Genomic DNA, 215829 nt, shown 5'->3' on the forward strand with positions numbered 1-215829 from the left:
AAGGTATCTTGTGTTACATCATGCATGCAGTACCTCTTTTTAATACTACTGTAACCTGTTAGAATTGAGGATCTAAGTAGTGAGTGTATCAGAGCCTGAGATTCCTGAATAGCTCACACAACGTGCCTCATTTTGAATATGTCTGTTCTGCTCTTCTGGTTTTACGCTTCCCTGTTCTTCCAATATACTCTTGCACCTTTCTGTAACAACTTCCCTAATTTACATGTGTCTCTAATGGCACAGCATTGTTTTCTTCCACTTGGAATCCTAGTTGAAATTGTTCATATGCTTTCCAGCTGCTTAAGCATCTCTATACTTGTCCTGATGTTGCCCATCATGTTTGGAATGCACTTCTTAAACTGGCAATAACTACATAAAGCTGTTTAGTTCCCATTCTTCAAACCCCTAATTCCAGAGTGACCTCTTTTTCTGAAAATTAGAAGTTACCTAGTTAGGGATGCCTGGCCTGAACAGCAGCTATACCCACTCCATGAATTTCCTTCTCACAGAGCTGGCATATTAACAGACAGGCAGGGTTAGGAAGCCTGCACTGCTGCTGATAGTACTGTAACTATTCTCAGAGTTTTCAATCAAGTCGCTTCTAGGAGTGCAAAGTCATGATTACAAAGTTGTATGCAAAAGAATTAAATATTCCTATGGAAGTCTTAAGGGGGCTGATCCAACTTGTGCTAAAGCCAATGGCAAGTTCCCACTCTTTTCACCCTGCACAGGGTTAAGCCAAATATATTACCATTTTCAAATGGTAATATATTACCATTAAAAATGTTGTCTTTTACTCCTTCCATTTTGTAATCCAATGAAGAATAAAGCCCTTACTCAAAAGCAGTATTTATAATCTGTTTATTGACAGGTACAGCATGCCTACATGGCTACAGCACGCCACGTAGTCTCTGGGGGGTGCACCACTCCATGTAGGAAAGATACACAAACTATGATCAGAAATAGTTTACTTCCAAGCAGCTCACAATTCAGGCATCTGCGAAAGACTGTGGAAATATCTCTGCCCAATTCATGGAAAGTTTATAGGTCCAGCTGCGAACTTGGATTTTTATTTCGAATTCTACACCTGATGAAAAAATGAGGACAGTGCCTGTTTCACAAGCGGCATCCTTACTTGTAGTAACATTAAAAGTAGGCAAAATACATTTAGGAAAAAAAAAAAAGATGGTGGAAATGAGACAAACTACACAAATGCACAACTTTCCATACAACATGGGAAAACGTTTTCCTATCACTGAAACCTTGGAACCAGGTTTTGACTGGCTTTTCACATACAAAGCATGACTATAATCTCACAACATAAAACAGTAGCTCAACCACCTCTCTTGTGCGGAAGTCAGAGTGTTTTAATGACTCCTGAGCACAAACAGAAATAAAACCACCAAGGTATGGTTAATAATAATTTTCCAGTGGTTATTTATGGACCTGATCAGCATTTCAGACACATGCTAAATAGTAACTACTCATGCTTGCAGTCCCATGGGGCACAATGGAATTACTTACAGGAGAACAAAGCAGAAAGTGTTGCTTCTGTGTGCAAGGTAATGGTTAACAAAATGAGAGTTTACAAAAAAAACACCCAAACCTTAGAAAAGCTATTTCCAGATCATGGGATGGCAGATTTACACTTCAGCAGCTGAACACTACTCAGTAAGAAAACAGAGCAACATAAAATCTGTTTTGAAATAAGTATAAAACCAGTCATTGAGAATGTGATGCTTTCCAATCATAGAATGAACAGTATTAGCCAGACAACACACAAAAAACTAAATGAGTGGACTATGGAAGAAACACCCATCACCTGCCTTCACATAGTTCAGCTTCTTTCTGTATCTTTTAGAGCAATCTGTACTCGTTAGGTGACCCACTTACCCTCCACCACTCCCCAAACCTCTGGAAAAGAAAATACTCCAGGCTATCAGGTATGAAAAAAGCTCTTTGTTTTTCCTTACTGCTGCAGTGACAAGAAGGGCAATTTTGCTACTCTCATTAGGCTTCAGCTTAGTGTTTTGCTTCTCAGCAGTTCCCCTTTCACAAACATCTCAAGCACTTAGAACCACGACTCATTTGAGCCCACCTAAGGGCAGCTGGAGTATGACAGGAACACGTCTGCAGCTGGTCCGTAGGGGTACTGCTCTGTGCAGCTAATGAAAACCTCTAAACCTTCCTGCCAGAGAAAGCTGTGAACAGTGAAGCAATTGTGGCATTATGAGAGCTCATAAAAGCAGCTCCCACTGATCCTCCTTGCTGTCCTCACAAGATTAAAGGGTGAAATCTGTAGTGAAAGTTTAAATCTTAAGGAGATGATGATTTGTATCAGTACTCATCATAAAGATGAGTTTCTCATCTTTAAGTTTCCCCCTCCCCCTGCCCCCAATATATCTTAAGGAGGACAAATTTCTTCGATGGTGCTCTCTAGAGGCACTCTTTCAGAAAGCTGCTGGAAAAAGTGGCAAAGAGGTTCCTTCTTCTTGGTTACATGCCCAGCCCAACGCTTCTTTCTCAGCACTAAGCTCCCTTGCTCCTCTCCCCCCTCTCCCTCCCTCCTCAGCATAGCCCGAGATCTGTAGAAGCAGGAAGAAATGCAGCCCGCTGTGTTTGAATGCAGGTTCCTATGAGAAGGGGAAGCTGTAAAATTTGACTGTAGTCTATAAAAGAAAGCAGCAGGTAGAAGAGAAACACTTGAGAACCACTTCAATAAGAGCTAACTTCATTCAGAAGCAAGCCAAACAACTTAAAAGCCAGTATCAAACTTCCTTTTATTTGATGGCAGCGACGTCCTTCGTGCAGGAAGACAAAAGAAGCAAGCTATTCTTAGCCTGGTGGTGGTACCTTGTGAGCAAGTTTGTTTTGTTTGCCTCCTGACTCCATCTGCTGGGAAGACACCCTCCTACCTGCTGTCCGCGCTGCCTCGTTTGGCAGGAGCGCGGAGGTGAATCACCGTGCGTTCGCTCGCTCTTCCAACCTTACTGTGGCTCTCCGGGTATTTAAATATTGGGCAGCTTGGAGCACTCACAGCAGAGAAGTCCTCCCCTGCAGCACTTCACACAGAATCACTCGACGCGCTCCTGCAGCGTGGGGGTGTTGGCTCAGTTGCCTCTGGATGCCCGTGTAGCAGGTATAGCAGGGGGCTGTTCTTCTGAGACAGGTGCTCGGAACAGGGTCTTCCTCGGCCTCTCCTTTTGTTTTAAACGCTTTTGGAGCAGAAACGAGAATTTAGATGACTTTGCCGTCCGGTAAATGCTGCGGCCATCCCTTGTCCGGCTCAGTGGACGGTAGGTAAATGGTTCACGCAAGCTGAGAGCGCACCAGAGGAGACGGGGCAGACGGGAGGATGCAGGCTGTATCCCCGGGGCGGGCAGGGCTCCCCGAGGTCGAGGGTCTCAGCTCCGCGCCCTCCACTCCTCCGGCTTTCTTCTTCGAAAAGGTGCCCACCATGGGACCGCAACGCAGCCTCGGGTCAGAAAACTCCCCCGAGCCTAGGAGGAGGAAGGTGACGGGAGGAAGAGGGTAAAGCGGAGCAGGGCCCGGGACCACCGGCCCTCACCGGGGGACACCCGGGGCAGGGCTGTCAGCCGCCGCCCACGGGCTCTCCGGCGGGGCCGAGGCGGGGGACGCGGAGCCGGCCCGGGTGGCCTCTCTCTCCTCGGAGCGGCGGGAGCAGCACCCCCCTCGCGGCTTCACCACTCGCGCCCCGCCCGCCGGAGCAGCGCCGGCTCCTGCGCGGCCGCCCCGCCGGTAGCAAGCGGCCGGGAGCAGCGGGGAGGCGGAGGCGGGGGAGGCGCTGCCGCTGTCGCCGGGCGCTCTCCGTCCGCCCCGCACCGACGTCGGCGCGAAGCCCCGCCGGCTGCTGGGGGGAGAGGGAGGTGTGCGAGTCGCGGATGAAAGGAGGCAGATGCTTCCCGAGGCGCAGCCCCGCCGGAGGGGCTCGGCCCTGGCCAGTGCCTGTCCGTGTGCCGGTTGAAGCGCTCGGACACCCCGCCCCCTCCGGGACGCGGACACCCACCGGACGGGTGTTGCGGAGCGGACGGAGCCGTGCGCTCCCCCGAAGAGTGACCGGCCGTCCGGGCTGCGCCGCTGCGGGCGCCGAACCACCGCGGAGGTGGCCCGAGGTGACGGGAGGCCGGGAGAGGTGCCGCCCCAGCGCCGGGAGCGCTGCCACCGTAAGTCCCGGCAACTTCGCCTCTTGTCCTTCCCAACCAGCTGCCCCGGGGAGGAAACCGACCGCGGGGGTCCGATCACCGGCGGGGAGAGGGGGGCAGACCCTGGCTGTCACTGCAGCCAAAAATTCGGGGGGGGGGAGCCCGGGGAGAGGGTGTAGGAGCTCTGACTCGCAGCAGCGGCTTGTGCGGTGGCACCGGGGGAAGGGGTGGGGGCGCGGGAGGGAGCGCAGCCTCCGCGGGCTCCGCGGGAGCCGAGGGGGCTCCGGGTAGCGGTGAATCCCTGCGATCCCACCGCGGCTGGTGCGCTGCCGAGCGGGTCGCTGCCGGTACGGTTTAGATCAGAGGCAGTGGCCGCTCTCCATCCTGGAAGTACGGGGCATTTAAACGACACCTGAGTCACTACTCCGTGCTTCTCATTCGTGTCAGATTCCCGTGTTGTTTTTCCGTCTCCTGGAGCGATATCTATACTTCTCATTTCACACTGCAAACATAAAACAATATTAGTAGGTATTGCCAGTGATGACGGTAGATTGATGTATGAGACTGTTTAGTGGATGTGTCCAAGTACAATATAAACACCTGCCAATTTTGTCTTTAGATTGCTGTATTAATTTCATTCTTGTAGGCTTTTTGACAATATTAACGAAGTCGACAATTTGTAAAGAAAAGGAAAAAAATCCTTCTGGTTTATTTTAGTTTCAGAATGTCAGTTGTAACCAAAATGATGAATGAAAAAATCATTCAGAAAAATAGTAAATAGAAAGATGCTTAAGACCTCTTGAAGTCAATATTGTCAATATCTAACAGATGCCTTCCAGCTACACTTTTATATACACTGGCTATCACTTCATCTTCCTAAGAGTAATGCAGCATGTAATATTATTCCCAGGACTGCACTCTTCTTGTAATAAGAGTTAAGTAGTCTGGCTAAAGGGAGCTTGGAATGAATTAATCAAACCATTGCATTAAAACGCCTGTGTCTTTTTGTAGGCAGTGAATGAAATAAAGATCTTTCTTCTGCTTCTTTTCCTCTCCAGTGTTTGTGGGATGGTGTATTCAGGTGGGGAATCTTTGCGTTTGGTCAGTGGGAAAGTCTCTACATTGCTCTAGGGCTGAGCATACCACGGCTGGTCAGGGTAACATTTCTCTGCTATCAGCAGCTCAAACTGCAGGTGGTGTCGAGCTGAAGAGGGAATTTATTTCACTATTCAGGACCCTAAGCATAATTGTCAAGTGGGTGAAATAAATACAGGAGAGCTAATATTTCCTTTTAATTTCTTCATATGCCTTTGCTAAAGTTATTGCTCTTTTGCTGACTGTAGCTATCATGAAATTATTCTGAATGAACCAAACCATTGTGTTTCAGTACCTACCAGCATGTAGTAAAGTATGCTGACTTTATAAATCTTGAGTAAATGTTGGCCCTTTTAAGATCAATGGCAAATTCCCAGTTAGCACCTCCAAGGACTGGACTTCACCATAGGTCTGCATTGTCATTTACGGCAAGTGTCAGCCAACTTTGTTTAGAAAGTGGCAATGTTTAAATTCAGTTAGTGATGGGGGGAGGCGTATTATCAGATTATGTTGCTTATGTCAAACAAGTTCATAAATAAACTGATAAATAGTTGACTTATTGTAAAAAAAATCAGCAAACACCCGAGCTATGTTACAGATTAGTTCTCTGCCACTCGTAAGCTTTGATGGGAGGTGAAGGAACAGAAACATCTTTTCTAAAAACCTTGTTGAAATATTACCAAGTAATATATTCAGAAGGTTTACCTTAACAGGCTGACTGAATCCAGTTTAGCAAACTTTTTTTTTCTTCATGTCTACAGCAGAATGGGTTTGGAAACCATCTGAAGAAGTTGAGAATTTTCATTAAAGATGAAAATAGCATTCTACAGAGTGTTTGCCGAATTGTTTTTCTTCCAAATCAAAGTAGAATGGAACATTGGTTAAAAGCTAGCCAGTTAGTATTATATGTTAACTTTAAATCTGTATTGATGGGCCTGCAAGAAGCTAAACGGGCACTTGCAAGTCCTGTTATCTGATAACATTGACGTGACCAACATTGCTGACAATCATTTCCACTTATTTTGTATAAGTGAAAATGGAAGAAGGAGCACATCATGACTTGGAGTTCATTAAAATCATTAGATAGAAACAAACTCTTCTGTATTTATTTAAAAAAGTATGCATAACAATACGAGTTTTGGAGAAAATTAGTGACTCGATAATTGACCTACACTTGGCTGAAAATTGGGCTAGCAAGTACCATGAAATTCAGTTCTGAAAATGGCCCCTGATTCTATATATTACTAAGCTGGTAAGCTCAGTTTTGTTTTGTTTCTGGTAACTGATGTTTGAGTCCTAACTGTTGCCATGTAAGTCAGTTTTGGAAGCCATATTAGTGCTAACACAGATCTTACTTGGGCCTTTCATGGTTGATCCTGTCGTGCTGAGCACTTCAAACTGCTGTGTGTGTTAGAGTGGCATCCAATCAGGCCCCTGAGCAGAACTGCTCAACAGAGTTGAGTTGCAATGTCCAAAGAGACTGAAGACATCTTGCCAAAGGCCGACAGATGATCTAAGTCTGAAACTCGAATACTCTGTACTTAATAAGGGTACAACGAGCACCTTTTAATAGGATTGAATGTTATTTCTTTCATAAAGGTACCCAGAAATGAATGATCAGCACCTTAAAGTTGTATGTTATTCCTCTCTGGTCTTGCTTACTTCTTTATGAACCTCAACGTTTACTGGCAGTACCCTGCCAAGAACTGCACAAAGAATTACATGTTGTTCGTTCAGTGCTGGGTTTTGGTCTTACACCCACTTTGCATTTGACGTTGCTTTTAGTTACTTCCCTACTTAGGAAGGAGTGGGTCTGGATGCTAGAAGCCCCTGGTACATGAGTGGAACACCAATGGCAGTGGCTACACATGACCCTGCAGCCCAGTCCTGAGAAGCAAAGAGCAGGTCTCTGGTGGCTGCCATGCCTGTATGACAGACTTGCTGCAGGTACCTGAAATAACTACTTCATGATGTACCCTGGGATCTCTGCACGGCACTGTGTTTACAGGGGTGTTGTTTTGTATGGGAATTTGCTACAGTGCAGATGCGGTAACAATTGGTTCTAATGCAGAGAAAGCCCAGATGTAAATTTCCTGAAAGGTAGTTCTCATTCTTCTGAAGCAGGAGGAAACAACTGTGAAAGACCACATATCTAAACAGCACTGTTAATTTTAAAATAGAATTCTGCTTGACTGTCAGTAATACAGATATTAGAAATAGATATTTTGTGCTGAAGCTTTAGTTATTTTTGCAACAGTTTTTTTCCATGCATAGCATTTGATAGTGGGATTTGGCAAGTGGAAAGAATTGAAAATCTAGGTGCAAGACTTTTTTCAAAACTGGCCTTCATATTGGATGAAATTTGAACTATGAAAGGGAGAGACACACTGAATTGCTGATTTGGAGGAACTGATGATGATGGCAGAGATATTGGCCACATCTCAGTTAATAAGAGGTACTGCTATGAATCCTGGGCTTGCTGGGCTTAGCCCAAAAGTTACAACTGGAAAAGCCATGCCCCATGCTAAAGATTGTATTTGCAGGCATGTTTTAGCTGGACACCTTTTTAATCAAGATAGTATCCACAGATGTTGGAGGAGTCTTACTTCATGTGATCGGGGAACAAACCAAAGACATGGTTGTGCCCAGCCAGTGAACCTGTGAGCCTTTCAGCTGTCTACATGTTTTTGAGGTGATTGTTGGTTAAGCATATGGGTGCCCAGGATGGGGAGGACCTGGGGGTGGAAGTTACCCTCTGGTAGTGAGCTCCATTTAACAGCCTTTGCTGCTTTGCATGGATGTATGCAAAGACTTACCATTAAACCAAGGAAGAACAAGAAATTTTGGTATTCAGCCATAAGGAAAAAGTAGAATCATTGACTGTAGTTGATGGGGAATAGCACTGGGAATGAGAGTAGATTTATAGCACATCAGAGGTATGCCATGTGTTTTCCCATGGTTCTCAAAATGCCTTCTGAATTAGGATCATATGGTAGACAGATGAACTAGTACTGCTTTTAGTAAGTTGCATACTGAAGTGCTGTAGTCCCGAAAGGTGGGTTACTGCAAGGATCAGCTTAATCTGTTCACCAGAGACTCTGGGAACCTGCAGAGAGGAGCTTTCCTGGCTCCAGGAGGAGATGGATTAGTGATTTTGTACAGTGTTCTTACTTTTACATACTGTACACAAACTGAAAAATGCAGTTCGTGTAAATGCTTCTTATTTACTGCACCTCAACATGATTGCAGTGCTCCTGTTTTGTTTCTCGTGGTAATCCTGTGTGGTTCAGTAAAGGTGATACAGAATGGCATCTAGTTTAAAACAGACTTCTGGACCTTGACTTTTTTTGTTGTTTACTTCAGTTATTAAAAAACCTGGCACAGATTTGGCAGAATTGGCTGTTCACACCACAATTCTAGTAGTGTTTTTGGAAATAAGCATGTATTTCAGTTTCATGTGGCACTGTCTAGCAAATTATTTCCTGCTTGGTCATACCCAGCAGTGTTTGTAAGAACTGTATCACTTTGTTTGTGGTTATTGATGAATATTATTAACTACTACCAAGAGTTGGACTAATAATACATTTGTTACATTTTGCAGTATTTTTGAATCCATGGTTTCACTATATTTCATTCATGACAGGTCTAGCAGTATGTACTTTCAAGGAGTAGAAAGATGCTCTGAGCTCATTGCTGGCTTTGATACGTTAGCTGTAGTTTGTGACGTCTTCATTAGCTTAGGGTAAAGCACAGGTTAGAAAATCGCTACTATTCAAAAGCAGGTGTTTGAAAAGGCCTTTCTCTTCCTGGATATGAACAGAAAGGCATCAAAGTGCTACAGAGTGCTGAACTGCCTCTCCACAAGTAGAAAAGCAGATTTTTGTTCTGTTAGCTTGTCACAGAAATTGGGCAGTTTTGGAGGCAAAGCAAGCAAGCGAGTTCACAGGCATATTTGGAGCTTGCCTGAGTCAAGATGAATTGTGTCTTGTCTTCAGAGTTGTCTTCTCAGAACTAAGCTGACAAAAATACCTCTTAAATATGGGAAATGTTTCTGAAAACACAGTGTTGCTATTATAAAGTTGTCAAGGCTCCATGGTTAAGATTGTGCTGAGATAGAAAAGAAAAAGAAACTAAACTTCTGTTTTACTTTTTTTTACTGACTGGAATGAGACTTCACATTTGGCAGTGTCCCTTTAAAGGTCAACTGCATTTTCTGTGTGTGGGTTTTTTATGGTGAAATATTTACTTAAGTTTCAGTGCTCACATAAAAAAGAAAAGCTGTAATCCATGGCGCTGTTTAGAGCTTGATGGAAGAGTGAGAAAGGTAATCAAAGACTGAATAAATTCACAGAGTGAATTAGCCACTTCTGTTTCTCTCAGGCAGAACTGAGGCATGTTCTAACATGAGAAGGCTCATGTGACTGTAGCATTTCAGTGTGATGTATTCAGATAGATGACTCCATTTCTGTTAGTTGTAATTTCCCTCCAGCTGATATCAGTCATGAGTATGAACTGCTTAGAAAAATCACAGGTAGCTCTGCAGTTGTATTTCATTCACATTGTTTGTATTTGGATCTTCCCTGCCAGAAGCATTTGCCAGGGCAGTTATCTGTAGCAAATCATGCTGGTTTCATTTAAGTGATCTGTGGAAAAGTAATGTGAACCCCACAAGTGATTTTTCCTTTTAAATTTACCCCCATTACAATGCACTGCTGTACTGATGATGCCCTACATTGTTTTCAGTACAGAATCAGTTTGTGTCTCTCAGTTGCACAAAGTGACATTCTTTTGTGCAGAGCTGTCACCACGTGATTTACTCCAACTTGTTTGCCTCTATCCATGTAGTCTTGGTTACCTGTAGCCTTAGTCTATAGCCTGTGTTCTGTAGTCTTTGTTACCTGTAGTTGTGCAGCTGCTTCATCACCAGGTCCTTCTATTACACTGAGCTCCCTTTTCTTTGTTGATGGTGTATCTTTGCATGGACAAGTATGATTCCTTGCAGAAGAGGAATGAATGCTATCCCACAGAGTTACAGCTCTTTATGCATTAAGGATTGTCATCTCTTATGCATTGGAGTACAGTGAACAACAAAAGATATTTGGCCTTTAGATTCTCATGATAGGCCCTCTCCAAACTGTGCTAGACGCCTGAAACACCCTGTGGGCATGAACATTTCATAGTGTTAAACATACCATGTCCGATTTACTCCAGCTTTAAATATTGAAGGACTGGAGAGGGAGGATTCTTACATCTGCACTACTTTGATTTTGTAGAGAAACTTCCTAAATTTTTCTTGGCTTTGGTAAAGAATGGTATCTAGGACTGCTGAGTTTCCTCATGTGACTAGAAGTTGTTTTTTTCCTGGTAAGAACTCCTCCTGTTCTCAACAGTCAGTCCAGCTCCTAATGGAATCCTTATTTTCTTTTTCCTCCACATGCCTATTCTCCAAACAGTATGGGACAGGAATGGTAGTTTTGCTGCTGTTATTAGTATTTAGTAGTAGAGATGACCTTCTGAAGAGTTACTTTACAAAATGCCTAACTAACTAATAGACAGCACTGTCTTCCGTTTGCATGTATTGTAGTAGGGAAAATTTAATTATCCTCCAATATTTAATTTTGCATATGGAAAGTATTGGTAGGACCAATCACTTGTACTGGGTTTTAGTCAGTTTTACAGGTGTTTGATCATATTATTAAATCTAAACATTTTATATTGCAACTCTTCCAGGAACTGTTTCTGACAAAGGAAGATGGCAAACAGGATTAGTGTGACTCGAAAGCTGGTTTGGTTTGACCAGTTTAGAGCATCTCTGGGAAGTTTTTGGCTTTGCTTCAGGCTGTTCAAGAACATCCATTGATAAACTGAAAAGGTAGCCCATAGACAGCTGATCATGCACAGTTATAGTGCTTGGAGTTTAGCAAACCTTTTAAGCCGTGTCCTTGAGAATGACTCAGTGACGGGGAGCAACCAAGTGTGAGGAGACTTCCTTTAATTTTCTGAGGGCCACTTCCCCTACTACAGACTGCTCAAGGGCTTAAAAGAGCCAAGCCCTGCTCTCGTTATAATATTTTCCTCTGTGTTCAAATGTTGCCAAGTACATTTTGGGTTGAAGCAGGATCAAATAATAAGTAATAATCATTGTTACCATATGTTCTCACAGAAAGCAGACCCGGTATTTTCTACTCTGCTGATTTTTATTGCATTTTTTGTTTTTATTGTCTCATGCTGTTTGGTAGTATATGCTTCCTAAAGACTGGAGTAGTATCAGCACTGAAAAGAAAATGTGTGTTATGTTTGGCTTTTTGAGTGTTCAAACACCTGCTGACTTTATTGACAATCAATCAGATCTGCAGTGTTTTAAAGGAAATGTTTTTATGCCATGAAATGCCTAATGTAATCAGAAGTCATCACTGGAAAAACCTGTAGGTAGTTGCATATAGCTGTATTACATCTTTTCCACCTATTGTCCAAAATAGTCTGTATTTGAGATGTACATGCAAACTAAAAATCCAAGCCCACTCCAGCATTTTGTCACTGCAAAGAGCTGTTTGGGTTTTCTGTGCAGTGATAGAAATAACACAAATCTTTGTATTTAAACTAATCCATGGTGAAAACTGTAGCATCCTCCCCTTTAATAAGAGGAAAAGAAGTGGGGCTTAATGGCCTGCAGAGTGTGGGAAATAAGTATGGTTAAGCCAGGAGGAGGTATGTGTGCACTGTACACAGAAAGGTTCCTGTGGAGCATCCACTATTAACTGAAAGGATCTTCATACCCTTGCAAAACATTGGGACAGTGTTTTATTAGTATCAAAGCCTGTAATTTCTCTAATTATCTAAACCACTTGCAACAGATGATCAGAATATTACTTACTATAATGCAGGTCATCAAATATGTTACAGCCATGTGCCACATCAAAGAATATGTTTGATAAGAGGTTTCTTGAAGTTTAAAATTATGATTTCAACTCATATGTAATTCCACATGGAGAATACGTATGGGTATAACATTTAAAGATAGTTTTGCCAATTACTTCAGTGTAGAATTTTAAATAAAGAATTTCAGAGCTAATTTTACTGTTGAAAATGTTCCCTTTTTCAGTGAAAAAGAAAACAATTGCAAGATTTTTATTTTTTAAATTATAATTAAAATACTTTTGCGGCTCAAGAGCAGGATTTCAGTTTTATTGAAATTTTATTTTATAGATAGTAAAATACTCTTTTAATTCAAACAAATGCACCAGAGTATAATAAGTGTCTTGTACTCTGCAATGGGCATGGTTTAGATGGACAAGGATGGAGCACTCTGAAGGAGATCCTGGGAGAGAATACAGCCCTATTCACAGTGCATACTTGCAGAATCATAGATGGTGTGTGTTGGAAGGGACTTTAGCGATCATCTAGTTCCAACCCCCTGCCACAGGCAGAAGCACCTTCCCCCATCACCCTGAACACTGCCAGGGATGGGGCAGCCACAACTTCTCTGGGCAATCTGTTCCAGTGTCTCACCACCCTTGTAGTGAAGTACCCTGATGTGCTCTCAGGGGTCCTGCAGGTTTGCAACTAGCAATGGTGTTAAAGGAAGAAGCAAATATAGGATCTGGGTAAGGTAAAGGAACCATTTCTCATACCCTTCTCAATGCAACAACAAGGAGGGAGAAAACAGGAACAGGAGTCAGAGAACAGGAGCATGCAGGGAAGCACTGTGGTGATTTGCACTAACTAATTTGCTGGGCTCAGGCCCATAGCAGTAAAATTCCCCCTCCCAGTCCCCCAGAAGCATACCTGTACTTACTGGCACAGCCTTTTGAGAGGGGGAGACTTGTTGCATGTCCTGTCCACCACTATTTCTTCCCACCCCAGGTGTTTCACCACAATGCACTTCTTCAAAAGGGAGCCCTTTCTCTATATTAAATATAATATAGAGACATGGCTGTATATATATAAAAAAGAAAACTGTCACAATCTTCAATCTGTTCAATTAATTTTGAAAATTTTAGCCAGATATTTTTTATGGTCAGTGAAAACCTCCTCTAGTGCAGAATATATTGTTTTGCTAATATCCTCAAGTTCTAGTTGTTCTTTGAGAGGTCCTTGCACTACTATACAGTGGAAAATGGACTTGATAGTAGATGGTTCCTAAGTCAGGACTGAACCTTCTACTATTTGTGTAAGAGCACACTCACACGTGTAACAGCCCCGACCTTCCTGAAGCTTTGGTCTGCAATCACAGTTCTAAGGTACTGTAAGCCAGTTAGTGCTGCCTGAGAGCAGATAGAACGAGACTAAAGCACAAATGAGGAGCAGGAAGAGGTGTAAATAGTGGGGGAAAATGGGAATGTTTTCAGATGTGGAAGTGGGATACTGAAACTGGAATTGTGAGTTAGTACTGAGAGCCAGTAGAGCTTGGAACAGGAAGCATTTCAGAAGGATAGGCTTGTTTGAGAAGGACAAGCTTGTTTGACATGTTAGATGCTGAGGCACAAACTGATACCTGAAAAGCAGTGATTCGCGGGAAGAGGCATTTAGGGGCAGTATTTAGGGGCAGTAGGGGTGGGAGCTGGCAGGACACCAGGACAGTAGGAGGAAGATGTATTGGAAGAGACAGAATTTCCTCCCCACTTTTTCCCTTTTGTTCCTCATACAGAGAAAGACAAGAAGTGAGCACCTGATGAACTTCCAGAAAGCTTAATTTATGCACAGGTTTAGTTAATGGAATAATTTTTCTGCCGGACTGCAGGCAAAAAAAGGAGAAAGATTCTGTGTTTCTCACTATTTTGTACAGACAGATGAGAACATTTATGGATGTTCGTAAGGGAAAAGCTCTGAAGCTGACAGAAGAAAGGTGAATGGACAGTTGGAGTGATTTGAAGTATCTGGTTTCAGAAAGAGGAATTCTCTGTTCAGGGAAGAAATCTTGGGAAAGTTGAGGACTTACCGAATCCTTTGGTGTGAGTGAATCAGCCAGCTGTAACTGATTATAAAAAGAATGCTCTTGCACAAGAGAGCAGGATCCTGGAAAACTTCTAACAGGAGGAGGTAAAAATGAAATAGAAGTATGTATGTTACTGAAGGACACTTGAACATCCTAGAATATCACTAGAATGGCTCAAAGCATAGGAGATAGAGAGCATATGAGAAGACACCTCAGTACTGTTGATGATATGTGAATGATAAAATGTGGGAGGTCAGCAGTCACTTGTATACACAGCCCCAGAGAGAAGCATCAACCACAGTTCATGTTAGAAGAGAAGCATACTGCAGACGCACAAACCCAGCAAATTGTAGTATCATACAAGATACTTCAGGCAATGAAAAATGAAAAGCAGGTGTTTGAGAAGATGAATGTTAAAGCAGACTGAGAACATCAAAGTCTTCAATGTGTACAGCTGAAGAATGTCTCTGGGGAAAGCAGCCAGCAGCAGTGTTGCTATTAAAAGGAGATTTATAGCGGTGAGACATGCAGCTTTTGAGATAAATTAAGAGAAAATAGCCACAGAAATGAGCATCAGTATTGGGGTGCAATTTTTGGGACTGAATACATGAAAAAGTGGACCTGTGGCAAAAAACAAGGCTAGTAGGATACAGGAATATATATTCTATGTGGATAAAAGTCAAAGGATACAATTAAGCATCCAGCTATCTCTATAATAGTCACTCCTGTAGAGTTAATTTTGGATATAAAGTTTATTTGTTATTTAAAATTGGGAGATACATTAATAGCAGTGAAAACCGGAAAAGGAGGTAACCTGACATGACAGTGTAATGATAACCTTCTCTGTGTGTGTGAAGACAGAAGATGTCAACTGCTTGCTGCAAAATCCAGCTATAAGGCAGTACCAGAAATGCATACTACACTGTGACAGTTATTTTCAGTTCAAGCTTCTTGTCAATGAAGACATGAATTCCAAAAGTGAAGAAGCCATGGGAAAGGGTGCAATTGATGATGGCAGTAGAGAAAAAAAAATAAATAGGGTATTCCATGTATGCATAGACGTTACAGATCTTTAAGGCAATGAATCAGGAACAAATCAACACAAGAACAATCATGCAGTGATACAGGAACAAAACAGCCCACTCATGCTAAATGACATCCCTTCTAAACCCTCTCTAACAAGCATATTCATTATGTTAGATGCACAATTTGGTACTGAAAAGTCAGATAGGGCGAGGAGGCCAGCTAATTAATGCCTCCAACACTTTATCCAGAAGGCAGCATTTCAAAAATGCCTGCTGATAAATCATCCGCACAAGGTATATCTAAGAAGAGAGGAATATCTCACCCTCTTACCAGAGTGAAAGCCACTGAAAACCAGCCAGTGTTAATCACATGATACTGGGGACATTTCTAAGTCACAGTCAGATCCAAATCGTTAGCAAGCAGATGAACAAGAGCAGTTGAGCACTGGAACAGATTGCCCAGAGAGGCTGTGGTATTTCCATCCTTGCAGAAACTCAAAGCTAGTCTGGATATGACCTTGAATAACCAGATCTAGCTTTAAAGTTAGCCCTGCTTTGAGGAGAGGATTGCTACCTCTAGAGGTCCGGTCCAGTCCATCCCTTTCTTTTAATATGACTCAAGGAATTGCTGTGGTCTGGAAAGGAGGCATCCAAGCATATGCAAAAATGGAAGAAAGGAAAAAGGGCTAAAACCACTAATTGCCCCAAAGGAGATGAAACTCAGAGTAGGGATAGCAGCTTACCTGCTAAATAGCTTAAATTATGTCATTTCTGTAAGACCTTAAAGGAGGAAGAGATTCTATTGTACAGTCCACGAATGGACCAAGAATTCTGGAAAATACAGACACGGTTTACCTTGAAATAAAATGAAGTGTTCCATGGGGAAATACCTCTACAGGATGTGTTGCACGAGCTGGGGATGCTGCACTAGGGATGAACATGGTGACATTTATGAAAACACAACAATACATTGCCTGCAGTCTTTTAAACATTTTTCCTTCCATGTCTTAGATCTTGCTTCCTCATCCTTCATATGTATGACACAGTGAGCTACTGAGAGCAGGTAGTGGGTTTTAGGAGTCTTTCTTTGTTTAATGAAGAAAAATGCCAAGCTGTGAAAAGGAAATGCCCTGGATCTCATCTGTGGAAACACAATAATTCTATCTCTCACCAAACAGCAGTAGTTTGAAGGTGAGTTAGCTGTCAGTGAAGCATTTATACTGCAGTAATGAGCACCAAGGAAAAAGGAATGTAAAGAAATGAATAAATCTTGTCTGCCATGAAAGGTTTGATGTATGTACAATAAATGAAATCCTATAAATACCAGTGATGAAATGAGGTATTGAATCCCTTTTTATTCAGTGAGCAATGTTCATCCTCAAAAAACCCATGAAGAAGGATTCCAATGGAAAAAGAAGTCTGAGAACAAGTAAGTAAAAATTGGAGTACTTAACCCCAGGAAGGCTAAATAAAGGTTACCCAAGTGCCTTCTAACTTCAGTCACCTTTATAATCTGGAGAGTCTTTAATCATCTGACTATGTTACATGAGTTTGGTTTTATTAATGCAATTTCAAGAGACTCAATATGAGATAAGGGTACCAGTGATTTAAAACCACAGGAAAGTACCATATGGTTTTGCTTAAAAGGTCTTTTAACATCATTGAAGACAGATGTTATGCTAAAAATTTCATCCATTAGTAAAATCAAAGGTGGAAAGTGAAAACAGTGCAGAAATTTAAGAGCCTGAGGCTGCAAATAAAAATTTCAGAAGGCTAAAGCTGATATACTTAAGATACTATTGAGAGTTAATGTAAAAGTGATCTTAATCCTGCTGAATAATTAAAGCTCATCAATCCTAAAGGAGGTGGTGGTATGACAGCCAGTCTGTTAGCTTTCATGTTTAATGCTAGTCCATGAAGAACTCTCATCTTCTCTGTGGTTCATTAGCATTTGCTGATAACGAAGGTACACCTCTGTTCTTCATCCTCTGCTTCCTTTTAAGGTTTGGTTGTGTTTTTTTTTTATGAGTAGATTTCACACACTGTGAGAGAAATGATGTGGTGCTGGGAAAGGAGTTAGCTTCTGTAACTGGGAGCATTGACATCCTGTCAGTGAGACTGGAGTGTCAGCAGCAAGTTTTTCTGTGACAGGAACTAACGCAAGATGCAATCTGCTATTCAAACTACTTAGAATATTTACTACTGTAAAATAGCAAAGACACTTGTTAACCATGCTTAAGAAACCTCTAGCATTACTCATAGGTTTTCATACCTGTTGTAAGGTGTGCGTAACACAAAGAAAGGAATATGATACTGGTGAAATCCTGTTTGGTACTGTGACTTCCTCAAATTCTGCTGAATTCCAGAGCAATGTGATTATGTATGACAGAACTGCCAGTTAATAGTAAAAAAAAGAGAGGGATAGACATTTGGAAAGAGAGGAAATGGTTATTGACGCATTTGTTTGAGAGAGAGATCTAGTAGAAAACTCTAACCTCTTTCTCCTCCTTGTTTAATTTGCACACTTATTCTTGAGCAGTTTCATCTTTCTTAATTCAGTTTGACATTCCAGCAAGGTATTTTGTGAAATCCCTGGGTGAAAATGTGAAATCACCCTGAGTGAGGGTGGAAAGGGTGAGAAGGTGGCTCTGGTGTTCTTAAAAATCGGTGATTTAGGTTTTTCTTCTAATTTTATTAAAGCAGTATTTCACAAACTTTCCCACAGTATCCTCATCCTAAATGAACTTAACGCTTTAGGCAAACATAGCAGTTAAGAAGCATTGCCACACAAACAGGAGGAATGTGGTACTTCTCAAAGTACTGTACAAGCTAACGTGTGCCATGTGACTTTTCCCAAGAGGAGGAAAAAGAAAGTCTATCACATGTAGGTACAATTAGGGTTTTCTGTAGCTGTGAGATACACGTTTAAAACTATCTGTGTGCATGATGCAAATTCCTGTCTCTGGAACAAGGTCCATATCCCATCTGTTTATAGATCTTGTTTTGCCATCTTGCTTAGAACAAATCTGATTTGTTAATAATACAGAACTCTTCTGCATTTTTCTTCTGATAATTTCTGCCTTTCTTGGGAAGAACTTTATTTCAGGGATTGGGAAACAGTGTCTAATGGGCATTTCCATAAGCAAGTCATAACAACTTAAAATCACTAGCCTGAGTTCAAGGCTTTAACCAGTGGTTATGCAGACTGGAATCAGAACATCTGTCCTTTTACGCCTGGAAGTAGAATGCTAAAATAGAATGAAAATGTATGACACAAAATTTTTCTCTTCAGTATCTGATGAGATCTCGGGTGCTCCCAGCACTGAGGCTGTGTGTGTTCCCTGTAAGCCAGGGAAGTTAGATGCCAGCAACCTTTAAAGCGTTTTCTGGCCAGCAGACATGTGGGACAGGAATGTTCCTGTTGCAGTGATCCTTCTCTGAGCCATGCTGGCTCTGGTACCGGTGGGGGCCAGAAACATGTTGTCAGGTGGATGCACCACTGAACGCAAGCGACTGCATGCATCTTTGCTCTCCACTTGCTGCCTCAGGCTGCCTCAGTGCCACCTTCAGACAGGCATACATGTGCCCACTCTCAAGCCTGGCACAAATGGGATGCCTTGGCCCCCACTGTGCAGGCATGCTCTGAGATTTTTGTAACAGAGGTGTTCTTTAGGAGAGTCACAGGCATGAAAAGTCTGTGAGCATGGATATAAAGACTGGGCTTGACTGGCTGGAACCCAGATCTTGGTTGAGTAGAAGTTACTGTGCTGCTGTAATACAAGTGGAATGGTAAAAATAACAGTTCCCACAGAGTGTGAGTAGGTTCATTCCAGTATGGGTCAGCGGAAGAAACTGATGGATAAAAACCATTTCTGCTCTGTTGCCACATCAGTTCCAGCACCAAGTACTTTTTCCAGTTACAAAAAGGAGGATGCCCTTAGTAGGTTTTACAGCTACATAAACAAATTCTTATTCGAAAACCATTGATTCGTATGAAATTGTCATTGTATTGTCAATGTAGTGAAGAGACCACAGGAAAAATGACAATAGGCTCTAATGCAAATAACTGCAGTCTGCTTATAAAGTCCCTTTGGGGTTTTTTTTTGTCCATTAATGAAAAAGAATTTATATAAATGTATAAATATAATCCAGGTTTGTTTCAAAGTCTTCTGACTGCTGGAATAGTATAATTGGTCCCAATGGTAAATGAAAACATATCCATCTGCTTTGTTAGTCCTCTAACAAACTGCACAAGAATTACATGCTTTTCCGAAGGTTTGTGTTTCGTCTTGGGGACTTTATCCACTCATGCCAGTTCTTCATTTTCTTCTCCTGATATTTTTCACTCCACAATTGCAAGATACGTTAGATGTAACACAAGTAGTTCCCTATGTGCTTGACAGTTTTCTACTAAAAGGCAGTATTTTAAATAAAAAGGACAACCAGTTGCTGAAGCAGAATGTAGTGGCAGAACAATTAAGTAACAGGGCTCAGGTAATCTCACAAAACAAGGAAATATAAACTCAAAGTTGAAACCTCTTTTTTTCTTTTTTTTTTCTTTTTTTTTTTTGACCACATACTAAGCAGAGCCTAAATCACACTGATTTTCCCCTAAAGCATGATATTAATTCCATCACGTTTGCATTTGTGTATCTCTGCATTCATGCGCATATATTGCAACTTTAAATTGTTTTAGTAGGAAGCCTGGACAGTTAACAGATTGTTAAGATATGACCTTATCAGCAGGAATGTAGGCACCAGAAGGGGAAGAGTTAAGAGGAAAATATAAAGAATAAATACTTATGAAACATGGCTATTGCTACTGCTACTACTGCGAGAGAAAGAAGGATGCATAAGAAAGCTGGCAGAAAAGAAAGAAGACCCTGAGCTTTTGGGAAACCTTGAATTTAAAGAGCACGAGAGCTGCTGGGGGTTGGGGTTTTCGGTTGGGTTGGTTGGTTAGTGGGTTTTCTTTTTTTTTTTTACTTTTTTTTGAGGGGGTTCCCAGTTTGAGGGCGCTTTCCTGCAAAGCAGACTTCCATTTTTCCCTACTTACCTCTTCAGGCCTTTTGCCGGAGGATGATGAGATGCCCAGTAGGTGGCATCCTTTTAACACAGTGCTAATACAGCCTTTTTTTTTTTTTTTAAGATAAAAAGCATTTTTCCGCAGAATTAAAACCGTTTAGCACAGAATTGGCACATGCAGAAGTTTTATTGTTGTGAGGACTTTAATTGAAAGCTCTGAAACTTGGAATCCCCAAGCTTCAAAAAGATCTGCATTTAGGAGTCTAGGAGAAAGGGAGAAAGTGTTTTCCCTCACTGGTTCAGAACACATTTCTGCTGGAGTTTACAACAAGCTACAGCTTCACAGCACCTGCTGAAACCATTTCTGTGGTCTCTATCTTAAGGGCTGTGGTCTAACTTGAGGACTCATTTTTGGAACGCAGTGATTAGGACATCATGTTTACATTTGAGCAATCGAGATTGTGACATCTTAGTCTCTGCATATAATTTGTCTCTGCTACATTTTGTTCATGTTTGAAATGTGCTCATTTTTTTCTTCCTAAGAAATAATCCTGACGATAGCTGGGGAAGTGGGTCTTTCTACAAACCCAGATGGTGCTTGCATGTAATTCATCTGTGAATAATGTCATTGGATGTAGTTTGAATAGGTACTTGCTTCAAGCTATTTGTGTTGAGCACAGGATACCAGCTTTCCGTTCACTTAAACCAGTGCCTCATCTGGAAGCACATAGATAATTCACAGACTCACTGTAGGTGGAAAACAAATATGCTTGAAGTATTTGGTGGATGATCTGTTCTTCAGATTGAACAGCCACCTCCTGGTCTGCCTGCAGGTTCATCTTCCTTGGAGGATAAAAGTGGCAGAAGTCTGCTCCACTTCGCCATGGCTGGAAACAACCCCCAAAATATCACAGCTGCTGTCTAATCATACAAGATCTGAAATAAACATACTTGGTAGCTGAGCAAGTCACACTGGTTCTAAAGCCCTCTTTGCACAGCATAGGATTAGCAGATATGCGTCAAGTGGAACAGAGACTGTGAGTTTTCGAAGCATTTTTATGCAATTGACTGCTCTGAAGTTTCTGAATTACTGTGGGGATAAAGACACCATACTATCCTTCATTTATCTGCAATGGATCGTATTATACCTCCAAGTCCTAGTACCATAACAAGTCCATTATCCAGTTAATTTGCATCAGATTGTCAGCTCACTCTGGGAAGTAAAGTTTAAAAAAGTGTGAGAAGGTTGAGATACTGACCTCTTTTCATTTCGTCTGTTATTCAAGTGAAAATTTATTCTGAATGCATATTTCATCGCACTCACATGTTGAGGATTTTGTTTTAAGGGGCATACAGCTTTTTTAATACTCTCTATGCATGCTTGCTCAGTGTTGTGCTTCTCACATACAGACAGATCAAAGAGTCCATTTGTATAACTTCTTCCGTTCTTGGCTACTCTGTCTGGGAGAATCTCTATTTACAGAGACAGAACTCCCCAAAAGTGACAGAATATTTCCAGGGCTATGAAACTCCCTTTTACAGCAAGAGTATGTGGAAACTCTTCCTGGTGGTAATGTCAGAAGCAGTACCATATTAAATGAATGTCTGAGGATTACAAGGACAATCTTGTAGCTAAATGTGAGCTGCAAAGTCCTCTTCCTGAGTCTGCAGACAGATCATCTCGGTTTATCTGCTGCCAGCCATAACTTTCCCAGGTTGTACCAGACTGAAATCTGTATGAGAGCCTTCTACCCACCCTTCAGAGGGTGAGTGGCAGTGTATAAATCATGCCAAGTTACAAAACTGCTGCTGATGTTTGGAAAAAGCTCAGAGGAGCTGTATTACTGGCATCAGAGGAAAGACCCCAACAAACAAAGTTTCAGACTTGAACAGAATGCTAAAGTCTTCTAAAATAAGCAAGATACTGGAGGAAATTGGAAGGGCAAAAATCCTTCTTTCAGTTTTACAGCAGGGGTGGAGTGTCAATATTTGAGATACACATTGTGGGGGAGAGAGAGAATAATGCAAAGAACACCCTGGGGCAGTGCTCTCTTATGTAGCACAGCATACACCATCACAGCAGACAGACATATTTGTCTCAGCACTTGCTCACTGATGCTTTGAAGTTGCTTTACTGACTCATCTTCATTGTTGATGTTAAAGCAGTAGGTGTCTGGTAACAAGGATTGTCTGTAATGCTAACTCCAGCTCTGTGGCAATTGCTTGAAAGATGAGCAGCCTAGTCAGCTCATCTGTCACAGGTTAATGTGCAGACATGGAGAGCTGTACTGGCACAGGAACCCCCAGGGATGTTTCAAGTCTTTGTGTGGTGGAGCTGTCTCTGAGATTTAATTAAGAGGTCTGCAGGACCAAACACTGCCAAGCAGATACCTGAAGAGGGGCATGGAGGGGAGGTTTTTTTCTTTCCAGTAAAAGGTACACTCATTGCTGTGCTAATAAGTGGTCTGTAGGACGGAGACCACACGTATTTAGTCAAACTAAGGTCCAGTTTGAAGAAAGGAACAGTTTTTGAAGCACCTCAGTGCATTATTAATTATGTCAAATGCTACAGGAAACCTTTATCCTTATTTATTATTACAGTCTCTTTAAGTTATGCTATGGTGAGTCTCAGAGTAGTTGGAGACTACTCTTCAGGGCTCTTCAAACACAAAACCAAAACATTGTTCTAGTCCCAGGGGATTTACCAGCTAGTCCAAGCGAAAGATGTAGTCAGTGTTGATAGATACGGAGCTAGTTAGGATGATAGGCTGTAGCTAATAGCGACCTGTTCTATAATACTACAGGTTTATTTGGAGTGCTTTTTTCCTGCCAGATGTTTCAGAAAATGTGACAAAGTTTAATTATATAGTTACAGAATTAATTAAGAAATTATGTCAGGCACTGAATGAAATTAGGAGCTGTAATCAGGAAGGAAAAGGTTTTTGTAGATGAACTTTGAAAACAGAAATATGAGTAAAGCCAAAAGACGAGAGAGGAGGAAAAGAGACAGTAGGATGAACCAAGTAGGCTTTTGACACAGTATGTGTCAAAGTATCAGCCAGTATGAATAAAGACTACATAGCAGAGATCTTATTACTAGATACTAGCAAAAGTGAGTTGAAAAGAAGTCCTAATATTAAGAGAAGAAATACTGAAGAGATCCAGAAGACAGACTGGAGCAAGTACATGGCAAGTTTGAAGCAAGAAAGTAATTCTTAAAAGGACCCAGAAAAAAATAGTTATAAGGTGATGAAGTTACGGGAGGATGGGCTGAACAGGTATGGGTCTTTAAGATGTATCATGGCAAAAAGTCTCTCTAGACATCTAAATTCTGGAGAGTGAGTCCTGAAAGCAGTTGCAATAAATAGCTGCACTGGATAAGCTGACAGGAAGAGAGAACTATGTTCCTCACTGACTGGTTTTTCCTTTTATCCTTTCTGCTTGATGATAACGTTTCTTTAGAAACACACCTGTATTTGGTGATCCCCTAGATAGGTCTGTGGTTGGATTATTGGATTGGTGCTTGGGTAAATGGTATCTTATTGGGTTTGTTTCTATTTTGCTTGTTTGTCAATGTCCCCTAGGTTTGTCTCCTGCTTTATATTGCTTAAAGTACAAACCTTGTAAAAGAAAGCAAACTTCATGAGTGTAGTAGCATCTGCTTTATAATCAATATTTTATCCTTCATTTTGCTTTTGAACCTAGCAATTTGAAGCACTCTTTAGCTGCTCTGCCTTGTGACAGTCAACAGTGTGGTCTTGGCTCATGAAGGAGAGCTATTGATGGTGCACTTGCAGAGCAATGCATCATTTGAAGAACAAATATTTACTTGAGCTAGTGCACGTTTGTTTTCATAATGTGAAGCAGTCTGGGTAACAATTACTGCTAGTTAGACCAAATTAAGTATGGCATGATCTTTGTTTTAGGCATGCTTTATGTGATTCCTGCTTACATACCTGACTTGATAATAGTGTGTGCCCTCTGGATCTAGTTGTCCTTCAGCTGAAATCACCGCTAATAGTAACAGTTATAGCTGGTCAGGCAAGTCCTTAATAACTCTCTACCGTACCCAGAATGGATAATTCTGAAAAGAAATTATAGGTTTTATTAGTGGTTTATCAACCAGGAATTACAGAAAGTCTAAATTAATAAAAGAACTGAGCAGTTTAAAATGCAACCTCCCATATTTTGTGCCATGTGCATCTGTTTATTACATTTTCTAAAACTGTATCTACCAGACTGGCAACACATATGCAAAACCCACTTAAAACTATTTAACTACAAACAAACAGAGGTAATGAGGTCATTTCTGTGGCAGTATTTCAACATTGTCATTGTTGCCTGCCTTCTAAATGATTTGTAAAAACATTTGTCCAAGTTTCATAGCTCCTTCTATATCAAGAAAGTTTAAAATAATAATAGTATAAAAAACACATATGGGTAATTGATTCACAAATAGGGTTGGCTTTCTGTGAGATAATTGATCTGATCTTTGATTAAATCAGTGCTAGTAGATAGCACATGTAAGGGAGAGAAGTAGCAGCTCTAAGACCAATAATTATGTCTTGTGTGTTGCAATATTTCATCAATGCAAATCTGTTAATCCTTCTGAAGGTGATCCTGCTCACATTTGATAATGTAATGCAAAACAGCTTTGTCTTGAATATGATTATCTGCCTGGAAAAAATAAAAAGAAAAAACAAAACCTGCCAGCATTAAATCTATTTCAATTTGAAGCTTGCATGAGCTGTCATTGTTTCTGAGGTTAAAGGTATGCATCAGAATATTTGTTTGGAAAATTAGAAAGGGGAATCAAGCTCTAGATGCTTGAAACAAACAGATGTGGGGACTTACCCCAGTGCAGTAAGTGATAGGTATACACTGTTCCCTTTTTGCTTTGGGCACTTACAGTGCTCCAAGCTTCTTCAGCCTTTCACTTTTTACAAGCAGAATTATCACTGCCATTAATGAAATTTATGCCTCAGGTCAAGCCTGAGAAAAAGTGCTGAGCTGATTTGACACTTGATGTGTCAGATGGTGATTTCATCATATTTCAACAGTTTGTTGGCTTCAGGATCCTTGAAATCATTCTGGAAAGTCTGCAAAGGATGCAAGAATGTAATGGGTGGTTCCTTAGATGGTAGTCTTTACGCAGAATCAATACTGAAAGAGTACTGCAGGGATGTTTGATGACTAAATACAGAGAGCCATCAAAAACAAGATTCTGATCATTAGTCAATGGTAATAAAGGACGCTGCTTAGTTATTCTGTTTATTTCTTTATGAGGTTACTGGTGGCAACTATGTTGTCTAAAAATAATTTCCAGCAAGGGAACACACAACAAAAACTTGCAAGATGTTTGATTCCTCCCCTGTTCCATTCAGTAGAGAGCAGGAAGTTTTGAGATTATCAGAAAAGACTTTATGAGAAATTATAGAAGCCATCTCTTGTAATTACATCATACTTCTATATATGCTTTCTCTATGCAGTGTCAATAAAATGTGAATTGCAGTCTGAATTTCTTTCTTTTCTCTCCTAGATCCTGGCCCAGTGAAATATGTCATGTATTTGAGTGCTCCCAGTTGATGCATGCACAAAAAATATTTGCAGGACTAGTCCTAAATTATCATGTGGTACTGCTGTGAAGTGTAAAATACACCCTGATGCAACTCAGAAACAGTAGAAAGAAATTAAGATAATTTGGTATTTAAAGGTGTAATTTGTACTTTGAAATTTAAAGAGCCTTATAGGCTGGTATTATATCTCATACAAACAACTGAGGAAGAAACTTGCTCTATGTAACTGCCATAGTGCTTGCTATATTTTGTCGTGTGTTCATAATACAGTGTTAGTTTCAATACACAGAATTAGAATATCAATTGCCTGTTTTTATTAGAGCACATTAAAGTGTTTAACCAAAGTGAAATTGATTGCATTGAATTGCAAATTTCAAATGGGGAAAAAAAGCAGTTGAAAATAAAATTAGGATCACCAGAGATAAGTTAATATGCTCTTTAGCTTTACTGTGCAGTAATACAAGCTTGAAATATGACTGCATATTCTGCTAAAATTGGGTTATATGGTTAGCTTTGTTTGCTCAGCTTCACACAGAGGAGTTTCCTGAAACTTCTCTGGGTCTTACTGTCCCCAGAATTAGACCATGCACGTCTGCCAGGGGGCAGAAACAGTTCATAATGCCAGTCTTTCCTTAATCTCTGGTTTTAGTTTAGTTGCATGGCAGCTAAACCACAAAGTTCACCAATGAACTTTACTGTATTTCTAATCCTAGAATGGTTTGGTTTGGAAGGGACCTTAAAGATCATCTAGTTTTAACCTTCCTGCCCTGGGCAGGGACACCTTCCACTAGACCTGGCTGCTCCAAGCCACATCCAACCTGGCCTTGAGTGCTGCTAGGGATGGGGCATCTACAGCTTCTCTGGACACCCTTTGCCAGTGGCTTACCACCCTCATAGTAAAGAATGTTTTCATAATGTCTAATCTAAATCTCCCCTGTGTCAGATTAAAGCTACTCCCTGCACTTAAGTGTAAATGGCTACATCTCAGATGTACAGAGTGCTTTGCACTCCCATGATGTTGAAGGTACCCCAGTCAACTGGGGAACAGAGTCTGCTTACATGACGGAATGATAAATCTCACCGAAGTTAGTGTTGAGCTTAATGTAGACTTTCTCCAGGGTATGGAAAACTGGCTGGCACTGACCTGTATTAAAGGAAAATTAATGATTTCAAAATAGCAATCAAACAAAGTGACTTTCTATTGCACGCATTTCTAGCAGTCAGCAAATAGTTTTAAACCTGCACTGATAAGTTTGCTGGACAGAAAGCATGGATAGTAAATGTCAGCATTTTTAGGGCTTGTAAGTGAAGGACTTGCCATGTTCACACTATGACTAATGTGAGAAGTTTTCTACATGTTTGAAATAAATAAAATAATAGAAACACCAAAGAAACAGAAATTATCCTTCCAACACATTTTTTTACGATGCTTTGGCTTTTTGTACTTCTCAGCTTAGCACTGGGAGTCATCTGCAAAGACATCTTTGAATGTCCTAGCTAGCTTGACTGGTTAAGAGTAATTTACATGTTGTATGTATGCATATAGGACATTGCAAAAGTCATTGTGTGAGCTTATAACTGCTTTTGTGTTTGCTAAATTATTTGACGCCTACAGTCCCCTGTTTATCAAAATCAGGCAGCTTCTTGTCTGAGACTGTAGAGGTGATGTGTGAAAAAAAAACAGCAAACCCTATACCGGAGTCCCACACACACAAAGCAAACCAATTGGGAAATGCCTAAATGTGTACAAATTCCAGCTGATTTTCACAGAAGTGAAAAGTATTTTTTCCCATATGACCTACACTATTTTTTTTTTGAAAGAATAAGAACGTCCCTTCTTTAACGCAGGTTCAGAAATGCAGCTATAAACCCCGTGACCCCACAAAAAAAGCCCTCTGCATTGTCTCTCGTGTTAAGTGAAAAGGAGCTTGAAGTTTGGAGACTTTAAAGTTATCATTAAGACAACTGCACACTGAAAATATTGGATGTCCCTTTTATTGTCAATAACTGTGAACAGGTTATTTTTATTCTTCTTAGTAAATAGTTAAGTGCATGACTCCTGTTAAGTTTTCTTGTTTCCTGCGTCTCCTTGCATCACCACACATGGATGGCCTGCAATACCTCCTATTGCTCACGCCGGCTGAGGATGGCTCCGCCTCAGATGTGGGAGCTCCTTCTTAACAGCTGAGTGTGAGGGAGCTGTTACAACTAAAACTACATGGCATGAAAAATCATGGCGGTCAGGTGAAGTTCCCGACGACTGGAAAAAAGGGAAATACAAACCCCATTTTCAAGAAGGGGAAAATGGATGACCCGGGGAGTTACAGACCAGTCAGTCTCACCTCTGTGCCTGGCAAAATCTTGGAGCAGATTCTCCTGGAAGGCATGCTAAGGCACATGAAAAACAACAAGGTGCTTGGTGACAGCCAGCATGGCTTCACTAAGGGGAAATCCTGCCTGACCAATTTGGTGGCCTTCTATGATGGGGCTACAGAACTGATGGACAGGGGTAGAGCAGTTGATGTCATCTACCTGGACTTGTGTAAAGCGTTCGACACTGTCCCACACGACATCCTTGTCTCTAAATTGGAGAGACATCAATTTGATAGGTGGACCACTCGGTGGATAAAGAACTGGCTGGATGGCCGCACACAAAGAGTTGAGGTCAATGGCTCAATGTCTGGCTGGAGACCTGCAACAGGTGGTGTCCCGCAGGGATCAGTGTTGGGACTGGTCTTGTTTAACATCTTTGTCATTGACATGGACAGTGGGATTGAGTGCGTCCTCAGCAAGTTTGCCGATGACACCAAGCTGTGTGGTTCGGTTGATACGCTGGAGGGAAGGAATGCCATCCAGAGGGACCTTGACACGCTTGTGAAGTGGGCTGATGCCAGCCTCATGAAGTTTAACCATGCCAGGTGCAAGGTCCTACACCTGGGTCGGAGCAATCCCAGGCACAGCTACAGGCTGGGCAGAGAAGAGATTCAGAGCGGCCCTGAGAAGAAGGACTTGGGGGTGTTGGTCGATGAGAAAATGAACATGAGCCGGCTTCAGTGAGCGCTTGCAGCCCAGAAAGCCAATCGTATCCTGGGCTGCATCAAAAGGAGCATGACCAGCAGGTCGAAGGAGGTGATCCTGCCCCTTTATTCTGCTCTCTTGAGACCTCACTTGGAGTATTGTGTGCAGTTCTGGTGTCCTCAACATGAAAAGGACATGGATCTGTTGGAACAAGTCCAGAGGAGGGCCACAAGAATGATCAGGGGACTGGAGCACCTCCCATATGAAGAGAGACTGAGAAAGTTGGGACTCTTCAGCCTGGAGAAGAGAAGGCTGCGTGGAGACCTCCTAGCAGCCTTCCAGTATCTGAAGGGGGCCTATAGGGATGCTGGGGATAGACTCTTCATTAGGGACTGTAGTGATAGGACAAGGGGTAATGGGTTAAAACTTAAAGAGGAGAAGTTTAGATTGGATATAAGGAGGAAATTCTTTCCTGTTAGGGTGGTGAGGCACTGGAATAGGTTACCCAAGGAGGTTGTGAATGCTCCATCCCTGGCAGTGTTCAAGGCCAGGTTGGACAAGGCCTTGGGTGATATGGTTTAGAGCGAGGTGTCCCTGCCCATGGCAGGGGGGTTGGAACTTGATGATCTTAAGGTCCTTTCCAACCCTAACTATTCTATGATTCTTTGTTGTCATGGTTGCCAGCATCCCAGAACCACACAGCCGCTCACTCACTCCCTCCCCTTCCCCCCCACACTCCTGGATGGTTGGGGAGGAGAATCGAAAGAATGTAACTTCCACGGGTTAAGATAAGAACAGTTTAGTAACTAAGGTGTAACACAAATCACTGCTGCTACCACCAATAATAATAGTGATAAGGGAAATAACAAGGGAAGAGAATACAACTGCTCACCACCTGCCGACCGATACCCAGCCCGACCCTAGCAGAGATCTAGCCCTTCCAGGTAACTGCCCACAGTTTATATACTGGGCATGCTGTCCTGTGGTATGGAATACCTCTTTGATCAGTTTGGGTCAGGTGTCCTGTCTCTGCTTCCTCCTGGCTTCCCCTCCTCCCTGGCAGAGCATGAGACTCAGAAAGTCCTTGGTCAGAGTAAACATTACGGAGCAGCAGCTAAAACCATCGGTGTTACCAGCACTGTTCTCAGGCTGAAAGTCAAAACCACAGCACTGCACCAGCTACTAAGAAGGAGAAAAATGATTACTGCTGCTGAACCCAGGACACATGGGGAGCCTGACTGGAGCTCTGGAGATGCCAAAACTTCCTGGAATGCATGTCTGGATGTAGAAAGCTATTTAAAGCTGTACCAGTACTTTCTTATCTGGTGTCCATGGTGGAGTATCACAGTATCACAGTATCACAGTAGGTTAGAGATTGGAAGGGACCTCAAAAGATCATCTAGTCCAATCCCCCTGCCGGAGCAGGAACACCTAGATAAGGTTATACAGGAACGTGTCCAGGCGGGTCTTGAATGTCTCCAAAGAAGGAGATTCCACAACCTCCCTGGGCAGCCTGTTCCAGTGTTCCGTCACCCTCACTGAGAAGAAGTTTCTTCTCAGGTTTAAGTGGAACCTCTTGTGCTCCAATTTGTACCCATTACCCCTTGTCCTTTCATTGTTTGCCACTGAGAAAAGCCTGGCTCCATCCTCGTGACACTCCCCCTTTATATATTTATATACACTAATAAGGTCACCCCTCAATCTCCTCTTCTCCAAACTATAGAGACCCAGCTCCCTCAGTCTTTCCTCATAAGGGAGATGCTCCACTCCCTTAATCATCTTAGTTGCCCTGCGCTGGACTCTCTCCAGCAGGTCCCTGTCCTCCTGGATACTGGGTAGCATTCTCATGGAACAAGATGCCCTTGTTTCCAGCTTCAAAGTCACATTAAAGTCAGCTAAAATTGCATTATTTCCTCATATTAGCTCTTTCCATGTGAGCAAGTGGTGTAGGGTAAAATAGAATTCTGAGGAGGAGCAGGTTTTTGATATTGCAACCATGGTAGGAATGTGGATCTCAGATTTCAGAAATGAGATCTGTGAAGTTCTGAAGGGGAAGGAAATTGATACTTCAGGTTAGACATGGAAAGGGATGATCTGTGCAAACTCATTTTGTTAAAATTGCCGGGGGGGGGGGGGAATAAATTTATTAGGGTTTAATAGCCTGAAATCGAAAGTGCCTCTGTGTGCTGAAAAAAGGCCTTGTTCAACCTCCAAGCAGTGGCTGTTGTGGCTGCAGTGGGGGAAGGGTAGTGGTTCCCCTGCTTTGCTTTGGTTTTGAGTTATGTCAAGATATCTATTCCTTTACAACCATATTGATGCTTGTACTTCTTGATCATTCAGTCACTGCAGCAGTAAGAGACAATCTGGTCCCTGATCAGAAGGAAGTTCTGGTGTATTTCTGGTATCTGTTTTGATGAGTTCTAATCTAGTCTTAATGACAAGCTGTTCACAGCAAAATTTCAATTAGAAACAACATGGACACTACTAGATCACAGTTGTGTTCAAATGATACACAGCTGTACAAAAGGTACTTTTTTGAGTTTCATATGCTAGTAAAACTTGTAGAAGTCATAATTAGCCTCTCCTAGTCAGCTTTTCTGACATCATCTTTCAGTGTAAGTTTGGAGCTCTCTGCTTACATACAAAGGGCTAAATTTTGTTATCTACCATAGAAAACTGTTCTGTCTCTTGTGACAAAGATGTCCTCAAATTCGTCTGTCTGTAAAGTCTTGAACCCTAGTGATCCTTTGCTGGCTAAGACAGCAAGACAGTTCAGGTCTTGCACCAAATCCTGACTAGGGACTCTGATGCAGCTCTAACACAGCCTTCTTTTTTTTTTTTTTTATTTATAAAATACTTTCATTATTCAGAAATTAAGGGATGTATATGATGAGGTTGTCTTCCATATGACCAGATGATCTCTAATTTGAGTGTATTTCTGTATAACACAGTACCTCTTTCTACTTTGTCATGCCTGCCTATATGTTATATTCATGTGTATGCCTATGTCATAGAATCATAGAATGGTTTGGGTTGGAAGGGACCTTAGAGATCATCTAGTTCCAACTGTTTCCTCTTCATTCCATGCATTCCTAATCTCCCTGTGTAGTATGTATTTTCTTGACTCCAGTCAATCTCCTAGTCTCTTTTCCTTTTATTCTCTTGTTAGCTCCTTTGTAAAGCATTGTATTGCATCTATCCTGCTTTATACTCTTCTTATATGAATCGTGACAAACTCACAGTATTTGTTGGTTACTGCAGTCTAATTACAGAACAAATTCGTAGTGGCCTGTTAAGGATCAGTTTTAATCAAAATAACAAAAATATACTTAGAAGATTTCAGTGGTTTTCGTAAACTTCTTATAACCTATGCCCTCACATTTGTAAGGGCATAACTTTGATGATAATTCTTACCACAAAAAAAGTAATCTTAAGAGAACAATGTTTTGTGACTTTTGTCGTATCTGGATTTTGAGTGAATTCTTTTTTTGGAAATATTCCTACCAAGTTACTTCATTAATCATGATTCTGTACTATTTAAATGTGACAGCAGTTGAAACAAAAAGCTTTCTCTTCAGAAATGGAAGCTTGAACATATCCCAGCTTAGAATCAGTAAAATTTGAATGAAAACATGTAATATTATCCATGACTTCCTTTCAATTGTGTATAAAAAAACCAGTCTTAAAGCAACTTATTAACTTCCTAATAGATGAATACTATGTGATAGAATAATTAAGGGGTAAGTAGTTTAGGATTTCAGATCAGGTCTATGTAAGAATGTTTAATGTTGGGATATAATACTGGCTACTAGTGTAATGGATATATAGAAAAAAATACTGTGTTTTGCCCAGAATTGATGACTTACAGAGGAACAATGGTCCTGGCTAAGCAGTTCTGTATACAACTGTCTGAAGAAGCAGTCATCATATTTAGAACTACAGTTACACTTGCTGCTAGTTTGACTGAATTCTTCATTTTCAGTTTGATAATAAGAACTATTTTCTCCTGTCATTAAATTCTTCAGGTTAAATTTGTTCTGATTATGATGATAGAGATTTCTCTGTAGTAGCATTTACATTCAGGTTGGACTGGGTGATTTATTACAAACTAATTTTTTGAAATGGCATTAGGAAAATGTGGCAATAGTTTCCTAAACCCCATTGTAGGGTATGTAATGAGAGTGTAAAAACAGTAAGAGAGCCTAAAAACAGGAAGGCAAAATTAATAGTTTCAGAATATCTAACACACACTGGTTTTAAGAAGATTCTCTAGGGAACAGGCTACAAAAATCTTTAACATTTTTGTACTGACTGTAATATTCTTGGAGGAAAAAGAGGGCCTGTAGCTCAAACTTCTCTAATGAATATTCCTAGTGTAAAGCTTGCAGCTCTCATCATCTTCATGATTTTTATTATGTAATGATATATGTTGCTCTGACAAGAATACTGAAAGGGTCTGCAGGCATTGTAAAATTTGCATTGTACATATTGGTACCAGTGATATGAACACATCTTAAGAGAAATTTGCTGAATTTACCATGGTGAAAGATTTGTTTTTTCCATCTTCTTATATATGAATTACAGACAGAACAGACAAAAAGGTCTTCTGAGCAGGTTTGTGCTTATGGCCTTGTAAAACTGCATAGGAAAAAAGAATTTGATGAATTGCATGTGTCCTAGGGTCCAATAAAAGCCTAAAAGTTGTCATTAAGGAGTAGCTAAGCGTGCAGAGCTGATTAATGTATCTTCCATAAGACATCTTTGTGCTTAAATAGATGTAAATGAGTATACTGGCTGACAGCATATCAGATTGGGATTAAAAGTAACATGATTTAGATTTTCTTCTTGACTTGCTTTAGCACTTCACATGAATCATTTAATTATATCCAGTGTGTCAGTTATATCTTATGGTAGAAAGAGACTTGTTACCGTGTGCTCAATAGATTGTTTACTTTCTGTGAATATGATTTGATGACCTTTGTCCATTCTGATGCCTTCTTGCCTTCCTCCTAATGATATGTGCATTATAGGGGAAAATTTTGCAGAAGCTTCTGTACTATTTATAGGTGATATAATTTAATATCAGTATTGATGTTATCAAAAGAGAAAAATCACTTGTGGTGAAAACACGAACTGTATCATCGACTTTTCTGAGGTGCCATAGGTGTAACGGAAATCATAATTTCAAGCAACATACACTGTCATAATAGAATCAATAATTTTGAGAAGTCTTAATTTCCTTTTTTTGCTTCATCAGAGAGAGAAGAAAAATGGGGTCAGAAGGCTGTTGAACAGTCAGTTTCTGTAGTGGAAAAGGTTAGTTTAGAATACAGCCAGAAGTTTGTATAGAACCAAAAGTTTGAAAGGATCCCAAATCAGAAATGTCAGCAATAGGCAGGTGTAAAGTATTTTCATTTTCCCAGCTAAATTTTTCAAGGATTTGTTGAATAGTATTAGCTCATAGAGGAAAATATGGAGGGGGAAATGTGAACTCAGCTCACATGAGACTAGAACAGCTCAGGCAGCTACAGGTAATTGTCAATGGAATCAGACGAAAATATGTCCTCTTAGTTTAACAGCAGAAATAGTATGATACTTCTTTCCCCTATGTGTGCCACAAAAAAAAAAAAAAAAAAAAAAAAAGACGTTCAGATTTTTGTAATGGAATTGTGGTATTTCCCAATGGAAAATGAAAACATTCCAGTGAAATAACTACTTGGCCTTGGAAAAATCTTGAAGACACATTCATGGCCCACTGTCATTCTAACGTCTATCTAGTATTTTGTGTGTAATTGCCCTTAGAGGTCAGAAAAATCTTGAAAGGCTAAAATGAAAGCTCGTAGTCAACATGCCATATCTAACCAATGCTCTCATTTGGCTCATCCTCATTAGTAAATCACACAGATTATAAATACCACTATTTAATTAATAAATAAACTCCAGTGGCTTTCTGATATGATAAAGAGATTGTATGCTTGATTTATTTGTACAGTAGTTGTGTTTTAAACAGTTCTGGCAGTTAAGTAGCTGAGAGCTTCTGAGTGTGGATGCATCTCAGACTAAGTTCCTTATCACTGCAATATCTTTATACACCAAAACTGTTGGAACTGCCTCTGGCACACGCTTGTCCTCAATCAGTTTAGAGCTCTCCCAAGGACCTCTGTGTGCAGTCTGGGAACTAACATTGGCCAGGGATGTTCACAGTAGGCAGATGGGATGTGGATACCCTATTTTCAAAGAGTTCAATAATATGTATGCTGGTTGGTTTATGCCTTAGAGCTAGGAAACTCTTTTGGACACATTCAGACTAGTAGCATAAATGTAATCTCAGTACCTTGAATGTTTTGCATTGTGCTCATTCAGAAGTTCCGTTAATTATTTTCTATTTTTTTAGGCTTTACTTTAGAAAATAATAATTGTAGTATTGTTTTACACTGGGCATATGTAAATCCAGGTTTTTTAAGTGCATCTTGCTAATATTAATCTGAACTCAGTATTAAATACCCCATGAAATACACCACTCTATGATTCTAGATCAAGGACTGTACTGATGGGATTTTTATCATTAACTTATGAAGGGCCGATTTTTCAATGCAGGAATAAATCGTATCCTGGCATCCTGCACAAAATATCTATTGCCTTTAGTGGAGGTCTGTTTCACTGCTAAGGTGACAACAATGAGGAGGACCCATTTCTGCTCTTCATGACCATATAGATACCTGCCTTCAGGGAAAATGAGACCATGATGAAAGTGAGAGGGTAAGAGACAGATTGTGCCACTATGGTTTCTCTTACTTTATATTCTTAGTAGGAGCAACCTGTGTATGTGAGAGACCTGGGAACTAATGCTTTTTCACTGAATCAGAAATGTTTCTCTGCAAATACGTTAAATAAATGTTCAGTCAGATGTACTGGAGCACCTGATCCACCAGCGGTGGACCAGAGCTACCAAAAGCTGAGGCCCTGGGGAAGCTATGTGCCCCAGGGCTCCCCGTCTTCCTCCCCTAGAGCTGAGAACCAAAAGGCTCAGCAGGGCCAGTCTCCATAGACTGGAGCTTGAAAGCCCTGGGCGCGCTTGTGGGAATTGGGGGTTTGGGACCAGCTGCTGTGTGCTGGGGGAGCTGGGCTGTCACTGCTGAGGCAGGAGCAGGGAGGCAGAGCTGTGTAGTGGCGAGCCCTGGCAGCCTTGGTGGATGATTAGGAAGCGTGAAAGTACCAAGAATGTTGATTTCACCCAGCAGCTGCTGCGTGCAGTGAAGTTATTTCCTGGAGGAAGTTTCACGTGCTGGGGCTGTCCGAATTAAATATTCTCTCAGTTTCCAGTTCGTGGGAAATTGAAAAAATGAAAAATAAAAATAACATTTTTTGGTCTGATTCAGAGTAAAACCAAATATCATTCCCTGCTTCCCCAAAAACCTTCTTCACAAATCAGAAATCCTGCTGTTCTGCCAACTTCACTCAACAATCAGACCAGAGTCTTCTGGGAGAACACGCTTTATTCGTGCTTGGACTGAGATCTAATTTTGCAGGCCAACACAAGGTTGAAAATGGAAATCTGTTCTTAGGCAACTTACTCACTGTAATACTGACCTTCTAAATCAGCTGGTAGTTTCTACATTTGATCAACTCTTTCAAGTTCACATATGGTATTAAAACTCAGCTCAGAAGCTAATGCAGAAGTGCTGATATGAATTCATCCTGATGCTCTTCAGAAAACCAAATTAACATTCGGATTACACAGCCTCATACCTATTCCCTGAATATTTGAAATATTAAAACACAACTCACACTGTAGATGTTAAATGTCAGTACTCAGAATAATATCTAAATCACATGGAACCTAAGCAAAGGAGACATCTAGCTGATGGAGGCCTGCTTTCACCTTGTGACAGAAAGCACAATAATGTTTCTTTAGGAAGAAACTGTAGGTGTGAAACAAGCTTCCTCAATCGGTATGTCATCTAAGTAGGACCATCTTCAGAGTTTCTTAAATGCTTTTCTGGCAGGGGTGGTTGCAGAGGTCACCCTGTGCCAGCAGTAATTTTTACACCATTTCCTACTCAGGATTCATTTTCAACTTGTGTTTATATTCTCGGCCTTGACCATCCCTGGTTCAATACCTGATGTGCTGGCCAAGAAAACAGCTATTCCTATCGGTAAGGGTTTGTCTGGAATTCATCAGTGTGACATAGATACTTAGGACAAGTGTTTTTTTAATGGGAAGATGTGTCACCATCTGGTGAATTTGTGGTCTAGTTTAGAGTGTGAATCATTACAGTCCCCTCTAGTAGATTTTGCATCTGATTTCCGAGGTCTCAGCTTGGTCCTGTGTCACAGACAGGGAAGTGTTGTCACACTTGCAAGACAAGCAGCTTAGGGCAAGTGACATTTACCAGCTACAGCGGACTGTGCAACCTTATGTTCGTGTGCAGAAACCAGCCAGCAAAGTCCTGTCACAAACTGGATGGTAGATAAAGTTCAGCTAAGTGAATCTTCAGCTGCAGTGAGATAGCAGGCTCACCACTAGAACTCCTTATTCAGTCCAAATTAGTGTTGAGAGATCTCAGCATATGTAGGAAAGGTGAACTCTGGTGTTCTCAGTGCCGTGGTTCACTCCGCCTTTACTCTTTGGTGGCATGGTTGGAGGCTGGGGAGCTGTGGTTAACACAGGCACACCAGGTCGAGCCTGCAGAACTCACTCACGGTTTTCCTAGACCTAAGTACTTACTGAGCAGTGGCCATATGTGCAAGTGCCACTGGCTTCAGACAGAAGATGATGCTACTAATTTAACATGGAAAACTAGTAAGATCTGGCTTGAAGCAGTTGCTTTAGCCAGCTTTTCCTCCTTGATGATCTGTTTTATTTGGGGATAGTCTCTGATCTGTTAAGGAAAAGAGCATAAAAATAAATTTATTTCTTCTACAAGCAAAGAGACAAGATTTTTCTGTGTGTGCATCACTTGCTGCAAGGTAGCAATCAGTCAGCATCATCCAGAGGGATACAATAAAGGATTCTAACATATCTTCAGAGATGCTTCAAAAAAGGAGGAGAGCAACATAATAAAACTGAGTCTTTTGTGGACACATTTTTGCAGATTCTGATATATTGCAGAGGGTTTTCCAGATTATATTTTTTATCAGATTCTATTTCTCACAGAGTATAATATCATTTCTTTTCAACATGCTACTGGTTTTGAGACTGTAGCATCATCATGAAATGATTACCTTAGCAGTGGTTGCACATCTATTTAGTATGCGATGTGTATTTCTGTAGAAATAAACAGTTATAACTGTATTTTTTTTTTAAATAATGGAGAAATACTTGGCTACAAAATGACCACCAGGAATAATGTTCATTCTTCATAGATGCTTCCAGAAGATGCTTGATTTTACACAAAATACTGACAGTCCAAGAAATTAGTCTTTTCCAGCTTCAGGGGCTTTCCCACTTCAGCTGAGTAGACAGATACCTCTGTTTCCTATTTTTGTTTTTAACATTACCGTTGAAGTAATTGCTTTTTGCAGAGAATTATCAGATATTCCATTTTTTCCCTAAAACTCCTTGAGATAACTTCATGAAATGTCAGTGCAAATCCTGTTTCTTTCCCTGCGAAATACTATGAAAGCTGAAATCTCTTAAAGCTTTGAAACTGAAACCAAAGTTGTGTTCAGTCATCAGGGGTCATTCTTAGTATGCTGAACCACAGCTCTCACAGGACTGAGTGACGCCGCATGGTTGATTCAACTCCCGCTGATGCCAATGGAGAAAAGTACATTCAAATACTTACATAGCGACCTCATGACATCAGAAGATGACAGGTGCTATAACTCATGTGCAGATTTAATACAACAGCTGGTTCAAAAAAAATGAAGATGTACTAATAGCTGATGAATGGCCTCTTAAAATTGTTCTCAATTTGGAGTGTTAAAAGTACAGCCAATTCTTTTTAGCAGCTTTTTTGTCAAAAATGCTTGCCAGATTGCTGTGAAAAGCACTGTGGAATTATCTCAGCAAAATGGTTCTAAAACTTGTTCATTTCTGAGAGACTTGTTTCTTGCAAAGTTAAGTCTATAAAAAAGAGGACCTTGAAAGGCCAACTCCTTAATTAAATAATAAAAAAAAAAGTCATAAAATACATAATTGCAAGAAGAAAACTGAAGTCTTTAAAATTCTGTTGGAAAAAAATAGCAATTTTCCATTTGCTCTAGGTAAAAACAAATAGCTTTATTTAATAATGGGAAGAAATTAGTTAAGAAAACACCAATACACTGCATTGGTGTGACTTTGAAACCCTTCCTAGACTGTTAAAGGCAGTCAGCTGCTTAATCTTGGTTGTGAGAGCTCACCAAGAGATCACAAGAAAAATATTAAGAGGAACAGGTATTATGGAGATAAATGAATTGCATCTGCATTGAGTATCCACAGGTGATATGGTGGAGACTTTGCGAGTATTCTGCCCACGTATTTCCAACTAAAGTTTCCTGTGTTTATTTTGCTAGTAAAATACTGTATTCATGGAAAGACATAAGATTCTTGGGATAACTACATGGACACATTACTCAGAAATTCTGCTGTAGTTCTTAGCAGGATGTATTTTTAGGATTATAGCTCTAGTTATACCTCCTAAGTCTTAAGGGCAGATCTTTCAATGCTTATTGAGGAAAATTGCTCTTTGGTTTCAGTGGGAATTTAGCCTCATCAGTAAGCACTGCGAAGTCAAGCCCCTAGAGAGTGCCACTTCATAAATCAATTATAATTAATTCATAAAAAAATCCCAACACCGTAATTCTGATTCAGTTTAGAAAACCCAATCTCATTTCAAGTCATTAGTTACCTAATCATGAAGGAAATTAAAATATTGTTAGAATTAATCATGTGTGACTCAGCAGTCCAAAAGACCTTCAGCTAACAGATCGAGTTAAAACTTTCCTCTAATGCAATATGCTAAACAAATTTGACTGGGAATTGTGTTAGATCAGATCATTGTTTGTGCATGAGCTGTTCTGAGGTAAGTCTAATGTAACCTTATTGATAAGGCATGATGAAGAGAGAGTGTTTCAGATAAAGAAAGTGGTTATCTGAGGAAAAGAAATGCTACTTGAGATTAAAATCTTGCTTTTCCACTTGGGAGCTCTGTTGACAACAGAAGTGATGACAGCAATATCTGTCATACCAAAGCCATTGTAAAAATGATGGAAGCTGCCTCTGCTTTGCAAATGAGCCTTGCTTTTTGTTTGTTTGTGGTTTTTTTTTTTAAGTTCTAGATGCTATTTAATTAATTAGCAGCTATATTAATCTGGTAGTGGGGATCAGTCATGCTGCTTTGGGAATGGTCATATTACTGTGGGCCTATGTCCTGGCCTATAAAGCAGTGGTTGGTTCAGCCATGCTTAGATGGGAACCTGTTGGGCTTCTTGTTTTTGTAAAACTTTGTTCCCTTTCCAGAGGAAGTAGTTGTGGTCCTGTCTGTAAACATGGCCAGAGGTCAAACACACGGGAACTAGCATCTGCTTTGCTTTTTCTGTTATCTGCAGAAATTCTCCATGACTTTCAGAAAGTCAGAATCGACTTGTTTATACAACACATTACAGCTGTGTAAATAAAATATCTTCCGCTAGCAATTACATGGGCATCAGGACAAAATGCAGTGCTGCTGAATTCTGATTGTACTACTGCAGAATTTTCTTGTTTGCAGCCTAACTGTAATGTTTTGCTGTAAGTTTGACTGTAAACAAGAAAATAAAATATCTGATGGGCAATGAGGCTGAACAAGATCTGGAAGGGTAATTTTTGCATTCCCTGTCTATTCCTATTTCAAGTATGCAGCCATTCTACCGCACAGGGAGAGGTTCTTGTGTCTAATGAATTGCATTTCTTTTGAATGAATTCAGCAGGTAATACTTCAATTACATTTTGATATTCACATCTCACTGAAGAGAACGGGATTTGTTCTTTCCTTTTACACTGATGCTGAATTGGATAGTTTTCTATTAAAGAGAAGCAAGAATGTGACATCATGCCTAAAACCCAAATTTACTGCACAGTAGTTTGTATATTCAAAAATAATGAGAAAGAAATGGGCCTCAAATTTGTAATTACTGAAACTGTTGCACTCGTGGGTTGCTCTATTTTCTTTTAGTGCTCACGGAATGACAGCATTGTGGTTCCAGTTCCATTGAATACACATAATTTTCTAGGATGAATAAGATAATAAAGACTTCCTATGAGTGTATGCTTTCTTAATTAATTACAGTTGCTTCAACTAGTTTGCTTTAGTTTATTTGGTATCAGTAACAACAGAACCTCAGCAAGTGTCCGTGCGGTTGAGGTGCCGTGGATTTCTGTATGTGAATTGCTAATGGGGTTTCATGGGTAATATCAGAAGACTTTGATCTTTTGAAAATAAGCTGTAGGATATAGTAAACAGTAGTGAACAATGTGCCAAGAAGATTCACATTCTTCAGTATTTCTGTGTTAAAAAGTTAGATGAGGTTTTGAAATTATGTTCAATACATAGTCTGCACAATATCTGGACTATTATTTGTGCCTTGTATTATATCAAGCAGGTCTCAATTCAGAACTTCATTTTAATGAATTGCTTGCTTTCCCATCAGAAGCAGCTTAACTTTGAATCTGAAGCAGCCCTATTCAGAGGGGTAGAGATATGAACAGCTGGTGTCTGTACATGCAAATAGCAGGCACATGAGACGAGCAATTTCATTAGGGCTTTTCATCCCAAAATTCTGTTCCTGGAAGACAGGTTGTATATTATTACATTATTGTCAGTGTTATTATATTCAGAGATAATCTTCCCCGGAATCTCAGGCCATTTACAAACCCTTTTTCAACTCTGAAATTCTTATATGTATCAAATGCTGGAGATATGCGACCTAGAATCAACTGTTTCTCTCCCAGGGTGAAAGTGGACCTAGAGATCACTGGACCTTTATCCTACTCCTCGACAGCATTTGTTGGACTCCAGAGCCTTGTCCTGCAGAAAAACTGCCTGAGCTACCTAGCATAGGTCAAAACAAATGGGAAAAAGCAGAACTTCATACAGACTCTTCTGTTGGAAATAGAGAAGGACCTTCTACTGTCTTCTCACATGGAAAATAATCTACCTTACCGAAGGACAGGATTATTGTACTACAGGGGGACAAGACACATTCCTTATCCAGTTGTGTCTTACAGAATATTTGGCAATTGAGAAACTAAATAGCCAGATACAGTTCTGTTTCTGGGGAGCTGTTATTTTGCAAGTTTCTGTGGAAGCAAAAGAAGTTTGACCTGACTTTCCTACTGCTGAGGAGAACGGGAGCTTGAATTCCTTTGTGCTTCCCTATTCATTTTGTGAGTGCATGGTACTTTTCATTGTACCTTTCTTTCAAAAAAAATAGTTTTTAAATACAAAACTCTACAGATTTTAAGGATGCAGCTGACTGAAAGGCACTTACAGGTCTAACTAAAGAATCAATATCAGCAGCCATACTTGGGAAATGCCAGTCAGCTGAAGTCCCTTTCTGGTGGCTGTGGTGGCTTTTGTTAGGAGAATTTCATCTCTGTCCAGAGCTATGGGCTTCATCCCACAGTTGGTGAAGTCAGAAAGAGTTTTCCCATTGTTTTGGGGGGTGGATTGGTCCCATTATTCCTGCAGAAATGGTGGCTGGTCCAGATAATTCTAGGAGTAATCTGAAAGCTACCAAAGTCAGAGAAAAGATTCTTGTTGATGTCAGTGGGCTTCAGATCAGGTTTGAGCACTTCCAGCGTAAGTAACAACTTTCACTTATGTCAAGAAAACTGCTTACAAAATATGAAAACATATCTGACAATAGTTAAAACAGTATTTGAACAAACACCCCTGTTTTAGTGAGCTTTTGTTGTTGAGTTGGAAGCTAGCTATTTAGTTTAAAAGGATGCTTTATAGTTTTCCTGAATCATGAATTACTCATGGACTCTTATAGTCACTGAAACAAGTAATTTCTCTATGATTACTTCAGTGAAAAGTGGTGAATTTATCCCCAAAGCTGTGTGCTTGGAGAAATAGCTTGATTCTCTGTCACAGCATGTCTTTCTAAACAGAAAAATTTATCATGAAACTTGAATTCCTCTAATACTTGCATTACACTCCAGTAAATGCTGTGGGCCTTCTTGTGTGAACAGATATTATTTGTGTGAGTAATGGCTGAAAAGACTGAGCCATCTGGCAGCAAGTGACTTCTTTTTGCTTCTTACTGCTTCAGCTGCCTTACTGTGGTAACTAAATGAGATATTATAATTAGCGACCCACCAACACTGTATTCGGTTTTAGAGGTCAAGTTCTGAACACACTTTCCTGACAAATGTTCCAGTGCTGTCTGTGGGAATGTTATTTATGTCAGGATTAAGGCCCATATTTAACTGTTAATTTCATGGCACTGTTGCACAGCCTGATAATAGGGAAGCTCAGAGAATAAAGATGCACTTAGCTCTGTGACTAAACTCTGAAATGCATGTGAAAATTGTTTTCTCTTTTTATAATTACAGCTGGCATTTCAGTGCTCTGTGCCAGCCCTCACTTTGCTTTATCCACACACTTGTTATTTCTTCCTGATATTGGCACAAAAATTGATTTGATCGCTTTCCAACATGTTCGTAGGAAAGATTTCCCATAATTTATAGCTGGTCCTGACAGGGTTACTGAAATGATTGATATAAATGAAATGTATGTATATCCATATAACTGCATTCATTCTGGTTTATATTTGCAGAGGATACAGATAGATCTGTGTTTTCTTTCTGTCTAAACAAACAGTTAAGTATAGTCTCTTTGTGATGCGTGATGAAGAATGGCTGTTACAGCTGGTATTCCTACCAGCTACAGTTTGCAGCTATAGGAGTGATTCATCTCTTGAAAGCCCCCATTTTTTAATCTTTGCTTCTGACACACAGCAAAGCTACCTGTCCATTTCCCGCATCTGCTGCAGGAGACCTGTCAGCATATAAAGCTACCTGTGTCTATCTTAGCAAGTGATTTGATACAACTGGAGAATATCAGTATACCAGAGCAGTTGGTGCTTACCTTTGTCACATCTTCGCTATGCGCATTTTGAGATTTTACTCCAGCCTAGGGTTATTCTGGTCCCTTGACCAAAACTGACCTCTCTACTCCTGCACTTGGTCACCAAGAACAGTGGCAAGTGGGCAACAGCAGGGTGGAGAGCTGGTGTTAAGCAGTAAGAGTGGAAGGAGGCTCCTAGAGGGAAATCTCTCCCTCATGTTGATTTTTAGTGTACACTGAATAGAGAGTGGTCCAGAGACTCCTGCGCCTCCAGGAGCTCCTGGGGTAGCAGATGAGGCCTTACCACAGCACAGATGTTCATGCAGGTGTTCACTGTGACACTGCTCCCACCATTATTGGAGTGGCCTGTCCAAACTGAGCAACTACTGTGTTTGTGTGCTATAAGGAGTCTGTGCAACACTCTGGGCTGGCTCTCCATGGCAACTACACAACCAGCTATCTGCTGTTCCTGCCTGTGTGCTGTCATTCTGTGGATTAGGGCCCCATCAGACTGTACAGCATCTCAGCTAAAGTGACAGAAAATGGATTTCTCCTCTCTCTTACAGGACCCACCACCCATTCCTGATTACTTACCTGCAGTTGTGCTGGTTTCGGCTGGGACAAAGTTAAATTTCTTCAGAGTTGCTGATATGGTGCTGTTTTTGAGTTGTGCTGTAAACAGTGCTGATAACACAGGGATGTTTTAGCTGTTGCTGAGCAGCACTTGTAACGAGTAGGCTGGGTGTGCACAAGAAGCTGGGAGCGGACATAGCCAGGACAGCAAATCCCCACTGACCCAAGGGGTATTCCATACCATGTGGCGTCATGCTCAGCATCTAAAATTGGGGGAAGAAGAAAGAAGGAGGGGAACATTCAAAGTGATAGTAACTGTGACACATGACAGAGCCCTGCTTTCCTGAACATGTCTGAACACCTACCTGCTGATGGGAAGTTGTGAATGAATTCCTTGTTTTGCTTGGCTCATGTGTGCAGCTTTTAATCTACTTATTTAACTGTCTTTATCTCAGCCCATGAGTTACCTCATTTTTACCCTTCTGATTGTCTTCCTTGTCCCACTGTGAGCAAAGTGAGCGAGTGGCTGTGTGGTGCTTAGTTGCCTTTTAAACCATGACAGCAGGCTACCCATCAAAGTCAGGAATTAAAGCAGTTCTTCACTTTACATCCTTACCGCAAATTCCTGTCCGTTCCCCCCCCAACCTCTCTGTAGCAACTAAACGATGTGCACCACGGGCTAGGAGACCTCAGAAACACAACTGTAGAAGCAGTGCTCCCCTTCTGCACTGTTCATTGTAGTTTTCATTGCAATGAGATGTAGAGGTTTAGGGAGTTGCACAGGGGAAATATGTCACCTTACCACAGCTCCTGTGTAACTTGCGTACCATATGAAAGAAGAACATCTCTGTTTATCTGATTGATTGGTTGGGCAGGGATGAGATCCACACAGTTACTGTGTGTATTGACACTATCCCTATACCATAAAGCATAAAGCCCCATGTTGAAGGAGAGGAAGATCGTATGAAGCACAAGCCTCTGTATGGGACTCTAGCAGGGGTGTATTATGGCATGTTGCCTCCACAATTGGACAGTCACTGGCACATAGCTAGACACTTGTACAGTCTGGGGCTAGGAGGTGAGCTTCTGATATAGCTAGCTGTCCACAGAAGGGTTCACCCACAGCTTATAACCACAGACTGTTTTTAAAGGTGAAACAGCCTTGTAACATGCATCATCTCTTCTCAACCATGAACCAAGTGCCAGAAACCTCATGTAATTCCCATTCCACTATAATGACCTGCACAGAAAAATGGTATACTGACCCAGATTAGACTTTTAGGCACTGACACAGAGATCTGTTGAGGCAAAAGCACTGAAAGCAAGACAGAGAGGTCCTCTTTTCTATACTTTTGTAGTGATCTTATGTGGGATCCATGGACAGGGTCCCAGAGTGGCACTGGGGAGTGTGTTCACAGCTGTGATGTCCTGTATCACAGAGGCACAGAAGTACAATTGGGCAACATCATTAATGATCTCAGCGGGTGACCTATGCAAGCTGTCCAGAATAGGGACACTCATGCCATGCTGCCTTGGAAACCTGGCTGTTGCCCTTACTCATCAAGAACTCTTCAGATCCTTTGACATTTAAGGTTGTTCAGCATATCAGTCCTCTTCATGCATCAATCATGACGTAACCCTCTGAGACTGCCAGTGCTTAGCCTGCTACTGAACAGACTTTCAGCCCTTTCATAGCACAGGTTAGTTTCAGCTGTCTGGATCTTCTGGAATTTTGTATCTCTGCAGTGCAAAAGAGGTAAAGACCAATAGAAGAAGATGGAAAAACCCCAAGGTTTTCCATGACGGGATCATAAAGGGTGGATGGACAGCAACTGATGCAGGGAAGTTAAATAAGAATTCCAGTCTAGGACTAGAGAAGATGGAGGAGGAAGGGGTGCTAGAGATTCAGAGTCTGATAGTTGTTGATAAATACAGCAGCACGTATGCAGCATTTGGTTCATTTTATGAGAGCCTCAGGTATGGCAGAAACACTTGATGGTTTAAGAACTTTTTGATGTTCATGTATGTGGGGTAGGACTTTTTTACAGTGCAGCCCACTATTTGGATTGGACCTTTAGGTCCTCTTCATGGGCAGGCATGCTTTTGATTTGCACTTAGAGCACAACTTCTGGTGTACTTTTCTCCTGAAGGAGAAAACCAAACAGCTCTGCCAACAAAACTGACATATAGTAAGTGGAAATATTAACTGGATTTGTTTCATGAAATGTTTACTGCTTTAAGCTAAAATATTAATGCTGATTTGGCCAGTGGGTCCCTGGACTGCCTTTTTGTGCAGTTGTTGTGGATCTCTGCTCTTCTCCCTCCCTCCCCCTCCTTTTTTCTTTTTTTCTCAACTTTCCTGCACAGTCTTCTATTTATCCTTATCCCAACTGTTCTAGTCTCCCAGTATCCTTGTCTGCTTTTCTTGGCACACTAGCTCTTCCTTCCCCTTGTCATCCATCTTCTGATTCTTCTTTTTTCTTATCTTTGCCTTCTGGATCAACAAGCACATTTTGGAAGTGTTTTTTTTATTTTTCATTCTTTCCTCAATGCCTGCCTCTTCTTCCTCATGATGGTGTTTAGCCATGCTCATCGGGTGCTCTTCTTTGCCAAACCATCTTCCTCCCCTTATTCCATCCTCAGGTCTTGCCTGAATTCCATCATGATTTCCGGCTGCATCTGCAGCGCTCAGGCATTTTTTTTCCCCCTGTGGGTTCTCTCAGGCAACACTTCATACATAAATAGCTCCTATCAAGTACCCACTTGATGGTAAAGTACATCCTGCAGCTTCTGCATTCAACCATCTGCAATTATTTGGTCTCATCTGTTGCTACCTTAGCTGACATTATCTTTTCTTCCCTCTGTCTATCTTGTAAAGAGAACAACAAATATCAGACACGTCTCTTTGCTGCCCTCTGCTTAAAGGGTTCCTGTCTTCCATGTCTGCTTGTTGTTTTAAACATTTTGTGTAGGACAGCCTGTCTCCCTTGTTTAGACCTGGCAATTAACTGCTTGCTTGCTGTGGTCAAGCAATATGATTTGGGGTTTTTTTTAAATGTCTTACCTGTAAGTCTTGTTTCTGCTTGCAACACACAACTCAGAGCTCTGCAGACTACAGCCACAGCATGCATCCTGCAACCTGCAGATGAACAAGTCATGAGAACAGGGTTTTTTTCACCACAGACAAGTCCAGTGCAAACCCTGCTGTTGCTGTTGACACTTTTGCATTTGATATTTTTACTGCACACTTGTGTGGTTGTAATAATAGCTGGGTGACCTGCCTCATTGCAAAGTTATGGAGAAACTATTTTGTACTGCTGGATGTGCTTCTTGTCTCATAAGTAAATAATATAAGTAACATTGCAGTTAAGAAATAGATAACCTTGGACACTGTTCTGTTCACATGACTAACAATGGATGTTTTCACATTGGATTCAGAAACTAAACAAATAATTTCAAAAACAATAGGAAGAAAATAATTTAAAATATTAATTTATTGCCTAGAGGCATGATGTCTGTCAGATTTTCATTGGAAAGGACTTTTTATTCTGCAGTTGATGATTTTTATGTGATGTAAATTGTCTGCATAAATACATCTGCTAATACTAGCAGGTTTTGCTACCTTAAAAAAATGCCAAAACTTCTAAGAACACGTTCTTAAGTTCTTTCAATACACACTTTAAATATTTAAGTTTGATAAATTGGGTTAGTAGTTTAAAACTCATGTTTTGTGATAAGGGAATACAGCTAATTTTCTTCAGGAAAATGAGAAAATTAAGTCTTCTCTTTGGAGACTTCCTTAGTTGTAACATGGCTATGATGATATTCACCATTTAATAATGCATATAATTTATTTCAACATGACTGTGACGGCTGAGATATCCAAACTGACAATTCATAACGCATCAACTTAATTAACACTTACAGCCCTCTTTGTGAAAATGAACAATTCAGCTGAGTTTTGGAACAATAAGGTGATTCTAATTCAAACTGCATGACCTAAAAGAAGTCAGAAGAATGCTGAATTATTTCACTAAAGCCCACAAAATTATATTGTAAAACTTTAGCTTTAAAGCAATTAGGAGCCATAGAACTACAGAATCACATCTTAGTTGAGGTTGGAGACATCAGGAGGTGTCCAGTAAAACCTCTTACAGTGTGAGCTAGGAGTTCATGTTTCTCAGGGCTTTCTTCAGTTGAGTCTTGAAAATCTGCAAGGATGGACACTGTACAACCTCTCTGGGCAACCTGCTCCAATGTTTGACATTCCTCACACTGAAAAAGTTTTTCTTACATCCTGTCAGAAACTCTCATTTCAGTTTATGTTCACTATCTCTTGTCCTCCTACCACCTTGGTGTCTCTCTGTTGAAATCACTTCAGTTCATTAGCACCTTTTTTTCAGTTGCAAACCTGAAACTGTACACAGTATTCCACATGTGATCTAGCAAGTGCCAATTAGAGAGTGATAATCCACTTTCCTGGATCTTTTGTCTGTGCTTAGTACAACCCAGGATGCTGTTGGCCATCTTGGCTGCCAGAGCATGCTGCTGGCTCATGTTCAGCTTGCTGTTTGTCAAGATCCCCAGGTGCAGGACTTTGCATAGATTATCATCAAATTTCATAATGTTCCTGTCAACCTGTTCCTCCAGCCTGTCTAGGTCCCTCTAAATGACAGACCTGCCCTTGAGTCTGTACCTCACAGTTTTGTATCATCTGCAAATTTGATGGGTGTGCACTCAACTGACATCACCTCCTCCAAGTCCTTGATGGACATGTTGAACAGGACAACATGTTGTGGTGTTCAAGGCCAGGTTGGACAGAGCCTTGAGTGACATGGTTTAGTGTGATGTGTCCCTGCCTATGGCAGGGGGGTTGGAACTTGATGATCTTAAGGTCCTTTCCAACCCTAACTATTCTATTATTCTGTGATTCCATGACAGGTCCTGATATGGAGTCATGCAACAGTGTAGTTGTTACAGGCATGCACGTAGCTTATGGCCCATTAACTGCTAACCTCTGAGCCTGACAATCCAAGCATTTTTTTGTCTATCTAACTGCCCTCTCATCCAGGCTGTTTAGTTCTAACTTGATTACTAGACACACTGTGGAAAAACTTGATATTGAAAAGTTATGCTTACAATAATGTCATAGAATGAACAGTCAGCCTTCTTGTCACTATACCTTAGGGCTAGGTTCAGGCAGCACACTGAATGTGAGAATGTGCAGACAGGCATTGTTTCCCAGTGAGGATCTGTAGTTGGGATACTTTCTTTAGATGCAGACACCAGTGTGCGCTTTTTTTCCCCTACTGCATCCAAGAATTGATCAGGGCTAACACCCTTTAAAATGTTCAGAACTCCTCTGTCTGTCATTACTACACTGTATAGAATCCAGGCTGCTTCTTGTAAAGATTGGTGGCTGCAGTGTTTCAATACAGTGTCATGTCACCTATTTGGAGGTGATGATAGTAGTAAAGATGCACTGGTGTGATGCTAAGGCTGGATTTCCGTGCAAAGAGCACGAGAACCAAAGGTGGGCCTTCATGTATGCAACTTGGGAACAGTAAAGATGAGCCCTGGATTTTAGTTTGCACACATTTTCTGTGTTACTGTTTTGGACAGTCCATACAAACTGTAGGAATTGCCCAGGATTCTGAAATAGCCAAGTAGGTGACCTCACTACTCCATCTAGCATACAGTGGCATATTCCTGTAGGAAGAATGTAAAGTATTCCAGTCTAGAACAGACTACAAACTAAGAAAGTATATGTTTTGATTTCCCCAGGAAAAAAAAAAAAAAATCCCCAGGAAATATTTCCCCAGGAAATATTTCTCCATATCATTCAATGTGGTTTTCCTGTTTCTCTTCCCCATAAAACTACTTAGTGAACTGCCTACTGAAAACAGCTTTGGGTCCAAACTGTACCCTGTGATCTGCACCAAAGGAGTCTCAAAGTGTTAACTGATGTGGGTGAAAACTGTAAAAGGGTGTGTTCAAACAGATAAGAGGAAGGATGGTTTCAAGCCTGTGCTTGCACCATACACTGGTGCTATTTTAATTACAAGTACAGGTATAATCACTGTTGATCAGGCTTGAACCTGAAATAGGCACCTAGTTGCTTAGGCATGTCAAGAGCTAGATGGTGAGGACCAACAGTTCTAGGTATGTGGGAACTTGTAAAACACGTAAGAATGTGAAGTTTAGATACTTCTAAGAAATGCAATTTTATAAGTCTGCAGTTTTGCCAAAAAAATAAATCCCTAAATTCCGGCTTGGTCCTGATTTGGGTATCTAAATCTTTTTCTGACAGTTGCCTTATTGTCCAGTTCTTTTTCCCCGATATGAGTAGCCATGAAGACAGACAGGCAGTGTGTGCTTGTAAACACAAGTCAAAATCAGTTTTCCAGCAGACCTGGGTGAAGTTTTGATAAGGACTCTGCTTGTGGTTTCCTTTTCCTACTGCTTCAGTTTTGTGGTTGGCTTTTGGTTTTCCTTTACGTGCATCTTTATGAACTTCAGTGTGGAAATGCATTTAAAAGTCTCAACAAATGACCTGTAGGTGTATTTAGGTGTATTTCTAAATTGCCAGTTTTCACTGATGAAACAGAAGATGACAAGACTCTTCGTATATGACAACCCTTACTGGGTAAGAGATTATTAGATCAGGAAAATATTTAGATCAACTTCCACAGAATAAAAGCCTCTGCCAGATAGGACTCTGAAAATACAGAAATCTGACAAATGTTCACCAATCTTTGTAAATGTAGCAAGTTTGCTTATTATTTGGTATTTGGTTTACAACTATGTGTCTTTACCATTGGTGTTATAGGTTATAGGTACACATAACTCAAAAGAAATGCATAATGGCTAAAATACAATTATGTGAAGACTGATGAAAGATGTGATGTGCTAAGTCTTAAACTAAACCAAAAATTGCTTTGTAATAGTTTTGTGTGCTTGCAAAGCCAAATATTTTATTGTTACAAAATACCATAAAACATTGTCAGTGAAAATAATGCACACAGAACATTAGGACAGCGGGACAGCAGATTGTCATTCTGTATTTCATCTTTTTGTGGACACAACTGGCAATTTAGTGTTGCTGCAGTTAATAACTTTAAAGCTTAGAGCTGTGATGCTTTTAAAACTTTGTGGTTGCTGTGCAGCATCATAACCGGGCTTCCTTCCACCTTCCTGCCTCTCACCTTTTAAAAAATCACAATTAAATACCTTATGCCAGGAAGAACAATATTTTTATTTCTTTAAAGAAGAAGAATTTTAGAAGATTAACTGAAATCCATGTGTGTATACTAACTTGTTGCAAATGTTGTGTTATTCACCTGGTTTATTTTAGCCTAGATGCTGTTCATAACCTCTGTTCTTCTAACACATTCACAGAACTAAACAACTTAGTAACTGCCACCTCTGAAGACAGAATATCACTATCCATTTATTTTTAAACTGTGTAAGGCTTCATGGTTTAATCTTTGTCAGTCCATTTGAGTCCTTTGCTTGCTCACTCACCTTCACAGTTGTAGGTGAAGGGATGGATTCAGATGCTTTTAACCATTAGAACTGACACTAAATCACTGGATACAATAACGCACTTGTGTCATTGAAAATTTTCTTTAAAAATTATTTCAAATACTTTTAAGAGGCTTTCAGGAGTAAACCTGCAACATGTGTATGCATTAGATTATCAAGTATGATGGAGTCAGTTTGGTGATTTTTGAGAGGTGGAAACTTGATATTCTGGTAAACTTTTAATGTCATTTATAACCTGGTAATGCCGATAAGGGGAAATCTCATTGTCTGTTGTATTCACCTGTCAAAGGACAGCAAAGATAAACAAAAGATGCCGTCATGATTGTGCATTCAGACATCACAAAGCTGCTCTGCTACAGTTGTCATCACAACACGGGATAGAAAGAAAACATATGCCAGCTTATAGGCTAAAAGCCTGCTCCTGACAAGGTCTTGTACAACAGTGCAGTCTCCTCCCCTAGCATGTGAGGTGGAACTGACCGTGATGCTGATCTGGGGAAGCCAGATTCCTGTCAGTCATCTGAGCCACCTGTCCCTATAGACCCATGCTTTTATGGAATACTCCATAACTGTAGTGATACAGACACATCCACTTATTATTTACCTTTTTCTTACAAACTTTTAGAACTGACACTTAAAATGTCTAGGTTCATTTCTTCATAGGGGTGATCAACTTTATACCAGTATGTTATTGTAAGGATTTATCTTTTCACTTTCAACATCAAGAACTTTGTATAGCAGAGTGAATACTTCCATAATTTTCTGAGATGTTTTTTAATGCAGTTCATTATTCTTCTCCTAGTGCTTTTGTTTCATATCAGATACTGGGACCTGCATTCATTAAGCAAGAAGTCTCCTAAGTTGTAAGATGAATATATGCTGGTGTCTCATCCCCTTGTGTACCAAGCCAGTCACCACATAAAGTCACTTTTCCTCTAATACTGCAGCTGCTTACCAAAGCACTGGAAATATGTAGTGTATGAAGCTGAATGTAAAACTACAATAAAAGCAGAAGCTGTGAACAGAACCACATTAAACATTCAGGGAATGCAGAAGAAGAGTTGGCTATATTTTACGTGGCTCCTTTCCCTGTCTGAATTGAAAATGTTGACGGGAGAGGACTGTTGTGTTACCCTGTTAGCTTCACTGCTGTTGTCCATGTGTAATTCTGCATCTGGTTGTAATACTACAATGACATCTCCTGTCATGTCTTAGTCAAGGGACATAAATGGCAATTTGTTCTTTAGGAAAAAGGTGGAACTTGTATTGTATACATAAGGCCAAAAGCAAACAACTTTCAGTACTCAGCCTCAGTGGTGACAGCGTTGAAATGGATTATGTGGAGTGTTCATCTGACATGCAGTTATTAGGCAATAACACGGTTAAACAGAACCAGCAGACAGGTTTGCATTCATTGGCATTATGGATGTAGCTTTGGCACCATTTTTGTTTATCAGACTTTACCTGAAGTACAGAATTACATGGAAAATGCGAAACCTGGAAGGGTAGGCTGTGTTCCCATCCTGCCTGTCATTCAAATCTATTACCCAGCAGAATGTAGTATAAGACCTAAATGAGTGAAGTAGCTACCTTTTGTAGAGAAGCCTAAGTGGCCAGAAGTCTTCAGTTTGAGGAGGAGAAAGCTGTGAGGATATGCTCATTGTCTGCAAAGTCATGAAGGTGGTTAATAAGATGAATGCATGCCAAACTCATTCACCAGCTCCCACAAGACTGGAAATAGGCAGCAGTAGTTTAAAACAGATAAAATCAAGTAATTGACTAGTGGAAATTCACTGTTACCACAGGAGGCCATGAAGAGCAGACAGTATTGGCAGGTTTTAAAACGGGATTTGACTAATGGACAGTATATTGATAAACAGACAGTATAGGGAATAGACGGATAGGGATGAGGAGATCTGCTCTAAATTTCCTTACTGCAATGACTGTGGACACTGGAAAGAAGGGAGAAACAAATGAGGAGCCATTTGTGGGTTCCCCACAGATGGACCATCATTGTGACCCCGTACGCCACCATTTCCTGTGGTCTAGTGTCTACTTCCAACAAGATGTCACTTTTAGGTTTTTGCCTAGGTCATGAAGAGTCTTCGTTCATGGCATCTGTGAGTGATGAACTTTCCTATACAGCCACAAAGCAACACCACTTACACATAGTCTGTCACCAGTTTTCTTCTCAGATACTTAGTCATCATCGATTCTGTCATGCGTAAATGCACCTCTCTTTCTATTGCTGTGGAATAGTAAATGGGTTTTTGCAAAGGCACCAGGGTACCTATGCTAGTGCTTTCTAAATGTACAGCTGGAGTGTGTTTTCTGTTGTGCAATCAGATCTTCCCCGTGGAATGCTAGGCAGTCATATTGAAATCAAACCTATGTCACACCACCAGCAGTCTCAGCTACTAATCTGGGATGAAATTAGGTTGGCTGGATACAATTTCTCCTTGACATACTCACATGGATTATTTTTTATCAGTGTATTATTTTCTAGGTAGTTATAAATTGTTTGTCCACTATTGCATTCTAGTATCATTTTAATATTGAAGTTAGGTTGAGTCATTCAATTTCTCCCATGTCATCTCATTTCCTTTCCACCAGTTTCAAGGGCATCAACCTTGGCCCTGTACCCCTCTGGGAGTTCAGCTTCATTGGGCTCACCGTCATTTTACCTTCACTTTTGGGGCTCTTCCAGCCTGCACTGTGTGAAGACTCTCATGACAGTCTCATCTTTAAGGCTTCTGAAATAGTCCTGGAGTATTTTATTAACGCACCAACCATTCGTTAAGTACTGGGGAAGAAAACATTCCGTTTCCTGGACCGTCTCACACCCTTGGGAGTAGCCCCATGTGGATATCCACTTTGCTATTCCAAATCCACTTTTTCTGTGATTCTTTTTTATTTTAACCTCGGTAGTGGTCAGGCTGTTGAGACTGCTGCCTGTTACGCTGGAGATCATCCTTTTAGTCCATGGTCCCTCTATGTTGGCCTGTTTCTCTTGTCAAATACTTAAATTTCATGGACATATTTTCCTTTGCATGATTTTATATTGCTAAACACAAGGGGTTACTGATCTGTAACAAGGTGTCCTGTAATAGTACAAATAATAGTTAATAGCAGAGTAGGAGTTGAGGGCCAATCTACAAGGTAAACCCAAACCATATACCAAGTCTCATAGTTTCATAGTTAAAGAAAGACCAAAACAAAAATAAAATGTGAATTGAAAACCAAAGATGTTGTTTAATTACTTTAGGGTGTGATGAAAGTACACTGCTAGCCATAATACAACTTTCTTGAAAAAAAAAATTTAGGTCTTCCACAATTCTAGATTCCAATAATATGGACTTGATCTGGATAAAATCAGACTGTTCCTAGCATCAAACTTTGACATGACATTTCAAAGTTTTTATATAACTTTTGAAAAATCAGCTCCTGGAAATACTTAAATATCTCACTAAAATTCACTAATAATATTCCGGGGGGGGGGGGGGAAGTTTTCTTACAGTTTGTCCATCTTCTGGTATTTTTGTTAATCCCATTCCCTATCTGTACTTTTGCTTTTGAGAGTTATTGTGGCAATCATTAAAGTAAACACTCCTTCTAAAAACTCTATCGATCTCTGTAGAATTTGCTAAATGCTACAGATGGCATAAAAATAATGTGCTCCATTAAAAGTAAATTTTTTTTCAGTTTTTAATAAAACCATACATCCATTTCCCAGAAAAAGGGAAAATAAATGATAGTTCTATGTCATTTAAAGTGTTACAAACATCAGAATAGCATATTAATAAGACATGTTTACAAAATATCTATGTCTCCTCTAACAGTCAGTTGGCTATAGAATGAAGTTTCAGTCATTCAATTATTATTACTATTGCAGGTTACTCTAAATTCATTTATTTTGAGTTGAAAGAACAGCAAACAGAACTGAAACTATAATGGTATCTTAAGCAATTTCCAGTCTTCTTGATACAGAATTTTCTGTTTCCCTTCTGCTGCTTTTCAAAGCTAATCTTCCATTAAAAAGTAAAACTGCTCATTTATTCTTCAAGATTTTTTTTAATTCCCTAATAAATTCTTTTAAGATGTAAAAGCCTATAATAAAGCTATTGTGGTTTGGTTTAGAAAAGATTATTATTCATGTGATCCTAAGAAACATTTCAATGAAATGCCTTTGTAGGACTGTCTTAAACATTTTTGATGAAGCACTTTTCTGTTAAGAAAATTTGGCTTCATTGGTATCAAAAAAATTCATGGAAATGTATTCTCTTGATAGACTTAATTGGGAATTGCCAAACATGGCCAAGGTTTCAATCACTCTCATTCTATAATGTGGGTGTGTGGACAATGGCTAATTTGGATTGGCTAATTTGCAACAAATTTCTTGATTATCCTTTGTGAAATATGACCTCTGTCTTTATGGAAACTGTGAAGAACATTATTTAATGTAATTAAAAAAATACTCAGCAGGAAAAATCCTTGAACACTCAAATTTATTACCCATCCCAGAGATTTACATTACAAAAGCAAATGTATTCCAGAAGTTTTTGCTTTGCTTGTTTTAGTTTTACCTGAAAAATACATTTTTTTTTTTTCCTGGGAATAGAGAAGCATGGATTAGAGTTTTAAAATTGCTATGTGTGCAGCAACTACAAATAGCATGCAAATTTGCTTCAGAATGAAAGCATTCAAATTGACAACCGATTTGAATGCACCATCATGGCAGTACTAAGAAGGCTTCTTTCAATCTCCACAACGAATTAGAGAGGAAAAAAATAGACTACCTGTGACTCAGTAGTGGGGGGAATATTTAAAAATTACTTGAATTCATTCCTGGTTTTAGGACAGTGCTTTAGTCAGGACTTCAATTTTCAAGCGAGTATGTGATTGAGTTCTACATACATGACTGATACTATCCAGCTGCCTATATCTGTTGCCCAAAGAGTGAGTCACTCCAAGTCAGAAGTAACTTTTTAAAACCCTGATCTAATTTTTAATTCTTTGCATGAAAGACTCTGGGATTTTTGCTTCTGCTTCCCCAGGGGTGCCTTCCAGAAGGTAGAACTTCTCATTCCTGGTTAGTGCTCCAAAGGCATCAACAACGGCTGAAATGAGTCGTTCACCAATGTGACTATCAGCAGTGATGAAACTGTTAGGAAATGAGAGCTACATCTCTAGGCCAGCTAAAAAGGACACCAGACACAGGATTCAAAGATAGATCTTCATGCAGGCTCTTTTTATTACCTGTTACAGAGGGATGAAATCTGGGGTCCAGTTTGTAGAACATTTCTACTGGACAGTGATATCTAGTATCCCTCACCCATCACCCAAAATACAGGTCAGTCTTTTCCAAATATTTTCCTTTTGTCAGTGTACTAAAATCTGTGTTATGTGCAGCCATACGCAATTTTATCATAAATACTGGCACACAAAAAAACAGAGTATGTAATTCACACTCCTTAGAAAACACAGCTTAAAGAGTGTTTGATGTTGACCAGAGAATAAAGAAGAAATCGTCACAACAGCTCTGACAACAGTGTTGCAGAATCATGAAAAGGTGTTTTTTTTTCTTCAGGGACAGGGCATGGCTTATTACCATCATCTTTAAGCAAATGGTAAAGAAAAAACAGCATTTTAAAACAAAAGGTCAAAATCTTGGATTCACCCAGTTTTTTTCAGCCCAAACTAGACAACATGGTTAACTCAGTTTTACATGTAGTTTCCTCCCTTCCCACCCCAGGACTGCAGGTGAACTGACACACATCGAGGTGCAAGTGTTGCAATGACAGCATGTCAGTGAAGCAGGCTGAGAAGGTAATTTGGCTGAGTGGGGTATTACAGTAGGGTAATCATCTGTGCTCCTCCTAGTTCTCCACCTGATGAAAATTAAAGCTTTTTCCTCAAGAATTTCATCACCCTTCTGATTTGTAAGGTGACAACAAGTAGAAGATACTCATTCCATTTCATTCACCTTTGTCCCTTCTTCCACAGGGACTCTCACTAGTGCCATTTAGTATCAATATTTGCTTCAGATTAAGTCAGTTTGAAGTTTTTAGCGGACTTCACAGCTCTCCTTGCATTTCGAGTGCTCTCAGCTATGACAGAATCATGCAAATTTGCGCAAGTGCTTTGTCAACAAGCATTCATTCAGCCTCCTGACATGTTTTAGCGGTTTCTAAATTTATCATTTATTACAGCCCTATGGGCACTGAGTATATCAGACTTTTAAGCAAACTGGTATCAGGAATCTAGTTAAAAGGGAGTTTTCTTCATCAGTTAGCTTTAGCACTAATCAAAGGAAATACTTGTTTCTAGGCATATCCAAGCTAAAGTGACCTATTGCCTTTCTTATATATCCTTTTTCTAGAAATATATATTGCAAATACAAGCTCCTCAGTCAAGTCTCATTGCAAAACTTTACCATATCGGAATAGAAAGAAAAAGCAATATGAAAACAGAAATTAAAGATACCCTATAGTATGTGGCATTCACTGAACAGCGTTCCAAGTCTGTCTCAGTAAACAACTCTCCATCAGCTCTTGAGGAAACACATAAAGTGGAGTATAGATGACCAAAATATTGCTTTTAGTAGGCTGGTAAAAGGAATACATCTGAAAATGTGTGGGTTGTTTTATTGGAAGGAGGAGAACTAGATACTTCTTTATAATTGAATTGCTCTACAAACTGAAACCCACATCTTACATCTCTGTAATATGGGGATATGAAAAACCTGGATTGAGATCTAGACTCAAATCCTGTGCCTAGAGCTTGCTTTTCTTTTTTTTTTTTTTTTTTTTAATGATACCACTAGTTGAAAATGCAAATATTTACTTTGGGACTTAACATATGGAAAAGTGGAATGCCCATCTGAAGTCATGATTCATACTTGAAAGTAAGTTAGAACTTAAATGACTTGGCTGTAATTTCAGCAGAAACATGCTGCACTTTAAGCACATCAAATTCGGACCTTTTCTTAATACTCATCTGCTAGTTTTGAAAACAACTCCTTTTATCTCGGGTCATTTAGCCATTTTCCACAAAAGTCATGTTGTAAACTGTCTGTAAGGACTGGAGAGAGGCATTTGGAGAACTGTTCTCCACCTGAGCACACCTCCATTTTCAGAGCTCCAGTTAGCATCTTCACATTGCTTTCTACACAACTGTGGCAATGAAATGGTTGCAAATATCCTTCTGAGGAAGAGATCAAGGATCGGTGTGAAAGGACTGTCTTGAAGCTCTGCCTGCTGCCACTTCTAAATACTAGTTGATCTTGAGTTACTACTTAACACAAAGAAATCCTGCCGTGAACTGTAAAGCTCTGACAGGGGTTCAGAACCCTTATGTGAGACAGCACAGAAATCCAGCTCATAATTAGCATCCTGAGTTCCCACTGGTTTAAAAGCTGGCTTAGGTTACGCAGATATATGAACAACATGTATACCTCCTAGTTAAGAAAAAAAGGCATGTGTAATTATGAGATGTAGCCATGCATGCAGAAAGCAGTGATGAAGAGTGACAGCTGAACAGAACCTGAGTGCTGCTGTATGTGAATGTGAAATGTTTCCTATTTCTAAATTAAGCCATCTGTCATCTCCTCTACTTATCTATTAATTGGTGCTTATAAACTCTCATGCTGCATGTTCAAGGAAAGATCTCCACAGTAAATGTGATAAGAACCTGAAGATAAGCAGGCAACGGTGAGCTCAGAAATACAGAGTAGTGGCCCAATTCACGGCCAATGGTCCTATTGAATTCAGCTCCTGTTGGTTTCAATTTAGGAAAGCATGAAAATGCATGCCTAAATCTGTCTCCTTTAAATTATCTCTGCCTTTGCTGATCACAGTGTGACTGCAATGCATACTTAGATTTACATATGCATTTATATCTTCTTCTGAATAAGGTTTTCCTGCAAGTGACTGTTACTCGGAGTATGCAGAAACTAGTTTTATGATACTAGAATCCATAATCCTCATCCATTCTTTCCTGTAAGTTACACAAATTTATAAAAGACATAATACTAGAGTGAGGTAGGTCTGCATGCAGATTTCATTGTAGCCAGTTGCTATGAATTAGCAAGATTAAGAAGAAGAGCTGAGCTACATTTGTTCTGTAAGGGTGGTTTGGCTGCTGGAACATGCAAATGACTTTCTAGATCTGCTTTTAGATTAATTGGTGTTTAGTCAACAAGGGGCTATGTCTCTACTAATGCCTGTTGTCACACTGTGAGGACATGTTTACTTCCCCAGACCAGTATTCTGTCTGTAGCACAGGTGCTTTGAATCAGTTGCGCATGGGTAGATGCTAGCCTCAGAAGGAGTATTCTTAATGAGCATAAAACCTGGGGCCTTCTGCCATTAATTGCAGGCTTTCACTGACTTCACTGGATATTGGAAAATGACCATATGTGCAAAAAGTTTAAGCTCTAAATCGTTAGGACAGTCTGTCTTTTCACAGCCTTCAAAGGTTTTTGGTCTGATAAATAAATGTGAGAAGATTGATGATGCATGTTTTCTTCTGCTCCACATAGAAGGAAGATTGGTGGGGCTGTGCCTTCACTGGTGATACCATTTGAACAGTCAGTTTTAAATCAACTCGTGTCCCTCATTGCTTGTGCCCTGCTTTCCTCTCTGGTTTAGTTCTGAAATGTAGTTTTTGTGTGCATGAACAACGCGTCCTACACACTGGAGCTGAGGGAACATAAGGGCCTGAGCTCGTGAGCCTGCACACCCACAAGGTCCCCAGGGGCATACCTAGTGGGCACGTGTCCACAAACAGTTCTTAACCTTAGGAGCTCTTGCTCCTAAAACATCCCGGGACACTTTTTGTCCTCCATAACAGGGTAAAAGCACACAGCCTTCCTGATAGCCTGAGTCCTTTGAGTCTGCTCTGCTTCTGGTTTGAAATCCTTACCCTTTACCTTATATGCTGAACCACATACTGAACACCTTATTTTCTTTACCACCTTTTAAAATTATCTCTTTTTTTCTTACTTCTCTTCCTTGCATTGGTGATGCCAGTGGCCCCTCCAGGGTCTCAGAAAACTGAGACTGTGTAACCCAGGTCCTCAGGCAAGGGACAGATTTCATAAATTTGTGCAGTGAGAGCCAGAAGTGTCTCCAGAAACAGTAGACCTCTGTGATAATATCAGGAGGTCGCTTCTTGTGAGCCCCACGAGATAAAATAGGACTGGTGAGCAGTGCAGTGTTACAGTTAAGAAAAACAAAGGCTGCATTCTGGAATATGCAACTTTGCACCATTATTTTGGGCTGACAGAGCAGACATGCCTGTTACTGAGAAACTGGAGATACCTTTGGACAGGAGCACAGCACAAAGCCTGTATGCCTGGGTGCAAGGATCACCATGCAGGGCAGTCTGGAGGGGACCATGCTCTCCAGGGCCACTCCAGCATGCCTGCTCTTCCTGGCTCTGTCTCAGAACCTCTGTGAGGTACATCTAGGGATACCTCTTTGGCCCTCTCCCACCACAGCTGCCTTCAGCGATCTCATGGACCAGAGTCCAAACCAGGTATACTACTGTTTTATGCACATCTTTGGGTTGGAATGACAGAAAGTGCATGAGGCTTCTAGTGGAGTCTGGGGTTTGGGCTCAAAGCTGTAGTGAAAAAGCTGTTTGCAATTTGTCTGCACAACAATGTTGCTGTGAGTTTTTACAGTGTAAAAATACACACTTAGAACGATAAAATTACCCTAGGGCTGCAAACTGTGAGAGAAATCTTAATGCAACTGTGTTAGAAACTGCCTGTTCTTGACAGCTGCCCAGCTCAGCCCTGGAACCTGCAGTATCTTTTGAGAATGTAATTCCTCCAATTTTCCAGATGAAAATCCTGCCTTGTGGCTCCTTCTCTCTGTTAGCACAGCAGGTAAAGGGCTGGTGACATGACTCCACATACAGTAAAACTGCAGACCTTTTCCTGTGCCACAAACACCCAGAGAAACAATCAGTTTCAGCGTTTTCTCCTGTTTCAGAGTGCTGAGCAGACGGATGGGCACAACCAGCACTGTGTCGTAATATCCTTTCCTCTCCCCATATGCACATACCATTGAAAATGACCAGCATCATCTGGCTTTAGGCTGTGGCTGAGTGTGGGCAGAGAAGTCCTGGTTCTCAGCCTCCTGCCATACCTTCTTCTGTACAATGTGGGTTTGGGGCTCAGGTCCCTGTAGGACCTGATGCCATGCAGTCTGCTCACCTGCCACAGCTCCACAGTTTCTTTCTCTGGCAGCTAGGCAGCTCAAGTAGGGCTTACTGCCCACTGCTGAGGCCACCATTCATCCAGCCTGGGCTCTGCCTGCAGCTGGAGATGTGGATGGGTGCACCTGCTTTGAGCAGCACAGTCCCACTCTAGGAGTCTTGACTTGCCAGAGACATCACATCTGCTGCTTTCAGCTCTTTAAATGGTACACACTTCATAGCTTATGATTATACTATGTCAATAATATGTACATAACTGATGGAAAAAGGGATTCAGAGGGTTACGTCATATTATTCCTTGGGTTTGTTTATAGTAAATACCCCTCTCATTCCTAGAATTATTGCTGTCATATTTAGTACTAAAATTACATACTAAATGCTAGAGCAATGTATTTTTACAACATTCAAAAATAGCAGGATACCAGACTTACAAGATACCAATCTAAATATACTGATCTGCAATACAGTCCAATGATTCAGTTCTTTGAATGTTCAGTAGTATTGGATTCAGGCTGTGATGGACTTAGGAAAAGGATGAAGGTTGTATCAGTGGATGATGAAAGATAGTCTTGTAGCTGAGGGGTTGATTTGACCTGTGAAGATGAAGACATATTTCCCTGCTGTGCTAGAGGTTGCTAGTGCAAACTGAGACTGATTAATGTAAAATAGCATTGACTTCAGTGGGCAATGTTAGAAGGGCTAGCTCTGGAAAAAGGATTTAAGCACCTTAAGAATGAGGAGCCAGATACATTGCTCCCATTTCACCTATTTGTACCTCTTTAAGGGCTCTCATCCATCCCTTTTCCCTTGAAACCTCATCTTAACCCGCTGCTGAGACACTTTCTCTTCCTTTTTGCAAGGGTGTTTATGTGTTGAGAAAAAGGCCATAAGAAGCAGGATGTTTTAAAACAGACACCTTAGTGACTCTGAGGCACAGATCAATAGCTGTCGAAAACTCAGCTTACTGCCATATTTTGCTAATACTACCCCTTTCCACAGGTTCTCACACAGTTCCCAAAAGCATCAAAAGGATAAAGTACTAAGCAAATCTCATTTTACCTCTTCTACTTTATTCCTTTCACTTCTCCAATGCTTTTCTGGGGAGTAGCCTAAGTGATAGTACACTGGACATTATGGATAACCAACCTCAAAGAAAAGGATTGCAGGTCTGGCAAAAGGAAATGTTTGTAATGCAGTTAGTGATTACTTCTTATGAGATTGTTCCCAGGAACAGGTGACTCACACCTTGCGTTGGCTGTGGTTTTGGGAAAAGACATGAATTCTAATTTCCTATGAGGTAACCTGAATTCACAAATGTAAGACTCTTTGGCAGGGCAATACTCGTTCTCACACACTCAGAGTCTGGTCTTCCATAGCTCAGCAGGTCCCTTTAACTGTCTTCACACAGGTTTTGTGTCCCACAAAGCCCATCAGGGAGGATCTTTGTAAACCATTCTGCCTTTCTCTGAGGTTTTGAAAGGAGGTTTTCTTTCTGTATTGGAGGCAGTGAATGTATGTCAGCGAACTAAACTTATTTTGATAACTGTCTTGGTATGAAATCCTCTGTGAAGGCTATGATTTCTTTTTTTTAAGTGAGATCTGCCATACTTCCCTTTTCTGTGTACCTTTTGATTACAAGTTAGGGGATGTTCAGGAAAATAATCTAAGCAACCCTGGCAGTTTTGTAGCTTGAAGGAACTTTATACATACCCAGATATTTAAAAGTTTTAACTAAACATTTAATTTAATTCTATGTAGCCTCTCCATCCTCTGAGGCAGCATAAAAAATACAAAAGCACTGTGAATAACACTGTTTGTCTCAGTCAGCTGTGAAATGAGTCCACTGTGTATAATACCAAGCAATGCAAACAACCAGAACTGAATGTTACTGTTAAATAAGTTGTGTAGATGCAATCATCTGGTGGGCTGTGAGCTCTGGTTGTTTTATCATGCTCTTTTCTTCTTCCATTTTTCCCACTTGTCTTATTGTATAACCTCAGTCCTGTGTGTGTGATGTGGCACTCTCTTGAATAAGATGGTGTACCAGTTTGCATTGTAGTTATGATGCAGCTGTGGCCCTAATTTTGACACCCCATGTGATTACAGTAGTGAAAATGAATAACCCCCTGGTACTCATATCTTGCTTCCATTGTTTTCCTCCCTGAAGCAGAAGCAGTCATGAGCTAAATGTCTTTATCATTTGGACAGATAACAAATTGGCAGTTTAATAGGATGATAAGCTATTTCCAGAAATAAAGCAATTGATGTAATTTATGCTGTTTGGTTATTTTTCTGGTCTATGAGTAGGTCTATTGGGCTGGTGACATCAGAAAGTGATACTGGAGTGTGGAGTCTGTCTTTGGGGATCAGGCAGACTCTGTTCATTTTGCTTAATTTTCAAATATTCAGGGGTTCCCTGGGGATTATTAGTTTGTATTATTATTCTGCATCCCTCTGAGGGTACAATAAGGGCATTGTGAGCAAAGTGAGCCTTAGAGGCAGCTAAATACTTGAATGTCTCCTTCCCTTCACTGACCTATCTTATCCTGATGGGCAAGCCCCACTATCCAGCTCTCCCCCAAGGAGGAAATGTTCCACAGTCCCTGGGAAAGCCCAAGGCAAAGATAATGGGTGCAGGCAGGCCTAATGGTCATAGGCTAGTAGGGAAAGAGTGAGGCAAAGAGCTGTTTGACTGGAGAAGGGTTCATACAAAATGACTTTCTACATAATGGGATACAAATATTTCACTAGCTGGTTTTATCCTCTAGGATGTACATCTGCAAATTAAACCACTACTGCATTTTTTAGAGATGGTTATACACATGGACACATCATGCACAAGTCCAGCATTTTCCTAAGTAGGTGATTAGTAGCCAAGAGTGTGTGCAACATGCAGTTGCTGTATGTGTTTATTCTCCAAAATGATGTGTTCTAGTACTCATCAGCCCCATGTGATTTGTCCAACAACAGACTAATTATTCCTGCCAAAGCAACACGAAATACTACATTGGTATTCTTAGTGACATTCTGGACATCAGTGTGCAAAAGCTTGTACTTCTTTCAGACCCCTTATTTCTCATGTTTTCCATTTTTAGATTTTGCTTATGGATTTCATTACTGAAATTGGATCCAAAAAGCTAACAGGAAATCAGCTGCGTATTTGAATGGCTTTGTTCAGTGAAGATTAATTTATTATTTCTTTAATTAATTTTCTTTAGTGCTTCCAGCCAGTTAGAGAGGGTCCCTCATCACTAATGATTTAATAAGAGTACTATATTACAAATGCCATATTTAATTAGCAAAGTAGCATTAGTATTGCTATCAGGTAAACTGTTATAGTATTTCATTATGATATTAAATCCACACATACTTATAAAAAAACTAGGAAGTTGGTAATCAGTACAATGGTGCAGCAATCTGTGCTGTGTTTCTGTTCCTGTAAAAGATGTAATTTGGTTAAATGATAATTTGATTAATTTATGGTTTCAGGTTCTCAAATGGCATAAATTAGTGACAAACTGCAGGAGTTTGCGCCAACAGAAAATTTTGCTGATGACATGTCAAGGATGAAAACAATTCTGTATTGAAAATATTGTGAAAAGAGAGAGGAAAAGATTTTTCTTTTGAATTACATTCACCAATAGTAATTAAAAATGACCGTATCATAGTAACAAAGATTTAAACTAAACAATAGTGCTAACTATAGTTCAGAAATATTTGTTACTTGTATTAGGCAATACATTAGATTTAGTAAATTAAAAAGAAAGACCACTTGCCATGCCTTGTGGTCAAATTAAAGTCAACCAGTTCTTTCACAAAGAAAAGAAAAAAGCCCAAGTTATGATAATCTCCACTGCAGGCCCAGTCTACTAAACTATCTCTGCAATCACTCATATTATCTCTTTCAGCGAAATGCAAGTTAGTTCCGTTAAATTGATTTTTGTCTTAGAACTCTATGTGGAATTGTTTCAATGAGTCAGAAAACACAGCTCAAATACTATAATGTTTGCAAGAATAAAATTATTGTCTGAATATAGGCTATGTTTAACCACTCAGATGAACTGATAAAAATCTTTGTAGGATCCAAGCTCTGCTTTAGGAATAATAGGCAAAATAGTTTTTTTCTACTGTGTAGAATATTAGACTTTTGAGAGTACTTCAGTTCTTCTGAACCAAGAATTCACCTTTCTGAATACTTTCTGTAAAAAGGGAACATGGCCCATGTATCATGTTAGAACAATCATCAAACAAAGCTGCTTCTGGCTTGTTCTGAATTTTAATAATCAGACTCATCAGCATTCTATTTTTCTGTCCTCTTAGCAGCTCAAGGCTTTTTCAGTTAAAATAGGCAGGTTAAATTTATAAGCAAGGAAAAAAGTTTAAAAAACTTTTAAACAAAAAAAAGCCCACTGCAACTGACTTTTGCAATCTCCACGACTATTCATGTTCATAATATTAAATAGAAAAGTGTTCTCAGATTTGAGGCCTAAAAATGCTCTTGGCTAAATTCTATTCAGCCTTTACAGATTTCAGTGAGCTCCTGCTGAGATTTGCTTCTGTACTGAGTAAAGACATTAGGATTTGGCCCTTGTCATGCAATCTTTTTTGTCAGAATACAAAGTGTCATTATGAATAACTAGTTGCAAATAATCAGAAAGTGAAAGCTAGAATAGGACTTCATTATAGCATTTGTTCTCTTAAAAGGAGAAGCCCAGCGTATTCCTACAGAGCTGGTAAGATTGGAGGTTTTACCTTCCAGGCTCTCAGGTCAGGCACAGGTTACTCTATGATTTCAAGGACTCAATATAAAGATAGTGTTAATGAATGAAACTCATTTTGGCATTATCAACAAGAAATTCATTATGCAATATTTTTATATTTCTTTGGACTTACTATTGTTTGGTCCATAATGAAAGTCCATAATGAATGTGAACTGACTTTTATTTCTGTTTTCTTATTTTTCCTGGTAACAGAACAAAGACCTGATGCCAAGTGTTCTTGGTCTAAGCCAAGCCCTCTGCTCATGTAAGTTCAAGGCAGCCTGTTCTTGCAGCATCCTGAGCAGAGACTGCAGGCTTCATACCACGGCTCAGTCCCATGTGCACGTACATGTAAAGTACACGAGTTTTCTGTTACAGTCTGTTCAACCAGGAAGTGCTGCTATTTGGTATCATATGTTCTCTTGTTTACTTCAAAATAAATACACCCAAAGCCAGACTGAACCAGTGGCTCCTAGGAAAACGGCTGACTGATTCATGAAATGCAATGTCTGACTCCAGAATGGATGTTGCTGTTCTCTGGAGTACAGCTGTCACTTAGCAGTGTTTGCCTTTCACTCTTCACAACTTCTTGACATAATGTAAATTTCTGAAAGGCAGAGGTTGGACTTGAAGAGAAAAATAAAGAATAAGAAAGATGAAAGAAGGGTAGAGGTGGCTTACAAATTCTTGGCATGGTAGCTCAGCTTTATGCATGCTTATTAGCAAGGAAGAAAAGAATTGATTTATCTTCTTGGGCTCCTGTAATTCTCCTGAGATGGAGCCAGTTACAGATGAAACTGTATTGCTCAGTTTATACGCTAGAGGATTCTAATCTAGTGTTTAACCTAATTAAATTCTAGCAGGATAAAAGAAAAGCACTGCTCTCTAGAGATAAGGGTGGGTGCATATTTCTATTATCCATGTATACTATGCACCGCTGACTCTGAGACAAGGCTTGAAGTAAGTGGATAGAAGTTCTGATAAAGCTGTCTTCTCCCTGGGTAGTCAAGAAGCATTTCCTATCTCTGTGATCAAATAATTATCTCACCTCTCTTGTCATAACCTTCACTATCCCAGTCTCAGCAAAGAGGAATGACTAATTGAAGGAATAAGATAATTTCTTGAAATTAAGTCAATAATCTCCATTGAGCAAATGCCCCACAGATATTCTCCAGATGACACTAATTCAAATGAGCAAGAAAGGCATTAATTGTAATTCAGATTTTGGATAGTCTTTCTCAAGACATGAGAAATTTAAGGAGCAATTTAAAGTTGATACCCTAAAGGATATTGTGTCATCCTGTGTCCGGCATGGCTCTCCGTGCATCTGTGGGGAGAACTAGCAATGCAGAACCAGGTTTCACTGGAGAATAATGAGGTGAGTTATGTGTCTAGAGAGTAAGTGCCAAGTATTGGGGCCTAGCTGTGTGGCAGAAAAGGAACTAATGCTGTCAATGGCTCCAAAATCATGGTCTTGAATTCTCCCCTATTAGCAGGGGCTCATATCAGCTCTGTCTTGCAAAATCCTTTCAAGCCTTACGCTGACTGTGGTGCATTCACCCACAGATGTCTTCAGATAACAAGCAACTCTGCCACTCAGATTATGAGTAGTATCTGTGTAAAGATGACAGCTTTGCAACTGTATTGAAGTTAGAGCAATCCAAACCTTTGTTCATAGATGGTTGGCAGTGAGGACAAACATCAGTTATAAATATGCAAACCCAAAATATAAGGCTTGCCTTGCATTTGTGGTAGTTTGTGACACACTGCTTAAATGTGCATAGCTCTATGGAGTCCTATCTGTGACTCAAATCTTACAGTTACATCCATATAGAAGAGATAAGCAGCATGCCACAAAACAATGCATATACATGGGCAACAGTAAATAAATACTACAATTTTATTATGGTTTATTTTACCACAAGTTAGCAGCACAGTCTTTACCTCTGTTCCTGATCTGATCTGACAGAGTGAAAAGAGCTGTTCACAAACCATTCAGATAGTCACAGTTATGCCTCACAAGTGCACTTGAAAGAATGTGCTATACTCAATGCCATGCACTTGCACCTGTCAACCAAGAGACAAAAGCAAACCTGAAGACTGCCAATATTGTTATGTACAGCTGTTTGCCCAGCCACTCTAAATTGTTGTTATGCTGTCTTACATCTCCTCCATCTACAGAAAATAGAGCTTGAAACTGCTATTTTCATAAAAAAAGAGAATCCAGAGAAGTCTGCTTACTTATGCAGGCTAACTGAAGCGTGAGTTTGTTGGCCACAGCTTATTGTGGAACACAGAGAAGGGCCATTTGAATCTCAAGTAAAAATAGCAGTATTAAAAGGTGATTTATGTCTTCGAATATTTTTCTTTGATGTTTTGGTTTCCAAATTCCATGAAATAGGAACAGCTCACTTGTTTTTTTAATGCTTCATCAAGTGAGATCTCAGTTAACTGAGTGAAGCTGGAAATCAACAGGAGGCAATGCCAATTTATTTGTTCAGGTGTTTTCAGACAGCCTATTTAAGTGCAGCATTATTGTTGCATTTTTCATAGTATCCATTCTGACAAGGCACTACTTGTTCAAGGAAGGAACAACAGAAAGAAAGTTTCATAAGAAAGGACAAATATATTTATTTCTTGTAAGAGAATGCTGTCTGTCAAAGTTGCTTTTCAGGCCTTGAAAAACCAGACGCTGGCATTTTTCTAGTATTCAAGTGCCACATTCCAGAAACAGTATTGCATCCAAAGCCCATATTTCCATAAGCAGGGCTCTCTGTACCAAAGCGTTCCCTCTAAAATTGCTAACAAACTTTTCCAGACTAAAGCTGCTACAATAAAGAGTGTCATGAGAAAGACACGTGTATGAGAAGCAAACACCAGTCCTGGAGTCAGTTTTTCCAACAGTTCTGTCTTGGACTCGATGCTAGTTTAGTACATAACATTGCTGTTTTGTCCAACCTCAACTTCCACACCTGAAAAATGAGTGTACTAAGTTTTGCTGCGTTTTCCATAGTGTTCAATGAGATCAATGAACTAAAATATGATCCAGTCTAGAGAAGTAGGACTAAACTTTCTTGCTGGAGTTACAGTACACACCTTGGCCTCATGTTGATGTAGCAGCTTCAGTGTGCTGTCAGAAAGCTAGTGGCCATGGAGCCAGTGCTGGAACTCCTTCAGCTGCCATTTCCATCCTAGGAATGACTGTGAAAACTGTAAAATCCAACCAAATGGCCCCAGAAGTTCCTTGTAAATGGAGATTTGCAAATCATTCCCTGTACCAAGCAATACCCAACTATATTTATTCCAGAGGAATGCAGAGATCCTTTTGAAATCATCTTTGATCCTTTTTTCACACCCTTGCCCATTTTGGCCTTCCGGAGAAGCTTAGTGCCGTCATTGCCACTGTGCCTCTTTTCAGTGCTGCATGCCCCACTATGTACACTAACGCACTGTAGCTGAAAATAGGCATGCTTGTGAAACAGAAAGGCAACTTATGTCACAATGCATACAATATATAATTGCAATGCAATGACTTTATCACCATTAAGTGGCAGGGAATAAATAACAACATTGCCAAGTCATGTATTTCTTTGTATTTATTTGAATTATCTGTAAAATATTGAAATAACTGAAATTGTGAATTAATACTGAGAAATTTGGACTGCTGTTTGTTTATTAGAGCTCCATTCCTACATCACTCCTAAAAATGTAATTGTAATGCAAATTGTTTTCACTTGGAACATAATGGGCCAGGTGAAAGGAATTAATAAAAGCTCAGTTCAAAATAGCTCAAAAGGGTATTGGAAATCTTTGATAGAAATTCATCTTCTGTGCTGTAGATTTTGTTCAAAAAATGAAAGGGGCATTTTTACTGTAACCAACAAACAAATTATTGCTGGACTCTTTGACAATAGAGTCTGAAGACGCAATGCAATAATTTCTTTCAGTGTGATCTACAGGTAATGCATCTGGGGGATTTAATGTCATAAAACTGCATTATAGTAAATTGATATAGTTCATTTTGTGCATCCTAAATAACTGTGTATACATGAGAATGTAGATATATTTCTAGTCTGAATCAGACATATCTGATAATGAGCCATTCTGTTATTTCTCATGTTGCTTGGGTTGTTTGTATCAAAATGAGGGTTTTTTTCCTGTCTCATTATTTTGGTGGAAAATGCCACTTTGTTGAAATAAAAACCCTGTAGGAACATAGACATTTCAAGCACTTTTTTAAATTGAAAACTTTATCAGATACAGGGTGGACCATTAGCAAACAAATAAAAACAGGCAGAAAGACTGCATGACTTTGCTAAGGCTGGGATGCAGGAGATTGAAAGGGTCTAATCTGAGTCAGACAGGGCACAATGGAAAAAAGTCACCCATGATCCGTCGAGCATGGGCTAAATGCATAGGGCTTAGGCAGGCATAGCTAGTCCTCGTTGCTGAAGCTCTCACTGTTTGTATGAGTTTTGAAATATTAATTGAATCGATTGAGAGAGATTGATTCTCATGATTGTAGGAAGCAATGATGCAGAACTATAGCGTAGCAAAGCCCAGTGTGAGCTCCTCAACTGAGGAAAATGTGGTTTTGTTTCCAAACAAAATCAGTTCTACTTCATTACACTCTCGTACCACATCTTAACAAGCTGAAAGATGTGTGTGCCTGAGTCATCTGTTCAGCATGCAGATACCACATTGTACCCAGGTTGTCTGACCAGGCTTTCTTGAAGTTGCTTCCAGTACAAGGGATGGAAACTGTTGCATCCCTTTCCCTTCTCCTGGGTGCTTCTTAGCTGGGAAGCCCTTGCCAATATCAGGTTTGACTGATTCTACCTATTAGAACAGGACAATGATTGTGATTTTTCATCTCTGTCCTGGCCCACCACTGTGAATCATCAGGATTTGCACACTGCTTTTTGACTGCTTAAATGTGTCTCTTATGGCTCCTACTATGTTCACTATCTTTCCACCATTATATCTAAATGCACTGAGTCTTTGCTTTAGTCTGCTTGTAAACTGCCTTTGTTTTAGGATGTCACTTCTTTCAGTCTCTCTTGTGTTGTCTTGGTGCTGGATGCCCTAAGAAGTTACATATAAACAAGCTGGCATCTTGGTGACCTGCTAAGTGCCATCAGCATATGCCATTCCCATAACCCTTCTCCTGGGAGATGTTCCTTCCAGTGCTTCCAAACCCAGATATTACTAATCATTATCCATTCCAGTGATCTTAACATTTCTATGACACGTGATCCTTCTGTCCAGCATGAAAGGTGCTGGGGCTGCACTGCTCTGCAGTGGAAAACAATGGACTATAGCCAGGTTGCTCACTCCAGAGCTATACTCGATGTAGCTATCAGCTGCAGCTTTCAGATCTGCAAGAATGATACATGATTCAGATTAAGTGAAAGAAAAATACAGTAGTCAGATGCCTTGCCTTGCCCCATTGCCTGTCTTAAGGATTTCCCCTGATTCAGCTAATGATATCGCAATCAAGTGGGTTAGCAGTTTTTGATAGCAGCTAGCAGGAATCACAACATTGGGGTAATGTGCTAAACTGATCTTTGTTGCCCTAGTAGGCGAATTGTATACAACTTCATGTGACTGTATCTCTAACTGCACAGCTGACAGTTTTGGGCTGTTCTCTTGGTCTGTGTCTTTAACTTGGACAAACTGTAGTCTGCTTCTCTAGTTTGTCATCAGGATTACTTGATTGCAAATAATTGGTTTGGAATGTACTAAAGCACCCTAAAACATCAAGCAAGGTCACAGGTTGCAGTGCTTACTCCTCTTGTTCCCCAGTACATGCTCTTTTGCAGTTTCATCAAAACCATGAGATAGTATTCATGTGACCAGTGGAGAAATTCACAGATTATGTAGAAACAGACATTTTAAAGTACTGATTTGTATCACCCTGAAATAAATATTTAAACCAGAATGTGAATGAATCATGTCCTACATGTGCCTGTTTGTCTCATATGAGTATGGCATAAAAGACGGATGTATAGCTCAGATATAACCATCTTAATGGGAGCTGTCTTTCACCTGGATGAGGTAATGTTTCTAGTATTTCTCTTTTTAAAAGAACATTAATATGAAAGGACCAGATTTTTCAAGTAGCATTCAGAGAGGGGCATTTAATATTCCTGGATCCATCTCTTACCTTCAGACATCCTTTGAGAGAGTCTGCAGAGAGAAGGGAAGGCAAGATGCCAAGGAGGACAGAACATGCTCTTATAATATTCATAAGGGATCAGGCACAAGCTTATTAGCATAATCATTCGACTATTCTTGCTTTGTGCTTTAAATGTTAAATTGCTCAGAAGCATAACATACTAAAAACAGCTATGAATTTTACAAAAGCATCATTTCTTTTTTGTGTTTTATTCTACTTTTCCCCAGAGAGAAATGGACATTTTCTTACCTGCACTTTCAGTAAAGTATAAGGGAGCAGCTTGCTTTATTACTTACTACTATAAGTTTCATCACTAGCAATGTCAGGGCAGCTCTGGGAATGGTTTTGTGGAAGGGAATTGTGCTCCTTTTAGTATCTGATTACTCTGTATGTGTCTGAAGTACCATAACAAACGAAATGCTTATGAGATCCTACATCTTTAGCTCATGCTGAGCTGATCTTTATCCCTTGAATGGTGACATTGAAATCAATATGTCTGCTTGGAAAATGAAAGGCTCTTTAGCATGAGTCAGAGTGTCACAATTCAGACTGAGGGTCAAGTTTATTATGTTGATTCATCATCTTCATTAAGCATTAGATTAAACCTGCACTTATCTGTGGATAAGGACACTGTCACAATTGTCTTGTGATAGGACCTTTGGGATGCAATAGTGATTCATGCTCACTGTACCTGCCAGCCTCTTGTTTGCTTTTGAGAAGGAATTTGTTGCAACCCTGCATATGAGTATTTTTTAACCCTGCATCTTGGTAAGAACACTGTTTCTCGTCCACTCAAATGCTGAAACCAAGTCTCCAAGTTCTGCCTTCAGCTTCTTTCAGAGGGAAAGGTTTTGGATGTATCTTTTCTGCTTGTATCTGAGCAATGATGTACCAGCACTACCACCATTACAAAAGGTAGAGGTGTAGAATTTCAGAGGTAGCATTAAAAACTAAAGCAAATGAAAATGCATTTCAGAAAGCAAGGGATATGAAATCTTAGTAGTATCAGACCCTCATATATCTGCCAAAATCAATTGCTGCCACAGAGGTTTTCCTACTGTGGAGATAATGGACCCTGCTGTGATTGCCAAGTTTTGACAAATTTGCATTTCATTGCTGTTATACGTTGCCAAGCTAATCCGTTTGCCAAGATTTTGCTTGCTATGAAACCAATGCACTGACTTCTTATGCCTTCCTAACGTATCTGTCTCCTGTGCAACATGAAAGTAAGGGACCTATAATGTAAAGTCACTGTTATTTTATGGGTAGGTGAATTCCCAGGCATTTGGCATGAAAAGGATTTAGAATCATAGAATTATAGAATAGTTAGGGTTGGAAAGGACCTTAGGATCATCAACTTCCAACCCCTCTGCCATGGGCAGGGACACCTCACACTAAACCATGTCACCCAAGGCTTCGTCCAACCTGGCCTTGAACACTGCCAGGGATGGAGCATTCACAACCTCCCTGGGCAACCCATTGCAGTGTCTCACCACCCTTACAGTAAACAACTTTTGCTTATATCCAATCTAAGCTTCCCCTGTTTAAGTTTTAACCCGTTACCCCTTGTCCTGTCACTACAGTCCCTAATGAAGAGTCCCTCTCCAGCATCCTTATAGGCACCCTTCAGATACTGGAAGGCTGCTATGAGGTCTCCATGCAGCCTTCTCTTCTCCAGGCTGAACAGCCCCAACTTTCTCAGCCTGTCTTCATATGGGAGGTGCTCCAGTCCTCTGATCATCCTTGTGGCCCTCCTCTGGACTTGTTCCAACAGTTCCATGTCCTTTTTATGTTGACACCAGAACTGTGCACAGTACTCCAAGTGAGGTCTCACAAGAGCAGAATAGAGGGGCAGGATCACCTCCTTTTGATGCAGCCCAGGATACAGTTGGCTTTCTGGGCTGTGAGCGCACACTGAAGCCACCTCATGTTCATTTTCTCATCGAGCAACAGACCCAAGTCCTTCTCCGCAGGGCTGCTCTGAATCTCTTCTCTGCCCAACCTGTAGCTGTGCCTGGGATTGCTCCGACCCAGGTGTAGGACCTTGCACTTGGCATGGTTAAACTTCATGAGGTTGGCATCAGCCCACCTTAATTTAGGATAGGATACACACGATTGTCATGATACAGTAACCAAGATGATCAGTTAGCGGAGTTTACATTTTTATTCTCGAAAAAAAGCACATCAAACCAAACACACACACACAAAACCAAACAACCCTTATGCCATTTTCTTTTTTTTTTTTTGGCCAGGAAAATTCTCCAGTGCATATTGAATGGATTAAACATGCTTAACATTTCAGGGGGGAATGCAGAAATTAGGGTGTGAAACAACAATCTTCATGTAGAACTCCATTTCAGAGTTTGTAATTAAACCCCAAGGAAGACTTTTGATGGCTGCTCATCAAACTTTCATCGCTCTGTGCACGCATATTCTTAGATATAGTTAGGGTTTAATTAAGGAACTGAGCACTCTATGTATGTATTAGCCTAGCTTTGTCTTTAGATTAAAAAGTAGATCTCTACGTGCAGTGGTAGTACTGTGATGCACGGATCTGCCCCATGATATTTCAAATTGTTCATATACTGTTTCTCCAAGGAAAAGATTCTATGTGGGACTGCCGGACTGGTACTTTATTAAAGGTTGGAGCATTGATTTGTTTATAAAGGATTTGGCATTGAACTGTGATAGCTTCTGAACACTGCAATTTGGTGGGACAGATATAACATCAGGAAATTGAATAAAGCACGTTAGTGGTTTCATAAACCCACTGAAGCAAGATTTCTGTGCTGGTGATTCACTTTGGCCTGGATGTACAGAAAATACAGTTATCCAATTTATAACTGCATCACTGCATTTATAAACAAACTGATCTTGAGGGCTCTGACAGATGAATTAGAAAGAAATGTTAGCATGAAGGAGTGTATATTCGTTTAACCTAATAAGAAATTAATGATTTGAGGATCTTTTTTCAAGTCATTTTGATATGCTGCCAGAAGAAAATCCTCTCTTTATTGCTCTGGATCTCCTTTGTGTCAGAGGATCTCCATTCCACTCCGTGTGGTAGGCAGCAGATGGTCACCTCACTGTTTGCATCCACTTACATGGCATAGGCAGTGCACCTTTACTGTCCTTATACAGCTGTTCTCTAGGAGTAATCGGTATGGGAAGAACCACCGATCAGCTGCTTCCATATGGGCATGAATTTATACATGCACAGCTGCACAGTCCTGAGATGTTTGCCTCAGTCTTCTCCATCTCATCATCCAGGAAGAAAACAGATCAGGAGGCAAATTTTCCAGATAAGGAAAAGGATAATTTAGTCAGTTGGTCTCCAAAAGATCTGGGACTTGTCCGTGAGGCCACTCATGATGTGCATCCCATTCTCCTCCATGTGTAAAATGAAGCAGATGATCTGAGCTGTTACTTCTCTTGCCAACAGAAGGAATGACTACACATTAGAAATTGAAGTCATTCTCCTATAATCCACCCAAAGGATACAAAACAATTTATAGGCAAGATCAGTAATTCAAAATTTATTATGGTAGCACAGATCCATGTTTGCTCTAGTCTTGGTGGCTTGTCTGAAGCTTTTACCAGCAGTAAATGTTTCTTAGGAAGCAATGGTTGCTGTCCTCCAGAAAAACAATTAAATGTGGACCAGGGACATAGATAAACTTGTGCTGGTTTTGTTCATACTGTGTCCAAAAGGTCCGGAGTCTTGCTAGTATCCATGCCTTGCCTGCAACTTGTACCACAACTTCTGCATGCAGAATGTAAACTGTACCCTTCCTCTCAGATTAGCCCCAAACCAATCTCTTTTCACAGCCTATCCCTGGGCCTTTTCCAGCCTCACCAAACAAAAATAAGGTAATACGAGAAGATTAAATCAAATGAGACCAGGAGACACACCAGTCACCTAGCCTAAAACCCATCTGCAAAATTTTAATAGCCCGGGAAGAAGTTTTTATTAACCACCTAATAGTGTTCCCATTGCTTGCAAGCACATTTGTGAATGTACCTCAGTACATCTGTTAGTTTCACATTACATGCTAAGTGCTATCTAAAAGCATGGATTGCTGCATGTGTAACACTGTAAACATCCAATAGTTCATGAACAAAAGTATAACCACTTTTGACTGTATTTTTATACATCAGTTGGAAAAATTCTCTAAAAAGTAAAAAGGAATCTGTATACAAAATGAGAGTAATTGAGAAAGTAGTGTTCTATTTATTGGGAACTAAGGCTCCTTTGACGGTAGTCTGGGTGTACATGTATGTGCATCCCTGTCCTCTCTTGATAACTTCTGAATCCATTTGTCCATTAGTCCATTTTTCCCAAACTGGACATAACTCAAGGGTCAGTAGATTTTTTTACAAATAGATGGAAAAACACGTAGATGATGGGAACTCAGTATGGATGTCATAGAATCATAGAATAGTTAGGGTTGGAAAGGACCTTAAGATCATCAAGTTCCAACCCCCCTGCCATGGGCAGGGACACCTCGCTCTAAACCATATCACCCAAGGCCTCATCCAACCTGGCCTTGAACACTGCCAGGGATGGAGCATTAACAACCTCCTTGGAGTCTCTTGACTAAGAAGAAGACTGTGAGGGTGAGTTATTTGTTCAGATGACAGACTATCTGTATAGGGCATAATAAATGTCTCTTCATCTGAAATATCTGTGTTCATACTCTGAGATCAATCCTAGGAAATGAAGTTCTTAAGAAAAAAACCTTCATTAATTCTAGCTCTTCAAGAACATATTGTTTGCAGTTTTCTCCTTCTGGTTATACTTTCAAGGGGCAGAACCAGGATTGTTTTCCTATGAAATTTAAACTGCTTTAGTTAATTTGGCTAAATTAGATAAATAAAAATTTGCATGTCAAGTGCACTGTAAAAAATGCCTACATTTGACTGTTAAAAAAATGGGTTTGTTCCACTTAGAGAAAACAAAAGGAGCCTTCTTTGTCTCTCACTTGGTTTGTGCTTATTTGACCATTTAAGTTTTTTCTCTCAGCTGTCTTTCTAGTATATTTGTTAGTGAAATCAACGGTTTCTAAAGAGTATGCTAGAATAGAAACCAGATTTTACAAGAATTTCTAGCATTGCATTAAATATAGCAATGCTGTTTGTAACAGATGTTTAATTAAGTAAAACCTGATTATTTAATGACAATTTCAACATACTTCAGTTTTAATTTTAGCTTGGTTGTTAAAATTCACAAATCCTTGTATGCTGCCTTCTGTTTTTCCCATTCTGAACAGGTGTCTTTGTAGATGTATGAAAACAGGATCAGAAAAATATCACCTTTCACTTCATCTTTCCTCAATCAAAACCTCTAGCTAGCACCATGCCCCAATATTACTCCTATTCTGAAGTACCCTATTGCTTGCCTTTTATAAAGAGAATTGTGAAAACTCTAAGGCTGTTGGAATATGAAGGTAAAACATAACTTGCATCCTTAGACCCAACCCTGCAAATTCCAGTCTTCTTTCCTTGTGGCTCCGAGTAATGAAGGAGATACTGTTCTTGTTTTTATATGAAAAATGCATTAACACTTCTCCACAGAGTACAGAAAGCTGCAGTTCAGGCCTTCAGTTTTCAAAGTTTTGTCTTGCTCCAGTTCCCTGTGCACTTGCTTAAAAAAGGGGTTATGCTTGTATTGACATTAATTTCTAAACCTGTACATGTCAGAGACACGGTAGACCTGAACTGTTTCCCCTCATTCTGACATAAAACAAATAGGGATTAAATGTTTGCCTGGTAATTCTGCGGCAGTACTTGTCAAGGACATTTGCTGTGCTTGAAGAGGCATAAAATTATCCCACGTAACTCTGTCATGAGTACAGAAAACAGTACACCCAGCTAGACAGTGGCCTGTTTTTCATCCCTCTTTTATCTCTAACTGCATCAAGGATGGTAGGATATACAGATTTTATATGACACAGGCAGCAAGAGTGGTTGGAAAACAATATAGAGTAACATGAAATTGAAAAGGAAGTTCGAAGCTGCCATTACAACATGTGTTATACTGTTTACCCTCCTTGGATGTACCTGTTTGTGATACCAGTGAAGCATACTACTGGAGCAGCCTATTTTAAAATCTTGTAAGAAAAAAAAATATATGTATCTTGAAACACAGAATCATAGAATAATAGTTTGGGTTGCAAGGCACCTTCAAAGGTCATCTAGTTTATTCCTTTGTCGTAAAGTTATCAATCTGTCACCATAGGTGGGGAAAGCATTCTCCTGTCAGGATTCATAATTTCAAAGAACATATCATGTAGTTGAGTCCCATGCATGTTCTTCAAGAACACTTTTTTTTTTCCTAGGATTACACAAGCTGCCAGATGTATTTTCATGCATTCCATGGTTTCTCTGGAAGTCCCTATATATTGTTACAATGACGCTAATTCCAGTGATATTATTCCTTATATTATTTTAGCAACCAGAATCTCTAGGCAGGATGTTGTACATAAGCAAGAAACATCTCTGTCTGACCATCTTTGTCAGGTTGTTTTTTAAAAGTGCAGTTGTTGTTAGGATTACTTCAGATTTTAAAATCATCCTTTTAGCATAGTTTCATTTAAAAAACAAGCCTGAAGGCAGAAATGACAGTCTCTACACACGAATTTAGAAAGTAGTTATATGAGCTCAAATCAGTTTACTTAACTGCTAGTACTGACAGAGTGTGTTTAACGTTATTATCTGATGGAACTGTATCAGTAAAAAATTGCATTAATTTTCACAGTACTACCTCATTCCCATTTTAGAATTATTTTTCTTTAAATCTCGAGGCTGGTTGGGAAGTTTTCCACTATTTTTTACTGACTCACCATGGTGCAATGTCCTGCTCAACTCACAGATAGCAAAGTGAAAAACACACTCCTTAATTTGTATCCAGGAAAGCAAGAAGAAACAGCTTATTTTCTGTGCCTGCATTAGAAAACATAATTGTTCTTTTTGATATTACACTGTCATAATCCACAGCGTTTTCATTCTGTCTCTTCAGAATAAAAAAATGTTATTTCCATGTCTGACAGCAAACTTTGCTGAGCTGCCAATGCAGGAGTTTGGCTTCTGAAACAAAATTTGAAGTGGCCCAGTACAAGGATTCACATAGACCCTGCTGTCTGTATGAGAATGTTGCCTCCCTGACAATAGCTTATCCTGTGATTTTAGCAAACTGCGGGAACTCTGTTTTGGCTTTGGAGCCTCTGTTGCGTTGGAACTTCAGCTTGTGCAACCTGTGGAAGGAGTTGGGAGAGGGGAAAAAACCCTCTGGCTGAGTGCAGTGGTAACAAGTTCTACAGAGGCTTTTTTAAAGTGTGTCAGACTTTCTAATTAAACAGGGTAGTTAGCTTTCTCTCAAGCCCTCATTACGAAACTAGATTCAAGCAAGGCATGGTTGTTTGTGTGGACAATGTTGTGTGCCCTAGCTTGGACTTGCAATTATCAGGGAGGATGTTGCAGTAAGAAATCCGTGATGGGTAAAAGTGTTTGTATTTTTGTCAGCCTTGCTCACTGCGGGAGCCTTGCCTTCTCTTTGCAGCAGCATTCTTTTTCTCTCTCTGCTCCAAACTTGTTTTTATCAAAATCAATACCAAATGTTTACTTCGTTTGAATGGCACCATTGGCCCAAAGTAAGGCCGAAGTTAAATCAGAAAAAAATAGTTCTTACAACTTCAAAATCGATAGTTATTAAGTTACATTTGATTTACAATTGTTGGACCAGATGTTTATTCCTATTTAATCAGCACTATTCAATATTATTAATTACTGAAAACTGGAATTAAGTCCTGAAACAGCACTTAGAAATTAATCTGTTTCAAAATATTTTTCAGTTAAAAGTCAGTTAAATTAAGTGCATATGTTGATACATATGGAAATAAAGAGAATAATAATTTCTCAAAAAAAATTGTCCATGTGTCAGATATTTTACATGTCACACAGTCTTTATTCCACCTTCACAAATAAAGAGTAAGAAGTTCAGCAGCCAGCAGTATTGTACATCTGCTACAAATACTGATGTGCAATGTTCAAAATCCTGAACTGAGATCAGATTGAAGAATCTGGCATTAAAAATGAAGTTGCCAAACAATCTTGCCCGAAACTGTTACTTCTATAATTAAAACGTCATATGAGATATTTACTTAGCTATAAATGTCTGCTTGAACCACTGACCTGTATGCTGGCACAAGAACTCCCTGTGAGACCCTATTGTACTCACTGCTGACAGTATCACTTATCTTGCAATGGTTGATAACTCCTGTTCAAACAGAAGGATATGGACTTGAAAGATAATAGTCCTGCTCTTCCAAAAAAATGAGTCCTACCAAATAAGCGTTTTTCCAAAGAGCTGTCACTGCAACTGTTTGAAAAGGGACTCAGTGTTTAATAAAAGTGTAGCACTAGGGAGCTCTGCTAAGAAGGAACTCTGCATTGCTCCAGCATCCAGCTCAGCTCCAAAATTATGTCATCACTTCATTGTCTTATTTGAAAAATAAAAGCTGAAACGCAAGTGCAGTGCAATGAGAGTTAAAATTACAGCACTAAACATACATCATAGATTTTCAACACAACGAAGCAGAAGGCTCCTAAAAAATTTCAACATCCCTTAATAGGCAGATAGTCACTTTTGTGTATCTGCTGGTAACTCCTTAAATATCTCACCAGAGCAGAGAAATTTGGTGGCTTTCTGATTAAAACTAAAGAAAGAAATCAGAATAAGATGCAATGTGTGGAAAGGTACAATAAGCACAACCTTTAAGTAGCTATTCACAAAAGAAAGGGAAATACTGATCAAATATGCATCTTAAAATAGGTAAAGATAATAGAGATTATCTTTTAGTACTAACCTGTTTATAATTTCCTGTGTTTAATAGTCTATTATGTCATTAAGATACCAATAACAATGAGATTTCTGGTAGGAAAATAACACCTATTAGAATTAATTATTTATCTGGAAATACTACAACAGCCATGTCTTGTAACTGTAGGTGCTGCAGGACTACAGGAATTAAGAGCTCCCAGCTTACCAGTACAGCTGTATGCAAACAGGACAAACGTGCCACAAGTTTACACCCTTTCATATGCACCCTGAGCACCTTCAATGTCATACATTTCAGAGGAATTACCCTAAATAGAGAAAGAAATACATGAAGTCCAAATAAAACTAGTAACATTTAACTGAAGCATTCAGCATTTGGTTGGATCAACACAAACATTTAAACAAGTCCACTAATGAAATATCTTGCTCACATTGTCTCTACTCAAGTATTTCATGCAGGACTGCTTGATCCCATTTAGGCTAATATTATATGCAGTCATAACTACTTGACTAAAAAAATAAAGTCTTGGTTATGCAGGAATACTATTCTGTAAGGTGTAAAACTTGTACCTACCGAAATCAAAGGGAAATGTATTTGTCTGATGTCAAAAGGAATAAATTCAGCTACTTTTATCTGAAAAATAAATAAGCTCATTCATATATTACTTAGTAATTATTGAACATTGCGCAAGTTACAGTAAAGTTACAATACAAACATTTAGACGTTAGTCTTTAATGGAAGCTTTAACTATCTCCAAATCTTGTTTCAAATTTTTGTGCTTAACACTTATTTAGGAATTTAACATTTTTGTGATGGATATATCTGAAAAGATTTCATGCAGTCATTTTCATCAGCAGTGCCTAGAATTTCAGAGTGTAGTAATGTCAGCTGAACCAAGCTAAGTGTTTGTGTTTCCCTGTACTTGACAGAAAAGTCAAATAAAAAAAAGGATTATTAATCTGTTTCAAGAGATGTGAAAAACTTCTAATTCTCCAAGCTGAATCTTTGTTTACATCTCAGCTTTGCTCTGTGTCTTTTGTTTTAATCAACAGTATTAGATTGCATAGAAAGAAACATTTTCTAGTCTTTCAGAGGTGTTAGTCAATATTCACTCAGTATATACAGTATTTGTAGCTTAAACGATAGCCTAAATGATATAAAATGGAAAAGAAAATGTAAAAATAGTTAATTATTTAATGAGATCAAACCATTAATTTTGTTATGATACCCAGTTGAGGACTAATACCCTACTCTCAACTCAGGGACTGAAATAACGATTAGATAGGGTTAATGTTCAGAGCTTTGACACTACTCTAATGTATTTGGCACTTTCACTAGGAGCTCTTTTGAGAAGGCGAACCACTGACAGCACCCTCTTGCTTTCTACACCAAGACAAAACACAGAGGATTTATTTCATATGCAACAGAGTGCCTTTAACTAAATGTCCTGGCTGAGTCATCAGCTTAAAGATTTGGTTCAGTATCTGTTACCAAAAGCCCTTTTGGTGGCTGGGACCTGGTGTCAAGAGCTTCAAGCATGTCTTCTTACCATCTCCCATGATTTATGCATCTGTGATTTTTGCCCTGTGGAAGTCTGTGGTGTATTGTTATTTGGCTTTAACCCAATCTTTCTGATTGAATAAAAGCATCTGTTGCCAAGCATTCTCATTTAGGTGTGAAAATCGTCCCCTGACTTTTGCAGTTTGTCAGCCAGAATGCACTGCCAGTAAGTGTAGAGTACAAAGGTGATAGAAGTGTGTAGTTCACCCTCACCCCATCATACAACTTCCATTGACATGCATGTAATGGAGCAAGCCCATCGGAGGGCCATGAAGATGATTAAAATAGACTGAGCATCTCTCCTGTGAGGAGAGGGTGAGAAAGCTGGAACTGTTCAGCCTGGAGAAGAGAAAGCCTGAGGGGATTTTTCAGTATGTGTAAACACCTGAGGGATAGATTAAAAAGATGGAGTCAGGCTCTTTGTGGTGCCCAGTGAGACAAGACGCATTAAAGTGAAACAGGAAATTCTATCTTTTACTTCAACTTGGGGGTATTTTGATTTGTTGTGAAGCTTACAGAGCTTGTTCTACATGCTTTTTATCAGATTCAATGCCAAGTCCAATTGGGATATCCCCTGCAGTTTTCCAGAGTGATCAAATTTCATCCCTCATTTCTACCAAAGGAACTATGGAAAAATTTCATTGCATTTAATAAGGCTAATTATATCGGAAAAGGAAGCAGACATGGTTCATTACTCTCTGAAGAAATATTGCCTGAAGACAGATTGCAAGTTTGAGCCATTTCAGTAGCTGTTTGTGCTATTTTGTGTATAACCACAAGCTCTAGTACACAGTAATTTGGTTTGCAGGCCATGCACTTGGCCTCACCAGATCGTATGTGAACTTTTGGAGGTTTTTTTTGTAAACAATGAATTTTTATTCTATTTACACATTTAACCACCCAAGATAGTTCTTAAAAAAATGTAAGGTCTGACAGCATGCAAATTTCACCTTCCTTCACCAAGGTATAAATAACTGGGCAGTTTCACTGGGACTTGATAAAATTAAAGGAAACTGGATTGTCATATCTCCTCCTTCTCTGAAAATTTAGAGAATTGACAATCAAATGTAGAAGCATTGCTATCTGCCTGACGTCTTCCTGGCATTCCCCACTGAAATCACCAAAATTCCCAGCTGGAAGGGATCCCATTCTGGAGAGCATCCTATTAAACACAGAGCCCATCAAACACACCTGTACCACTGCTTGCATGGTTATAAGCACAACCTCCAATGAAATAGCTCACTGAATCATCTAAATAACTTCATCGTCTGGACACCAGAGCCTTATTTCAGCAATTCAGTTACCTAGCATTTAAAAATTGTATTTAAAGCTAGGCTTATACTTAGATGCTGTGCTAAACCGGGACTGAGTGTAGTGCATGTCAGAGAGATGTATTTCAGACCTCTATTGAATCATTTTCAAAGCACAGAGTATGAGTGTAGATTCTCCCTTGTGGTATTGCAGAAATGGCCTGCAGACATTTTCGGCAGTATTTCTGCTCTGTTTTGTGGTCAAGGAGGGAGTGTAGCTTCAATGGAAAGTAACTTTGCTACAGTAAATCCCAGTGAGACAAAGGGAGGGTCTTTCCTGCAAACAAGTCCTGAGTACAGCACAAGGGGGAACAATGTGTGTTCTCACTACCTGGAATCTGTATTGGTGGAAAACAATCTCAAATACTTCTAGCAGAGATTTTCTAGTACTCTGTGAGACTTTTTTTTTTCTTCCTGTTTCATGAAGTAAATAAAAGGGCTCTGTTAAATCTTTTCACTGTGATGGCCTTCTCTCATGCAATGATATTATGCTCATTGCCCTGAACGGAAGCTAATGGACTAACCTAAATATGTCGTAGGCACTTGATTTTTATAGTTCTCATTAGCTGGGTTTGAAAGTAGGTCATAACGGACAAGTGTCACAGTGGACAGTCTGTCATTGCAATTTTTACCAAAGATCAACTCTCTAAAATCTGTACTATTAAGATAAACTATATTAATGGAAGAAGTGTATTGTCTTAAGGTGTTTTATGCCGCATTTAATGTCAAAAGTATGTGTAGTTCATTTCATGTGTATATTTTTTTCCCATGTATCTGCTACTTTTCCTGGCAGAATTAATGAAACTGAAGCCAGGTTTGTGCTGCTAATGATGCAGTTAATGGTCCAGTTAATGGTCAAGTTAATGATTCAGTCATAGGTGTGAAAACTTTTGAGCCAGCATCTGGTTTCCATGGCCAAAGTAACGAGAAAAGAGCAGGATTTGAAATCTGTCCATTAGCTAGAGTGCTGTACAAAAAGATGGTTTTACTGGACATAGATCAGATTGCACGAGGGGAATGGTATCAAACCATGTTATACTAGTTAGAAAATTAGCTAATTATTTGGGTTTTGACCATTATTTTAACTGAAATCCTAAATAAGCATGCTAATCTAATGGAATTACTGAATGTAGGTGAATGGCTGGGCAAGAGTTCTACTTGAAAATTCAAGGTACAACTGTTCTTGCATCATAGGAGCAGCACGACTTTTAGGATTCTAGGATTCTTCATTGATTGCAACTGAACCTGGATTACTGACTCCATTCACAAAGAGGAGAAGTAAAATTGAATGTTTTAGGCATGATGTGATCCCTGGAGTAGAAATGTACAACCAGAGCTCAATAAGCCTAGCCTAATTCTATAGCAAAGGGCTTTGAGTTTTGCAGACATAAAATGTCAAGCTAGATGTGCTGTAAAACTTTGAGATAAATTCCACATGGGTATTTTGCTAAATCAGTATAGAAAGCAAGTACCACAATATTCAATGACAGTAAATTAAATTAATGTTACACCAGATTTTCCATTCTCATATGCTTTGAAGCTCTGTGCTGTCAGTACAGGACTGCATTATGAATATATTTAAAGAAGGTGGGAATAGTATTTTCTGAAAAAAATGCCAATGGAAAATCAGACAAAGGATAGTGAAAGTGCTAAATGTAGGGAAAGGAACTATGACTACAAGGTCTGGAAGAAGAAGTTTTAGGACATGCAGCCATGGAAAAGCAAGTTCTGCTACTTCCATCTTTGCTGTGAGCTGTACTCTTCAATAGGAATAGTCAACTTATTTTTCCACAGCTGAAATATCAGCTTATTCAGCACTACTCACTCTACAAAAAGATTGCTTTTGTAAATCCCTCCAGTCCTTCCATCACAAAAAGACCACCCATTCACTATAACATCCAGGCTACAGAGCTATGCACACATGTAACTTTGTTTTCCAGTACCAGTCCTGCTCCTGAGCTCGTTTGTTGCTTAATGATAATGTCTTCTTGTATTAATAAAGCATTGAGGTTTTTTGCCTTGTAGCTCTGTGAAGCACCTGCTCAAACAGGATCTAATCTATGAATGAGGCTACAAAACTGATATTATCTTGCATGTACTGATATCAAATGAATTAACAGAAAAACCCACCAATTAAAATATGAAGAATATTTTCTCATAATAAAGAAAAAAATGTTCAGCTGCTGTTTGCAGTCCAAAAATAAAATATGTTGGTTTTACACTGCATTTTGCTTGTGTAGTTGCAATGTGTGAGCTATATGATATGCAAAACTGGATCTTCTTCTAAGAAGCCAGAGTTGAGCCTCTCACTACCCTGGTGAATGCAGCTTTCTAAGCATAGCGCAGGAGATGCAAAATGCATCCATAATTAGAAATATTTAGATAATTTGAGAAAATATTCTTTAGGTGCTTTTTAATTTGGTGGTGCCTGAAAAAGCATACTCATAGGTCAAGTGCTTCATCAGGATGAATATTTGGCAGGCTTTAGGCAAAATATGCAAGTTGCTTATAAGCAAATAAAAGCCTGAATACTTTGCATCACCAGAAGGCCAAATCAGCATTAGAAGAAGAGCAAAAAGCCTCAGGACACAATTTTTACAGCTTCTCATAAGAGCTAGGCTATGTTAAATTTCCTGTATCTTGAGATTTTACATAGCTGTGCAGAAGCTTACAAATGCACACATACACAAGCTTGGATTCAGTGAGACAGGGTGTCAAGCAAGGTCAGCCGTAGCTGCTGTTGAATAGACTATGCTGACTTCTTTCCAAATCCGTTAGAAATCTTTTCTGAATCTCAGTGCTTATCCAAATAGGCTTCCCGTTTGTCCTCTATCTGCTATATAAAGTACTTTCCACATGAAGGCACTTTGTCTGGCAATGTAATTTATGGAAGACACCACCTATTATTTTTCCACGTGAAGCTTTTGATCATGGATAGATATTTGAAGTTTTTAACAGAACAGAGAGGCTAAAGTTTCAGGTCTTTTTACTCACTGCCAGTGAAATAAATACTAAAGTTGGCAACCTGTAGTGTAACAGGAAAAATCTTGCTGAAAATTGCAGACTACTTCCAGGTTTTTATTTTGAAAAGGCTTACAAATAGGCTGCTATATTGGAGGCATTCCTTTTCCTGTTAAACTTTATCATTTGTGGTCCAGATTACTCTTTTGATTCTGCAGCTGGATTTGGTAGGAAGATCTGGGACAACCCTAAGCCTAGCTGTTACATAAGTGTGCAAGTTTTAGCTGTATAGGCTAAATTGAAGAACAGCCCCACGGCACCTGCGTGGGTCTGGACTATATTCAGAAAAGCAAAACGGACTTTGTGTTTTCAGCTGACTCAAAACTTAGCGGTTTGTCCTCATTAGTGACTTCACCTGTCATTTTGGGGTTGGTTCTGAGTTCCTTGGGTAATGGAGCCAGAAACTGAGCTCAGTGGCCCCAGCAAAATAAAACCCTGCTAAAGACAGGATTTAGCCAATGTATATCAGGATTTTACCAAAAGCAAACCTTGGCATAATGAAGCATTCAGAGTTAGTTTTGGCATCCTTACGAAATACATTATAAGTGATCATAAATGGGCTTTGACAGACTTGTTTGAGAATTGCAATGGCTCCAGAGGCTTTCATTCCTAACAATGGAGCCAGTGGGAGCCAGACCACATGATGCTTTACCCACAGCATGTCTCACCAGCCCTGGCTAACAACATGCTTCAGAGCAGGCCCTGCTCCCACCAGTGCCCTGTCCAGCACAAAATTAGGCCACGCATTAGCTGTCTCACTAGAATCTCATGTACAGAATAACTTGTGAAAGGAGAGCAAAATCAAATAAACGAATCTGAAATTATCACAGTAATAGCAAGTGGGACAGTGACGATGCCAAGAGGCCAATAAAAAGATCTGTATTGCATTTAACAGGTTCTGAGGGGCCAACATTTCCAAGTTATGCCATTTTCCTTTTCAGCATGTATAGGTTAGCTACCCACTGCTGTCTCAGAGCTCCACTTAACATTTGTGATAGAAGAATGAAAAGCCAGGGGTCCAGCTGGAAGATCTAGCACTGAGATTACCCCCAGCATAGTGGAAACCAAGAGCATAGTGTAAGACCATTATCTGCGAGACACAGCCCAAACTCTTATTGTTGTCCTCAGATTACAGAATAGGAAGAGATCTTCAATCAGTGCAGTTTAATGTAAGCAGGGCTTCACTAACTCCTCAAGAATTTAGTCGTAGTAGCTCATCTTAATAGAAAGATTAGGTCCAAAGCCTGTGGTCTGCTCTTCCTGGCTGGTAAGATTGTGTGAAAAGGCTTACTTCTCTGTTGTACTGGCTTCCTCCTGCTTCACAGGTTTTCTGGTTTGGGGGAACATTACATCGACCTCTGATATGCCAGAAGATAAAGTTTTCTTCCATGGACCTGAATATCTGGGTGCCAGTAAAACTTGCAATAGGTGGCTGGCCATTGATAGTCACATGTATTTAGAATCTGTGCAAGGTCTTTGCTGAGACTCTGAACTCCACAAGTGGTTATGATAATTCTGCTTATTAATATTTATAAAAAGAGAAAGAGATCTCCAGAGCTGCTTTTTGCATAACGTGGGCTGGCAGCTGTTTTCCCTGAGTGGTCAAAGCTAATGTTGGTAGCAAGTAATGACAGACCTTTCAGTTCACAAGGCATATGCATGCATTTCAGCCACCAACTGATTTAGCCATTTCCCATCCTTGTTTTCTGGCAAATACCTTGTGTCTCACCTGGACCCAGCTATCCCCCTGGGACACCTGATGAACCCCTGCCTCCAGACTGCAAGGCTGGAAGGACAAAGAACCAAGGGTTTTTATTAAATATTCTAGGAATATGTGAGAGAGTTACACCAGTAATGGTTTGTCTCCATGTTCAGATGACTTGCGTTCCCTCATCTGCATTCCTTGCTAGTCTACTCTAATTTACAGAAGAAAATAAGAACCATAAAGAAAACACTGACCTTACCTGTGCAGGTCTCTGCAAAGACCCCTTCCCCCTTTATTCTAATCTAAGCATGTGTGTGTCCACTAAGGACCTCATCTGTCTGGTTATTATTGAAAGTAAATCTTTTCATGTATGTAAGAGTCTGGATGTCTTCCACAGAATTTTAATTTAAGTGGCTCTGGGTAAAATGTCAGTTCATAGTAATTTACTATATGTAAATTGCCCTGCTGAACTTCTGTAATGAATGCGTAATGCCATAGTGAGAAATGTGTGGATTTTGCCCTAATTGAAATTGGAAATTTAGACTGTAGCATTCAATCTAGCCCTTTATAGTAACGGCGCCATAATTCCTGACAGGGACAAAACAGTATCCAAGCACTACAGCTGTAATATTTAATTAATCTGTAATAACTGATGGAGACAATCTTGGTTTTACTGATTTACCCATGTTTCATTGTATCTGCATCATTCATTACATTGTTACATCTCCATTCCTCCTTATATAAGTTGTAGAAATAATCTACAATGCAGTGAGAGCTTTGGGTCACTTTTCTGTTAATTTAGTGTAGGTGGGGTAACAGAAATATTGGTGTTACAGTAGATGTAATAGTTGAAGAGCATAGGTAAAGCAAGATTTACCAGCAAAGGTAATAGTTCTTTAAATGGACCAACTGGTGTATCTGTAAAAGTTACCCAAAACCTCAGACACACAAAGCCCTCTGCAGTGACTGTCGCAAGAAGGCTTTCATGCCCCAAAGTTTGTCTGTCTCTGTTAGGGCATTTTAAATACCCTGTTAGACACAGCCCTTCCAGATCAAAGGTGACGTATTTGGACTTCAAATCATAATCAGGATTTCATTAGCAGAGCTGCTACAAAATTAGGACAAGAGTGAAGAAAACTGTATTAGTGTTTCAGCACATGCTCATTTTTGTCAGGGCAGAAATAAAGCCTACATCCAGATGTAGCATGGGCTATTCTGCTGCCAAATGGAAACAAAGTGCTTTAAATGTGTGTCATATGCATTTGATTTATAACAATCCACTCACAGGATTTTTCACACTTTATATGACTTATATAAAAACAGTGACATAATAAGAAAGTATAATATTTTTATTGGGTTTTTGCCCACTCCATAAAATATTCACTTGCTTAAAATAATCTATAGGAATGTATGGTTATGAAAAAGGACCACTGGGAGTTTGCCTGGGGGAGGATCAAGTGGAAAACAGAGAGAATTGGCCACAAATAGATATTAAATAACTATTTTTCATTCCAGTATGTGCTGCAGCTGAAGGAAAAATTTAAACAAAAAATCTCAATGTATGGCATCAGAAAAGTATTAGTCCAGGAGTGAAGAATGTCGGAGATGATGTTGCATTTATCCAATTAGATGAAGATTCTTCCAATATGATACAGAAAGTGTTTGGGAATTGGAAAAAGGAATGACCTTATATTCGGCCTCTATCCTGCAGTTTTTCTTGCTTCTCCCTAATTCTTCTTGTGTGCTTCCAAAGTCCATCCAGATCTGCCTTGTCATTATATTCTTAGTCCACTGAACAAAAATACCTGTTAGACTATTTTTAAATACATTGATGAGCATGTATTACACATAAGACCTAGGCTATGTACAGTCCAGTCACAATGCTGGTCCACATAAAATCATAAGGCAACCATGGAGGTGGCTTTTCCCTTAACTCACAGAGGGAGCTGTGAGTTAGGGGAAGCTGTGTAATACATCTCAGTTTATTTAGCATTAGCAATGTTTATATAGCACTACCCCTCCCAATTCTCATTGTAAATTATACTAATTGTATTAATGTTAGCCACAAAGATTATTTGGCAGGTGATGACTGTGAAAACTTTTTTGTCTGAAAAAAAAGAGAATTACATATACTAATTCATTCCAAATGTCTGCTTTAATTTTTCAGGCTATGCAGAAGATTATAATCTGACATAAATGTATGCAACTTCTTTGAAATCTTTGCTCTACAGCAGGGTAGTATTCATCCCAAGCTTCTGGATGTGTTCATGCTGCAGTGTCATCAAGATTAGATAATTGCATACTTGCTCATTTTACAAGCACTGCTACAAAACCCTCCAAAAATTGCACGCACTTTCATAAAGACCTTTCACAGCTGTGCCTAAAAGGCTAAAATTATACTGTGCTACTATGTGAGATGCTAAACCATAGCTTCATGGTGTAGCAAAATGGCAAGGAAGTGTTCTGCTTTGAGGAATGTTCAGTGATGAGCTTGGCATTCCTGCAGTGTGGTTGCTTTCATCTATCTCACAGTAGACCACTAGCTAAAGTTGCTTAATTTAATCCCGTTTTCAAGCACTCTTTAGAATAGGAGGAATGCTGTGCTATAGATTTTACTCCTCTGCTTTATTACACAGCTTTCTGCTTCTTTGTTCTATAGCTTGAAAATATTTGACTTTAACATGATAACAGTTGCTGGCATTTACTAAGGTTTTTTTTTTTAAATATTGCTGGTTTTATCTTGTAATCCGTTACTGAAAGCAGAGCTAGAAAAAAACTTGAGTGATACTTCAGAAATGTAAGGTTTATATTTAACATTAGTATTACAAATCTGATTGTAAAAACAAAAATAAAGCTGTTGTCATCAGATATGTACAACATGATATGCCAATCATATCCTGGGCTGCCTGAAATGAAACATGCCCAGCAAGTCAAGGGAGGTGATTCTGCCCCTCTAATCCAGCATCCAGCTCTGGAGTCCATAGTTCAAGAAAGACATGGACCTGTTACATTGGGCCACAAAGATGATGAGAGGGATGTAGTGCCTCTGCTATGAAGAAATGCTGAGAGAGTTGGGGTTGTTCACCCTGGAGATGGGAAGGCTCCAAGGAGACCTTATTGTAGACTTTAAATACTTAGAAGGGACTTTTAAGAAAGACGGAGAAGGCTTTGTATCAGGGCCTGTAGTGACAGGACAAGGATTAACAGTTTTAAACTGAAAGAGGATAGATTTAGATTAACTATAAGTAAAAAATTTTTATGATTAGGGAAGTGAGACACTGGAACAGGTTTCCCAGAAACTGTGGATGCCCATCCCAGGCAGTGTTCAAGGCCAGGCTGGATGGGGCTTTGAGCAGTCTGGTCTGGTGGAAGGTGCCCCTGCCCCTTGCAGGGGTTTGGAACGAGGTGATCTTTGAAGGCCTCTTCCAACCCAAACCATTCTGTGATCTTTGAAGTGTGCTGAGAGCCTGACTTAATTCTTATGTGGACTGTCTTTGTTTTGTTACAGTAAGATCATTTTAAGAGTATGTCCTTTAAATAGTGTTCGAAGAGGATGTACTCATTTTATAGATGATGCAGTGTGATGCATTCTCTGTACTGCATTATGTCTCAAGTAAAATTGCATGTGGAGTTGCTTCTTTTACCGCAAAAGTGCTGAAGTCAATCTTCTTTTAATTTCAATTCCACAACAGCATAAACTGATCTGTATCAGGGCAGATTTGCTGTTGTTACTTGCCGTCTCCTCTGAATTAAGTATTTCTACCAGCTTCCTTTACCACTGCTTGTATCACCAGAACCTGCAGTAAGTCCAGAGAGTTGCAGAGGCCAAAAACCTCAATCTGTTTCTGCTGGGGTGGCTGGCTGAGCCACAACAGGAGCACAGGGGAGGGCTGGAAAAACTTATGGCTGAGTACACCAGAAAACAATAGGCATCTTACCTATTGCAGCTGTAAATACTGATAATTTATATTTAAAGATGACTTGTACAATATTCTTTTTCTCTGTTTAAACAAAGATGGCTCTTTCTGGAATAACTTCATGTCCAGCTTAAACCAGACACTAAGATTCCAAAATAGGGTCATATACATTTTTGAGACAACTATGCCTGGGTGAAACGGGGTAATTTTACCAGTTTTAAAAAAGTGTAGCAAGGTAGAGGCTAAACTCCAAAAGTACTTGGAACACCTTTCTTCAAATACTCTTGTTAATACTTAAGGCTAAAATACTTTGTGGTTTACACCTTCCTTTGAAAAGGTAAAAATTAAAGCTTTCGGAAGAAATGACATGATCCAGTCTTTGTAAGTATTTCAAACCTGGGCTACCAATAAAACCCCTGAAACACTTTGCTAGTCTCTTCCTTAATTTTTCTTTACTTTTTCTTGCTTTTAAATCTCATAAAACCCCTTGGCCAACAGCCAAGAGTGGGATTAGGGATGACTTCTGAAGTACTGAAAAAGTAGCAATTTTATTGGGTTCTAATACATGGTAGAAATCACTTCCCAGTAATAGCCATTACAGGATGCAGAAATATCATACCCAGATATGTATAATACAAATGGGATTCATTTAACTTCAGGGACCTAGAAGTTATGTGCCAGTGCTTAGCTCCCCTCTGGTAAGGAGACCTCTCAAGTGCCCTTCAACCCAGGTATCCCTCGCCCGTGGAAGAAGTCAGGTCCTCCAATTCCTTTAATGCTTTTCCAGCCTTTTCTGAAAACCTTGTGGATAATTTGATTTGTCTATTGCAAAAGTCCCAGGTAAATCTCACTCAAAGCACATTTCTTGTATTTTTTGTTCTTTCAAAGTATACATTATCTCAGTCTAACAATCAGCATCTTCAGTTTTCTTTGTAGTGTCTATGATCACATTGGCCACTTGGTATGTAGTGTGAGGCCTTCTCAAAACTTTGTGATTACCTTAAAAGTAAACACAGACAAGTTTGTAGCTAGTTTCTTTCTATTTTTGTCCAGTTTATTGGCAAGGATTTGGTTAATGGAAAGCCTAAGGTAAAATAACCCCTTCTTGTTGACTAGTTTTCAATGGGAAAATAAAGCATTAAACATTCCATCTTCCACGTAATCCAAATGAATCAATAAGTAGATTTATTTGGTCCCTTGATCTGTGTAGCTCTGAAATTGCCTATTTGCTCTGGCTAATAGTTTCAATTTATTAACATAGCACACACTCAGGCCTACAAAGTGCAGTTCACTGCCTCCACCAGGCAAACTAATGGAAATTAATGGTGATCTGCTTGAGTAACAGCTGAGTAGTCATCACACAATACAGCATTTGGCTCCCTGATAGTAAAATTTATCTCCAAGACTACCAAAAGGGATGAGATAAGATGCAGCAAGTGACCTAGATGCCTGCAAATTTCATGTAGCAGTCTTTAGTTGTCTGACACCTGAAATTAAGAATTTGGAACCTGTATTTCTAAGATTTTCGTATGAAAACTTCTGAAGGGTTAGGCAAAAGATCAAGGAACTGTGTAAAGCTAACCAATAGGGATCACAGGAGTAGAAGCCACTAAATACGTCTTCTACCTTGCCTCATCTTTCTGGGTACTTGACTAGAGGCTGGAGGGAACCATGTTTCTCTACCTGGCATTGACAATAACCATCTTTACAGTAGGAAGAACTGAGCAGACCTCACCATTTCCTTCATAAATGTGGTTGTGTAGAGACACATGGAGTTAAACCATTTGCAGATCATTGCAGGCTAATGGCTAAAGCATGTGCTTGGGAATAAGGAAGGTCTATCTCTATTGCCTTATCACTCATGGGAATCACACTCTCTGCCTGGCATTCAGGCATTCCCTCTGCCTGAAGGGGCTGTAGCTACAGTGCTGGTCTGCAAAGAATTTGGGATTATAGGAGTGTGATGACCAGCTCACTCCTGGCCCAAAGGCAGGAAATTAGGAACCTGGAGTAAAATGTCCATCTGGGAATGAGGGGACAATTTTAATACTTTCCCCTAGACTACTTGCACATTTGGCAATGCAGACAGACCTGCAACCTCCTCCTTGTATCCAAATTCCCTAATTGCTCAGCAGCACTGTCTGCTGGCTTTCCCATGTCTTGCCTGGTGCCTGTGCCCTGTTTCCCACTCCAGTGTTAATGCAGGCAGAGCAGGTTGGTGCTCTTCTGTACTGAGTGCCAAGGCAGTCCCTAAGAGGGTCTGCAAGCCCCTCCACCAGTTAAAAAATCCTAGACACCTTGGGATGAGAGGTGGGTACACAGCTCTTCACCCTGAGAAAGCTGCACAAGGTAGAAAAGAAGCCTTCTAAGGACCTTGCAGCCAAACAAGGAGGTAGAAAGTGAATTTTAAAAGTTTCTGGGGGGAATATAGTGACTGAGAAAGAGAGATTTTTGCGTCACACTTGTGTGCTTAGCCACAACCCCCCACATGTCATGTTTTGCAATGTTAAAGCCATTTCTTCCTCCAAAAGTATGTCAGCACTATTGTGAAAGACTGCATTGCAGAATTATCAGAGCAGAATAATTAAATGAGAAGCTTTTTTCCAGTTCTTCCTCCAAAAAAAGCCTGCCTTTCTTATAGATTCTTTAGACCTCAGGGAAGAAATGTTGCTATACTGCCCTCTTTTGAATCTTCCCCTTATACCCTTCTTTCTGGCTAAATTTTACTCTCCTTGTTGGCCTTGAGCAAATGGCTGTGCAGGGAGAGTTGTCTCACATTCTGGGTAGCCCAGTGGTAACTGTAATTGAAGTCCTGTTCAGCTTAAGACTACAGCCATAGAAACAGAGGCAGGGCCAAAAGATGTCATTACTAAATGTGATGCCATGCTCATCCTCAGATGAGCTTCAGGACTAATCCCCAGGTGTCAGTGATGTTACTGTAATAGCTCAAGCAGGAGGAATATCTTAGCACATAATGAGCTATGCTACATTTATGGAGAAAGAAAAGAACAATATTCTAGTTTAAAAAACAGACAGTGATGTAATACAGAACTATTATAAGCAACAGAGGGTGAAGAATTAATACAATCATGGAAAAGTACTGGGCTTTAGCAGTGTGCTTATGATTAATCACTAAATATGGGTGTTTTAAAATTTAAATGTGTGAAGCACATTATCTTAATATCAAGCAAGGCCATTACTGGACTTAGGGAAAAAGGATAAATAGCATAGAAGCAGGAATCAGGACAGCACCTAAAACCTGCTTGGCAACTTCAGTAAGTGAAACAAGTTTTGGGGTAGTTGTAAACTGTATTAAATGCCCATAATAATCATTCTTATATTAGCTCCAGTGACTCCAAGAACTGTCAGTACATTATTTATAATTCCTTAATTTATTGTAATAAGCATAATCTTAGGAAAAACTCATGCATACCTTGAAACATCTTCAATGAAGATTCATCTAAAATACCTATGCATAAAACAGCTTTCAAAGATTATAATTTATTGTCCTTCCATCTGTAATGGTAAAATGCATTCTATTTTAAAAGTGTGTAGCTGAAAATTTATTTCACAGTAAGTGAAAAAGACCCAAAAGCCAGAGCACTTGACTGTACCACTTTGTACATCCCAGCTTGCCTGTCATATCAAACCTGAACATAGACTGCTGGAGGTAAGGCCAGCGCCATGAAGATGCTGGTCTGTTCCTCCATCCGGAGGCTGACAGGGTCCATCTCTTGGGATTCCCTTTTACGAGATTCTTTCTGCCTCCCTGTTTCTGCCTTGACCATTGACCAACACTTCATACCTGCGTGTACCTTTTCATTTCAATTAATACATCATCCTTGATTCAATACTGGTGCTAATTCAAGCGTGCTGTAGTATTACGGGTCATCCTTATGGTTAAAGCAGAGAAAAGCCACTTCTTAGTCTGGGGCTCTGTATGTGGTTTGTTAGTACACTGTTGTTCAACAATTGTTGTCACTGGAAAAGACTTCTGTGAGAGAGGAAGGAAAAAGAGGTGCTGGATTTTATGCAGCATGTCAGCCATTCCTGTGGCTAGACCTGGCAAGGAAAAGAAAGACTAGAAATATCAAGACTCTATAAGATTTAGCACGGGAAATACTTCTTGCTCATTTACTCGTATGTAGTATCATGCATACATTATGTGGCACTGTCATTAGAGTTAATAGAGGGGAAAATAATGTAGTAAGTATTTTTATTTAATTTTTCTTTTTCTTTTAATTAGGAGCAATGGAACAGGAAACATTTTGAATAGCTCTTTCAGTATATAGTAACAAATATTCACAAAAATCTCACAAGGGTAAGATTTACCTGCAGCTATAGCGGTAGCCCAACAGAGCACTGCAAACACTCCTATCACAAAGTACAGGAAAACTAGTCATATCACAGGTAACTTGAATTGAATATTGATTTGCTTATGCTTTCTAGGTCACAGTATTGTGTGGATCTCTGTGCCATTTGTGGAAAGTCCTTCCTTTGCCTGCTTTTTACTAAATCACTGTAGGTGGGGCAGAAATAATGTGGCCAGCAAGAATAGAGGCACCCACCAGACAGGCTTTACACCGCACTACAGAACACTTTACAGCACACAACAGAACACTTTACAGTACAGTTGTAACTGTAGCAACACCATACGTTTGCTTCTATGTCTGCTTATTCCACAGCTGACCAAGACCCATTGTTTATATCTTCATGAATCTTTTTGACAGTTTGGAACCAATGCACACTGCAGTGAATAGTCTGAAGAAGATGCAGATAATTCCACGCATTTTGCTCTGATCTAGCTGTCCAATTTTGCTTCAATCGAGTTGTCTACCATTGGTGATCAAATGCAAATGTGGCCAATAGCATAATTACATATTATTTTTGTGTCATTTGGCTGTCCCATTACCTCTGGCAAGGCTCAGACAGTAATAAGACTACTTATTATGAGATGCAAATCCTCCAAACCCTCTTTTCCATTACTTTGTGTTTTACGTAATCTCAGTGACACATGGCTTCAATGCTCCTATTTGGATCTGGTAGGAGATTACATCCACTTGGGTGACAATGAACTGCCACACCTTTATTACATTTTAAGATTATGTGTATCTGCTTTGACCATTTCAGGATGAGAAAAAGTGTTACAGTGCTGTTGCACAAGCGATTGCGTTGCTCACTACATACCAAGTAGATTAAGGGTCCAGGTCTGTGTGCCTTTTCCCCATTAAATTTCTGGGTTTCAGATATGCAAGGTGTTCACAGGGTTGTTTGGCCAAGTAGGAAACTCCCCACTCTTTGTTTTTAGACTGCCTGAAAAATAAAGCTGTGTGACTGCTCACTGTCTTATTGTGGTTGAAGATTATCTGCAGGCATGTTGCACAGCCCATGCACCACTAGCTGTCCATAAGACATCAGAAGACACTGTTGTCTTGACAAAAGCCCTGTTTCTTGCTCTAATGCAAAAGTTCCATTTTTTATGAAACGAAAGATGATGTGTTGGTGCAAAGAGCTTTGTTTGCTTGTACTCCCGAAACTGTGAAGCAGTATGGTGGAACATAACAGCCCCTGGATATTCTTCCTAGAAAGGCCAGATGGGTGTTGATTTAGTTAAAAAATGGAAAACCAAAAAGCTTCTGATCCAGTTATTTCCAAGCCTGTGGAGTCGCGGCCATGTTCTGCCTCTCTGTGCAGCACTTCGTGCAGCTGAAGCTGTCATTCTTGACAGCCTGAGGGGTTACACTGCCCTGTGTCCATCCACAGCCCATACGAGCTAATTCCACAGTGTTGATCCCGGTTTCTCTTTTCCTGGCACACTTGCTTATTCACCTAGCTAGTGATTACCCAACCTCTGGCTTTCTCTAGTCTCATAAATAAGCCTTTTGAGTTGTCACTATGCTTATCTGTGAACTGGATCTTTCTGGAGTTTTAGCTCATTTTAAAAATATGCAGATTCTTCATAGGTCTGCAGCTGTATGTGTAGTTTAGAAGCAACTGAATCAGGATAGCCAATGTAGCCTCATCTGGCAAAGACATGGAGTTTAATACAGATCTGCTGCTGGCGCCATAGTAACATGGGGCTGTACCACATATCAGCTGAATTTACCACCAGAGATCCATGGAGGAGACCAAATCATAAGCACACAGACCTCCAGTGAAATCAAATATGAGTACACTCAAGGCTGGTGGTGAACATACACAGACTCTACTTAAAAGTGTAAGAAAATGCTTATATGTAAATGCAAGAAATACATCCTGACAGATAAAATCTAACACTGATTTTTATTTTTGGTGTTTATAATTCCCAGAAAGGTCAGCTACAACGTGTCTCCCCAGGAGAACTCCACAATGAAAAAAACAACCCACAGTTGCTTCTTAGTGATCATCCTTCTACTTGTAAGTATGAGAAAACTGAACTGCTTATGATACATGACAAATTGTGGTGATGTTCAGAAGAATGATTACCAAGTTATATTTGTGATACTGCACTGCTGAAGGAATGAGTTCCCTTACTGATAAATTTTAAAATAAGATTAATAATGTTTCTAAATAAGATATCTTATAACATTTTGGACTTGAAATCATTGTTTCTTGGTGAGACAGAACTGCATGTCTGAAGAAGATAATGCATGTGATTTTTAATTTCTGTGTTTTATAGGCTGCAACATATCAGTCACATGGAAACTTACATGCTTGAAATCTTAATATTGCTGTGTGGGACTTAGAGTGGCTTAAGTAATTGTCAAATTTCATCGTAGTTACTCTACTATTAGGAAAGCAACTGAAATGGAAAATAACAGTATAAAGTTTAGTTAGTTCGAATGTTATTTTCACCTGTTTAATACCAATATTGCAATAATGTTGTAATAAGTTGTGATATTTCAATGTATGCGACATGGCTGAGTAACTTGTTCTAAATGTACAGTAAATTCATTTTTACCTGGCTATTTCTTACATAAGTTGAATGCTTTCTCTGGTGTCTACTTGTGAAACCTCAAGTTATTAGCAATTATTATAGAATTATAATTTCATAATATTATATAAAAATATTATATAAATAATTATATATAACTGAGGCCCAGATACCCAGTTATAGTATGGTCAGAATATGTATGAATGATGCTACTGGGAACAACCACCTCTTTATCTCGGTAAAGTACGAGCAACTTGCACGCTGGATGCCACCTCATTGCCCCACTGCTTATCTCTGTGTTCTGAAAAAAATTTTGATTCTTATTCTTCTTGTGTTTTGTTGGTTAGCCACTTATGCTCCTCTGGCTTCCCATCTTCTTTTCCAACATCTGAATGTGGAACATTTGTGTGTGTCTCGCCATCAACTCCCATCCTTTCTGGCTGTAAGTTGTAGAAACAGGGCTAGAAGACACACTGGGGAACATTACAGATTGGTCTCCCTGATTTATTTCTCAGGCTGTTTCCCTTCTCTTGTCTCAGCCTAGTATAACTTGCCCACAATGCTGTTTGCCATATAAATTTATATGGATAAAAATGAGGGTAGGAAAGTAGAGAACAGTAAGAGAATGACGGATATAAGAAGGTAAAAAGAAAGAATTGAATGAGATTGTGGAGAACAGAGAAGAACTGCAAAGAACACCCCACTTTGGTGAGATACTGAATTCCTAGTTCAGGAATTGGACCCTCAACCAAAGAACAGCTGGAGAGCAGAATCAGAACCAGAGGAGAGTTCATGCATTTCTGCTAACTTGGTGTCAGAGGAATTTGTCCTGAACTAGTTAATGATTTGAGGAATCATCCCTGTGCTTGGCAGAAATCTTCTGCCTTGAGATATACTGAAATATTCTGGTATTTTTGACCTTGTGTGGCTGTTCCACATGCCCCTGCAAGGCATGCACGTAACAATGCACTGGCTGGGAAATCACCCATTGTCAGAGATCTCTCCTAATAAAACAGCCTAACAGAGACCATCTTCCTTCTGGGACTGAATACCAGCATAGACTGTTATCAGCGTAGCCTGACAGGGGCCTTGGCAAAGAACAGCGATTCTTCCTTTAACAAGCCAATAATGACTGAAGGAACAGTTCCAGATTATTTTTCTTCCCCTTTAAAGTGTCATGACTGTAAATATTCTGGTAACTAAAATTTTCAACAGCATTTCTGAGTGTCTTGAGGTGCTCTGACCTACAGCATGAATTTGTAGGTCAACCCTGAAGGACTGGGCTCATCCTTGCTCTGTTGACTGTAGAACTTGTAAACCTCTCACCCATGATAGTATATGTTCAATGTTAGTTCTGTGCTCATTCCTGCAGTACTCCAGGACTAGGGTTTCTTTAAGAAAATGCAGAGATCTGATTCCTTTCCTTTTAGATGTATTTGCATCAGAGGGTTCTCCAACTTCTGACCGCAATGGATAACTTACGGGTAGATTTCCTTACATTTTCACTGTTCCAATCTCTATATTCCTTCCTTCCCCACTGCAGTGGCCATATGGTGATCTACACCTTCTAGATTAATTTGTCTTCTGGTAAGTGACAAGCAAGGGTCATAGAAGTAACCCACGAAGCAATGCTGTCTCCTTGGTGACACTTACCAGCAGGCTGCTGTTAGATCAAATATGAAAAATACTTGGCATCAGTAATTTTTCCAGAAATTTCCCCACCTGTAGCTGGTACAAATAGTTCATTTTTTACATTTTATTTGTGATCTGCAATGAAGAATTGGTGTCTTTCTTTCTCTTCCAAAAAGACTTTTTCCACTCTGTTGATTCTTCTAATCAATCCATGGCTCCCAGAGCTATTAGCTCCTGGGACTTACATGTCAGTCGCTGTCTGAGGTTGAGGAAGATACAGTAATTAAAGTCATTTGTGACATAGGGGTGATCTCCCATTCCTGTTTTCTACCCACCCACAAAGATCCTCCAGATCTTTTTCTTTGATGGCTTTGATTATTTACTGTCATCATCTCAACTGTGTCCTCCACTCCCGGCTGGTGACTGCAAGCTGTTGCAAAGCAACACAGCCTACTGGTCCTTGCTTTCTCCTCTGGGCTCCATAGAAAACCCCTTCCCCACAGTCTCTTTTAGACTTGTCACCAAGGGGTTTTGCTGCCTTCTGATAGAAACTCTAAATATGTATGTCATTTTTTACATAGAACAAATAGCACTTTACTCTTCTGTCCCTAGGTCCATAATGACTTGCCTTTGCTGAACAAAAACTAAAGCACCAATTGCTCCAAAACCTAATCTAGAAATAAAACTAACTCCTTGTCTTCCTCTTTGATGGCTTCCCTTGCTTTTAGATGCACAATAATGCATCACCAGATAGTCCTCTACAATTCAAAGTTAATTCCATTAGAAAAATTTAACTTAATTATTTCTTAGTTCACTTTATTCCTGATGCTTTCTAGCTTTTTGTACTTATGAAGAGCCACAGAATATATCTGAGATTTGTTTCCTCAAGTATGTGAGCTCCTGTGAGCTGGAGCAATTAGTTCATCTCTTCAGTGCACATTTGTCTCTGCAAGAAAGATGGAGTGTCAGCACAGTGTATCCAGAGGCATCAAACAGCAGAGATTAAAGAGGAAAGAAGCTTGGGTCTCTTTCCTGTGTGTCTGATCAATTTTGTAGGACATTGAGAAAAAACAATTCTATTCTCTGCATGACTTTGTCAAGTAAGGATTGGCATGCAGTGCCTACAAATGGTAGCTTGGTCTTCTCCTGTAAATGAGGATTGATGCGAGTAGGTTTTTTGTACAGATTCCAATTTTGTTGTCCTGAGCCAACCACAAAGTGAACAGTAAGGACAAAATGGATGATGCAGTTAAAGACCACACTATTATCCAATTAGATCCGTTAGACCAAGATTGCATTTAAAATAAATTAATTTTGAGTAAAAAACCATTTTGTACAAGTTCATTAAGTCCAAATCTATTAAATTTTTACCAAGCCTCAGTCACTAAGCTATGCAGAGTCTGGTACACTATGTCAGAAGGCTTGTGAATAAGTTTCATTCACAAAACATGAAAAAATAATTATGTGAAAGCCTAAATTTAATTTTCCATAACTGCACAAACTGGCAATGTTTGGAACACTGCTGTCGGAGGTTCAGGTCTCCAGGAGTCAATTAGTAGAGCACTTGCAACACACCACCACTCAGGGTGTACCCATTTGATTCTCAGTTGGGAGTGTGATGCACATTGTTGGCCATGTGGTCCTCTGGGATTCTGCCACCTGCCCAGCTTAGTGCCTCTCACCATGAGTCTCAAAACTCATGTCTGTGCGAGCAGTGTAAGTGCAACCCTTTCCCTGCTTAGACAGCAGCTCTTCCAGCATCTGTTCCTCAGCAAATGCCTTTGTGGGCCAGAAGAGCTGCTGAAGATCTGTCCAGGCCTCCTTTGGCATGTTTCATCAGAACCTTACTTGCTGCCCACAAGTCTCTCAACCCACATCTGCCCACAGATGCCTTTGTGGGCCAGAAGAGCTGCTGAAGATCTGTCCAGGCCTCCTTTGGCACGTTTCATCAGAACCTTACTTGCTGCTTGGCATGGCTAGCAGAGCCCAGGGGCTTCCCTAGCCTTGGATGATGAAATCCCCCAGGTCTCATCACCTGAGGCCATGACTTTGAAAACTTGTTCTGAAGCCCCTTTGGATTATAGGTTGCTTCAAGCAGTAAGGAAGTGGACTTGCAAGTTCTGGAGCTCTTCTCACACAAGGAAAACTCAAGACAGCAATCTGCTGATGTTTTTAAGTTGTTAGAATTGTGAGAATTTGAGTCTCAAGATGCCCATGATTGCCCAAATTGTGTTGCCTTCACCCCATTTCAGGGGTGATCAGGGTGTCTTGTCTCCACTTTTACTTTTAAAAAGTGGGTGTTGCTGTGCAGCTGATTGCCCTAAAGAGGCCCCACGCAAGACAATAACCAGAGCTGCAGGCAAAAATCCATGAACTATTCTGTAGCTTTCCTTTAAGCTCTCAGTTTGCATCAGGCTACTCTGGGAGTAAAGGTTCCTCATGTGAGCAAATACTGCAGCAGTGGAAAAGAACCGTAAGATTTGTGAGTTGCTTTTCATTACAAGTACCTTGTCTTCATCTACTGTGGCTCATAATCTCATGCTTGTTTAAACAGCTGCCAGAACCTACAATTTAAGTTGCACGGCATATCACTGTGGGATAATTTCCATCCTGCCTCAACAGCAGTTGAGTATGGGACAATTTTAACATTCAGTGGTTAAATAAAACATGTCATGTTGAGGTATTTCCCCAAAGAAGTTGCCTGCTGTTTCCTAGCACATCTGTGATGGATGAGAAATATTGTTACGTTTACTGAGTATCATGCACTAATAACCTTCCTAAGGCATCACAGTCATTTTCTTTTCTGTCCTAACACTAGCTGTGAAAAGTACTTCAAATGTGACTGAAGTATGAGAGGGGCTCTGCAACCAGTCTAAATGATGCTGAGATGTCACTCAAAGATGTGATGTACTGAAGGGCAGGGGTTTAGTGACCCACAGAGTGACTATACATAGCACTTTTAGAAGAATTGTAATAAATGAACGTTTGAGCTGTCAAAATCAGTAACAAACAGTTAGAGCATCCAGAATTTAAAGTATGTTTTGACTTATCTCAACAATAAATGTTGCAGAATTACTGTATTCAGTGGAAGGAGTGAAAAAAAAGGCAAAGAAAGCTACAAATACCTTTTTTCTTAAGTGTCATGTCTCTATATGTATAGTCAACAACAGTTTATATACTTAAACTCTTTGAGGGTGGAAGAAAAATACTTGGGGGTGCTTGTTCATCAGGTCCAATATTTTGTGGGGGGGAAAAAAAAAAGCAATTTATACTTGCTTTGTCTGGATTATCTTTTGCAAAAATGGGCAGTCTTGCACAGGTTAAAATCAGGTGTCTGTTTTACATGAAGTAGGGTGCTATTTGTTCATTTCAATATAGTGCAATAATGAAGCCAAACTGCTTTCTCTAGATTCCTTTCTTAATTCTAGGTATAAAGTGAACTTCAATATTCCCAGCAGCCTGATTTTTTTCTCTTTGTAATGATAATTCATTTTCTTGTAACAGTTTGTCACGTGGTGGCTTGGTGGTCGTATGTATGACGTCATTTACTTGGACTTTTAGGAGTGACATCATATGTACGGCTGCTAAACTGCTGCATGGGACATCACTTAAACAGTTCTCTTCTGAAGAAATCATACCAATCATTTTCAGGCTGTGAACACATCCTTATTATTAAGTTGTGAATTATGTATTTCTTTTTAATAAAGAATATTTATAAATGAATGAGGCATTCCTTTGTTGTATCAACATCATTTATATTTCCACCTGAAGTTACTGATGGAAGGGAAGGCTTTTTAACATGCAGCAATGGACTCTGAACATTCAAATTCTGTTCAGTAACATAGGTAAATGAAAATTACTTAATCATGGCTTTTTATGCTGGAAAAGTGTTTTAAAACCTAATTCTTAAAATACCTAGATATAATTATTAAAACATAGCAGCAGAGGTGTTTCCTTATCATTAGATCCATGAGATTACACACGTATAGGCACAGAGACTTGTGAGACATTGTCAGCCTCTCCTATTAGCATGACACACACTAAGCTTTCCCTCCCATGTTGCCATTCCCAAGCTCCTGCTACTTCTGATAAGAAAAAATATTGACACAAGGATTTCTTTCTGCCCCGTTTGCCCTTTCCTGACCCCTCCAATCAAGAGCGTAAGAAGACCAAAACAAATAATACCTGACATCACAAATTGTACCAAGATTTTTGCCAGAGTGAGCTCCAGGAATACAAGGCTGGATCATTAGCCCACTGAATTGACTTCAGAGAGGTCAGGGTTTAGGCTCAGACCCCTGAAGTGGTGGAGGACATGTGATTATCCTATGCACGATATAATACACCAGCATTGCAAACAGAGATCTGATGGCTCAACCTCTTGCAAGCCACCCAATTAATTTTTTCATTAATCTGCTGAAACAGTCATCTGATTTTAAGGTAGAAGAAAATATTGTTCAAACTACCATGGCCAGATTTTCAAATATAGGCAAACAGAAATAAGTAACAGCAATCAAAGAGAAGAGTGCACGAAAAGGGTGTATCACAGATGAACAATAGCAGTAACACACTTACATATAACCCCTTATTTTGATTTCACACATAAGCTATGCAAGTACATCAGAAATGCAAAGAACTTTGGAAGTCTGAGCCTTTGCGTTTGGTGAAAAGAAAAAAAAAAAAACAAGAAAATTTAAGAGACATCACAAATCTAGTATTATCCCAGTTTTTATCCAAACTTGCTTTAGAATTACTGTATGCCATTAAATTATTTCCACTGATGAAGTAATTTCCATTGAGTATTAGCAACACAGATGTATTTATATGTTTAATCTCTCTGAGTGAATTCCTGGCCCAAATGTGGGCAATAGACATTTTGCTGGCAATTTTGACTGGGCAAATATATAATAAAATATATGGCTGCTGAAAGGCAGCAGAATGGGCAGTCCTCCTGGCTACATGGTTGAGCACTTTAAATAATTTTGTGCACAATCCAAGACAACTATCCACCATCACATGTACTCTCTGTCTCCAAGTGTTAAATTACTCACATTAACATGTATCCAACAACAGACTTCTTCAGGAATTGGATTAGCCCCTTACACATAGCAAGTTATTACAGAATCATACAATCATAGAATATTTCGGGTTGGAAGGGACCTTCAAATATCATCTAGTCCGCCCCCCCCCCCCCCATCATAAAATCATATGATCATAGAATAGTTGGAGTTGGAAAGGACCTTGAGATCATCTAGTTCCAAGTGCCCGGCCATGGGTAGGGACTCCTCACACTTAACCATGTAACACAAGACTTTGTCCAACCTGGCTTTGAACACTGCCAGGGATGGAGCATTCGTAACTTCTTTGGGCAACCTGTTCCAGTGCCTCACCACCCTTACGGTAAAGAACTTCCTCCTTATATCCAATCTAAACTTTGCCTGTTTAAGTTTTAACCCATTACCACTTGTCCTGTCACTACTGTCCTAGTGAAGAGTCCCTCCCCAGCATCCTTACAGGCCCCCTTCAGATACTGGAAGGCTGCTATGAGGTCTCCACGCACCCTTCTCCAGGTTGAAGAGCCCCAGCTTTCTCAGCCTATCTTCACATGGGAGGTGCTCCATTCCCTGATCATCCTCATGGCCCTCCTCTGGACTTGTTCCAACAGTTCCATGTCCTTTTTACGTTGAGGACACCAGAACTGCACACAATACTCCAAGTGAGGTCTCACGAGAGCAGAGTAGAGGGGCAGGATCACCTCCTTCCACCTGCTGGTCACGCTCCTTTTGATGCAGCCCAGGATACGGTTGCCTTTCTGGGCTGTGAGCACACACTGAAGCTGGATCATGTTTAATTTCTTGTGCACCAAAACCCCCACATCCTCCTCTGCAGGGCTGCTCTGAACCACTTCTCCTCCCACCCTGTAGTTGTGCCTGGGATTGCCTGGACCCAGGCATAGGACCTTGCACTTGAATTGGTTGAATTTCATGAGGTTGGCATTGGCCCACGTCTCAAGCATGTCAAGGTCCCTCTCAATGGCATCCAGAAAAGTGCTGGGGTGATTTGTTGCCAATCTGTCAATCTCTGCCCTCTGCCCTCTAGTACCCTTACGTGATACTTAGCTGAGGTTCCTAAAACTGTTCTACACAACTGAGTCAGTTCCTTGTTTTTCTTGAGTGTTGCAGGGAAAAGCTGCCATGCGATTTAAACCAAATTGGGATTGAAACACTTTACTGAGCTATCAAGAACAGGGAATTGGGAATGACTCGATGTGGTTTAAAAGCCTTTATTGATAGTCTGGACACAGGGATTAATTTACAGGGACAGCCCACAGCAGTGCCCAGTGTGTGGTCGCCATGGGCAGAGGCATCCCCCTGGGCATCCCCCTGGGCCATCCTGGGCACAGGCACTGCCTCAGGGCCAGCACCTCAAAGGCCTTTCTCCAAGGCATGCTGGGCAATGGGGCAGCAGCAGCAGGAGGGCTGCGGTGGGCAGGGCTGTGGGGGCCCTGTTGCCCCCGTGTCATATTGCCAGTACCTGGCAATTCGGCATCACAGTGCTCTGGGGCACTATAAAGCCCCATGCCCTGCGCCAGTGCTTTGGAGCTCCAGCGCCAGGTGCTGGGAGTGTTCTTGCTCCCAGGCTACATCAGGCCAGCAGCGTTTTGCTGTTGTTGGAAGGCCCTGAGATGGCTCCAGGTGGAGGCAGAAAAGGCAGTGCCAGCGTCCCCTTGTCCCCTCAGAGGCATGCCCATGGACCGGGAGCAGGTCTTGCTCTCGTGCTCAGGGAGTAGCCTATCGCCAGCACTGGGGTCAGGAAGGAATTTTCCCCCGGGGCAGATTGGCACCGGTCCCCGGGGGTTTTGTGCCTTCCTCTGAGCACTGAGCATGACCACTTGTCAGGGCTCCTCTGGTCCTGGTGCTCTGTGTTATGGCCTGGTGCTCAATGCTCCACGAAGGCGGCCCCTCGTGTCCTGCAGCTGGGGGGGGGGGGGAAGGCTTTTTTGCCTCCAGGTTTGACTCGCAAGCGTCCCCGGGGTTTTTTGCCTCCTCCACAGCCAAGCACAGCCCCTCCATGGGGCTCCTTTGGGTTATTGGTAGCCCAAAGGCAGCTGCTCGTGCTCCACGCAGGTGGCCCTCGTGCCCCCCCATCCGTGGGGAGGCAGCCTTCTGCACTCCCAGGGTGGCCCCAGCGTGACCCCGGGACGCCCAGGGTGGCCCCAGTGTGGCCTCGGGACTTGTTGCTTCTCTTTGTAGCATTGAGCACCCCCTCTTGTCAGGTCTTCCCCGGCCCATTCTGGCTCGGTTCTTTCTCCCACTGCTCTCGCACCACCACGGCACCGCTGCTGCCCCGGTTTTGTTCCTTTGTCAGGCTGCAAGGGACGTTTTGTCAAGTTAGACTGAAGGATGCGTCAGCCCACTGCTGGCTACGCATGGGCATCGGGTTAATGCTTGTGAGCGTCAGCTCTGAGATTTAGAAAATAACCCTAGAATCTAAACTAAACTAGACTAATATTAACTACATTGAAATGAGATAAATAAAATAACTTTATTTATTAATAAATAGAATACTTTGTCTCTGTTTAATGTGATTTGTGTTCTGATTTGTGTCTTTGAAAGTGGCTTTGGTGCTTAAAAGCCCTTGGCATTTAAGGCAGATAATGGTCATATCATTACACAACTCATCCTGAGTGCAGGGAATGGAATGGAACAGAACAGCTATGATATGCTATGCATATAGTTCTGCATGACAAGCTCTGATGTAGGTCTGAGGGGCCATCTGCAGTGCAGGTCCCAAGGGAGGCTGGTTCCAGGCACTGAGGCGTATGAACACTCTGGACCCTGACAGCAGTACAGCTGCACTCCTCATACGCTCTCCGTTAGACCTGTACGGGGTGCCACTGGAGAGAGAGTATCAGGCCAGGTGGACTCTTGATGGAGCGCTGTAGTTCTCAGGCTCTTGTGTTTGGTTGTTTCTCCAAATGCAACAACTCAGGCATTTTTAAAAACTAGTATTTGGGGGAGGGATGGGGATGGAAGCAGCAGGGAGATCACAAGGAAATGAGCAGGTACGGCCCATGCACAAAAGATTTGCAACCATCGAGTTGAGGAGCACATCTGCTTCAGGCTGAGGGCTTGATCTTTGAGCCTCACTGCTGTCAGAGATGTGCTCTTTTGCTACCCTGTAAAACCCAAATAAACCGGATGAACACAGACAAGTTTCAAAAACAAGTTCACACGTGTTTTTCACAACTCTCCTCAGATGCTCAAGTTACCCAGAGACAATCAACATCTCTCACCCCCATCAGAAGGCACAGGCCTCCTTCCCACAGAGTGACAGAGCCAATGCCTGAGGTGGGACATGATTACCCGTTCAGTCCCTTCCACTGGCACAGGGCTGGGAAGAAACATCATCTAGTATTTCCTCAGCAGGTACTGATAGGGAAAGCAGGAAGTAGGGAGAAAAAAATCGGAAGTTGGAAAAGACCTACACTGATCATCAAGTCCAACTGCTCGACCACATTGGGGCTGGCCAATAGTAAAAGCATGTTATTAAGGGTGTTGTCCAAATGCCTCTGAAACACTGATGGGCATAGGGCATTGGTCACCTCTCTAAGAAGGCTGTTCCAGTTTCTAGCCATCCTCTAGGTAAAGAAATGCTTCCTCATGTCAACTCTAAACCTCCCCTGGAGCAGCTCTGAACCATTCCCACACATCCTATTGATGGATCCCAGCAAGATCAGCACCTCCCTGTCCGTTTCCCCTCCTTGGGAAGAGCTGTAGAGAGCAGTGAGGTCACCCCTCAGCCTCCTTTTCTCTGAACTAGACAAACTCGGTGCCCACAGCCGCTCCTCACAGGACAGGCCTTCTAGCCCTGTCTCCAGCATTGCTGCCTTCCTCTGGATGCATCCAAGGACCTTCCTGTTCTTAAATGGTGGGGCCCAGAACTGCACATAGTACTCAGTGTGAGCCTGCAGCAGCGCTGATTATTACAGCAGGACAATCACCTCTTCTTTTTTTTTCTTTAATATATATTTTTTGTTGTAAGTAGCTCCCAGCTGCCTGGATTAATGTCCTCCTCTTTTCCGTATGAGCTACGGTGGACGCTCATAGCTCCTGCTCAGTCTGGGCCTGGAGCAAGCAGCCCAGCTCCCTCTCAGTTCCCCTGACACCTTTCAGCTACTGACAGTGCCCCCCAGCTCAGCCCCTGCTGCCGCAGGACCTCCACCAGGGAGCACCGAGTGCAGCTCTGCCCCTTGTGCACCCTCGCCTCACGAGACCGGTGCAGGCACTTTCTGCACCCCGAGCTCCGCGCTGCAGCCTCCCCTCTCATCGGCTCTGTCTGGTGCCGACGCTGCCACCGCCGGGGCTCCCAGACCGGGTCCTCGCCCTCAGGCGAGCGCTCCCCATTCCGTCCGCTGCCTGCTGGCGCTTCCAGCCCCGCCATCCCTCATCCGTCATCCGCGGCTCCAGCCCCGCCATCCGCCCCGCCGCGCTCCTGCTCCGCTCGGGGCGGGGCCTCCCTCCTGGCACCGCCCCCTGCTCGCCCCTGCTCGCCCCTGCTCGCCCCTGCTCGCCTCAGCGGAGCTGCCGGCTCCTGGGCAAGGCCTGGCGGGGATCGAGGCTCCCCCGGTGGCTGTCGCCGGTCGGAAGTGAGGCTCCTGAAAGCGGTGTTTCCTCCCCCTGCGGTGCTGAAGGCTCCTCTCTGGAGATACTCACCTAGGCAAAAATCGGGTTCAGCTAGGTCAGGTTGCTCAGAAACACATCCAGCCTGGCCTTCAGCGTCTCCAGGAGTGAAACTGACATCTTAAGACTAAAGTGTTTTCACTCTCAACTGTGTGTTACCCACCAAAATCTGTTTCATCGTCACCAGTTAAAAGATGTAAATAGAGCCCTCTTTTTATGATGGCATATCTTAATTCTGATTCCAGTTTATGTGTTTCTACATTGTGAAATCTCCTGGGAATGGTCTGTTCTTTTAAAAATTATGTGTAAATGAGGCCAAAAAAAAAAAAAAAATTGGGGAAAGATGTTCTGAAGCACTGAACCATTTCTGCAGTTTCTATCTGTGTAGCTGGCACTTGCCAGTTGTTTCATGTCTGTGTTGTGCTGTATTCCACACAGATAAAGCAAATGAAACTGCAGAAGTATTTATGGCCAGCATCACCATCTTTCTGGTCTCTGTCAGTGCGAAGTGAATTTGGTCTTGTTCGGCCAAACAGAAGTGAAGAACCGATATCTCCTTCCTAGAAGAAAACAAAATATAAATAAAATAGTGTTTCAGGGCAAGGAAAACTAGTGATGTTTTCCAAGCATAATCAGATGGTTATGCTTTCAAAATAGAGGTGTGTTCCCAAGCTGGCCCAGAGTATCAAAGGAATCATCGAGAACAGAAGCAATGCCATGGAAGTCTCTCTAGCTTTCTTTGTCGATACTGTTATTCCTCTCTTGAATGCAAATAGCTTTGAACTGAGCTATTATGCAAAATAAGAATGGAAAAAATAAGCATGGAATATCTATGAATCACTTCAGAGAAGTACTAATGCCTGTGGGAATACTTGGACACAGAGACCTGAGGGTGTCTTAAGAACCTCATCTGCACTTTCCTACGCTACAAGCTGGATTTAGGACATTGCTTGGTTGGTTTTTAAATGATCCTCATGTACTCCTGCGACTCCCTTTAATTTTTTCATAAGTGAGGGATCTGTGATGTTTGGCGTTGCTTCTGTATTTCCTGTTCTGGCTTTCTGGATGCTTACTTTTTCACTTGGATGGACAGATGAAATGCTCCAAGTGGCTTCACTGGCCAAGTAATCTTTGTGAGTGTGTATATATGCGCATAACTTTTATATAAAGTTGTTTCTGCCAGAAAATATCTTCCTTCTTATTCCTCCTGCTCCATTTCAAGCGCCTGTTTAAGTGCAACAAGCCTTCACTGCCCTCCAGTCTTCAAATAGTAGCTGTCTATAGTTGAAAATGTTTGTATCAAGAGATTAGATAAAATTAAGAAAAAAAAATTGATTAGGTGTAATTATAAAATTTAAACAGGGGAAGTTTAGATTGAATATAAGGAAGAAGTTCTTTACTGTAAGGGTGGTGAGGCACTGCAATGGATTGCCCAGGGAAGCTGTGAAAGCTCCATCCCTGGCAGCGTTCAAGGCCAGGTTGGACAGAGCCTCGGGTGACATGGTTTAGTGTGAGGTGTCCCTGCCCATGGCAGGGGGCTTGGAACTAGATGATCTTAAGGTGCTTTCCAACCCTAACTGTTCTATGATTATATTATTCTATAAGAAGATTAAACTGAGATGGTTTGGCACAAAAGATTCAGGATAAAGTAATGGCATTTTTTTTAATAAGTCAAACAACTGTTTTTGCTGTGTATTTTATCAAGGTGTTTTAGTTGTGCAAATGGGGAAAAGATGAGATGCAATTGCTTCTGATGTGCAATTAAAAAAGGAATAAGAAGTAAGCTGATACTTGAATTTTCAAGCTTGTCATGTTTTCAGTCTGAACAACTACAGATGCTTGCTTAAAGACCTGTGTACTAATTTTTGCTGCTAAAAATGTCAAGTTTGTATGTTTATGAGAATCCTAAATTTTGACTCTGTATGTTTTTGTGATGGCTTTAATATGGTTTAGTATAGGGAAAAACAGGAAAGTGCCACAGCAGCATTGCTTTTGCTTGGGGAAGCAGAGGAGTTAATTCTTTCATATCACCCACATGCAAAGTGTCTTGATACAGAATTAAAAAAGCAGAACAGAATTAACTACAGCTCCATACTCTCATTTCCACCCAGGCTCACAGACCTGGGCTATGCAACAGAGGGATAATTGAATGTATGGAAATAAATATAACCGACCTCTCTACCTCACATTTTTGCCTTCCAGAGGCAATGATCCTTCCTTTTGCTCTACAGGCAGCTCAAATTGGGAGAAGTCAGAAGATGCCACTTGATAAAGAGGACCTTGCTATTCAGACTCTCAAATTTAGGGACATTTTGCTTAAAGGTACTGAAGTAGAAGCTAAGACCAGGTAGTGAGGTTAAAACTGTCTGCCCTGTGTTTCTATGACCACACTTGAAGAAGCTCAAAGCAGATGACATAAACCATTAAATAATCTGTTTTGAGGCTGTGGCATTGAGTTATTTTGTCTGGGCAGTCTAGAGGAAAATTGACACGAGCAGAAGTACATGGGTATAACTCTGGGAAGACAGAAATTTTTTTTGCAGATCACTAAACTAAACTAAAAATTTTTGAAGACTTTATCAAGTATTTAATGGTGCTCTCTTTTGCCAAGAAAAAGGGCTTGGTTAAAATCCTGTGTTTACAATGAGGTAAACTACTAAAAATTCAGCACTTACTTTGCAAACAGTATAAAGCCCATCATAATGCTAAACATGTGTGCAAATAAAAGGCCTTTGAAGAATGCCTGATAGAGATTTGTGACTTTTATTTTATTTCATCCTCCTGGTTTATTCACTTGAACTAACAGTTTTTCCTTTCTGTACAGAGAATGATTCCAAGTCTTTCTTCTACTGTAAATTATACTGATCCTACATTAGAGCCTGTTGTAACTGAAAATTCAGTCATACGACAGAAGATAATAGATTCGCAGTTCAAATGCTATGAGAGGATGAACAGAGCTCCTCCGTATAAGAAAAAAGGTAAAAAAAAAATCTAAAGGAATCTGTTTGTATATTGCCATGCTCCATTACATAGGTATAAAGAAACATTTTCTTCTGTATACTAACCCATAGTTTTTCTTGGGGCACAGTTTCCTTCCTGTAAACAGTAGTCAAATTCACACTTACAAATTCACACATCCTCTTAAGTGCAAAGAAAGAAAAAAGCCTGGAATGAACCCAGGGAATGAACAGCTCTTCCTTCCTTCCCATACAGACAGTACCTTCCTCATCTATGTTTCTGGCTCAGTGCTTTGCTGCTTGAGTATCTCCTATTCTTGCTTTGGGAATAGCATTCTCCAGAACCTTTCAACAAGTTCACACAGAGATCAGACCATGAATGGTGATCTCTTAAATAGAAATGTTGTTCTGTTTGCCTTTCTCATTGTTTTGTTTTTCTGTTGTGATTTGACTGAAAGCTGTCATGCTCAGTACCAATACAGGTGTTACAGGTATTCTCTATTCAGCAGTAACATTAGCAAGAAGAGGTTCATAAAACACTGAGCAGGCACCTTCAGTGAATACGGGCCATATATTAAGATTAATAAAAAAGGGAAATGACAAATAACAGTGGTGGTACAGAGGCACAGTATAAATGAAGCAGCATTTCCGGAACTGAGAGTTCTGATTGCTTTTTCTCACAGGAAATCCGGAAGAAGTTATGAGCAGGCTGTAAAAAAAAAAAAAAAAAAAAAAAATTGAATCCATTGTGGGGATTTGTGCAAGTAAAGAACAAAGATGCTGGTGACATAGTTTAACAAAAAAAGTATTAATAATCATGATTAAAAAAACACAACCTAATAGAAGGGGTGGAGATAATATGGGATTTTTTGTAATACACGAACAAAGACATTTCCACAGCTTTTTACCACAAAGATTTTACTGGCCTCTGTAAGACTCAAAGAAGAATTAGATGTTAAGATATTCAGGTCTTGGTGCAGAAATGTTTGGGAATGAATATGGAGATTCCATTTGCTTTAAATAGGTCTTTGTTCAGGCAAAAAATGGGGAAAACCCGTAAGTGTTTAAACAGGCTTACAGAATAGAAAGCATCATGTTTCAGACATACAGAAGCCTTTAGTTGCTGGGCTTGATGGGGAAAACACTGTCTGCCCAAATTACTCTTTTATGCTTCATCTCTATAAATACATCATTTGATATCCATTGATAGTTGTGCTGGATTCACCTTTCTTTTGCACCTTGCTCATGTTATTACCTGCAAAGAGCTGAAGTGTTTTCCCAGCATGAGCTTGGAATTTGTACCTCTCATGACATGTGAATTCCTTGTAGTGTTCTCAAGGGCTGCATTGTTGCAGGAAGACTGCAGTGGCACACCTGCAGCCATCCAGCACAGCACAGCAGTTTCTGCAGTCTTTCAAGTAGCAGCTAGATTTAAGTGATGCCACTGGGGACTGTTATGTTCATAACAACATGCACTTAATTTATTTGTAACCCAGAATGAAGATAATGGGTGACTACGGAATCATGCCAACACTACTGAAGTTGCAGTTTCAACTGAATTGCAGGATCTTCATCAGCCCTCCATATGCACACTTCATAAAGGATTGGAAATGGACAAGGGTCTAAGTCTCTTGGCTGCAAATTTGAAAGACTGGATAGGATGAGATGGGAAATTCCCTTTATGCAAAAGACAGCAGTAGGGGTGTCTCCTGGAAGGAAAAGCCCAACATACAAGCTGAAGGAGTATACTGGGCATGCATTTTCAGCACAAACAGTAGTGGAGTGTAGCACTAAGGTTCCCAGGAAAGCCCACTGTCTGGTACAGCTTCACAGAGCTAGCTGAGATGTGTCTGATTTGTCACTGGTATCTTTGCAGTTCCTGATGTAGCTTACTTGTACATGGGAGCAAAGGTAGTTTAAATCCTTCATAATCAATGAGGGCTCAAAGCTGATGGCAATGAACTGTAGAGAACTGCATCGTATCTCACACTCGGGAGCCAGAGAGGTGGTATAATAAAGATGCCCATTTCAAGGTAGAATTGGTTACCTTAAATCCCAAACAAATAGCATAATGAATTGCTCAGGCAAATGGAAGCACCTGAACATCCCTCTAGGACAACACAGCACTTCCACACACTGTCCATCTAAAATGTGGTGTCCTTAGCTGGTGATTTATATAACAATATCGTGTTCAACTCTTCTTTTTCTGTTTTATTACTTATACTGTTCTGTTTCCTGCAGTGCTTAAAAAAGAAATACATGTTCGTCTGTGTGGGTACATATATATGTACATGTATATATATATTTATGGATGTATGTGTGTATATATATCCTGTTAATTACCTTGAAAGACAAATTCCACAATGCATAGATCAACATCAGTGGTTTTATTTTCTTTATCACGCAAGGCAAAGGATTTAGTGCTAGAAATTCCTAGCAAACTCATTCTGCAGTGTCTTTCAGATACAAGCTCAAGTTGCAAACATTCTCTGCTCTTCTTTGATATTGCAAAACAATTCCTAAAAGTCTTTCAGATACATCTCAAAGCTAGAGAAGAACGTGAGAATGCCTGAAGGAAAGACAACAAAACTGCTGATATGATGATTGGTTAATTAAGTGAAAAAGTAGCATTAGCACATTTATCTTGACAATGGAAAAATAGATGTGCATAAAATTTTAGCTAATGAAGAAAAAGTGGTCATAAAAATATCTTTTTTTGCTGGACAAAAAAATCATGCCAATTTTTTTTTTTTTTCTTGGGGGGAAAGAATTGAGAAAGTTTTATGCTTCAGTTTTTAATCCACAACTATTTTGACTTAAAAACGGTCATTGGTGCTAATCTGAACAATTGAGATGTCTTTTTACAGCTTTTTTGCTTTTGTAAGAAAGCTTTATCTGTGAATAATTTCAAAAGCACCAGAAGCAATTAGCTGCTTGTATTTTATTAACTTTATATGGTTGATAGATGCCTTCCATGTGATACTTTCAAAAACAACCTACATGGTCATAGCAGCAATTCTGAACCAAAGCAAAAAAAGAACCAAAAGCAAAAAAGGAACCAAAAGCACAAAATTCAAGATATATCTTCTCACTGTATAACCTTTTAATCTGATAGTCATGATGATAAATAGCTTTTCCCCAGCACAAACTGATTTTAAATGGAAAATAAGTAGGAAGTATACAGTTGGTTTTTTATGTTTTGCTTTAATAAATCCAGTGAGTCAGAAAAACGTGTTACAGCAAGCAGTCTCACAGCACAATTTTTGTGGACCATAGTATATAACATCTCTGTAACAGGAATCAAGAATCAGCCGTGTTCTGCCTCCCTAAGACGGCCATTGTTTCTGGGGCTAGGAACAGTCCTTGTAAGGGACAGAGCCTGGACAGTGCTGCCTTCCCAGAAGGGGCATGAATCACAACATGCCTACCCAGACAACATCAGCAGACAGAGTTTGCCTGTTACAGGTTGGTCTTGTACCCACTTCATCGAGTTTGTAGTTATGTCATTGATCTCTAGTGTTGAATAATGCAACACCTTTACAGGAATTTATCCCTGCAAATACCCCTTTTAGCTGGGACATCCCCGCAAGGACTTCCTACATTTACATTTCAAAGACTTGATTTTCAGACCTGCTGAACAGCAGAAGGTGAAATGAAATGTGGGTGTAGGTGTCTGTAAGTTGCCACTTGTGTTATAGCTAAGGACAGAAGGTGGTTCAAAAAGAGAAGTTTATAGGATCAGACCCTACGTTCAAAGTTCAGTTCAACAGGCTTTAAAACATTACTTTCCAGTAGAATGAACACCACCATCAGGTCAGCAAAACCAAGTACCTTGTAGCACTCAAATACCACTCAAAGTGTAACAGTAACAACAGGTTTTATTGCAAAAAGAAAACTTGATTGTCTGCAGAAAGCTATAGTCCTTGAGAAACTAAAAGAGAGCAAATTCAGGAGGGACTGTGTTGAATTAACTACTGCATTCCTCTTAAATGTCCAGGACTGTTCTGCAACCGAACGTGGGATGGCTGGTTGTGCTGGGATGACACACCTGCTGGCAGAATCACTGCTCAGAATTGTCCAGATTATTTTCCAGACTTTGATCCAACTGGTACAGTATTTCTTTTTATTATCTTACTTTTCAGACGAAGTCTTCAGAACATTCATGCCATCAAATGGAAGCATTTTCCCAGTGGCATTTTTAGAGCATTGTGAAGTCTTAGAAGTTTGGCTGAAATTAAAATATATCAAGCTAATGGGTTGCCTAATTTATATATTTTAATTTGTAAAAGATTTTACATTTATTTATATTTGTGTAAATGTAATCCATAATCCATAGCCAGGATTATGAAATGTAGTTTATAAAAAAACCCTAGCTACTTAGTTACAATGCCAAAACATTTTTAGCATCTCATTCTAAGTTTTTGTAATGAAAATACGTATGTGCATGAAACATGTATCAGCATGGGTTTTGTCCAGGTTTTGTCCAGGTTTTGTTGGAAAATACCATTTTATGGAAGATGAGCAGAAATAATGTTCTTTCAGTCTCCAAGTTTCAGTTGTTCATTGAATTCTTCATACAAATACTATCAGCCCTGCAGGCTAGGAGAAGTAATTCAAGGACATTTAAAAGGACACATGAAATGAAAAATCAAGGACAGAAATATTGCTAAATAGATATAAGGAAATATTAGACACAGGTGTAAAATTGCAAGGTTATTGTTTGAAGAAAGAAGCAGTTGTGTGTTCCATCCTCAGGACATGTTGCTTATAGGCAGTGCTTGATGCCACAGTGCACTAAATCCAGCATAGACACAGGGTGCCAATTGCAGTTAAAAACTGTGAAACTAAACATTTAGGGGGCCAGGGTATGTAAAGCTAAACATTTTATGTAAGGTTAAACCAAAATGTATGTTCTCAACTGGAAAGCAAAGAAATAGACTAGTGGATAGCTGTGAATTAATTACCCAGTATCCTTAGCTAAACTGTTGATTTTATTGAGCCTGTTGCCTATTTAGAAACAGAGAAGTTTCCAGCTTGGATCAGACCCATTGTGCATTTTTCTGAATACCATTTGCAGTAGATGAATAGGAAAATCCACAACAAGGTTTCTGCTTTCCCTGTTTCCATGGTTCTCATAGAAAAATAATTGTGGCACTAACAGTCCTAGTTTATGCACACTTCATGTGCTCTTCAGCTTATACCTGCAAAAGTGGGTGTTGGACAGCCCTGTGATTACAGAATTCTCCCAGCAACTCAAGATCCTCATCCCTCTGTGTGTGTTTACTGAGCCACTCTCCTGCTTGCTCCCAAGCCACCTATTCCCAGCTTTTCCACTTGTCTACTTGTCTCCAGTGACTTGTTCTGAACTAATTGCTCCTCTACAACAGCAGTCTTCAAAGTAACGCTTGAAGTCCTCCATGGAGAAGCGCCTCACTCCACTTATTAATGCTTATTAACGCCAAGGTCTGTGGCTTGTACAACTGGTTGCAAATCACTGCCTAATGTACAAATATGTGCTGTAGGGTCTGGTCCACAGTGTGTGCATATTGCAGTTATTCTTTCTGCCACAATTTAGAAGTATTCCTCTCTACACAGCCACAGGAGGAAAAACCTCCTCCAGTTATTAATTTGCTACTGTCGTCTCTGCTGTCCTGTTTAGGAATAATACCTGTGTTCTTCTGGATTCAGTATTTTCGCCTGGCACATCTCTCTTCTCCTTGTCAGAAACTCTGTCAGCCTCTTTGCCTACATCCTGGGCAGTCAACACTGTTTCCCTAGCTTGGCAGCAGCTCAGCATCTCCTGGGTGAGCCACAGCCACTTTCCTAGAGTAGCTGTTGAGTAACCCAGCATGTATTACAGCTACAGTGCCAAACCAGCATGTAGCCAGCCTTTGCTTTACACATGGCTGATTGTCACACAGGGACTTAATAAAGTAGGAGGGAGACAAAAAATCGTGAGGGTGACTAAAAGTCTTTCAACTGCTAATGGAAGTGGCTGCCACTTATAGGTAGCCAAAAGCTCATGTTCAGCTCTTGTGAGAAGTCTGTCAGGTTTTGTGCCGCAAGTCATCATTTTCTCTGATAATTTATGCTTGATAAACAAAATACAGTTAGATTTTCTGCTGAAAAACAGGAAACTCATCATGAAGAACAAAGATTTCACATGATGAAAACTGCAGTGCCTGTCAGATTTGCTTTGCATTAAGTCTTTATATATCAAACCACCTTGCATATATTTTAGGCATACAAGTAACTCCATAGACTTCTGAAACAAGTGTTTCATGCTCTGCTGCATTGGGCTGCACATAGATCTGCCAAACCAGTGTGTATCAGCTCACTGATACGTTACTTTTGTCTGAGGCCAGGTATAGCTTTGAGTCCTGGAATAAAATGTTCAGCTTTCTTTTGTGCTTTCATATTCACACGATTCCTAACTGGAAAGGTGAAGCATTATCCAGTAGCATAGGATTGGATTCTCCTCCCATCTGCACCTGTGTTAGAAAGTATGTTGGAAAGTAAACAAGGTGAAATCGTATTCTGGAGAAAAAGACCCAGAAGCAAAATGATAGAGAACGCAAACAGTGCTTTGTTCATTTTGTCTGACAACTTCAAAACTAACTACCATCTGTAGTCCCACTTATTTCACTGAAATTATGAACAGTTCTTACTAGATAGACATCCGTGTTCTGAAAGAAGGAAGGAGCACTCTGATAACCCAGTCTGTTTAGTTAGCTAGGGCTTCCCACACTTCCATCTTCACCTGAAGAAGCTCTGTCCTGTGAAAGGAAATCAGTACCTGAAAGCTAGCAGACAAACAGGAACTCCTCTCTACAAGCTGTGACAGCTTTTTCCTTTTCAAGAAACAACTGCTTCCTCTTGCAGCAATCTCTTTCTCACAATGGCCATCACATGCAATGTGATAATGCATATAACCAAATTAATTTGTCTGAAAAACATGCCGAGACCTACTGCTTTACCGCCTGTAGACAGCAGGAAATTCATCGTCTCATCCAGTCCTGGCTGTGAAGCTCTGAACAGGGCTGGTTTATACTCCCCTATTCAGGCAACTTGTACAGTTTCTCTTGAATTGTATTTTATATTCATGTTTTATCCAGGTTAATCTTTGGTGTAATCACTTGAAAATGTTTCCAGGTCATGCTGAAATTGCTGGGAATTGAATTTGATAGGAATTTAATATGTAATTCATGCTGGCAATATTCTTGCTAATGGAACAAAATGTATTGTGGATGCAATGGCCTTTTAGGGAGGCAGATTTATTGGAGGCAGCAGGAATAGCAGAGGATTGACCTCTGCTGTCCATAGGCTGCTGGGTTTGTGGCAGGGGAGTGTTGTATTACCCACCTCACCCTGCCTGCACAGTGTCTTTGTTTGGGATTTATTAGGTGCAGCGACATAGCAATGGAGCTGAATGTGCAAGTTGCACTGTGGCAGCCATACCTTTTCATTGCACTTTTGCTCCCTTTCCCCTTAGTCAAGGAGCAGTGAGTGGTTAAGAGCAGTAACCAGCCCAGCAGGGAGCAATCCTGGCTCAACTTTATGATCCAAGGCTGCATTTAGCAAAACTCAGCTCTCCACTTTGTTAGGTTTCTATCTTTGGTCCCACTTTGTAAGCCAGTTACTCATAACTCTCCATGCGACTCCAAGATCCAGGTTTCTAGAAGTGCAGTTTAGAAACAGATCCATATGTATTCATAAACAATTACCTCAGATGATGATGAATGTGTTGTTACCTCTCATAACCAAGGAACATGGAAATGCAGCCCTACACTTGCTCAAGTGTGGATCTCAGCAGCGGAAGGGACAGAGGCACTGCGGTATTTATGCTCTCTGCAGCTCTTTCCTGTGCCATACTGCAGTCTCTGAATTGCTTTCTCTTTCTGCAAAGTATCTTTAGAGAATTAAGGATAAATGCGCCGTGTAGGAGAAGTGGGGACAGATGCAATAGCTCTTGCAGATCCTTCTGGACTTACCAGCTGTGATGCCTGTGACCACAAGGGACTGTATTTGAGGGACACACATGCACCCTTCTCACAACTGGCCAAACGCACAAAGCATTCAGCTGAGTTCAGTTGCCAAGCTGACAAGAGCAGCCACTGCAGATGAGAAATCATGTCCTTCCACAAACCAGAGCAAGAGACTTTGGGCAGCAGCAGCAGTTGCAGCCCCTTCTACCCACCCGGCTCCTTGAAAGCAGGAAGACCACTTCCTCAAGCACCTTCCCAACTGTGATGTTCCTTCCTGCCTACCCAGTCCATCGTGTGCTCTTTCCCACTGAGCACTGTGCAACGGCAGGGCGACATGCCTGTGCTCACAGCAGGCTGCAGGCGATAAACTGTGTCCTTGGTGTGCAGGAGCCCCAGACACCTGCTGGAGCACCCTGAGCAACACAGGGAGAAATGGTCTTGGGAAAGCCCTTCTCTTGCTGCCACAGAATGCAGATTTCCTGACTCTGGCTAAAAAAAAAGCCAGCTCTGGATTCCTGCTGGTTCTGTTTTCCTGTCTGGAAGTGACATCATTTAGACAGTGATAAATAAACCAAGTCTGAACTCTGTCCAGCTTCTTCTTTTCCCCCTACCCTTCTGTGTATTTCTGTCCTGCTTCTTAGTAAGCTTGACAGCTGAACTTTAAAAATCAGTTCTTATCCCCTCAGTGCACAGTATGACTATATTATACAGATTCCATTTCTGCTGACTGAGGCACTCTGACAATAATGATAATGCTTTGCTTAGTAAGACACTGGAAGTTTTTTAGGGTTTCCATTGTATTATATAAGATTCTTTTTCATTTTTGAAAAGTTTTCTTCTAGAATATTTTACTGAGGTCATAGGTATATCAGACGTGCTCCATCAGCTATTCCCTCATCTGCAAAACTAAGTACTACACAGGTCTATCCAAACAATGTCAAAGAATCCAATGTCTGGTATGTGCTGAGCATGCACTGCAACAGAGGAAAACTTACTCCAACTTCCAGCTTATAACTTGACAATAAATAAAAACATTGGTGTTGACTCTTTTAACTTGTGCTAGCTATAGTGTTGGTCTAATTGTAAAAATGCTGATTGATAGTTATCATGCTTGTTTGGGTTAAGATATTTGTTAAATATAAATGGCTGAGGTGTTTTTATGAAAACATGATTCATTAAAGCACTATTGGTAGTACAGACAATACCACATGCATAACTATTACTACTAGTTAATCTTCTTAGACACTTGCACTACTCCCATGAAAATACCCCTGCGGATGAGATTTCTCCTTTTTTTCCCAGACATTTCTTGCAGTGTCTGTTTTTTAAGCTAACCACAAAGAGCCAGTACAGCTGGCTATGAATTGCATAACTTGGGGTTTCTAAAATCAGGTGAGACAAATCGCAGGCAATGCCACTGTTCCTTCACTTTGAATAATGTGATGTCTAAGTGGTGGGCTACCCAAGCTGATAGAGTAAGGCAGAGCCTAAAAATTAGAGTTTGCATTGTATTTTAATAATCTTAAAGCCCACTTTTCCATTTTGCATTACCCATCCTTCCACATTGTGTACTTCTTTAGAGTTTGCTAGGTCCTTCTGCTTAACATTAAAACCAACTCATGCTCAGGTTCATAATACCACACCTTGTACTAGGCCACTGTAGAATAACTTTCGTAGAACAGTGGTTGGATTACAGACTCACAGCTATATTTCTGCAGAAAAACGTACATTTAGAAGAGATGTTGGACAAGTTTGAGTCACTTAGATTGACAGTAGGGAATCTTATCTCCCAGTCCCATATTCTGGCAACATTACAGCAAGAAATCCATGGGCCATGGCTGCTTCCAAACTAGGAGCAGTTGTGTTTGTCTGGCTTCAAGGTAAAGTAAGAAGCCACATGTTTTTTTCTAATTTGCTGAGGCCACATTATGCTTCATCAGAGTGCCGACAGATACTGAAGTACAGAGATGATGGTATTATCGTTATACTCTATGTCATATTAACAAAAGCCGTGTACTTTGCAGAGTGCAAGGGATAGGAGGTACGATGTTTGTACGCTGTGTTCCATGGTAGTATAACCATTAATCTTTTATCTATGACTGAAGACTTTTTCCAGCTTTAGATAATATCTGGCAACGAGTACATTGGGAACATTTCTACACAGGCAGCCTGAGATTATCTCCAAGCTGCAGCGATGGAAGGCTGAGATAACGTGTACTGTTCTCTTGGTATTGTTGATGCACGTATTGATTTTCAACAAGTCCCCCAAAACAGTGATTTGAAACTTGAAGTCATTTCAAAAGTGTGCTGTGTTCCGAAGGATTGTCTTCTTTTTTCTCTTCTTTTTTTTTTGCAATGGCACTATTTCTAGTCAGAGGAAGATAGCTCAGTCTATGATCAATATTATCAGCTGCTTGCCAATATGATCAGTTGATTTCTTTAGGGTGTATAGAGGGAATACGAGTTTTCCGAATTAATTGAATCATTGCTCATCATAGCCAACTGAGAAAAATAAATGCAAATATTGACCACAGAAAATGAAAATGTATATGTTCAAATGCTAATTGGCTCTGTAGAAGTCTGCTGCCTGGAAATGCTTGTAATCTGCATATAAAGCCAATAAATTTATGAAGTTACAAAAGGGAGTCAAAATAGACTTTTGAGACTTTAAAGTCAGATTTGAAAAACTGTTTTTCATAAATAAACGGCTGTGTCATTGTTTAAGAAAGCATAAAGTAATTTAAGTTTATGATTTTATCCTGCCTTTGTTACTCAGGCAAACTTTCCAGTGACTCCCATGTGGGTAATGCTTAAAGGGAAGGCCAAGGGACTAGTCCAAAACTTGACAGGTGTTTAGGAATAACTGTCTGTGCCTCAGCATCCAGGGTTTCCCAGGCAGAAGTGTGAGCGTGGCCAGGAGGACACAGGCACAGCACACGTCTGTGGCTCCAGGCATCCTTCAGAGCTGTACAGTGCTGAAACCCCGATCATCCCCTGCCACAGTAAAAGAGGGCAAGCCGGACAGCAAAAGCCTGAATAGCTATCTATATAACAGGGCTTTTGGAAGGGATGCCAGAACCACCTGCAGTGCAAGAACAAGTACCAGAGACACATATGGAGGCCAAACACACATCAGATTTAACAGAGAACTCTGTAGCCATTTTAAATTAAACTTGACACTTAGAACCTGTGCCAAAATGTTTGTGATGCTTCTTCTCTCTGTGCCTACATGCTTTGTAGCCTTAGAGGAAAGTGAGCACTGCTCCTACTCATCCTAGCAGGGCTTGGCAGGCACTGGGCTGTCAACATCTCCAGCATCCAGGCTCCACTTTATACACTGCTTGCTGCCCTTTCTCTAAACCGTATTTTTAACTAATTATTTCCTTTGATACCTGAAACACTGCACATTGCCTTCAGGTTTGACATCAGGGCCTGAGGTTACTTTCTCTTCCATAAACAGCTTTAAATGGGTAGTTATCATATAAATAATTGCATCTGAATAATCCTTTAGAATTTCAATTTTTCTTTCTGTAGCAAGTGTCTTCCAAGCTGTTGATGTCTTCTCTGCAAGGCTAGAAACATTTACATAAGTTAAAATTATTTGTCATAAGCAAAGCATATCACACTCACTTTCAAAAGAAATATTTATGAAGGTACCATTAATCCAGAAAATCCTACAAAACTCTTTGAATGGATTATTATCACATAAATAATCACACCTGAACAAAAGCCAGTTGTATATACTCTTCTGCATTCATGCAAGGCAAAAGGAGACAGACAGATAACAAGTATACCACCAGATAACCGTGAGGAAAATAAAATGTATAATAATTGCACAAGTTGAAAATTCTTTGTATTTTGCTATGCAGACATCTTCTTTCCAAACACAGAAATCCTTTTTTTTTAATGGATTTTAAAATGTGTCATATACAATGCTGAATAAACTGTTATTGCAATTTATCATTAGAGCGAGCTTCAAAGTATTGTGATGAAACTGGAAACTGGTTCCGCCATCCTGAGAGCAACCGAACGTGGTCCAACTATACCCTGTGCAACTCTTTCACTTCTGAAAAATTAAAGGTATGCTATTAAAATGACAGTGATTGTTTGGGAATGGCTTTGGGCTTTGCTAGCAGAAAGACACGTGAGAGAGGTCAGAGCAGTCCTCATCTTTCAGCTTTATTTGTTGCACATGAATTTAATAGCATTGTCCTTGTGGTTTTAGTTTATTGAAATTATTTGATGAGTGCTCAAACCTGCATATAAGTTTGCTGTGGGGTGGATAATTCAGTAGCAATTCATTTGACAAGTTTTTCAGTGTTTTTCAAATGCATTTTTTAATTCCTATGATTTTCCCTGATTGTCCAGCAGTTATAAAATAATCCTTTAAAATTTCGATTTCACTTTCTCTGACAAGTATCTTCCAACAGTTTATGTCTTCTCTGGAGGGCTAGAAATACTAATGTAAATTAAAATTATTTTTCTTAAGCAAAGAATATCGCCCTGTATGCACTCCTTTTGAAAAGAAATTTTTATGAAGGTACCGTTAATCCAGGAAATCCTACAAGCCTGAATGCATTTAACTTTTAACAGTTCAGCTGAAGTCATTGAGACTTTGTACAATAATAAATTAAGCATTTGCATCAATATTTCCAAAATCAAGTTGCTAAGCTGAAGGAGAACTAAATATAAAAGCACAAAAAGAAACAAAGAGAGAGAAATCTGAGAAAAGCTTTGAAAAAAATGAAATTGGGACGATCATGAAAATAAACATATTTCTCAAATGTGAGTGGAGCTCCAGGAAAATCTGATTACAGATTTGTGACAGAATAATTTGTGACTGTTTGGAATTGTGGAAGGAAAAGAGTCAAAAAGTTATTTGATTTGGAGTTTGTGTTGGAGGATCTTCTTTAATGCAGCCAAAAACCAGTATGTGGTTATATTTAGTAATGATCCAGCTCAAAGGGCCTTGGAAAAGGCTACTGCACTAGGCTGGAGGTGAATTCTAAAAGTTTTTGCAGCATGAGGAGCTATCATGGTAAAATGGGGCTCACCTATATGACAAAGAAAGAATAATAGTAACAGTCTGAGCTCACAAAGCCGTTAAATGGAAGTGCCATAAAAATTTTTCCAGATGTTGGCCCATGTAGAGAGGCAAAAAATGTAGTTCTGTTACCTATTATCCATGCCTTCCAGAAGAACAATTTTGAACATCCTTCAAGCAAATTGCAGATAGAACACAAAGGAAAATTTTTCATGTGTCGAGATTCTTCTGAAAGAAAAAGCAATGGAAAATGCAGAAAGAATCTTTCTTTACATAAATGCCAAGTTAAATTATGACCTTTAATCCCAGTCTTCAAAACCAGGAGTGTGCTTCATTTTTAGGCTACTTCCATTACATGTGGGTAATATAATTAAGTAGGAGGTATTCATATTAGAGAGTTCTCTTTCCTCATATGAATAATTTTAGGGAGACAAAAAAGAACCATTAAGCGTTTCTTTTAGACTTTTTTTAAACCCAGGACGACAAAATCTGTATAAACCAAAAACTTGGTGAGTCAGCATGTTGTAAGTCCTGTATGTCAGAAGGGACATGACAGATCGACAATTCAAGGAGTGCAGAAATAATAAAATAGTTGATTATTTGTTTGAAGTTAACTGGGAATGCCAACATGCTACACTTTTGAAACTGACTTACAGCCAGTTCTTAAAAATGCAGTGACAGACCATATGCTTTGTTAGCTGACAGTTCAGTCCATTCTAACCTGTCTTCATTGCTACATTTGGAAAGGTTTTTTGAGCAGTTGGCATAGTAGGTTTACATGGAATAATTAAAAATGCCACTGCTGACTCCCAGATACGCAGTCGTATGCTGAAAGTATGTAGATTGATTAACTAGGAGTCCTCCAGGGTTGACATAGATTTGCATCCAGGTATCTGAAAGCCTTTCCTACTTCTCGTTGTTTCAGGCTTAGGGTTGTATGCAGGTTAGGTGCCAAAACAATGTATTTTTGAAAAATTCATCTATAAATTAAATTCAATTATATCAATCTAATATCATATAACCCCACAGCAACCACTTAGTATGGAGTGGAAGAAATGTCACGTGCATGCAGATAGAAACCTCTCCCACTAGTCTGTATTCAGAAAGTTGTCTTCACTCTGGTGTGCCTGCTCTGGGGTTGCTGGTACACTCAGAACAAGCACTGGCACTCGCTAGTGATGTAGTAGTTAGTCTTTTTGAAGGAGACCTAGGGTATTTGCAGTTAATATGCAGAGATTTCCATACCTTGTTAAGTTATATTTACACTCAGATCATGTCTGTTCTATGTGGTCAGGATGGTGTAAATGAGACTTTGTTTAAATTGGAATTGGCCCACCACCACCTGTATTAATGAAAGAAGGAGCTGATTTCAAACTTGTAAAATGACTGAAGAGCAAACTAGATAAGCAGATGTGCACCTTTGCTAAGAGGAATGGATTTGTTTTGGAATTTTGTTCATATTTATTTTCACATGAAAGTTTAAAATTACTTGGAAACACCAAAAAATGTGACTGGCAAAAGTTAGGGCTACAAAGGCAATTCATATAATTATGAAAAAAAGAAAATAACTCATGCATAGTAAAAGAAAAATTAATGAAGTAAAGCTGAAAAGAAAAGAAACACAACAGAGGAACTGAGACCTCCTATCTAAGTCTTTGTTTTTTTTTAAGACAGGCTTATACCACATTAGTGCTTTCAGAAAAGACAGTGTTGAAAGGCTGGCATGCCATTTAACCTCCTGCAGCCTTCTGACAACTGGGTGATGCTTAAGAGCTTGGCTTAGACCACAACATGACATTTAAATACTGCAGCATTCTGAAGCCCAGGTGCTGTCCTACAATTTTGTTTCACTATTGGCATAAAAATATGGATAGATGTATCTTAGATTTCACTGATACTAGTCAAAGTGAAAGCCTGTTAGTGCATCCTGGCTTCACAACAGTGTAAGACCATCTAGCTGCCCAATAGCAAGGTTCACACCAGTGTGAACCAGAATTTGGCTCAGGGTGTGCTGTTCCTCTGTGGTAGGAGTTGAGGATAACCTTTATCTCATCTGCTGCTTTCATGACTCTGTGAGCCTTAATCATAAACCCCTCTTGACTTCTCTCCAAAGGGGAGAATCCTGGCCTTTGGACATGCTTTTTGTAACACAGCTGCTCTACCTTAGTTATTTTAGTTACCTTCTTTGCACCTTCCCTAGCTCTGCCATGTCCATGAGGTGGGGAGACATGAAACACACATGCATTTAAGATGTGCAGTGTAAATTTTAAACAGAGGCACAATGATGTTCTACCCTCAGTGCCTTTCCTAATCACGTCCCACATTTTGTCGACTTTTTGGCGGTCATTATGCGGTAAGCCAATGACTCGGAGAACTGGCAGGATGCCTCCAAGCTCTCCTTTCCTGAGTTCAGTGTTGTGTAAGCAGGGTTTAGATGGTTTGTCCCTAGCTTTATGACCCCACTTTTTCTGTATTAAAGCTCATATGGCATCTTCTTGTCCCCTCAGTTATCTAAGGTCCTTCTGGAGTCCCTCACTATTATCTGGAAGACCTTAGTATCACCTGGAAACTTAAGAGATTTCCTGCATCAGGTGACTGATGAGTATGTTGAACAAAAAGCCAGCCCCACCATGAGTCCTGAGGGCACTTAACCACTGACTCATCTCCAAAAGTGGCCATTACGCTTTTGCTCTCTCTTGCTTAAGGTGTTCTAAAACCATAAAATCTTTCTACCAATCCTCCAGCAACCTGTTTTCTTCAATACTTTTTTTTCATGGAAGCTTGTCATAGGCTTTTTGAAAATCTGAGTGTTATGTCTGCTGTGCTTTCCTAGAGTTTGGAAAGTTAGGGATGCATAGTGTGAGCAGGGATCTTGCCAGTTACTTCAGTGCAGCAGAAATGGATCAACTCATGTAAGAAACACTTATCTCATCTTTCGACCATGAGTTGTGTTGTTTAATAGATTGCTGATGTTAAAAGTATATCGAAAAAGAACCTTTGAAAGAAAAGAAATAAAAAATGGGAGGTTGATTCATAAGTTCTTCTTTAATGAAGAAAAAACCTGGCTGCCTGCAAATTGTTCATGTTTGCCTTTTCTTTTTGTTACATTGCAGATGGCGTTCATACTTTATTATATGGCAATCGTTGGCCATGCTTTGTCTATAATATCGCTGTTGATTTCCTTGGCAATTTTCTTCTATTTCAAGTAAGTGTTTCTTACAGACACTCTCTCTTCTTTCCCTGAAGGATCTCAAGTGGTAATGAAAGAAAAGCTTGGAAGATGACATGGCTCTTATGAGTGCCTTTTTCTGTAATCCTGGTGAAAAGGTTTCAGCACAGGGTCCTGTCACCAATGGGACATCTCCCAGTGGTGTGTAGCCAAGATCATGCTGTTATATTTGTCAAGACTGGTGTAAAAGCATGACCCAAAGGGAAATGGTGTAACTGGGAGTGTGGTAAAGCCCTTTATTTACCAGTTGCCTGTTGTTCCTCTAAGGGCACATCCGGCTCCTGGCAGGTGCAGTGACTGGACAGAACAGTGGCTTGGAGCTCCCAGCTCCTGAAGAACAGGAATACCTTTATCTGATGCTGAAGATTGAGCTATTGACTTGAGTAGGTGCTTACCAGACCCAGCACTAAGAGTGAATCTGACACTAATATGTAGTCTGTCATCATCATTAAAAGGAAAAATAGTAATGTGCTCTACTTTAAAGAAGACTAAACTGATACTTGAAAGCATTGCAGCTACCATATGGCAACTTAACTAGAGCATTTAAATCTTGTCCTTTCGTGAACCTGTCTTTATGCTATGTGTTATAATGTGTCTGCAGTGAAGTAGCAGATGGAGCTCAGATTTGCCATCAAACGTAGTCACAGCTTCAGTCACAATCAGTATTGAAGGTCTGTCTGGGAACAGCCTTCACTTTTCAGCTCAGGGAAATGGCTAAATGCTAGAAGACATCAAAGGCACTGGGGAAAATATTAAATAAACAATATTCATGGCTCTTCAAGGCCAGGTTGGACGAGGCCTTGGGTGATGTGGTTTAGGGCGGGGTGTCCCTGCCCATGGCAGGGGGGTTGGAGCTCGATGATCTTGGGGTCCTTTCCAACCCTGACTATTCTATGATTCTATGATTCTATGAATAGACAAGATCCTGAGCTGTTGTACATCCAGAGCTATGAACACTTGCATAAGTTATGTTTTCCTAGCTCTTATGCAATCTTTTTAAGGTATTTAATTTTTCTAACATTACTATAAACTACAAATTTACCGGACTGATAGCACACTCAGAAATCAGAGTTGTAACGTACATGCACAGATAGTTTGATGAAACAGAATGATGCATCCAGTATAATGACCCAAATGGGATGTTGTCTTACAGGTTTCAGCAAATGTGCATCAGTTACTTGCAATCATATAGCCAAATCATCAGTTCATGATCAGAGATAGGGAAATGTGCACCATCAGTAGAGTGTATCTGGAGATAACGGCAAGGTAATCTAAAAGGCCAGATAACTTTACCTGGATAAAGTTTTCCAAGGATACAAAGGAGTATTCCTCACACTGCACACTGGGAAACAAGAGTAAAATAAGAAACAATTACAACTGTTTCTGAATAAATAATACACACAGTTGTATCCAGACAGACTTTTATTGCCAAAAAACATATGTCAGTCAAGTATGCACAAACCCCCTAAACTCTTCAGAGAATGCAGTGTTCTTTGACCCATCAAGAATGCAAGGAAAAGGAAAAAAACAAAACAAACAAAAAAAACCCACCAAAAAAAAAAAAACCCACACCCCCAATCTTTTTTTTTTTCATTATCTTCTTTACAGAGTGTAAGAAATAATAGTAACTTAAGTCCTTACTGGCGTCATTGTAAGAATATACTGTTTCAAGATTGTAATTTAGCCTGCAAGAAATTATTTCAAGCTAAAATTATTCCAGAACACAAATAGGCCTGTGTGACAAACTGGGTTGTGAGATATCATCAACTTCATTATCTGAGTTTCTGAGATGTCATTTTTTCAACCACAAGTACACATTTGAAGATCTATAGAATCCATCAGCACATAGCAAGCATGAAATTCCATCTTACACGTGCATAGTAATTGAACAGATTTGGGGATTGAAAGAATCCCTTCCTGAAGAGCCATCTCTAGTGCACAAGGGATGGTTGCCTTGCTCTAAAAATCTTTAGTGAAAGGTGCTCCACAAAATTCTAGATATTTGATGCCAGTGCTTAAATTCTAGTCTCAGAGTCTCTGTCTTATTTAATCTAAATCTTACATGAGGCACCTTAGCCTGTTTCTGGCCGCAGTTTTGATCTATATGTACTACATATCCATGGATATGTCCAGGTTGTATGCCTTCTAATAGTAATTTTCTCAGTAACAGTATGTGAAGCTTCTTCCTAGTTACTTCATTTGCTGTTGATCCCTGGAAAGGTACACCATGGATGAGGGTGTCTGTATAGGCTGGAAAAGGGTATGCTTAGTAAATTGAGAGGCCGGAAGAAGCTGGCATAAATCTTAAAGCCATACAATTTGATGTCTATGCCTCAAGTGCCAGACAGGAAGGGTAGTAAAAGAACAAGCCCCCAGCATCACCACCATTAAGAGCAAGTCTAGGAAACATAGGAAAATGAAACAATTGGACTTTGTGTAGACTAAAAGAGTCTGTAGGATTACAAATTCAAAATAGGTGGATCCAAAATATAGGTTGTGAATTCTGCTACTTTCCAGAGGCAGTTTGATGAGTGACTGTGGTAACATGGAGTAATCAGACACAGAGATATCTAGAAACTCTACCCAATGAACTGATGAATTCCTTTCCCATCTAATTCTAAAAAGCACAAAACCATAGCCGAAGTAATACTTTAAGAAACCTGAGAAGAGCACAGTTTAATTTGATTTCAAGTCCTATACCTAGGCTTCAGAGTTCTTTGGGACAGTAAAGAAGGATCTAGTTAAATTAGCTACCCAAAATGGAGCAGGAAGGTGATTCTTTGCCGTGAGCAAGGCAGGTTCAGGATGTCTGACTCACTGTTAGCTCTGAGTCACAGACAATACACAACCCTGACCAGTCCCAGGCCACACTGGTAGACTCATCTTTGCAGCAGCTTTCCAGACAGTAACACACCTCCTCCTCCTGTCTTTCCTCCTCCGCTTCTCCTTCTCCTTCCATGACTAATCCATGACACAAAGGTTATAGGAAGAAGCAGAGAAAACAATTAAAGCAAAGTGCTGCAAAATGGGAGGACAAAAATGAAACCAAACTACGATCATAAGAAAATGAGAATAAAGTTGTAGGGGAGCAGGGTTCATGTTGCCTTCATTGTGTTTCTATCATCTGGCTATGACAGTAGTAGATTATTTGACCTTCAATAGAAGGCAAGTTGTCAATCAGACAGGCAATCAGCAAGAGATGCTCTGGGGACTCTATAATACCCTCTGATTGTAGAGGCAGCAGCAAACAGCTTGCAGAGGTTGCTGTTTCCCACATGTAAGTCTTTCCTGGCAGAGATTTATTTTCCTTTCAGTTTTGGGTATCAAGATTCGTAATGATCTGGCACCACAGATGTTGCAGTACTTTTGGAAGGGAATTCTGAATCAGTAGTGATGAGCATCACTAAGCAATACTAACTCATAACAGGAGACAGAGTATTCATTAACCATCAGATTATTGCAGTATTTTTATAATTGCAGACAGAGACCCCACTATCTTATATGATATAACACAAAAGGAAAAAGGGACTCCTAGCTCAAAATCACTTCTAATTAAATTATTAAAACAAAGACATTTGTTTAAAGACAGGTGGGCAGTACAATAAGTCTAGATTTGCAAGAATAATATATGGTTGTGTTCTGAATGCACCTGCAATCTAATTGTTGCCAAGGCTTTTAAAGCTGAAGAAGGATAATATGGGGAAAGATAATTTGTAGAAGTTCATTGGGAGTTTTCGCCCAGGGGTAAGAGAGAGAAAGGTAGAAAACATGAAAATAGTTTGAAAACTGAACAAGTGTGTAGGAGATGGAAAATAACTGTCAGGGAGTAAAAATGGGTATTCGCAGTAATTGGTATTCATGAGTGAGAACAAATGATAGATTCACGGTGCAGATCTATGAAGAAAATAATGCTAAAATCTCCTTGGAAGTCAAAACATCCCAGATGGAATAGGGAACTGGAGATAGGAACTCAAAAGTAAGGCTGACTCTGTGAGTAGATAGGAGAACCCATCTCTGTCAAAGGAAATGTAGGAGACATAGAATAAATGTGAAACACAAGGGAATCACAAGAAACACAGGAGGCTCTGAAACTCTGAGATACAATGGATAGAAGCTCAGTGACACAAAAAACTCATAAGATGTAGGCACGGATAACTGGCTTAGTGATGCCTTCTTGCATTATGATTAATGCCACAGAGTAGGGAGCATACAGAAAGATGGGGGAAAGATGAAAAGGAGCCTGTAAAAATACCATGAAGGAATTATTAGGACATCAGGAAGAGGGACAGGAAGAGGGCTACGACAGGTCAGAGAAGGAGAAGATGCAGATTTTCAAAACCAGACTAGAGGGTGAATCAAGGGGTTTGGTTTTGCTAAAATGTTCTCTCAGTGCAGACTGAATCAGGCAAGTCCTGATGCCACTGTGCTGGCAAACACTGAAGGTCAAATTAAAAACTGAGGGTATGGAAATATATGCTTAATGATCCAGATGGGTCTTTAGCATGAAAGCTGGAGTCAAGAAATAAAGGTGGGGAATACTGAGAGGAAAGGAGGAGAGCAATGCAGGAGTAAAAGTGAGGGAGGAAGGCAGGCAGGGAAAGGAGCTTGGACAGTGGACAAAGGCAACATGCAGTGAAGAACAGTCAAATTTAATAGAGGAGTAAGACTGTCAAAAGTCAAGTGGAGCAGTGACAGGAATGGGAGTGGAAGCACATGTACCTGGCAGAGATTATCACAAAATACAGTCTCTCTGTACCAGTAGTCCTGTAGAGAGGAAGCTGGAGAGACAAGGGTCTGCATTTCTGTGGCCAGGAGCTGAAAAGACTGCTCTAAGTAAAAGGCAAATTTTAATTTGTTTGGAACAGGCTTGATACCACACCAGTCTTGTTTCCATATCTGGTGCTCAACAGTTGCCTTTAACGGATGCTAAAGGAGCAATACAAAATCAGTATAGGGATGATCTCATTCCTAACCCACTAGCATCTCATGGATGTCCTGAACCAAATAAGGTGCATTGGTAAATAAGAAGGTGAATAAAAGTGATGAGCATTACAGGATGATGATGATCATAACCAGAAAGGTGACCTCCAGCTAAAGGAAGAATTCCATCCAATGACTCAGAAAATAGGTGTAAGGAAAAGAAAGAATAAGTGGCAGCTGACCAAGGAGCTAAAGAAATTGAAAACAAATAAATAAACAAGCAAAATAATTAAAGAGTTCAGTTGATTAGATTAGCTCTCTGTTTTGAAAGAAAGTGCATTCTGCACTGACCTCCACTTGCAGAGCATCAAGAAGTCACTGACTGTGCTCCCTTCCAGACGGCAAAAGACTCCTAGTGCTGAGATGCAAGCTTACTTTAGCAAGACAGCAACACTTGCTCTTATTTTTTTTAGCTACTGTTTTTGCCTGCTTGCTTTCAGTGATCACTGAATACAGACATCACAGCATTATCTAACAACTCCATGATTGCCTTTTTGTAATCACCTCCTGCCAGCCCCAGGCTGTGCTCTGGGGCATGGAGCACCGTGGAGGCAGTTTTCTCTGCATCAGGGGTAGCCAATGAGGTGGCATGAAGATTTGGGCATGAATTAGAAAGGGGAGATGGTTCAGATCTGAAACTGCAGTCATGACTTGGTTTCAGAAGAATCCTGTGAGCTTCTCTTGTGGAATTCTGCTACCTACAAGTAGCAGAAATCCTACCATCCCCAAAGTCGGTATTCAGGAAAGATTGCTGCTCCTTTTGAGCAGCAAAACAATCTCTTCTGATTTGGGAGCTTAGCTGGAGTTAGAAAAATGCAGGATATCAATCCAAATCCCCCTGTAATTTAAGGAGATTCCTGCCCAAAGTTCCCATCCAGTCATGCCACTAATTCTGAAAGTAGCAAATAATTTTGATCTGAATATTTGAGAAATTGAGTCTCCAGGGAACAGTTACTTATAAAGCAGTATTCCTAATGTTCATTACTTGTATCATGCGCATCTAATAATTCTCAGGGTTCCGCTTCACCACACAATATCTAGATTACCATGAAATAAAGGCATCAAGGGCTGAGAATGTAGCTGGATGGCTTTCTACAACATGGTCTAAAAAGCATGTGGTGCTAAACAGGTGTAAAAACAAAACAGAAAAATTGACAGAGGTTATGGCTGCGATGCAAGGCATGTGTTTTCCAATTACGCCTTGCCAGAAGGCATTCTTGAGACACTGTTGCCAGAAAGAGCTTGTTAAAGTGACATCAGAAGAAAAATACTAATTTACAACGTGTGCTACATATTTTTCAGGAGCCTCAGCTGTCAAAGGATAACACTGCATAAGAATCTGTTTTCTTCTTATGTGCTGAACTCCGTGTTTACAATTGCCCACCTCATTGCTGTTGTGCCTAACCCAGGCCTTGTAAAAAGGGATCCTGTAAGTACTGCATGACTCCTCTCCATCTTAAGACCCCGGTGAAATGACTACAGCCACAACAAAACCAAGCATTCCTATTCACCGGTTAATGATAGCCATCTGGTAAAGCACACATGGAGGGTGCAGATTCTGAGAATTTCACTCAGCCTTGCTCAGATCTTTCACCAAGCAATAAAAATCTTTGAATCAGGTACAAGAAGGAGAAGCCTCAGACATGCTCCTACTAGCCCATCCGTTCAAACATGTGTGAGATCCCTGCTGCTCTCGGCACTATCTACCTGATATTTCCCAACAAAGCCCCTGAAGGGGCAGATAACCTTGGCAGCCCCCAGTCCTTTCTCACAAGCACACATGGTGGGAAGAAGCAGGAATGGGGAGAGATACCACTTTTTTTAAAAAATACCCTCCAAAAGATCAGTTTGATGCATTTATTTTTTCTTCTTTGGGTGGGATTAAATTAAAGCAATAGCATGCCTCACTGCTCTTAGGTAGTGACAGAAGTTGTACCAGCTGCGCAGCTGATAAATATGTATTGTAGATCTTGGCCATCCAGCTCTAGTCTCTAACAGTCTCTAACAGAGCAGTGGTGGTGTGCTCACTGACTTTACTGCAGCCCCAGCTGATGTGAAACTAATGCGAGGCTGGGAATCTCTCAAGTTATGTCACAACACCAATCAGCTTGACTTCCAATAAGATCGTTCAATTATGCTTCAGCCATTTATCCACTTTTAATTTTGTGGAAGTGATTAAACATTAGCACCTGGTATAATCTGATCATGTGTGTCTCAGGCATGCTGGTTAAGTAAGCTGGTTGAAGATTGCTGGTTAAGTAAGCTAATTAAAGTAAGAAATATATGGGCTAAAGAAAACATCATCAGTCCCAGGGACCATCTGGAGATTAAAAAAAAAAAAAAAAAAGAAGAGCAGAAGAATAATTTAAAAAACACACATTTTTTTCTCCTTCCCACATGGCTTCATATGCACATAGCCTGTGCAAGAGATGCAATGAAAATACACTTGATATTTGAAGATAAAAATCTGGCAGATGATATCAGGCACCTAAATTGAAGTAAGATCCTTACCTCAGGGTTAAGAATGATACTTCCTGACAGCAGAAGTAAATTATCTGAAGTGCTTTAAAGTAAAAGTTGAGGCTGTGGTGAGGACTCTTATGCCCTAAGATTTCATTTTAAAACTGTATCTAGTGCCTTTGGGCTGGATCTTTATTTGGATCTTTATTATTTTGTTTCGAATATCTTGACCCCAGTGAATTCAATGACAAAGCTCTCAGAGGGTTCGGTAGGTACTGGCACACTGGACAGGTACTGGCACACTGAGCATCACCTAATGAAAACCCTGACCTCCATTGCAGCGGCAATGGATAGTATAGAAATGACATAAGTGATTACTTTTGGAGACTGTGGAGTCCCAGGACAGTGTGGAGCTTCACATACATGATCAGCTTTCAGATCTCCAGTGGGAATATGAAGAGCACCTGTAAGTGCTCAGTACAGTCAAGGAAATGGCCCAAGCATGTCCTTGCACTGATCTTACCAACTATAGCTGTGTTAGTAAATCTGGCTGCAGCTAGTCAGCTAAGCACACATTATATATATTACATATATATTACAGAATATATTACATATACTCTCCCTATGAATATAGGAAGACTTAAAGGATTTATGTTAAAAATGTAATTATTCCACCAAATAGATTCCCATACTAATTTTAATGCCAATTAGCAGAGCAAATGAAAGCTTTATAGCTTTTTTGTTTTCTTCTATTGGTACTGCACCCTCTGTTTTATTAAGTCCATTTTAAGACAACTGCTTCTGAATTCCTGAAGTTTTCTTCATGTATCCGCTTTCCACCTGTGCCTTTTCTGAGCCTGACAGGCTTATGTGTGTGTGGCTCCTACCTCCAATATATACAGAAAATCTGAAGTGTGTAGAAGGAATTTCAAACAGTTACAGGAACCCTTATGTAATGGCCATATACAGAGATAAAGTTGGTGTTATTTATTCTGCAAAATAATAAATGTGTTTCCACCCCAATAGCTCCTGTCTTTTTTTTCCTGCCTAAAGTTTCACACTAGATTTTAAATATGCAATGCCATGGGAAAATACTTGCTTTGTACATATTTATGAGGATATGAACAAATACATATAATTTTGAAAGAAAAAAAGAGTGTTCTGTTTAATCACAAAGAGAAAAGACAGGAGAAGCAAGAGAGGAAATTCATCCCTAACACCAAGGCATGCACATTCTGCCTGTGATCCAGGCACAAAGATGTGAGACAATCCAAAGCACCATTTACATCAGGAGAGACTGTACTGCCTCCTTACTCACATAAAGTTTGCTGCACAGAGTTAAACCCTTTGATGATCATCTTGCTCATGTAAAATGGTAAGTCAAGCCACTTTTTTGATATATCTTCACTTGCTTTTTTACCGTGGTTTTTTTTCCTGCTTTCTGGTTATATAATTTTCTTCTTTCTCTTTCTCTTTCTCTTGTTTTTATCTGGATCTGAAGTGATGGAAGAAAAAGACCTGAGCCTAGGTGGCCACTCAAGAAGCAAAGAGCAATGAAAAAGATTCAGAAACACTTGGTACAAAAATAAATAGGACACATGTATGAACACTCATTTACATATACTAAACAATATTTTGTGAGATAATTTTTTATGTTTTAACATAGCAAATGCTTTAATTACATTATTACTGGAACAGATCTTACAGGAAACTGTATCTTCTATCACCTTAAATGAGACTGACCCACAGAAGAAGGGTGATCTGTAAACAGCACAGTATGTTCTCCATTAAAAAACCTGGAAATATAAATAAAACTCTTGCTGCCTAATCTCTTAATGTAGTCTTGCCCATGAGATTTGTATTTTTCATTTTTTGTATTCAGCAAGATTAGTAATTTTAATACTCAATACTGATGGGGGTAAGGGAGATAGAGCTCATGACTGGAGAGATAGCTCTGCTAATAAGGAACTGGATAATTTATCAACTTCATGGGCACCAATATACATATGTTTGTAAATGGCGCTAAGTTTGGCCACAAGGCAGTAATAGCTCAGTACCTGGAACCTCTTAAACCAGAAAAGGTTTAAGAGATCTTACTGTATTTTTATCACTTTCTTGTTGTAGTGGAGATATCTGTTCTCTTCTTTTTCCAGGCTCCTCTGTAGCCTCTTCACATTTCACATAACAGTTTCACCCTTTCTTCTGTTAGTCCCAACTTTCTCAGCTCATCGTCATAAGGGAGGTGCTTCAGCCCTCCAGCCCCTTTATCATCCTCATGGGCCTCCTCTGGACTTTCTCCAGCAGCTCCATTTCACTTGTTGCTATGCCTGTGGACATGAGGTGGGATGACAAGGGCTCTCAGTTTATCTGTACTGGCTGAACCCCATCTCCTGGTAAGAATCACACCTTAAGGAGTAACTACTAAGCTGCTTCCCACTCAGCATTGTTAGTGAGACCATGAGAAAGTGAGGAGGGCACAAAAGCTGGAGTCTACTAACATTACAGTCTTTAAATCAAGGCCACAGTTGTAGTAATATTAAAAAAATCTAGTATCCTCATGGACACTAGAGCACTGTAAATAATCTCACCATTTACAGACTCAAGTGGAAACCACGACTGCCCAAGTATCTTAGGTTTTCCTCCCTATCACAGTAAAACAGCACAAATAAAATGTTGAGGTCTGTGGGCAGATTAGGAGTGTATAAAGGGTAGTTACTGTGATTTTTAGTGTGATTTATGGGGTTATGATACTGGTGACCTCCGCTATTCTGAAAGGCATAGCAATGAAATGAGAGCCAAGAAAACAAAAGAGATCCACAGCATTTCAAGAATAGTGTCTGTTTTAGGACTTTTAACCATATAAATGTTACTTTCTCATCTCTCGTTGCTTTCAGTTCCGATGTAGCCTGGCAGAGCCTGTGGGGTTTTAAAACATATTCTTCTGAAATAAGAGGCTCATAGATGACAGCAGTGAAGATAAATGGAAAAACTGCTGCCCCATGTGACTTATTGTGTTTGCCTTTAGTAGTCCCAGCAGTCTCTTTGGTGCAGCCCCCTTTGGAAGCAACAAAGGTGGAGCTCCACAAAGAAGAAGGGCACTTTGATCATCGGAGTTGTTTCATGTATTATGCTCAGGGTAACGCTTCAGGAGGCTCCATTCTTGTTAAATAATCTGATTCTTTATTAATGTAACTATTTCCAGAGCTTTCCTGTCAATCTCAAAGCATATCCAAGGTCTTTCATCATAGCACATCTGTTCCTCCATCCTGCTCCCACTGGATCACTTACAGGGCCTGTGCAGCCAGTTTAGCCCCAAAGAGATGATTCAAAGCAATTCTAGAGTATCATCTAGATGCAGAAGTAATCAGAGACCAAACTTCTAACACAGAATTACTGGCCAATACCTAGAAGTCATGTCTCCTGAGTCTTCTATAGTGTATCATCTTTTACACTAGGAGAGGGTCAGTGTTCTTGTGAAAGCTGTTGTCATCTTCCCTATGAGCCCTTCATCTAACGAAGTGTCCAACTGACTATCATCTAAAACACTGCCTTTCTGCCTATACCTGCCTCTAGTATAGGAGCAAGGTTTGGTAAGATGGTCCCAATGTGTATTTGTGAATTTACAAATTGTGCAAATTTTGTGCATTTGAGGTTTATATTTGTGCATAGACTTCACTAGGACAAACTGGCTCAGCAAGGTTGGCCTGGAGAGCATAAAACGTATTACTTGCTTTTCTGTATTGCTTGTTTTTCTGAGGGCCAAAGTTAGTCTCCAGCCAAAGGTTTTCCACCAGTTTCATGTCTCACCATGCTATGTTCAGTGATGAAATTCTGGCATTTTTTTATTCAGCTCCAAAGTAAAACAAGAAGCAAAAGTGCCTGTTATGGATGAGTGGACTTAACCTTTTAATTGACAATTTGCAAGCCAAGGACTGAGGCTGTGCTTCAGCCTTTGCAGATGCCCCAGAGTAATTTTTGACATCTAGAAATACACAAATTCCATTAGTTTTCCTTTTCCTGAGCAGGTGCATGAAGACAAGCTGACATCTCCTATCCCTCCCATGTCGTCTGTGAGAACTACCTGTCTTGTCATTAGATGTCACCAGTAAAGCAGAGAAGAGCAGGTGTTTCCGTAGCAGAAGTTCTTTTGTGACATAGCAAACACTGTACAAGGACAGGGGCTTCACAAACTGTCTTCTGAAACACGAACCAATGTAGTCATCAGAATCCTTCCATTGAAACAGAGGGAGAACAGGAAGGCTTGGTTCTAATGCTCAGATTTAGAAAGAAGCTTTCCCAACAAAGAAGCATTTCTGAACCGGACTAAAAAACATCGTATTACATTTTGAGGTTCATTGCTGTGACAGCTGAGCCTGAGAGGTGCAAGCAAGGACAGTAGCTGTTGTGCATGTGTCTACAGAGGGTCATCTCAGAAGGTGAACGGGAGGGGAAATTCCTGCTCTGTCTGCCTGTGCCTTCATCCACAAATCAACTGACACATTGCATTTTTCTAGTATCAGCAGAATTGCATTTCTCAGGCCGTGATCCTTTGCTTCTTAACACCATTTGCTCTCTAGACTCCCTCTCACCAGTCTTGTCCAGCACTAAACCGCAGGGATAAGGAAAGTGCATGGTATTGTGCAGGATGCACAAGGACAGGATCTCTTGCTCTCCAGTTCTGGCACCCTCTCACCAGTTTTACCCTCATTGAAATCACTGGGTTGCATTGGCATAACACTGCAGTAATTCAGAGGTAAATCAAAATCTCTTTTTGCATCCTAGGATGGATCAAGTCTTAAATCAAAATCTCTTCTTACATCCTAAGATGGATCAAGTCTTCCCCCTCCCATTAGGTTCAAAGAGATTAATGCAGACTAAGGGACATTGTGAATTCAAAACCAGACACATTCAAAAAATTCTCACATATTTTCAGGCTGGAATAATATCTGTATTCATTTTAGGACAGATCTTTCAGAGTCTAAATGGCATGAAACAGAGCAGTAATTCCCATCATTTTTCCCAAGGGCTTTATATACTTGTTTATTTTCTCAAAACTCTCAGAGTAATGGAGGAAACAAAGCACCGTGTAATCCCGGTGGTGTCAGATTCGCTGATCTGGTGTGGTGTGCCACGGCCAGAATATGAAGTATGGATGATTAAAGAAAATTCACAGCAATCATAAATGGCACTTCTGAGAAGAGTATTTGTGTTTTCTGTGGAGCAATTGACTCTGGGCTGCAAAGAAGTCAGTCAATCACCATCTCTGAAAAAGGTCTGAGCTTTCTCAACAAGAGTATTATGGTTGCTTTTTTCAATGGGAAGGCACCATCAAATTAACAGCTGCCACCAGGAGGGGAAAACAAAGGTTTAAGAGTCTAAGAATAAGTATTTATTTTGGGACAGACTTCCTCATCGCTTTTCCCAGGAAAAATAAATATCTCTATGTTTCAGTTGCTTGTTCTTCTCTTAAAGCAGTAACTAATAGTAGGCTCAGGTTTCTCAAAACTGTTGCAGCATCATGAAGAGATGATAGCTTTCATGTAGCGCAGTCCCAAGGTATATCATGTCAGAATAAGCCAGCCTCTATCAGATCCTTTGGATGGTGTTTTGGCAGTGTGATCCCCACACACAGCCTTTTATTTAGGAGGTGAGGTGCGGTTTCCTCCAGAAATGTGATTCTAGAAAGGACTCTGTACTGCAAAATGCACTGTTTTCCCAAAGTTGAAGGCATCAGGTCCTACCAGTTTTTCAGGCTGCATCTTTTCTGCTCAGGTTAGGAAGACCAGCAGGGATGGAGGCTGAATACCTAATAAATGTCTCTGTGAAAAGGCTGATTTAACCTCTCTTTTTGCATAATCATTGAGCACCTGTGCCATCTCTGGATCCTGAAGCTCTGCCAATGTGGCAGTGAGAAGTCAGTATTCCCAGGGCAGCTGTTTTCAGAATCAGCAAAACCTCAGCATGACATGAGTCTTGCTGTCATTGACTGCAATTTTGCTGTTTGGCCACAGTGGCCATTTGCAGCCACCAGGGTTTTTATATGAGGTTGTCATAGCAAAGCACACACAGACTGTATCTGCAAAATGAGAGCATTCACTCCAGATTTGCTGAAATCCATGACATGCCTTCAGACTGCTGTTCGAGAAAGGTATACTCATTTGACCCTCAGAACTGAGCTCTAATGATCCCTGGAAGGCTGTTAGTCTTTTTCAGTGTGGAGCTGTGCTTGACTGAGTTCTGACACGAATTCAGTTCTCCATGCTTTACTGAGGCTTTTTAGCATGTTTCCTATTGGTTTTCCTCAAAAGATGGGAAAGGTTTGTAATTACAAAGTGAAGATAACCTAAAAATGCAGGGTGGGACCTGCGTGACCATAAATTTCTACTGTCTGCACTGTCTCCTAGCATCTGAGAGATTGAAAAGTAAACAGATTATGTCATTAGCCACTAAAAACACAGGCATGGGAAAAATGTCAAGTAGCAACTTCTTAAATGTCAGGTCAACAAGTGCAAATGCTAGCAGTTGACTTTTTGGTGGATGCTGTGCTACGCTGTACAGACATGGTATCTTCCAATGACCTCCTGCTCTTGTGATTTCTACGCAAGGCCTCCCATATTTAAGTAGCTTAGGTTTTGATATTTCTCTGGGAATATAAAGTAGTTGTGTTTGGAAACCTGCCTTGTAGTTTTAGAAGCAACTAATAATTCAAGATAATTCAAATGGAACTTGAGGTTCCTCTCCAAGTTTTCCTTACCATGTGCCTTTAAAAGTGTCTACCTAAAATGTGAGAAATTTGAATCTGAATTAGACAGAAAGTAGATTTTCCAAAATGTTCCCTTCAGGACAGTACCATCATGCTTCCAGACCATGATACTGTCCTTGATATTGTGCAGCCACAGTTATTTTTGTCAGTGGGATGTACTTGATTAAATGGCATAGCTGCAAGTGCAGGCAGCTGTGTCTTGAGTCCAAGAGGTCATTTGCCTTGCTCTAATTCAGGTGGCTAAAACAGGTCAGGTGTACTAAAAGCAGAGGGGTCATTCCTCACCAGGGACTACTTCAATCCACACATCTGTACCATGTAGTCAGACATCCAGGTTAGGTGAGAAGAATGTCAGTTATGCTATTTCATTTCCCTTTGGTGACTGCTGGGCAGACTTATAGCCCATTTTTAGTCATGACCCAGCCACCCTACTCCTCTTGGAAGTATTTAAGGCCAAACAGAAGTAGCCAGAAACAGCAGAGAAATAAATGAAAGAGCATCAAAATGTCCTTACAGATGACAGCTAAACACATGGGGTAAGAGTATGTAGAAGAAACAGTAATGGCTGTCAGCAGAAATTAAGAATTAAGAGGCTTGGGCTAATTATGTACATGGTCTTTAGCTTTAGTTGTCAGATTGAGTTATCAACCAATAACAGGTCATCTATTGAATAACTAAGCTCCTTTCCTCACCATTTCACCTCTAAATGGCTTATGTTACATACACCAAACTGAATGTTTTCTGAATTTCCTAGCGTCCCCTTGGCCCAACATCCTTCAAATGATTGGCGCCCACCCCCACCCCCACCCCCACCCACCCCCCCGCCAGCAGATTGCCGCAAGAAAGGCACTGGAGCAAATTCTGAGTGCTTCTAGAGAGTTAAAACACCCACAGGCATTTAAGGTCTTACACCTGTTTTGTAGATACACACAGCTAAGCTAGTGGCCCCGTGCTCTTTTCACAGCTAAAGTTAGACAAAGGCACATTCAGGGCACTATCCATCTGACTTATTTTAGGTACCTCCTTAGGATGAGGTAAGTTTTGCTTTAATCTCCATCACCTCTATTGACTACACAAGGGACAATTTAGGAGTCTATATTTAATCTCACAAATCACAGGCATACATTGCAGAGCATTTAAATGAATAATGGAGTGGTTGTATCCATGTTATCAAAACTATATGTGTAGCAAGTCCTTAGGAAACACGTTTGCAGGTCTAGATCTTATACCCCAGATGTAACCATAAGTACACTCCATGTTGGCTTAAACTAGCCTGGCTAAGGGTGCAACAACATGCCCAGTGCTCAGGTATGACTGTAAAATCAGCCCAGGCCCTGCATGAATCTATATTTGAGTAACCTCTGTCTTGTGTCCCGTGATTCTTGCTCAGGTGTGATAGTGGAGGAGAGGTGCCTGGAATAACTGAAGTTCTTACCCCTTTTTATTGTGGATTACCTCCCACCACTAGAAGAAGATGGCAGCAGATCTTCTTAGCACTCTGACTCCATTTTGAGTCCAAACGAGCAGCAGGTCAAATAGTTCCTTGTACGATTTTCTTAGACCACCCAGGTTGCCCCCGTTTACTCCTCCTCTGCGTCCCTCTCTGATAGCCTCTCTGCCCTGCTCCATCAGTGGAGCTCATACTTACGATCCTTCCTGAGAAGCTTCATCCCTCAGAAACCAAGCTGACAACATGCATTGGGCATGATGAGGCAGTGTGAAGCTTGCTTGCCATGGTGCACACCATGGGAAAGGAGCCAAAGGCCGGAGCATGCTGATAGTTCTGGCACATCCTCCCTGGATGTGCCAGGGAGCACAGCCCAGCACAGCACCCTGCAGAGTGCAAAGCTACAGCCCAGGGAAAGCAATTGCTACAGCAGCTGGGACCCAACGATGTGTGGATGTATTCCTATTAATTCCTGTCCAGAATGCCTAATTCTGGGTTGGCTGCTTTGCTGTAGCATAGACATGAACACAGATGCTGTTAAAAATATCCCCCATTGTTAAATTTCATATTTTGCTTTCTTGTAACACAAAACCTAGGATCCCTCTAAGCAACTGTGTACATTTTGTTCTGTAAATGGTTTAAAAGTATATTAAAACATTAATCATGGCCCGAGCCCCTGTGTGCCAGATTTCTGACTGGAACACAATTTAATGGATGACTCATAGTAGATATATTATATAATGGTATGAAGTTCTGATAGCCAGTGATTTACAGCTACAATACTTAGCACTGCCTTGCTTTAGAAAATCCTTTTATTGCTTATTTGTGCAACATGCGGATACTTGGAATTTAAGAATATTTTCATAGAATAATGCTCTAATAGCCAGAAAAACAAACAAGCAAGCATGTAAGGTAGATCCATAATCAAACTTTATGCTATTCCTTAAAAATGCTAGAATATCTGAGACTATATTGTATTGCCTTCAAACTGGATTTGAATAAATCATGTCTGCCTTCTGTGGCAAGCAGTACAAACTCTCCTCGAGGAGGGTCCTTCACTGCTGTGAACTGGGAAGGTTCACAAAAGTGAAGACGAGCCAGGCTAATACGGTCGAATATGTTTATTTCCTTTTAAACAAACAAGTGAACAGCTGAAGAGGTGGCCCATATAGCTGGCTTGGTTTAAAATCAGTAACACTGGTTGGTCTACTCTTTAATAATTTATTTGAAATGTCAGTCAGGGGGCATTTCAATGGATAGCAAGCATCTGAAAAGAGAGGTTGTGTTACACACACAAGGGGGCTAGCCCATCCTTGCTTTCCATAGGGCAGGCTGGTGTAAAACACAGACCCCTAACTTCCCAGCCTGTGTCCTTCAGCCAAAGCATCACAGGAATGAGGAGACGCAGGTATCTCTATAACTTTCCTATACCAAAACAGAGTCAGTCCTTTTACTCTGAATTACTAGGAAGACCTGCTCAAAAACAATTAGCAGTTTATTTCACATTAGATTTTGTTATTATGGTTGAAGATTGTATTCTGGGTTTTATGTAGTCAGAGTGTTTTATTTTGATTTGCCCTAGAGGGTAGTGATGGTAATTAATGCTGCAGCTTCCTGTCCGTAATCTATTAACTGATAACCAAGGAGAGAGGGAAATGACAACTACATGTTATGAGAAGCTGCTGGGTTAGCCAAGCATGCCAATTCCATTACTACACAATTGCAGGGTTCTGTGTAGGCGGATAGACCTTTGGGAGTCCTTTGATAGGATTGGAACATTAACAGTGTTTGTAATATGCCAAAATATCCTGCAAAACATCATAGACACCTGTTCTAGCTCCTTCTTGTAAAAGGAGAATAAATTATTTTATTTCTTCTCTGTGAAATGGTTCCAGCATCCTTTTGAAGTGCTCTCATTACATACTGCAGTTGAGGTGTTTGCAAGAGTTACACGACTCCTAGCAAGATTTGCAGGAAGAGTATGACTATCCATATTCCTATTTACTCATTTTGCCCCTGAGCAGTTAGACAGTATTTAGGGCCATTGCAGGTTGCTTTGATGAGGAAGGAAAGTTGTCAAAAAGTTATCAATAAAGGAAATTTTTTTTTTCTTTGGTGCTGTTCTGCAGATCTGTAAAGAACTTCCCTCAGCTTTTGTGTTCATCAGTGTGATGAGAACAAGTAGCAGGAAGCAGTCTCTTTGGGCACAGATTGTGTTTCTTGTCAAGCTGCATTCTGCCAAAAAAGGGCTCATTCTTGGCCATCCTCCTGGAACCACAAAGGAGCTTCTCCCTTAGGTGGTTGCCTAGCTTTTGGGGCTTTCCTTGTATCTTTCCTTTGCTGCATATCCATCAACCTGTGCAGTGAATGATATCTGTCTCCAGTCTCTCAAAAAGAGGAGCATTTCTTTATTCCTGTTTGGGAGACAGGGGCACACCAGCCTAAGTTACAGTTACTGGGCTAACTAGAAAGGACGAGCTATTTCCTCAGTCTGCCTTGCTTGGGAGTGAAAACCCACTAGCTTCAGTCATCTGCACAGCTATAGACTGAGAACTCTTCACATTTTACTCTCTGTAGTGTGAAGGTGCTGTGATAATCCTTCGAGTCCAGGATTTGACTCTGCTGCGTTATCATACAAGACACAACAAGGACAGAGCCTCTTACTCAAACAACTTGCAACAAAATATGTTTTACTTCAGCAAAAGACAAAACCTGGACATGTTTTTTAGCTCAAAGTTAACAGTCAGTTGTCAAGCATGGAAGTGGTAGAAAATTTGCTTCTGTATAATTTTGCAGTTTTATTTCACTTGTTTCCATAAGAATAAGCATTTCGTAAAATTCACTGGTCCTGCAGTTTTCCCAGCTAAGACTAACGTACACAGAGATGTTGGTTACATTTTTTCATGTTTTATTTATACGATGCATTAATCCAGTTCTCAGTAGAAACAGATTCTTCTCTTTTACCTGCTCTGATCTAAGAAAAACACTCTCTTTTTATTGTAGTAAAATATTTCCACTGTGTCACTTTCATCCACAAATGGAATGTGCTGCATTTGTTAGCTTATTGAAAGCAAAGACTTATTTTTTCTGTAGTTTGACTAATATGAATTTAACATAATTCGTCTCAGTGCATTAAAACATCTCAATTGTGCTTAAACTCTTTATGCTAATTTTATCAGATTCATTCTCAAATTAATGTGATTATGGATCTAAGTACTAATCACTCCCATCCTTCATGCTTTGCCAATGGTATTCTTACTTCTTTAACTTACTGCGTAGGAAGTGATTAAATTCATCAGAAGTGTCATAAGCTATCTGCATGGCCGTTACTCTAAAAGATAGGTATATGATTTCATTTTTAAAGCCACAAGTAATAGTTCACATGGAGGGTACAGGAAAGGAAGAAATGTTGGGAAATAAAGCAAATGAATTTAGGTATGTAGTTCTCAGGCAGTGTGCTTTCTATGCATGCCTTTGTTTGAGCTACAAATAAAAGTTGCAGCAAAGACTGGCTTAGTTCAAATGGAAGGTATGTTTGATCAGTCTCTGCTCAGAGAGCCAGTGAACAATGCAAACAGCTGTCAGGCAAGTAAGGATACTCTGTAGTCATCTCTCTTTCAGTTCAGCAATGTGAAATGGTGAAAGCATTAAGTTGAAATGAGAGGTGAGGTATGAAAACATACCATGGATTGGTGTGCCCCGGGGAGACACCAGTTGAGGGTTGGAACTAGATGATCTTTAAGGTCTCTTCCAACTGAAACCATTCTATGATGCCGTGATTTTGTTGCAGAACTTAATGGCTGTGCTCTGCTCCCCTCCAGCTGCCTGGCTGTAGTACAAGACCATGCCCAGAGCCCCAGTGGCTGGATGAAAAGCTGGGTAACTTTGGCACTAGCCCAAGCAGGATCAGCCTGCATGCAATGTGCAAGCACCCCACATCACTCCCACAGGAAATTAAGCCTTAAGCTTTCAGGTCAGCCCGCTGACCTGCAGCTCCTCCTTGCAGATCCTCATAGTGGGAGCATGGGGCTGGCCCTGCCCAAACCGGGACTCGGTGGATTTTATCAAACCTGTCTGGAAAACTGCTGTGATGCCTCATAATTTTTGCTGACTTTTAGAGTCTGGGGTAGCTGGCTGATGTCAGGGGTGGTGCCACCTGAAAGTGTGCGCAGCCTTTTGCAAGTGCCTTTGGGTCAAAGCAGCCCTTGCGGGGATGGGTGATTAATAAGGGAGGAAGGGAGAAAGGCCAACCACCAGCTGAGAGGCTACATTGAGTATGGGCGAGAGAACAAGGCAAAAATCACATTGACCCAGACCTGTGAAAAACAGTCCAAGGATAATTTAAGAACCTTAATGAACACACCTGACAACAGAAGAAGGAGTGAATACTTCTTCCTTTTTTTTTTTAACCTTCTCAAACCACTCTACAGCCCTTCTTGGGCACAGTTTATAAGAACTGTTCAGACACTGTGGAAAAAAGATGTGACTGTCCGCTCTGCCGTGTGTGGTGAGGAGAAAAAATGAATTGCCAAAAATAAAAATCAGTCCTTCAAGTTAATCCTGTCAGAATCCAATATCCTAACTTATCAATAATCCTATATTTTCATGAGCACCAAGCTGCGCCCCAAATACTGAAACAGAATAAACACACGTTTGAGCAGTTGCTTTGGGAATGTTTATCAGCAACAGGAGGTGTTTCACTGGATGTCTAATAAGCTTTTCTGGTTCAGGGGACAGTCCAGACAGATGCAGAACAACCAGTCCTCTACCTGCTGACCTGCCAAAATGTCATTTTAAAGAGAGAAATAAATCCTAAAGTGATCTCAGTACAGCCCAGTTGGTCATCTGGAAATACCTGCAGAAGTTCAGGGAAAAGTGTATTTTTCTGTGGCCACAAACGATGATTGTCACTTTGCCGTCATTTCTGTGACTTCAGATTCCCATGTAGCATATGGTGCTTCCCCAGGGACAGTGGGTCAGTGCTGGCACAGCAAAGCCCTCCCATTCCTCCTGGCCTTACTTGGTGCTGGTTGCTTAGAAGCCCATGTGGATGACCTCATTGCACTCTCTGAGGAGGTGGATGGACATGAGATCCTCTCAGAAGAGAAATGGCATTGCCCCCCACTTACTCACTAGTGGTGGACACAGCACACTCCCCTCCACCATCTGCTCACCACTTCCCAGCATTTTGAAGCCAGTCTCTTTCAAGGTGCATGTCTGCAACTTCACCTGAACTGCGGGTGGGAGCCACTTCCCAACTTCACCAGCTCCATTTAGCTGTGTTGCTTTGCTATTTGGATAAGATAAAGCTGTCTTCTCATGAAGAGGCAAAGCCAGTATCCCTGGTACCCTAGAAAAAAAATCTCCATTGCCAACAGCATTTGCCTTTCACAAAGGAGTATGTTCAGAGCTGGGTACAATTTACAGAGTAAGTAACCCTGGCTGAGATGGGAGAGCTGAACAAACCTTAGAAAAGTTCAATCAAAAATAAAAGAAATCACTCAAACTGGAACTCTAAGTTGCTATCTTCTTCACAGCCTTTCTTGCACATCAAGAACAACTTGTTTGTTTTGGTTTCTAAAAAACATCAGTTTACTGACATCTGAAGGGGATTTTCTGTTATGTGGTACTTTTTGGAGTGCTGTTAGCATAATTTTTTTTCTATCTTACCTTGTGAGAGCTGTTTGTTCCATCTACTTCATTTATAAAAGTTTAAAGTCCCTGTCACTGATAGGTGCTGAACAAACCTAGCAAGAGCTGGAGATTTTTGTTCCACTTACCTTCCTAGCAGTAACATTTGTCTTTGCCTGCTTAAATACAAAATGCTGGCAGGTGTGTGACATTATCTCATTTGTCTGACAGGTAAGCTGCAAAGTCCTGCAATTCTTTCATCAGTACATGTTGGGCTGCAACTACTTCTGGATGCTCTGCGAAGGCATTTATCTTCACACACTGATTGTGGTGGCAGTGTTTGCTGAGGAGCAGCGTTTGCACTGGTATTACCTCCTGGGCTGGGGTATGTATGATATAATTCGTAGCAAGATGGTTAATTATTTCACATGTTTGAATTCTCCTAGTACTTAGGCAACTAAATCGTTGTATGTACACCACTAGTTCATAGCTTATGATTGAGTTCTTGGGTCCTACAGTTGAGTTCATTTATTTGGGTGGGCCTAGAGACTTGGAAAAATCAGCAGGAGTTGGTATCTATTATTTGAACCATCTTGGGATTGGCTGAAAGAAATGTTTTAAGTTTTGTTAAACAAAGCTTTGGGAGACAAATAGATTTCTATCCAAACATATCTCTTTTCTGAACAGAAGTTACGTATTTTTGTCACTTTATGTGGAGAAATATTAATATGGTACCTATCCACAGCACTTCAAATAGTTCACTATTATTCATCTCTTGCAATTGCAGTCTGAAGCAGAAAGAATTTACTCTTTATTTTCCATCCTCTTTGGAGGTGTTATACTTGCTCAGCATTATTTCGTTAACAGCAGGAAAATAAGAAGTAGCCCTACTGCTTAAACAGAGAAAAATTAGGAATTAATTCAGTCAGAGCAAAATGACCCAGTTCTGAGTGTTCTGAAGAACTTCAAAACTCTGACTTCAACCACTAATTAGGCATCCAATATCAGGTCCTAAGTAAGAGGTTCTTCCCCTGTTTGAATTTTCATATAAGAGCCTGGTAACTTACTTGCCTCTTATGGTACAAGACTTCGTGCTTTCTGGATACCTACATTAGATACCTAGAAAATCGGCATGATATTCTAGTTTATATGGATTGTTCTAAGGCATGTAAGAACTATTTTTTTAATCAGAATGCCATTATGCACTCTTTTTTCCTATAAGAGTGAATCTTTTCTGCGAAGAACCTCTTGGGCTTTTGAAATTAGAAGTACATGGAGCATCATCAACTCTTAAATGAAGATAACATTCCTGAAGAACCTTAAATTGAGTCAAAGTTTTTGGACTTTGTCAATCTAAATAGCTGAGCCCTCTTTGAGCAGCCAACTGTACTGTCATAAGGTTTTCATAGTTCAGAATATTTGGATATACAATGTCAGATAGGGCTCTGTTTTTGAAATGGCAGCCCTATGTCAGGAGTCATTTAAAATGTTTCTTTCCAAATAAAGCTTTTCCCATTTTCATGTCTTGCAACATAAGCCTTCCCAAAATAGTGTCATTTTATATCCAATTATGCAAGAGGAAAATAGTCATAAACATATTTTTCTCAGGTGACATTCAATTTAGGCAGTGCCATTTAATGCAACTGGGACAGCTAGGCTGCCATGAAAGCTCATGAGCTAGCTATAATGTTGCTGAGAATGGCACTAGCATCATGGTGGGTAATTCAGTGAAGTTATGTGGTAAGAAACTCATTAGTATCTGGAGCACTGCCCAGAAAATAAATAGGATGGTGACAGTGGTAATAGGATGAATATATCTTGAGAAGGAAAAAGTTAATAAAAATGGACACAACTCTTGGCTATGAAGCCAGCAGCCTTTTTCGTTAAACTAGATGAGTACTACGCAAAAAAAGGTAATCATTAGTATGTCATAACTAAAGTAGGAATCATTAATAGTAAAATGATCTAGCCAAGACTATCTGGCCACCCGTTAAGCTTGCATAAATCAGTGTAATTCCACTGATTCCAGAAGCAGTCATCACGCAGTCTGACTTTCAACATCCAGCTATGTTAATCAATGGGGAGAGACACATTTCTCCAAAGAACAGTGCAGAGAAACCAGAGCAGGTTGTGCTCTGAATTGCAATTTGAAAGATCAGCAAATGTACAACACAAGATGAAGTTACTCATTATTCATTCTTATAACTAGTCCCTGTGCAAGAGCATCTAGATTTATTTGGAAAAATAACTAATGACTTTTGTAAAATATCTTTATAAGAAAAATAGAAGTCTGAGCAAGTGTAAAAGATTTCTAAAAAGGTTTGAGATGATTGAATAGAATCTGACATGGGCAGATGTATATCAATGCCGATGCCTTCAGGTGACCCCTTTGCTGGGAAGTGCTGCTGAGGATGTCATTTCTTATTTGTTATAGTTTCACTGGGTCAGGAAATCACCCTTTTGCAGAGCAAGAAAGCAGTATCAAATTTATGCATCCAGCTACAGTCCACTCTTGCTGCTTCAGGCAGCCTCATCCACACAAAGTGAAAAAGGAGTTATTTACTTGGACAGTGCTGAAACAGAATGCCTTCCAAGTTCAACTGGTAATACAAGTAAACACAGTTGCCAGTTTGTGTCATAAAGGACCTGGCATTGACCTAAAGCGATAGGTATGCCATACCTTTCCTGGGATGACTGGGATAAGACCTTTTCTACTTTACTCTTTGCTCATCATGTGTTGGTGGGACCCCTGGAGCCATACATGTTATGCCACCAAGACCCAACAGACCTGGGTGCTCCACTTCTCATTAACTCTGCCTTTTGGCCCTTTACAAGAGCAGAGCACATCTAGCACTACAAGCGCACATCCAGCCTGTAGCTGGAAATATCAGCTGTAGACAGTCATGAGCTTCTTACCCCATAACTGACTAATGAAAACTTTCCGTTGCATCTTAAGATTTGCTTGTGAGTTTGTTGAGCCAAATATTCTAGGCTAATGCGTTTAGCAGAAGAGAAAAGGTCCCTTGGCATCATGTGGGGCATACTACTCGTGAAACTCCATGCCAGAGCTTTCAGATGAAGTATTTTTGCTGTTACAGAAAAGCCCCTTAAAAATTGCACTTCAATCTGTCTGTCAACAAAGCTGGCCCAGACTTGCTCCATTTCCAAATGAAAAGGATTTTCTCAAACTGTCAATCCCATAAACTCACCCTGAGCCTGGAAGCTCCTTTCATTCTGTTCTGAGCTTTTAGTTCTGCATCATCACCCCCATAAAAAGGCGTTCTGCAGCCAAGGGGCCAAGCAATCATCTAACAATATATAAAGGAGAAGGCAGTCCACTTTGTTCTCCCACAGCTGCATTGTCCTCACAAGGTACACTGCAGTAAGAACCTTTTTTGGCAGTAAAGTAGCTGCTGCTCAAAGATACCTGGAGACATCACAGTGTCCTATTTACATACTTTTTTGACTGTATTCTCACTCCTGCATTAGCTCGCCTGTGTTCTGATATTAGACTCCCCCAGATTTTGGCTAAGGATTCTCTGTCTCTTCTAAAAGTGTTTATGAAATCACTTAACAGCTGAAGAAACAAGCAGCCATGTTCTTCACTCTGTGACTAATAAAGGTATCACTTTTTCACACATTTATATTTATAATTGTAGAATGCCCAAAGCTCAGGGAAAATGTTCATGGTTCATAGGGAAAGGCAGAAGTATCACCAAAGATGTCCACAAAGCTCTCTTCCAGAACAGACAAGGCAGTACGTTACCTCCCCACTGGTCAGCTGTCTGTATGTGCAGCATTGCACAAACTTCATACAGTATCATGCAGACTCCCCAGTTCCAGGTTTATACCCTGTTGGAGAGGGACACAACATACAAGCAAGCTGAAGGAAGATGGACAGCAGCGGACCAGATTGTCACTTAGTGTCAGGCTGGAAATAAGAATTTGAGGCTTTCAGTTTGTTAACATAGCACATTCCCAAGCCTCTGGCACAGTGCAAATTTGCTCCTATCAGCTGCCTGTCAGATCAGTGGCCTCCCCTGGGGCTTCACAGATAATTCAGGGGATCTCGATTTATGGTATCTACAGCTCTTCTCCCTGCTGAGATAAAGCTGCATGGGGTGGGCCTGGCTACACAGAGGCTAAGAAGCTGCAGAATATGTCACAAATCCCCATCCCCAGAAAACCTGGCTCCAAACATTTTGTCTTGCCTTAGGCTCCAAAAGAGCTGCTCCTCACTGTTGTTTATTGCTCCATAATCTGGCATGTCAGATAATGTGCCTCTCTCTTGCTCAATAGTAATTTACGTGCTTCTAACTAGGGTCTCTGGTTTCCCAAGGGAATACTCTGCTGAGAACTGAATGATCTCTGCATCCTTCCCACACTGGCTGCTCACACCTCTCTCTGCTGCACTAGTTGCAGCAGTGCAGGGGAGCCTGGCAGCAGCTTTGTGTGACACCCCAGGAGAACACAGCCTGAGGGCTTTGCTTATCCTTTTGGCCTGCCTTAAACTTCCTTCCCTTTTGCATCTTACTGTTGAAGTAATACTAGGGCACTCAGAATGATAGGACGTGCGGTTCTTTCCTGAAAGCTGTGATTTCACATGCATGTGTTCTGTGGCCAAGAGCCTCAATAGTGTGTGTGGCACATGAAATTCACACTAAAAATATACCAAGACTGATGTTAAACTTTAATCATTTCAGGGTTCCCTTTAGTGCCAGCATCTATTCACGCTGTTGCAAGAGCCAGATACTTCAATGACAAGTGAGTAGTATGCCTGGTCTTGAAGGAGCTTAGCATTATTTGTGTAATGAATTTGATTTGAGTTAAAAATAAATTTTAATGGTGTATTTCCCCTCCAGCTGCTGGATGAGTGTTGACACGCACTTGCTCTATATTGTTCATGGACCTGTAATGGCAGCTTTATTGGTAAGAATATTATTTTCCGTCAACAGTTTAATAATTATTTTAGGAATGCTGCTAACCTGTACAGAAGATAAGATCCTGTACTTTAATTATTTTGGTCAAAACCTGAAAGTAGCTAGAGATTTTCTGTACTTAGTATTACAAAGGCACAGTACCTTTCAAAACCAACTCCTGTAAGGAGACCTCACAGTAAAGAATCAGATTTTAAAGCAAACAGAATCAGTAACTGCTTTTGAAAATCAGGGAGGTCACTTAAGCATAACTTGTGACAAATGTACTGCCTTTTATATGACATCAGTGAGACATTTAGGTATGCCTTAGCTGGGGTGAACTGAGTGCAGGCTGGTTGCTCAGCACAAGTTTTACTGGTCACTGAACTGGTATGGCCTAAAGGTAGGGAGATTCACTAGTCCAGAGAAGGGACTGGACTGGACTATCTCAGTAGAAGGACAAGATGCAAAGTGCAGCTCAGCACTGTGTATGCATATAGCATCTTGTGCCAGTGGTGCTATTTTCCACAGTAACCCTGACCTTCCTGAAAAGTGCAGGAAGGGTTTTATTTGCCCCAAGCCATCCTCAGTGTGTCACACAAGATACACTTTCAACTTTTGAGCTGTCTCTTGCTTGCAAACATCTGCATGAATGTACCTGCAGTAATTACCTTGGAGATCAAACAGTAGGGTGATGAATACTGGGAACGCCATCTAATAGCTGAAAAACCTGAATATGTTTCTGCCCTTTCTTGAGAAGCAGTCTTGCACATCAGCGGTGTGAAGCCCATTCCTCCCTGCCACATCGATAGTCTGCTGCTTCCATCAACCTGTATCTATTGTGGGCTTACTGGTTCAATCTTGATTTCTTTTGCTGTTACAATGCCTACTAGCTTCTAGGAGAGGCCATTCAACCTTTGTGTTTACCACCATACTCCAAGTCTGTAAAACTTCGCCACAAAGAAAAAAGAAGGGCCTGGTTTTATGGAAAAAGAACACTCTTTAACTGTTCTAAAAATAAGGCATTATAATTTCTGGCCTGTGCTTATGCCATTTCCAGTATTATTTTTCTTGTGAAGATGTCAATGTCTACAGAATGTTGTCAATGATTTGCTACTAAAAACCCCATAGTGACAGACTGACTCAGGAGATCTGAGGATTTTTACCTTTTTAAAGTCTCTTTTCTACTTTTCAGTTATCTCCATAAATTCTAAAAGTGAAGGTTAAGCAGAGTGGGTGAAGTTAAAGTAGGCTAGAGAATAAGGTTTAAATTTAATGCTGAATGGGACCCCAGAAGTCATTTATTATTCCTTTTTTTCTAGTAGAGCACGAATGTAAAACAGTTGAAGGTCTCTGAGTAGTTAAGTGATGAAATGCTTTACCAAAGCTTCATGATTTGTGTTTTATTATTCTGAAAGATTCAACTGAAATTTCTCATATGTCTATGAAATTTGGGCATTGACATTCTTCAAAGAAACTCTGTGTTCCCATAGGTCACATACCTCCAAAGTCATGCTGGGGTTTGTCTCACCTGGCTGCAGACATCGTCAGTGTGGACTGAAGCAAGATACCTGAGCTGATTTTCAGATTCGGAAGAGAGACATGGTTACTCCTAGGAGACAGTTCATCCATTCATTTAAACTTTAGACATAAAAATGAGATCAGTTGTTCCCTGGAAATCCTAAATTTGCCCACATCAGTGTCAAAACAGTCAATGCTTCCTAGAACTGAACCCTGCCTGCCTGAAACATCCCTTAGGCTTCTTAAGGGAAGCATACAGAGCAGCTTAACACCTCCTTTCTGAAAATATTCAAGGTACTTCCCAAGGCCTGACTCCCAGGGCTCTGCCCATTATGGGCTTTGATAAAACTAGAAAGTTACATTCTACTGCTTTTTATATGCTCTGCATTTTTATTTTGAATGTCTGTTTAATGCTTTCACCTATAATGGCTTTGCTTTTGCAGGTCAATTTTTTCTTTTTGCTTAACATTGTCCGAGTTTTGGTGACAAAGCTAAGAGATACCCACCGTGCTGAGTCCAACATGTATATGAAAGCTGTCAGAGCCACTTTAATCCTGGTGCCCTTGCTAGGAATTCAGTTTGTTATTATTCCCTGGAGACCTGAAAACCGACTCGCCGGAGAAATATATGATTACATCATGCATATATTAATGCATTACCAGGTATGTTATACAGTAGTAACTTCAGCTTAGGTTAGGTGCCTGCTTTAGCCAAAAACGCTGTTGTCAGTTGTTTTGCCTTGATACTGAGCGTGACTGTGGTTTTGAGGTTCTTTTCCAACCGCTTTCACATTATTGCATCATCTGCCTTTGCAGGACTAGCACCACTGCATAAAGCACAATGATAGGGGAAACAATGAAAAAAGTAGCAAAATTATCAGGTGACACTATCTGTAAACTGATGAGAGAAAACTGAGATCCGAGGGCTTTTCTGTTCCAATGTGATTTCTGTTCAAGTGCTCAAAGTGACTGAAACTGGTGCTGTGAGGTTAATACTAAAATTAGCTGTGTATACAGACTGTTGTACAGAGGAATGCCAACACACAGAAGAAAAGACAGACAATGAAGCTTCATTTAGGAGTTAAAATTACATTATTAAGCAGTTTAAATTAGGATATAAGCCTGGCATTTTGATTTCATAAGTCTGTTGAAAATATAGTATCATTCATTGTTATTATCTGGTTTACTGACTGTAATATATCCAGTCCTATATTGAATAGGAAAAGCAGATTTCTAATGCATTTGTGAATAGTGGTCAACATGGATGAGTACAGTGACCGATTTCTTGTTTCCTTTCATACTGAAGATAAATGCAGAAATTCTTTTAATGTTGTGGTAAGAAAACAGCATAAAAAAAAAAAGTGCTGCTTTTTCTTTAAGCAAAGTGATAAATAATGCTACCAGAATCTGTCCATCCTGTCATCTTAGATGGGTTTATCGCCCTTGCCCATTCAAAACTGTGTGTGCATAGAATAACTAAGGTTATAGGTCTATTTTTACAGTGCATGCGATCTTGTACTTCAGTTCTGTGTAAAAAGAATGAATCTGTTTCTTCTGTTGTTACCTGCATCATCACTTCTTTGGTCTCAAGAGCTATAAAGGAATATCTCCAAATAACTTTTCTGTTGACAACTTGTTTAGAGTTTTAGTGAGTTAGGATAAGATCAAGTGTTACAGTAATCATTTTACTCTTAAAACATCTTTCAAATCATGTGAGGTTGTCAGACAATTAGAAAAAGAATGTTAATTATCGTAATCAACAGTCCTAATTATGATCATTGTCCAATAGAAAGTCACCAAGCAAGGTTAAAATAGAGCCATAAACAAAGCCAAAGTATTGTATAATTATTGTACTGATGGGTGAGAGATCAAAGGAGGCAATTTGATCTCCAGTTGATTCCTTCAGCCCTTGTCTCAGTCATCAGGAGTGGTTGTCTTTCCATGCCTTGTTGACCCCAGTTGACCCTTGCTAATACATTTTGTTTCATTTCAGCAGCAGGGATGGTGCTGGGGGCACCGTTATGGGCACGTGGTGGGGGCTGCCCATGCCCCACTGCCACTGTGCCCAAAGAGGCCACTAAGCATGCCAAGGGAGACAGACCACCCAGGGCTATCCCCAGACCAGGACAGCAATGCAGACCTCATAGAAGAGCTCTTAACACCTCTGCAATATAATCTCAGTGTGCTTCGTGACAGCATGTACAGTTCGACCTTTCAGGAGGGCTATTGAGTTGTCCTGCTAACTGCAGCCAAATATGACTCTCCGTTTTCACCTTAGAGCCGGTTTTAAATTGTATTCTAAACCAGACTTCCTTAATCCTTTCCTAAACATTTTTTTTTATGCATATTTAAGATAGCCAGCTACATAATAACTCCTCTGGTGCTCATTTTCTTCTAAGACTGATTATGTAATTAGCAAATACTGCATTAGCTTGTGTAACAGCTGTATTTCCCTGCTAGCTATTGCTCTCATAAACAGCAGCACATCCTGCTTCTCCATCAGCTAGCAGCAGTCTGTCAGTTTTTTCATCCCATGGTATGTCAATCATATGCAAGCAGGCTTCGTGGGTGCAATTATCATGTGTTTTGGTGGAAAATATAATACATTCTCCACTTCTTGTACTGATTAAGCAATTAATATTTTATGACTTTTCTAAAACAGAGAGACAGTTTTTCAACAGCACGTCGCTGCTTTAAGTGAACATGATGGTTTGATATATCATACATTGTCCATGTATACAGAAATGGTGCAAACAAGCGCTGCAGTGTGTTGTAAAAATCAGAGGATAGAAAATGATGAATGGGAAAGAATTTGTTCCCACAAGAGACCGTGTAATGATACGGTTTTCACAGTTGAAAAACAACATGTTGAGATGCTAGGTTTCCTCTGCTAAAGTCACTACTGAATAACAGAAGCCAGTCTGTATTGGAATTGTCCTGGTCTTTTTGCAATTGTATCAATCAATGCACACCATTTTAAGCAGGCATGGGTTTTTTTAATATGGCTGTATGTCTACATCCCCTGTTCTGTTTCCGTTTGGAAAGGGCCCACATTGCTCCTAGTCTGTCTTTTGTTTGCTACATACCTATAGAAGCCCTTCCTGTTATCTTTGACATCCCTGGATGGACTCAATTCTAACTGGGCCTTAGCTTTCCTGACCTGGTCCTTAGCTTCCTGGACAATGTCCCTGTATTCCTCCCAGGCCACTTGTCCTCACTTCCACCTTCTATAAGCTTCCTTTTTCCTTCTGAGTTTTCTCAGCAGCTCCTTATCCATCCATCAAGGTTTCCTGGCACCTCCTGCTGCATTTCCTTCTATTCAGGACACAACACTCCTTTGACCCTGCCCCACAAGCTCTCTGTTGTCTTATCGTCTGTCCTCAGAGTTCCATACTCTCCAGCATATAATTGACATTAAATAGCTGTACCCCCTCCCCATCTGCCTGTCCTGTCTTTCCTAAAGAGCCTATAACCTTCCATTCCAACACTCCAGTCATAAAAAATAAATGTGTCCTCTGTGATGTCAAACCAAACAGAAACACTTTCTCCTTCTGTGCAAAGCTGAAATCACAGGACTGTTTTTGAAAACGTGTTTGGTTTGTTTTGGTTTTTTTTTACTTACTGTTCTTTTTCTTTGCATTATTACTAATTTCAGAACTTTCTAATATCTTGAGCCAATAAAACTTGGGGAATTTTTTTTTCTGAAAGATGAATATCATAAAATGTCATTTTTGTATGGAAAATTCCTGTACAAAATTACAGTAATAAAACCTCCACCAGAGAGTAGGAGAAGCAGCAAAGTGTGAGCTCTGGTTCATGGATGTCTCCATCATTTTGCAGCAGGTAGGCTCCCATCTTCAGCCCTCTTGTGACAATCTCCCCACCTCAGTAGCAGCAGAAACTGCAGACATGTTCTTTGCTTTGCTTACTTTATTTAACCTAACATAAATGAACGCTTTATAACACAATCATTTGCCTCAGAGACCATATGAATGTGCTGTGAAATAAGAGGATGAGGAACACAGTACTGTTTTTCTCAAAGTTCTTTATCTTTGCTGAAATGAGAGAGATGGGAATGGGAAGTACTTCTATGAAAAACCTTGGCCTCACTTTTTTTCATTTGTTTTTTTTTTTGCTGTCCATTCAGATCCAGAGGAGGGACCAAAGCCCACACAGAGAATCACAAACTGATTTTTTTATAGCATAGCCACCTGTATAATTACGTGTACCATCATCTTCTACCATTACTAATGGATATATCATCCAACTAAAGCCTAAACAGCATCACAGTGTGTAATTAGGGCAGAAGCTACTGCCATGGACATACTCAGGAGTAACAGGAATAAGCATGTCTATATGTAACTTCTTGTTTTATGGAGACATAAGCTAGAAGAGAAACAAGTGAGGTATCAAAAACCTGTATAATTTTGCAGTATCTGCATAAATGTTTGCTTGTTTAAGTTGTTTTCTTTTTAACCTGAGTAAATTACAGTAACTTCTCATCAAGATGCATGTCCTCTAGGAGAGTGAGATAGAAATTAAATACCTGTTAAGCAAAGAATGTCCTTGGACCAGTATAGGCACTTTGACATGGGGAAAAACTCACTATGGTGCCAGTAAGGTATGTGAAGGTCTGAGAGACACTGACTCTGGACAATCCCTAAGGCATGATTTTGATGAAAGTCATATTCATCTGATCTTCACATAGTTCCAGAAACAAAGATTTTTCAGAATAAGTCATTGAAGGCCTTAATATTACGATAAATGTATTCTTCATTTCTGCCTTCAGTCCCACAGCCAAAGTTATCCTGCTGGCAGCAGACGATGTGTCACAGGTTAGTTTAACAAGTCCACACAGTGGCAGAAAGATATAATTGACCTAGAGATCTCATCCTCAATAGGAATTGCACCCTGAACAAAAAAACAACGGCAGTTAGAGATAATATGGAAGATGTATGTCAAAGAGGTACGAGAAATAACCTGTAGGCCTTACATGAAGTAACCTACATCCAGTCTTTCACATGTTTTAATAGATCCATTGTAGAATTACCATCATCCTAAGCCTTCCTGGCTCTGAAAAGACAAAGCTGGTGTCTGTTACTGATACCTCTATAGCTTTACAGCTGAAGATACCAGTAGTACTGAGCCATGGGCAAAACTTTACGATAAAATGGAAATATAAATAATAGAAATAGAGATGGAAGAGCCCAGAGGGATGTTGCTGGTGCAAGAAGAGCAATGAGACATATACAAGACAAACTGGAGAAAATAATTTCTTCATCCCAAGATGTACCATCTACATGGTCTCAAAATAACAAAGAGCCAGATGTGCTCTCAACTCCCTCACTCCAGAGCAGAAGAGCAATTAAAAGGGATACAAGGCATCACCACAGCTTCCTCTTTAGCTTTTCTGTCTGAAGTTGGCTCGAAAAAATGCTAGTTTAGGGAACTGCACTCTACAACAGAAGACAAGGAGAGCAATTGCAGGGTGTAGAAGAGGAATTCAAATATTATACAGGAACTGAAATGGAAAATGCTTTCACTTTTATAGTTCAGGTTCAGTTTCTGCCTTTAGGTGAACTGTAGTTCCCAAATTCCCCCTGAGCACTCTTGCTGAAGAATAGACTTTAAAAAATTTCTCTGCTTCTTCCTCTCCTCCTGCTGTCTTTCATGTCTGCCTCATGTAGACTGTCCACTGAGTGTCCCTACTCCCAGAGGAGATCGAGATTCACTTCATTTGCTAGCTGACTGCTGTTAATAAAACATACTTCGGCAAACTAGCAAAGACCCCTGCTGCAGCCATGTACCATGCAGTTCAAAACAGCAGATGTTTGGCAAGACTCTGCGAATTACTGTAGTGTGTGCAGCACAAGAGAAAAATCAATATAGGCCACTGGGAAGTGATGCATTTGCTCTCCTTGCATAAATTTTCCATTTAGGAATCTGTGGTCTGACAAAGTCCTGCTTTAGAGGTGTAAGGTTTTGGTTGACTTCTTTGTGGTGTTTCTCAAAACAGAGCTTATGGACAATCTGTTGTACATTGTATATTATATACTGGGATTTGAGGTTTTTGAAAATACTCACTGTTTTACCAAAGCATGAAAAGAAACTTTCTTTTTTCTCACTTTGTCTACCCTTCCTCCTCCTCACACATGTTTTTCTGTGTTGATATTTGAAATTATGTCAAGTTACAAATTCTCTGGTAGAAAAAAATTTTTGGAGTAAAATAATTGCCAAAATTGCAGTGGTTAGCACCTCTTCAAGCCAGCCTGTGTATCTCTAATATGTATTTTGTTAAAACAGTTATTTCTTACCCTTCTTTTGTGGTCCAAAATATGCATTTGAGAGTCCAAGGCATTTTAACAAAGCATTAGCTACAATTTAACTGGCAATGAGTTAAATGAGGGTTTATAAAAAAGGTAACAGCTGTAAAGCCCTTCAGAGCAGCCCTTGGGAACAGAAGCTATTGTACTGCAGTTTTCCCCTCCATTTCACAAACTGCTGTACATTTAGTTTATAATAACTGCTCTAAGTAATTTAAAATGAAGGAATTTGGCTCCCAGTGATTCTATGGAACACTATTTTAATAAGAGCAAGTGTGGGTAGTATGTGGACCAGCGTAACTACCTGAGTCTGAGTGGCAGGCTCTGTGTGCAAGAATTTTCTCTTACTAATTCCACACTTTCCCACCTTGTGTTTCTGCCTTCACCCTGTTTAATCCTGTAGCAGTAGTGAAATGTTATCGGAACAACCATGGCAAAAATTAATTTTAAGCCATTTAGGACTCAGCTGTGATCTAAAATTTCTCTTCTCTATTTTCTGTGCCACTCTCAACCACCACCTTCTAACTCAACTGTTGTGTTTTGGTTCTTTTTTTCCTTTTTCTAACCAGTTATACCTCTTTTCACATCCTCTCCATCCATCGTGATGCCACACATACAAATTCATGTATCCTGACATACAGTTCAATTCAAAGCCTTCCTGATGCAGAAGGATTCTTCTTGGCCAAGAGCTTTTAATTGGGTAACTGCACTCTAGCAACGTCCAGGACACAAGTCCTCTGCCATCTTTTCAGCAAAGTCAGTGCAGTGTGGTACTCCACTCTAAGCAACATATAGACCTGCATTACATACAGTTTAATTTTCCTTTTCTAGGCCTCTTGTACAAAAGTAACTTCATAGCCAAAATAGATGATCTATAAATGCTAGTGTTATGTTTTAAGCCCAGCTGGTAACTCAGCACCATGCAGCCACTCTGAGATGGGGAGGAGCATCAAAAGACTGTAAATCCCATGGGTTGAGATAAGAACAGTCCAGTAACTAAAGTATAATATAAGACTTCTACTACTACTACTACTACTAATAATAATAATAATGGAAATAACAAGGGGAGAAAATATAAAACTAAAAGGGAAAAAAACAATAAACACAAGTGATGCATGATACAATTGCTCACCACCCACTGACAGATACCCAGCCCAACCCAAGCAGCAATTGATCCTTTCTGGGTGACTTGCCCTAGTTTATATGCTGGGCATGATGTGATGTGGTATGGAATACCCTTTGGCTAGTTTGAGTCAGGTGTCTCTGCTCCCTCCCAGCTTCTTGTGCCTCTCCTCACTGGCAGATCATGAGAGACTAAAGAGTCCTTGATCAGTGTAGGCGCTATGTGGCAACAACTGAAACATCTGTGTGTTATCATCATTGTTTTCAGACTAAAGCCAAATGCAGCACTGCACAAGCTACTAGGAAGGAGAAAAAAAATCACTGTTACAGCTGAAACCAGGACAGCTAGTAATATAGAAGAAAATGTTAAAATATGTTGAAAGACAAAAATCAATGTAATAACTGTGAAAGAGGGAGAGGTTAAGTGAAGGATCTGTGATGCAGAGGAAATGGACTAATGATTTTTATCTTGTATCCATCAAGTCCAAATTTCCAAACACCAAAAAAAAAAAATTGCATATTCTAATCTCTAAACTCTTTTCTTTTACTTTCTCTTAGGGCTTACTTGTGGCAACTATATTCTGCTTCTTCAATGGTGAGGTAAGCATCTGAAATACAGCAAATGAATGGAACCTGAAAAATAGGCACAGTAGTGTTCATTAATCATGCCACACTGTAAACTTTGAAACCATGTGTCACTTTTTACTCTCTATAAACAAGCAACAGCATGCATTTTTGAAAGATCTCTACAGAGCGAGACTTGAGCCTCTCTGAGCAGATGAATCAGGGGTGATACCATTACCCAAAAGAGGGACAGGCATAATATTCTTCCCCTACCACCTGCAGTTTTGAGACAGATGTCTAAGCAAAGAAGAACGCTCTGCTTCCGTTTCTGCCCCAGAATAGTGGGAAGGACCAGGATGCCCCATAAGAAGTAGTGGGGATTTGCAGGGGCGTGTCCTGGAGAGCCCTGTGCTCCTTCTAGTGTCAGAGCCATGGCAGATGCTATCCCCTGTAGCACTGTCAAGAGTAGAGGAGCCTGAAGGAGTATGATTACTTTTGCTCCTTTGAGGATTATCCTTTTTAAGGTCAGTGTTTTTCACATAGTAATCGAGAAATAAATGCACTTGAGGCGAAGATGTCTCCCATTCTCTTACAACTGGATCAATATTGTGTATACCTGCAGCTGGATGTAGGTCTGCTTCATTACCTTTTGGGGTTGTTGTTTTGTGGTTTTTCTTAAATAATAGCAGATTAAAATATATCAAGAGCCATTTAAATTCCTACAGTGAGCCATTTTCCAAAGACGGTTAGCAGAAAAATGTATCAGCAGCATTCAACTGTAGCAAAATAAAACACCGCCTATCTTAGCCAAGCTAGGAAATTCTTTAAAAAGTTAATTTTGAATCGGAGCAGCTGAATTAGATATGGAACAAACTTTGTGGTGTTAACACTCAGTATGTCAGTTTAAAGAGATATTTGTACTCCTGTTTATTCCAAATCCCAAGTAACGATGTGACCATGCTGATGTTTTGATAGCAACTTGAAGCAAATTATGTTACTGATAAGGTGCTACTGGCTGCTTTGCTAACTTTCAGTATGGCAGAGAGTATTAAATTCTGCCACCACTTGTCAGCATCACTGTCCATTTCCCTCTGGCTGGCTCCCTGCATAAACATACAGAGAAGTGCAACAGTAGGAAATATTAGAGGCCTCCCGCTGTAATTCTGTAGCATGGCTTCTCAGGAGACATACAAAAGAATGACAAAGCATGAGCAGTTAATGACACCAGAACCTAACATCAAATGATAGCTGTAAAGATCATGCTGCAGAAGTTCATGGTTTCATGGACCCAATTAAACAAAGCTGGAGAGATGTAAAACTCCTTTCTTATCATATTTCTGTCCCCAGAATCTGCAAGCTAGTAACACTTTTCTCCTTCTTCCTTACTCTCATCCCTTTCTGGCACAGTCCAATCTCCATGCCCTGGAAATACAGAAAGACTACCAATTCTCCCTGGCATGGGGAAAGAGTAGTAGTCAGGTAGTTTCTGAAACACCCTTTCTCCGTAGGAGTGACTGCATAGATATGTACAGGCAGTGCTCTAGCATGTTCTCACTTGCCTCCAAACAATGTGTTACCCAAAAATCATGGTCTTGAACACTGTCTTCTTCCTTCTTCATTTTCCCCAGCATCACCTTACTTTTTTTTTAGATTAGATTTTGAAAAACAAATTTGCTTAATATTTGGTAGCTGTAGTGTAAAAAGGTTGATGACTCCGTAATTCTCCAACTCTAATTAGAACATATGGATTTGTGCCTAGATTAAAGGCTGTAGCAATGCTAAAAGTGAGGAAAGGCTGCAAGAAAATGCACTGAAAACGTAATGTATCTTAAAGGCTCTTTGTTTCTTAGATATGTTTCCTCTGATAGCTCTAATTTCAAAGTACTTTTGGCAATGCCAGTGTCAGAAAAACACATCCACATTTACAACAGGAATAAGATTTTCAAGTTATGCAATAATGCATATATCTGGAACATCTGTTTGTCAGCATCATTGTAAACCATACATATAATTAATTTAAAATTAGATTGCAGGGTATGGATGAATTTACCTGTCATATGAACTGATCCGTAGTATGCAAGGCAGAAAACTAAAAGCCACATTCCAGGAATGAAAATTAGTCTAAAACAAATACACAGTTCTTTTTTTTTGTTCACTAACTGTTGTATTACATTTAATTTAGAATTCAGAATAAATGTATTTGTATTAAGAAAATACACCACATTCATACATGATATTCAGATGTCCAACCTCAGAGATGCACTGCAATTTGTGGACTTCTGCATTGACTGAACTGCTTTCAGGAAGCAGCAATAGCAGCCAGTCATTACTTACGTAGACTGACAATGCATGGTCTAGATCCAAATCCTAAAAAACAGCAATAGTCACCAAACCCCTAGCTGCTTCTGAAAGCCTTTTTGACACATCTGGCAGCCCACAGTAAAAAGGCCTCTTCCTTGTGAAAGGCTCTTATCTGAATATCCACTTTGGATAGAAAAATTGTCAGCGAGCCATCACTGAGGGGACACATCTGAAAAGGATGATGCCAAAATGATACAAAAATTAATGTGATATTGAAATGTTGCTTCCAGTTTTGTACTCTAGTGCTTCCATAAGTAACCACATGGGCAGCTTACCTACCTCCAAGTAGCTTCACACTGCGTCTAGGATTAATGACTCCTTTTAGGATTAACAGTTGAGCAGCTGTCAGAAAACATTCATCAGTGTTGGGCAGTAAGAACAAACGGCCATGGGGATTCAGGTTTCCAGGCATGTTGAGAGAGATTTTTGGTGGTGCTTGGGTACTTTTCACCATTACACCCATTTTCAATTATTGTATCTGCTTCAGACTTGCAGACTGACTAACATGGTCAGTGGCAGGGATGCTAAGAAACCCACTCATTATTTTCTTATAGGTAGACAGAGAGTCAAAGATGACACCTCTTTAATACGGACTCAAGACAGTTTGGTTCTACTTGCATCAGCACATTACCAGTAAACATCAAGCAAGTTTATGTAACTACACTAGCTGTGCTAGAGTAGCATTTATTCCTGCAATTACACAATAGGTAGATATATAAGGCATAAAACCTATAGAAGAACAGCAACAGACTAATGAATGCCAGGATGGTATTAGGTCCTCCCACAAAGGGAGTGCTGGTCTGAGTTTGGTTGCCCAAGAAAACTAAGCTGAGGTAACTTCCCCCAGTCTTGCTGTGTGCAGTAAGACATAGACCAAAGCCACAGTCTGGTCTTCAGTCATGGCAGGAGATAGTTTCCAAGCTGCTGTGTACATCTGCTGCCACAGAGCTCAAAACTGGTGCTCATGAGAAAATTCCTTGTGGGGCAAGGAGATTAATTTTAGTACCACAGGAGCCTGAAAACTCTGGGATTTACTTTTTCCTACTGGAATATTTAACTTTAAGGCTGAAATACATGAAGTTTAGCCAGGACAAACAATGCTAAACTCAGTACCACCTGACAGTGTTTTATGTTGCATTCATTGCCTACTACCTCACCTCACTTTATTGCCATGAGCCCATCTATAGAAAGAAATGTAAAAATAGTAATAAAAAACTGTGCTGATGCCTGCATTCAAGTGGAAGAACACATAAACAATGGGTTTTCACATGAATTTTGAAATGACTGATTTTCTTGTGCATTTTCATATATAAATCTCAGTGTCCAGCAACACTGTAGGTTCTCTATCCAACAACAACAGTGTTGTACAGATGATACAAGGTCTCTGAAATAGTCTGATCACCAGACCGTATTTCCAGGCCTGAGATTGTTTCTAGACTTCAAAGCTGGCCAGCAAAATGGAAAGTCTGTTTGGAAAAAAACCCAGCCATATATCTTGTGTGCCAGAGAGGCATGAATGGCTAATAGGGAATAGAAAAATCTTTAAAATCCTGAAGGGCAGAGCAAATAAACTCAGGCTTTTCATTTCTTTTGACTTTACTTTCTTTCATCTGCTATCAGAGCAGAAAGCATGGCAGGCATCACTCTGCCCCTCCTGGTCCCCAGGAGCCTCTTTGGTCGTTAATGTATTATAGCCGTGCATGTGATTTTCAGTAATGCTGCTTACACATTTGAAGTCTATGCATGACCAGTCTTAGTTGGCACTGAATTATGATCATCTGAGATCCTTGGAATCGTGGCAGAAATCTAGATTAACACGTTGTTTTGCTCAAGCGCAGCAGCTTGTACTATCCATTATCCATTTGTGGCCAGATTTCTGCATGGGCCAGCAGTTCAACAGAGAATAAAAACACAGCTGCTTTGACCTTGTGCTCTCACTGTTCTGTGGAGCCTTTTAAACCTTTATAATGGCGCTTCTAATTATGGGCTGAACTGGAAGGGATGTGCTTGTTCTCTCCTTGACCGTACACACAGTGTGTCATTCCCTTCTGAGAAGAAGACTGTAAGCTCCTCATGGCAGGGTTTTTAAGACTCAGTGACTTTGTTCTTCCCTCTTCAGTTAAGCATGTTATCTCCAGACATGTGGTTGCCCTAGTGGTCCAGTTCAAATGAGAGCATCTTGAGAACTCAGAAGGAGCTCATCACCTTCACAGCAGCTTTTCTTCCCAAGCCTTGAGGTCTATGCAAAGAGAAGGGGAAGGGAGATAGAAGAGGAACAGGAAGGCTATAAGGGCATGGTTTTGTCATCTTCACTAAAGACCCTGAGATAAATCTTAATGGATGAGCTGCTGTGAAATGAAAACACATTCAATACCTAGGGACAGAAGAGAAGGCCAGATGTTCATGGTGGCTAGAGGTGCTAAAGACCTGGTGGTGGTGGTGAAGAGAGCTGCAGATTTGCAAAGCAGCCCTGCACACCCAAGATTTCTGCTTTATCCTCACAGTGTCCAGCATTAGTTACAGTGTGAGTGCCAGCACACCTGAATATGCGGTCAGAGCAGGGATTCTTATTCCCTGGAAGGACTCAATTGATCAAGTAGTCTCCTAGCACCATATATATAATGTCACTCTTAATGTAAATATTGAATAAAATATTTTTATACCTAGAAGGTTAATGCCCTAAGTTTGAGATTCTCTGTGATGCAGAAGGCTATGACCAGCGCTTACTTTTTTTATGCCAGCACATAACCTGCTCTTGAATTACCTGAACTAAACCTCTGTTCAGCTGTACTAATCCTCCAACTCTTTCTACAAAATTACCCTGGAAAGCTCTTGAAGTGTACTTGACATTCATGGCCAGTTGTGCTCAAGGTTAAGTTTCTTCAGAGATCACAATGCATTTGCCATTCCAGGGGCAAGGATCCAACTGCAGCATCAGATAGGTTTTAATCCACATCCCTCCTTCTTTTTCCCTCTTCTACTGTAACATTCTACTGTATTCCCCTGTAGCAATCTATTCCACATTTACCTCTTGTGGGAACAGATCACCTGTAACCTCTTTCACAAACAGCAACTGCAGAAACTGTAATTGCTATCGTAGGGTAAGTAACAAGGGAATTAATGCTGAGACCTGAGCAACTGCTGCTGCTTCTGGAACTGGGAGCAGAGGTGAGGAGAGGGATAGATTGAATCTGATGGAATTAGACCTAAATTCTTCCCTTTCCTTTCCTTCCTTTCCTTCCTTTCTTTTTTTCCTTCAATATATTTTAGAATGTCTCATTATAGGGATTTAGATTATGCCTAGCTATGTGTTTCTTTAACAGGTACAAGGAGCTTTGAAGAGGCAGTGGACACAGTACAAAACTCAGTGGGGCCAAAGGCGCCGAGAACACTGTTCCACGCGATCTACCTCCTACACTGCCACATCTATCACAGAGGTCCCTGTCTACTTGTACCACCATGATTCCAACAATGAACAGTTAAATGGAAGATACATAGAGGACTCTGAACTTGTTGCATTAAAATCTGGGGAGACATCTGCCTAGCTCAGCACCAGCCATTGCAAATACATCATTTCATATTCTACTTGTGAACAAAGTGGGGACAAGGGTGGGAGTGTGCAAATCCAAGCTGTGTCAGAGGGCAAGACCAGGTGAAAACACATAGTTGTCAAACCACATCAGCCTCTGACAGCAGTGGCGCAGAGGGAGTCTGATGCAGACCTGGGAATAGCATTTCTTGCTGTGCACTTCAGCAGGGAGTGAGCATGGACCTACTATCTGGGCTATGTAATCTTCACGTTTCCCGATACCAGCCATGAGAGTGACATGTCGTAAACAGTAGTGCCAGGTAGCCCGTAATAAATTGGAAAGAAAGAACCAGTATGAGGCAATTGGAACCTTTCAGTACTTTTTGCTTTCAGTAATTTTTGCTTTCAGTACTTTCCTTTAACACTAGATTTTGAACTATCAACTTTCACAAGATGTAACTGGGTTGGAGTCTATTTTCCCCCTTCTAATAAGCTCAGTGACTGCTTAAAAGATTTTGCACATTGCAAGACAAATCAAACATTTGAACAGAAAAAGAGTCTCTCCAAAGTATTCAGATCTTGATCCTCAAGGGATGCCCAAATTATTACCATCCCTGCAGGATACTCCAAAACATTATCATCCCATTAGCAGGTGCATAAAGCAAAGGAAAGTGAAATAGTCATTGCATACCAAGATCTCAAACACTCTCAGAGAAACAGATCAGTTCTTTAGGCTGCATCACACAAGTCCTGAAGGCATCTCAAAATAGTTTTTGTTTAACAGTACTGGTAGATCAAGAATTTTTATTTATAGGAAATATTTTCTGCCTATCACTCTTCCCAGGAACTCATCATTAAGCCACAATTCTTTCACTCTGAATAAGCTGGGAAATTTGTTTGGAAATCATTATTTTCCTCAATAGCCATTCTGAGATGAATGCTAAATAAGTTCTTGTCTCTTACAAAATGATGACCATAGCAGTAAAGGATCCAGGTAAGAGATGGCAAATTGACGTCTTAGCACAGGAAGTATCTGGTTTTAGAATCTGGTTCAGGGTGCCTAAAGTAGTCCTGTCATAAACGTTGATAATCTATTTCAGATTCTTCTGAAATTAGCAGACAAATCCCCATTGACTTAGATGAGCAGTGAACAACTCTCTTCATTGTTCAGGAATAACTTACGCAATACAGTTCAGTGTAGATCTTGAAAACAGGAGACAATTTCATCCCTAGTGATTTGAAACCATTTTTACATATTGGGTTCAGCCAGGCTCAGCTTTTTCTTTGCTGACACAGCTAGACCCTAAGATTTACTCTTCATTTGTAAATTTTAAGTAAGTGGAGGTCTTCTGTACATGTCTACCTACACAAGTCACCATCTCACTGGAGAAGTTCCTTCCAGGAATGAGTTTGTGAGGGACAAGCATACACCCAGCACTATGAGAGCACTACGACTGAGTCCTCACTGTCTGTACATGAGGCAATGCCTTGCAGGGAAGGGGTTTGCTTCGCTTGTGCCACCAGCACATGCACACAGCCACTGTGCACTACTAAAGCTTCCTCTCAAGTGTGAGGAGTCAGCTGCCAGCACCGTGACTGTAGAACAAGAGAGAAGCTGGGGAACGGGAAATGACTGACCACCAACATTGCAGATCATCCCATGATTAATCCACTGGAACATTTGCAAGAATGTACTATCGTGTGCATCTGCTCAAGCCACATACCTGTTTTTCAGACTTCAAGGAATATGAAGGTGGTTATTTTTTCAGACAACAGTATTTCACATATTGCTATTTCTACTTTTACCTGTGAACAATGGGAAGTGGAGGATTTAGTCGTTAAAGAAAATAAAGTGCATCTGCCATGAATGCTGTATTTCTGAATAGCTTTGGGGCACACTGCGCTTCCCAGGACTGCTGCAGAAGACATTCCTAGTTTCTAAAGACACAAATGAGCTGATGGTAAAAGAAGCGTGCATAATATGGAGTTTAATAATGAACATGTTGATTTTAATAATGTACATGTTTACAACATGGAACTGCAACTAGTTTCACAGTCTGTTATGTTCATATGGATGTACAAAATGGAAATGCTTTGCCATTGTAGTGGTTGTTTTCTTTCTTCACTAATGATATTTCCTTGTTCTGTTCAGTAGAATGCTTTGAAAAGCGAAATTCAGGATCTGGGGTTTAAGAACTCAGTTTGACCTTCAAGTGTGATTACATAGTCTTCGTGGCAGCTTTGGTTTCAGTGGAGGGATGATGTTTTGCAGCCATAAAAATTTGGTCTACCATACATACTGAGTTTAGGGTTGGCATCACCCTTGGGCTTTTCAGGAAGGACTGTGGTTTAGAGGTACTTACTGAGTAATTTGTCATCAGAATATTTTCAGATAGAAATTTTCTCTTCACCTCAAGATGGTTTGAAATATTCTCATTATATGCATAAGGTAAATTTCACTTCTCTGCTTTATAAATAGTACCATACACTAGTGACAGTAATATTAGGAATGCGCATATGACCTCAGTAATTACAGTATCTTGACAGTAGGGTGTTTTGTCTCTAATACATTTCACGGGAACAGCAGAAATGCATAATTAAAGTATCAGTGTATCAAAAAGTAAAAAACGATCTGACATTTGAATTGTGGATTCAAGGTGTATTTTAAGAGGAAATTATATGTTTCCGCTCAAACACCACACACAACACATGAAAACCCAGTTTAATGAACATTTGCTCTGGCAGAAGGGTTTGTGTGGTTGCTTTGTCTGAGCAACTAAATCTATGAGGTAGATGCTGGTTGTTATTCTTTCCTACTTACAGAAACACAGAACAAATTAAAAGACTTCTTGTGTTATGGGATATTGAAATTAAGACTTGGGGTTTTATTTGATTTACTTAATAAATATGTTTTAGCTGAAATAAAACAGCAACAAAGGAAGAACAGATTACTTTCTCTGTATTAAAATTCTTAGCAATAACACTACCTTAGATATTTACCAGTATTGCTATTACAAGGGGCTCATGTAGCAAAATAGTTTTGTTTTGGGATAAAATCAGCCATACAAATGTGGTGATTTTTTGTCCTCTTTTCCCAAATCCTCTTCCATACTTTGCCAACCTCAATAAACAAACTCTGAGTCATTTTTCAAAGATACAAATCCTAAACACTAACAATGTGGTAATATCTGCTTTTCCAGTGCTTGGATTTTTAAAAGTCAGATGTATCTGACTTTTTAGCTAGATCTGCGCAATTAATTGATTGCTGCTTAAAAATGTGTGCATTTGTAACCTAAATGTCATTTGCCTCAAAACAGTAGTTGATCCCAAGCCACTGAGACTCTGCAGGATGTGAGCATGCCCTCTCTGCCCTTTGGCAGCATACTAAACCTGAGCTCTACCAAATGCAATCTGGACCCATTGCTAGCCATATGGGAGAAACAAAACCAAAAACAACCAAAAAACCAAAGAAACAAAAAGAAGAAGAGAGTTTGCAGATAATGGTAGTGGCCAACTGTGAATTTTGAGTTCCTGAGGCAGCTGGGTCATTACAGTGTACCGTTGTACTTGCTCCAGGACCACTCTCTTCAGAGGGACTTGGCAAAATAAAAGCTTGAGTCCTACAGAGAAAATGTCATAGGCCAGCAGTAACGGAAAGTCAGACCTCCAGCTTAAACACTACCTCAGGAGGAAGAATGTGTCCTCAGTCAACTGATCTAGTGAAACTGAAGTCCCTGGCCAACCATGAGATTTAGGATGGTGCCAGAGTTATGCTGCTTTGACACCTGTAGTTCTGTGGCAGCTGCAGTAACTAAGGTACAGGTAAGGTTAAGTTCAAAGTATCCTTATCATGACCTGCATATGTTTCTGTGCAGCACAGAATTTTGCAGGTACTTCCAGATGAATCACAAATCTATATTTAAGCACCCCCTTATTAAGTACTCAGAGCATCATTGTGAAAATCAAAGGAAATACTTCTGTGCCTCAAGTATAGGTTAGCATGTTCCTCTCAACCTAGTAAAGGGCAACTGATTTACTCAGTAAAATTAAGGGGTGAAAAGGTTGTCATTACTGAGCATTTCGTACTGATGCAGGTAAAGGAAGCATCGCAGTAAGATGGCTAACCAGGTTGTTGTATGTGTCTTCATGAAACAAAAATAGGCACAGACAGCATTAGCGATGATTTAGGCCTTGCTCATTTGTCTTGGCAGAGGGACCATTTAGATACCTGTCAAACTCCTGTCAAGACTTATTTTCTGTTACTTTATAGCAGCAAGACGGGCACTGTGTTTTGCTGGGGCAGGAAGGAAATTAGCTCTTATTGTAGGCCATTAGACATTTTCTTCATAATCTAATTTGAGGATCTCACAAGTTTATTTAAAACAAACAAATAAAACCAGAGACAAAAAAAAAAACAAAAACCAACAACTGTCTTCAGTCAGTTTTTAAAGGACATCAGATGTCTTCAGTGATTTTAGGAATCTGGTTCCTTTTCTGTCAGTGCAAGCAAATGCAACTTTGAGAAGTAACAACAGCAGATTACTTCATGTAATGTGTGATACGCAGTGGTGTGACTAGATGTAGCACCTCCAATACCACATGCTGGTGATGTTTGCATCATAGTTTGCATAAATATGGTCAAGTGGATGCAACTTCTTCCATCATCTGCTCTGCATTTCTCTCCACCTCAATACCACTGCCACAGGAAGTGTAATTCCCCAGTCTGTGCATCCTGCATAATTTCATGAGGAACATTTCTCCATTACAGTTTTCACCTTACACTGACTTGCTGTTGATCCAGGATGTACTCTTGGACTGCAAAGTGAGCATTTTAATACAAACCAGTCCATAGAATTCAGGTGCTTCGCCCGCATTTTTTGTTTTGGGTTTTCTTAAAAAAAACCCCATGGGAATTATGGAAATGTTAGGTGTAGGTTTCAAACTAAATCGGGGTAAAAGTCTAAACACACAGGCGAAATATCTTTAGGAGAATAACATCACCTTTCTCTTTTTGACAGAATCTTGTCCTGTCATCTAAAAACCTCAACATCTGAAAATCTCTTGAGAAGTTGAATGCTAAATAAAAGGCATAACAATGCTAATATGTGGAAATTCTAGGTAGCATACTTATGTGTATATATATGTAAATGCATACACATATATACACATATGTATATATATAAAAATACGTTACTACAAGAATTGTGTTAAGGTAGAGACTGACCCATAGTCCTCCCAAAATGCACAAAGCATTAGTCATGAGTGGGAGAGACTGTGGGGCAGAGAAGGTATATAATGTGCAGTAACTAATGCTTTCTGGGGACCCCATATGGAGAACAGGCAACCAGGATCACCCGTCTGCCCACTCCTGCACCAGGTGTGTCCATAATGGAATGACATCAGCTGTACTGTGTATCTCAGCTTGCCAAAACGATGCTGAGCTGATGAAAGGGGTTGATCAGGTGAGCAGAAATAATCTCTTTCCCAGCTGCATGTCTGCTCTCCAGCAGGTAGCCTCATTTATGTCACCAGCATAACAAGGGAAATATAACAAGGGAAATATAACAAGGGAAAGTGTAGAGTCCTGCATCTGGGCAGGAACAACCCCAGGTTCCAGTATAGGCTGGGGAACGACCTGTTAGAGAGCAGTGTAGGGGAGAGGGACCTGGGGGTCCTGGTGGACGACAGGGTGACCATGAGCCGACACTGTGCCCTTGTGGCCAAGAAGGCCAATGGCATCCGGGTGTATTAGAAGGGGGGTGGTTAGTAGGTCGAGAGAGGTCCTCCTTCCCCTCTACTCTGCCCTGGTGAGACCTCATCTGGAATATTGTGTCCAGTTCTGGGCCCCTCAGTTTAAAAAGGACAGGGACCTGCTGGAGAGAGTCCAGCGCAGGGCAACTAAGATGATTAAGGGAGTGGAGCATCTCCCTTATGAGGAAAGACTGAGGGAGCTGGGTCTCTATAGTTTGGAGAAGAGGAGATTGAGGGGTGACCTTATTAGTGTATATAAATATATAAAGGGGGAGTGTCACGAGGATGGAGCCAGGCTCTTCTCAGTGGCAAACAATGAAAGGACAAGGGGTAATGGGTACAAATTGGAGCACAAGAGGTTCCACTTAAACCTGAGAAGAAACTTCTTCTCAGTGAGGGTGACGGAACACTGGAACAGGCTGCCCAGGGAGGTTGTGGAATCTCCTTCTTTGGAGACATTCAAAACCCGCCTGGACACGTTCCTGTGTAACCTTATCTAGGTGTTCCTGCTCCGGCAGGGGGATTGGACTAGATGATCTTTTGAGGTCCCTTCCAATCTCTAACCTACTGTGTGATACTGTGTGTGTGTGATAAGACCCTGTGGACCATGTTGTGGAGAAGGCTGAACTGAGACAAGACAGTTCCTTTGTATGGAAAACTCTATTTCACTGTACCCTGTGTAACACAGTAGTCTCACTGATTTCAGCAGTGTGGCTAAGGGCATGATTTCTGCTCTTCTGTTTTTAGAGCTTACCTAAATATCTAGAAAACATTGAAAACACTTGATGGAATAGAGTCTCACCTTCATATTTAACATGAAACTTCCCAATTCATCAATATTACGCCTCATACAGGCTGCTTAAGGTAACAAAATACTATTTTTATATTTCTCTGGTTTTGTAGAGAGCTATTTAGTCCCTATTAGCCCCATGTTTATACACGTTACATGCATTTGACAAACTTCAGGAGTTTCTGAGCCATTGGTATTTTTCATTGTTATAGGTAAGGAGATAAATAGTGGTTTTACATTAAGTGCTTAGCATATAACAGCTTCCAGAAGATCGAAATCAAAAGAATTAAAAAGGCCCTCTTAGTCCATGCTGACTACACAGAAAAACCTGAAAGATGGAAACCCCTTTCATCATACTTTATCTCCTAGATAATGCTTTTAGTTTTGAACAAACAAGGTCAACGTATCTCAATGCAGAGGGCGGTACAAGTCTGATCAGCAGAATGTGGCATGGATAGGTGTTCCTGAGAGATGACTGGTATACAGGGAGACGTAGGGCACTTCCAGCTAATCATTGCCAGGGGATGAATTTCTCCATGCAAGCACGTTTTTAATGACTTTATCCTTTATGGATAAATACAATCACAGTTAACATTTCTTCTGAGAAGGGGCTGGGAGAGAGTTCTGTGAAATTTAACCCATGGAGAAAGAAGCCATATATCATTCAGAGAAAGCATCGCCAGTATAGGCTTCCAGAGGGAAGAAAGTTTCATAGAATAGCTGCCTAGAATGAGTGTTGCTCTATGAATGGTGAGATCCCATATTCTCCTCACTGCAGATTTTGTGGGTAGGTTTATCAAGTTCAGGCCCACTACAAATGCACAGGAAATAGCTGAAGAAAAATTTTTGCTTATTGAATTATATTATACTACAGGCTTTCTTATTTATGGTCTTTTTTATTGTCTTTGGGTATATAGCAAATATTTAACTCCCGAGGACTTAGCTGCCATGCTCACAAATGGCTCTCCAGCAGCAGAAGAGAGGTGCCTCTCTGGCAAGGGCTGTAGCTTTGAAGTGGCAGTGATTCAGAGCCTTCAGAAGAATTATGGTATGGGAATATCCAACACAAAGTAGATACAGCCCGTACTGCAGCCTTCACTTTTGAAAGGAGGGAGTGCAAGGGTTTTTCATTTCATTCTCTGTGGTAAAATTTCTTCCTTATGGCAGACTCCTTGGGAAGCCAGAGTTAGTAAGGATATGAAAGGACAATGGATCACTCCATGTGTGACATCACCTATGCAGGTACTGCCACATACACAATGAACAGTTTGTCATGGCATGTTAAGCTTGGGAAATACCAAAAAATCCCAGAGCATGTTTCTTCTTTCTAGCTATAGTCCGTGTAGGAGTGACTTGGTATCAATTTTTCTTACACATCAGGATACCATGAACAAAGATCTCTGCTTTACAGACATTTCTATTACATTACACAAGTACTAACACTCTGGAGTGCAGAATGGTGCATCAGTTACCAACAATGCACTTCAGCAAAAGCAATGAATATAATCAGGACAAAGAAAGATAGTAAGTATATTTTATGCTTAGAATATACAATTTTTGTGAACTAGCAACAGACCTTCAGGAATCAGAACATGTACAATAAAATCTGGACATACTTTAAATTATTCCCTGTGTATATAAGTTTTCCTTCTCTTTAATTCATGTCTCAATAATATATTACTGCATGCTCATGACAGGAAAGCTTTATGCAATCAAATTTTATTGGATTATGCTAGAAACGCATGGTTCACAAAATCAAAAAGGCTTGAAAATGTAGGACGAATTCCCACGTTGGCAAATCTGAGGGACAGTCATAAGCCACAAATTTATTGCTCTAAGACTCATACAAATGAAAGCACAGTTCTAACTGAATTATCCCTTTGTTTTTATATAAACTTGAAAATTCATTGTCGACTTCAGCATTTACTGTGTAATATGTTTTTATGCTATAAAATACCCTGATGATTTCTACACCAAAATATGTGTATTTCTGATTGTAAACCAATTGTACTGTTATGCTGTGTTCTGTACATAAGCTGAACCTTGCTGTAAATAATTTGCCATGTGTAGAAAACCTTCTTTCAAAGAAGTACAGACCAAAACCACGAGTGAAGTCTTGACCTTACTGAAATCAAAAGCATCAGCTGCTTCAGTTCTCTGGGAATCTGAGTTTTGTCCTGTAAAACACCTGCTTTTGACAGTGTTAATGGCTGCAGGTGGATCAAGAGGGGATGCTTGGTACTGCCCCTTCAACACCCACTGCCCCCACAGAGGCTGTGAACATGTGCGAGCTGCTGCTGTCTTTTCAGGTCATTGCCCCAAAGAACTGGGGAGATTGCTCAGAGAGCAATTTTGGAGGAAACAAGGCAGAAACTAAGCCTTGCTTTGACATTTCCTAGTGCAGCAGATACAGGAAGATGGAGCCCTGGAGAGGGGTTTCAGATATCCTGGAGAGCTTGGTCTGCTCTAGCCCTTGGATCAGGCAATGTGTAGGATCCATGTTGAGCCGGGTGGCAGTCAATTGCCCTTTCTTAGTTTATTTTACATGTTGCACCGGAGTGGTTTACATGTGAACTCAGCATTCAGGAAATTTTGGCTTTGTGAGAGGCTTCTATTTTTGGAACTAAAGAAAAGTTGAACTTTTGGAATATCTTCTTCTCATAAAGTAATCAGATATAAATGAATACCAAACCACTGGTTCCTAAACAGCTGAATAACTCTCACACCATCAAGAACTTTCTTAAATTCTGTGACAAACCCAGCTATGAGCTAGTAGCACAATAGCATTAAAACTCACAGAAGTATCTACTAAAATCAAGCAAAAACCTGTGTCTGAGACACTGGACTCCATGAACTCGGCAGACGTACATTTGGGTTACGTCCCTGCCACAGACTTACTGTATGGTCCTGAGAAAATGTGCTAGCCTCACTGAATCCATTGAAACTACCATTGACAGATTTAGGCTCCTGCACTCAGAATTTAGACTTTTCCTCCAAGCATATTTTCATTGGTAAAAACTCCCAACCTTTTAGATCATTTTACTGTAGACACATCTAAAATGTCTCTAAACCCTGACTGAAGTTCCCACAAAAGTCAAGGAAAAAATTCTGTCCCTTCCTGTCCCGAAGCCACGTACTCCTGTGTGACTGATCTGGCTTTCTGCTCCCTGGTGGGAATTTTGTACCAAAAGCTCCTTCTTCACAACGTTTCTCAGCCATGAGCTAATCACTGGGCTGAGGCACAGGTGATGTGCAGAAAGGCCTCACTAAATTGTGAATAGTTTTTATATGCCTCGTGTAGTTGAGAGAGCCGAATACTTCTCCATGATTATATACATAAATATTAACTATCAAATATATGCCATACATACAGTATTATCTGCATGCTTTGCTAGCAACCTTCCGATGTGCATTTTATCAGCTTCTGCTATAAAATTGCCTCTTTCAGTGACTAAGTCATCACTACCAGTGATAAAGTCACCAGGAAAGTTAAAATCTCCTTCATGCCACCACGACCCAGTGAACACACCTCTTTGGCACAAGGGCAAAATAGACATAGTCAAGGCATTCCTACACTGTGTGTCGATTTCAGCAGTGCTCAGAAAGACAAAGCCTGATAGTCCTTTCCCAGATTGGGTCTCTAACATTCAAAAGTACCAGCTCTTCAGCAGAATTTTGGCAGAGGTGTTTGTCTCTTTGCCAGGAGAGAGGTGCTTCTGAAGCAATGCAGCTGAGCTGACGATGACAGCTAGCATTGGAAGGCATTGGAAGAGAAATACACATCCTGGCCCAGAACTGTTTGTATTATTAAAAAATATCTCACAGTAGATGAAGCATCACCATTGAGCAATAAACACAAATAACATTGGGCAATTAAACACACATGGGACACAGTGGTGTTCAAATGTATCCTAAGAATGTTTTTATTCAGCCAAGGGACAGCACTTTAAAGTGGCACCTCCTGAATCCAGTTGTGTTCACTGTTCTGCTCAGTGAATTACAAAGCTTTTTAGGAGAGGCTAGGGGCATTGCTACTCATCAGTTTCCTTGTGCTGGCTAATGTGCCTCACAGATAAATGCTTTTTTGGCACCAAGTATGTTTTGCTCTCATTTAATGAAGCCCTCTGCACCTAAGGAGTATCTGCAAAGAAAAAGGGAAAAACCCTTGTTTTCATATTCTTTGGACAAATGACAAGGCTAATGGGCGTCAATTGACAGTTACATTCTCTGTCTTAGAATTAGAAAGCCTTTCCCCATCTGCGAGACAGATGGCCCAAGGGGGTCCTGAGTGGCTGCATAAGGACGTATTTTAGGGACATTAGACAAACTCAGAACTGATAGAGATGGATCTAACTGTTGTTTTGATAATATAGTGATAATAAATAATTGCTTGTTAGCAACATCCTATTTTCCAGGGGGGAACTCCTGTCCAAGCCTCAAACACTTGACTTTTGGATGGTTGCTTGTTGTTTCTCCCAGTAGCAAAGCATTCAGAATACTGCCTATCAAAATAGACTTCATCCCTATTGACATTTTTCCATGATGTTACTCTCAGCTCTGATTTGAAATTAAAAATAATTGCATGTGTTGATGCAGTTTAAAAGCAACAGATAAAGATGACTTCTCCATTTCCAAATTGCAAACCACTGCTTCACCAGAATTTGTTCCGTTTCTCTACTGTTTTCAGATACTGCTCTGAGATCATTCTCTACCCTGAGACATTGATGACTTTTGCAAATGACTTTTGAGTCTGAATAAATTTTGTAATGCCAAAACAACCAAAAAAAGCCACCAAACATTTTTTCTCATATGGATTTGAAGATCATGGGTAAGGGGTTGTTTGCATTTAGACTGTGTGACAGAGCCGTGTACAATGAGCATGAAGCCCTTTACATGTTTCCAGCAACAGAGAAAGCCTAGCTCTTCAGAGGTATTTTGGCACCATGAATTTCCCCAATTCATCTGAGGATGGGTTCAAGCTTAGAAAATTGTCCCAGTGGCTCTGATAGGTCAAATATCTGTACTCTTATTCATCCCAGAAAGCATCTCAGTTTCACAGTGCCATGTGGCACAGCATGAAGGAGGTTATCAACATTATGTCAGAGTCATAATCTCCAAAGCAAGACTCTGATCCTTAATGGTGTAGAAGCAAGGCATATGCAAGCATACTTCTGCAAGTCTGAGCTTAAAATAGCTCCCCAAATAGTTTGCCATAGCAGGATAGATTCATAATAGATCCATACCCCAATTGTGACTACAGCCATTGCCCACTCCCCCCAAGCATCCACTTTCTTTCTCCTCAAAGCCCAAACTCTTCTTTGTCATGAAAGCCTTGAAAAATTCCCACTGTTTCTTGCTGGAAAGCCTCCACCTTCTTGCCTTTCTCGTGCTGATTGAACTAGGGACATTCTACGTGTGATTAAAAGTGCTGTTTTGTCTTTTGCTGGCAAGAGCTACAGCAGTAAAAGTCCTAGTTAATCTCCATCAGTTTTCTCTGGGTTTGGAATCCATCTCCACCACTGCTGGAGTGATCCAGAATAGACAAGAACCAAGAGTAATTTTCCTTCACATTTTTATTTTCTCAAAACCAGGCTGTGTTGGATGTAATACCTTGGAAAATAAATCTGAAATCAACAGAGGTTTGCTATTTTATTGCACTTTAAAAAACACAGCTCATTGGATTCTTTGGGAAACATGTCTGTTTGAGTAAATAGTAAAGCCAAGTTTCAGTGTGGCCAAATTAAAAGCAGCTGAAATATTAAATCCTAATTTCCAAGATGGAAACTACAATAAACAAAATACAATCGGCATTAAGAAGAAACCAGGATTAAAGAGGAGCTATGGTGGACTATGGTGGTAGGATATAGGTGTTCTAGTTGCAATTTTGCACAGAACTCAAAATGCAAAATTTGTACTAGAATTAGACTTTGGACATCTATTCTTACACGATAATTTTTCCTCTTCTCATCTCCACCCTTCAGAAAACTGTCACTGCCTTCCTAATTCTCTGCTACAACTGATGGTCAAAACGCGGTTTGAAAGTGTTGGGATTTCCTGAGACCATGCACCTGAGAAGGGACACCTCACTTGAGCTCCTTGCCAAGCGCACACTCTTACTAGACCCATTATTTTTTTCTGACATTGAAAGAAGGCACTGATAGTGGAAGAACTGTGTCTTCCTGTTCACTTGATTCTGGTATCAGGTTCTCACAGCCCTCAGAGGAGGTTTGGATTTTCTGTTGTTATTTCTTACCTGGTAATGGTTCAGGTCTGACAGAGTCACGGGGCAAAATAAGAAAGGGAAAACCGTTCCCTCAAAGCCAAAACAACACAGATGGAATTCACTATGAAAACAAAAAAAAAACCCAAACAAACAAACCCAAACAAACAAACAAGGCCAAACCAAACCAACCAACCAACAAAAAGCCTGGGGATGTATGTTAAATTCCTGCAAGCTACAAGGAGTTTTCTCTGCCACTGGTGAGTGCTCCAGATCCAAGAGTTACATGAGCACACCTTCTTTCTGAAGATGGTGTTCACTCCTTTAATTTCAGCAGCACAAAACAAGAAAGAAACTCTATTTCAAGCAACTTTTCTAGACTTTCTAGGTCTAAAATGTGTGCCATGGGGCAGCGTAGTGTATGTTATGAGCTTATTTTCTTTCTCAGGCTTGGCAGGGACTCACAAAAGGAGCACCCACACCACTTTACTGTATGGTGCACACCCCATGCAGAAATTATAAGCAATCTGCCCAAAGCTAAGAAAATCTCACTGAGCTAATCAGATACAGAGGGCTTGGAAGGTCATAATTTTTCTGACAATCTAATTGCAAATGAACATACAGGAGATAACAGATTTGAATTTATTTACCTTTAAAAACATTGAGGCTCCAAATGAAGCCTGTTTCCAACTGAAAAATCCAGGCTTGGGAGCTCTCAAATCCCATTAGCACCACTGCAGTCCAGATGCAATTTGACTGCGTAAAAATGGTGCTGACAAAGCTTGTGTTGATCTGTTTTTATTTTGTTTGAGTTAGAAATATCTTTAAAGAATCCAGAAAACACATCTCTGCATCCAAATTTCTTTAGCAGAGTTATTCATGTTGCATCTCGACTTAACCTCTTGGTTTCTGGTCTTCCTACTGATGGCCACTAAGAACAGAAAATAATGAAATTTGCTGTACTCATCCCAAGCATGAAGAGCACAGTGTTCTTCACTGCTCATAGCTATCCTTCACCTTCTGTTTAGGCTATTACTGAGACAGTCACAGTCTCTCTTGTGATTATTTCTGACTTAAGTGTTTTCACTGCTGAAAGATCCTACTCAATGGCTGGGAGTGCTGTTACCTGGGTACAGAAAGGCAAAGCCAACAGGAAGGCCTGCTCTGTGAAGTGTTGAGGAGTCTGCCCACAGAGACTCTGTTTTCACTCACCATGCTACACAGCAATGCTGAAATTACACAGGGCAGGTGAGTGAAGTGGTGGTGCCTGGGCTCAGAGCACTTCATTCTTTGAGGGAGGAACACTGGGTATTCAGTCAGCAAAGTGCAGGAGCAACACAAGTCAAAAAGTCTGGTATCTTTTCTTAAAAATACGTGTATATTTACATGTAGGTATGCGTGTGCCTCTTAATACCTGGACAAATTTCATTGAGGTCCCATGCATGCTATTCTCTTCATGCACCAAAAAGGTAAAGGATGTCTGCCTTGTTCAGAGTAGGCAAAGTAACCAGGAGGCAAGTTGGGCTGCTATGCAGCCAAGAGCCCTCTGAATAAACAGGGTGGCTTGGATTGATTAAAGCTATATTTTGATGCAATGAAGTTCTTTTCAACTTAAAATAACTCTTTTAGGTGTTTTGGGTTTTTATAGTTCATTTGGAGCTGTTCTTAACTGTCTTGCACCTCGGCTTCAAGGAGCTCTTAGCCGCTGCACTGGAAAGCAGGAGAGTCTTGCTCACCGCCGCTCTCCACCCCACTCTGCAGCATGGTGTTTTTTCCACCTGACATGATTTGTTTTGTGAAAGTGCCAGCAGAGGTTAACACTTCATTAGCGAATTCCACTTCTCTTTAAGGAAGTATTTTCTAAGATCTGTCACTTCCTAATTAATTCTACTGTTGTTTTTTTTCACAGTGCCTCAGCCGAGGGAGCATAGTCTTTAATGAACTAAACAGCATCATATCTTTGTCTTAGGGCTCCAGGTATATTGGCTATTTATTTCTCACGTGTGTTAATCTATTCCACCCTCCTCTTAGGCCTGACTTCTTGCCTAGGAGGAACAGCCTTTGTTACTAATCAGATTAATGGTAATCTATGAAAGTATGTTGTTTCCTGCCTTGCCTCTACTTGCTCAATAGCCATTTTACATGCCCAGGTTGAACTGTAGCATTTTGATTCTTTTCTCTTTAAATAAATAACTAAATAGATAATCTGCACACTCAAAAAACATTCCGCTTTTTCCCTTCAGCTATTGTAGCCATTTGATAGATTTGGTTGAGGACAGCACAGTGAGGAGATGGTAAACTGCACTTTGGGAAAGGAGGACAGAAAAGAAGAGTCTGACACTGGCTTTCCTTTCAGAGAAAACACAACACAGATCCCCTTGCATTCAATTTCCTTCATCCTGATGGATGTACTGGCACACATCTCTCTTCAGTTATGATTGGGAATATTAAAACACACTCCACACCAATGGAACCAAGGGGAATGACAGCAGGAGAAGATGGCTGAAGATGAGCATGGAGAAACACTCAGGGTAAATTGAAACTTCTATTGAAGTGTTTTGTTTCGTGTTTAATACTTTAATCCTCAAGCTCATCTTTTGAAGATATTTTATACCCTAGTCATGTGGGTTGCGTGGAGAAGAAGTGTTTCACAGCTCTCAGCACTGAAAAGCTATACAGCAAAGAGGAAGGGAACCTGTTACATGATCATCTGGAAGTTATGGTTAGAAATATAATAGTAAAGATGTAAATTTTCTCCATAAAAAATAAAATGTGATCTTTCTGTCATTTCTCAAACTCTCTTTATTTTCTTCATCCAGTTGAAGACCCCAACAAATGACTCATTTGCCATTTTCCACTAACTTAAAGTTTGGACACTGTCTGGGTTGATTTCTAATGTAACTGTTCTACAGTTTATTGTAGAAGGCCTCAGTCTCCAGAATTTCATTGCAACATGGAAACTTCAGCAATTGTTCTAATCACAGATCTTTTGGTTATGTCTTCAGATCTATGGTTCCTAACAATTACAACTGCCAGTCTCTGCAGATAGGACTCTAAACCGAAAAACTATTGGTTTCTGTAACACTGATGCACAGGAGTTTTATAACACTGCAGCTGGTGAGGGAAACAGTCAGGATCTATCAGGACTGAAAGGCTGAGACTCAGTCGGATAGATTGACCTTCTTAATCATCCACTTTATTAACTGGCAGTCTGCATTTGCTACTGTTTCCATTTTCAGGAATTTCAGTATTAAATTCTAGATCTAAAGTTGACTCTGAGGTTAACTGAAACATATCTCCCTGTAGGAGCAATATTACAAATGCATTGAAGATTTTGAACAAACTGATAGGACCAAAATTAGGTCACCCTCTAAGCACTGAAGTGAAGGAGATTGATAGAGTGGCTTTTAACAATCATTATTATTCCCAAGTTTCCTACCCTTCCTTCTTCCAGATGTTGCTGCCCCTACAGCTGATACAGCAATAGATCATTTTTCTGATCAACATTAAAACACTTTCAGTTTCAAATCCCAGGCTAAGTACCCTTCAGGCCCCCAAATGATTGTCAATGTTTTAAGTGATACTGAGGATAAAACAGTATTCTATAAGCTTTCTGTCAAATGAGGTTCAAGGAAACTGAAGCTGTGCATAACTTGAGTCATTTTGCCAGATGTACCAACACAGAACAAAACAAGTCATTTTAGAAGCAAAAGTCACTGGTCTTACCTTGGTACACAGTTAGAGAAAATCATATTCAATCTACATTTTCAACCAATTTACCAAACTGAAAAAATCTCAATCCAATGCCAGCAGACAAATACTGTCATTATTTCGATTTTATGCTCCAAATCTCTCCAATTGCAATGGGGGGGGGGATCTCATAATTTCATGAAAATAAACAGTAGCAACTTTTATTCAGAAATCTTGTGAAGGAAGACAACAAACTGTATTTTATCTCTGGTCACAGAACACACAATATCCACTAGAAAATTGTGCTTACCAGGAAAATAAACAAATGAAAGTTCTTGCACAATTGCCCTCTATAAATAAAGAAAAAATATTTGTGTCTGTCTTCTAAAGGAAAAAACAGGAGGGATTCCTTTCCGGAAATTATTTGTGACTTTGGATTACTGAAGCTAGGATTCCAAGACTTGGATTTACCTTAGAGATATGGTTTTCACAGGTCAGATCCTCAACAGAGCCTGGATGGGGTACTTCAGATCGAAAGGGTGTTTCTAGGAAGCTGTAGTATAATAATGGAATAGAATAGAATATCAGTATACCATATATTAATATATTGTTATTATATACTACTATAACATAATATGCAGTATAACTTGGAGAAAATGTTTTGCACATGAGTAGGTAAGAATAGGTACTGGCACTTGATGAAATATAACAAGGGAAAGTGTAGAGTCCTGCATCTGGGCAGGAACAACCCCAGGTTCCAGTATAGGCTGGGGAACGACCTGTTAGAGAGCAGTGTAGGGGAGAGGGACCTGGGGGTCCTGGTGGACGACAGGGTGACCATGAGCCGACACTGTGCCCTTGTGGCCAAGAAGGCCAATGGCATCCTGGGTTGTATTAGAAGGGGGGTGGTTAGTAGGTCGAGAGAGGTCCTCCTTCCCCTCTACTCTGCCCTGGTGAGACCTCATCTGGAATATTGTGTCCAGTTCTGGGCCCCTCAGTTTAGAAAGGACAGGGACCTGCTGGAGAGAGTCCAGCGCAGGGCAACTAAGATGATGAAGGGAGTGGAGCATCTCCCTTATGAGGAAAGACTGAGGGAGCTGGGTCTCTATAGTTTGGAGAAGAGGAGATTGAGGGGTGACCTTATTAGTGTATATAAATATATAAAGGGGGAGTGTCACGAGGATGGAGCCAGGCTCTTCTCAGTGGCAAACAATGAAAGGACAAGGGGTAATGGGTACAAATTGGAGCACAAGAGGTTCCACTTAAACCTGAGAAGAAACTTCTTCTCAGTGAGGGTGACGGAACACTGGAACAGGCTGCCCAGGGAGGTTGTGGAATCTCCTTCTTTGGAGACATTCAAAACCCGCCTGGGCACGTTCCTGTGTAACCTTATCTAGGTGTTCCTGCTCCGGCAGGGGGATTGGACTAGATGATCTTTTGAGGTCCCTTCCAATCTCTAACATACTGTGATACTGTGATACTTCTGCTTGGCTGCTGAACACTGGAGGTCTTTGCTGCCTTATGTAAGGCTTGTGGTTGCTGTCAGGGAAAAGCACTGGTGATACAAATAAGATCAGGGGAGAAAAAAGCTGTATCCCAGTTTTTGTGAGGAAATAAAAACACACATAAAAATTAAAGTCTTTTATTTCATGGGCATGGCCTCAAAGCAATGAGTCGGCAGAACAGTAAGCAGACGTGTTGTAAAACAATCTGGGATAAATTGCTCATAGGAAAGAAATTCACTTCAAACACATGAAGAAGAGCATTGTATCCAAACTGCCTTCCCTTAGCTACTACCCACCTGGGCCTTTGGAGATTAATTTCCTCATCTAGACCCCTGCTGTCTATGAGTAGATCTAGGACATGATAAGTGTATATTCTACATGTGAAAGAGGATTAGATCAGGATCCAAGCTCTACAGCTGTAGAATACAGTTTAGAGAAGGGGTGGGGGAAGAGGCTTGGATAGCAGCGCTGCACCCGAGGTGAAAGTCACATCTCACAGGAAATCACAACTTTGTTAAAATGAATCAGAATGAGCAGATTCCTGACTCATTTGAACATATATTAGAGCCAGGAACACCAGTAGCTGAAGGACATCTGGACTGGTGCACGCCTGCCAATGTAGTACAGCACAGACAGCAGGCAGGAGCAGGTTCAGAGCTGGGTGCAAAGCTGGAAACACATCCCTTTGGGGGACATGGCAAAGTAGCTTGTGTGCAGTGTGGCACAACCCATCAAAACTGCCTCCAGGTCACAAAGGTAACTCAGATCAGCTTGTAATTTGTGAACAAGACAGCTTGTCTTTGAATGACAGCAGTTGTTGCCATCCCTGCTGGCCCATATGTGAGTGTATAGCACCAGCTAGTCCCCATGGCAAAACAAGGGCCTCTAGCACTTGTTGTAATAGATAGGAAGGGCAGGAAAAGCAAGGTAAGTTATCTTTGCTCAGCCCCAGAGCCCTAACTCCTGTGGTGGAGCTGCACACTACGCCACATAGGCGCATAAAAGTGGTAAACTCAAACCCTTGGCTCAGCTCACTCACACTCTACAGTGGTTTGGTAGCTGCTGCTGAGATGAATGGGAGGTAGAGCCTCGCACCCTCTCTCTTGGCCCCAGTATCTCCTGGTTTGTAGATGGGGATTACAGGAGAGGAGGAAACTGTGTGATCTTTTACCATGTGGGATGCAAAGTTTTCCAGAGCCAGGGCATCCCTGCTGGGGAGTTAGTGAGGTCTAGAAGCCCATTGTGTCACCTCAGCAAAGGTGCTTAAATCTAAGCTTTCAAGGAGTGAGTAATGACAGTAACTGTCTCTCTGGATTCACTAAACAATATTTAGTACTCCAAAACTTACCCTGCTGTTACAGCTCTTTGTAGCTTTATTTAAGATAAGAAACACATACCATCTGTTGTCTGATAGCAGATAAGAGACATCTGTGAGATGTAACATCCCCACAGGATCCCAGTGGTTTCTCTTGAAATCTCCAGAGGTCTCTTGGATACCCCTCAGACAAATGTCTCCTCATAAACTTGACAGGGTTTTTGGAACCAGGGACACAGAGGGTGTTCCATGAGGCAGTGTGAGAAGAAAACCAGATGGATGAGACAATCCAATTGTCAGAGCAGGTTTCTGTTGCAGACACGGCAAGAACACCCATGTGTGGATGCTGCCATGGAGTATACACTACCCTGTCTTGTACAGGTTTAAATCTGCTTTTATAATAAGCTGATTTCCTTTTTATCAAAGAGAAGCAGCACCTCTACAGTGGTGAAAACCCAAGGTACTGACCATTACATCAAGAGCTTGGTCATCCTTAGGAAAATCTTGACATTTTTCCCCTCACTTTAAGACAAACGAAGACGTAATCCCTTGAAAATGACAGAATAAAAGTGTTTGGCTAGGCAAAGAGAGCACATGTTTGGAGGTTTCATTTGGCCAAATACTTGAGGGGGCTTAAGAGCAATGCAGGGTGTCTTTACGAAGTAGAATTACCCCTCTCATTGCAACATCCTTGCCTTCAAAAATCCACTAGGTTCTGCACCAATTATTAGTGTTAGAAAGAATAACAATAATGAAAGTTCTCTAACTGGTTTGCTGAAGCTCTTGCTTTGCCATTTCATCCCCAAAGTGATCACTATGACTAAAACACCAGACATCAAGAGCTCACACAGACAGTGTGCTCCCTGGTCCAGTTGATTCTGCAGCTGCATCCCGTTGTTTTCTTCTGACTGGTGATCTGCTTGCAGGTTTGTCGTGGTTTAACCCACAGCCAGACAGCTTGTTACCCACTACCCCCCCTTCTTGCCCTCCCCCTACTCCTGGAGGGACGGAGAGGAGAATCAAAAAGAAATGCAACTCCCACGGGTTGAGATAAGAACAGTTTAGTAACTAAGGTATAACACAAATCACTACTGCTGCCACCAATAATGGTAATGATAAAGGAAATAACAAGGGAAGAGAATACAACACCCCATCACCAGGTGACCGATAACTTGCCCCCCCACAGCCCGATCAAGCACCAACCGATACCTCCTCCAACCCTGCAGTCCACCCAGCCCTTCTGGGTAACTCCCAGTTACATCCAGGGCATGACGTGCTGTGGTATGGAATACCTCTTTGGTCAGTTTTGGTCAGGTGTCCTGTCTCTGCTTCCTCCCAGCTTCCCTCCTCCCTGGTAGAGCATGAGGCCCACAAAGTCCTTGGCCAAACCAAAACATCATTGTTTTTCAGCTCTGTTCCCAGCTGAAAGTCAAAACACAGCACTGCACCAGCTACCAAGAAAGAGAAAAATGACTGCCACTGCTAAACCCAGGACAAGGTTATAGGTGCATTTTCACCCTCAGCTGTTGCCAGAAACAAAGGGGTGAAGGAGCAGGGGCACCACAGTGGGGTAGGGTGAAGGCACCAAGTGGGAAGGATCCCAACAAAAGGGGATAAAATTACCTTTTTCTTCAGCTTCATATTCAGTTGTCCATTTAATGCATACTATTTTGTAGCTTACACCAGGGGATAATATATCTTCTGGTGCCTGTGTGAGAACCACACCACACCAGGACAAACAATCTTAATAACTATTCCATAACTAACAGAATACATGAAAACAGAAGGGCACTTTAAGGACAAGTTACAGGTTTCCCTGAAGCTTTGCAAATTCGATATGCTTCACCAAAGTTACCAGGAATAGGGAAAGTTTATACTGTCTTTGGATCATTCATAGATAAACTCGATGACAAGGTGTAGGAAAAATGTTTCATTTCTCTGACTCTGCAGTCAGCCAAGTGGACAGACCCTTAGGACTGAAACAGTCTGAAGTGCAGAACTACATTGCTTTTGGATCCTTAGGCAAAAATCACCTCTCCATTTTTCCACTGCCTTCAAAGGCCACACTGACAGGCAGAATGTGGCAATTTTAATTAATGGGGCGAGGAGAAAATGCTGTCGATTTTGTCTCTGAGAAATTTTCCCAAATGGCTCTGTTTGTTACTCAATCAGTGAAGAATATGATTTGATGCACTGGTACAAAGGCCCGGTATGTTTGCCAGCCCTGATCAAGATTGATGGCTCTAGCAACAAACAGCACAAGTGGAGACCTTCCAGCTTCTCAAGCTGTTAAACCCGGTGAGGCTGCTCCCTTGGTGCAACAAGACTGTCAGGAAAATGACAGAGCTACAATCTTTAAGCTAAACAACACCTATTTACCCAAAGAAAAGGTAGCTGATGAAAAACACTCCAATAACCTGAATTCCCCCTTTGAACACCCAACCCCTCGAGTTCTTTATCCAGTATACCCCAAGTCACAGGTTTGAAAACCTGATCCAACCATTGAAAATAGGTGTTGATTTCAAAGGAATTGAAATAAAATGTAGGGGCCATTTTTTTTTCCTGTTTTAGCTAAATGCCATCCCAAGGGTTTCAGTGAAGTGAATTCCTAATTGTTGTTTTTCAAAATCCAGTTGTTCTGTAAGATCTAGTGGTTTTCCCTGTCCGGAGCCAGGTTCATGCAAAATGTTCCCAAAAGTTAACAGGAAAAACGTTTAATAAACAGGCAGAGGAAGGACCTATGGAATTGTCCAAAGACTCCTCTAGGAAATCTTGAGGGACTCTGCTAAAAATATGGAGGTTTTTACAGTGATCTTAATAAAATGCTGTGACTTTTTTCCATCATCCTGCCATCGCAAGCTGCTAGGTGAAGCGAGAGACAATTCTATTTCATCTATCTGATATCTGCAGAGCAGGAACGTTATATAACTGTGGGGAAAAATAAATCATGCAACCATCTTCCAGAACTGCTTACTCTAGCAAATATTTTTCTTATAAAAATAGGTTGAAAAGTTGAAATTTGATATAAAAAGCAATATTTACTAATTTCATTTTCTCACCACATTTTGAAAAGCTTGGAAGAAATAATTGATTTTAAAATGTAGAGGGAAAGAATTCTCAGGTGGTTCTAATTTGTTAGAAGAAATCTTTCCATGTTCCATCTATCTCAGGGCCAACTAATGCATTTTCTAATTTTCCGTAAGATCTGCCTTCCTCGCCTTGCTTCCATTATTTAAACCAGGAACATCCTCAAGGTGATAATTATTTGCTTATAACTCTTTCCTCTTGAAGGCTGCAATTTGACAGGAGACTGATTCTAGCTTTGACTTCTCTAGTTCAGTGAGCTCATTCCTGTGCAGGCATGTGGACAGAGGAAAGTAAGAAGCTGAAGCTGTCTGTTCTACCCCCTGCCTATTAGGGCTGATAGTGAACACCCTTCTCACATGCCTGCCTCAGCTATGAAACTAGATTTTGTGCCCTTATTCACAATGAGCTCTGCCTGACTCAGCAGCAATCCTATTTGCAAAGGCAGCAAGAGTTCGGGACCTCATCACTCCAGCGCTTTATCCTCCTTGCCAAAAGCTGCCCCCGCTCTCACCTATCTGTGTGCATTAAGCACCACATCCCAGGGCACAGGTCGACAGGTTGCTGAGCATGTAAGACCTGGGAAATGCAGTGAACTGTCTTGTCAGAGATAAATGGTACCAGTTGTGAGTCACTCCTCTGCGTGCAAAAGTGGCTGTTACAGTCTCACAGTAATTATGGCCTTGCATGTGGCCATGTAACTCGGCTTTTTATCAGTATTTTAATGCTTATTCCAATAAAAATGATGGATTGAAAATTCCCTAGACCCAGTCCCTGCTTTTGTCAACATGCAATCCAGGAAAGCCTTTCACAGCAGAGAAAGTCACAGCCTGGGTTTACCACTCATCCCACTTGATCAGTACCCCACAGCTCCCAAGCAAGCAGAACACTTGCTTTTTTTGTATCTGAGTTCACCACATCTGTCAGAGCATTGCAGACAGCACACAGACTGCAGCAAGGCGTTGCCCAGTTTTGTCACTGCGCAGTACATTTAGTCTGATGGCGACCAGCTCTTTAAAATTCATTTTCTTAAGCGTGTTTTTGCAAATGTTGAACAGATCCTGCACATTTGCCTTCATTACTCATTTTTAACTAATGCTTGCCCCTGAGAAACCAAACAAAGTGTGGCAACGTGCAGAGCAGGCAGTGTTTATTCTGATAGATCTCTTTATATACATTTACTTCTCAAGCACAACAGTGGAACTTGAAAAAAACCCAACAAATAGTTAAAGTAAGGGTCCTTTACACAGAACAATAATGCATCAGTCCTAGAAGGAATATCTCAGTCCTAGAAGTAAGATAGCAGAAGATGTTACTGATTTACACCACTCTTTTAGATATGTGAGAGGCATATGTCAGATGTATCTTCACCTCATTTTAGCTCCATGTTCACTTAATTTCGTACCTAGTCTAAACTAACTGCCTAAATTCATTCACAGTAAATGAAGAGAGAGAGTGAAGGGATAATTCCAGAGGTTACTCATGGCTGCTGACTTCACATGACTAAAGTCAGACGGCATCAACTTTGCTCTCTTCTTTTTTTCCCCTAAAATTGCGTGGCGATCAGTATTCATTCCCTCATTCCTTCTAGAAAGCACCAATCTCAGTTTAATTCTGTGCTTTAAGAAGAACTTCTACTCAGTCTCATTATAGTCCACAGGTCTTTATTTTCTCAAACAGCCTTATTTTAATAAATCAAGACTACTGAGTATGCATGTACCCTCCTTGCCATGGACACAGCAAGGCAGATCCTATCCTCCTAAGCCTATGTCTCCATCTGCTTCCAGGTTGCCACCATTGCCTCTGCTTTGGAAGTCTTCTTGAGATTCTTGCCCTTTTTCTGCTTCTTCTGCCACTTCTGTAAACACACTGATACACACAGAATGAAATAAAGCAAAATATAAATTACCTTCACATTCATTGTCAGGTTCCTGAAGGAATCTGTTCAATCATCAGCTGCCTGAGCCTCTGTTAAACCTGCATAAAGCTTCCCATTTTTTACAGCTATCACTAAATAAGAAGGCATTTAATGGTCCCATCATTTGTCCTGGAAGTCATTTGTCACACTCAGCAGCTTCAGTGGAGTAGTTTAAATTATTATCCTACAGTGTAATTTATTTTTTTTAAGTTCCTGAAAAAAAAATAAGAAAGAAAGATCTAAAGGGATTCAGAAAGTGATATTGTGCATACGTTATTATGGGCATACAAACACAGGATGCTGTTTGGTATCATATGCATTTTGTTCAGCTAAAATCACAACACCCTGAAATTGCATTTTGATGGTTAACACAAGTAAACATCAGTCACCAAAGATGACAATAATTTACGGATACTGGTGGATTAAAAACCTCATTGCTAAAACAATTTCACAGAAAAATCTGTGTTTTCTGTAAAACCTTCTGTTTGCTTAAAGCCCAAACCTGAGGTCTAGAAACAGAAAGCAGGCCTACTCTTCATTCCACAAGTCATATTTAGCACTAAGTTAGACGCCCTGGTATACCCTGCCTGGCTGCTGTCCCTCCAGGAAGGTATGGATTTTCTGTAGATTCCATGTCCCCTCCACCAGTCCCAGTCAGACATCTCAGACGTGTTGGACCTCTGGGGTAACACACATTCCTCTGATGAGACATCTGGTTCATGCATTTTCAATCAGACATCTATTTTTCTTTTCTATGTGCAATTTCTGTTTTATGATAGAGATTGACCTCAGCCTTCTACTGCACTACCTGACATGAAGCACCTCCATTTTTCCCCTGTACCCTACACCTATGTGAACAGACCACAGGGCACAATTCTGCTCATGGTGCACAGGTGGGTTTATGGCAGTGTCTACTTACAAAAATGCTTAAGCAAGGTGCTCAAGTGGGAGACATATACTCGGAAATGGTGACTAGGTGGAAGTAAAAGAACAGCATACAAAGGTTGAACTTAGTCAACAAGGCTCCCAATCTTCCTAGGAACCTGCCTCCCTCCAGGAAAATCTGGACGGTACAGGGGTTACCAGTTCTCCCATCAAAGCACATATGTCTAATCTGTGCATCACACAGTCACCCTTCCATAGAAATTACCCAATTACTTTTGTCCTCTGCTGTGTGCTGTCCGTCCAGACAATCAGCTAAGCTCTTTCATTTTTAACCCTCAGCTTCCTTAATAGATGCTTTTATTTTAACTGCTGGTGAATTTTTTTATGGAAGATGTTGTTACCGCTTTTGTGTTACGCTACTGTCTAAGCGTCATGAGAAGCCATTGTAGAAAGACAAGGACATACAGCTGAGGACATGAGGAAACCAGCAAGGGAGAGCTGGTCACCACAACAGACGCTAGTCTTGGCACATGAGGAACTTCCTAGATCCTTATGTTTTAAAAATGTCAAAGCAAAAGAAAGAATTTTAAGGAGTGATCTGCAGAAGAGCAGTGGGGTCAGTAGGAGGGTGTTATTGGTAAATCATCTTTCCCCAGACACGAGGCATGGAATAGGAGAAAGCACAAAGATGGTCATTTGGAAATCGGTCGATGTGCTGAGGACAGCTGGCATTGTGGGCAGGGCATAGGCTTTGGTGAACTTGGGCTCAAAGTGAAGACAGGCTATTCAGACTTGATGCTATAGGGGGCTGGGGAGCACCAAAGGATGAAGAGATAGAAGCTGCACGCTCACTGCTGCAGGATCTCCATGCTGCCCATGGCACATACAACTGTTGGTACCAAAGGTATTGTCCAGGAGAGCTATGTGGGTCTCATTTTGCACATATCCTGTCCCAAGTCACGTAGCTACACTGACTGAAGCCTGCAATAAGGACAAAGCTTACAGAACAGACAAGGCAGGCAGTTTCCTGGAGAGCTCTGTTGAAAGGATAAACAGATTTCATGAAAAAATCCACTGCTGACGTGTTTCCATACAGGTTAGAATAGCTACAAGCTGCATTAGCAGCCCTATTGCAGGCTGCATGTTGTGATAAGTATTCTCTTGGACACATCTACATGCACTAGTTCTCACATGAGGTTGGTGCTCACTTCTGAGACAATTTACTGTCAGATAAACATAGCAATAACCTATAGAAACACTGCGTGAAACCGGAGTGAATCCAGCACTGTGGTGGGTAAGGTAGGGAGCCACGAGCTAATGCAGCTCCTGAGAGCCAGCAGTCCCTGCCAGCTTTCATACCACAGTGATTTATGTAGAAGTTTGAAGTTTTCTAGAAGTATTTTTCCCCAATATTTAATCATAAAGTAGCCCTGAGGTTTCAAAAGCATTCAAAACTCTTGGAAAAGGCACTTCTTCTCTTTGGACATTTTCACTTAGAGTAGCTCTATACTTACTTATCAGGCTTTTTAATCTCTTAAATCTCCCTCAAGGGCATTTTTGTGAGAGTTGCATATAATTGGTAGTTCTTAATGCCACTAATAAGCTTACTTTAACATTAAACACCTGGATATTTTTTAGCTCACCGTATGACAGCCAACTATAATGTCTAATCACTTCTTCTTTCATCAGTTTATACCAACAAATAGTGAAAATGAATCTGAACTAAAAATGATTCCATTTTTGAGCTAGGAGTGATTCATGTTCAACCCAGACTGTCCCTTACCAGCCTCACTTTTCAACATGCAGTCCTGTAGGTTGAGAGAACAGTGTCTTAAAGTTCCAAATCACAAATACGAGACCTTCTTCTGAAGTTACAAGTCTGGCATGAAATTTTCATTTAACTGGCAAAGTAGCAAAGGGGAATGCTCCACACTGTCCTGGAGCTCGTTCTTCAAATCCCATGGTGTGTGCCAAAAAAAGCCCACTGAAAAAAAACATTGAAAAATGGTCTTAGTGTTGGCTGGAGAGAGAGAAAGCAGAAGAGCTTGGTTGGACTTTTCTGAGGAGAAAAGAGTTAATAGGTAGGTAATAGACTCCATAAGCAACCATGCAAACCACAGTGAAACCAGTTAGGAGAATATCCCAAAGTACCATTACAGAAAAACTTGGTAGGTGCTTTTCAGGGGTGCACCAGATAAGGTTTGTGTACTGAACATGAGTGTTGGAAGTATGTTCACAGAACACACCTAGAAATTCCATTTTGGAGTTAATGGCATAACTATGATTATTTTAAAGAACACTTTCTCCACAACACAGACCAAAGAATTACATTCATTTCTTTACTGCATCAGGACAACAAACTCTGAGACAAAGCAATAAACTTGTTTTGGGAAAGGCAACCAATCTTCCAGTGGGAAAATGTGGCACATCCATTAATGTTCTGACAGCTCATATGATCAGAGGTCTTGTACTTCTCTGTCAACAAATAGGCATACAAATTCTACTAAAAAGAGCCATGAGTTTTAACAAGCAATATTTTGAAGGGAAATTGGAGAAGCTAAAACAAGCTTTGCAGAAAAAAAAAACAACCAGCAAGTATGAACATCAAAGAAATGCGGTGAATTTGCTGAATGCAGAATAATGGAAGAGTCCGTTGGTCTGTGAGGTAATGAGGCATTTCAGGGAATACTTTTGAGGGGGAAGATGATTTTCTATTAGAAATGTATTCCCACTGGCTCTTCTCCTCCTCTTCCGTATAATCCTCAGAGGGATCATACATTGCCAAGAACTCTGAAGGAGCCAAAGTATTCAAGAGAGATTTAAAGTGCCCACATTAGCCACTAAATGTAGGTATCATCCGTCTTAAATGAAGGCACATGGTGCTTTCAAAGTGATTCAAAGCATGAATAACATCTGCAGAGAAAGGAAAAGCCTCTAAAAGAGTGTATGGGAAAGTACTGTTGAGTACTTGGCAGTGGTTGGAACAGTCCTGTTTGAGTGACCACCCTTTGTACTTCATCCCTTTCCCCACATGGTGCTGCTCATTTGGGATGTCTTCTGAAGGCAGACCTGACCTGAGCAGGCTGGCTGTCCCAATGCTGAGCCTAGCTTTGCCTTTTGCAAGAAATGCCCTAAAGACATGAGCTTTCTCACTGGATTTGAGGGAACAAGAATTAATTCCCCCTTCTGAGAAAGACAGATAGTCTGGAAATGGTTATGTCAGAAAGGGGATCACTAAACAGGTGTCTGATGAAAATATTTAAGATGTTGAGGAACAGCAAAACCTAATCAGGACTTTCATTCTTGTTTGAAGCTGTTGAAAGACAGCTTATTAAAACCCATTTAAAAGAATTCATTTAACCAAAACTTTGGAAATCCTTGCAATACTGAGGCAAGAAATCAGCAATAAATTACAAATAATTATGCATTTACAGTGAAAATACAATATCAGAGTTTTGGTGGTTAATTTTCAAACACAAACCAATCTCCATATTCCATTTCTGAATATTACTTTACGTTCACATATCTTCACATATACTTCACACTCTCTTCCCCCCTGTGAAGATGTGGCACACAGTCCTCTTAGAAATCTGGGGGGGTGAATTGTACTGTATGGATCTGCATGAATACCTTTCATTCTGCATCAGGAAAACAACACCTATATTTCCATTTCACTTCAGGCATTGTGACATTTTTTTCTCATCTGAGGACATTTGCCAGCTCCTGGACATGGAAAGCAACTGCTAAGTTTCACTGGAAGTGTCCCAGAAAACAGCAGACACATCTTTGGTTAGTTCACCCAGAAGCTTCATTCATTTTCTCTATCCATCTCAATGAAGATCCATGTCAATAAAGATCCGACTCTGCCAGTGCTTTCAAGGAGCTTTTGACAGTTGTTTGATTCAAAATTTGGCTGAATTGTCAAGATGTTTCTTCCAGCCCTCCCTGGTTCATGTTTCATAATCATAGCACAAATCAGCCTTCAAAGACACACAAATCTGAAACACAGAAACCAAATCTCCATGCAGATTTCATCCAAGGAAATCCTCAGCTCCAACAGCATGAGCCCTTAAATTCCTAACTTTGTTAATCAGTAGCTAATGGCTTCAGGTCTGAGCCAAAACAATTTATGCCCAAAGACAATGGCCCCACAATGGCAACAGCAGTGTTTGGAGCAGCAGAGCTGCAATATTGCCAATGCCTGACAAAGCATGAGAGAACAGCAGACAAAATTTGTGAGTGCTCAAAAGGCTGAGTTTATAGTGAATATACAAATTAAGTCCAGCATAAGTTATGACTTCTGCCCACATGCAGTTTCTTCATTCCATTCTTTCATTAACATTTATAACAACTACAAATGTTATGACTAAAAATTGTTGATTATTTTTATTCATCTATTTTAGTACATCAATGGCAGAAGCATTTCTATTTATAATAGGAATCTCAGTATCTGAAAAACTGTGAGCAATGTAGTGTTTTCAGTAAAAACAGCTTGTAGCTCTTTAAATGACAACTTCAGGCATAATAAAATATGAAGTAAGGAAGGAATATATTAACATTACTACTATGAGTGAGAAAAGGAAGCATCAATTATAAACCATGCTGCAGTTCTTTGAGCTCTGCTTTTAGCAGCTAAGTTCAAAGAGCAGAACTTGAAAACTCATCCGGTCCTGAAGATATGTCATGACTATGTGCTACATTTTTGGCAGTAAATGACTTTAAAAGCTTAAATTTCCTCAAGCAGTTACATGCACAGTAACCGAGTGGCTTGAACAGCAAACTTTTCCCAGAATTCAGGACTGTGAATCACACAGGACAGAAGGACCTCTGAAAGTTAAAGGTCGTGATCTTACATTCTCCAGTCCATCTAGCTCCAGATATTTATTCTAATTGAAATGACAAGATTTTTGTGTTTAATTCTGAAATAAGACCTCTGCTACTCTGAAAGCATCATTGACGTCAGTAGGGTTTCTATGCTGTTTTTATCAGGGATGGAAGTGAACCAAGAACTCCAGACTCAAAGCCCATCAAAGCCAAAGGAAAAACTCCTGTTAACTTATTCAAGCTTTGGACCTGGTCCTTATCCATTAACCTTCACAAATTCCTGAACACAGGTTATGGGCTAACTGTGTCTGACCATTTTGGACAAGTTCACTTTACATTTGTGCTGTCTATAGTTAGTACTTTGGAATTAGATGGTTCTTTTGGCTTTGGATTTATGTTAGACATAGTTAATGTCTTTTTGTTTGGCATATAATGTGGCAGCCATTATTTGAGTAAAACTGAGTGAAAAATGTTCAACCTGGTACTAGAGACACCTACAAACCAGAATCCAAAAAAATCTCCTTAAAAAAAGTGATGCAATGCACCATGCAGCAAACCAAACTCCAGTTAGATAACAGGAGGTTCATGATTGAAATTGCTATCTGCATTGCCACATAAAAGGAGAAAAGAAGGTTTACAGAAGGGACACACAGGTGTTTCATTTGCTGGGCTAATCTCACCTATAATTACACTCTGAGGCCCCAGGGCCTCGTTCTTCTTGTTGACTGATAAAATACATGAGGAAAGTTTTAAGACAACTTCAATTTCCAGACGTGAAATGGAAAGCTTTTAACAGTGTGTGAATGTCAGACTGTGAATGACAATGAGGGGAAGGATACGCTGGATATGCAGAATAGGATGAAAACCAGCCATGTTTTGTAGAAATTATCTCTCTAACTCTAACTCTAAATTGAAAAAGGTTACATTTCTGTATCTGGGAAATGACCTTAGAAAATTGTTATCAAAATGCAGCGTGTGAGTCCATTTCCTATGGTAAGCATTTTAATGGAACCTACTATTAGAGGACTCTGATGCTACTTGGTCTCATTGTGGCTTCATAGGATCTATCTGCATTTAGTGTTTACCATGATGACTTCAGCCAGGTCTTTCGCTGTATTCTACCTCCTATCAATGCATTAGGAAACCTGCCTGACAGCCAGGTGCCAACAGCAGTACATGCATGTTTGAGTACTTGGTTTGAAGCAGGTTGAATGGGGACTTGCTCTCACCTGACTGGGAAGCTGCTGTCTGTTCTGCTAGGGTGGTATCTGTATGCTTCTGTGCAACGTGTGTTTATATCTAAATCCTTTAGTATATGCAATACACTCTTGCACTTGTCCTTCCTGAATGGGAAAACTGGGATTAGGTGCCTAACACTAGGAGATTCACAGCAATAAGAGGCAGATAACAGCACAGGCTGGCCCCAGAGTTTACCATTTCCAGGACATTTCACTCCTGTCTGGCCTAGCGCTCTGGGGCTCTGAGGCACCCTGTATGCACTATGTGGCATTATACAGATAAAACCCACAATACAGGACTAGGGAAGCCACTCTGCCCAGCAGTGCCTAGGATCGGGCCACTGCCTCTGTGCTTACTCAATTTTGCCTCCTGACTCAGTGCTACTTCATGGGTTTCCCTGTGTTTAATATAGTAGTGCTTTATATTGCCAACATATTTTCAAGTGAAGGGTTCTGGAGATCAAGCCCTAGGTAACATTTTCTCACTTAAACTATACCCTGAGTCAGCACAGTACCTAAACAAACACCTAAAGTTAATTGCTTGAATGGTCCCATTTCTTTCAGCACACAGTCAAAAGATTAAAGGCATACACTTCAGTGCTTTGCAGTTAAGTGCAAATGAATTTCACAAGTGCTGATTCTCTGCTGGTGGCCATCAGACCTATTGCCTTTTACACTGAAGAGGGTTGGGGGTTTTTTCCTAAACTGAAAACACAGGGAAAATACACTCCTATAATAATATAATGAGGGAAAACGTATGATATGAAACATTCAAACTTTGTACAGATGCATGTACTCGGAGCACTTTTGCACAAAGCATCAGAAACCAGTTTGGAACTACTTCCTGCTTTTGAATTTGTGTCGCACAAGGAACCACATTTTTATTTGAGAAATAAGGAGTGTGAAGCTATGTTGACTTGAAGACAAGCAAGGTTTCTGGGGGTTTTATATTCCCACAGATCTGCTGCTTTGGGTTTCGTTTTTGTTTGATGCCTTTGCCATGCCTGAAGTCCCAGGGTTGTTTTTGCTTCTGGGGCTCCAGGGAGGTTTCTGTATGAAACCCAACATGAATCACAGTGCTTGCAGAAACATAAAATATCTGATGGTCTGTCTGCTCCCAACTTGTTTATTCTCAGTGAACATACACAAAACACCCATACAACTTATCAGGGAAATGGAACCATTTACATACAGACCCCAATACATACAGACCCTTTACATACAGACAATGAATCAATTTGCTTCACAGCAGTGATTGGGATGGCTGAAAGGGAAATAGAAATCTGCTATAAGACAGCAGTGTTCAGAAGACCTTGGTCATTCTTGCATGAACTCTCTGTGTTACTTCCCTTAGTGAAACAGCAGAACCTACTTCTACAGTCAAAGACTTTGAATACATAAGGATTTCAGATTTGACACAGATCTCTCCCTTGACTCAGTGTATTTTGGATCAACCACTCAGCAATGATTATCGAAAACACAACAGACACAAAGAATTAATCATATTATGCACTCATGGGATCGGACCTGTTTAGCTAGTTTGCATTCAGATTACACACAGAAATAATAACCTTTGTGAGAAATGCAACATCTAATTATGCAATTTACTGTACACGTACAAGTTTACCCTCAAATTTCAGACTGACTTGGAATTAAATCACAAGAAGGAATGAATATTATGAACCTGTGCCTGAAAGAGGAAAGAAAAAATCTACATTTGAAATAGGCAAATACCACCTAGGTGCAGAGATCATACTGAAGATCACTCGTAGAAAATTGCTTCATACCAGCCTACTCCAAACCTGAACAGTCCCTGTGCTAGGAGCAAAATGGAAATCTAATGAACTTGCCATGGAAATATCCCAATTTCCAGTGGCCCTGGCAACAAATTTTCCCATAAAACCATTTTTTCCTTGCCTGAATTCCCAATAGTGCTGAGAAATCAACCAAGACAAGAAAATTGGGATATTTCAGGACCCCTTTTCTTCACCCAGCCCTAGTCACTTGAACATTCGTAACCCATTCTTCATGAAAACTTGATGTTGCTGTGAGAAGAATGGCCTAAATGCAAAAGTATTGTTATTTCTCTCAGAAAGCACTGGGGAGAGTGAAAATGTATTGAGCACATCATTCATCTAAATGTTGTTAAAAGCCAGCAAAACCACAACACCATTTTAATGGTAAAATTTGAAGGTAAAAGGCAAAATCACTAGTATCTGGAATTCATGAGCTTGGAACTAATTGATTTTCTCTGCTAAAAGGACGGCTTACTATGTCTGACGTGCACACAGGCTCCAGAGCATGCCATTCTTGTCCATCTGATGACTAATTAGCCTTCAATATATCATACACAATTGAAAAAACCTTGACATCTATAAAAACTAGTCAGCCTATTTATTGTGGTCTGCCTGAAGGTCATGGATGGATCTGTCTAAGCCTTTTAACACAGCTTCCAATAAACCCGAACTCCTACATTAAGACTGAGCAGCAGGGTCTGGATAATATAGACCAGTAAATGTGATTTTTGCCATTAGTATTCAAAGGCTTTATACTGGCCTGGAATTGCATAAACTGAGGCACTGCCTTGGATGGAGTTGATTTTAGCTATGTAACTGTGACAGCAACTGTCTGACATCTGATACTCGTTGCCTAAGCTTGTTTTGGTTGAGTTGTAGTTTATAGTTTAACAAGTGGATATGCTGTGTGGTTCAAAGTGCTTACGAACTGCCTGGAATGAAATTGGTGTGGCAGATGCAGGACGATACTGGAGGTCACAGATGTTAAAACAAATCATGCTGATGGAGTCAGCAGTCCCTATAGGAGCACAAACTTGCATTGCTCTGGTAAAAGCAGTTCCAGGGGTAACAAAGAGAACAGAAATCTGAGTAACTGGGAACAGGCCAGTGAACAGGGCACGTAAACAAGTTTTGTTACAAGAAACAAACAAAATGAGCCCAAGTGGGTCCCAAGACAGCAGGGTGAGAAAGCTTCCACTACATTTCTCCCGGCAAAGAGGAGGGAGATCAAACACCCTTCTCTTTCCAGTGAATGCCACAGGGCACTGGCAGCTCCTCATAAACCCTCCATAGGCGCATACACTGGAACTGTTGGCCTGACACCTGGAGGAGCATTGCAAGGGTGAACATAGCAAATATATTAGGAAAGAGATTTTCTTTTGTAACATTTTAAACGCTGTTATCAAGAATTTTCAGTATTAATTTGGATTAAATATATGGGATATGAATATATAGCATTCGAACTAGACTAATAATCTGGCTTATTATTATATTTAAAAAAAATCATTAAACCAACAACAAACTCTTGTTTTCACATATAAAGTTGTTTTCTTCCTTTTGCCTGTAAAAAGGATTTGAGTGCGAGGGTAAATAAAGTCCTCCTAAGTGCTCCTCTCCCGGCCACCCAGCTGCTTACCCAGCTGACCTCCCATCCAGATCAATTATACGGTATCTCTTATGAATAGTTACTCTGTTATTAAATCAGATCAATTTTGTGTTGTCTCAGGCTCTCAAATGCCACTGTACTGCAGAGAATGATTCATTGTGTTGCGTAGCAAATGCCTCAGGAAAAGCCAAAGGCACTTGGTGGCAGTCTTGGGGCAAGTGGAGCTTTTCACACACTGGAATAAAAGTTAAGAATTAGTCATTTTGCACACAGGGCCTGAGTGCAATAGGCGATTTCAAGAGGTTTTTTCCTGGTGAAGAAAGCAGGGAGAAAGAGGAGTAGGAGAAGGCAAGTAGGTTCCAGAAAAGGGTACAGCAGAAAGCAAAACAGAGAAGTAAACTGTGGAGCAGCTTGAAGAATTGCTCTGGATAGCATGTTTTGAGTAGATAGCAGTACAATTGACTCATGCTTGTGTTATATATTCTCCTACATTCATTATGGGTATGACAAACATAAGCCTGTCAAGAGTTACCAAGCAAATGGAAGCTAAATAATATGAATTAATATTAACAAAAATGCAAAAACTCTACCATAAAATTTAGGGCATTGAGTTATAAACAGGAAGCACAGAAAGATGCATAATATATTTTTTTAACACAGTTTATTTTGAAGTATTGACAGGCTAATTTTATTCAGAACTGGCTTACCATTTTTTAACAGAGACAACATGCTGCAGCTCCTAGTGCAAGTCTGGAACTGTACAAGCTGTAATTCCAGGAAATATTGCAAGTAGTAGATATCCTTCCTGTGCCAGGTAGAAAGACATTACAGGTTCTAAGAAAGATACGTTTCTGAGAAACAACATTGCAAGCTCCTAAATCAAATGGCAGATCCGTTCCATGTGTTCTTTGAACTAACGCAAACCAATTTAGGAACAACTCCACATTCTTGGTCATCCAGAAGTTTCACTGATGGTTTCAGGAAACGTGTGTGCAAGGATGGCAGGTCCATGCCAGTCCTCTTTCACAGTCATGGAAGAGTCGTTGAAGGCTAACAAATAGTTTAATTCCCAGGGAGTAATTTTGACATACACAGGGTTGTAGTGATCCCACGCAGATGTGTATGCATTGGAAAACTTGGGCATGCTGAGTTCAGAACCTTCAAGAAACTCAGAACCTCCACCTCATGTTCGGCATAGTCACCTTATACGTGGAAACAAGACTGGCAAGTTGCTGGATCACTGACATGGTAACTGACTTGTGCTTAACACCTCTGTCCCTCTGTCCTTGGGCAGTAAAAGAGACCCCAGCATGCACACTGTGGCCAGATGCCTCCATGCAGCTGGGAGCTCAAAGCACAGGACTCTTAGGAGCCAGGAACTGAAACAAAGCAGGTATTGCCATTCACTGAGCTGCAATATTCCCACTGAAAAAGTACTGTGTCTGCTCATGCTGAATGTCACCTGAAGGGCAGATGAGATGTATCTGGTCAGTTTATGTTAAGGATACAGATGGAGACTCTGACAGAGTTCACATATAGCACCAGCCCCGTGTGCATGCATGTCTCAGTGGAATAAAAAGTACATTTGACTTTCTATGGTGGAAAACATTTCCTTCTCACCCGATGACCTTGTTTGCAAGATTGCAGGAAACAGGGACCCTCACCTTTTACCCTCTGGTCTCCTCCCTATTTGTCCCCTTACAATGGGAAGTCATCTTTCAAGCTGGCTGACTGGCTTTAGTTCCCAGCCAGCACTGTGCATTTCTGGATAGGACTAAATGCCTCAATGTTCAGATAAATGCCCCATTTCCAGACACCTTAGTCCTTGCTCAGGTTTCTTCCTCTCCTCCTCCAGTTAAGGGCATGAGATCAAATCATGAGGGGGCATTGGCATGATCGCTGCTGGTTGCAATGACAATGGCACCTGCCAAATCTCACCTCTCCTCCTGCATATGCAGAACCATTTGGGACCTTTACATTTCATAAGCAAAATGAAGATTATGGTGCTGCAGTAAACCCTGAGGCATATGTTTACAAAGATGGCGGGGTGTATACATGTACAATCAAATTGCCATTTCAGTCAAGTTAAGGTCAGAGGAGGGTGGCTGGGTCAGAAGAGAGAATTATCTGTCTTTTGTCCGTGAGTTAGTGTAGGAAGCAAAATAAAAGTGATTTTTCAAAGCAAACCCTTTCCTTTTCAGGTTACCGTGCTCTTAGACACTGCAATGAGATAATGAAATCTGAAGTTTTCTTCCACAGCAAACTCAGCCTTTTCATGGCAATTTGTAGCATCTACATACTTCCTCTCCATTACACCTAATTATTTGGACTACCATCATTTTCACAGAATAGGTATTCTAAACAACAGACAATACACATGCACCCATTCTGCAAACGATTTTTCACTGATATCCAGGTGGATATATAATGCTCAGTGAAGAATGACTGCTTATATAAATACAGTGTTTTCTGTACCTTCTAGAAGAAACTGTACAACGTATTCTTCATTTCCATTTACATAGGTTTGAATATGAAATAATGATTTGAGATGAATACCAAAAACTAGGATTAGGCTGATTGGAGGAGTAGAGGAGAGAAACAAGATGGGTTATTGTTCCCTCTCCATTGCAGGTCAGAGTGAGGCCACTTTCCTCAGAGTTGGCCTCCTCCTCTTCATATATTAGTGTAGATCATGAAAATTCTATCCAACATGCAAAAAGGTTTCCTTTTCTCCAGTCCTTTCGTGTACTAGTCCTGAGCCTCATCACTGCAAAATCATTAAGTCAGTAAAAAGGTTTTATGTTTTGTAGTGGGATTTTTACCACTTCTTCCCCAGTCCTCTGCCCCCCCTCCCCAGCCCAGGAATTTATTGGAGATATTGCCACTGCAAGGTGATGACCCTCTCTGGCTCGTGGTCTGGGTACTCTGCCAGTCTGCACCCTAGACCCTGCTGATACCTTTGGCCAGCCTTGGTTCAAGGCTGGTGTGGAAACGCATCCGTAGCCAGAGCCCAAGTTCCAGCACATGCTGGAGAACAAGTCCCCATTGCTTCCTTGGAACACTTCAGTAGAACCAAGATGAGATGAATCAGATTGGATTAATTTGCTCCTTTGATTCTACTTGCATCTCCTCAACTGTCACTAGCAAAGAGAGGCTGGAGCTCCAGAGTGATGGTCTAATTTAAACTCGGCTAATACAAAACCCAGGCAGCGGAGACTGGCTGGTGATTTCATTAGGAAGGGTGTCCTCCCAGGGCACTGTGGCAGAGAGCTTGTGACTGAGAGAGTGGCAGCCCTTGGCCTGCTCCCCTGCTTCAACAGCATGGGAAAGCAAGTAACCCAAACAGAAAGATGCCTTTCTCTTGGCAGCCAGGTCTCCCCTGGTCACCAGCCCCTGCGTCCTTGTCACCCAGCCTGTTTCTGTGCCCCTGGCAGGCTGCCCCTGCTGCTTCCAGCCCTCTCCTTGGAAGCCCACCGCAGCCTCGGTGGGTGGCACAATCCAGAAGGTTAGAAAGATCCCACAGAGGCACAGCCCATCACTTCGGCAGTTGCACAGCTGGATTCTGCTTTCCACTGCAGGGCTGGTTTCTCCACCCTCACTGACACCGGTGCTAAACCCGACTGTTTCTGCAGACAGTGCTTGCCCCAGGCAGCACAGGCTCGGAGGTGAGTCTCTTCAGACTTGTGCAGTAAATAGGGGTCTCTCCCCATTTATTGCTCTAGCAGGCAACTTGGCATGCTTATATATCCAGCTCCTGAGTTGTCCCAGTCAGCTTTACATAAAAGCAGCTAATGGTTTAATCTCAGTTCTGCTCCACACTGTGCAAGTAAAGCAAGGTGAACATATTAATAAAATCTTTAAATAACCCCAGTCTTAAGTGTTATTTTTAATTTACTTTTCCTGAAACAGTAATGCTTGTTAGCAGACCAAGTGTGAACACTAGCCCACTTTCAGGAAAGCATGCAAGGGTTCGGTGCAGAAGAGTTCAGGCTGAAGATTCTCCAATGACCTCATAAATAGCAAAAGCAGAAAGACTTATCATGAAGTGCAGATAATCCCAGGGAAGATTGCACTTGTATTCTTCAGGCTGTGATCCAGACACATACTGACCTCCAGAACATTTCACTTAACTTCAAGATTTTTCTCTCATTCCTAAGAACAGGCTTCAAAACTTCCTGCACGCATGTCCCTCAGTCCAATTCCCAGCCTTACTGACCATTCACTAGAGGCTAATAAATGGGGTTGAATTATTCATATACTCTTTTCAAAGGCAGAAAACTGAAATCTAATACAGAAATTAGTCTGAACCTAAAGACATGATGAGATAAAAGCACACAAGTTCATAGGAACTAATCACCCAGAATCTTAAAAGGGCCTACCAGATTCGAGTCTGAGCATTCACCCAGGCAACTGAAGCTAGTCAAACAGTCTAGTGCCTGCAAAAGAATCAAATCTCTAGAGTTATTATCCCATCCTTTTCCATCACTGAATAGATGGAATTTAAAAAGCATGGATAGGCATTGGGAAGAAACCTTCCCTGATCTTTTACCTGAATCTTTTATTTGGACCATTCTCAGATTTGGACCTTCCAAAAAAAAAAAAAAATTTTTTTTAAAAGTAAATAAATGCTCAAAAATTCCATGTTCCAGTTTTTGTTGTGAGCAAACAAGATCTGAAGTCTCATCTGTACCATTCTTGTCCCTCCTGGTCTGGCTCCTTTTTGTATTGATTACAGTATTGCAGTTAGGTCATAACTAAGTACCTTAAGAAAAATAACTTGTGCTTCAAGGAGAAGAAAATTAAGGTGATCCCCGGCGTTTCCCAAGCTTCTTTCCACAATGTGAGAAGCTCTGCTGGCAGAACAGCAAATTTCTGGTTCATAAAGGCAGCAGATACCTACAGCTGGCCTGAGATGTCCCACATGGAGCCTGGTGCCTCAGTGGCAGCCTTGGCTCCTCTCCCAGCAACAGTTTTGCCAGCAGCGTCGCTGTGGCCTCTTCAGGTAGACTTCCTCTAAGACACCCTCCTCCAGAAATGGTCCCTGTGTGAATCCAGGTGGCTGGATGTGTAGGAAGGAAAATATGGGCTCCAGGTGCACAAGAATGGGAAGGGAGAGGAACTGACACAGTGAAGCTGTCTTATGTAGAAAGTGAGCATAAAGACTTGAATCCAGAATAAAAAATGCCTTCATTAGTTTCCCAAAATACATTTCCCTTTACCTAGATATCCTGTTGAATATCACAATAAAGATGAGAGCTAAGGTGAGAGTATTGCCTCCTTACAGTTTGTGTCCCTTTGGAAGTCTATCTCTCCCATTAAAGCATCTCTCAGTCATACAGTATTTCCAGGGTACTTATTTCCTTAGTAGCTGACTGCTCTCACGATTCACATGGAGGGCATGAGCTTTTAATAATGGTGTACAGAAGGGCAGCCATCAGGATGCATGTGTATGTATTCTCAATATCCTTTCATATTTTCATTCAAAAATAAAGATAAATCTCCCTTTAATTTTCTCCACAGTCTTCCCTATGTAATCTGTCTGGTTATTATATCTGGCAGTAGCAAATCAATGCACAGGTACATCTCAGAAGACTCCCATCCATGTTTTCCGGGCCATAGCAGGGTCCTCTGCTACACAGGCAATAGCCCTACAAAACAAACAGCTCCATGCTATTTGAAGCATAGCACCAGGAGAAAGAGCATGTGTGAGATTACTGGCTTCTGTCCTAAGGCAAATGGAACAGCACCTAAAAAGACTGAGAAACAGGGAAGGGACCTTCCTAATGTGTTGTTTTCACCACAGAGAGTTCAGGTTTCAGCTTCTCTGAGGTTAAGTCACTGATGGCCATTAAAATACAGCTCATGACTGAAGAACGATAGCCTGATAGCACTTTATAAAGCATGGTAGGTAACGTCATTTCTTTTTTGGCTAGGGGAGTAAAGTATAGGAAAATAAAACAAACACCAGGCACTGAGACAGAGCAGAACCTAAATCAAAGCTCAAGACATGTCCATGACCTGGTTGTTGAGGTATGCAGCATCTCTAAGTGTTACCAAATGCATCACACATGAAGAGCTCTTTTCCCCCAGAACAGCAGCTAGGGCAGCCACAAACAGCAAGAGCTTTCTTTGTGCATCCAGGCAAAAACACACATGCATTGCCCTGGATCTTACTGCAGAGATTCTGAGCAATAGAAAGCAGCAGTAAACATCTGACTAAAATATATGTCAGCTTAAAGGCTCAGTAAGCTCAGAGAAGGAAATGCCTGTGGAACAGTAGAGACACCAGCAAAACTTGATGGCTTTCTGAACACAAGGGGGAAGGAAGGGCTAACAGCACTACAGCTATGAGGCATTACTATTCACAGCAACAATTTGGTCTAGTTGAAATATAGCACATTATAAACCATCCATGAACCCTCAGCTGGTTGGAGCGTTTGGCTGCTTAAATATTCTAACTGCTCTGAAGGAGACAGATGTTGGCAGCTCAGGGCCAGGAAGCAGCCCCTGGTAAATCTCATTTACATCAATGATATTTTCCTACACTTTAAGTAATAAACAGTCCTGAAAATGCAGAGGTGCTTGTACTGTGCTAACCACTGCATCAGGCAATGACAATTCCCATGTTTATCGAGGTTTCAGGTGCCAAGAGAACAGTGAGATGCCCCAGAGTGAGCTGCATGTTCACCGTGCTGACATACCACTGCCTTTCAGCTTGAATATGCTCATTCTCCAACCCACAAGTTATTAACGTAAGTGATAGTGGATAAACCAATAATGTGTTGCTTGTTGTTGAATTTTGCCATTCTTTTTTGTGGTCCCCAGCACTGAATTAGGCTGCACACAAAGCTCTGTGTGTGTGTGTGTGTGTGTGTGTGTGTGTGTGTGTGTGTGTATTTACACTATAATATATGGATGAATTTCAAAAGGAACAGTTTTATGGCACATATTCTACATGGCCTCCTGACAACTATCAGAGAGCAGCCACAGGATAATTTCTTTTCTGTACAAGGATCCTTTTTATTTTAAGGCTGAGGTGACAGTTCTATTTTATTCTTTACCAAAACAGAATTAATATGTAGACTTATTTATGAATAGTGGCACTTATGAATAGAAATTACTAGGGATACAGAACAGGAAATGCATACAAGTACAACCTGGGGTTTTATTGTAAACAAGATCTTCAGAAATACCTGCACTCATTTTGCACATCTGATCATCCATTAATTTTGCACTTAGTGAAAAGAGGCACTTCACTGCAGCTCTTCTAGATCTTCAGCTTGCTCATGTTATTTTGTGTTTCAAAGATCAACACATGTTTAGACAATTGTTTGCCAGTTTCAAACCTGATAATATTGAAATATATGCATGATGCTCTACAAATGTAACATACAGATCTATGTATCTCTGTTCTGAAAGCTGTTTCTCTTTCACATACATATTCAGATAAAAAGTTCCAGACTGATCCAGCAGAGCTCAGGGGTACTAGGGGACTTTCTTTAACAGAACAGCCAAGTAGATTCGAGTTCAGTTTACATCCAATTATTTTTAGTTTAGCTTATACATGTAAACTCTCTGGGACTGGACAGAATACTTCATTTAATTAAAACTGAGCAATGGATCCACCACACAACAAAAGACACCACTCATCTCTTTAGGTTCTCAGGCATGTATTTTTATCATACACCATGTTATTGACTTAATACCTATCTATAAAAATAAAGTAACCAAACACAGATTTGTCAAATCTTTAGAGCATGATTTAAAGATGCTGCTCCACATCACAATTCAAGATCCCTAAGAAGAGCAGGAGATCCTTAAAACAATGTCCCTGCTGTGATGAAAACCAGCTCTCACACTGCAAAAACAACACACTCACAAATACCCTTAAATAGCCAGCAAGCATGGAAACTCTGCTGTTTCCATACTTGCACCATAATCCTAGTGTCTGCTGCAATGTTTAGTCTTTATGCTATGCTGTTTCAAGCACTGGTTATAAATAAAATAGATACCATTAGCCACACACAATAAATCTACATTTGTTGGTCCATCTCCATCTGCAACATTTATAATATGGCAGGTGCCTGCTGACATTTGGCCTTTTGAGGATTTTGGTAAGAGACAGCAACTATTTATCAATTTAAGCAGAGGGAGGGTTTTCTTGGGTGGGTGGGTGGGTTTGAGTTTTGGAGGTTTTTTAAACATAGGCTTTACCCAAAACTTGAGCTACCAAAGTACAGCTTTTTATTGTACAGCAATACAGAAATTTTATAAACACTAACCATAAGTAAGGTCTGAAGGGGGAAAGGCACCAAATACATCATTTCATGGTAAGAAAAAAGGATCTTTATAATTTTGTGTGCTCTGTGGCACAAGGACAAGCCAAAAGCACAACTCACATCCATAGCTTTTACATTCATGCCATTAGCTGAACCACCATCCAAGACCATCTTTCCCATCAAGGCCATTCTGCTTTGAATAATTAAACCTACACCAAAGCAAGGACTTGAATCTTACACCATGATCACAGCAACCCCTTGGCTGGCTTCCACCTTTTTTGTCCCAGTAGTTGCTTCTTTGGAAAATGGCATCACCAGTAGATGAGGCTGAGAGAAGCTAACTGTAGACAAGCCAGCTGTATGC

General features: G+C 40.5%; 1 protein-coding gene across 3 annotated transcripts; it reads left to right on the forward strand.

Annotated features, from left to right (window-relative positions):
- The first annotated feature begins 3816 nt into the window (after nucleotides 1–3816).
- CALCR (calcitonin receptor) lies at nucleotides 3817–172851 on the forward strand. Of its 3 annotated transcripts, none has more exons than XM_061350087.1 (13): nucleotides 3817–4184; nucleotides 99818–99901; nucleotides 114558–114711; nucleotides 118688–118798; nucleotides 126643–126755; nucleotides 130833–130924; nucleotides 137231–137357; nucleotides 152461–152614; nucleotides 156933–156993; nucleotides 157092–157158; nucleotides 159110–159328; nucleotides 166669–166710; nucleotides 172359–172851. In XM_061350087.1, exons 1-13 carry the CDS (start codon nucleotides 3903–3905, stop codon nucleotides 172578–172580), a joined length of 1728 nt encoding a protein of 575 aa, XP_061206071.1. In that variant the 5' UTR covers nucleotides 3817–3902; the 3' UTR covers nucleotides 172581–172851. The 3 variants fall into 3 exon arrangements, with proteins under 3 accessions (XP_061206071.1, XP_061206072.1, XP_061206073.1); XM_061350088.1 differs by having other exon boundaries at nucleotides 4046–4184; nucleotides 99814–99901; XM_061350089.1 differs by lacking the exons at nucleotides 3817–4184; nucleotides 99818–99901 and adding an exon at nucleotides 113941–114055.
- The last annotated feature ends 42978 nt before the right edge of the window (nucleotides 172852–215829 follow it).

The sequence above is a fragment of the Neopsephotus bourkii genome, unplaced genomic scaffold (assembly GCF_033783945.1).
Source record: "Neopsephotus bourkii isolate Nb327-2 ecotype Australia unplaced genomic scaffold, CSIRO-AGI_Nbou_v1 NB_479, whole genome shotgun sequence".
In the NCBI taxonomy this organism is placed as follows: Eukaryota; Metazoa; Chordata; class Aves; order Psittaciformes; family Psittacidae; genus Neopsephotus; species Neopsephotus bourkii.

Excerpts from the sequence above, each read along its gene's own strand:
- CALCR (XM_061350087.1), top strand. The coding sequence starts at position 3,903 with ATGAAAGGAGGCAGATGCTTCCCGAGGCGCAGCCCCGCCGGAGGGGCT. Across the intron at positions 137,358-152,460 it reads GCCTTGTAAAAAGGGATCCT|GTAAGCTGCAAAGTCCTGCA; the intron begins GTAAGTACTGCA and ends TTTGTCTGACAG. Across the intron at positions 152,615-156,932 it reads GTATTACCTCCTGGGCTGGG|GGTTCCCTTTAGTGCCAGCA; the intron begins GTATGTATGATA and ends TAATCATTTCAG.